This window comes from Thunnus thynnus, chromosome 18 (genome assembly GCF_963924715.1).
Source record: "Thunnus thynnus chromosome 18, fThuThy2.1, whole genome shotgun sequence".
NCBI lineage: Eukaryota > Metazoa > Chordata > Actinopteri > Scombriformes > Scombridae > Thunnus > Thunnus thynnus.
In genome coordinates this window covers 2,589,519-2,877,876 of record NC_089534.1, presented here as the reverse complement: position 1 = coordinate 2,877,876, position 288,358 = coordinate 2,589,519, and the positions used below count along the sequence as shown (strand labels likewise).

Below are 288,358 nucleotides of genomic sequence, written 5' to 3'. Positions count from 1 at the left end.
AACACAATTTGTTAAATAACCATCTTTGGGTGCTAAAGCAAAGCAGGTCCATTGTGGATCCAACAGAAAATGAACAGAAAACATAAGAAGCTGTTACATTGCATGTTACTTACATACATGAAACCTGCCTGATAAAGACTGTACACATTCAGTTTAAGGCCTCAGATTATTATCCTTTCTTTGGTTTGCTGTTGGGTAGATTTTTATGTTTTATTTTCTATCTTCTAATACATATTTTTACATTTTTATTTGTAAATTTGACTGTTGTGGCCATTTTCTTTGCTGTGCTTCAATACTACTTCTAATCTAACTCACAAACCTCATCTAAAGGCAAAATTAATCAGATGTATCAGTGAGGACAGATTCAGACAGTCCTCTGAGTCCGGCTGGACGGCCCACTCACTCAGGGTTTAGGAGGCTGATCTGAGGTGGGGTGATGTAAGTGAGATGCAACAGAGCAGAAACAGTAACAGTGGTGATGGAAGCGTGAATGAAGCAACATTTTCTGCTGTATACCTTTTTGACTGTGATGTTATGTCTGTCAGGATTTTCAAGGATTTTACATTTTTAAAAGGGAAACTTTGACAGTGTTTCAAGGCCGTGGGAGGCAGAAATGATCTAAACCAGTGGTTCTCAAACTTTTTCACATCAAGGACCCCTAAACTGACGCAAATTAGACAATGGACCCCTGTTTGATAAGAATTTTGAAAATAAATTATTCCCCTATTTGCTGGGGACCCCCTCAATGACCCCTGGGGGTCCCCAAACCCCACTTTGAGAATCACTGACTTAAAACATTTTTTGGACTCAGGGGGCTGCAGTATAAGCCGGTGGCTTCGTGACCCTCCTGTCACATCTGTTTTATCTCTGTCAGCTGGATTTCATTCTGTTGTGTCCAAATAAAATAAAATTAAAAATTACAAAAAAGGATAGAGGATGTTGTATGCTATACAGATTGTAAAGCCCCATGAGGGAAATTGGGATTTGTGATATTGGGCTATATAAATAAAACTTACTGAGCTTGACCGCATCTACAGGCGCTCTCACATTAGCTTCAGTTTTAAGCCGACACAGGTATCTGTTAAGTCAAGACAGCTATACCGATGTTCTAAAAATGCACTTGTGTACTTGATTTGTAGCTGAGAGCTGTGCACCATCAGTACAGCTGTGTTACATCACCTGAACCTTCTCTCTGTTTGAGTTTAGTGTGAATCTTATATAAATATGTCAGACAGAAAATCCTCAGGACGCATACGGTAACAGGCTGTAGTTGATATTAGGCCACTCTCTTGGCATTCACCGCGTGCCTTAATTGTATGGACATTTAAATCAAGGTCCGCTGTGAACACGAGGAGAGACAACCCATGTTTTTCCTCTTGTCATGATCTGTTTCACTAAATCACTGCCCTACTTTCTCCAGTTCTGCCTGGTTTGCCCTTTTTGTCCTGCTTTATCCGGATCTGCTTTGTCCCATCCCACTCAATCCTATTTTCCTGCTTTTTACAGCACCAGTCTATCCTGCTTTATCCCATTATATCTCACTATGTTCTGCTTCAGTGGGCTCTGTATGAGTCACTTTCACTTCATCCCTCGTCTTACCCTTCACATGACAGAATGACATGTATGGCATCGTATCTTTTTTGGTTCCTGTTGTCAAGAGCATTAAGGGAGTTCAATATTAATTATATTGAAAGAATTATATGTTTTAATCCTTTTAATGCAAAAATATATTCAACTAATTTCGACATATCTTGAACTGACTTCATTAAATAAGCTTATGATTCCTGCTATGTATAATATTTACATATTTGTTCTCATTTTTTGTGCAAAATATACTGACTACTGATTATACCGACTACATACAATATATGGATATATTAATACTGACTCTATATAACTGTACAGTGTAATGATTATACATAGCACACAAACAGTTCTGATAAGGCTATAACAAATACTTTAAAATGCTGATTATACAACCGTATACTACCTACAGCAAAGTATTGAAATGACTACAATCATAATTATACCAAGTAATGCGATTATACTGACTAGAATAACTAGAATGTATATTATGTCGGTTTTTGCTACGTCACATTGAACCAAAAACTTTTGATTCTAAACCTTTGCTGGCGTTCTGACCTGTGTTTGTATTTATTCTGCAGTTTTCTGTCTCCCCCTGCAGTCCAAAGACAGACAAGCAGCTCAGGAGGTTTTGATGCAACACTCGCCTACAGATATGAGTGTAAATGCAGCTCTCTCTCTCTCTCTCTCTCTCTCTCTCTCTCTGTATCAGTGGTGGAAAAAGAACCCTGATCTGTATATTAGGTAAAAGTAGCAATATCTCAGTGTAAAAATACTTGTTTACAAGTAACAGTCTTAAGGAATAAACATCAAAATGTGCTAAAAGTAAAAGTGCTCATTATGCAGAATGGTGCATTTCAAAAAAAAAAAAAAATGTTTTTATTATTGTGGCGTTAATGTGTAAGCATTACTTTAATGATGCAGCTGATGATCCAAGTAGTTACCATTAGGTAACTACTTGCTGAATAGCTTTATCTATAATAATCATTATTTGTTGTTTATATTTGTATCAATAATTTAAAGCAAAATAACAAATAACTATGGTGTTTAAATAAATGTATTGGAGTAAAATGTACAATATTTCCCACTGAAATATAGCAATATATAAAGTAGTGTACAATGGAAATACTCTAGTAAATTACAGGTTCCTCAAAATTGTACTTCAGTACAGTACTTGAGTAAATGTATTTAGTTACTTTCCACCACTGGGGCGTATATATATCTATCTATCCGTCTCGGGCCTGTGATGTCCTACTGACCTCCACCAAATACATGCTGGGACAGTTGTCAGCCAATTGTAAGGGAAAAACAAAATGATGAGACAACTGTGTGTTTAGTTGCTACAGTATGTTGACTAATTTAAGAGTACTAACACCGACTTGAAAGGATAATATCAGTGTTCTGCATGTTTTAGACAAATTGCACCAAATGATGAATTTTTGCATCAAAATCAATTATGCTGAGACTTTAAGCAGCTGGTTTCCAACCTTTTTGACCCCTAAAACGAAGTAATGTCTACTTGCCATCTTGTCTCCCAGGTGAGAGTCCACATTATTTATACGAGCAGGTCAATCAAATTGTCATTTCTTTCTTGTCAGATTGTTGAATTTGAAGGATTTCCAGGCACCTAAAAAGATTTAAGCATCTAATATTGCACGATTGCACAAAAAAGAAAAAATATGTGTATTAGAAATACATCTTTTAATGTATAATCCCTTTACTCATGTGACCCACTTCAGATTCATTTGGGATCTTCTTGCTTGAGATAGCACCCCCAACGCATACTGTAAAACTGCATCATCATACAAGGATAATGCCACTTGGACTACAGTTATAGCAGACATGATGTTCTGATGGATTTTCTAACTCGAGCATCATCACTGCAAACTGATTTTCAAGGAAGGCTGGGAAAGCACATAAAAAATCAGAAGCACACAAGCATACATACAGGAGAATACAGCAGATTTTAAACATGCAAAAAAAAAAAAACCCAAACAAACAAACAAACAAACAATAAAACAGTGGTATGGTCCTTTAAGCAGCACTGCGGAGCATTAAAGCATTATCCTCCATTATCCAGCAGCAGCCATAATGCACGTTCTTATACACCACTGCATTAATGACACAGCTGCAGGGGAGGAAGCTGCTGCTGCTGCTGCTGCTGCTGTGAGCTTTTTCTTTTTTCTTTCATTTGTGCAACAGCAGCAGCAGCAGATGTGCTGCTCAACGGCTCTCCGGCAGAGGAGAGGAAAGGAGCTGGATCCATCTGCAGCCTCATTAACCGCTGAAATGCTAATGACCCAGATAGCTCATGTAGGCTAAAATGCAGAGGGGAGGGAGGGGGTGATGGCTGCCTTTGTGGGGGTCGGGCGTCTGTGTCGGAGCCTATATTAAGATTTTTTATTTTATTTTTACAAGAGTCGAGAACAGACACCTGCACAAATGACTCAAATTACAAGAATAGGCCACTATTATGCACTAATTTAGTAAATAACATATTAAAGAATAACACTGGCGTGTTTTTCCATAATTAGAGCACCATGACTATCTTAATACACCACGTTATTAGGATAAAATATCTATATGATGTGTGTTTTATGCAGTATTTGTAATGGATTATGGGTGTGTATCCTGGGTGTGTGTGCAGCCTTTCGCTCAATATTTCTGGAAAGAGACAAAAATGAGAAGTTCCGCAGAGCACGACAGCACACTGCGGCTTTTGCAGGAGCAGAATTAGCGCGGATGAAAGGAGCTGATGGAGGTTTAAAAATCACAAGGCCCAGAAAAATACACTGGATTGAAATGAATAGCCTAAACTTTGAGGATATATATTAAAACCGAACAATACCTTTCAGTCGCAGAATGCAGGATAAATGGCGCAGATTTCTATTTTTTTTTTTTTTTTTTTTTTTTTACCATAATCATCGGACACCTACTTAAGCTTTAATGCCCATAAAAGCAGCCCAAACCTCCATACAATACACCGATGCAGGAGTTTCTGTGTGTCCGGTGATGGAACGCTTTAAACCGGCTTGATGTGCGTGCGCCGCCCGGTCCTCGGTGCTCTCCTCTGGAGGTCCATGAAGGGATGCTGAGGATGCGGAGGGATGTTGCGGGGGATGCGGAGGTCGGACCGTCCTTCTTCTGCAGCTGAATTGAACAAAAACGGCTGCTTTTTTTCTCCAGAGAACCTCCTAAAGCACACATAGTCCAAGCCCAAAGGAGTAGCGGAGCCAAACGAGATCCCGAGCCCTCAAAAATCAGGATTTGTGTGTGCTGGGCGCAGTCAGGATGTGCTGTGATACAGTAGCTGTACGGCAGGATGGAGGGAGAGAAGTTGGGCGCAGTCAGATGGAGAGAGGAAGGAGAGAGGAGAAGGGGAGGGGGTGGTCCTCTGAAAGAGAGGGAGTCAGATGAAGCCAGGTTTTTACATCCTCAGCTTCAGCCTCCAGCTCTGTCCTCTCTCTGCTTTTCATCGCTCTCTGTCCTCTTCTGGGGAAGCAGGAGGGAGAAAAAAATAAGCGAGAGCATCTGCCTCACCAAGCAAACCAACTGAACCAGGGCCCACTCCATCTGACTCTGAACTGTCAATAATATGCTGTTTTAATCCAAGCAACAGTACATTCTAAAAAAGCAACAAACAGGGATACATATTATTTCAATAAAAACACACTACAAGGCCAAAAGTATATGGACACCCCAATATTATGTTATAGTCCTTTATAGTCCTAATCTTTATTTAAATATATATATATAACCTTCTACAACACTGATGTTAGGCTGTAAGGTTTGACTCGCAGGCAGTATTCCAGTTCATCCCAGAGATGTTGGATGTGGTTGTAGTGAGCAGTGGTGGAAAGTAACTAAGTACATTTACTCAAGTACTTTAAGTACAATTTTGAGGTACTTGTACTTTACTTGAGTATTTCCATGTGATGCTACTTTATACTTCCACTCCACTACATTTCAGAGGGAAATATTGTACTTTCTACTCCACTACATTTATTTGACAGCTTTAGTTACTTTTCAGATGAAATTTGACACAATGGATAATATAACAAGCTTTTAAAATACAACACATTGTTAAAGATGAAACCAGTGGTTTCCAACCTTTTTGGCTTTTGACGTCTTACAAAAAGCAGTGTGTAGTCGGGGTCACATTTCACATGTCTATGAGTTGTTAACAGCTCCACCAAATAATGATTTTTCCCTCTAAACTTCTCACATGCTTTCATTTCAGTAAATGTTCAAATGATCCAATATTTCAGCAAAAATCAAAGATTAGAGAAAAAAATCCATAAACTGAAAACAGATTTATGTATCAGAACTTTGTTTTTTCTTCTTTCCTCTCCCATTAATCATCTCACGACCCCTCAGATTTATCTGCTGACCCTTTGGAGGGGCCCGACCCCTAGGGTGGGAAACCCCTGGACTAGACTAGTTAACTGTTTATAAAGTAGTTCAAACTAGCGCCACCTCCAGCAGCTACAACAGTTGAAAAGTTAAAGTGAAGATAGAAACCACCAAAGCCCAGTTCAACCATTTGAGGTTGGCATAAATCTTAATGAGGTTTTCACAATATCCAACTGATGTGATTTATATGAGAATACAGATGGGGAAAGAAGCTATTTAACTGGTTTTGAATTAAGGAAATGTTTGTTTCTGTGGTTGGTTGTTTGCATTGTGATGAACACTAACTGAAGACTCTTCTTTGCATTTATTACCACATCACTGGATGCATTTCACTTGCTGAGACAACCAGAAAATGAACCTTCTTAAGGGACAATCAGATGCTAAAATTAATATTTTTCCAACATGAGCAGTGTTCCTCCTGGGTTCATCCATATGGCTTGTAAATCTGTCATCCCCCATTCCTCCCCCACCCAGCATACTGGGAACCAGTAGGGTGGGGGGCTATTCTGCATTCATTTGACTGCACCATTACAGCCACAGACCATGAAATAATCAGCAGCCTCCATCTTATGGAACCTCATCTATTCAAAGCAATCTGATCAATATACTTTTGGTATTTTGCTATTTGTAGGCCTTCTAATGTAACTCAAATATATGATAAAAATACTTCCAATTTTATTGTTATTAATTCAATTTCCATAGCTTAGTTGTCTATTTTTCCACATATACTGTTGTTACTTTAATTAGCGCAGTATGTTCTGCTGTTTGCTTCGTATTGTTCATTTTCTATAATCCTCATTAAACTGATGAACTACATTATGTTTGATTACTCTTAGACTATTTCTGCTGTTCTCCTTTGCACTGATTATCTTTGCTGTATTGTTTTTTGTTAATATTTCACTGCTGAAATGTCTCTAAAAATGAAATCTCACCTCATATAATCTTAAGTGTCATTTTGTTTTTATTGCCTGTAAGTCAGTTTCACATAAAAACCTTTTCTCCACTAAATTTCCAGTTTATCAGGCACACCTAGCTACTTTTGTGTTTATTTTGCTCACCCCATTTATATTACAAAACACATCTCTGTATATAATTTAGTATAAATTCTAGGATTTATTGCAGGGCTGTTGTATTAGACTGCATTTTTTTTTATAGCTATATGTACCTAATAAAGTGGCAGCTGAGTGTAAATTCCTTCCTCCTGAGACTCAATTCCCACGTTTACAGCTACATTAATTAATCCAATAACTGTGAGTTGCCAGATTGAGGTAGCCATGCTTTAAAGGAAACAATGAATTCCCCAATAACCTGAGTTGACGTCATTTGTTTAGAAACATATAGCTAATATCTGGAGGAAATGTGTAGTGGCAAACAGCAAACATCACCACAAAAAAAGAGAAGGAAACTGGAGCAACTTCGGTGTTGACAAATGTAGTAGTTTTGACATGACAGGTCATTGTAACAGTCCCCCAAAGATATGTGTTTTTCCACTCTACTTCCATCCATGCTGCTGTGTTCACGCCACTTTACACCATGACTTTGTCTTGCATGTATGCATTTCTAGTGTTTAGATTCTTTGAAACACTGCAATAGATTCAAGTTTGATGGCCAAATACATGAAATGAGTAATAATATAATTGTGTCAATACCGTTATGGTTTGGTTATGAGCTTAACAACTTCAAAACAATCCGAATAAATGTAATTACACAGGTCAGTTTAGCTAAATTCAATTAATTGTGATAAAGACTGTAGCTTAACTAACTTAAAGACACCAAGGAAAACCGCTTTCCAGGTAAACAATAGAATAATCAATATTCCACATTTTAAGATTATAGGACTATCCAATCAGATTTCTACGCCCAGCCGAACAAGTCACATATGTAGTTCAGATGTGTTTTAAACCTGTAGGTCAAAAGACTACAATAGATATGTGTGGCTTTGGTAATAGAGAGAACCTGCTGTTATTATTGCTGCTATAATTAATGTCCCACATCAATTTAGAAGTAGTGAATATTTATTGCTAATTCATCTTATTTTTCTCAGTCTCATTTTATAAAGGAAAAGAAGCCTTTGGATGCATGTTCTGCCACTTGGAAGTCCTAGATACCAGACTTTCCCACCAGTACTTGAACACAACGTAACAGTTATGGGTAAAAATGAAAAAATAGACATTTTATGAAGCAAAAATCACCTCTAAAACTCTTGTTGAATCTGTAAATGCTCAGGAATGCAGAAAGTGGGGCTAAACTGACTTTACACCAAAATAAAGCTTACATGTCTGATTCTGTCATACAGCTGAAAAAGTACATATGTGAAATATTTTGCAGCATAACTGTGGAAGAGATTATAACAATTCAGAACTCCACTGAAAACTGACAAATGAGTGTTGTTTTACTTATTGGTGAAGGAACACATCAACTTCTGAAGAAATAACAAGGTCATCTGGTTAATTTGGCATTATTTCAATTAAATGATGAAAAGAAGAAGTGAGTGAAGAAGAATTTCTTTCTTAATTTCTGTAGAAATTCAGATTTGCTCCTGAAGTGATATAATGTCATACATGCAGTGGTGGAATGTAACTGTAAGTACATTTACTCAAATATTTTACTTAACTACAATTTTAAGGTACTTGTACTTTACTTATGTATTTTAATTTTATGCCACTTGATATTTTCTACTCCGCTTCATTTCAGAGGGAAATACTGTACATTTTTTATTGCACTATATTTATTTGACAACTTCAGTTACTCTTCAGATTAATATTTTACATGAAATAACATAATGATAAACTTTTAAATTACACTGCTTGGTTAAAGATTAAACCAGAGGTCCACAGACTGTTTTCTTGTGTGTCCTTACAGAAAAATCAGTGTGTATTTGTGTCTCTTTGTCATGTTGGACATGTCTATGAACCCTGACGTGAGTTCAAATAAATATCAGTTTAAGGCTTAAAGAAGTAAAACTCTCTAATATTTAACAAAAATACAAAGAATAAAGAAAAGCTCTGAAAAATGTATCCAACTCTATGTAGCCAAACTTTGCTGTTTCTTCTTTCTTGTCCAATCTATCATCTCAAGATCCCTCAGATTTATCTTGTGAGCCTCACAAAGTAGTTCAAACTGGCTCCACCTCGAGCATCCACAACCATAAAATGCTGCTTATGCACTGACTCAGTATTAATAATGTGCTTTGTTAAATTTAGTTAATATACCAGTCATAGCCTGATTTTCTGCAAAACAAGTACTTTTACTTCAGTACTTTAAGTAAATTTAGCTAGTAATACTTTTAAATGCAGGACTTTATGTATTTTTACATTGTGGTTTTGATACTTTTAGCCACTTAAGTAAAAGGATCTGATTAATTATTCCACCTCTGATGAAAACAGAACCTTAAATCATTTCCACATAACATGAAAGTATAGAAAGTCATAAAGTCTTTCCAATTTTACCCTTAAACTGGTATCATACAGAAGCCCCACTTGATACAATGTTGTCACTGTAATTTTACCACAATTTTCCTAAAAATTTAAAATGTTGCTGAGTCATACAAGATGCACACCAGCAATTAAGTTATAATTGTGATTTTACTGACTCTTCTTGAATGCAGCATTTAGAGTAAACCCTTTTTTAATCACATGCTTCAGCTATTTTACTTCTTTCTGAGCATTTATGCAAATTGGAATTGAAACTGCATTATAACATTGTATTAAATTGCTCAGTATGACAGGATTTTATCACACAGTCATACAAAATGTCCAACAATCAGTGGAGGACACGATGCCATTTCAGCAATCTCTTTTATTTCTTAATTGACATAAAAATCTCAATTCATGGTCCTCTTGTTGCTTTATCCAGATCATTTATACGGTGGCCCTGAAGTGCAGGATATTTCACAAAACACGACATTTCACAAAGTGAGAGCAGTTCACACATGGAACTGCCAACAATATCAGAGACTGTGACACATATTCATTTAAAGTTAACTTAAAATCACGAGTAAAAGACAAGTGTGTGACCATACTACTCTGTAACCTATTTAAATAACCTGAAGCATGCTTTGTTTTACTGTTATTCTTGTTTTAAAGTAATTTGTCTTCTTATGAAGCATGCTCTTCTATATGTAGGTCCTACAGTATTGCTGTTCTTGTTTTAATGTATTTTATGTCTGTTGTAGCTGTCATTACACCTGCCCAGGTACTGCAGTTGAAAATCAGCCAAGATGGCTGAACTGGCACATTTACAGAAATGTGTATTAATGTGCACTGTCCCTGCTTTAACTTTAGACTGTATAAATAAAAATACATTTTAAAAACAGGACCTTTACTTGTAATGGAGTATTTTTTACAATGTTGTATTAGTAAAGGATTTGAGTACTTCTTGTACCTCTGCATACAATATGTTTTAGTGTATTCGTGTGCATGCTGTTTTGTTTATGGTGAGTATAGTGTAACTTCTTGTCCCTTTGCATAAACCATGCTTTTAGTGTATTAGTGCATGCAGTTTTGTTTATGGTCAGTATGGTGTAACACGTGGGCGGCTCCACGTTAGGTAACGTCGTTGTTATGCAGCCCAGCTAACCGGGCTAACCCTCAGAGTACAGCGGGGTTGTGTTGCTGTTGTTGGAGGTTCAATGGTGCTCTCCTCCCCGAGGCTCCGTTTGGTTTGGCGTCATTTTATAAACAGTAGGATGGGAGAAATGGCTTCTAAAGCACAGATGCCAACTCCTGAGACAGCGCTGCCCGGCCGAGATGAGAGCATCAAAGTATCCGGTAAGTCTGACCCCGGCTAGCTTTAGCAGTAGCTACTGTAGCGATATGACATAACTAAAACACAGCAGCTAGCGGCCAAAAACGAAATGAAACGTTTGCTTGCTTTGTTTTTAGTGCTCTGGTTATATCTGTCTAAGATTTGCGGTCGTATCCGCTTTACAGTACAAGCACAGAATCAGTGATGAAGACGTTATGAAGTTACGGTTAACTATAAATTTAGCCGTTCGCAGCTGCTGTTACACAACTTTAAACAGAGGAGCTGCTCCTGCGCATGCGCCTTATTCTTGTTTTTAATGGTGAATTGCAACCTGCGCATGCGCCTGTCAGATCCGTCAGGTCTCCTGTATTTGCCACAGCATTTATAGCCTAGGACTAGATGGGTTTTTAAAATACATAAAACTCAATAGTAAAATTCACATGAAACTACACAAGACTCAACATTACATGCTTACATTACAACATGAAATTCAACAACAAAGTACATACAAACCAGCACAAAACACAAACAAACAGACCATAAAAGTTTCATAAAACAACAAGCACCAGATCACTCATGACTACATGACTGATCCTTCTTCAAAAGCTGTTTCAGTTTGAGTTACAGTGCAGTAATAAAGGGTCCAACCCAACACCACACATGCGGTATTTGTGTGTTTCTTATTGTGTGACCCAGTTACTGTCACCGTGGCCAAGTGCCAACTAGCCTATTTTGATAATCCAATAATTGTCTAAGTCATTTTTTAAGGAAAAATTCTAAAATATGCTGGTGTCAGCTTCTCAATTTGATGATTTTTTGCTTTTCTTTGTCATACATGACAGTAAACTGAATACATTTGTGTTTTGGATTGTTAGTTGGACAAAACAAGACATATGAAAACATCACCTTTGACTTTGGAAAATTATAATGGCCATTTTATAGATCAAACGATTAATCGATTAATTGAGAAAATAATCGGCAGCGTAATCAATTATGAAATAGTTATCATAATAATCATCATTGAGAGATTAATCCATAATAACATTAATTGTTAGTTGTGGCTGTAATCAAAATCGTCTGGTATTTTTCTGTCAGTTGACTAATTAATTAATAATCATCTGTCTCAGCATTCTGGTCTAATTGATCGAAATTTAATAGAGTAAATGCTTATTTAGCAAGAACATGTTTACATGTTAAGTATCAGCTGATTCAATGTTAATATTTCAGCCACAACCAATACATCTGTTTATTTTTCATAAAGGATAGTTGTGTGTGTGTGTGTGTGTGTGTGTGTGTGTGTGTGTGAAAGAGATAAAGAACTAAGACTGTACCCGACTCAGAATTGTGTCAGTCGAATCAGATTTAGCTGTTCAATGCAAAGATTTGACAATTCGTTCCTCTTTTTTTTTTACATATAGACTATCTGACAATCAGAAATTCCATCAGCATGAGCTTCAGTGATGATTTCCACCACATTAACATAATCAAATGCAACAGAGTCATGGCAACATATTTTTGAGCATTTAAAAATCAATAAAGGACAGCTGCATATGATGCAAGATTTGAATTGTAGCCTGTTTGAATCGGGCTACCATATGGATTTATTGGAATAATGAGACAAGCAGCACACATGTATTTATGTTTAGCTCTTATAGCCTATTTTTTAATTTTCCTTTAAACATTAAAAACAACGTGTAAATGAATAAACAAATGAAACCATTTAAAATAAATTCATGGCATTGCCTTCCTCAGCAGGATTGGCCTACTTCTTTATTTCTCTTTAAACATAAAAACAAATAAATACATCTAAACAAGAATAAATAAACTAAATTATTTAAGATTGGAATTATTTTTAGATGAAAATAAAAACAGTAGGCCTGAAAATTTTAAACAAATTCACGGCACTGTCCGCTTTGAAATAATAACTTCTTCAACAGGATGGTTTATTATAGGCTACTGTATTTCTCTGTAAGCGTAAAACAATTTAATCTCAAGTGTAAATGAATAAATAAACAAATGAAACACTTGCAATTTAAGATTTGACCAACAAAAAAAAAACAACTGCTTGACTTGAAGAATCTCAGTGGACTGAGGGGTGTCCGACAGATGATTGGACTCGTGGACTTTTGGTGGGGGGGGGGGCAGCACTGGTGTAAACAGACCGACAGCAGCACTAAGTTGGCAGTCGGGGCATTTGGCACCAACCTGCCCCTCTTCACTACAAGTGAGGGTGCTGAGTCTTGGCACATGATGAATAGATCTGCACTGGCACTGAACAAAAGACCCCGACACACACACACACAAACACACACACACACACATACTCAGACACACACTTACTGCCCTTTAACATTATGAAGTGAAAGACAACAGAAATAAGTAGCAAGTGTAAATGTTTTGTGGTGAAGATGGTGTTGAGGATATTAACTCAGTGGTATTTGGATTCAGTGAATGTGTGAAAGAGACAGAGAGAGATGGTGTGAGGTGGAGAGTACAGAATCAAAGTGATTAGAAACCAGTCATTTAGATATAGTTTTGGATTTATTTGCCCAAAGTGTGTTAAATATTTTGAGCAGGATGGACTGGAGGGATTGGACGGGGCGAAGGAGGATGTGGGAGTGGAGGGGTTAGGAGGGCGGGGGTCTGCGTCGAAAAGGACGGATCGGGATGGATGGATGGATGGATGGATGGATGGATGGGTTCAGACGGCGTGGCAGACAGGCTGGAGCATCGCCAAAAGCTCCTCGGGAACGCTGCCACAATCGAGAGAGATGAAGAGAGAGCGAGCGAGGGCGCAGGGAGGAAAGGAAAAGCCATGCCTGCAGTGGAGGAGACTTGGCAAGGCTTCACCTCCTTTGTCTGTCTGGCTCAGGGCTGCAGCGCCAGAGGAAATCAAGAAATGTCCAGGCATGGTGGTGGAGGTGGTGGACGGGGACGAGCTCTGCTTCGGCTCAGAAGGAGACAAGAGAGGAAAAAGTACTTTCAAACGACCGAAAACTCTGCCTCTGAAAGGGCTGTTGGACACCGAAAAACAAAATAACCGTTTTTGTCTTTTTAAATGATATTCCGCGTTCGAGCCTTTTGGACCGACCAGGCTTCTGAGACAAAGAATAACGTGACCACAATATCCGATTTGAACATGACTGAAAGTCTGTGATTCTAATGGTAATAAAGTGGTGTATATTGTACTTTTTGGAAAGCCAAAAAATGTCTCGGAATGGGAAAAAGACGGATATTTGACTTCAAGAAGTCCACTAGTAGCCAGAGGAAGGCCTGCGCCAAGCATGAGGTTTGTGTATGAATGCTTGTTTCTCCAAATAGTTTATTGTTAAAAAAAATTTGGGAACATAGTTTAATGTCAATAGAAGTAAGAAATGTTGAAATGTTGTTTTTCGTTAATCTGAGGATTTAGTAACTTAACTTTCCTGGAGGATATGAAGTAGGCCGAGCCAGGCCAGAAGCCTAAACAAACAACAGAAGTATTGGTTTCTGTATTTTTCACCTCTTGAAAGTTGACGTTGTTAATATTGAATTAGAGCCTTTTGGATTTTAGACTCATAACTATGCTAACAGGATCATTATATCGTGTGACTTTACTGGCTGTTCTGGACCTTTTGATCGAATCACACTGTCTTCCTCAGCAGATAGATGTAGCCCTGTTGTCGTGGAGTTACAGGTGTTTCAATTTACATTTTTCTGAGCACTTCAAGTTGACTAAAAGTTGAAACTGGAAGTTCATTCTTGATCTTGCCAACACAGTTGACAAAATAATCCACAAGGGCAGTTTAGTAGCTGTTCTGGAGCTTTCAATCATAGCTCATAGACTGAAGGATCTCAGATAATATGTACAAACTAAAACATAACTTAAATATGACTTTTCATAGCTTTCTGCTTTAAAATGCTCCAGTCATGTAACTACAATTATTTTCATTCACTGATTAATCTGCAAGTTATTTTCTCAATTAATCGATTAAATCATTTGTCAGGAAATGGTGAAAAATGTCCCTCACAAGTTCCCAGACTCCAAAGTGATGTCCTTGTCTTATCCAACCAACAGTCAAAAACCCAAATGTCTTTTGTTTACCATCATATATGAGAAAGATCCTCTACAGGTGAGAAGCTGGGTCTCAGAAATATTTGGCATTTTTGCTTGAAAAAGTCTCAAATGATTGATTGCTTATCAAAATAGTTGGCAATTAATTTTAAGTCAGTTGACTAATTGATTATATTTTACTCCAACCTGTATTTCCTTCCCCTCCCCACACAAGGACAGATGAAAACATTGAAAACAAAGACAAATGAAGAAGTTAATGCAGATGTGTTGAGACATCCAGCAGCTGGTTTGGTGTTTGTGGGTATAAATCAGTTTTACTGTAGCTTTCTGTTGTGGAACGTGTCATTCTGACAGGAAATGTTTCAGGTATTCTTTGAGGTTGACATACAGTTACTTTTTATGTCATAAATTGAACAAAAATAAAAATAAATAAAAACACCATTGTGACATGTGCACAAGTTCTGAAGTGTCAGATTCTTTTTACAAGGTCACAGACCTTTATCAGCTCGTTAGGCCTGAAGCATGTCAACAGTTGTCATTAGGAAATGTCAGCTGGTGCCATTTTCAAAGCTTTTACAAATACTCTGACTCTTCAAACTTTGTGCAAACACTCAGCAACGCTGGGTTCCTCTAAGCAGCTGAAAATATAAAATAACAAACAAAATAAAAATAACACAATAAGATATTTGAAGACATCACAGGTCTTTGTTAGTGTGGTCATAAGCCTGTTTGTATGACATATTAAAAGCTAAAGGATTAATGGATTGAGTGAAGAATGAATCACTATATTTTTAAAAATGGAAATAAAAGCAGTTGCAGCCTTTGTCTAGTCCACCAGAAACTTTTCCTCTTTTAAACAGCTGCAAAGCAGATACAGTCACAGAAACAGAAACAGTCCGAATCACAACACTACAGTCGCAGACTGTCACCTTCATTTCAGCTAATTTATTCTCACTTTTAACAAACATAAACTTGAAAACATTGCTGAGTCTAAAGTGAGGATAAAATTAGCCAAAATGAAGGAAACAGTGATCTGCGACTGTGGTGTCGTGATTTGGACTATTTCACATGCGAGTCAAGAAGCAGAGCCGGCTGGTAAACAATAGAGTGAAAACATTACAATCATCTTTTGTACATTTTTATGTACTTTTTGTCTGGGGCTGTTTCTTGTAGTTTGTCTTAGGACCTTAAGTTTCTTCTTTTGGAACTAAAGGTCCAAAATCTTAATACTACAGCATCCAGTTATGTTACATAATAGCTTATACTTCCTTTGTGGCAGTTTGGGGAAGGCCCTTTCCTGTTTTAAAATGATAATACCCCCAAACAAAGCCAGGTCCATGAAGAAATGTTTCCCCAGTTTGGATGAACTGGAACATCAACCTCTAGCTTGGCCTTATCACCCAACATCATTGCTCAACCTCACTAATGGCTGAATGGGAGCAAATCTCTGCTGCTAGGTTCCAAAATCTGGTGGGAAGCCTGAAACCAGAAGAGTGGAAGTTGTTATAACAGCAGATTAATGCCCATGGCTTAATGAGGAGATGCTCAACAATCACATATGGCTGTAAAGTTGGGGTGTCCACATACCTTTGGCCACATAGTATATCATATTTACAGATCAGGTGAATTCAGGTGTTGTATCAGAGCCTCCATCTTAATCTCCTGTACATGTTCATTGACTCTGCAGCCTTATCAAGTTCAGACTGACTCTCGTTTATCCATCCACCTTTGGCACAGCTGTTACCACGACAACACACAGGGATTCCAGCAAATGAATGAAGAGGTGTTTGAGCGTGTGAGTCCATCAGCAGAGCTCTCTGTGGTTGTTTACACAGCAGTCTGATAACCTGGACAGGCAAAATGACAGGTGTTTAAGAGAGAACGGGAGAGACATGATGGATGAGGGAGACGTAAAGATAGACATTAAAAGAGGAAGAAGGGTGGAGATTAAAAGATGGAGGGAAAGAGAAAGGCTGAGAGGTTAACCGTGTTGTCGCTCAGGTGTTCAGTGTTGATGTTGTCTGGCAATCAGATCGCACACAGACACAAGATAAAGGCCATTGTAAAATAGGTATGAAACTGGTGGTGTTTGACATTGATGCTTCACAATCAGAAGAGAGTCAGACTGTGTAAATTGCATAAATAGGACACGATATGACACATGTAAGTGATAACACACAGTGACGTGTCCTGCAAAATTAATGGACAAAGTGGAGATGAAGAAGACCATGATGCATTGCATGGTGGCACTTCCTCTGTCAAGTCCATGTATAAATAATAGTATAACAATAAAACATGTCTATTTTAAAACATAAAGAGAAGCAGAGTTTAAATCATCATCCATCTTTAAAAGTTTGTTAATAGTCAATTTAACTCTTGATCAGGTCTGTTTCACCGGTCAGAGTTAACTGGTAACCAAGCAGAAGTACAGTTGCTATGGTTACCTTATGATTTAGAAAGGTGGTTAAAGGATAAGTCTGGTGATTTTCTATATTTTTCTTATTGTCAACAAATCTCATGTTTGGATCCAAACCAACAATGAACTGATCTACTAACAAGTACTGTATGTGTACCTAAAGCCTGATATATCTTATTCCTCCATTGTTGTCCAAAAACTATTAAAAACACATCAATGAACCACACCCCTGCACTGGATGACATGTTCCCTCATCGTTCCTTCAATGTCTTGAAATGTTTGGTCACGTTACTTTGTTTAGAAACGGCTCCAAAGACTAATAACGATGATCACATTTTCAGTCTCTGGAAAGTAGTTCTGTGTAGACTGAAAACATGATCACTGTTATTAGTCTTTGGAGCTGTTTCTAAACAAACTAACGTGACCAACAACAGGGAGAGAATGACATCTCAGCTTTGGATACACACACACAATACTTGCAGATCAAGTCAATAAGAAAACTAAATTGGAAAGATAAGAAAAATATAGAAAATTGTCATTATCCTAATCATTTTTAAAAGGAGACTCTTATGAATCAGGCTTTCCTTTTACTTATGGGCAAAGTCTATGTCATTTACCTCTAATAAAGAACACATGAGTGCTGCTGAGCGCTGCAATCTGAAGGCTGATGATGATGTTTCAGATTAAAACTGACAAATAAATGTCATTTTTAGCAGATTTTTTGTGCCTTTTGGCCAACAGAAGAACTCAAAAACAAGCTGATAAGACACACAGCCTTGATATTCTATCAACTTGATGTTCATTTAAGTCTGTCTGATCAGCTGACTTACTGTACTGAACATTTTAACCACTAAAGGAAACACTGCAGTCTTTTATCACTAAACACAAGTAATGCCTTACCTCTACTTCACATAATGTAGCTGTAGTTTACAGGGGAAGAGGGAATGTTGTGTTCACAGTATGATGAAGAGCACTTTGCTCATATCATAAATGTATTGATGTTATTAAAAGCCTTTAAATATGTTGCAATAAACAGTCTCTACCACCGTATATTAAATATAACTGTATTCCTAATCCCGTGTGCATGCATTGTTATGAACATTTCCCATAGCAGAGACTTGCGGTGCTAAAAAGCCATTACTCTTAACATATAGATGTACCCAGCCATTTCACAGATTCCATGTCTGAAAGGGTCTAATCAGTCTGCCATCTTTTAAGTGCATTAAGTACTATTTCCTGCCCCCCCCCCCCCCCCCCCCTCACCCTCCCAACCCCTCCCCACCCTCCACACACTGTCTCACTACTAATGGCTCTGAGTTATTGACTGAGGTAAACCTTCAGGGAACACACACACAAACACACACATACACACCCCCTGTGGTGCTCTTATTAACCCCAACCGCCACTCTAACTACCACACATAGCTGTCAATCAAGAGGACAGAGAGAAGACAGAAGACGTAAACGTGATGGATACTACACTCAGTGATTATTTAGATATTTTCTACATTTGTACATTTGAATACACTCATGAGGTTTACATTATCATATACTGTATGGCTCACTGTATCCACTCTGTCACCAGAAAAATAGAAACATCTGGTCAGTTTTTTTGTAGCGGCCTGACGTACAGAACGCTCCCATTAACATCTTAGAAAAATACACACTTTTTTGAAATATAACAATCTTCAGTGACAAAGAGATGTGAAGAACACTTTATTTTACAGATGCGCCATTTCTGAATAATTTTCCAATAATTTTCCAAGAAGTTTCCCGAAAGAATTTTGTAATTTGGTGCTAATTGAGATGTTACACTTTCAATCCCACTTAATTAATTACTACCTAATGGGTCTTTTGGTTGCTTTAACCTGCAAATATGTGAAATTTGTCTACAGGCAAGCATATAATAATTCAGCATATAATGGACAATAACGTTTCCAATGATAAATTAATACTGAATGAATACTGATTAGTTTCACTCAAGCTCTTCTGTCAAGAACATTCCTGTTTTCACTGTTGTTTGCGCCAAAGTACACAATACACAATACTCTTTCCAAGTACTTCACGGACATTATTTATTCAGGAATTATGGACATGCAAATGAGAGCGTTGCACGGATGGACTGTTTCACACAGCAGATGCAATGCAGTTCATGAGCGAGACAATTGTTGTATTTATGCTTCTGTAAGAATACTTAATGTTTAGTATTATATATCATATTATATTATATTGTATGGTGGGGCTGATGATTTACATGAGATATATTCAATCGGCCTTCCAGAATTGACAGAATGAGATTTTGATCACAAAAATGAGTGTCACTATTGTTTAGTCTGTTAATTAGTAATTAAATTGATCATAAGATGAGCTGCATCAGAATCTAGTTCAGGTTATGAAGTTAGTTGCCTGTTGCAACGTCTGTAAAAAACAGAAAGAAAGACTCCTGCAAAATGTCATGAAATCTAGTTTAATACCTCTGCAGTATGTACAACCTTTGAAGCTTATGATCCTCAGTTATTGTGAGATTGTCAATAGGTTGTAATCGCCAGTAGCCCAAAACAACCTACTGTATATTTACGTTCAACTGACAGATGCCATCTAGTGGCCGTAGTAATTATGACTCGAGCAAAAGAGGAAATTAGATAACGGTAATATTTATATTCTGCACAGTGAGGAGGTCTGGTGGATGGATGGTGACACTTGAAGTTTCCAACTACAAGTGTCACAATAACATGACTACGATTGTTGTTTATTGTTGCCATGACAACGACGGTGGCCTACCTTTAAGGACATAATACCGCACATTTCTCCAACCTTAACAAAATGATCATTTTAATCCAAACCATGATCTTTCCCTAAACCTAACCAGACCTAAACCACAGCGTTGTCACATCATAAAACATCATTATTGTTTAACAGTGATGTGTGATGGTTTTGGAAACAGACAAATGATGTTGATTACTGCCGATAGGGGCGATAGATCATGGATGTATAAAGAGAACTGGATACAGTGTCGGAGGCGGGGCCCCGTTCATTCCTATGAAAGTTGCTCAGTGGCGCATGAAGCAAAAAAAAAATCAACTCCCCAGTATGAAAGTACCTGGATCTTCTGCATTGTGCGGCCCATAGAGCATGCGTACTAGTGACTTTCGCTGGCCGAGTCGGCTACTTCCGGTTTAGCCCTCCGGCTAACTTGAATGGGGATAAAACAATTCAATCATGCGGCTCTTCTAGGCTTTTGAAATGTGATCGGACCAAACGGATTTAATTCTGATAGTGAGACAAGTCATTTCGCGGGGGTTGTGACGCTCAGAAAAATGTATCCGCTGATTTACAGATGTCTCTTTCACAATGTAAGTCTATGGGAAAAAGTCTTTTTGGGCCAGTGTGCATCACGTGACGTTGTAATTACACGGTTTGGCCACTATGTCAAATTGGCTTCAAAGCCTGGCGCCCTTCCTGTATCCAGTTCTCTTCATACATCCATGCGATAGATTAGAAAACGCTCCCATGTGTCCTTCGGGAGTCATATGGTGAAACAATGTATTTGGTCGTTTAATTTGGAGGACGTGTTGGTCATTTTGGTTGTTGATTCAACTCTGGTTGTTTTCAAGGCTGGAGTCTGGTGTTCCTTAGATTTCTCACCATCACTTTATGTAAGAACTATTGCTCTGCTCTTATATGGACAAACACAGCAAACCAAAGTGCCACTTACCTCGAGTCCTAAAAATCAGACTTAGCCTCAGCGTCTGAAGCCTATAAAGCACTTTGTTTTTCCCACAAAAAACGGTCTTTTTAAAATAAGAACCTACTACTAAGTTTTGATTCTGTACACAGCTTCCTTGAAATGTACTGCGTGTTAGAAGACAAACACAGGGGGCTGTCAGCAGCAGAACAATGAGGCTAACGCTGATGGTTGTAATGATGGGCAGTAATAAAAATGACGATGGCAATCAGAGCAGCTGATTGAGAGGCTCAGATAGAGGGAGGGAGAGAAATACAGCAGCAGGGAGAAATAAATGGAAAGAGAGAGAGAGATACGGGTGGAAGAGGGAGATGTAAAAGGAGGATGATAAGAAAAGGAGGGGGGGGGGAGCAAAACCGAAGAAAGATGAAGAAACCAGGCAATCAGAGAGAGAGAGGAGGAGGAGGAGGAGGAGGAGGAGGAGGAGGAGGAGGTGGGGGAGGTTACTTTGTAGATTTAATTGCAGTGCAGTGTGTGTGTGTGTGTGTGTGTGTGCAGGCTCTCCAATCTCCCCTCGCCAGACATTAGCTGCAGTGTTTCATTTATCACTGTCAGGTCTGGAGCTTCAGGGGGAGGAGAAGGGGAAACCTGGACGTTCAGGCCAGGCTGTAGCTCCTCTCCTGGCCGGGGCGGCGCTGAGAGGCCAGGCTGATGTTTTCCAACAAGAAGGGAGAGAAAAAAATGGGTGACAGACATAGAAAAACACTGTGCTGATATTCAGTTATGTTTTGTTGATATTGATTATGAAGACAGATTTGGTATTGCTAGCAGGATTAGTCTGAATAATATTTTTACAATGTGAATCAAATTGTATGAGTGGATTTTTGGCACTGTTAGCAGCGCGGATCAAGAGATCGCAATGACAGTCCAGTAGTTTTTGCATTGGATTATTTTATTTCTAACATGTTAAAATAACAAAATAATGGCAAGTAACTATGTACATTCACTCAAGTACTATACTTAATTACAATTTTGAGGTACTTTACTTGAGTATTTCCATTTTATAATACTTCTACTTCACTACATTTCAGGGTGAAATATTGCACTTTTTACTCCACTACATCTACTTAAATGCTGTAGTTACTAGTTATTTTGCATTAAATTATCAATAAAATATAATCAGCAAATAAATTATGATTCACCCACTTAACAGTATATTAAAATTAGCCCCACCTTTGACAGTTGCATCATTAAAGTAATGCTTACACATTAATGCAACATGATATATATTATGGCGTTCTTCATAATGAGTACTTTTAATTTTAGTACATGAAGTGTATTTTGATCCTAAATAATATTTATTTACTGTTAAAGGGGACATATCATGCACATTTCCAGGTCTATATTTATATTCTGGGGCTCTACTGGAATATCTTTGCATGATTTCCAGTTAAAAACTCCTTATTTATCTTCTACTGGTCCTTTATGCAGCCCCTCAGTTCAGCCTCTGTCTGAAACAGGCCGTTTTAGCTCCTGTCTCTTTAAGACCCGCCTCCTGATGAGCCCACTCTGTTCTGATTGGTCAGCTTCATGAAGATGCGTCACAGCAGACATCCGTCCGCTCGAGAGGCTACATCAACAAACCGTAAAACAAACTATAGTCGTAGGATTTCACTTTTTTCTTGTTCTTTACTTAAAACGTCAACTTCTCAAATACATCTGTGCATGTTTGAGTGATCCAAAATATGTGAGTGGACAACGCAAACAACACATGGAACAACCTTAGAAACAAACAAACAAAGGCTACAGAATGGACAGCCGTTTATGGGCATGCAGGATCAGCTCGTCAGCAAGGTAGAAAAAAATGTTGCAAATAAAGCACTCAGGGCAGGCTGAAGCCCTGGATTTTGACTTGCAGGGAACGTTTCGACATATGTTCACCTCAAGTTTTGGAACTTTGACCTTTTTTAACACAGACTTCTGACATCATGACAGTACAAAAATAACAGAAAATCACAAGAAGCACAATATGTCTACTTTAAATAAAGAGTATTGAAACAACCATTGGATGGATTGCAACAAAATTTTGTACATTTTGTACATTCATAAGATGATAAATCCTATTGACTTTTGTGATACTCAGACTTTACCACTATTATCTATCTGCCATGATGTTGACATTTTTTGATTTCGGGTAAAATGTCTATTGGATAGATTGTCATGAAGTTTGGTAAACATTCCCTCGGGATGAATTAATCATCAGCTCCATTTGTATAAACATATTCTTGCTGCAGTGTTAATAGTTTCCATTATGTTGCTGGTGATCAGTGGAAGAAAAAAAAAGAAAAAGATTAAATAAAGTCTTAGACTGTGACGCAGGAGTCTGACTCAGCATTTTGTTCACTGTCAGCTCTTTGTGCTGGATGATGTAAAACAGACTTTCTTTCTCTTTCTCCATTGTTTATTTTGTACAGGCACCGCTTAAACCGCCTTCACCTTTCTGTTTACAGAGTCATTTATCCACTGGCTGATGTAAATCTTTTGGATGCAAATTCATATTGTAAAAATCCATGTGCTGCTAAGCTTTTTACTTAATCTTAATCTTCTATGTTTGACCGTTTTCTCTTTTGTTTCTGTGGTCTCACTACAGAAAATTAAAAAGTGATGAAGGACATGATGAAAGGACATGAAGATAAAACAGTACAGAGTGCTGATTGGCTGATTCTGGAGCAGTTCTGCCTGCCTTCACACACAGGCCTGAGCTGAAATAGAGCAGCACTAATGGAGAGTGGAGCGTGTGTGTGTGTGTGTGTGTGTGTGTGTGTGTGTGTGCGCCACAGATGTCACCATGGATATAGGCCTGTTCTGTGATCAGGCTTATTATTGTGGCAGGATTTAGGGAGCTGGGGGGCAGCCTGTATAGTCACACACACACACACTAAAATGAAGTGGCTCGCTGTTTGATGTGAAGTGTCCTGAAGTGCTTTCTAACCTCTTTCAGTGCTCTTTACTGCCAAATAAAAGAAAATTTGTTCCCAGTACAAACAGTCAGAAACTGTATTTCACAACAAGAAACATCTGCGATATTTTTTCTCTATTTAGATAACAGTGTTTATCGTGTTGGCATTACAACTTACAAGGTTAACATGATAATAACACGTTAATGCAAATTCATTTTAATGCCACTCTTTTTTTTACGGCATTAACACAGTTACAGTATGATGACCCCTCGCCTCACCTGTAGTTTAGCCCTCTAGCATTAAGCTGGATGGCAGCTAGCAGGGAACGATGGATAAAATATTTTGAATGGAAAGTTCAGCTTCAAAACCCTGTCAGGTGGGTCTGTTGACAAGACCAAAGTTATTTGTAGTTACTATCGATATGAACTGAGTTACCACTGGAGTACATCTAGTCTTAAAGCCCCTGGAAAGGCAAATCCATGATTGGCTATTAATCATGTAATTTGGGATCTAATGTGCATATAGTAAACACCTAAAAACTATGAGAACATAGCCTTTGACATAGTCTGTGTAATTCTTTAGAAAGTTTCTCTCCCTTCCCTTGTTACTGGGTTGCAGTTAGGCGGGGCTAAACTAGGGAATTTATTACATCATAAATACCTGCCCAATCATATTTAAGAGTGGCTATCTGGCCAAGCTGACTTCACAACACTTACTCACATCTCCCCCATGAGAAAACAATGCAGTGCACTTTTCTTTGCTTTTAGCTAGAATGAGAATTCAAATTAGCCTGATATGGTTTGAAAGTTACTGTGTTAAGCTAACTAGCAGACTTTGGTACACCATGTGTAACCCAAGTGGATAAGTAGCTCAAAAGTGTAGCATAGCAATGCTAATGCTAACCGTTTCATGTAAGTGAATGAAAGATGCTAAAACACTTAGCTTCGTAGTCTGGGAGGTATAGTTCAATAAAAACAGATATGTGTGGTCTACTCTAGTCTGCTAGTTAGCCAATTAGTCAAGATAACCAGTAGACCACTGGGGTAATTGATAATAAGCTCAAAAGTTTTGAATAGAGAAGCTAATGCTAACCGTTTCATGTAAGTGAATGGAAGATGCTAAAACGATTAGCGCCATACTCCGGGAGGTATAGTTAAATAAAAACACAATTTCAGGTGGTCTAACCTAGTTTGTTAGTTAGTGGATTATTCAAGCTTTCTAACCAAGTAGGGTCCATTTAATAGATTTGGTATTTTATTCCATTTCAGCAAAACGTTTCAGTGAATGAATAGAAAATAAAGTGGTACTTGAGCTGAAAGTGAGCTGTCAATCAAACATGATCTGGACACGCCCACACAGTCCTGAGAAATGCTTTGTTTTTGAACTCAGTTTTCTAATAATTATGAATGTTTATTTTCATTCAGATTTTTGTTGATGCTTAATGAGACACTTAACTTTGATATCATATATGCATTTTTATGATTTTAAGCCACGTTTCCAGAGGCTTTAAATATCATTTGCTAGCGAAGCACAGAGCTAATGCTAATGCAGGCAGCCTCGTTAGCCTCGAACCATCCAGCTTGCAGCAAACCACGCTTGATAGTGTACGAGGGAAACCCACAGACAAACCTACAAGCAGCAAGCTTTCAACAGCAGTAGCTAAATGGGTGCTACAGACTGCAGGCCAAGCCAACGATGGCACTTGAATTGCCATTAAGAGCAAAACCTTTATGATGACCACAGAGCGAAAGTAGTTTTCTTTCTTACACTCCCCTCTCACTGTTTCCTGCCTTATTTATTGTTTGTTTCATTTTGTATTATCCTGTTTTTATCCCATAGCACAAGGGGACATTTTTGTGAGCTTTTATTTTTCCCATGTGAGGTTGAACACAATTACATTGCGTGATTTGCTTTTGAAGTGAGGGATGCAGGGAGTGATCTTTAATCAGTACTGAAGTAATGGAAAATTTAACAGGCCAATCTGTTGCCTGTTGAGCATGTTGAGTTTGTCATAAGTTATGAATTGAGCATATTTTTAAAAAAGCTGAATGCTGCTGCTGTGAAGGTTTCTGACAATCTTTGTCATTGATTTGTGTTGATTTCCAACAACAAATGCATACATTTGCATAAAGCAAGCATATCTTGTCCACTCCCATATTGATAAGAGTATTAACACCTTTACGGTACATGTTGAACAGATAAAAAATGTGTGATTAATTTGCTCTTAACTATGGACAGTCATGCTTTTAATCCTCCGTTGTTGTCCAGAAACTATTAAAAACACATCAGTGAGTCACACCGCTGCGCTGGCTGACACGTTCCTTCATCATGAAGAGTTTGGTCACATTAGTTTGTTTAGAAACGGCTCCAAAGACTAATAAGAGCATCACGTTTTCAGTCTCCAGAGAGTAGTACTGTGTAAGGCAGAAGCTACTGAGCATGTGCGGGAACACGGTTCTGTTTACCGCTTCACTGGCTTGTTGTGCTACATATCACAACCTCTTGACTTTTTACCACACTATAAATTTCTCAAAGAACCTCAATACAAAGTCGAGAGGTTGCGATATGTAGCACAGTGGCTTCTGCCTTACACGAAACTACTCTCCGGAGACTGAAAACGTGATTGTCTTTGAAGCCGTGCTTAATGTGCTTAAAACTCTTCATAATGAAGGAACATGTCATCCAGTGCAGCAGTGCGGCTCATTGATGTGTTTTTAATAGTTTTTGGACAACAACGGAGGAAGAAGATATATCAGGCTTTAGATACACACACTCAATACTAGTTAGTAGATCAGTTCATTGTTGGTTTGGATCCAAACATGAGATTTGTTGACAAAAAGAAAAATATAGAAAATCACCAGACTGATCCTTTAAGCAGAAGTGTCAGATATTTTTAAATGCACATCCTCAGAAAGTCTGCTTAGGATGCAAATGCTGTGAAAATCCAATATACCCATAGTCTTAAGTGTCACACACTCAGACACACAGAGACACACACACACACACACACACACACACAGACAGAGCTGCATTCGACCTCACACAAGAATATGAATTCAATTAATCAACAATAAGCGTTGTTATCATTCCCAGTGAGATAAAGGCAGCCAGGAGAACAGACATTTCAAAGGAGCGCTGCGTAGAATAATTACTCTCCAGAAAAATGCCTCTGAAGGTGTGTGTGTGTGTGTGTGTGTGTGTGTGTGTGCGTGTGTGTGTGTGTGTGTGTGTCTCAACGCAAAGATAAATGTAGAATATTAATGAATGTTTTTGAAAGAGTATTCATTTTCTGCCTCTTTATGTTTGCGTGTGGGATATTATTTATCTCCAGTCTGAGCCTCATACTGTATGCTTTATTTATTTTTATACTGTATTTATTTTATTTACTAGTTGCTGCTGTGGACCAAATGAAACTGTAGAGTGAGAGCTTGAAACAGTCCACTGGACCCTCATCAGAAATGAAACTGCATGGGCTACCTGGCAGCAATTCTTGAAGTGATTCCTGATTCACAGAAGTGATACATCTGGCACTTTTGGTCATGTATAAGGGGTCAGTTTACTCCGTCAGAAGTCCTTGTCAGACGGTCGGATAGTTTCTGAAACCGACCTCCACCTCAACACCTTTTCAACATCAGATTAAGAGGGCTGTGTACGGCCATTTCTGCAACTCTCTGAAACCAAACATCCAACATCGACACCCATTTGATGCTGTGATTGGTCAGCTGTTTGGAGATGAGAGAGGAGCCGGGGTTTGAACTTCTCCCTCAGCTCTCTATTTTCAGCCTTGACACAAGTATTTCTGTCACTATGAACATTATGAATGCCTTCCGGGAGAGACTGTCTTAAAATCTCCATATTTAAACCATATCTCATCTCCCATCGCTTTTCACTCCACCTTTCAGTGTGTCCATTCTGAACAGCTAGCAACCCTTATTGATCTCCAGTGAGGTCGGACAACATGTCGCACAAACTACTTCTGGTCGGGCATAAACCGGGGGGAAACCAGTGTTCCTGTTGTTACACCAGTGACTCCTGACTGGTTTGTCTGGGTTCTTTCATCATGGGAGTGGAAAACTAGAGTAGATATCATAAACCTCGTGTGTTACGACCACAGTGTCCCCAGTTCAGGTCCAGCAGGCGACCTTTGTTGCATCTCTCTACTGTAATAAAAATGCCTCAAAATGCTATAAAAACGGGAGAAAATAAATGTGAGAGCTTTAGATCTCAAAAAAAAAGAGAAGAATCAGACATTAAAAGCAGCAACTTTATTCGTTTGTTAATTTCTAACTTGAGCAGTTTGTTACATTCATGTTGGGGCTTAGTTCAAATGAAAATGTGCGACGCAGACAATAAAAAATTCTCTCATGTTGTATCCTTCTCAGGAGACCACAGTTGCATCCCTGACTGTAAACACCGGACTTGTCCCGCGTATTAATGCGCTCATACCAGCTCGATGACTCGCTGTGATGCTTAACTGTGATTAAATGAGTGCCGGCCCCTTTATAACAAGTGCATATTTACCAATATAGCTGCTGTATATTGAACAAAACATTGCGGTTTCATCTGCTCTTATTCTGAAATTTGCATAAATAACTGTACAGGTGTGTGTTTGTGTTCCATGTTTTATATTGACTGTTATTATCTGGAATATTATGGAAATACTGTAAGAAATAGGTGACACAGAGATGATCTGTATCTTCTGCTGCTTCTTTGTCTACCTCTTTGAGACACACACACACACACACACACACACACACACACACACGCACACACACACACGCACACTTAGCTATTAGACTCATTAGTATTCTGTCTGGACTTATTGTCTTTCCCCACTGACATTTACATTTAAATTGTTTATCTCTCAGTGAGTGAGTATGTGTGTGTGTGTGTGTGTGTGTGTGTGTGTGTGTGTGTGTGTGTGTGTGTGTGTGTGTGTGTGTAGTCAGTAATGAACATGCCTTCGCTGGTCCCTGAAGGCAGCCATTACTGACACACACACAGAGGTTAATGTGAGAGGTGGAGGAAGGAGGAACCAGAGTATCTGAACCAGTATCAAGGTGCCACCAACAGCTCATTGTTTGTGCTGATATTCTGTAGCTTTTACATTTGGATGTTTTCTTGCTAAAAAATTACCCAGAAATCCCAGGTCATCAGCGTTTAACCTGTAATTAGACACTCGTCTTCTCAACTGAAAGAGATAATTTTAATAATAGTGAAAAGTCTCTCAGCCTCAGATTCTGCTCGTTCACAGTTTGCTGCAGTGAGGATTAGAGAACGTTGACAGTATCTGCACACTGGATTATATTGTAGCTTCATAACTATATTAGACCAAAGATATTTATCAGGCAAATGATAAACATGACATGCATTTTTCTTTTCTTTCTTTTGTGCAATTTATGTGCTCTTTCTCAAATTGTTTGAGTTTTATTTATTTGCAGCATTGTAGTTTTGTTTCCCTAAATGTAGGGCTGTAATTTCCAAATCTTATTTACAGTTCATTAACTAAAATCTCTCTGAACAGTTTCCTCTGATTGTCTAACTGCAGACAAAATCCAGACAGGAGAAGATCTAAATAAGACAAAATGTTCATCTGAGTCTCCTTCAGTTATTAGCAGGTGCTCACAGCAACAGTAATCACTCAGACTTTTTTTTTTTGCCCTGGGTTTCGCCTCTTAGGCAACATACACGCTGCTCTGTCTTGGTGGAGCTGTATGCTGCCTGTGAGGAAGACTGCAGGTACTACTCACAGCTGAAAAAAGTCCACCACCTAATCTGCATTTTTGGGTAAAAAATGATTTATTTACAGATACTTTTCCTAAAGATAATGCCTTAAAATACAGCATTCTTTGTAAAAATGGAAATAAAACTTATATTCTTGCCTAAATGTGATATACATTGTTAACATGGTGAAGATGTTTTCTTCATTTTCATGTGTTTTTTTTATTAGTTTGTGTTTTCTTGGTCCATGTATCCACAGCACAACCTGCTGAGAACATGAATACAATGTGGCGAGAAGCTAAATTAACAGTGAAGGGACCGACAACGAGGAGCTGCAGCCGCTCAGTTATTTCATCAATGATACCCAACCGACGTTAGGAAATGGCTGCAGCTCCGAACCCTCCTCTGTCAGGAGGTAGATGAAGATTTGAGAGCGTGTCTGAAGACTTCTGACAGAATCACTGTCAGGCAGTCACACCGTCACTCGCTGGCTGTCAGCAGGATGTAATCAGACAAACGAGGAGGACACACGACGATTAGTCGATTAATCAATAAGGGGTATCAACAGAAATTGAGTCTGCGACTGTTCTGATTGGAGAATTTGCTTCTTTTCTGTGTTCTGTGTTGTAGTAACTGGATTATCTTTGTGTTTTAGACTGTTGGTCATGCAAAACAAGACATTGTATAACGTCACCTCGAGATGCAGGAAACTGCAATTTTCACAGTTTTTTGATTAACAAATTGAGAAAATAATCTGTAGATTAATTGATAATTGCAGCTCTTGTCAGTTTACTAAATTGAAATATGATTACAGTGGATTCAGACTGCAAACATTCAACTGATGCCTCACCAATCATTCTGTGGTGCGTGTGTGTGTGTGTGTGTGTGTGTGTGTGTGGAGGGCTGCTGATTGGTTGGCAGTATCCATCTGGCTGCTTTTGTCTATAGGCATGCTGCCCCCAATGAAAAATTATGCTTTCATGCATGAAGAGTGTGTGCCTGTGCCTGTGCCTGTGCCTGTGTATGTGTGTGTGTGTGTGTGTGTGTGTGTGTGTGTGTGTACATGTGTATAAAGAAGGGGGAGGATGCAAGGAGGGTGGATCCAGATGTTGGGTTCATTCTCATTCTCTTCTACCCCATCTCATTTATTTTAATCTGCCTCCCTCCCCCACAGCATTGTACAGCAAGCCATCTGTAGACACACACACACACACACACACATACACATACACACAAACCGCCCCCAGCATGCTAACGCTAATGCGTGTTAGCTCAGCCAGGTGGCTGGGTGGCCTCAAATGGGTCCTCATGCACCTCTGGCTCTGCACTGATTGGAGTGAATGCAGCTGCTATGAAATTATGCAGAACGGCTCAACACTGTTTTAAGTGGGTCACTGTATGTGTGTGTGTGTGTGTGTATGTGTGTGTGTGTGTGTGTGTGTGAGTGTGAGTACCTCTCAGGTAAATTTAATATTTTGTGTTTTTCGGTGGTACAGTCATGTTAAAATCACAATTGTTGTTTCAAATATTACTTAATATATGGAGGGAAACTCCTCCCTGAACACAACTTATTAGTATGTTTATCAGCTACACAACTATCTCAGCATACTGTTTCTTTTCAGGGATAATATGTTGGCATTAAGTTAAAGTAGCTCAATTTTAATTAAGAGAATCCCTTGATGCTAGTTTACACATTGATCACATTGCAGATATTTACAAAATAACATTAGCAAAATACTTTTCTCCATCCTTCAGCCATTCTGTAGTGATTTGTAAAAGCTTGTGATATCTTTAAGAGATAAAATATGCTTTTGCGGACATGTGTTCATTTTATTCTTGATCTTTCCTGTGTTTTTTTATGATCATAACCTCTCTGTCTCTCTCTCACATGCAGCCAAACACGATGTGAACGGCAACAAGACTGTTCCACCTTTTCCAGAAGGGACAGAGATGGTTATGTTTGGTAAGTGGCTTCTGCTCAAAAAAACATACAAAGGAATGAAGGCAGTTTGGCTGGTTCTGCTTTGGATAATAACAATTTTTTCCTTGATTATTTTACTAGAACAGGATTTAAATGCTGTACAAACCTCTGTCTCCCATCAGTTATGTATTTAGGTCAGTTTGAGACACGACAAGTTTACAGCCTGTCATACTTTCAGCCTGCGTTACTCAAAGTTAAACCAAGTCTCATGATATATAGTGTGTGTCTTATCTGTTAAAATGGAGGGGATGTTAAAGGCTGTTGTGTGTTAACGTCATTTGTTTTTGTCTTTTCTTAAAGGGATGGGCTGTTTCTGGGGAGCGGAGCGGAAGTTTTGGAGACAGAAAGGGGTTTATTCCACCCAAGTGGGCTACTCCGGAGGCTACACACCTAACGCCACCTACAAGGAAGTGTGCACAGGTAGCCTTGGCGTACTGATACACACATACACACACTCATATAGTGTAACAGGCAGTGTGTTGTGTCTACAGAGAGTCAATAGATTGTGGAAAACAAGTTGCACATAAACAATAGAGTGAATCATTTCCCCCAGGCCCCATTATACTGGGTATGGATAAGGCTGCTATTGATGCCTGACCACTCTGAGCAGGAAGTGTGTTTGTGTATTTCTGTGTCCAGACCTCCCATTGATCCATCCAGCCAGCCAGTACAGAGCGAATCCCATCATTAGACCCGCATCACCACCTGTCTCTTTCTCTTTCCAACTTAGTTTTATTCATTTAGACACTTTGTAAGAACAATAAACAAATAACTGTCGAAATATGCGTATCGGTGTAGTTCTGAAAGTATTGGGTCGGTTAATCAATACGTGGGTTTATTCTGCCCTCGCTGCTGTAGAGGTGGAGGTGCACAGTCATGCAGCAAGCTAAACACAATTTGGCCTTTGGAGATTTTACTGGAGCCAATTATGAAAAAGGGAAAACAGTATCGGATAAAACAGCCGAAATTCAATATAGTGATTACGAAAATTATGAGGAACCATAAACACAATACAATAAAAGAGTCTGACTGGGTGGATTAATATGGAATCTGGAGAGCAGTAAGTTGAGATTTTTGAACACTTAAAGGAGAGATATTGGGTTTTTTGTGATTTTCTGACATTTATATACTGTTATGATGTTGGATATCTATGTTAAACATGGTCAAAGCTCCAAAACTTGAAGTGAATGTCAGTAAAACAACTCCCTGCAAGTCAAAAACCAGCTTCAGCCTGCCCTGACGCTTTGTTTACAACGTTTTTTTCGACCTTACCGATGAGCTGACATCAGCTTTCTTTCCAAGAACTATAATTGACAGCACACACAAACATTTTTGTAACTTTAATGGAATATGAAGTTCAACTGTATGTTCATTAACTCTATAAACTATATACTATATAACTTATTCTTCTTGAAACTGAGCATCTTCACTGCAGTGATGGATTTTAAGTGTCTGATTAAGTTAGTTGTTCCAGATGTTTCCAAGGTTGTTCGTCTATTCTGGATTTAAAGGTTTTACAAATTAGGAGTTTTGTGTCTTCTTCACTCACGCTGAAGAACTTCCACACCAACGACATGTTGTGTGTGTGTGTTGTCTGTGCTGCAGCAGCTGTGTGCCTGATATGAACCGTAGTGCGGCTATGTGCAGAAAATATGATCAGCAAAAAAATCGGTTATATGAGACTGATCGCGGCTGATTACCATAAACAGCCGTCCGTTCCGTAGCCTTCGTTGCTGAGGTTTTTCCATGTGTTGTTGTGTTGTCGGTCACATATTTCAGATCGGATTTCAGTGTGGACATACACGGATGTACGTTCTCTCTCAGTCCAACAGCAATTCAACAAAGTAACCTCTTAATGCTGCAATTCATGAGCACTTACGCCTGAGTCTCTAAGTTAACTGATAAGCCAACCAACCAAATGAAAGATAATATGTGTTTATTCTAACTTGAATATTTTTTTGTTTTTTTCTGACATTGCTACATTGAAGAGCCTCTGATGACTCATCCAACTTGTGATGAGCACTGAATGACTCTTTTATGGACTAAAAGATGAATTAATTAACTGACAGATACTTGATAGATGTGGATAATAGAAAATACTTGTTTCTCTTGAACACACATTGCATCCAGGGAGCATCCTCTAAACCATTTTTCCTGCGTTTCTCTTGCACACCATTCTGGCAAATGTGGGCAAAATAATAGATGAATACATTTGAAACACTCAGGAACACGGGTTGAGAGCGTGATTTATGTGTCATGCACTGTTTGCCAGAAGAGGTGCGGAACAGTTCACTAAACATGCAGGTCAATTTGTCGGCTTGGTTTGGAGTCATGGTTGAGTATGTTACGCAAACAATACCTGGACTACTTTTTGTATTCCTACGCTCTGGACAGATCTAGGACATGAACTCACACTGTGTTTCTGATCAACACAAGTTTCCATCTTCTGTCTCATTTTCTGCACATTTAGTTCCTTCATGTTTAATTGTAAGAATACAAGATACATGTTTATGTATCTGTAAAGTTTTGTCCATCAAAAGCATAACTGTAAATTGCATACTTACTTTTTTTTTATCATATCTTTACACCACTACATCCTGTTATTTGTACATCTCACTATTATAAAAGTAGACTAGATTTGGTTTAAACTGCTGGATGTGTGTGTGCTCATAACAGCTTTCTATCTTTCAAGGATTGATCTGCATATTCATTGTTGGATAAATATTTACCTTCCGTTCATTGTAGGTGAGAAATGTGATGATTAAATTTGCATGTTTCTTCATTTGAAAAAAAAAAAAAATCTACTCGTGTTACTGGATTTTAAAAAACACTCCCACACTTTTCATTATTCTTCACATTTTGCAGGTCTTGTTTCTCTCACTGTGTTAATCTTTATTTGTTATCACAGCCGCCTTCTACAATCAAAAGAAAACATTTTTACTTACACTGTTAAGAGATGAAAGACTGACAGTGGTGCAAATTTAAATACACTTAAGAATCGTTCCAACTATTTATTTGTAGCAAACAGTGACTCATGTCTAGTTTTCTGTAGCAATGTTACTACTAAATGGGTGTTTTATTGGATATTTCTTGTTTACCTTCTTTTTACTTCACTGTTTTAATCTCTTATTTTCCACAAAAGCCCTTCTAGTGGCGAATGTTGCATATTAGCATAAGGCAAATAAACCATAATAAATAAATAAATGGATGGATTGGTGGAGGATTTTTCTCTATTCATAAAAAGTAAATATTACAAAAAAGAACAATGGCGTTAAACCTAAAGTAAACAAGTTCATTGTAATTCTTACTTACATTCAGGTACATCTACAGGCTTTACTAAACATAATAATCTAATATAAATGCAATGCAGAAGAATCCATTAAACACTCAGACTAATCCATCAGATATTAGCCACATGAAATAACATTATAAATGTGAAAAGTTGCTGTTTTATCAACATAGGTTGTTTCTTTTCTCAGCACTCAACCTTCAGGTTTGGAGGGAGAAACTGACCTGATCTTTCTGAGAGTTTTTACCCAGCAGTTGCAGTCTTTCCTGAAATACTGAAATACTGAAATGCTCTACTGTTGACTGTTATTAGAGCTTTTTTAGTACCAACCAAAATGTGTCCATTGCACCAAGAACCCACGACTGTCCAATAGTAAAAGTTGGCTCAGAATTCTTGCTCAAAGTCACTCTTCCTTCACTTATTGTTATTGTTTTATACAGTCATTGCATGACTGTATAAAAATATGGACGTAGTTACCGTGACGTCACTCGTTGGTTTCTGTAGAGCGGTTTTGAAGCTTAAAGTGAGTCGCTCCGGCCGTCGCCATCTTGGCGGTGTGTGACTCCGCCTAACTCCCAGCCAATCAAAAATGGGCAAAGAGGCGGGCCGAATGGCTGAAACAAGCCACCTAGCGGCTGGCGGACCTGTCACTCAAAGCAGCCATGTCCTTCATTATGCATAACTTTATGGCTTAATAAAATTTAAACGGGTGAGTTATAAAAAAATTCACCCCCCGTACAGTTGTCATGAAAGAGGAAATTAGCTACAGAGACCAAAACCATGTTTTGTACCAGGCTGTAAACATGTTTATTTCTGCTGTAACATTTTAACATGGGGTTCTATGGGCATTGACTCGCCTTTGGAGCCTCAAGTGGCCGTTCAAGGAACTGCAGTTTTTGGCACTTCCGCATTGGCTTCATTTTACAGCCCCGGAGGTTGCCGCTTGGTTTCAACCCTGCGATGCCAGTTTTAGAGTGTCAGGTTTGTGTGAGTGGAGCAGGTGGACCCAAACGCAAGAGATGGCAGGCACGATGCCGGATATTTAATGAATAATATAAAGTCACTGGAGACACTGGGAATAGGAACCAGGAATCAAGACCAAAAATGCAGGAACACCGAAGATACTAAGGCACAGGAACTAGGGTCAGAAACACGGGACATGAACACAGTATGAAAGCAGACAACTTGACAAAGACCGAACTGAAAACTGGACTATAAATACACAGGGAGTGATTGCAAATGAAACACAGGTGAGGGGAAACGAGACACAGATGAGACACATGAAATAATCAAACACAGGAAGTAAAATGACCAGACACAAGGAGGAAATATTTCAAAATAAAACAGGAACTAAAGTAAACAAACAGGTGACACAAAAAACACAGGGAGGAACAAAACCAATACCAGGAAACACAAATGCAACACAAATGAAAGAGACCCTCAAAAAGTCCAACTAAAAACAGAAAAAGTCTGAGGATCATCAGAAGGAAAACAACAAAAACCAAGGAAGTCAAAAGAACAAAAACACAAAGAGTCCAAAAAACAGAAAAAGTCCCGATAGGACGTGACATAGAGAGTATTTTTATTTAGGCACATTCCTATATTTGGTTATTTCTGTTTACACAACATTTAGCATTTGAAACTGAAGTTTTGTTAGCAGAAGATGTATGTAAGCAGTGCTGTGCTGTGCGCTATGTCAGTGTAATAATGTGCAGTTTTTTTAGTAAAAGGTTGAAAGCAGAAACACTATTCTTATTTTCATGTAATTTTCATGTAATTATACACCAATTAAACATACTTCTGAAGATTATATTCCATTTCTGCCAAGTCTGTTATGTTAGATGCCACTAAATCTTACACACTGGTCCTTTAAATGACCAAAAATGTTTTGTAGAAAACAGTACAATCCTTGTATATGCACCAAAAGTCAAGTATCAGCACTAGAATTAAAAAATGTCATCAGCATACAGCTAAACATACTCAAATTTCTATTTAACTTTATAAACCAAATGACCAAAAAGATTTATTACTATTCATAATAGCTTTTGTTAAAATAAAACAGGATGTTATTGTCCTGGTAATATTATCTCTAATTTTTACTTTATTATTAGTATATATTCTTTAAATTATTATAATATTTTTTTCTTATTATATATTGATGTTATTGTTTTGAGGTGATAGTCTTTGCTGTCAGTGCATAGTAGGATCCATAGATAAACCTTCATAAGCATAAATAAAATAATGATACAGTTAATTATACATCACGAGGACGACGGCTCTTTACTGCTTTATCTCCTGCTCTGCTTCCATCCGCCACTTTTATTTCCCGCCTTGTCCGAGATGAATTTATTCCTCCGAGATTGGCCCCGGCGAGGCATTAATTTAATATCGACCGCTGCTTTGTCTCTGTTCGCCAATATCTACAGTAGGAATCCATAACTCCTGATATTAAAAAAGTAATAAGACAGAGAGAGAGAGATAAGAGCGGAGGTAGAATGAGAGATGGGAGGAAGATGAGGTGCAGCGTAATGGGTCACACTCATTACCAGCACCAGCTGCTGTCTGTCCGTCTGCAGGACTGATTGCTTGTTATGGCTGAACATTAAAATCAGCTGTGGACCAATATGGGCTTTTCAAGGACAGTACCTGCATTTAGGGTTTTTACATGTAATTTTTTTATTATTTTGATGAGTGTATATTGTGCTTGACTGTTTGTTTTTGACTTTGGGAACTCAAACTCACACTTACTGGCTTGTTCCAGAGCTTTCAGTCCTAAAAGTCCTAAAATGGAAAGTTTGAACATCTACACCTCCATGACAACTTAACGAACCACTGATGAAGACAGTGTAATAGGTCAGAAGCTCAGGAACATGCGAGTAAGCGGACCTTGAATTGAGAATGTTTTGTCAACTGCAAGTATTTCGATTACTTGTTCGAAGCAAGCAGCGACCTCCGGGGCTGAAAAATGAAGCCAATGCAGAAGTGCGAAAAACTGCAGTTCCTTGAATGACCACTTGAGGCTCCAAAAGCGAGTCATCCCCATGGATGTATTATAAGATCTGGATACCGGACTAAAAATGGTGCCCATTCAGTCCTATAGGAATTGCTCGCCTGGCGCATACGCCAAAAGAAGTTTCTAGCTTCGGCGTTTGCTTCCGGGTTGTGCGGGTTATTAAGCCGTAAAGTTATGCAAAATGAAGGACATGGCTGCTTTGAGTGACATGTCCGACAGCCGCTAGGTGGCTTGTTTCAGCCATTCGGCCCGCCTCTTTGCCCATTTTGGATTGGCTGGGAGTGAGGCGGAGTCATGCCCTGCCAAGATGGCGACGGCCGGAGTGGCTCTTTAGAAACCAATGGTGACTATGTCCATATTTAAATACAGTCTATGGTTTGAAGTTCTTATAGTTTTATATGGGGCAGTAAAGATCTTACACATCGCACCTTTACCTGAATGATTGATTCATAAAAAAAAAAAAAAAAAATTCCTAAGATCAGCGAGGTATGAAAATATTTGTAAGAGAAAACACGTTGACTGGCTTTAATGTTGTGTTCTGCAGGTCGGACCGGCCACACAGAGGTGGTGAGAGTTGTCTTCCATCCAGACAAGATCAGCTTTGCCAACCTGCTCAAAGTTTTCTGGGAAAGCCACGACCCGACTCAAGGTACGACCTCACCCACCGGCACACTTACAGCTGAACCCTTAAAGGGAAAAGAGCAGTTTGTTTTCATTGATAAACAACAGAATGAAAAGAGTCCTTTGATACAGGGAAAGCTGTGAGTATAATTGTCTGTTTTGTGCCGGATTTGTTGCAAATTGGATAATACTTTCAGGTCAAATGCACTTCTCACTTCTGTTTGTCTGCCTCATTTCTTTGATTTTCATAAGACAGTTTTAATAACCACACTATAGAAACACCAGCAACAATGACGGTTTGGATAATGACAATTCAGATTTCATTAACTTGACTGCAGTTATGCCAAATTCCTGCTTGACTGATGAATCATAATTATTTCACCCAATCTCAAATGTTTGTTGCAACACTCTTAAAAGAACACTTGAGGAAAACATTTCTACTTGTTTATAGCTGCCAGTGGCCCCGAGAGGCTTTAATACACTAAAACAAGACTGTTGGATGGAGGAAAAATGAAGAGAAAATGTTGCAATTCTTTACCACTAGCAGGGAAAAAAGGTAAAGTTTGTCCTGAGAAGAGAGGAAGAGCCATGCTTTGTCCTAAATTCGAAAGGGTTCATTCAGTCTTTTGGACGGTGGCCATTTTAGGACATCATAGGACTCGTCGAAGCTTCATTGGTTGAAGCTGTGCGCTAACAAGCTATCATTAGCTTTCTGGGCAAAACACAACTGCAGTTAGCTTTCTAATATGCCAACATTAGCATACAGTTGGCATGTTGAAAGGCATGTTGACAACTATTATATTATAACTGTTTATTATGTATTATATTTAGCAATGAGATGCTACCATGCTAACGTCAAGACATATTTGTGATTTGTGATGTTGGGCTGTAAAAATAAAAATTGACTTTGACCTGTTGGTGTCAATCGGTGAAAAACAAAATCATCACCGAAGATATTTTACTCCAGATTGACAAACAACAAACATCCCTACAGCTCAGCAAACATGGCGGCTGGCAGTGTGACGAGCTGACATTGAAACGATGAAAAGGAAAACGATCACTTCAGTCCTGCCAAGACAGACAAGCCATATTTTTTTGGAAATGCTGTCAGCTGTTGTTTTCAGATAATGTGATGGTCCCTCTGCCAAGAACTGTGGATGAAGGCACCTCACGTCAGCTGAAATCCTCAAATCTTGATATTCAGATATTGTGTGTGTGTGTGTGTGTGTGTGTGTGTTCAGGGATGCGTCAGGGGAACGATGTCGGGACGACGTACCGCTCCGCCATCTATACCTACACAAAGCAGCAGCTCGAGGAAGCGCTGGCCTCCAAAGATGAATACCAGAAGGTACACATGTCTATCCACCAGTCATCCCTCTATCATTGTCCATCTCTTTCTACCAAACTTTTTTCTTTCATCTCTCTTCTTTCTCTTTTCCTCCCTGTGTAATATGTCCCATCCTTCCTACTCTCCCTCCCTCCGTCCTTCTGTCTTTTTCTTCCTCCTTTTCAGTCCCTCCCTGTTTCTGTGACTCCATTTCCCAGCATCCACCTCCTTCTTTCTCAGAAACAGTGAGAAGCTTTTGGCTGCAATAGATGAATACTGAAATATAATGGATCTTTTTCTGTGTGTGTGTGTGTGTGTGTGTGTGTGTGTTGCCATATATGCCCATATGCTACCGAAGTCAACACACACACACACACACACACACACGCTCCCTCTGTTGAACTCTCTCCTGCTGAGACTTCTGCACCATCATCCCACCAACAGGGCTTGTTGCCATGGAAACTGAGGAGGAGGAGGCGGCTGTTCTATTCTACTCTATTCTACTCTATAGAGTTCTCTTCCTCCAGTATCCTTCCCCTCATTCGTTCCTTCTCTTTTCATTCTTGAACCGTGTTTCTTTCAGCAGGATTTGTGTCTCAGAGTCTCTCTCTGCGTCCTTCTGTCCATCACTGATAAACACATCTGACACTGTTTTCATGTTCTGATGTAAAAAAAAAAAATAGTTGGTTGATATGTTGAGCAACAGTCTGGTGGGGTTGAAGCAGTTCATTGGGTTTGCAAGCAATCAGACACCATAATTGTAGTTTTCTGTATACAAATGGGACAATTGGACATCGTAATAGCTTTGATGCTGCTCTGACTTTTTGTGTACAGCCACCAATAAGTACAACATTTCCATTGGTCCATCAGGGATACTTTATCCTAATTAAGTGCTGTTACAATACTAAAATTGTACAAATTACTTAAAACTTTGTTTGAAGTCAATTATATGGCTTTTATGTCAGAGAGTACTGATTTTCAAAGGTTTAAAAACCAGCAGCTTGTTTCCCAAAAACATCTTAAGCTTAAGATAATCATAAAATTCATCTATTTGTTTTTTTTTTTATACTTGCAGGATGTTTCAGGGCCCGAAAAGGCCATTCAGTACACTGGTGTCCAACCTGGGGGTCCTGACCCCTGCTGAGACACTCTTTTGTTTTTAAGGACTGTAAGAAAAAAAATTTTAGGGTATTTGTCCCAGCATTTAATTAACTTCTGTGAAGAAAAACAACTAAATTCAAGGGTTATTTAAAAGTTTATATCTATATTTATTAAGAAAAATAAAGTCTGCTAAGCTATGAGAGCACATTACAACATAGATAAGGAACATCACAGATTAATGGACAGATTGGACAGTCATGCTCCAAAAAGTATAGGAACCTTTTCCAGTTTGGGACTTCAGCTTCATACATGAGAAATGACAAATAAATCAGTTTGAGTAAATTTGCTGTGGATGTTTACGGTCCAGAGAGGATGAATTGGTCCGGGTATCATCGGATAATTTGTAATTCATTTATAATTCAAAAACCAAAAAACGGTAAATCTGTTATTTGTTTCAAAACAAAAAACAAAAAAAACGTTTTTTGGTGTCAGAATCAAATAACGAAAAACTAATCAAACCCGGCCCGTTTTTGGTTTTTGCCGATTCGTTTTATCGTTATTCCTTTTTGGATTGAATATCGAACATGTCTGCGGACATCAAGCCAATTTGTTTTTGCGTTTGAAACCAAAAACGGAAGTCACATGATCTATTCCTTTTTAGTTTCCAAACGAAAAATCCAGGAAAACAAATTCAAAAGATCGTGCAATTTTAGTTTAGAAATCAAGTATTTTTGTCAGTTTTGTACGATAGCGGAAGCAGCTACATTAGCCTACCCATGATCCTCAGCGACTGTTGCTGTGGTGTATTTATGTTTAATTTATTCTCTTGTCACCTTCATATATTTCATACACTTCGTTTCTTTGTCCATAGCACACATTATTTTCTTTACAGTTCTATGTACAGTAAAGTACGTTGATCCCGATCATAACCAATAATCTGCAGTACTACATAATGTTATACTGACTATATGTTAAGGATGTCGCTGGCGTCTTCACCATAGCAACGATACCTGGACCTGAATCCTAGTGGGTTTGGTCTTTCCTTTAGCAGCACTGTCAGGCCGAAACTTTAACATGTCCACAACAAATATATATATATAAACAGGCACATTATCATGAAATTTGGATTTTGGATATTCATCGTCTCCAGAGAATTGTCTTTCCTCTAATATACCACTTTTACAACTAAATTTCCACTTGCACACAAGATATATGACACTGCAGTAGACTGGTTGCCATGACGTTCACTGAACTTATTCACGCTCCGCAGAGGACGAACCTGTTTAAATTAAGTGTTTTTAACTGGTGAAAAGCAAAATTGTCAGTTATGTTGTTTTGTTCTGTTGCATTTTTTTTGTATCGTTAGATATTATGAACATAGTCTCAGTTGTTATAACCAGGCTACAACAAGGGAGGGAAACTTAGAAATAATAAACGTAAATTTAATAGGAAGTGTATGAATGCAGCGGCGCGTGTTGTCAGTGCAAAATAGATCCATAAGAACTGATCACTCTGTATATAACTTCTATTCTAAGGACAATTTTGGCACCAGATATATGTTTTAATACTTCAGTAGGAGGATCATATTGCCAAAGCTGGTATTGTTGAATGTGTGTGTGTGTGTGTGTGTGTGTGTGTTCTGGAAGTTATGGACAGATACACACATTTTCTACATCTCTGTAAACTGTGGTTTTTCCATCCTATATATACAGACAAATAGATCGATTATTTTTATCCACCAAACACATCTCTCAATCAAAATCTCTCCAGTTTTTGTTTCCTCTCTCTCTCATTTTTTTTCTCACCAGATTGCCTCCCCCACCCTCTCCCATCTGTGTGTGTGTGTGTGTGTGTGTGTGTGTGTGTGTGAGAGCAGTTGGCCTATAGCAAACACACTCCATGCCAAACCATCTGGGCCTTAAATCTGTCCTCCACAAAAATCGCTTTAGTTGCAAAACTAACACACACACACACACACACACACACACACACACACACACTGACTGGGAAGGTTTGTTCAAATTATGTTTTGAGTTTTTGAACGTCTGTATCCATATATTTAGTTTGAACTTGTCGGTATCTGATGTTTTACATAAAGAGTCAATTTGCGGATTTCTGTGCCAGAAAAGATGAGAAGATTTAAATAATTCAATGTTTTTTTTCTCTCTCTCTCTTTTGAGAGCAGATGCATCTCTCACTTTTGTTCTCCATCGTACGTTGACTTCGCGTGCATACGTGCGGAACCGCCTTTAAAATATTGATGATTTTGTGCTTGTAAAAATCTTGGGTGGAGTCCTCTCAGTTGATGAAGTCTTTGTAGATGTCTCTCTTCTCTTTGTCTCTGCAGCTACGGCGGCAGCTTTGTCTCTCCTTCTTATTCGTTTTTAAACTAACTGAAAATGAAAAAAAAAATGCATCACAGCACAGAGGATTTTCCCAGGATACACCTACCAGACACTTCCTGAATTGCTATTACTATCCACTCTGATACTTAGAGTTAGATATCATCTTCTCCTTGTCTTCCTACCATGATTTATATGTGCAGCTGTAAAAAAAAAAAAAAATGTAGCTGGAAGAGCAAAAACGGTGAAATACAGACAGAAGAAGAGAGGAAGTTTAGGCGAGAGGAGAGTGAAAACGAGAGAGAATAGTCTGGTTAATTTGGTGTCAGGGTATTGACTGTGTTCGCTTCGCCGCCTGGCTTGATTGTATTGTTCACACAGAGAGTGATTGGGGGGATTTGGTGTGTGTGTGTGTGTTATTGTGTGTGTGTGTGTGTGTGTGTGTGTGTGTGTGTGTGTAAGGTACAACAGCACTGCAGAAAATTACCTTGCAGGCGGCTGGCAGTTGTCTGCAGCATGAAAGGAGCCTCCCTTTTCTTCTTTTGCCTCCTACCCATCATTAGGGTGTGCACTGCGTCTAAAATGGCAGGTGGAAGTGGTAACTGTGTGTGTGTCTATGTGTGTGTGTGTGTAGTTGCGTGCTTGCTTTATGTAATAATGTGTGCTCGCTCAGTGGGTGAAAGCATGGGTGCTAAAGCAGTGAGTACTCATTGTTCTGGCATCTCTTCCTCTCGTGATACACCTCTCCGGCTACATTTTCTTTTCATGAACATTCATATATCTGCTTCTAAACACAAAAACAAGCTGCTTCTCTTTCCTTTTTCTTTTCTTTCCCCTTTCTTCTTTGTCTATAAAATCCCTCTCTTGTGCTTTTTGAACGTGCCAGCTTCACCTTTTTTCATTCCCGTTTTTTTTTTTTTTCATTCCTCTCTGTCTCGTGGGTGCTTATCAGTGTTGTTCACGTTTTCTCTGCTTTGCCAGAGCAGTCAAGGTATTTGCATTCCAAATGAGCAATCTACTTCTCTGACATGCAAATTAATGGATGTGAATTCTGCATTTATAGCAGGCTGCGCACACAGCAGTAGAGCCAGCCCAAACAAGCGCACTGAAACTGAAAAGGCAGCGGGGGGGGAGGATGCCACTACAGCAGGAGAATGCAGCCATTTTGGTCATCACAGGTGGTGTTAGATTGATGTCAGTGGCCATATTTTTTAGCTTTAATCTGCCTACAGTTAGTATTATGAGCAGATAATTGTCATCTTAAAGGAATTAACCATACAGATAAACATTGCAACAGATGTAACGTATCCAGCTGAAGCTAATCTGCAGCACCTGGTTGAACTCTAGATTCAAACAATCAAACAAATAAAACAGAATCAGGGTAAAACAACAGGACAGATGCATGTGTATATGTATACATTGTATATGAGTACATTAACATATAGGTCACGGTTGTGTTTTTTGTTCCATAATTACGAACCTTTTACTGAAAAAGACGACAGACCAGAAGGTGTTCTGCAGCTCTACAGTCACCACTCTGGTCATGACTCCTTCATTGTTATATATAAAAATCACTAATGAGTCACTTATGAAAGAGTCCAGGGTAGGAGCGTTTCGTATCTCGGAAAGGAGAGAGTTCCAGAGGGTGGGGGCCCCCACGCTGAAGGCTCTGTCTCCGAAATTGCGTCGGCTGGTGCGGGGGGACGGAGAGCAGCCCCGAGTCCGAGGACCGCAGGCTTTGGGAAGGTGTGTGTTGGTGTGAAAGGTACTGGGGGGGCAGGGAGTGGAGGGATTTGTATTTGTATTTCACAGGGAGCCAGTGTAGGTGAATGAGAGTGGGGGGTGATGTGCTGCCAGGGTTTGGTGTGGGTAAGAACCCTGGCAGCTGAGTTCTGGACATATTGGAGCCTGTCCAGGGTTTTACTGGGTATCCCGAACAGGACTCCATTGCAGTAGTCCAGACGATTTGAGATGAAGCCATAGATCAAGGTCTCGGTGACAATGTTTGAGAGTGACGGTCGGAGTCGGGAGATGTTTTTGAGGTGGAAAAAGGCAGATTTGATGTGTGACTGGAAGGAGAGGGTAGAGTCCAGGATGACGCCCAGGTTGCAGACTTCAGGGGATGGGTAGATGGAGCAACCATCGACCTCCAATTATAGTATCAAATACTCTACATGTAGGCTTGAAATATGGCTGCCACGTAGGAGTGCAGCAGTTGTCGTCAGCTTGAATTCACTCCAGTTAACGGTTGATTAAGTCAAAAAAGAACATGCAAAAATGTTATAAAACATTCATAAAACCGCTCTTGTAGCCTAAGTTACTTCTCCGACGTTGCTCCAAGCATTTGGTGTTTCGCTAGTAAAGAGTTGAGGAGGTGATGTGGTGACAGTGAAGCTTTATTGTGTTTGAAACATACTGAATACTGGAGCTGCAACGATTAGTTGATTAGTTGATCGACAGAAAATTAACCACCAACTATTTTGATAATCAATTAACCATTTTTAGTCATTTTTTTAATTAAAAAAAATGTCCAAATTCTCTGATTCCAGCTTCAAATGTGAATATTTTCTGGTTTCTTTATTCTTCTATGACAGTAAACTGAATATCTTTGGGTCGTGACTGTTGGGCGGGACAAAAGAAGATTTTTGAGGTCATCTTGAGCTTTGGGAAACAGTGATCGACATTTTTCACTATTTACAGGAGTTTTATAGACCAAACAACTAATCGATTAATCAAGAAAAAAATCGTCATGTCATCATTAATGATTGTTAGTTGCAGCTCTGCTTAATACAGATGAACAGTGTAGGAGTAGATTATGCTGCAGTAGTAGTTTGAGACGTTTCTATTGACGTTTTTATACATTTTGACACGTTTCTTTCACTTTCTGTGTTGTTTTCCTTTAAAAGTAATGCAGACAGGAGTTCTACAGTCTTTGAAACTTAAACTTAACACAACATTTGCAACTGAAATGTACTGTAGACTCTAAATCAAAACCACAACCATCAGTGACTTTCATTTGAAATTCCCCAAGACACACCGGCTGCACAATTTTTCCTGGTGCCACTCAGCCGCTTTGACTTGTTTTAGCGCTGAGCGCTGACGTAACATGAGGAGCCAGGCCCTACCCTTAAAAGATTCAGTGATGGTCGACCTGCAGTTTGCTGTGTGTTTCAGCTGCTAATGGTTCTTCATAAGGTAAGAAAGTGGAGCACATTACCTCAGCTCTTACATCACAGTGCTGGTTACCTGCATGTCAAAGGACTGATTTTAAAAATACTTTTTTAAGGCACTAAAAGGGACAAAACCAAAATATAAACACGTCAGACTTTTCAGAGCCTTTGGGACTAGTTTTTACTTTCTGTTCTGAAGGTTAAAACAAACCTCCGCTCAAAAATGGGTTTTTCTTCCTCACCGGGATGTTTGCAGTTTCACATTAGCAGACTGTTTTCACAATCATCTACTGAAATAGAAAGTTTCTCTGTGCTCACCTTAAATCTGAGTTTATGGTGAGCACCTACTAGGGATGTACAGAGATCCCAATATTTGTATTTGTGTCTGTATTTGTTGAGGCAGCAAAAATATTTGTATTTGTATTTGCATTCAAATGAAAGTGGAAAGAAACTTAAAAATCCTGTTTTGTTTTTATGACACTTTTAATTTTAGAAAACTAAAGTGTTACAATAAGTGTTCATGAATAAACTACCCCAAGTAGGCTGTGGTTGAGGAGGTAGAGCGGGTCATCCACTAATCAGAAGATCGGCAGTTCGATTCCTGGCTCCTCCAGTCCACATGCCGATGTGTCCTTGGGCAAGACACTTAACCCCAAATTGCTCCTGATGGCTGTACCATCAGCGTAAGAATGTGTGTGAATGGTTAGTTTCCTCTGATGGGCAGGTTGGGACCTTGCATGGTAGCCCCTGTACCCATTCAGCGTATGAATGTGTGTGAATGGGTGAATGCCCTTTGAGTGGTCGGAGGACTAGAAAGGCGCTATACAAGTACAGTCCATTTACCATTTACTTATGAAGGAGGTCCCCACACTGGGTCTCGAACTGGAGTCTCCCAGATCATAGACGACTGTGCTGTCTACTGAACTAAAACTTTACTCAGCACCTCATTGCAGACAGACTTCTACCTATTTATACACCCATAACACAGAGACAGCACATCGTGTAACGTGTAGGGAGGAACTTCAAAGGCAATTATTTGCACTTTACATTTATTGCCTGTTTTTTACAACCCAAATTTGTGGAAAGGAGAAGGGGGACAACAGGTTATGGAGAGTCCCTTGGGAGCACTTTGCTTGTGTCAGTAGCTCAGTTTTATCTCTGGGGAACACCCCCAACAAATATGTTTTTAAAATATTTGTATGAAACAAGTATTCGCATAAAAACCAACAATTTGTGCTTTGCAGAATAATGTATTTGAATTCGGGCACATCCCTAGTACCTACAAGCACTATCTGGGGCCAATTGTTGTTCAATATTGTACTTAAACCAGTGTGATGTTGAAACTTGAAGCCTCCGGTGCACAAACACTGAGGCTGAACTTTACAGTGACGTAGGAGACATCTTGTATCCAGCAGTGAAACATCTTTTTAATGAGGGAGAATGACTGGGTGTAATTTCAAGAATTTTTAACTAGTTAACTGAACTTTTTTGTAGAAAAATCATATTAGACACAAATTATTTTTTCAAAGCAGAGTCTTTTTTTTTTAAATATATCTTAAAGCGAGCCTGGAGGGGATTTAAATTTAAAAGATTTTAAATCAAGCTTTTTCTGCTTCCTGCTGCTTTTTTGGGGCCATTTGTTCCATTTTACTGCATTATAGCTTTTATTCCTTCGTCCTTTATTTAGTCAATTTGCATTCTGTATTTTATTGTATTCTATTTTATTTACTTATCCTTCTCATTGTCTTTTAAATGTTGTTTTAATGTATTTTCACTGCTCATATGAAGCCCTTGAATTGTTTTTGAAAGGTTCCATAAATAAACGTACCTTGTCGTATGTAGAAATCCATCTTTCCAGCCTGAATCATGAAGTGCAGCTGCAACAGAAAAGAGATTCCCAGTCTGATTAAGCACTGTGCTGAACCTCCACCCTACTTACCCAAATTAAATTGTGGCGTCAGTACAGTCATGGTGGGAAATCTTCACAGGAAGTGATGAATCAAACAGCAGTGAGCAAACACTGTGAATTAAAAGCTGAACCTTTTGTATTTTCCTGCTATAAAAGCATCTCAGACCCCTCTGGGTTTTGTTTGCTGACGTCTTCTTTAACAACTTCTGAGCGGTGACGTCAATGAAGTTAAAATGGTTTTCAAACAATTACCCCTCACTAACTATTAGAGGCACCAATGTGTGAAATTACCCGGCGCAGCTTTAAGTCTGATTGTTTGGTATTAAAAATAAACTGAGAACTTTTTTAGTGTTTCCCACCAGAGTTTCATTCCTCTCAAACTGCAAGTGCATTCAAAACAAAACTTATTTATATTCTGCTTCTTTACTGCTGTTCTTTACTATTTGTGTCTGTATTGTACAGAATGTGCAGACTTGAATAGATTTTTGTATATAATACACAGTGTTTTACTTTATATTTATGTTGCTCATGTTCTCTTTTCTTAGATATGATAAAAGATAAAACATGTTTAACATTGAGGCTACAAGTAGATCTTAAAGTTGAGATTGAATGAAAAATGCCTTTTTAACTCTTTTAGATCACGTCCTCGGTTATATTGTCCACCTATTTAACTATATGTCAAGAAAATTTTATCTTTGTATTCTTATATCAAATTCATTCATTTGCGCCGCTAGCGGAGAAGCTAAAGATTGTTGTGTCGAGAAAACTGACTTTACAGTCTTCAACTTTTAACCTCTGAGTCACTTTTGAGTGAATTCAGTAACTATGGCGACACGTTTTGTTGACAACTTCAGCGACGAAGCGCTCTGATTCGTGCCTCTGGCTTCTTCTCCATAACAACTCTATAATTGCTCCGTCACAGTTCTGACAGATAGCAGCTGTTCATGTCAGTTAAACTGTTATATAGGGGTTGCTATAGCAACGACGCTGGTGGAAGAAGAGTGACAGTAAAGCTGACCTCGACCTTTGAAAACCTAAAGGACTTTGATATCAGCTCAAATAATCTCAATCCTCTCTCCAAACATCTAAACAAAGCTTTTACCAGCTTTGTAAACCTCATATTGTTCACAGCTTGTAGAGGCTCCGGGCCCCAGGGGTCATCATCAGAGGCCTCCAGCCCAGAGAAGAGGCTCCCCGCTGGGCCTCAGGTCCCAGGCCAGCTCCCTGAGGGCCTGGACCTGACCTCTGGTTCTCTGGCTGGTGAACAAAATCCTAAATGTGGAGGAAGTGGAGGGAGGGAAGGATGATGGATGTGATCAGTGAAGTAAACACTGGTGACACCACTGGTTTGATGATGTATGGAGCTTTGATTAAAATGGGTTCTTCATCAGCTCATGGTGTGATGGATATGATGCCGTTTGATTGATTACATATTTACAGGCTGATCAGGTCTGTTCTGGATGCAGGATTTTAATCAGACCAAATGAGAAATTTAATTGGATCCCATAAATTGCATCAATATGAAATTATTGGCATGAAAATTATAAAATTTAAAGACATTTAATATCATAAACATAAATTGTCAGTTCAAAAACTATGAAATAATATAGAAAACAAGCATTTAAATATGTTTCTTTGGTGATTAAGGTGAAATATTTTCACATATGAATAATGACTCTAACTCATGCAGTTCAAGAATTCAAGTATCAAAATAATGTTGCTTTGCTATTATTGGAATTAATTTGGAAAGATTTGTTTACCGTCCTTCAAAGAATAACAAGCAGAAGAAGACTCGAGGCATCTTTAGATTAACTTAGTGTTTCTGTAAAATATCATGAAAAGTTGCCACATACATCATATACAGTAATTCAGCAGTAAATTATAGTATGACAGTTTTGCAGTTGAATACTCCAAATTAAATTAAGCATCCACAGTTATTAAAAGAATTACCCTGAATACTTAACCAGCAAATGAAGCGTTCACATTGTTAAATATTTAACCAAATAAACATGATGAACTCAGAAACAGCAGCCAAAAGAAATACACTAGAGAGGGTTTCATCAGAAAAAAAACATGTAGAGATGTCTGAATTTACTTTAATTGTGATGTTTGAAAGCCTGAAGGGTAGTTTCTTTTATATCGTTGTTTAATGAGGCCAAGAGGATAATAACCAGAAAAGTCTGCTGTATCCTCTGAGTGCAGAAAGTCAGGAGGGTGAACAGCAGCTTTGCAGATAAAAACATGTAAATGTTAAACCAAATTTTGCTCCTTTACGGTTCACAATATGATTAAATAAGAAGCTCACTGGGTAACGAACATGCTAAAAAAACAAAGCAACAGCCCTCCATCAGGAATAAAAGTTTCAGAAATGTGTTGCTTTCTCTTTTAATTTACCCACACGCCATCTGGTTGAGTAATTTTATCTCAAGAAGTAGAAGGTGTCATCACCAACTGATTCTACTGTCAATGTGTGTGTGTGTTTGTGTGTATTGTGTGTTTTGGTAGGTACTTCCCTCCCTGCAGCTACACATGTGTGTTTTGCATAAACACATTAGTACTTCGCAGTATGAAGCCTTGATAAGATTCGATCAGATGAAAGTCAAAATGATTGTTTTTGTGAAATCGGTTCGATATAGACAAACAACACGATCCAGGAAGAAGAAAGTAGGATATGAATATTAACAAGGGCGTCAAATATTTTTTAGGTTATGGACACAGAAGCATGTATTTTCACTCACAATCCAAAATTTTATAGAAAATTCAAAGAGAGATACACAAGATTTGATGTTTTCAACATTGTGGAGCTCAAATAGAACTCCATTTCCCATCATGCACTTTATTCTTGTTCTATTTTCCTTTGCTGTCGCTGCAAAAACTGATTCTCACATGTCAAATTGTCATTTTATTGTCTCACTATTGTTGTTTTTACTACAATAATCAGCCAGTTTAGTTTCTTGTATATCCATTAATGTTGTGTCTTTGTGTCTGTTTTCTTCAGGAACTCACACAGCAACATTTTGGTCCGATTACGACAGAAATTGCCGAAGCCCAGCCGTTCTACTACGCTGAAGACTACCACCAGCAGTACCTCAGTAAAAACCCTGAAGGATACTGCGGCCTGGGAGGGACGGGAGTCTCCTGTCCAATAGGAATCAAGAACAAGGCCTAGAGAGCCAATGACTACGTTTACGTGCACAAAACATGCTGGTTTTTGCCTTTATTCTGACAGCTGGAGCCATTTGAGCCATTTTGCTTCTTTGCGCCAAAAAGGTTTTTTTTCAGAGTTTTTCACGGGTGGCGGACTTGTTCAACCATCTTCTTGAAAAAGGTCGGCGTTGCGATATTTGCATATATCCAAAAACCTGTTGATAGTCAAGTCTTTCAAAATGTTTAAAAGGAGGTGTTTCTCCCTTCAACCAGCAATGAGGGCTTTTCTTTTGGGCATGTATCTCTACTCCAGCCTTGCAAACTGTTGGCTAGTAGCGGCTGGTTTGTTTACAACACATAGAGCTGTGTGTCGCAAACTGCATTAAAAAGCCCAGTTGAGACACTTGTACATGTCCAAAGGATGCTCCTAAAACCTGAATAATATCAGCATATTCCACATGTCTTAAGAAGGAAATGCTACATTCCTAATGAGGCCTAATTCAGAATATCCAAATGGAATATGACCTGTATCAAATTTGGAATTTTGTCATATTGGGAATAATAGTGGAATATTAGTGTGCATGTAAACATAGTCATTGACAGCCAAGAATAATCTGTTCAGCAAGGATGCAAAGATAGAGTGATTCTTGAGGTTTAAAATGCTTTCGGATGCAAAAAGCTTTGGGTTTTAAATAAAATTGCATCAGATTTTTGTACATTTTATGCTGCGTTAAAGGTATATTTTTTAAACATCAGTTTATCTTTGTTGAGTTTGGCCTGTTTTTCTCACAGAACCAACAGCTTTTCTTCTACATTTCACTGGAAAGAATAAACATGTAAAAGATGTTGTTTTTTTTTTAAATCAGCATACAACTGATTTTATTATCTATGTTTGTGCTGAAAGAATAAACTCTCCTCCAGTTAACAGAGAGCTGTGCAGATTTCTACCTGCTCTGACTCAGTGACAGACAAAATGAACTGCTGCGTAGAGGCTGATGGAGGCCGTCAGTCTTCTCAGTATTAATACTGATCATCGCGGTGCCTCAAACTCTATGCATATGAAGTTAAACTGATGTGACGCATCACAAAATAAACTCCTTTACAGCTGCAGTACAATTTCACATGTTAGATACATGGAAAAGCGTCGTCTACCTGTAAGACAGGTGCACAGAACCTCTGGGTGGTGAACTGTCACAAGGTTTCAGCATTAAATTATAAACTATATGTTGTGCAGACAGTGTGCAGCAGCAGTTCACCACTTTTCCACTATGTTCTACCTACATGAGAGATAATTACAACTTTTGCTACTCAGAGACGGATTAGATTTGCAGCTGCGGATTAAAATGATGTTTTTGTTGTTCAGGTTTGTTTATATATGATGATTATTTAACTGCAGGTTGCTTCTTAAAACATCTGTAGAGGAATCTTAACATATTAAAAAAACATCTCAAATCATAACTTTGCCTTCTTTTCTTTGAATTCTGACTGATTTTTTTAAATGTTTTTTTTAAATGTACACCATGCATCTGCTGTCCACCCCTCACAGACAATAAATAAAATTGAATGTCATTATGAAAGTAAACTCACAGTGTCGCTGGCTAGTTTTAAAGTCATTTAAATCCTCTGAGTGTCTGTTGTGAACTGTTAAATTAAAACGCTTACTATGGATCTTATAATTACAAAGTCAGCTTTATATTACGGGTTTGCTAATGGAGATCAAAGATCATCTCTCGGCCACTTTAGCTATCAGGATGCATTAAAGGTATTATTACTGAATATGCAGTGGACCAGCTAAACAGGAGATTTAATCACTTAAAAAGTGTTTTAATGTGTTTTCTTTGTGTGAGAAAGATTTACATTTGAATTCTCATTTTAACAAGGTCATTAAAACATATTTTCATCATCATTTTTTTTAACTCAGAAAGATGCTGAAATGCTCATTCATGCATTTATTACCAGCCATTTAGAGTATTGTAATCCCCCTTTTTACTGGATTATCAAGAAGATCTATAAGAAAACTACAAGCTAAAACAAAGACGATGGATCACATCACTCGGCTGCTTCAGACGCTGCTCCGGCTGCCTGTATCTATCAGGATGGATTTTAAAGTTCTTCTTCTTGTCTATAAAGCTTTAAATGACCTCCTTCCTCCCTACATCAGAGACTTTCTTTCATTTTATGTTGCAGCCTCCACTGCTTCTCTTTTAGATGTTCCTTATGTGACCCATAAAAGTGCCGGCGAGGCTGCCGTCTGTTTTTATGGAGCACACAGGTATAAACTCTGGATATTAATATGACTCTCTCTGTGTTTTTAAAAGGAAATTAAAGACCTATCTTTTTAATCTGGCTTTCGATTTTAATCTGGAGTGATGTTACAGCTTTAATTTGAAAGTTTTAATCATTGTTTTTTTATATCATTTTTATCCCTTTATTCTATTTTATTCATGTTTATCTGTTTTTCAACACTTTTTATTTATTTTTATTTATTGTTTTAGTGTTGTAATTTTTTTAGTGTGTTGTTTCAATGCTGCTGTGTGAATGTTTGTATGAAAGGTGCTATATAAATAAAGTTGAGTTGAGATGTGTTTGTGTGTTGTGTTTCGGGGCAGGATTTTTGGATGACCTCCTTCCTCTGATCTTTGCCTGAAGCGATGTTCCAGTCCGTGACTCATCTGTCATCGCTGTTTATCTCCATGCATGTGTGTGTTTGTACAGTATATGTGTGTGTTTTTGATGGTACAGCATGCAAACACACACACACACACACACACACACACACACACACACACACACACACACACACCAGCAGGAGGAGAATGTGTCTGGTGCCAGGCCCTCCAAAGCTTGGCATCACCATCGTGGAGAAGGAAGAGATCAGTCTCTTTCAAAATGGCAGAGCGCCACCTTGGATCTCCTCCATGATGCAGACTGCAGGACCACGGCTCGCTTCCGAAAGCCAAACCTGACCACTATTTTTGGAATGCAGCTGATGACGGCTGAGATTTTGCACAAATATTTGTCCTTTTTCATATAAAGTGAAATCCAAAAAAAAAAAAAGTGTTTATGTTTGCTCTTTTAATTTGTGTTGAGGTGAAAAAGTCAAAGAGCTCAGACCACAAACACTATGAAAAATGGTGCACATGCATTCATCTCTGTGTTGAATCTGATCATTATTTTCTGTTATATCATCAGTGGATCAATTCTACTATGAACATATTCATCCTTTCACAGGAGGATGACACCAGCTGGATCCCATTTTAATAAACAGACAATATATTCTCAATACATCAGTGTGACCTCATGCACAAAAACATCCTTTTTTTTATTATTACAGGGCTTGTTGGTTGGATTTGTTGTTCTATGCAGAGTAATAATAACTCAAAGAGCACCGTGACTGGTTAGAATAAAAACGTTAAAACAACTCTTTTATAATATTTGCCAGTTTTTTCTGATGAAAGCTCTGCATCTACTGAACCCGTTTATGTTTAAATAAATGATAATAATTTAATACTTCAACAACTAAAGCTTCAGTTTATTTCTAGTGCAACATCACTCGATGAGTCTCTGCACACGTTACAGGTTGAATAAAACAACAGACAATACGAATTAAAATATCCAACACAATACTTCAATCATTTAACAGTATTAAGATGATGATGTGACGGATGATGATGATGATGATGAATCACGGATGTGATGATGGTGTTTGCTTGTAGAGATTCATTTCATAGAAGGTTTCACACACTGGTGAAACAGGTGTAGCATCCTCGAGTATGAATGTGTGTAAGTATGTTTTTTTTTTAAGGCGCTCGATGAATCTGTAAAAAGATCAAAATAATGTGATTGTGTTACTTCTTCAGGATCAGTTTATGACAAGCTTCACAAACTTCTATTAAAGTTATAACACAATCAGTGTGAAGTAGTGAAAGCTGGCATTAATGTCTGCTCTGTTCGTTTGTAATCTTTTTTATTTAATTGTTTGATCAGATTGTTGCAGTTTTAGATTGTTTTATTGATGCAACATCCTCGTGCTTTGACACTATTAATATACTGGAGAAGTTTAGCTTCTTTAAATGATATAAAAGGGTTTTGTGGGAAAGTAAGTAAGATATAAAATAAAGTCTTGTTTTGGTATCTCTAGTATAAATGAATAAAATGTCCGGTCCTGCCCACACTGGTGTTACTACCAGAATCCAACTAGAGACCTGCTGCTTCTTATTAAAGGACAATAACAGTGATGTTGCAAGTTTCAGCCATTTTACTACAGAACACCTACTTTACATCACAATATTTTAGAAATATTAAAGTCTCCTCCACTCAAAAATGTGTTTTTCTTTTTGTTCCTTCAGTTGAATGTTTGAGCTTCTCTGTGCAGAGTTTGTTTTCATCATCACATCAGAACTAGTTTGGAAGACAATTGTAGTCCAATATTCAACTTTTACACAAGTGAGATGTGGAAACTTCACAAACACTGAGGATGAACTTTACAGTGAAGGAGGAGACATCTGGTGTCCAGCAGGAAAACTTCTGAAATGAAAAATATTTGCAGAGTCATAGATTGTAGATTTTTTAATGACACAGGATAAGATTTCTAACCAGGTAATTTAACTTTGTTTTATTGAAAAATCACATCAGACACTAAACTCAGCTGTGTTTAGTTTACATTATTTCTAATTGACATTGTGGGTGTATGTGATGTGATGTGTGTAACTTTGTATTTTGTATGGTGTGTTCTGTGTAGGGTTTTTTTTCCGTTTGTTTTTTTTTTGTTTGTTTTTTGTTTTTTTGCTTTTTACTGTTTGTTGTTGTGCTGTTGTATGTTTTTTGTCGTTGACTTCAGATGCAAATTAGCTTCAAGCTAACTCTGGTGCAGTGCATCTTTAATGTTTCAAACTGCACACTGTCCCATTCAATAAATAAATAAATGAATTATTATTCAAAGTAGAGTATTTTTTTACATGTCTTAAAACATGTCTGGAGGGGATCTGTATTATTATTATTATTATTATTATTATTATTATTATGTATTTTTCTTACCACTCCAAGCATCCTTTGGCTTCCATTAATTTCCGTTTGCTATGAGAGTTTATTAGCAGACAGCTGAAACTTAAAGTCCATTATCTTTTTGTTAAAGTTATATTATTGTCATGCAGACTTTTCACTTAAATCTGTGTTCACTGCACATTATGAACCAACAATAATATAACTTGATGAATGTGGACTTGATGTTCACTGTGATGGATCACAAAACTCAAGCAAGTTTAAAAGTCAGATTTTCATATGCAGAAACAAATGTTAGCAAACGGCTAATTGGATAAATACAAACTTTACAGTAAATGTTTGAATGGTCAGCTAAACTGTTACATCTACACGATTCATAGTTAAGGAGCTATATATAATTATCCTTTAAACTGTGGAAATGTTCCTTTATGAGCCCAAAATCACCTCTGCAGGTATTTATTGATGTTATTATTTCAGAATATAACAAATGCATCAATAAAAATGTTATTTTAGAGGAATTACTCAATATTTTTTGGTTTATTTGCAGTTAGATCCTGACTTTCTCTGTGTTTACAAGCTGTGTAATAAACACTTTGAAGTCTGTATGTGTGTCTGCCTCTAACTCCCATCTGCTCCTTCTTCACCGCTCTTTTATATTCATCATCTGTCATCTGAAGCCGACAGTCAGTCATCGCTCCTCTTTATTATTCACCTCCTCAGTCATTCCTTTTCACCTGCACAGAAACACATTTTTTCATCTTCGTAACATTCAAATAACAAAACATTTTCTGTCTCCTACGTGTCAAACCGGATAATTAATGCTGATTCAGCTTGACTGCAGCATTCTGACACCTCTTGAATTTCCTTCAAATTGTTTGTTTATTGTAATTTCATTAACATCTTCTGTTTGGATGCTTGTTTATACCTCGTCTACATGTATCATCACACCAGAGCTGCAACATCATTATCGATTCATGTGCAGATTATTTTCTCAATTAACTGATAAACGGTTTAGTCTATAAGATGTTAGAAACTAGTGAAAAAATATGCTCGTTTTGTTTGATTAACAATCCAGAACCTAAAGATATTCAATTTACTGTCAAGCAGCAAATCCTCACATATGGATATCTGTCATTTTGTGCTTGAAAAATAGTTTTCTATCGATCGACTAAGCGAATAATTATTGCAGCTCTACTTACTTCAGTCAAACTACAAACTCATATCAGACTAAACTGACTGGACCAGACTCCATATTTGAATAAAAAGGACATTATATTGGCAAACTAAGTCTGTAAAACCTTCAATTTGTGCTGACACGAACATTCTGGCAAGTTTCCGGTCAACTACTGATTCTGATTTTAACAATTAGTCCGAAGGGGGAAACAAAATTACCATAATTTGTGTCTGGTTTGCATAATTGTACAGGAGGGAGTTGTTTTTGTTTTAAGTGAAGTCTCTGAGTGCTGAAACTCATACTTAACATAGAACTGACAAAGCCAACGTTATTAATGTCTTTCATTTTATACAAACACTGTTATTTCTTTAATTCACTAAAACATTTGAGACTGTTGCTGAATCCGTCACTAGTTAGAAGACGGGGTTATGCTGCCATCCAGTGGTGATCAGAGGAACGAGCACATGGTTAAAACCCACTGAGGCAACTAACACACAGGACTGAAGGCTTTCCTTTGAGCCAGGAAGGTAAGATTTCATATAAAAGACCAGTTCAGGTGCCAAAAGAACGATCTTTTCAGTCTTAGAATCCATCTGTAGACCTGAACTCATTCAACAACGTGTTCTTTCTGAATCTAAATCCATCCTCCTCCCTTAAATCTGCAGAGAATCCATTTGTGTCTGATCTTTTCTAGCAAAATCAATTAAATACAGTTAACCTCAATATGAGATTTGAAAAGCATAATATGACAGTTTTATTTGTGCTTCCACTCTTCATATATTTGAATCTTACAATCTCCAACAAATAATAATGATAACAAATAGGCCTATCTACAATTTCTAAAGATCTGCCCTCAAGAAGAAAACTATATCGTTTTGATGATTCATTTTGTTGTTCTTCTTTAATTTTTTCCAGGCAAAAGAGAAAAGGAAAACATTAAAGGAGTTCACAATTTTTCAAGTGTGTCTTAAAACAACAGTCAGGAGCCCAAATGAACAGTGAAACCTGTTTTTCTTGCTGTAATCATTCCTACTGTTCATACTGACCATTAGAAGATCCCTTCATAATGACCTTACAATGGAAGTAATGGGGGAGAAAATCCACAGTCCTTCTTCTGTGCAAAAATGAAGCTAATATGAAGCTTCAGCGTCCAAATGAGTCAAATCAAGTAGATATCTTTCAACGTTACAGTCTTTTTAGAGCCAAAGTTCCTCTTTTTGTTACTATACTTCCACCTGCAGCTCAACAGGGAAACACTGTCCGAGGAAACACAAAGAGGGAATTTGATGGTAAAAAGACTGTAAATGTGTCAGATATCCACTTGATATGACTAACTCAGACTGCTGAAGCTGAATATAAGCTTCACATCAACTTTTAAATGACTTTGTGGACACACTGTGGATTTTGGCCTCCATCACTTCCATTGAAAGCACATTTGAAGGATCTTTTAATATCCAGTATGAACAGGAGGAATAATTACAGTGAGGTTAACCTCTTTCACTGCTCATATGGACACCTGACTGTTGTTTTAAGACACACTGGAAACACTGGGAACCTGTCCTTTAACCAGTTTTCCCCTTTCAAACACGTTAATAACAGTTTATTACCTTTTAGCCTGTTCTTGTGCAAAAGTAACAGTTTGTGATTAAAATGCTACTTGTGTTGTGTAGCTTTTACACTTTTGGTATATGTCTCTCGACAGAAATGACGTATTTAAGTCGCTCGACACTTTCCTTTCATGTCTCACACCTGGAGAAGTTTGTTATGTCGCGGACACCGTCGTCTTTTGTCCCACCATGTGATTGGGTAGCGTTACTAGCGTCGCCATGGAGACTGTAGTTTTCACTGAACTTCCTTATTGACATTTTGGCGTCTGTAACTTTAGACAACAGTAACATCCTTGTTTAATTAGTCCCGGTCTGGATGATACAATGTAAATAAACCTGGTTACCATGGAGACGGCTGAAACCTTTTTGAAAACGTCGCGCGACTCTTTAATTTCTGTTGAGCGACACTCATCAGAAGTGTCGAGCGACCATAAATCAGCCCTAAGTGGGTGAATCTGCATTTAAAGTTTAATTGTGACGCAGAGGACACGTTGTGATGATGATGATGATGATGCCCAGTAACTGTAGCAACCGTCAACTTCCCTCAACCGTCAACTCAGCTGCGACGAAAGGTAACGTTTAATAATGTCAGGTTTAAAACGTCCATTTTAATCTTAACAGCTGTTAAATTCAATTAAAACTAACTTCGCTAAACTTTTAATTATATTATCTGATTTTTAAAACGGTAATAAAGTAACATCTTTCAATAAAACCTCAACCTTGGTAAACGTTATCTAACGTTATATTAACCCTTTATAAACCAATCATGTAGATAATATAAATGTATGTAAATACAGCTTCATATATTAACTATTAATTAGTATATTAGGTTAACTATTCAGCCGATAACTACCATTCAGTAGATAGATAGATCTACCTCTAACAGCAGCAGAGATTCGTAAAGGAATAAAAATGGGAATAATAAATAAGGAATACAATAAATAAAAATACTAAATGCTAAAAATACTAATAAAAATATGTATGATAGCTTATATGTGCAATAGTAGGCTATCCATTAATATAGTATTAAATAACAGAATAACCAGTATAAATACTACTTGTGCGACACAAGGTTCATTTAATTTGTACATTAACACTCATTTTTCTTTTTATATTTTTTTATTTAACGTTATGTTGATGTGCTGTTTTTTTTGTTTTTTTTTAATTTTACATTTGAGTCTTTTAATTAATGATTAGATACACTTTAATCAAAAAACACTAACACTAAAATTATGATTACTTTCTTAGCATTCAACTACATATCCCATGAGTATTAGACACCAGAACTTTGTCAAAGCATCAAGGAAACTGGGAAGATTTACAGATGAGACCAGGAGAAGCAGCAATGTTCTAGTTTTTTACTCTCTCATTGTGCTGCTTCATGTTTCTGTTGGTTACAGTCCACTCTCTTGTGTTCAGATTAAGACGAACTCAGAATAAAGATGTCTGCTGAAATACCCTCGAATCAGTCACTTCAGTCTCCTCCGTCCATCCCAACAATCCCTGGAATCAGTGAAGCGGAGCATCGGGAGAACCGACACGTCTCTTCTCTGCTGAGCCCCGATGATGATGATGATGATGATGATGATGGCCACACAGGACAATCCCAGCCGACTGCTGCTGGCCTACATGGTGATGCTCCTCACACCTTGAATGAGATAGTGCAGCGAGTAAGCTCAACTTCTCTTGTTTAAAATATCTTTGATTAAATGAAGTCAACCACAAAATGTACAGTTGTGCTCATAAGTTTACATACCCTGGTAGAATTTGTGAAATATTGGCTTTTTTTTGGAAAATATGACTCTTTTATTTAGGGATAGTGGTCAGGTGAAGCCATTTATTTGCGTGTGCCCTTTTTAAATCATAGTGATAACTGACATCACCCAAATGGCCCTGATCAAAAGTTTACATACCCTTGCACATTTGGCCTGATAATATACACACAGGTTGACACACACAGGTTGAAATGGCTATGAAGGGTAAGTTTCCACACCTGTGATTTGTTTGATTGTAATTAGTGTCTGTGTATAAATAGTCAATGAGTTTCTTGCCCTGCACATTCCATCCAGGGCTGCTCTGACTTTACTGGATACTGAATCATGGGGAAAGCAAAAGAATCGTCAAAGGACCTGCGAGGAAACGTAGTTGAACTTTATAAATCAGGAAAAGGATATAAAAAGGTATCCAAAGATTCGAAAATGAAAAATCAGTAGTGTTCAAGCACCGATGAAGTGGATACCAAACCACGGACAGGTAGACCAACAAAGATTTCAGCCACAACTGCCAGGAAAATTGTTCAGGTTGCAAAGAAACACCCACATGCAACTTTCAGCTGAAAGTTGCATGTGGGTGTTTCAAGATGCACAACAAGGAGATACTTGAACAAAAATGGGCTGCGCTGTCAAGTTGCCAGAAAAAAGCCGTTACTACGCCAACGCCACAAAAACAGCCCGCTTACAATCTGCCAAACAGCACCGAGACAAACCTCAAAACTCCTGGAACAAAGTTATTTGGAGTGATGAGACTGAAATTGAGTTTTATGGTCACAACTATAGACACTATGAATGATACACATCTTGCAGATACTGCCAGGGTATGTAAACTTATGAGCACAACTGTATTTCATTCAGCTATTAGTGATGCAGCTCGCACTCCTGCGCTTGTTGTGTTTTAATGGTGTCATTTTTTTATTGCCAGTATTATTTCCTCTGTATTCATTCAGCAGCGCTGCGCCTCCACAGCAAGAGAAAATGTGACATTAAAACATTGTAATTGTGTCGTTTTATTATCCAAAACTGAAAAAGTATAAGCTGATATGTAACAAATGAAGAATTGTCACTCAAAAAGCACCACAGCTGCAAAAAAAAAAAAATTACAGATGAAACACTGATCGCTGTAGACAGCAAGCCAGATGTTGACAGTGTGACATCACTGTGTATTTACAGTGTACTTATGATGGAGTTTGTTGTTAAAGTGTCAGGTTTTGGTTTCAGTAGCTTCTCTGTAGAGCTGTTAAACAGTCAGATGAGATAAATTCACTGCAGCTTCTGCAAACCAGAACACAGTTCAATCAAAACACATGTGTTTTTAGTACAGCGTTTGGTTACTGAAGACTGCCTTTCCACGATTAAACGAATGTGCCAGTGAGAGTGCAAAGATAGCATTATGCCAATAAGAGACAGTTCCCAGGGAGTTAGCAAGAAGGCTAATCTGTGATATAGCAATTTGGTTTCCTGTGTGAAATGATTAAAGGCTGCCAAGTCCGTTTTTAGTGTGAGAAAAGGTGAAAGATGCAGAGAAAGTAATTTCTAAGATAAGTCACACTTGTATTATCACCAAAGCGTAAAGGTCACTTATAAACTCAGAAATAATGACCAGATGGTTGAATTTAATTAAAAATGAGGTGGAGACTAGAAACTAAGCTCCATAATAGGAGGAGTTATGAAAAGTGTATAATATGAGGTTTTCTGATTTTGCATCAGGTTTTTCTTTGTCCCAGGAGAAAGGCCTCAGTTTACTCTGCATCTCTTTATGCACAGTAAACCTGTTCACATTGACCTCTACCAGCTTCCAGTGTATTTTCTGAGTTTAATACTAAGTTGTGGGTGACCTGAAGATTTATTGGTCCATTTGAAGATTTTTCCACAACATTACGACCACAGGCAAGTTACAATATTTACATTGGTTAATAATTCCTGAGCTCAAATGTATAAAAAAAATGTGCAGGATTTCAAAATATCTGACAAATTCTGGTTTCTGTGTATTAAGTAGCACATAATTCTCTTAACTCATGTGCATCATTTATATATCTGGAAACACAGGAATCTATCATGAATAGATATTTCTAATACCAGAGGAAGATATCAGGGTGTTCCTTTAATTAATAGTGTAACTGGGAACTTCTTTTAGATATTATGTAAGGTTATGATAATCAGGTAATATGTCCACTTTTAGCTTATGTCTTCTTCTTGCCACTAGGCGGCAGTAGAACACCAGATTATTTTATCTCCTGTGCAGCATCTAAAACTATACAAACCAGTCTTCTCCTCTTGGTTAAATTCTTTAAGTTTGTCTCTTGTTTCTTTGCAGGTTCCAGATCATCCGTGTGATCTGGTTCAGGAGCAGATTGAGCAGATCCGCCATGTGCTACAGGAGCAGAGCAGACTGCTGGCTCTATTAGGAGCAGGTCAGTATTATCTGGATTATCTGGATTTCAGTATTGTGATTGAGCATTTTCAACAACTCACCTCCAACAAATGCAAAGTTCAGCTGTGTGAGATTTTACAACAGGAAGTGTATTGTTACTTTTTCCTCTCCTCCTGAATTTGTCAAGCGTCCCAACTCAACACCTGCGACTTATCATGATAATATTAATGACAGCGTTCAGTCAGATGCTGAGCTACTGTATCTGGCGTTGAGCCATTAAAGGCGCTAAAGCAGCGAAAGGCCGGGCACGCAGCCAAGAAGCTGCAAGAAAGCAAAGACAACACTGGTGTTCACTTTTTTTGTTTTATTTTTAGCTCTTGTTGGTTTTGCTTTCACACTTCTTTTCTTCGTTGTGATGTTGCTGCTAGGTGGCTGCTAACCTCCAGCCACCGACCAGCTGTCCTGTTGCAACAACCACTCAGCCTGCCCAGAGCAAAGGGTACACACCACAACATCAGCTGTACAGACAGAGTCTCAAAAAGACACAAATGAATTAGACCTTTTGACCCATTGCAGATACACAAGCTGAATAAACTGTAACACCTTCCTTCTAAGAGGTGGAAAAAGGCAAATGTCAACATTTTGACACTACAATGACGTATGGGGCACAACATGGTTATGGAGGTATTGCTTTGTGGTTTTTGTTTGGAATAATGTTACACCATTCAAAAAAAAGAGGAAGACGGTTGTAAAGGAAAAAAGCTTTGCATGTCATCTCGTTGCTCAGTGTTTATGTATCAGCACTCTTGCAGTAATATTTTTGCTGAGAAAAGACGACACTATCTTCTTCAATCTCTCAAGGACTCACAAACACACCGCAATGCAGCTCTATTAACTGTATCACCTGTTTCCTGTGTATTTACAGCAGCAGTATACAAATATCTTCACTCGCTATCTCAATCTTATACAAATAATTCAATTTCGATCATCAACATCACAAAAAATGTACACAGTGTGAATGAGGGATATTTATAACAGCCTTCCAGGTTCCTGTAGTCCACTTAGGTTTGACATTTTTGTAGTGGTTGTTGATTTTTTAACCTCTTTTAAAGACCAGGCATTCTATTAAACTCTGATTATCAGTCAACAACATGAATCATCAGTCACACATTAGGAAGTGATTACAATCACAGAAGGAAATCAACTTCAAAAAGTTTCCTGGAGCAATGGTGAGATATTGGACTGTAAATGTGCAGTGTTGAGTAAAGTCATAAGAAGTTACGCTATGTTAAACACTAAAAGTAAACTCCGATGAAGACAGGTCCGACTGGTCTGAGGTATGAACACGATGCTTAACACAGAAATATAGAGTTTCCTGAGCGACGAATGAGCGCTCTGCAAACACTGTAAGGATAAACATAGAGTACCAACAGGTTGCTGTACACTATGTTGGGCTTTTCTATACTTAATGATACTGTTGAGTGCTTTATAGTTATTCCAGGGACATTTTATGCATTAATATACATTCACACCTGTACATTCTGATTGATTAAAATGCCTTAATATATTCAAGTACTGTATACGTTGTTTAAAGCCATGCAGCTGAAGTATATTTACACCCTAACACAATGTTTTATATCCTTATATATTATTATTTTGCAAACTGATCCTCACATTAGAGGCAGCAGCCCTCAGAGCTACGTAATATGAAGCCAGGTAACACAACCCTGTTGATCCACTTAAATGCCCTGCACGCCAACACCCGTGTTTGCAGGTATTTTGGCTGAACAAGACACATTTCCGGTTACGAGGGGCAGTCAGATATTTAAAGCTGTAAACTTTTAACTTACGAGTCTTATAAGGCACATTATTGATCTTATATCAAGCAGTATTTCACATGGAAAAAAGTGCAGAAAGTAAATATAGTTCTTTAGCTGTAACAAAAGGTTATTAAAAAATAGATTTGTCCTTTAATTGAAGATTAAAATTAAAAAAATATTTCAGCAGATTACACAAAAAAGACACGAGTTCATTTTTCATGTGTATTATGCGACTACACCGTGAATTGCGTTTAGCATATTGTTTTATCTATAAAAATACAATCAGTTTACTATCTTATCTTCAAAATAAAACATCTCAGACTAGCACGGCTTCAGATGAACCACAAACATGAGCAGGAAACTAATGCTATATAGGAGGTGTGGTACTGTGGAGGGGGGGGACCGCATTGTGTTTCCGCTTCTCAGTAAATGACATTTGATGACTTCAGATTGTTGAATTAACCAACACACAGAAACACCTGTGTGGGTGGAGCAGTGTTTATGCTGTCTGTGTGGCTGAGGTGTACTGGTAGATACACTGATTCCAATGAAATATTTTTACTGGCATTTTAAAAGAAAAAAAAACCAATAATCACTTCTCCATTACTGGCAACATAATGGTTTTAGCTCCAGACGTTGTTGTTGTCGTCATTGCTCCGTTTCTCATGCCAAAGTCAGCATTAAGCAGTTTCTGCTGCAGGAACGTGGGACAGAAGGTGGTTATGTAAGCGTCTTTAAACCCTGAGTTACAGAAGCAGTAAACCAGCGGGTCAAGCAGGCAGTCCATGTAAGACAGGACCATGAGGCTGTCGTAGACCTGAACCGCTACGTCCTCTGCAGCCTGCCATTTGTTCAGCCTGAAAGCGAGCAGCACCGCTCTGGCTATAGTGCAAGGCAGGAAGCAGATGGAGAAGACGACGACGACGGACATGACCACGCAGACGGCTCTCCTCAGTTTGGTCTTTTCCCCGACGGTTTTCTTCCTCAGCCGGTTGACGATGCGCACCGTGCAGTAGACGAGGATGATGAAGGGGATGATGATCTGGGTGAAGAACACGACCTTTGAAAAATGAAAAGTGACAACAAGAAAGATTGTTAGTATCCCATACTGCAAAATAACCGATCATTATCTAAACCCATCATGGCAATATGCTATAGTTGCTCATTTCTAAACCCCAATATTGAGATTGAACTCCTCATCAGTCACAATGCTCTCAGGAATAATAATAGTAGGTAATAGAATAAAAATAATAGTTGGACTTTAATAATTTAAACTTTTACTAAAGATATGCTCCTCATTTCCTGATTTATGTCTTTTTGCATTAAAATAACTGTTGAATTCAATTTAAACCTGGATTTTTGGAGCATTGATTGCATTGTTGTGATTTTGAAACATTTTTGCATAGATACAGTATGTTGCAGAATTTCAAAATATGATTTAAGATGCTTGTAATTGTGCTCAATTAAAAGATATTTGTACGAGTATTTCAAATTTAAAGAGTGAACATATTTGACATCCTTAAATATAATGTTACTGCAGGAAAACCAGAGTTTTAAGATGCTGTAATGCCTGCAGAAGTTGGCTTTAGCTGCCTGTGAGAAGCTGTTATTTAGGGAACCAGGGCAATTAGATTAACCATTAAACCAAATAAAATGTGTTGATTGTTATCTTTATAGGAAGTGACGATATGAGGTAGTGCATAGTTCTTCTTAACTGTTAAATAAATGAGTAAACCTTTGGCAGGGTTGGTTCTCTGGCACATAGGTAGATATTGGACTATGATTTATGCTCCCATTTCAATGAAACTGATTGACTGTTTGGTTTTCATGTCTTAGGTTATTTTACAACAGTGATAATCCAAATTAAAGCAAAACCAAACAAGTCAAAAAAACCCCCAAAGCAATACCTCTCTGAAGGTGTCTGTCACGTCGTGAAAATATGTCTCAACTTCGCGGCCGTGGCTGTTACAGCACTCGAAGGTCTTGACCATAGTGGGGATGGTGAGGGGCAGCAAGAGGAGCCAGATCACAATGGAGATCTGCGGAGTTTTCTTCAACACTTTGACGAAATTCCTCCTTCCGAGATGGACCACGTTGAAGTACCGATCGATGGACAGGGTGATAAGGAAGCCGATACTGGCCCCTCGGTTGAGAAACAGCATGAAGAGCATCGTCTTACACACCACACTGTTCAGACTGCGTCTCTGGCCATGCTGGTAGTGGTAGGCCTTGGCAGGAAGACAGGCCACCAGCAGGAAATCAGCAACCACAATATTGAACAGGAAGATACTTTTGTTCTTCCAGAACTTGAACCTAAAGAGGAAGTTATTGACAAAACCGTTATTTGTTGTAATGTTGCAGGTTTTTTTTTTGCTGCATCAACAATAAACCTAGAAAAGAAAATTAAGATTAAGATTTTATTCCCACAAAATCTGTGCTCGCCTCTAAAGCGACGTCACTGATCAAACTGATGCTTATATTTAAGATAGGATGTCTCAAATAGGATGTGCTGCTGAAAGGTTTTGTGCTCTCTCAATGTGGTCATATGAGATTTATGATTTATTTTTTTTATCTTATTATCATTGTCACTGCTTTTCTTTTTGCACTTTATATTTAAGTGGTGGAAATAACACAACGGTGCCAAACAAAACACTGACTGTCTGCATTCTGGCTAGTGTGTGTGCTGGAAGCCTTTTTCAGTACTGTCAAGAGTCACTCTTATTCACACGGCACAGTTATGTTCCACATTACAAATGCTTATCAGCTCATCTCACTTACAAAAACACAAGATAATGCACACAACTCATCACGTTTAATAAGCGCTCTTCGAACAGAGTACATGTTGTTTGGTTCACCACTGAGGTGATGTAAGGTAAAACCGCTATTGGATTCCAAACATATTTGCCATTTTAAAGGAGCACACCCTAAACCTGCAGTGGATTTTCAACTGCAGATCTGTTTTTGTACGGTTAATCATAAGTATGTGTATCATTCAAAACTCAAACCAACTCACTTTAGGTCTGCTTGTAAAGCATTGTTAATTAATATTGAATTTTCCATTGTTGTTAATAAACTGTGGTCTGCAGGATTATTTAGTGTTGACCTGATTTTTATCAACTTTGCTACCAACAAATTAGAATCCAAACAGGATGTTAACTCTGCGCTCCCATCCCTCTTTTACTGGAGTGAGCAGATGTGTACATTTATTAGTATTTCTTCTTGGCAGCGGTCACGATGCTATAATAGTAGAAAAAAGGAACGCACTGCGTAGTTTTGAATTTTTCATCAGTCTGTCTGTCGGCTGATCGAAAGCCGTCACAGCTGGTGAGATGCTCACCACTTCCAGTGATTCAACAGTGACCTAATGCCAGTTTTTCTCAGTCATTCCAGTTCATAGAAAGCAGTAGCAGCAGTACTATATGACATATGATTTTAACTATGTATTTGAGTCACTCAGGGAGGTTAAATGCTGGGAAACTCCAAACAGATGATGAGTCGTGCATTATCAGTTATCAAGTTTATTTTATATCTTTGGCGTAATGCCAAAGTTTTCCCTTTTCCAGAAGGCTTTCTTGACTTTTTACAGATCCTTATCTACATTTTTACTGTTGAATACATTCTGAAAAATATAATGAAAAAGGATGTGATGTAGTGATCTTCATACCTGAAGATGAAGATGTAAAGGACCGACAGGTTGAGAGGAAGACCCAGCACGAACTGTCCAATCATCACCCAGGAAAGGGCTTTATATGTGACCAAATTGGGTGTTTTGCAGTGGTCAACTGTCGCATTTGTAGACATGTTTTGTTGGCTTAACATAACCGTGTTGGAAGTAGTAGTGCATCCACAGCAGTAATAGAAGTTACAGTCAGTAACAGGAGTATTATTTGATGTAATAACGCAGCAACAGGAAGGATGAGGGTTAAAGGTGTTTCAGGCAGGCATCAGAAGGTTAAATCCTTTATCTTGGAGCTGGTTGCAGTCGCCTCTGAGCCAGAATCTTCTCTCCTCAGGCACCGATTTTGCTTCTCACCGTGATCCGTCAAATTCAACAGTCCCCCTTCTGAGAGCCTTACAGTGATTCTGGAGCTCTGTCAAGACTCGGCCAGCCGTGCCAAAACATACCGAGGAAACATGCACTGTAAACACTGTGAACACTGAAACAAGCACTACGTTAAAAAAAAAGAGAAAACACCCTGTCTCAGTGTGTCTGTTAGCCCTTTTGGTGTGAGGCTGCCACCGTTCCTTCAGAGAGGAAGAATTTATAGTCAGCTGGAGGTGTGGTTTAAAGAGAAGGGGTTTCTTACTGAGAAACACAACATGAAGGTTTTCTTTTTAAAACTTGATGATTTTATGACTTGTCTGTTTTATTTTGCTGTTTCTGTGCAGCACTTTGTAATGTTTTTGCTCTATAAATAAAGACTATTGTTATATTATTATTGTTCAGCTTTACAGCTAAAAATGCCTTGATGCTACAAGCCTCACTGCACTTTGATATCAACAATGATAGTGAAAGAAGACATGCCCCGTATAGTGTCTGTATGTCACAGACAATAGTAAGTAGAAACCAGCCGTTCAAGGTGTTTACCGGTTTAACACTTGTGAAATTCCTCAGAAGGCTGTCCATACGAAACCATCGTGTCCGCACATGTCTAGCATTATCCTTGCATTTGATGGTGATAGGAGTAGGAAAACATTGCCCCCAATGACATAGCAAGTTGTCTGGGTACAAGATCAAGAAGATTTGACATGATGTAGATTATGTTATACACACGGACGGACAAATCTTACAGCAAGAAGAAACCCATTGTATGGAATATACTGTGTTTTGGTGCTAAATTTGTCAGCTTTATGTTGTATAGGTTTTTTCCTCACACCCACCAACTCAATGACTCATCAACAGAAATAATAGAATAATATCATGAATAGAGTCATCTTTCTCAATCAAGTCGTCAAACACTGTGGTCCGGAGTTTTAGGGAAGTTCTAGAAAACTGATGTTAAAGCACATTTGCAAACAACAGAGAAGTGATGTCTCAACCGTCCGAGGTGTCGTAGGTTTCTCTAGACTTTTTTTTTACACCTTTCTCACACCATCTTTCCTCTTTTTTCCATAACATTTATATGTAAGATGAACAGTGAAGCAGCCCCAATCATACTTTGTACCATGTAGATGTTTGAGATGAACCCTGACAGACAGAAATCAAAAAGTCACTTCTTTAAAAATGTTTTGGATGAGAATTTTTTGCATATTCATGTTAGACATGTGCAGAAGAAACTTGTAACAAGGGTGCATCAGCTTTTAAACATCTTGTTCCAATCAAGTCAAACATTAAAATAACATTGACCTCTTTCTCTGCTGGTCTCAGCTGCTGTAAGCTACATGCTAATTATTTAAAGCTTGAAATAGAAAAAAACTTGAACAGACGTCACTTTTCTGTTGCTAGTTTTTAGCTCTTTCTCATGCTATGTCCCAGACATGATGTAAGATTACTTCTGCAACATGTCTTAACACAGTGAGTGCGTTTACAAATGTGGTGTGTTGCACCTCTGACCACGACAGCATATCATTTAACCAATCAAAGTCATTGCAACGTTGCTTTTCTGCCACAGAAATGTTTGTGCAGAGTTCCTCTGGAAAAAAACAAAATTAGAAAGATGTAAACCGATACTCACAAACTGACCAAAGCATCACAATAACCTTTTACAAGAGACAAGTTAGATCATTAAAAACAATACAGAGACGTGTGAGCATAGAAGAAGTGTCCTCTGTCTGCATATAATACATAAAAGACACTTATGCATGGCTGTAACAGTGCTGACTGACGGTGCTCTCCTTCTTGTGTAGCATACACTGTGGTCAGGTTTTGGACCACAGTTCCCACAGTCCTCTGAACCCTTTTTACCACCTGGACCAAGTCTTTCCAGTTCTCATCGGTGCAGCTGGCAGAGCACAGCAGCAGCATACTACTATCTAACATGCTTCAGACAAGATAAGACAAGATGACTTTTATTGATTCTGTGCTGCATTTTAGTTTTGCAGCAGCAAAAGGAAGTTAAAAACGGATGCATATAGTAGATAAGAAACCTAAAAGAAAAATAATGTGGTAGAACAGGGGTTTTCAGAGACTGAGAATGTGGGACTCCCCTCAGATAAAGATTATACATTTGTCATCTGTTTGTTTAATAAAATTAATATTTACCAATACATTGTTTTGGGATTTTTTTTAAAACTCCTACATATTGATATCAGTAAGTACAGTCCACAAAAATCCAGTATCGGTCTGACTATATTTCTCACCCATTAAACACATTAAACCCTTTAAGTGTTTAGAGGTGCAGACAGGATGCAACAGCATTATGTGAGTTAAACAGACTCATTAACACTAAATTATCACATGTGCATTAAACCATTATCAACAAACAGCCGCTTTGTTTATATGGTTGTCATTTCTGATTCGGACCGTGTAGCTCGGTCTTCTCACTCACTGCTTTCACACCAAAGTGTGACATTGCTCAGATCAAGCACATTATTATCAATAGAGAGTGCAAGTTGCTCTCTTCTGTAGCAGCATGCTCTGCCCTGAGGCCTGTACTACGGAGCAAGATTAGCAGGTTGTCTTTGGGCTTAAGTCACGTTTCCCGGAATCATGAAGCTCACTTTTAACTGAGATAAGTCACCAACTTGTGCTGAACAGATAACCTGCTCCGGAGCAGGTTAGAGGATCAGATTACGATCTGTCAACACCCCGACAACTGACCAATCAGATCATTCCTGCAGGATCCCGACATGGACAAAAGTAGTCCCAAGTTTACAAAGTGACAAGTAAAAAAAGGTCGGTGGAAACATTTTATTGTTCCAGGCTTTCTATTTCCAATCTGGTTTTAAAACAGAGCTTCTAACAAACGTTTATGACACTAATCACATAATGATGATTTTACATTTTGAACGTGCAAACTTAATTTTCTCCCCGGAGTGAAGCTGATAATGTGGATGATTTTACACTCTGATTCCATCACTGCAGCTCAGAATAACACGAGACAACCTGTGTGATGATAACTGGAAATAAAAACCAAAGTTTGTCTTTTATTAGAAAAATAATCCACAAAAACGTTAATTGGCTCCCGTGATTATAAAAGCAACATTTGGGTCAGACAGACTCATCAGTCATGAACTACTTTAATACTCTTTGCTTTAGTTGAGTTTTTAATGTGACATATTCAGAATGTTTCTTCATCATCCAACTAAATAGCAAAAATACTTCAGTCATATATAATAATTCCTACATGTATTTTAAGCCTACTTTTAATATGTAGAAATGATTTCTAGTGTTTCTACATCTTCTTATTCTGTTGTATGATTACAGGCTCGCAGGCCACAACGAGAGAAGGAGACGCACGCCCAAACTCAGCGATAACAAACTGAAATTTATTGACGTAAATAACCATAATTGCAATGAGGTGTGGAAGTCAGTATCAGTGATGTTTGAAAGTGTATGAATGTGTTGCGTGTCTAATGTGAGGTGCGTGCTGTCAATGCAGAACATGCGGGGAAGGGATCAGAGAAGGACTAGAATCAGGGCAGGCGGGCTTAAATACACTCTGGTGCACTGGCCAGGTGTTCCCAGTTAGTACACCAGTGACATGTCGGCTCCACCCATCCAAGGACCTGCAACATACAGACAAACCACAGGACCAAAGGCAACAGAGGCAACAGGTTTCTGCAGGTTCTTGTTATCACCGTTTCATGTCATATCATATGAAGTACTTCATTCATGGTTCTGATGATGTCGCTTGGTATTAACAACCCGCCTCTTTCACATGAATGTGATGCTGGTTATCTGGACGGCCAGCGTTATCGGCTCAGTGAAACTAGCTCACCCAAAAGAGAGCCAGACTAAGTTGAACTTGCTTCGTAGTTACAGGCCGCTGGTGTTCTGTGAGGCTTTGTAGTTGAACCAAATTCAGAAAATCTGAAGTTATGATGGCACCAATGTCAGTATAAAGCAGAATGAAGGAGCGAGTTCTGTATCTTATCTCAGGATTTTGGTAAAAAAGACTCAAAGCACGGTCACAAAATGAGGATTGTTTACATTCAAATGTAGTCGTTAGCATCCTATTCAGGTGCTTCGTAGGATGGGAGATGCTTTACATTATACCCACAATATTACACCCCACCATGAGCAAACTGTGTGTTTACGCAACTGGTGTGAAAGACAGATTAGTCCATGTTGAAAGAGAGAGAACCATGCAGACTCAACTGTTGTGTGCAGGTTGGCATTTAGGAAAGAGATGTACCTTTAAATAGAGTTTTCAGACATAACCGTGACTCAGTCATATTGCATTGTGCACCTACGTTTCCTGCAGGTACATAAGCCGACAGTGACCTTTTTCTGTTCAGATAAGATGCCTTTAAGTGCTCATCTATTCCTCAGTTCAAGCACCACATGTGGAATAAACAAACTATTCTGTCTTTGTGATTCGCTGCAGAACAATTTTTCATGCATCAGGTGTTAGCTGTGAGCCACAGACAGGTTTTGTTACAACATAAGACACCTTGCTTATTATTAAGGACCAGTTGTGAAGCACCGGTAACGATGGCAATAATATACAATCACTCTGTTGTTTACTTTGTCAGCACTTAGAGTAAGGTGCTCTGGAACACATCTCTTAAACTTGTTATAATCACTATGTGTGGAAATGCCAAGAAGCTGTTTCTGGGCAATGGACTTGTGTTCCCTCCCACACGCATTATCTCTGGGGAACTAAAAATGTTATTTCACAATCTAATCTCCTTCTCTCTCCTACTCTGTCTCTATCTCTGTCTCAGTCTCTCTTGTAGGTCTGATGTTTCCTGTCTGTGTGCCCTCGCAGTGCGCCAAGAAGGTACATGCTGTATGATCTGATAAAAGCGCGTTCTTTAAGTTATCAGGACTATTAATAAACTAGTAAAGTCTTGGTTACACAACTCTCTACATTTGAATGAAAATAAGTGATAAAAAGATGTAGATGTAAAGACAGATTTAAGTCACATCATATTTTATTGATCTTTTATATAGATAAAAAACAAGATAATGAATATGTTTTGTTTTTTAGAGGGTAAAGCAATGTTATTGTTCTGCATTCTTGCCTTGAAGCTCCATTAATTAATATTTTCATATTAACAACGGACCAAATGTGTAATGTGAAATGCTTCACCCCCTACTGCAACTTAACGGAGCTTTTTAGCCTCATTCTGCTCGTTGTTTTGGTTTTATTTACTCTCTGGTTCACTCTCACTGCTCTTATCAGGCCTGTTTCAAGGATCAACATTCAGCTGTTTTCCACTAACTCTCTGATAAACCCACTGCATGCTATGTAGGCACTCGAAGTTAAGTTTAAATGTCAGATATGTTTCTCAGAAGTTGGTGAAGACCAAACCAGAGTGACTAAGAGAAGGGGGTATTGTACTTTTATTCATCAGTGGGCAGACACACAAGATTAAATAAATGGTTATTTTGTTCCATTTCTGCTGTATATGTAAATGTCCAACTGTTTGCCAACTGTTTGGCCATAATACCTCTAAAAGGTGATGATATTCTGGGGTTATGTGTCTTCTGCCCCCAAGTGGCCAAAGTAAAATCAGTCAGACCAAATATTTAACCAGCTAATTAAACTTTATTCTGCTCTGAGGCTTCTTAAAGAGTCTTCTCTAAACACACATGTATATTATATCTGATGATTAATTTCTTGATTAATCATTTTTGTCTATAAAATGCCAGAAAACTGTGAAAAATGATCATTATGATTATTATATTATAACAATTCCATTATTATTATCATTCTTAGAGCTCAAGGTTGTCTGATTAACACTCCAAAGTCCAAAGATATCCAGTTTACTGTCATGTATGACACATAAAAGTTAATAAAAAGGATCAGATAACGTGCATTTTTTTGTGTATTTATCATCTGATCCAGTTGTTCTGATCCAGCGCATCATGGTTCAGTTTAACGTCATTCTATTTCCATTTACGTGTAGAATATCTCTGAGGTGATTCAGAGATCTCCCACGACTAACACAACGGGATTCATGTTGAGAAATCTGCCATTTATAACTAAAAATATAGTTTTTTTTGGCAGCTAAAAGAGTGATAACAGCATCAGCTTTCATAATCCTGTTACTCCAATAACTAGTCTCACTGCCTCTCTTCTTGTCTTCTTCTTCTCTTCACATGTTTCCTGTCATTCTAATCTCTGTCCTGTCCTCCCATCTCTTGGGTCTGTTCATGGCCCCACAGCTCCCAGTCTTCCCAGTGTCATCTCCTCCATCAGATCGAAGCAGGCCTGAGGATCATCCTGTCCTGACATGTCCCAGTCAGGGTAAGAAAATCAACGCTGCTTCTCTATTTGCACACACAAAGCAACAGAATAAACGCCTGATCTTATCTGAACCAGATTTCATACCGACGTGTCGAGCCGTGTTACGATTTAAAAAGTTCTCACTTTGGTGATTCCAGTGGTTATACTGAAAAAGACTCAAATAGACTTCTCTGTAGACATTTTTTTGACAAAGAAAACAAAACAACTGAACATCCAATAATCACAGAAACACCTACACATTGATGCTTTAAAATACCACTTTCATAATGTAAAACTCTAAAATGCTTCATAACCACAAGATCCTGATGAAATGTGAGGCAGGTCTTTAGATTCCATCAAGAAAATCTGCCAGGAAACAAATAAAATTACATTTTATGATCATTTGAAACAACAGATGTAAAAAATCCAAATGCAGCTGGCTGTAATCAGTTCATTGTATCTGCTTATCTTATGGCTAAAATAATGTTAAAAAGTCAAAAATATTTTGATTTTCACTTTTCAAGTTCAAAAGCACAGTTTATAAACATTAAAACTATATCTGGAAGTCCTGAACCTTCATCCCTCATTTGCATTTTGAACTTTGTGCAGATTAATTTGTATAAGTAGAGTACAGTGAAAAAAAACAGGACGTTATAATCACAGGCACCTGAGCAATGGAGCAAGTGGAGCAAAAGCATCCTTATTATTCAGTCAGGGGGGAATAAAGTTATGGTTTTGCTGCCCCACTTTTTGTCTTTTTAAAAATAAACTTATCATCATACAGTCACCGCAATCAGGTGATTATATTTAAGCAGCTCATATCAATGATCATTTTTCTATTTTCAGCAACTGACAAAAACAAGTAATAATTAAAGCTGCAAGTAGCGTTGAACGGGCCCTCGCGCCTCAGCGCACGTCAGGCTACAGCGCAATCGAAGGGCTTCTGTGACGGGCATGTAGATGTCTTCAGACCTGGGCTGTTTTCAGACAGTGCAAGAAGGACATAAACATCACTTCCTTTGTCCATTGTTTTGCCTGCTGCTGGGGCTGCTTCGCTGCAATTTTGTAGGAGGCGCTATTCAGCCAGTTTGCATCACTGATGGAATATTGTCATGTAGATGTGTTCAGGCCGGGACTCTTATCAAACATGTAAAGTTTAGTGCAGACTGGAGCATTTACAATAAAGTTATAGCAACTTCCTCTGTCATGGCGAAACATCAAACCTCAACAGTGTGAGGATGAGAATTTTCTGCAGGGTGAGACATGTCTGTCTTGCTCACACCTATGTCATCAAAATTAAGCAAGTTTTGGGTCCATTCACTTGAATTTCAATTAGTAAACTGGAAACTCTTGATGAGTTTGTGTGTAAAACAAATTAATTTCCTAATTTTCATCAAGTTTATTTTTAGAAAAGTAAAGACTTTAAACCTACATGACCTGGTCAAAGTTTGATTGACATATGTACTGTTAGGTGTGTAGAGACAATAAGTAACTGCAGCTGGACACAGAAAAATACTCATATATTTGAATGGAGAGTGTGAGCGAACCGCTAGGTGCTCGGGCTCTAATAAAGGAAAAACTGCAGTACAGAGCTACAAATTTTAGTTTTGATTTTATTTTTCTGCAGCACTTTATCACTAAACCATCACCTTCACTCAATGAGCTCCATTCAACCCCCACACCCACCCCCCTCCTATTCTGTCTCTCTCCCTCTCAGTTAGAGAGGAGAATGTCAGTCTTCTTGTGAAATATCCTCATAAATCCCATGACTTTCCCAAATCTTACATTTAAAATCACATGTTTTAATAGGAAATTTTGTTGCGAATCCATTGATACAGGTTTGAAAGTGGTCAGACTCATAGTTTAGACGTCTGAAAACTTTGTTTGACACAAAGTTCATGCCCATTGGTTGCCTCCCCATCGGTTTACATTGTAAGGTGTGATGTGGCACTGCAACTTTCGGGGCTTATAAAATCCAAACCGCTCAAGTTATTACAAAGTTTTTAACATCTTTTGATCAGCACAGTGTCATAAGTCATGTGGTAAAGTTTGAAGCCGATACCATTAACGCCCTCGGAGGAGAGCGTTTGTTCAGGGGCCAAAATTGGGGAAAAGTTGTACTTTCATGTGTGTATTGCGGACTTCCTGTTGGATTTAGGTCAGGGGTGTCTGTGTATGATTTGTAGGTCTTGATGAGACAAATAATTGAGTTTTGGTTTGATCTCTCTACGACATTCCTACGGGCCGTAGCGGCCAATTTAGTGACATAGGTGGCGCTATAGAGCACATTTTAGCACTTTAGGGATAATTTTTATATTTTATCAAATTTTTCACCAGACCTGATGTGCATGCCAAATTTGGTGAGTTTTTGAACATGTTTAGGGGGTCAAATTTAGGTCTGAAGTGGCGAGATAACAGAACAGATACAAGAGGGTCTTCGCCCCTTTGGGGCTCAGGCCCAAAAAACGCTTTGAGTTGGTTCAGTCCAACCCGTCGTGAGACAGACAGACTTCAGCTGCTCTGAACTGTGCTTTTGTTATTATAATTATTCTCTCATTTTGGCACTTTTAAGTCTTGAGGAGCAAAAATCACCTTCTGAGTTTTGCATCAAAATAGTCCTTGATTTGAGATAATGTAGGTTAAAATAATCTGCGTTTGAAGTTATGATTGTTCATTCCTGTACAACATTACAGCTACATCAGCTAGTGGTGCTAATAGTCGACGGGCCCAGGCAAGAATTTTCACTGACTGGTACCAACCCGAAAGTGGCAAGTTCTGGTTTGATGTTTTGAAAAAGTCTATATCTCTCAACATGATAACCCTTCAACCCTGGATGGCATTTGGGAGTGGCAAGAACTTCAGACACATATCAGATACATATCTGCCCATGAGATTGCCAAGTCTTTGGGTCCTGACGAATCGAAGGCCCTTCCTGTGTTCCAGGCCTTCACTGACTGTGACACACTATCTGCGGGGGCAAGAAGACAGCATCAGATACCTGGAATGCAGATGACATGACAACAGAGGCCTTCATGGCTCTGGCAAAGGCTCCAAAAAGCATTCAAGAGAAGGTCATTTCCATTATACAGACCTGCCAACCCTGGACGAATTTATTGAGTACCACTTCCGCGACCTAGATGCATTAGATGCAAATCACTGTTGTTCGCACAATGAATTATTGTACATAATTTGCAAACATACACGTAATGTGTGTACATCATTTGCATACATGCAGCAGTCAAACAGACACAAACGTGAGGGAAGCACTGATATGCAAATTCTTTATAACCATAGCAGATTATTTATAAAAATATGTGCAGAAGCTACCACTGTTAGTTGGTCATTTATGCCTGTTTGTTCTCTTGTCTTTCACCTGCCTCAACACAGCTGACCAAGGAACACAGTTTCACTCAGGCTACACACTAACCTGCCACTACTGCTGCATTTATATAGTTTATATTGATTTCACCTCCACAATAATCAAACTTTAAGCCGATATGATTTTTGAAAATATGATTCACAGCTAATTTGAAAAGATGATGACCATGTAGCTGTAAAACCCAAACCAGCCTAAACAGACTATTTTGGGGCTATGATGAAGTAAATATTTTAGAGCTGATTAATACAACAGTTCTCATTATAGGAAGGCTATTACTCAATGGTTTGATGACTTAATGATAGTACAGGCTGAATATGAACATGACTGTTGAAACTGTAGAAGTCATCACATCCCTCCTTAAATATTGTACTTAATTTGCAGTGAGGGGTCCTTGAAGTTTTCCGGGAGTAGTTGTAGACTACAGTGCCAACACACACACACACACACACACTCCGAGCAGGCCACAAGCCCATTCTGCCTTTAACACGCATGCCTCCTGGTAACTTTCCAGATAACGTTATTTCTGTTGCACATTAACTTTTTGTCCATCGTGCCACTGCTCCTCTCACTACGGTTATGGGTTTGGCTGCAACAATAATTACGGATACACACTATGAAAAGTCACGTTTTTACAATCTGCGACACACGGACAATATATCCTAACGTTACTTTACCACCGTAAATGCCTGGTGAACAAGCAAGCTAGCGTTAGGCTAAAGTTATTAACGTTAAATATTTTTCAGAGTTGGAAGGTCTGCAGTAACTGAACTCATTTCACAATTTCAACTTTCCACATCCACCCCAGTCCGTTCACGTTTACAAAGGAGTTAAAAGTCGTGTCCTCACTTGAGGAAATAACCAGCTGGAGTGAGAAGGAGGATCGAGAGCGATAAAATCACTGTCATGTTGCTGGCGATTTGCAGTCTCTTGAAATGACATTACACATTTGTCAATTATGACCATCCCCGCTGATATTTGGGTAAAGGCAGGGTTAGACTTAAGTGCTGCATGTGCACAACTGAACCATGGATGTATGAATTGAGCTCACAGGCATCACCTGCTTTTTGCGTAGTTAAGAGTGACTCATCGTACCAGCGTACTTTGATGTCAAAATGCATACAGGTTGGCAGGTCTGATTATGGAACGCTTCACAATTCTCCTCTACGATCAACTCAACATCAATCAAGCTCGTCTTGAGTTGTTCACAAAAAAAAAGGAAGAGGAATGGAGCAAATCCCCCCTCAACTAAGGATGCAGCACCTCAAAGAGCAGTGTGCCAAGGAGGACGCTGTTGGTTATAAGCACTTCAGGTAGCAGCAAGTATACCGTCTCCAACAGATGGGGGTTGGATGAACCGACAGCTCACAAAACTCTCAACTCAAACTGTCAAACTATGCAGTGCTGATCAAATATGGATCAAGATTCTGTTACTGCATTGCCTATTTCTAGCTATTTCTGGCTATCAAAACAAACAGAGAAGCTTGTATATTCATTCTTTGGTCAGGTCGCCATTACTCCACTATATCTTTACATAGCAAATAGTTGTTTGCTGCTATATTAATGTTCAAAATGTCATATATTGGACCTTTAAGCTTTTAAAACTCTACACGACATGCATGCAATAGACATGATATTATCATGTCTAGCCTAGATAATCAAATACTGTGATTTCCTTCACACAGCGTTCAGAATAGTTATCTAATCTAAAAATGCTCTTGGCTCCAAACCGTACAAGTGTGCCAAGTTTCATGCTTTTATGTGCAGATGCTGCAGGGCGATAATAGCAAAAACAATTATTGTCCCAAAAACATAGTAAAGCTACTCATTTGAAACAGTTCTCATGTTTCAATGTACTTATATGGACCCTACAACAAACTGGTACCAAACAGATTTTGCCACATTAGGTGGTACCAAATTCTGGCCCACGGACTATAACAGCTCCCAGTAGAACCTGTGTGTTGGATTGGAAGTAGATAGCTGCTGTGAGGCCGTTTCATTCATCCAATTGTTTTTACTTTGTTGCAGTTGTTAGACTTTGAAGATGTCTTGTGAGTATTGAGAACAGCAACCCTCTGGTTTAATATTGATTAACCAGATTTAATTATACAAATCATAATGTGATGTGTTGTAAGACTATTTCATTTATATAAATTGTTTGTCCTTGTTTAACCTTGACGCTGGTCTAGTATGAATATAATTCTTCTAATAATCATTTCCTGTCCTCATACACCCAGTTATAAACTGTTCTTGATGATTCCTGGTTTTCATAGCAAACTCATTCTATCTAGACTGGTGCAGGTGACTGTTTCTTGACATAATCCAAAGGTTAGGTGGTGTAGATATGCGGGAATTTTTTTTTTTTTAATTTTCTGGGGGAGGACACCCATGGAGCTTTTCAGACTCAATAGAGCCAGTAATAAAAACCACATCCACGCTTTTCCCGGGGCAGAACTTACAAAATGGCTTAAATAAAAGGTGACTCATATCTGAACTTCGTGGGGATGTTTATAAGACAGCAGCTCTTATCAGTAAAGGTATGCTGTTAAATACCAAGCTGGAAATACAAAGTTCAAACCTGTTAAATCAAGTCTCAATAAAGAAAGATATTTCAAGTTATTTTTGATAAGAACAAAGATGAAGGATCAGTCAGCAGAAATGTACTCAGCGATAAAGTCTCCCATCTCTGAAAGTGATCCCTGCTCTGTTATTCTACTTTTCTGTTAGAAAAACAATGTATTTCTCTCAATGGAGCGATTGTCTCAGGGGTAAAATATCTAAAGCATTTATTGAGACACAAAATAAAAAAAATAACTTGGGGTGATATAAACCTGAATTTTACCATAAATCCTTTTGAATAGCTAAAAACAAATGATCACATTAATAGTGTTAATAGGATTTATTTCTCTTTGTAACAAAACAAATCGTGCATTTAATAATGCTAATATATCTGCTGCATTCATGCCAGGATGACTTGTCATTACTTGAATTGCTCAAGTTTGACACATTTAAACGCCTACAACCGAAAACACTGTAATGAATGAAGGCATTTCTCACTTTGTAGATGTAGGTCATTAACACCTGACGCTGGTGGCTGTAGCGCTACGTTTGACACCTGATGTTGGTGATGGCAAATGAGAGATATCAGAGCCCATAAATAAATCCTAAACATGTCCTACTTGGTCCTATTGGTACATTTATAGTTCTATTCTTTATATTTAATTAATTCTGACTGTTCAGTGTTCATCAGCGTACTGTAAAAACACGAAAATCCAGCTCTGCTCCGGTCAAAGCTACACAACTAGTTGACAAAGTACACAAAAAACACCACTGCAGGCTGTTAAAAGTGTGTTTGCTCATCAGCTCTGATATTGTTTTATTGAAGGTCATACTTTATATGACACATGTGTTCCTCTCTTTACTCTGTAAATATTTGTTTTTATACACTTTATGACACATTGTTGTTTGGTAGATGTGATGAATATTGTTGCTCACATTTTCACATCTTTACTGATGATTACTGGTTTATACATATATATATATATATATACAGTTCTTGTTATGTTTGTTTGTGACCTTGAGGTAAGTAGGAAGTGGTCTTGTTTTTAATCACGTAGCCACGTTTTTGAAGCGCTTTAAATCTAATTGTACATTAACTACTGTATCCAGGGATCTTCTTCCCGTCTTTTTGTTGTTTTCTTGATTTACAGCAACTTTTTTTTTCTAAAGCTCCAATTAAACACAAGTTTTTCTCAGTTGTGTTTCCAATTTTAAGTGTTATGCTAAATTAACATCATTTTCAATAACGCTGTAATAAACACAAAGCAATAATGGGAGGATTTTTTTTTTTTTGTGACACACAATGAAACATCTAAAACAAACAGCTGAGTCAAAGTTAGAAGACATTTAACCCAGAATCACCAGACTCCCTCTGGGTGATACCTAATGAATTACTCATCTATTTATAGCCAGATACTGAACAACAGACAGACCCTCACTTTACTCCATTGTTATTATTGATGATGTCATCACGGTGAGTGAAACCATCCAGGTGACTTATCCAGGCGCAGTGGAGTATCTGTGAGTAAGGGTCATATAGTCTGGCTGAAGGCATGACTCATAGGTTATTAGGGACATTTTACATTTGTGAAATATGTCATGTCATGTCAGTGTGCTGGTTTCATGGTTGTCAGACTGGGACGTTCAAAACATCAAAGGTTCCCCAACACCATGCGAGACAGTTTATACTTTATTATAAATAATGTTTATTAGAAAATATCCCAGACATAAAATATGTACAGTTTTATCTCCATATACAGTATAAACAGTTATAGAGTCCTTAAATCAACATAAATAACCAGCTTCCTGTTTGGGCCTTTAGGATTATTTAAAAGGGTGACTGATCACAGTCTAATATGTCTCTAGTGTGTGCACACATTTAATCCCCTAACACAAGGAAGCCATGTTAGTGAATATTGTCTATAATTAATAGATATGATTTATTTTTTTTTCCTCTTTAGTTTAAAATTTGTCACCACTGTACAGTTTAATAGAAAATATATTTTACAGATTAAAGATTTAAAAAAAAAAGCTTTGAGCCTCAACTTGATGGTTTAAAAACACAAATGCTTGTTTGACTGTTGAAGATTTGTGAGATTGGTATGATTGGAAAGATAAAATTCCTGGGTTGTTTTTTTTTGGCCTCTAACACTTGAAAGCTATTTATTAATATTTATGGTCAGAACTACTCATTTTGTTGTCCAGGCAAAACAGAAAAACAGATGTGTGTACTTTGGCTGAGGGCCTTTCCCTTTCACCAAACAAAATCCACCAACATTGATACATTTTAGACTAATAGAAGATAATTTCACATGCTGAATCACTACTGCAGTATACTGAATATACAGAAGAACACATGACACGCTAATGGTCCCTCCTGTTTATATTACATGTATCTATTCTATTTCAGAATATTAAGAAAATACAAACTTTAATAATTACTGCACGTCTAGTTTTCACTTTACATTCACAGTCCCCGTTTATAAAGTAACTACATTTTTTTGGGGCGCACTGTCAGTCTCAGGTAGCAAGCTGTTGGGTTGGACAGGTGTCAAATCCAGTCTCTTTCCCTTGAATTTCAGATGACATGACTGCGTGCAGGGTGTGAGTTTTGTCCCGTTGAGCTGTCTAACGGCACTTGAATGCCTTTCTGCAAGAACGGGAAATAATTGGTTAGATAAAGCGCTTTGAACTTGGTGCTACAGAAGCAGTAGACCAGCGGATCCAGTAGACAGTCCATGTAGGAGAGGACCATGAGGCCGTCGAAAGCCACAGCGGCTTTATCTTGGTAGACTTCCGCCAACTCTTTGACCCGGACGACCAGCAGGACCACTCTGGCTATGGTGCAGGGGAGGAAGCAGAAGGAGAAGACCACCATGACGGATGTCACCAGGAAGACCGCTCTCCTCAGCTTGGTCTTATCCCCGACTGTCTTTTTCCTCAGTCGGTTGACGATGCGCACCGTGCAGTAGACCAGGATGATGAAGGGGATGATGATCTGGGTGAAGAAGACCGCTTCTCGCACACTGTCCACCACGTCCTTAAATCAGATAAAAGATCTAATTAATTGTCATATACGTACATCAACAACAAGGTCTTGTTCTTGATTGGTTGGCCTTAGTGTCCCTAAAAAGTTTAACCATCAGTAAGTAAATCACTGCACATTGGACAGTGGTGGAAGAAGTACTCAGATTCTTTATTTAACTACCAATACAACCATGTACAAATACTCCATTACAAGTAAAAGTCCCGAATGAAAAATCCTACTTAAGTAAAAGTACAGAAGTATTAGCAGCTTGTTCTGCAGAGGAATATCTTCCCTGATTGATAAATTATTAATCTAAGACTGATGCCTCAGTGCTTCAGTGGCATTTTACTGTTGTAGCTGGTCAAAGTGGAGCTAATTTCAACTGCTTTACATACAGTTAGCTAGTTTAGTCCAGTGGTTCCCAACCAAGAGCTGCGAGATGCTTTTATGTGAAATGTTGTACATGTTTTTAAAGGTTAAAAACTACTAAGCCTGTTGTATGTTTTTTTTAAATATCTTTATCAGCAAAGTAACTGGTAACTTAGACTGTCAAATGTAGCAGAGTAGAAGTATAGAGTAAAATCGTACAGTACTTAGAAAAATCAACTTAGTTACTTTCCACCATTGATCAGGTATATTTAAAGGTAACCAACAATACTTATGCTTCTTGCTACCAATTAACTCAGCAGTGAAACAAATCTAACCATGTGTTAAACTGACTGCAAACAATGGATTAATATTTAAACACAAACTCTGAGGTCTCCCAACGTAGCATCTCTTCCCTTTTTTTCTAATAATTTAGATATGTTTTCAGTTTCAGCATGCACAAAATCTTGTCCAAATTGTAGCTCCGGCATGTGTGGTGCAGATTGACAAACTCCAGGCTCAACGCATTTCAACTTTTGCAATGCGTTGGTGCAAAAATAGCTCTGGTGAGATAACCACCACTACTCTGTTGACCCTTCAGAGGCCACCGTGGACCCACAGACTTCATTTCTGATAAGGCTTCTCATCCACTTAATCACACACACACACACAAAATCAATCATTTTATCATTTTCAACATCATTAACCCTTTTTTTCTTTTACATAATAAATTGAGTAACTACAATTGACACAAAGTACTTCTGTATTTTGTGTGTGTGAACTCTGCATTGCATAAATAAGATTGATGCAGCTTTTGATGTAAGCATTGACATCAAAACACTCCAGACAGTGTTGTCAAGCTGTTGTTGCTACATGCCCGCAGCATACATCATGTAAATGAGATAATAACTGCTCTTTCTACATAGATGTCACGTGAAGCAGAACAGTTCGGGATGAGTCATTGTACTGTACACTCATGCACTGTATCCCCTTCTTTGTGCTGAAGCTGAAAACCTACCAATAATAACACATTAAGTATGATGCACTGTACCTTGATCAAGGCGTCGTTCTTCGGCTCATCTTCGCTCTTGTGGCTGTTGCAGCAGTCGAAGTTCTGGAGCATGGTGGGGATGGTGAGAGGCAGAAGAAGCAGCCATATGATGATAGAGATCTGAGGAGATTTCTTGATAGCCCTCAGGAGATTCTTGCGACCGGGGTGGACCACGTTAAAATATCGATCGATAGAGGTCACCGTCAGGAAGGCGATGCTGGCCCCTCGGTTTAAAAACAACATGAAGAGCATAGCTTTGCAAACAACGTCATTACTACTCCTCCTTTCTCCTTCGATAAAGTTGTAAGCCTTTATGGGCAAACAGAAGAGCAGGAGAATGTCTGCCACCACCAGGTTGAAAAGGAAGATATTATTGGTGTTGGATTTCCAGAACTTCAGTTTGAATATGAAGAGATGCAGAACAGATGCATTCAGAGGCAGAGCCAAGATGAAAATCACAATCATGACAGCTGCATAAAATTTATACAGTGCCTTGTTTGTGGCATTGCAATCTTCAATGAGCTGGTAAGCACTGTTGTTTCCCATTTCAACAGTCAAATACACTTGCCAGGTAACTTGCAAATATGAATTACAAGCTGGAAAGATTTGTGTCCCACATATATAAGCAATGTATCCTTCTTCCTTGACTGAAGTTTCACTCTACAAGCTGCAACAAGAGCCCTTATCTTCAGATCACAAAGGAAACAAAATCCTGCCAAACAAGTTCCTCAATGTCCTCAGTTGTAATCCTCTTAAAACGATTTCAATTCTTCTTTCAGTCTTTGTGCATGTTTCTGCATTTGAATTTTTCTGTCCTGTGTTTAGAGAGTCAGAGAAGGTCTTGAAGTAATTCTGTCAGTGTGCAGAGCAAATGGGAGGCGACTCCTTTGGGTTTGCCGTGCTATTGAGCTTTAGCCCCTCCTTTATAGCCTGAGGAGGTGAGTCACCAGCTGCTTTTCCCCCTGTGGGTCTAGTGAACTTACAAAGGCTAACACCATTTAAATTACATATAACCAAAGCTTGTTTTTAGTGTGTTTAAATATCAAACTAAGCCCTAATGTGCAGAGATATTTTTAATGATGAAAACAGAAAAAAAGTCTGAAGGTAGTTGTCTCAAAGGATGAGTTCACAATTTTTCAAGTGTGTCTTAAAACAACAGTCAGGAGCCTAAATGAACAGTGAAACATGTTTTTCTTTCTGTAATCATTCCTCCTGTTCGTACTGACCATTAGAAGATCCCTTCATAATGCACTTACAATGGAAGTAATGGGGAAGAAAATCCACAGTCCTCCTTCTGTGCAAAAATGAAGCTAATATGAAGCTTCAACCGTCCAAATGAGTCAAATCAAGTAGATATCTTTCAACGTTACAGTCTTTTTAGAGCCAAAGTCCCTCTTTTTGTTACTATACTTCCTCCACAGCTCAACAGGGAAACACTGTCCGAGGAAACACAAAGAGGGAATTTGATGCTAAAAAGACTGTAAATGTGTCAGATATCCACTTGATATGACTAACTCAGACTGCTGACGCCTCATATAAGCTTCACATCAACTTTTAAATGACTGTGTGGACACGCTGTGGATTTTGGCCTCCATCACTTCCATTGAAAGCACATTTGAAGGATGTTTTAATATCCAGTATGAACAGGAGGAATGATTACAGCGAGGAAAACCTCTTTCACTGTTCATATGTACACCTGACTGTTGTTTTAAGACACACTTGAAAAATTGTGAACCTGCCCCGTCAAGTGCCTGCGTGAACCGAGTCAAGTCAAATACTGGTAGCACAATCTGATCTGACTTTTGACAGAGAGCCAACCATATGAGGAAAACATTATGGAAACATAAAAAAAAGCATACTGCTATTTATTGGCTCAAACTGTGAGAATTCACCATTTTGCAATTCTGACGGTTCAGTAAATCCCTGACGTTACTGTCCGACTTACGTAGTTTCTCATGAATGACAGCCTCTGTGTCACTGTTTACGCTCACTGTTAAAACCGCCCGACTCCTCCGCAGATGCTAAAAATTCTACGTACGTACATACGGATCCCTGGGAATTGATAGATTTATATGACCAGGAGATGGACTTAGTGCTGCTGTCAATGTCTGCTACTATGTAAGGAAAAGTAGAAAGGGGTTTGCATGGAATGTCGCGTCCTAAGGGAGGAGGAGGAGGGTGGGGGGGTTTAGCCTAGGGCCTCACATTCAACTCTGCATGCCTCGAACTCTGCATGCTTCAAACGCTTCTCCGCCGGAGCAACAAGTCCAGACAACTCAGACTTTCTCCACTGACACAGGCACAGGACGTGACCTCTTTCCAGACCTGATTCGTGATTTAAAAGTCACCTGTTTTATGACAGTAGGTTGTCAGAAGGCTTAACACGGTTATCTATTTAATAAATATATGAACAGTTAATTTGCAAAAGCAGGTATCTCCTTTTTTAAAAAATTTTCATAAATCATGTTTTTTTTTTATTGTGAATTCCAGGTAATCACTCAATCAGACTACAGTTGGGTTGTTTTGATTGAGTGAAAATAAGTCAACCTGCACTTACCTGGAAAAACATTAATTATTTTACAGTTTTCCGTCGTGTCAGTTTGTTTTTTTAAAGGATGACGTTTATTGGTTTTCGCAGATGAACTCTTCATATGTGGATGGAAATCCCCCTCTATCAGGTTGAATGCTTTTATTGCTTTCTATGCGTTTTATCTGGAAGCTCAACTGATAAAGTCACAAGAATCCTTGATTTAATCTATCTTGTCTCAGATTTGACCTTTTGCAGATGAGTACCCTTCTGTGTTCGTCACCACTTCTTCATTTTTTTAGCTGCTCCTTGACCCCCCCCCCTCCCTTCCTTATCCTGTACTCTCTCCTCAGACAACACAGCCTCAGCTACCTGAATGAGAAGAATAATGACTAGGATTGATATTATTGATTGATTTTATGTAGTATCCCTCTCCCTGATTATCTGTCTCTTTTAGAATTGATGTTAAAATAATATTACTGGTTTATAAGATTGTGAATAATTGTTTGGCACCTCCATATTTAGTCTCCCTCTGTACTCTTAGCTGCTGCCTGCATTACAGCAATAAATGTACCAACAGTTAAGACAAAGACATATGGAGAGGCAGTGTTTTCTTATTATGGACCAAAACTGTGGAACAACCTTCCCATAAATATCCGCTACGCAACTTAAAACAAGTAGATTAAGTGCTGAAAATTCCAACAAAAACAACCAATTAATGGGCAATATTACACATTTATAAGATCATACCTTTGGAAAAACCCCTGAGCATGAACGTAGCAACGTTTTAACTTGCAGAGTATCATTAAAAACCACAGCCAGCATCCGAAATTAATGCCTACTAAGCACCAAATACGGTTTGATTTTCTGTTTCTGTTCTGAGTAACTCTCCGAAGACTACCCATACCCAGAAGTCACACTGGTGGTTAGATGTTTGTACCAAAATAGTCAAATATCTGGCATGATGGATCAGAGGAAATTACTCATGTTTGTGCGTGTACAGTGTGGACAGTTTTTTATGCACGTCTAAACAGGGCTGCAAAACTGTAGAAGCACTCGAGATGGTTTGAGGTGAAGGAACGTCCTAGTTTCGCTCCTAGTTTCTTAACCATATGAGACATCAGCTACTCGACATCGCATCTCTCCGCTAAAGTGTCACTTGCTGCCGGTGTGCTGCTAGCTACTGTTAATTAAATAGTTATTATGTGGTGACATTTACAAGGAGTAAGTATATGTGACACAAAATGGTCAGTCAGTTGCTGATGAGTCAAAAAGTTTATTTTGCAATTTTGTTATATTCCATACATACATATTCCATTATACCTATTGTTACTCAATATTTAACAGTTTTCAACAGTATTCAGTAGCAACTATGTTTCAATAGTCATTGTGACTCAGTATTTCAGTTGGTAGTGTTTCACAACATTCAGTGTTTCACAGTTAAGTAACTTACAGTCTGTCACAATCAGATTGTTACTCAAACAATACTGCCAAACAGAGATTGTTTTTCTTTTGTGCCAGTTCTCCGACCATGTCAAAAGGTGAACGTCCTCTTTTTTTCTCTGATTCTGACCACAATGGTGAACAACACCAAAAAATACACTGGTCTGTGTAACAGGTGACGTTGGCAGCACCAGATTCTGCATTATTTCAAATGCAATTTACGTCCTCTTCACCTGTGTAAGACGTTGAAGGCCAGTTCAACATCAGTTAAAGAATATGCAATAATACTAAGTGTATGAGATCTGCTACAGCGGAAGAGTTCATGCATTCTTTGCATCAGAGGCTACATGATGTGCATATAATTACCCTCCTTCAACTTATGCTCTCTTGTCAATCAGCAGCACTTAGGAAAAATGACTAGCTTGTAAGAAACATTCAATATTAGCAAGTAACACTTAATGTTTATAATAACGATTAGAATCAAGTGAAAAGCATTTTGTTCAACAGGTTTCATGTCAACATGTCAGAGCTTGTGATTTATACAAGATCCAAACTGGTTATGAATGAACCAACAGAGCTACTGAAATGATCATTCACCTAATGGAATAAGTGATGACATTTTTATTGCAAGTGTTTGAATCTATCAGAATCAGCTGTGCAGCAGCAAAGGAGAAGAGAAATTTGCAGCCTGTCGGACAGATTCAGACTGGGATTGTCAAACCAACCTGTGACTCCAGTAACACTGTAAAGTTGTAGCTGCTGCTATAACTCACAGTGAAGTGGAGTTTTCTCACTTTCATCCATACAATCTCACAGGAGACTGAGATGTTTGGCCCCACATCCAGCTCGCAGCTCACAGTCAAGCTTTTTTTTTTTTTTTCGTACATACATGCGTACATTCATTCATACATACCTGCGTGACATCAAAGGAAGAAGGAGAAATACAAAAAGGGAAACTGGACGTTGTAAAATCATTCACATTAATGGAAACTTTTGTTTGAAGTGCGTCATTACATCCTCCTGTCTGAGTTTATGTCAGTCTTACTTCACTCTAAACCATCTGCATTACATATAAACTTAACTTTGTCCACTCAGATGGCAGCAAATGTACTGAAGTAAAAACAGAGCAGAGACATGAATCTACGATCAATGAGGAAGTGAACCAGACTGCACACAGAGATGGAGACCAGGACCCGGCCAATTCCTCTGCAGTGAGGATCATCCTGCCTGCTGAACCTGAAGACAGGTACCCAGACCGCAGGACAGAAATCTGGAGATGTTCCAGTGTTCCTCAGAGGTTTTTGGGGTGTTACTTGTAAACATATAACATATCTGGACTGCACAACAGCGATTACTATATTTGGTGTCGCTGTTTTCTTGCTTTTTTCCCCAACTCTAATGTCCATAATGTCCAAATTATAATCTACTGTGATAGTATTTTCATTTCCTTACTTTCCGATCAGAATTTAATTGTTCTTCTTTTACTCTGTTTGGGCATCAAGGCCGATTAAAGCTGCTGTGGGGGAGAAAGATGACTTCAGAGAGTTTGTAGAAGAGCAGCTGAATGAAATCTCTGAGTCCAAACCGCTGCAGGTATGTTTTATTAGTAGTTTATAATACAGCTCATACAGATGGGTGACAAATTATATATACACAAGAGACAGAGTGTTCACAACAAATACAGAATTAAAAAAACACAGCAAAATAAATAATGTTCCCATTATACAGTAAATTAATTCAATAATGTTCACATTAAGGTGCGTACAGATACTGTTTATGCAAAATATAAGATTCCTGCTTGTCTCTAGTTTGATATTATTGAAAACTGCACTGTTAGTCTGACAAGACAAAAAGCTTGAAGATGTCATTTTGGGTCTGGGAAACTTGTTTCACATATATGAAACAAATATTTCTTTTCTTTCTTTTTGTTTTTTTTTTGCTTCCTCTATCCCCCAACAAGGACAAGAACAAGAAGACAGGTGACAAATTAAAGGAAAAACCAACATTAAGTGTCTTACAGCTTCAATGCTGTCTTGTATTGATCCTACAAGTCTGTGAACTCTACTGGAGGGATGAACACCATTCTGCCAAAAGATACCAAAAGATATTCCCTCATGTGGTGTTGTGATGATGGTGGTGGTGGAGAGTGTAGGTGTTCAGTTGTGTTGAGATCCGGTGACTGTGAAGCATATCATAACATATCGTCATAATGGCCTCAGTCATTTTTTCAGGTGTCTCAGAAAACACAAAAAAATCATTATGGTGTGCATGCACCCCTAGGGCCAAATGATGTTATGATTACTAATATTATGGTTCAAGTGAGATTTTCATTAAATAAAAACACAAAAGTAAAGAGGATCCTTTGTAATGTTTTTTTTTAGTTATACTCATAATTTCTAGCTGTTAGATTACAATACGGTATTCAAATCTTTCTTAATTAGATCATATAATGTGGAACAAATGAGACAAAAAACTGTAGATGAAATATTGTTTAAAAGGCAGAAAGAGTTAACAGGAAGCATTGTAATCACTTGCGACAGCCACAGATTCTGGAGCCTTTCCACTCTTTGCTAAATGCTAGCTTCATGGACTTATTTTGCTGACTGAAATGCTGACTAAAAAGTCTGAATAACAATGCAATATAACGATTTAGTCACACTCTTGACATAGGCCGTTATACTGCAGGGTTAGAATCGCATGATCTGTTCAACTGAGGATGTGGGCATCATGAGGAGATGATTCAGGCACATTTTTGTCAAAAAATGACTTCAGTCATTATTTTAGGAAGGTGACGATATGATTCACATCATTTTCATACTCATCAAACCATTCAGTGACCCCTCGTGTCCTGTGAATTTGGGGCATTGTCATCGTGGATGAGACCACTCCCATCAGGATAGCAAATGTTTCATCATCACTCAGAGCAACTGTGTATTGATTAGCAGTGACTCTTCCCTCTAAGGGGACAAGTGGACCAAAACCATGCCCCCCAAAGCATAACAGAGCCCCCAGACCCCCTCACTGTGCTGGTTTCTCCTTTAATTTGTCACCTGTCTGTAGTATAGTAGTATATATGTAGGACAACTGGCAGATTAGACGTAACCAAGAAAACCTTTAGGTACATCACAATAAACAAAACAATACACATCAGATAGGGAAACCTCAAACATTTTTTATTTTTATTTCACAAGATAATTTGCATCACTTTCCTTTTAATCTGATGAATCTATTTCCTTGTTGCTGAAATGTGCTTTATAAATAAACTTGCTTTGCCTAATAAATGAGAGAGTTGCCGTTTGAGCTGTAGCAGTCAACCATCTGTGGGACTTGCTTTCATTTCCCTGTCTCCCCGCTCCGTATTCGGATAGTTGCGTGTCTGGTTTGATTGGAGGGTTTATGCAGATCACCTGTGTGCAGAATGTGGGGACTGGATCCCAGCTGGGTGCATTCAGGCCATTCAGGGTGTGACAACGCCCTTTTTCTGGGGTTTAAGAGAGGAGAGAAACTGGTTGCAGACCTCATTTGAAAAGATTGTCAGACAGAAACTCTGGTCTGTTCAGGCCCTTTTGTGTCTTCTTTCTGGTCTTTTTCTTTCTGATGTGAAGTTACCATAACATAAATCAAGTGTCCTGCATTGGTTTCTTAGTGCCCATCGTGCAAGAAGTTGTCCCACGATAGCCTAAACACCTGCAGGCTTTATTTTTTATACACATTAAAGAGGCATTTCTTCGTTAGTGTTATTAAAGAGGCATTATTTCATTAAGGGGACATGTCCCATTGTGCAACACCTTGTGAGGTTTCTCCAAGTGAATATTATTTGTTTTTTTTTTATCTCTTTATGTGGCTGGCAGCTGGTTTTCCGACTTCTTACAGAACATCTGTGTTCAAGGGGAAACAGTACCACCACAGAGCAGCACAAACAGAAATCTTTTCTTTTTAGACTTGGAAGTATGCTTGGAAAAATCACATTTTTAATCAAGGTCATGTGTCTGACCCTGAAATTATTCTTGTTCATTCTCTCTTCTTGCAGACCAGCAGTGGGGTGAATAGCCTGACAGAGAGACGACACTTCTTCCAGAATATTGAGGGCATTTCCAGGATGGACAGAAATACACTGAAGGTCAGTGACCAGCAGGAGCTGCAGAGGAGGGCTTCCCTCAGCCAGCAGGAGCCCAGCAGGAAGTTAACCTCTGGCATTCAGAGGCGCTCGTCTGCTCCGTCTCTGGTCTTAAACGATGAGGGAACACAGCTTGAAACCTTCCAGTCCCTGACCTTGCAGCCTGAGCATAGCAGAGAGTTTGGGACTTTGCAAGACCTTTTCTCTGGTTTATATAATCCTCAGACAGCCCAAGATACCCAGAGACGGACCCAAACACAGATCCAGGCTCAGTACGAGGATTTTTCCCAGGTTCTCAGCCAAGAACAGACCAACTTTAATACTCCCCTACAGCCCCAATATTACACTCCACTGTTCTCACGCGTCCAAATAAAAGGGATCTCTGATATTCCCTTGAAGATGGAAAGAGAAGAGAAAGTTAGTCAGTTACACGTCAACAGGTGTGGAAAGAAATCCAGGTCAAGCGAGTCTTCTAGAGAAAAAAGTTTCAGGCACCAAGAAATGAAAAACACAAGTGAAACTGGAGAGAAAATTGTCACAGCACCTCTTAGAAGAATGGCTGTGACCTCTGAGGATCGATGGGAACAATCCATGCAGCACAACAACTCACACGTCTGGACGCCCAAACATCCAAACTCTGTGTACGAATCAAATTTAGTGCAACATTTCAACATTTCCCCCCCTCAGAGGGACGATAAAGTCTCCCCTCGGGCCCTGAGAAATCAGGAAGTTATTGTTAGTTTTAAGACAGTGAACGACCACATAGAGAGAGTCTCAGGCTTGAATGTGGAAACTGGATCCACAGGCTCTGATGAAACGAAAACACATTTTCATCTCTGCCGGAGCGGCGAGTCAAGACCAGGAAGCAACACAGGCTCAAGTCAGGCCAAAGGTCAAAAACAAGCTACGACAAAAACAGCATTTTTTCTCACCACGCCAAACAACACAAGTCAAGCTTCAACACCTCCAGAGTGCAGCACAGTTCACACGCGTTCCACTAGAAGCAGCGGTGGTAGTAGCAGCAGTGAGGATGAAGATGAACCAGCCTTTCAGTGTCCTCCTCGCCGTCTCAGCCTCCAGGATTACCATGTAAACCCACCAGAGGATGAAGAGAAGGTCCAGAGACAAAACCCAGGGCCTCAGCGACAATCCTGCACCTTCAGCAGAAATGATATAACTCCTGGTAATCTGAATGCCAGTATCAACTTTTATTTGAACATATTTAATGGTCTGGATTCAAGTGATTCAAGAGGCATTTTAAAATTGTTCTAGTTCTCAGTTTTTATTTATTTTGGGTCTTGGAAACTTGTTTCACATATATGAAACAAATATTTCTTTTCTTTCTTCTTGTTTTTTTTGCTTCCCCTATCCCCCAACAAGGACAAGAACAAGAAGACGGGTGACAAACTAAAGGAAAAACCAACATAAAGTGTCTTAGTAAGGTGTTGGACCACCAGAACAGCATCAATACACCTTGTTATTGATCCTACAGTCTCTGAACTCTACTGGAGGGATGAACACCAATCTACGGAAACAATCAAAGTCTTCTGATCATAAAATGTTGTAAATATGATAACCTTTTTTAAAATGAAAAAAGGTTTGTTTTTTTTTAAACGACATTTGTAGATGTTTTCAATGAAAACATAGCCTCAGATCAGGTCAGTCTAAGGTGATTCTGCTATGATTGATAATAAACTGGACTAAAGTGAACAGGAAATACTCAGTTTTGTGTTTGGTTTGTAGAATATTGCAAGAAAAGGATCAACTGCCCCCTGTATCATGAAGGTGGCTCTCTTTTCACCTGGTTAGATCACCATGGTAAATTATGCTGCATACTTAACCTGGTCCGGAGCAGGTTATGTTCTGAGTTTCGGCTTAAATCGGCTATAAAAAGTTTCTTCAAAAATATCTTCCAAAAGATATTCCCTCATTTAGTGTTGTGATGATGGTGGTGGAGAGCGTTGTTAAGCACGTCGGTCCAAAATCTCCCATAGGTGTTCAGTTGGGTTGAGATCTGGTGACTGTGAAGGTCATAGCATATGATTCACATCATCTTCATACTCATCAAACCATTCAGTGACCCCTTGTGTCCTGTGCATTGGGGCATTGCCATCCTGGAAGAGACCACTCCCATCAGGATAGAAATGTTTCATCATAGCAGTGACCCTTCCCTGTAAGGGGACAAGTGGACCCAAACCATGCCAGCAAAATGCCCCCCAAAGCATAACAGAGCCCCCAGACCCCCTCACTGTAGGGGTCAAGCATTCAGACCTGTACTGGTTTCTCCTTTAATTTGTCACCTGTCTGTATATAAATAAGTATAAATAAATCAAGCAACTGGAAAAACAAGAAGAAAGGAGACAAAATAATAAAAAATCTCCATAATTCTGCCTCTCAAAAGCCTCATATATTGAATGTGTTCATTGTATTTACGCAGGTGTATTTTTCCATGTCTAGGTGGTCAGAAAATGTTGAGGACACGCTCACTGAAACCACACAGGAGACCAGATGTTATGTATGAAACAACACTGGCACTGACGTCGAGGGGAATTCACAGGTAAAACAGTCTTGTGGTTTTCTGATAGTTTTGCCTGCACAAGCTTATGTAAACCTCCAGTTTCGTGTTGACAGATGCGGAGGAGTAAAAATTCACAGAACTGTCTTTTTACTTCATCAGCTTAATGCAAGTAAAAAGAAGATGATATTCTGATTGTAAAATAGATTTTTTTTGTACATCTACTACTGATCAACTGATTAACATTTTGCAAGGTATACATTGGGCAGGAAGTAGATTTGTGTCACATTATCAGTTTAACGTAGTGCCAGTTTAAATTTCCTCTCTGGTTTATCTTCTTTTCCTTCCTCCGACAGAATGCACGCACTAAATCTGTCCAAATCTGTAACAACTGAATGCCACAACTCTTGTGTTCAGCTTTACTTCAGTATTCAATGATTATCAAGTATTTCCATCTACTGCCGTGAGATCACAACCACAAGTCAGCACAATATTTGCAAAGGAGACATCAAAGTTTGTCACCTGTTGCATAAATACAGCAGAAATTACAACTGTTTTTAACACTTTGTCGAGAAATCTACCACAACAGGATCAAAAGCTGAAACTAAAAGCAATGATCTATATTCATTTCTCGAAACCATGTTAGCTGGTGTCTGAACTGAAACTGCAGAACCACGTTTTTAAAGGTCATGTTGGTTTTTTTTTTACCAAATTCATATTTTTACTGTGACAGAAACTTTCAACAAATGATGGTACTGCTGGTATCTGCAAGTCATGAGGTGTAATTTATGGTGCAGGATTTTACAATTGAAACTGATCATGTAAAGCAACCACATGCTACTAATAATTTACTACTAATAGTACTACTAATAGTTTTGCTATCCGGGTCAAACCTGACAGCTCAGGTACAGTGTCAGGTTTCGGTTTCGGCCGTTTTGATGTGTGAAGCTTCGGGTTAACGGGTCAGGTTTTGTTATTTTCAAGCAAAACTCTTAAATAGATTTCTGGATGAAACAAAGCAAAAATATAGCCCTTATAGTCTTATAGTCTTATGTTTGGGTCTCAGATTTGGCAGTTAGTTAGGTCAGGTCTTAAACTATATAATGACACAATAACAGGTGATGAATGCTGTAGTCCTTAAAGACCCTGTAACTTTTTAATTTTTAATATTTCAGGATCTGAAAGTGTAATTATCTAAATAATTTCCTATTTTCTGTTATTTATTGGACCTGTCTTTATAGAGGTTAACAGTCAAATACAATCACAAAGAAAGTAACAAACACACTAATAAAAAGAAATTAGACAATATACAATGCGCAGGCTCACAACGATTACTGAGAGTGTTCTTAAAATTACAGAGTTGTGATTTTATGGGTGACATTGCAGACTACTGCTGGTCCTGAATGTCTCTGCTTTTATGCAGTCACAGAGTGGATCGGAGAGATGAGCTTGAAAGGCGACACGAAGGAGATTGCTTCCTTTGTCGAGCCACGACGAGAAATCAACACAGTCTCAACAAACTGGAATCCAAAGCTGTCCAGGTCAGTGTTTGCTGGGAGAAATTACCAGTATTACCAGTATAATGACGTGCAGGGGTTTGATATTAACTTGATTTTAAGAAATAGGACCAGGTCCACTCAGTGTTGCAACTATTGGGTAATATTAAACTCATCGTTGATTTTGTTATTTTAACTCTTTTTCTTAATGTTCAGGAAATGTTGAGGAAAAAGATGAATCAATGCCCGCAAATCCTTTAATCCAGAAATGCTGATTTGGCAGTTGTTGTGCCACAGCGTTGCTTAACAAGCTCCGTCAATGTTTCACATGACATCATGGGCCCGTTTCACAACACCACCTGTCTCATCATGTTATATTCTGGCGGATTTAATGACTTCTCGTAGATGTATATCTGGTCAAACTGCTTCCATTGAAATTGCTTTGTCATTCCAATATGTATATGTGTCACGTACATGCCTTGGTAATAATTTACTACCCTGTTTTTATGAGAAGCTCTTTCCTGCTATGAATACCCCGTCCCCTCCGACGGTGTGTATGTTGCAGAACCGGTGCTACCGGTGTGTCCGTGTCATTTGCATTTAGCAGATAACAAGTTCTGTTTTTTAAACGTTTTTTTATTGGGTTTTGCGGGATTATACAACATTTATATCAAAGACAAATACACCTGCCTTTTATGATGTTTCAACAAGGAACAAAGACATGTGTGTTTATGAAAAAACTGTGCACCAAACCAGCTAGACCCGGAACAATAACACACACACACACAGTTTGACAGTGTGTGTCACAGTTTGTCACACCTTACCCCTCCACAATTAATTTATTAGGTTGCAATATCTTAAAACTTAGAATTCTTGATGACCTCAGACCTTGACGAATACACTGAACCTTCCTCACAGAAACAGTCATATTATCTCCAACTTCTTAATGATTGACTAGAAGTTACAGTAAACAAGGATGGATAAAGCCAGAGCATATGAATAACGGTTGGCAGGGGCCTGAAGACATCTGTCACAGATCTCGGAGGCGTCCTTGTAAATCTTAGATAGACAAGGCCTTGGTAAAGTAAATAACACTTTACATTATATCAAATCATGCTTCGCTTCCCAGAATCTCTCCCTAATCCTCGCGCAATATTTCCTCCCCCCAAATCTGTCTCCCATAATAACTTTAATCCAATCGAGTGACTCTATACTTAAGTTATGAATCTGAGAATCATAAAGATGTGAATCCTCCAGCAGATTGCGAAAACTAAGGAAAGTATTGCATTAAAGTATCCAAAAAAGTGGGAAGTAAGCGCAAAACGGTCCGACAGCTGCTGAAAGGATGCAGAAACATTTATTAAACACCTGCATTGGACCACACACAAAAAAAACACACACAATGCCAGTATTTTGAAGTACCACTTCAGCCTCTCAGTTGAAGGATTAAGAGACTAAGTGAATGTTAAACTTGACCGTGCACCACAGTTGGATCAAGATAGATTGTTTAGTTGTTTTTTAGAATATGAAGCAGAGTGCTGCAGGGAAATTACAAGTAATTATCTGGCTAATTTCGATCTTGCTTGGATGATTAATAATCAAATTCTGTTGAACCGATGATTTCCTCCCTGGCAGACGTTTTGCAGCACATCTCCTATTAATTACTCTGCACTGTCTTTTGGAACAACGTCTGAACGAGTCGCTGCCTGTTTTTTTTTTCTGTCGTCATTCATCAGCTTGTCATACTGGAAACAATTAGGATCGCCTTGAAATTTATGTCAGTACGCGTGGGAAAAGCAGCTCTTATTTGACAGCCGCAGAGACTAAACATAGCAACAGAGTGCTTTGACAACAGTATTTTTGTATAGAAATAAAATAATGCTTGATTAGAGTCATTGAGAAAGTTTCAAGAGGAATAATCTCAGTTTTTACGGTGTATAATCTTCTACAAGTACCTGGATGGTTTAGGAGAAGACGCCACAGTCATTAGTTTTGTTTTGACTTAAATCAACTACTTCCTGTCATCTTGTAATCAGGTGTGACGCCGAGCTGTTAAACACGTAAATCTGTGCAAACATTTGCAAACATACTCCCACTTCTTTAGGTCAACACATGAGTCACATACACAGCTATGTGTTTTTGAACAGTGCTGTTCATGTTCTGGCTGTGTGTGTGCTGCATACGTATGTGCATGTGTGCGTGCGCATGTGTGCGTGTGTGTGCAGGCCCTCAGGCAGCAGATGGAGGCCCTTCAGCAGCAGCTTAAGCAGAGAGAGAGTGATTGGTCCGTAGTTCGACGCCAGCTGGAGGAGCTGAACAGAGAAAACCACGAGCTGAAGGAGAAACTCACAGTTAGGCCACGGAGCTTTCTAGTGGCCGACAGACGTACTGCACAAACACACACTGAGACCCAGGAGCGACAGACGGAGGTATAATATATAGTCTTCCTCTTTTTCTTCTTCTTCTCTGCCTTATTGTGATTTGAAGAAGTATAATCAATGCATTATCCTCACACGATCTTGTTTGATACCAATGTTGACACCATATTAACATAGTGGGTTTAACACTCAGTGAGCAGTGCCTTGAACATTGAATCCCGTAGCACATTAGTCCATTTAAATTTTCTATTTTCTGTTGTTTTACTGCTTTTAATCACCTGTTCCTGCCTTCAGTGTGAGCTGCAGATAATCTGCAGATAAACTGTATATGATAGGTATTTCAAATAGAAATGATTTGTAGATCAGTCATGTGTTAAAGGTCTTTACATCTCAAACATTTGTGTCGCCGTCACTTTTGGCTGACACTTGTTTTTTGCCTTTGATTCTACTGATCACTCTACTGCCTCAATGACACATGTTGCATGAACAGTTGAAATGAAATCCTGATGTTGGGGCTAGTTCACCTGAGGGGAACTGTGTCTTTCTCTTTAATCATGCTGAGTTTAGTTAAGAGTAAGTAAAGAGGAGTCATCATACATTTGACAGACTCATTGAAAACACATTGTCAAAATGAATAGAAACAAGCTGCAGAGTGACTGCTGGTGCACATGTGTGTGTGTCCACAAGTCAATGTATTCTCAGTCAGCTGTCATGTTTAAAGACTAGAGCAGACGATGGGTCACAGTAGCGCTAATCGACTTGTAAAAGTTATTTCAAGTCATTTATTACAGTATTTGACAGGTGGTGATGATGGTTTGTTCCCAGTTTAAATGTTTTCATGGTGCTTCAGCTGCTGTTGGTTCATTGGCTGCTACTGTTGCAATAAAGGAGCCACGTTGCCCTCCGCTGGAGGATGAGAGCAACACTTTGAAGTGACATAAATGGTAAAAGATATTTGGTCTGTTGATGTATGACGTCAGCACCAGTAAGCAACAACCTCTGATAACTAAAACGGCATGAAATGCACTTAAATAGATGCACATATAATAATCAGCGCTAAGTGTACACACTATCACGTTGCGTTATATCTTGTTCAGACATTCTAGGTTTCACCTTTGTGTCTGCTGCGTAAATCTTGTTGGTATCAAATTATTCAGATATATAATACAGTGTTAAGTGGTCTTTAAGCACCCCAGCAATAATTGATGAGGACGGACAAAAGATGGTGTCAAACCACTGACTGACCTCATTACATGTTTATAAAGTGTAAGTCGATACGCTCCCTGTGCCAGCGCTGTCACTCCGCACCACCCAAACTTGATTTTACCCTCCAAAACTGATGAGTTAATCCCACGTGTTTAATAATTAAATGCTTATAAAAAGATAAAATTGTCTGAAGAAGTAGCAAAAAAACTAGAAGTAGAAATCAAGGAATAGAACTCTTTTAGGGTTGAAGATAACATTGTACTAATAAGTTAATGAATCTTTAATATAAACTAATAATAATCACACTAAACATATTTTTTTATTTGTATTTTTTTAATTTGTGCAATATAACACAACAAAAGACATAATAACATGACAAGACAGTTGTCAGTGGTGGACGTGTCAGGATATACACACATTAAGACAAGACCACAGATTATCAGACAACGATACTAAACATAATTCACCCCTATCATTTTATTGGTGTCTTATTATTTTCTTCTTCCTATCAGGTTTTTCAATAGGATTTGACTTAGAATCTCCCTGGTAAGGATCCTGGTAGGGTTAGGGTCAGGGTTAGGATGAGGGTTACATCCTTCTTAAACCCACAAAATTCTCCTCAAAATAATTCAGAAAGATCTAAAAGATGGGAGCTACCTGCTGACGTGACCAGAAGTAGTGTTATATTTACTTTATAAATCGTTTACACTATGATAAAACCTTAAATCACCATTTGAATCAAACTGATGAACATATTGTCAGATTTCGTTTTCTGTCCAGATGAAACCACTTCTATCAAACACCTGCAGCTTGATGACTTTCGGTAACGGAACGAGGAAAGTGATTTCTGCAGACCGGAAGACAAAAACAGTCACGTTCTTAAATGGAGATATCAAACATATTCTGGAGGATGGGAAAACGGTGAGCTGGGTGGCTTTCTTCATTACCTTTATGTGTTTAAAATCCTAATTTTAGGGCTTTAAATACAGTACTAATCTATGAAATCCTTTGCTGTGTTGGTGCTTAGTGTTGCTTGCTGTACTGTGTTGTCTTTATATCACTTGTCAAACAGTGAAGTTAATATTGATCTCTGTTACAGGTGTATTACTACGCTGCTTCAGAGACAACACAAACCATTTACCCAAGTGGTCTGGAGGTCCTTCACTTCCCCAACAAGCAGATTGGTGAGAGACGCATATTGTCAGAGTTTTAGATCAGACCAATATTCCGCATCTTTACCACCAATCAGTGTTGTATTTATTGACTTTGCAATATATTCATTATCAAAAAAAAATCTACAGTGCATACAGTATGTCCGTTATGAAATATGAAACCAATCAAACCAGATCTCATTTTGGAACTAGAAATGCATTTCCTGCAGAAAGCGTGTGTGAATGCTGACCTGTCAAAGGCATCATCCACACCTTCAAAAGTCTGGCAACCAATTACAGACAAGCAATACCCAGAAATGAACTCATAAATTTAGTCCAGGATCATTTAAACATGGTATTTACAAAGTTTGGTGAAGATTAGATGAGATATGTGCCAACAGAACAAACATCTTCCTTATCTTGATTAATGAGAACTGTGCGGTTCTCATTAGGAAACAGTCATTGTGGTTTAATGTCTCAAACACAAGATGGAAAAAGAAAACAGACTTCCTGCAATATGACTACGACTGATACGTCTGGTATTTCTTTCATAACATGTTTCCTTCTGTAACAGAGAAGCGACACCCTGAGGGGAAGAGAGAGATCTTATTTCCAGACCAGACCATCAAATATTTGGAGCCTGATGGCAACGAGAAGACGATCTTCCCTGATGGCACCATCGTTCTCCTTTCACCGTAAGTCACTACAACTGCTAATTCATTTTAGGATCAATAAGAATAATAATATCTTAGATTTATATAGCGACCCAAGGACGCTTTACACAGTGAGATTAGCCTCATGGTGTCTGCAGGGTCAGAAAGCCAGTGGAACCTGGTAAGACTAGCTGTCATTAAGGCGGCAGCTAACAGGGGTCCTCATTAATAAATAAACAATATTAGTACTGTGAGCTAACCAGGAAAGAGTCATAATGGAATTCTAATATTGAAAATACCCCGAAAATTATGTGTAAATGTTTCTATTTATAGTTTATAAAAACAACTAAATTAAAGTCTGGGTTGATTATGTCCTTTTGGGTTTATTAACAACATGCCGGAAGTACAAGAATTGTTAGTGTAAGCCAGTACTACTGTCTACCCGGCTCACCCTATATATGAAACTAAACTATACAGGACATTTGCATGGAAAAGGGATGTGCAGAGATCCCAGTATTTGTATTTGTATTTGTATTTGTATTCAAATAAAAGTGGAAAGAGGGTTAGAAATCCTATTTTTGTTTTTATGACACTTTTAATTTTAGAAAATTTAAGTGTTGTCATGAATAAACTACCTTACGAAGGAGGTCCCTACACCCGCTTTTGGACTGGAGTCTCCCAGATCATAGACAACTGCGCTGACTACTGAGCTAAAACTTTACTCATCACCTCATTGCAGACAGACCTCTACCTGTTTATACACCCATAACACAGAGACAGCACACCGTGTAATATGTAGGGAGGAACTTCAAAGGTGATTCTTGCTTTGCACTTTTCAGTTATTGCCTATTTTTTTACAACTTAACTTTGTGGAAAGGAGAAGGGGAACAACAGGTTATGGAGAGTCTCTTGGGAGCACTTTGCTTGTCTCAGTAGCTCAGCTTTATATCTGGGGAACACCCCCAACAAATCATTTTTAAAAATTCATATAAAACCCACTATTTGTGCTTTGCTGAATAATGTATTTGTATTCAGGCACACCCCTAGTATGGCAGCACATCACATTCACAGAATAAAAAAGTGGAGATGTTTTCTTATAATAAAGACTTAACATCTTATAATCAGAGGAAAACAATCTCATAATTATGATGTCCAGATCTTGTAAATACAAGGTAAAAGTCTACTGTAACTTTTAAGTCCAGTAGATTGAAAGAAGGACTTGAAAGCTCCAGAAAAAAAGCTAGTTATTGGATGTTGAGTTAAAGATTTAATTTTGCCAAACTAAAGTTTAAATCTTTGTCAATTCCTGTTGGCATTCAAGGCCTTAAAGCTTTAAATCTGATATTTTTGAACACACTCAAACATTATACCGAGTACAACCGAAGCCTAAAGGAGTCCAGTGTAAGTGTGTAACAGTCTTAGTAGAGTTTTTCTTTTTTTTTTTCTTCATCTTTTGCTCTCTGCATCATCATCATCTTTTCCAGGTCAGGTGAAAAGATTGTAGACTTTCCCAGCGGTCAGAGAGAGATCCACACTTCCCAGTATAAGAGGAGAGAGTTTCCTGACGGGACGGTCAAGACCGTCTACCCCAACGGACGACAGGAAACCAAGTACGCATCAGGCAGAGTACGCGTCAAGGAAACGGAGGAAGTCACTGTCTGACAACCTGAATGACGACGTGCATTCATATGTGCATGTGAGACAGAGTGAGTATAGATGTAGTGTTGGGAGGAAACTCTTATTGTACAAACAAAGATCAGTAAACCAACAATCATACATTATAGATTCTTTTAGATTGGATTAGATTCAACTTTATTGTCAAGTACACAACCAGTGAAATACAGTTTGTATCTAAACAGTAGTAAAAAATGAAGTGCATCTCTTTGTATTTCACTCTCATGTATCAAGTAATTGATCATGGAACAATAAAATGTTAAAGAAAATTAACTAATTTGATCCTTGTTTCATTATTGTTTATCTCACATTCTGATATTTCATTTGGTCGACACTTGTCACTCATCTTAACGAGTTATCTGATGAACTTTTACGTCTCTGCTAATTGTCTGTTGCATGTAGCTTTACGTCGTTTATTCTCTTTAAGATTGTACAAGAGTGAAAAATTAGCGCCAGTACTCACAAACTCAACTGAAAAATTAAAAGTTTTCGTCCTGGTTGAAATATATTGTTATTGATAAATGTCACAGTGACTGTAAGAACTTTTGTTTTCCGCCCTTATCTACTCTTCACTGGGAAAAAGTGACTATCACTCCATCTATCCATCCATCCATTTCTTACTGCTTATCTTCTAGCGGGTCATGAGGGAGCATGACATAGTATAGAGACAGATAACCATTCACACATTCACATCTACAGGTAATTTAGAGTCACCAGTTAACCAAACCTGCATGTTTTTAGACTGTGGGAGGAAGCCTGAGAACCCGGAGAGAAACCATGCAGGCACAGACAGGCTTTGCTGACGTTTTCTACGTTGCCAGTTTCTCTTGAAGAGATATAACAGAATCTGAGAGAAAATCTAAGGAGGAACAAGTTGTTTGTTTAGCACCAAATCCAGAAAAAAAAGGGAACTAAACCTGTTTTAAGCACTGACTGAGCAATGGAGGATCTTTTGGTCCCCAGAACAATGAATCAAATCCTTCCTCTCCATCTGTGTCCTTCTTCGCTTTCTCCTCTTCACTCCTCGACTTCTTCTTGACCGATTGGCCTGCAGCCAGCTGACCGGTCAGCTTGTGAAGCTCCTGTATGATTATCTTCACATCCAGTGTGTGTCGTGAGGCCTTCAGAGTCGCTGTGTTAAACGGGAAAGTCCGTATGAAGCCTCCAACTCTCACTGGAGGAATATGTTGTCTGTTCGATGCTGTGTTTCCATCCAAAGGGATTTTTACTGGCCTGAGTCTCCCACTGCGAATCAATCACAACAGTTGTTTGTTATGATATATGAATGTTGGACCTTTGGAAGCAATAACAATTTATTTGTACTGAAGCTGCTGTTGGCTCATATTTCTGCTCTCAGTTTGAGTTTTCAAGCCGTAAAAAAGTCATTTTTGACATAGTGTCCTAAAGTTTGTCTTTGGCCAAGTTGCCATGACAACAAGAGAAACCAAGAAACCGAGGATGATGATGTCATAATAATGACCTTCATACACTCCTGCATATTTGACCTCAATGTCTCTACAATCCAAGTCAAGATCTTCCATGTAGACAAGTAAAGATAATTCTGCAGCATAATATAATTAATTATTATAATTATAATTTTTTTTTAGAATTTTTTGCATATACAAATTCATTTTTTTTTATAAATACATAAACACACAAAAAAAGAGACAGATACTTAAATAGAGCAGCTCAAAACAGCACAATAAGCCAATTTAAAGTTTTTTTTCTTCAGTCTGAAAATACAGCCGCAGCTTATAATGCTCATCCTTTTAACACACGTTCTGTCTGATCTTGAAAGATAGTTTCAAACAACAAAAACAAAACAATCAAAATTTTAATGAGGTTGTTGGACTTTTTTTTAATTAAAATTTAAATATTTTTATATAACTTAAAACACGTCTGGAGGGGATCTTTAAATATGACCTAACTTCAATCAGTCTAAACATTTCTAAATCATGTTTACTGAGACTTTTTTTTTTGCTTGAATTGGGTAACAAAGAGGAATTTTGGACAACAGACTCATTTTTGATGATTCAGTGATTTTGGTGACTTGTTGAAACAGACTCTTGAACTGTGACGCTGGTTTGAGCACAAATTGTGTAATACAAGAGGATTTTGCTCGTTAGTTATTAGAATGTTTATTTTGTTACCCCATGTGTTCTTTGTTGGATTGATGCAAAAAAGATTAATAATCACTGTTAAACTTCACTGTTCATCCATGGCTTAAAGTTAAAACTTGACAAATATTTCCCACCACAGAGTAAGAAATGATAAATCAATTTCAGCCTGTTTACAAATTTTCTACCAAGACCATGTATTACTTTTACAAACCGCAGTGCAGTATCTACCTGTGGATGTTTGGGAGCTTGCAGGACGCAGCAGAACTCCTGAACCGCAACCCCCGCTGAGGGATATCAGGTATCGAAGAGGAAACGTCTGTCTCTGCTGAGGCCTGCGTCTCGGTTTCTGTTTCGGTGTCGTCATGGTTTGTAAGCTCAGACACGTCAAGACTCCTGTTGCCCATCAGGCACGGTGCAAGAGCCGGACACGTCTGTCTGTTCACCGCTGACATGTTCGTGCTTGAATGTGGGCCGAGTATCAGGTTTAGGTTCTTGTCTGTGTGGGGTTTGGTAGCCGCGGCTGTGTTGCTGTTAATTATTCTGCCCCTGGCAGCGTATATCTTGTTAAAGTCAACAAGGTTCAGGTGTCTTTGGCAGCCAGATACAAAAGCATGATGTCTGGACTTCCTTTGGCTCGTCTTGTCAGGCTGGCGAAGAGTTTTTAACAGAGGGAGGGTTTGAGTTTGTGGAGACTGGCTACCTCTTCTTTTCTTCTGAATGTTGGGTTCTTTAAAGTTTGAGAGCAAAGGTATCGAAACGTATGTAGGTTGGTTAGCATGAAAACAGAGCGGCTTGCACCCTTGCCTCTGATAAGCTCTCTCTCTCAAACTGTCAATCGATGTGTAGTTCATTAAATCAATCAGATCACTGATTAGCCCCTTTTTCACCGTAATATCCGCTTGGCAGTCCAGAGTCAATGCAGGGCTGTAGTTGACCTCCAGCAGCCAGGGTTTAAACATCACATCGATCAGGATATCAAAGCCGAACAGCTCCACACAGTTGGGACAGGACGGGACGGAGGGAGCGATGGTGAGGAGGGTCAGGGTGACGATGTTGTTGATCTTCTGCCACAAGAGAAGCTCGTTCATTCCTTGGCTGTGGAGGAAATGTCTGAACTTGCTCATGGTCCACTTGCATCCTTGGCCCACCCGCTCCTTCTCGGATTTATAGAAAGGACCGAACTTGTTGATGCTGGTGTTGGTGAGGTGAGCGTACAGGTTTTGCAGAGACGACAGGTTGTATTTTTCAGTGGAGAAACGCACCAGGCCTTCCTGATGAATGTAAACAGTCAGAGGATGAAAGCTCTTCACACACACGTAGATCCTCAGGTCAAACTTGTAGCCGGAGATCAGCAGAGGGTTGCTGATGTACCTCTGTACGATCACAGAGCTGTCGTACACCAAGTCCTTCATATTCTCAAAGATGAAGATCCCTCTGCCTCTGGAGAGATCCACGGGTTTACAGATCCAGTAGACCGACAGTTCTCCGGTCAGACGCAGGTTGTTGTATTCAGCCAGGAAGCGGGTGAAGTCGTTGGGGAGGATGAAGGCGGTGGGACTGAAGTCATAGAGAGCCGAACCAAACGTGGCTCTCATCCTCCTCAGGTTGCGCGCCAAGCAGTCCTTTCAGAGAATTACAGATTATACTTTCAGAGTGATAATTTTCACTTATTGAACTTACTCCTGTTTGGAGATATTTTTGGTTTTGCTGCCTAACCCTCCTGTTGTCCTCGGGTCAAATTTGACCCAATTTCAGATGTTTTTATATCAGAAATATGGATTTCTCACATGGATGGTTCCATACCACACACTTTGCAAGTAAAAGTAATGATCACTACTTTCATTGAATTTTGGGTGTTTTATTAAAATTCATAGCATCTGTGGACTTTTGTCCTCCCGAGTCAAAATTGACCCGGGAGGACAAAAGTTGCACGGTCGACAGGAAGACAACAGGAGGGTTAAACAGGCAGACTAGTGGCTCTAGACCTACTTACTCTTTAACATTTATCTCTTCATTTTACAGAAAGGAAGTAACATTTTGCAGATGTACTTTAATGAAGCAGATATGAAAATGTGCTCTGCTCTACAACTTCTGTGATTAAAAAAAAGAAAAATGCTGAATTAAATGTTAAAAACATGTAAGTAAGTCTAAAGCAAAGTTTTGATGACTTATAAACAGGAATGTTTACATCTTAGCCTTAAATAAATGTGCTGCACAGACACAATGTTAATGCACTGATAACATATTTACAGCCCACAGTTTATAGGTTATGAAAGTACATTCTTACTAAAATAACATAAACTGTTTCAAAGGGATCCGGATCTGAGTCATTTTATATTGTTGACTGTAGTGAGAAATATACTAAACTTTACTTGGAAAACAGATGCTTCTCCTTATCGTTACTTCATCAGTGATGTTTCAGTTTTAAAAGTCGTAACAGAGCGTGTAATAGAAAGAAAAAACAGCTTTTTATCACACACTAACAAGCCCACATGGATATTCTGGTCGTATCTTTTCATGTTTTCCAACAGAACGACACCAGAAACGGTGTCTTGAACAGACAAAGTAAATTCTTCATGCCCTTAGAAATCACCTTGCGCGTGATACCAACAGTTTTTGGATGGTGGTTGAGGCGCTGCCATGGCAACAAGTTGTAATATTCAGAGTTGCGAAACGCCGAGCCTCGCCAGTAGAGATTCCAGTCTTCCTCCTCTCGTTGTCCTTCATCATATTCCTCCCATCCTCGCTCCAGGAGGACCTCCCTCACCAGCTCAGGACCTCTGTCATGCAGTCTGAACACCAGCGTCGCAGCCATGCAGCATCATAAACTACACAAGCAGAAGATCAATCGAGCACAAATATGGATTATTGATGTCAGAACCTTTTTTTCCATTTTTACTCAAAATAAACAATGCAAAATATGTTCTTTGCAGTTTTGTGCTCTGACGTGCACTCAGGCAATGATGCTGAGCTGAATTCCACTTTTATAAATATACAGTTAAACAGTTTATTTCCCAGCTGGTCTCTTTGCACCTTGTGTGAGTTAAATCTGAGACGCTCAAACAAACCCGACACTTTATTTACTCATCAGAGGTCTCAGACTTAAGCTTCACTGTGCCAGCTTACAACAGACCCTTAACCAAATTAAACAAGGTAAGTTAGTCACCGTACTGTTTTTCAGACATTTAAGAGGCTGCATTTCACACTGATGACAATGAATCAATACTCACACACAAATGTGCATAAACAGTGATAAAACAAACGCATTCCTTCTCAAGAAACTGACAATACAATGCTCAAATAATACCAGCACTGCAGTAAATATACTGCGAAGCTTGTTTCACAGTGAAGTGTGGTGAGTCAGCCTGCCTGGAAATGAGAATGTGTGTGTGGTTTTTAGTAGTGTTGCTGATGCACCCTGACAAAGGATAAGATTATGGGTGAAACACTAATACATGTGCAAGAATTTCCAATCCCTCTGATAAAAGTAAATAATCTTACCTTTAAATGCTGAACCCACATTAACAGTCAGCCTTGTTTTCTTCCTGTCAGGTAAATGAAGGGCAGGTGGGAAGAGGCTTTCCTATCAACTGGTGTGTACTGTGGTCGGGCAGTCGCTCCCATTAGCTCCCCCTACAGTCTAAACCAGACAGGAACCTGCTGCAGGTAGTCTGTCAGCTTCTATTGTACAGAACATGTTGTTAGATGAATAGACTTCCATTGTTCTGTACTGATGTTGAACGGCTGCTGTTACCATAGGGAGGCATTTTCTGCCCTGAACAAATAAACTATTGTAGTCAGTTAATACACTGAGGAATGTTGTGCAATGCAACCATCACAGCAAAAGTATATCTATGATGTATAAGATACCAAAGAATACAAAAAGGTCAGCATATATTTGTGTGTCTTGGTTGAAGAGCATCTGGTTAAAATGTTTATTTTTTCACAGCAAACAGAAAATCCAGCTTCTTGTAGACTTGACAAACTCCCACTCAGTTCAGACAGATATGAAGAGAAACTTAATGAAGGTACATAGTGTTTGATTAACATCATTAAGTTGTATTTCAAGTGTAACCAGCCTGTGTGTGTTCATAGCGTGATATTAATCCTTTAAAAAGGGGGAAACGTCAGTCTTAAACGTTCATGTCGACATGTTCTTAAACAAAAACCTGAATTAACAAATACTGATTTCAAATTGGCTCATAATCTGTCATATTACTGTTCTTGCTCATCTTCTCATCACCAGGCAGCAGATTATTATGGGGTGTCAAAGATCTTTCAGCAAAAGGTGCTTCAAGAAGACTAAAGCTGTGTCCCAAACTACATACTAACTTCATACAACAAATTGTTTTATATTAGTAGAAAATGATGCAATACATGCGCTGCGTTTTTTAAAATTCTAGTTATTAGTTTTCTGCGGTGTTTCTGGAGCCGTTTCAACACTTTCCACTAATGTTTAGCAGGTACAACATTTACTGTTAGCGTGTTAGCATGCTAACATTTGATAATTAGCATTAAACACAAAGTAAAGCTAAGTCTGATGGGATTATCATTCGTTTTGCAGGTATTAGATATAACAGTTCACCAGATGACAGCACTGAGTGGAAAGTTGAGAGATCGATACTAGGGATGCACGATATTGTTTTTTTTGCCGATATGCCGATATTTCCAACTCATTGTGGCTGATTGCCGATATATGCACGTATTTTTTTCCAGCTGGCTGAGGAGACTATTATGCATGCAAGCATAGATTGTACTAAGTATGATCAATAAAGATATTTCATTTTAGAGCTTTTATCGGCCGAAACCGATGACGTGCCGATAATATCGTGCATCTCTAATCAATACAGTTGTTACATATGTGAACCAAATATCGTCCAATAGCTGAGAGGATATTTCACTGAAAACCAAAAAAGTTCAACCTTATGATGGTGCTGGAGGTAAAGTCAGCAGAGTTCATCCTATATCAAATAGTTAAGTTGAGATATTTCAGAAGGCTGACGTCGCCCTCATGACTAAAAAACAAAAAAAACAAAACAAAACAAAAAAAAAACAAAACAAAAATGCACCAAGAACCGATTTTGACAATTTTATTAAAACTGAAGAATGCTGGTTAACAGAACATCAAAGCTCCAGTCTTCAGAGCTCACAGTGATTTCATCCGTTCATCTGGAAGAAGAAATGTGTTTTATTATCACTGGCTCACTTTCTGTTTGTTTGAATTGACTTTCTGCTGCACTCTTTGCATATTTACAGAGTTTTAAATATACATGTGTATCGTTGGTGGATTATGTTTGTTCAGACAGACTTATACAGACTAGTTTAAAGTTTGTTACCACAGTGGTAGAGTTTGTTCAGTCTCTGTATATCCAGCACGCTGAGGTGAGTCCTCTGACCCATCTGCTCTCCTCTCTGCTTGGGCAACAGAGTCGGACTTCCATCTTTACTAAAGAAATATCTGCAACAAAGAACAATATGTTTTAATGTAGAAAACTAGCTAACATCAGCTCCTGGAGCATCTTTAACTGGTGCCATCAGAGCTGTTAAATTAAAAGACATAAAAGAATCAAGGACTTACTGCCCATAGTGCATTATGGAGTTGAGGTCATACGGCAGGTTCAGAGTGTTCCCGCCTTTCATCTTGAAGTTCTTTTTATTCCCTTGAACAACACATACATTGATGATTTGCCCAGTCTTAGATAACCACATCTAACATTTTTTACACATGTTTCATACTATTAGCAAGAAATCTGGTGAGTGGGCCGGTAACCTTCTTTTTATCTTGTTTCATCACTTGTTTGTTTTATCTAGATGAAGCTCAATCACTTTATTATGTTTTGTTTCCTTTTGTTTAAACTTTTAATCTACATTTTAACACTTCTAAAAGTATCTCTGTGATGATAATGATCTGACAGAATCAGCAACTTAATGCTTCAGTTCCTGTTTCTCCTCCTCTAAGTGTTTTTCTTCTTGTTCCCTTCAGCTGGATGTCGTTCTCTTCTCTCTGTGAAGGATGATGTATGCGCAGAGTTTGTTTTCACTTTCATCTGCTGATGATCACAAATAGTTTGAAGCCAATTGTGGTCTAGTGTGCAATTTATACACAAGTGTGATGTGGAAACTTGAAGCCTCCAGAGCATAAACACTGAAAATAAACTTTTACGGTGAAGTAGGAGACATCTGGTGTCCAGCACTTTCAAAGTAGTGAGATTGTGGACTACATGGCGTTAGCTCAAACGATTGGTCAACTGAAAAATAATGTACCAACAATTCACTGTCCTGAATTCCTTTGCTGTTTTATTTGTCCTCTATGATAATAAATTCAATATGTTTGGGTTTTAGACTCTTGAAGAGGTCACCCTGGACTTTGGGTAACAGACATTTTTCACCACTTTCACCAAAAATGATGAATCAAGAAAATACGATTAATTAATAAAAATAATCCTTAATTGCAACCCTCTTTCTTTTGCACTCAAATAGCCTACAAAGAGATTAATGCAGCTTTATGTATATTGTACGTCAACTATTTGGACACAGCTGGTGTTTTGCAAAACAGGAAACGAGTGTCAGCTGTGTGTGTGTTCACCTGGTGTGATACTGGTCCACTGCACAGTGATGTACTGGTCCCGGTCCTTGCGTGTGTGTTCGTGATGCAGCCCCAGTGAGTGGATGATCTCATGGCAGAGGTTCCCAACGCTACACGACCGGCCGTAATACAGCGGCTGGGCTCCTCCTCGACAGCCGACGAAGGACGCACAGCTACAGAAACAAAACAAGAACTTCCTGTAAACCAGTTGAATCCCTGTGCAACTTAAAAGGAATCTGTTCAGCCAAATTACAAAAACATATTTTCTCACTTACAATAGTAATTTATAACCATGCAGAATAGTTTTTGATTTTATTTGCTCAGGTTTTGAGATGTCAGTCTCAGCAACATCTCTAAACTCTACATGGATAAAGACTGTCAACAGTTTTCAGTGGGAACTACTTTCCCCTGAAGAAATAGTCCCCATTTACACCTGTTATCTTCAAATCTGGATTCAATAAAGATGCAATAAAATACATTTTTGTTCACACTTATGGTCCCTATGAAAACTGTTTCCAGTTCAGTTTATGGGTTATTATGGGAGGAATAAAGGGACCCTGCTTTAGTTGTTGATTTAAATAAAAAGGTAGTTTGTCAGTGCTGTAAGAACAACCAACAAGTTCCTATATGATATTGGAACAACCTGGTTTCAGACCTTTGAATCACAGCTCACACACACCAGTTCTATCAGTGATTCAAATAATAAAGTGAGAACAAAACTCACAAAACCACACAGAGAGAGAAAAGAGAGAGAGAAGATAAGCTTCCTCGTACTTTGTTGTGGTGACCTTTAAACAGAAACGCATCTCACCCTCTGCTGTTCAGGAATTTCAGGTAGTTCAGCTCTGTGGTTCGCTTTTGGAAGCGAACACATGTGAAATCTGATATCATCTTGAAGGCGGCGAGGATGTTTGACTCTCGATCAGCTGTAAGGGTGGAAACATAGAAGCCGTTTTGTCATTTTCGCTCTGGTGGTCTTACATCAGAGCTGCTTAGAACCACAACCACCCACCCAGTTCATAACTAATGGTGTACGGTACGATGGCGTCCGCCCACAGGGTCTCCACAGCGTTCCTGTCTTCCTGTAACACAGCCATGTGTTTAAGATTATTACCAACAGCTGAACAAAAACTGTTTCAACACTTCATGCCATTTTTAGTAACATTTGAAAAGTTTCCTGCCAAAATTCAGGTAGCATTAAATTATACAGTATATATATATATATTTTTTAAAAACTGTTTATGAGCTTTCATATTTTAGTCTTAAAACAACAGTCAGGAGCCCAAATGAGCATTAAAGCTGTTTTTCTTGCTGTAATCATTCCTCCTGTTCATACTGACCATTAGAAGATCCCTTCATAATGACCTTACAATGGAAGTGATGGGGGACAAAATCCACAGTCCTCCTTCTGTGTAAAAAATGAAGCTAATATGAAGCTTCAGCGTCCAAATGAGTCAAATCAAGTAGATATCTTTCAACGTTACAGTCTTTTTAGTGCCAAAGTTCCTCTTTTTGTTACTATACTTCCACCTGCAGCTCAACAAGGAAACACTGTCCGAGGAAACACAAAGAGGGAATTTGATGCTAAAAAGACTGTAAATGTGTCAGATATCCACTTGATATGACTAACTCAGACTGCTGACGCTGAATAGAAGCTTCACATCAACTTTTAAATGACTGTGTGGACACACTGTGGATTTTGGTCTCCATCTCTTCCATTGAAAAACACATTTGAAGGATCTATTAATATCCAGTATGAACAGGAGGAATGATTACAGCGAGGAAAACCTCTTTCACTGTTCATATGGACACCTGACTGCTGGTTTAAGACTCACTTTTCCTACAATTCCCAGGTGACACTACATCTTTCATGCAGCCATCTGGAAAAAATAGTTTTAAAGTTCTTCATCTTACCGGTATCAAAACATCTCCCTCTTGGACAACCAAGTCTTCATGAAGCTCTATGACAGTTTAAGTGTAAGTTTAACAACAAGGTCACTGAAGTTTGTGTAAAATTCAACATATATAATATACTTAAAAGTTTACCTTCTAAGGTTTCTGCACTGGCTTGCTGTAGCGGATCAATGACTGAAATAACAACACCTACAGGAATCTGACAATTTAATCATATTATTTCAAACAAAAAAAGTCTTAAAAAGTCCAGTGAGCACCAACCTGAGGCAGGACTAGTCACATTCCTGGTGTCATTTAAGGGGAGTCTGCCTGCAGAAAGAAAGATGCCCAAATCATACCAAGTTTTGTCACTTTTATTTTGACTTTTATGGAAAATAATTATGATTTATAAAATATCAGCACAAGACAATAATATATATCTACCTTCTAAATGGTCTTTCATGGTTGGCTGTTGCACATCAGGCACTGAAGTGATAGTAACATTACCTATAGAAGAAATTCTTTATGTTGTCACATATGTAAAAAGTGCAAGTGGTCGCAAAGTTTCTAATCCAGTGAGCACCAACCTGGAGCACTAGTAGCATCATGGGCTGCGTTTATGGGGACGCCACCAACTAGATAAAAAGAAACCAGCTGATAATCATCCTTATTTAGCAGAACATGTGCAGTCTCAGTGCTTCAGTCTGTACCTGTCGACACGCAGACGAAGAGCAGCAGAAGCCACATGTTGCTTCACCAACGACTGCAGTGCAGCAAAACTTCAAAAAAAAGAAAGAACCTCAGCAGATCTGATAACTGATGAACCATCAACCAGGAAACTCAGCAGATCTGATAACTGATGAACCATCAACCAGGAAACTCAGCAGATCTGATAACTGATTAACCATCAACCAGGAACCTCAGCAGATCTGATAACTGATGAACCATCAACCAGGAAACTCAGCAGATCTGATAACTGATTAACCATCAACCAGGAAACTCAGCAGGTGTGATCACTCACCCTGATGAGACCTTCTTGCTCCAGTCTGAACAGTAGAGGGCAGTATACTCTTTCACTTAAACACGCTGTAGTACAAAAATCAACTGTAATTTATCCTTGTTTATATAAATTATGTACAGTACATTACCACTTCCTTTCCCAGATTAAACTCCATGATTAAAGACAGGTACATTAGTATAAGAGTAGTTTAAAACAATATTTAAAGCATTTTTAACACCATTTTCATTAATTTTAGGTGTATCATAAATTCAGAAACATTTTTAGAATACTCCTTTAGTGACATTTTGGTATGTATAGACATTTTGAGAAAGAGTGAGCACCAAATGTTTGATGCTCTCTGGATTGGTGGCCTTTGAGCAAGGCACAGATGCTTTTCTGTTGAAGAGAAGCTTCTTCAATTCACTACAACTTTATTTATCCCTCCAATCGTAGTTGTATGCAGCAGAAATGGACAGAAGAAGAAATAAACCAGAGGATCTGCGTTCAAATTTCAAAATTTTGTTATTACAATCAGGTAAATCAAAAATTATTCATAAATGAGGTGCCCTTCCATTGTTTAAGTAACATTTGTTGTACTGTATCTATGCAGTGTGTCGTTGTTTTGTTATTATTATATTGTATGTGTTTGTGCTCCATATTATGTGATAATGGTCTTGAGTCAAAAATAAATGAATGAATAGAAACAACACAAAGCTTAAAACAATTATAAGTAAGTAAAGTTTATTTATAAAGCACCTTTAACAGACACCAGTCATGTGACTAGTCCTGCCTCAGGTTGATGCTCACTGGACCTTTTAAGACTTTTTTTGTTTAAAATAATATGATTAAATTGTCCGATTCCTGTAGTTCAGTCATTGTTCAAGCCAGTGCAGAAAACTTAGAAGGTAAACTTTTAAGTGTATTATATGTGTTGGATTTGCAAAAAAACCAAAAAACAAAAAAAACATTTTATTTACACAAAGTACAGTGAGAGGGAGACATTTTGATACCGGTAAGATGGAGAACTTTATTTTTAACCAGATGGCTGCAAGTACTTACTTTCCACAACAGAATGACTCTAATGTAAGATTTACTACAAAATAAAAATAAAAATCTACTTTGAGACATTTTCAACGTTAAGAAAAACAACCTTCCAAACTGCTTATCACAGAAATTCAAAGTTTTCCCACGGCCTTTGAACGCAGCGTCAGCTCCCCATCACAGGTGTCATGTGACGTCCTGTCATGTGACGTCCTGTCATGTGGTGCAGTCACTTCCTACTGACTGGGTCCGGAGCAGACAGGCTCTGCTGTATCATGTCGGGTTAGTTTCGGCTGCGCAGACAGTAAAACATGTTGTTTGTGCGCTCAGGCCGCCGCTGCTCGTCTCTGGAGCTGCTGCTGTGGTTCGGGGCGTGTTGGGGATGTTTGTTGGTCCGGTCCGGAGCGGAGGAGGACGGCAGCCAGCGGTACCAGGACCTCTGCAGGTACCAATACACAACACAAAACCCTTCAAACTGCATTTCATTCTCCTCTGTACACACTCAGTACAGCTAAATTTAGCTTTTAACGGTGTCCGCTGGAGGTCTGCTGTTAACATGTCGTTACTCAGCTCTTTGTTTCTGTCACTAAAACCAACTTTCAGATTCGGTTTGTTCTGAAATGTGAAAGCTAGCTAACGTTATATATATATCGACGAAAGCAGCTGTTTTGTCTCAAAAGAATTGATAAGTTTCGATTAGCTCGCTACTGTCTGAATTAAACGAGCGTCCAAACTGTTTTCAGCAGTCTGGATCCAAAACAGTTATTTTTTGTTTTTATGAAGCTGAAGCGGCGCTCAGCTGACTGTTAATGACATGTTTATGTAAAGGACAGTCACGGAAAGTACGTTTACTCACCTACTGTACTTACCCACAGTTCTGAGGTACTTTATTATATTATATTTAATATTTCAGAGGGAAATATTGTACTTTCTACTCCACTACATTTATTTGACAGCTTTAGTTACTTTTCAGATGAAGATTTGACACAATGGATAATATAACAAGCTTTTAAAATACAACACATTGTTAAAGATGAAACCAGTGGTTTCCAACCTTTTTTGTCTTTTGACGTCTTACAAAAAGCAGTGTGTAGTCGGGGTCACATTTCACATGTCTATGAGTTGTTAACAGCTCCACCAAATAGTGATTTTTCCCTCTAAACTTCTCACATGCTTTCATTTCAATAAATGTTCAAATTTGTGTATCAGAACTTTGTTTTTTTATTCTTTCCTCTCCCATTAATCATCTCACGACCCCTCAGATTTATCTGCTGACCCTTTGGAGGGGCCCGACCCCTAGGTTGGGAACCACTGGACTAAACTAGCTAACTGTATATAAAGTAGTGTAAACTAGCTCCACCTCCAGCAGCTACAACAGTAACATGCTGCTCTAACACTGATGCTTCACTATTAATAATCTAATGATGTCATATATAATAATATATCAGTCAGAGGGACCAAACCACTACTTTTACTGCAATACTTTAACTACATCAAGCTCATAATACTTATGTACTTTTACTGCAATACTTTAACTACATCAAGCTCATAATACTTATGTACTTTTACTGTAATACTTTAACTACATCAAGCTCATAATACTTATGTACTTTTACTGCAATACTTTAACTACATCAAGCTCATAATACTTATGTACTTTTACTGTAGGAGGATTTTTCATGCAGGAGTTTTACTTGTAATGGAGTATTTTTACATTGTTGTATTAGTACTTTTACTGAAGTAAAGGATCTGAATATTTCTTCCTGTCAGTTTCTCTCATTAAAGCAACAATATGTGTATCAGTCAACAGAATGACTGCAGAACGTTAAATACAGTGTTGTGCTCCTTTTTAATGGAGCACTTTGCAGGCAGCTGTTGTTTAAATATTGACACAGTCATACGGCAGCAAATGATAACCAGTTCAACTCAACCTGCACCAGCAGCTTGTTTTCATGGAAGCAGTTGCTCAGCTAGTTTCTCAAAGGATCAGTTCACAATTTTTATAATTCTTTAAACAAGTCAGTAAGTAAAGTTTATTTAGTGAAGCACAGCAGGAGGTGAGACAAAGGCCGGTTTAAATAAATGAGTGTTGAGCTGTTTTTTAAAGGCGTCAACAGAGGCTGCAGATTGTCTATAAGAAGAGAGTTCCTCAGTGTTGGAGTCAAAGATCACCTTTTGGTTTTCATTCATGAGCAACCAGTAAGCTCTGGTCAGGAGACCTCAGTGACCTGCTGGTGATGTCAGGATGGAGCAGGTCACATGTACACAGCTGCCTGTCCATGCAGAACCTTAAAATGAATCCTGAACTTGATGGGAAGCCAATGTAAAGATGGGTGTGATGTGATTTGTAGACGGTCCAGAGACGACAGGCTGAGGCAGGTGAACAGCAGCAGTCGGGATGAAATAAAAGCCTGAATGATCGTCTTTAACTCAGGTTGTGATACTACAGACCTGAGTTCAGCAGCGTTTCTTAAATGGAAGAAACATTGTATCGCCAAGTGTATCGCCTGATCATAAATAAGAGATTTCTAAAATTAGACCGTACAGCTGAAGAGCCACAAGAAAATAATTAATGAGCAAAAAAGCAACTTTAATTAATTTTACTAGAAATATTCAAATGTAGAGAATTCTTGAGGGTGACTGTTGTAGCACTGAAACGATAAATCAATTAATCAATCAGCTGTTTAATAGCTAACAACTTTAAGAATCGATTAATCATTTAAGTCTTTTATTAAGCAAAGAAGACTTTTATTTGTTTTATCTCACTGTAGATTAAAAGCTGCAACTAATGTTATTTTCATTATTGATCGTTAATTGATTAGTTGTTTGGTCCATAAAATGTCAGAAAATGATGAAAAATGTTGATCAGTGTTTCCAAGACGACGTCCTCAAATGTCCTCAACACAAAGATATTCAGTTTATTATCAGAGAGACTAAAGAAACTAGAAAATATTCACATTTAAGAAGCAAAATGATTAATTGATTATCAAAATTGTTGGTGATTAATTGACTAGTCGGCAACTAATTGATTAATCGACTAGATGTGACAGGCATCTTTCACCATCTTCAGACCGAACAATTAATTCATTAGTCAGTAAATAATCAACATAGTCGACAGCTCTGTAAACCCACAACTCTTTAATTGTTCTGTCTTCTTCTTCTTCTTCTTTAAACTCGTATCATTTCCTGTGTTGCAGTTATAAATGGGAGGCCATAGACCGGGATAATAAAGTGAGCTACACGCTGAAGCTCTGTGATTCTTCACCACCAACCAGCTGTGGCGCCGACACCGCCGTCTGCGCTCGGGACCTCAACTCCAACATCGAACAGTCTGTCGGTGAGTACAACTCACTCACCAGTGTGCACCAGTGTGTTTCAGTTACAGCTTTTGCAGTTTCATCACGTACATGAATCTCTTATCAGCCAGATGCAGTGTCGGAGTATTTGGTGCAGATAACGACAGAAAACTGACAAATAAGTTCATTATTTGGGAGATTACTGTGGTAGGAAACAACTCCGCCATCGTCGTTGTACTTTGAACATCGTTCCAGCTGACTGACAACCTTCTGCTGTAAATATGGTTTTGTAAGAGTTATCACACTGCCTGCTTTGTCCCATCTGGGAGGAAAACTCTGTACTCTTTTATCTGGCAGAGCTGTTGTAAAGGAGACATCATTTAGCCCAGAATCCATCCAACCTTTGTGAGTTCCCTCCCTGTGGCACCAACAAGCACCACCGTACTGATCTACAGGAATCCCAGTCACTGGGTTTATGTGTTTGAGGTGCATGCGAGCCGACATACTGTTAATTCTCTTTGACGCTGATGCGTTTTCGTTCCGTGTGTCTCATGACAGCCACACAGCAGAAAATTTCACGGGTCTTTAGTGTCTCAGCAGGAAAAAAAAAAGTCAGCCAGTGCGACCTGAAGTTTGTGTTTCTGTTGCCGTGGTGCCGTCGTTAGTCGTCGTCGTGGTCACAGACGAAATCTCCAGCTAGTGTGTCTCTGTGTGAAACATGAAACAACAGGACTTTTTAAACTAGTTTGACCACTTTGATCACATGTTCTTCTCTCTAAGAATTCATATGTCGGGTGAATAAGAGTGCAAATGATGCACGCATGTGTAGAGGTTCTCTGGTGAAATACATTTTTAGTGCTTGTGTCATTTATGATACTTTAATGTTTCCCGTCATGTAACTATATATTATTGTCTCTACAGCTGCAGTGATTTGTTTTTGATAGTTGATCAGTTGTTTCAGTCATTTTTCAAGCAAAACTTCTCTGGTTTCAGCTTCTTAAATGTGATGATTTGTTTGGTCTTTAACGTAACTGTCAGGTGAAAATCTTAAATTCAGTTCAGCCTTTCACTGACCAAGAGTTAAATGTGCTCTTCATTGTGTGGATGAACTGTTGTGAGATGTTGATCAGTCTGAGCAGGTTGGATGTTTAACCACACCTGTCATGACTCACCGTCAGCCTTTTACACTTTGGCAGAGACGTTTGTCCAACTTACAATAGAAGAAAGACAGTCGAGCATTAAAGGACGGTGACTCAAAGAGCTGTGATACAAAATCTCAAATAGCTGATCAGGTACAAGTGTAATGAAGGGTTTTTATTTCTCTAGTGCACCAGTGGAGTCAGCAGATCGTACGAGCAGCTGATTCCACCATCACATCCACATATATCAGTATATATACGTTAGTGTGCATCCATGTAGGAAAAAACAACCATCAATATAGAATAAATGTTGTAGCATATGTTTATATGCTACTTATCACTATTTCACCTGATGTTAACTGTGAATGGATTTATGGTAAATGGTAAAGTGTGAGGTTAGTTATTGTCGGTACATCTCTACTTTATGTCAAACACGCAGTAAACTCTGTGGTGTCGCTGAAACGTCTGCTGAGTGTTTGTCTAGATGCTGCTGGAAGTGAAGTGCTGCTGCAAGGATCAGTCCGTCAGATGGTTATCAGTACGTTAGCAGATCTGATCTCTGTGCTGAGGAGGCTGAATCTGCTGCTGCTGCTGCTGCTGCTGTGTGTCAGCAACATCCACGTCTGTCCTGATGCGTCTCAGCTTCGTTGTCTTTGTTGTAGTCTGTCTCAGGTTTGTCGTCTTTCCAATTCTCTGATGACGGCGAACCTGCGTCCTCTCGCTGTAATTCAGCCTTTAAGATCAGGAAAAGACAGTCAGTAAACTATTCAGCTCTGCACACAAGATGAGACGTATTTTAAAGTTTGTATTGTGAAGTTTGAAAGGCAGATAATCACTTAGTTCCATGTTTAAAAAGGATCTGGGATGAAATTCTTAGTGATAAAGCCGACGACATGATCCTGTTCATATGATGTTGTGTATTAGTTGTATTAACGTTATATGTAACTACAGCAGCTTCATTTGAATGTTTCAAACCTGACTGTCAGTGAACAGAGCTCTGATCTCTGCTTCATCACGCCAACATAAAACTGATTCAACTTCATTTATGGCTCTCAGACATTTTAATGTTGGGAAAACTAGTCGAGCTGAACGTGATCAAGAGCACAAACTTGTTTCCCGTCAACTTTACAGAAGTTACTTTGGTGCAAATAAAAAAAATGCAGGTTAATCTTTTCCCAAACTGTTGTCGGTACGAAGGTCAAAAGCTCTTCTGATATTTAGTGAATCAGAGACGACGTCTGCATAAAGCTGCTGTTTTTGTGCAAAAATGACGTGTAGTTACAGCAGCCCTTCTCTGCAAATACCTCTGTCCACATTAAAACGCTAAAACGGCCAATTCTCCTCCGACCGAGCGTATACGGAGGACAGACAAGCAAGTCAACCACAGAAAACCAGTGAAGAAGAAACGGTATACTGTCTCCGTTTCCTTGGTGGTTTCCTGACATTTGCAGCAGATTCCAACAGTTTGAGCAGAGAAAGTTGGTAAATAGCTGCGTTTAACTCTGACCAAGCTGTCAAAGTAGACAATAAAGAGAACAACATGAACGCATGACGCTGTCCGCCATTGTTGTTGTTGTTGTGTCTCTTCTTCTTCCTCCTCCAATGAAATTCCAATGAAATGCAGCATCGCTACAAATCTGTTTCCCTCGTAAACGCTACAGCGCCGAGCCGGCCTTTTTTATATTTACACTCTCTGGAGTCCGCTGTGGAAAAGCTCCGTGTTCAGAGGAGAAAAACAGCGTTTTAGTCTCGATGGAGGACGAAACGTTGATGAATGTAGCCGGTTTAGTGTTCTGAGAGCAGATAGATGAGCTTTGCTTTATTCTTGTGTGGCTTCGGTTTGTCGTCCTGTCGTCTGAATGAACCTCGTTTCGAGCTTCGCTAGCGTGAAGCTGTTGTTTGTTTATTGTTTTCACATCAATCACATTCATTCATATTTAGTCCCCCCCCCCCCCCCGACCCCAAACACCCGGCCCCCTGCTGTGTGCGCCCCACAGTTTGAGAACCACTAATTAAAGGCCTAATGTGCTGCTTCTATTATCATTCATTAACGATCATGTGTTGGGTTTATAGTTTATCTCCCTGCTTATTAAAACTGCTGAATTCTTTCACATGTGGTTTTAAAACAGAAGCAGCTCTTTCACACTGGTCAGAGTCGGTGCTTTTATTGCAGAACTTATGTTCCAACCACATATTTAATGCTGTGTCATTACAGCAGACCACAATCTAAAGGTCACATGTTATAAGACACTGCTTACATCAAACATAAGACATATGTAATAAAAAAAAATTACTCACTTAAAGTTTGACACATGATTTTTATGACTATTTGGGGATATTTCTCAACTCCGGTTGCGTCACTGCCTGTGATTTTGCCTCTGGCCTCTGTGAAGCAGTCAGGCTGCCAGACGGAGTTATTTCAGAGTCTCACAACAACAACTTGTCCTACAGTCCGAGGTCGTCACCTTCCTCTGCTAACAAATTGGCGTTTGGTGACTCTGAGCCAGAATGTCACCTGACTGTGATGTGATGACACACTCAAGAGTGTGACAGAGAGCTGCGAGGCCTGCACTAAAGGCCTCCCGGACTGGAGATCGCACTATCACGTCGTTCACTATGTTTCTGTAATATTTTGTCTTACTGACCTATTTTAGATTTTTATGTATTTCACAAGAGGAAGATCACATGTGGGGAAGTGAAGGAAGCGAGACAGAGAACACAGGAATCAGTGAGGTCAGATGAGTTAGAGTATAATCACACTAGCTGACTGATCACATGACACAGGAACACATCATCCAGCAGAAACGCTCACAAACACAAATAGGCACAAATCTCATCTGACTTCTCATTCAGCAGCTTTCTCTGATCGGCTCAAATGATTCGTCCACATTTTAACATCCGTGTCTCTTGTGATTCCCGTGATGACTTTGCACCTTTTTTAAAGGATAAATCTGCTGATATTATATGTTTTTGTTGTTCGAGAAGATGAACAAAGAGTCAGTTTGTCTTTCTGAAGATGTCGATCTTTAAAAACAGGTCAAAAATATAAAATTTCATTTTGAAAACAGGCTAAATAATTTCCTGAAACTGTCGCTGTAGTTTTCTAGGAAACGTCGCTGGAACAGGAGGAAATAGTGCATTTGCTGGGGACTATTTTCACCTGTGGATTAATACTAATATTTTGTGCTCTAGTGAGTATTTATGGTAGCATTGACTCAAATAAAACTACAGTCATGTCATCCAGTACAACTCTGTGGCTCATTGATGTGTTTTGAATAGTTCTATGGTACAAGAATATAAGTTATATCAGTTTTGGAAACACAAACAATCACTAAAACTGTCTGAAATCTTTTGAGTGACAAATAGAAAAGTTGAAAATCTGTTGAGTTTGTGAAATTTGTTGTTTATTTATTCATAATAATGAGCAGCTGTGGTCAGTTTGGATTATAAATGTATCAAAACAATAACATGAATCACTTCTTCCCTCCTCGTCTGTTTGCTCGATGTATTATAAGCAGTTATATTGTCACCAAAGTACGACAAATAAAAACAGAAGAACTCAGGACTTGTTGAGGTTGAAGTTATGTAAGAGGTGTCAGAATTCAAACAGGCTCAGACTTGAACAGTGAAACAATATAAACACAGTCTCGTCTGGTGTAGCTGTGTTTTTGGGGTTAGTAGGTCACACTGTTACACTCCTTTATGATCCAATAGTGATAAGAGTCCTGCTGTATCAGAGGGCAAGACATTTATACAAGAAGTTACCATCTGTATTTGTATTAAGGAGGAATAAAGAACGTTAAACAAAGCAAGTTCAGCGTCTGTTTCCTGACAGTAAAAAAACAGTTTCATCTAGTATTTCTGTCTTTGTCTGTAGTTGAAGAGTGAAATCTTTTCCTTGGAGTGTAAACAGGTTTATCTGAAGTGAGAGTTTTTTTTTTTTGATTGCAGCCATAAAGATCTGAAGAGGTCGATATCACCTTTACACAAACCTTTGGACATCATCTCCAAAACACACAGAGAGAAATCAAACCTCAGCACTAAAACTCTGTAATCTTCACATTAAATGTCTCCAAAATGACTCAATGAACGAACAGTTACTGAAAATACCAGTGCTGACTCACTCCAGCATGATTACTGGATCCCAGTGAACTCAGCTGTTTGTTTAGGAATTATATTAAAATAATAATTTGATTTATTTCCAACCAAAATCTCTGCAGGTCAGAGAATTGGTAAAAGTACACTGGATGTCTGAAGAAAGTAGAAATTTGTAATAAACCAGTTATTTTGTCTGACTGTGGACTTGTGGAGATCAATTTGAAAAGCATTTTAACCCTTTAACATCCTCCCGTTTTATAGAATTATCACCTATTTGGCACACTGAACTGGAAAAGCTTCTAACAGAAGAACTGTAAGGCCGTGATGCCTGTATGTATGTATATATATATATATATATATATATATATATACATATATATACATATATATACATATATATGCTGTTCTAGTTTCTGGAAATGTGTTTGTTTAGCATGCAGCTAAAACACAAACAAAACTACATCAGTTCAAATAAGGCTGTTTTTGGTCGTCGTCTATAATGAGTCATATTTGAATAACAATAATTAGGACATGCTTTATGCCAGAACTATGCAGAACAACATAAACCTTCTACATCTTGTCTGACCTTATGGGAACACTGGTGACCCTGAACCTCTCCACTCATCTCCAATTGGCCAAATGTCTTGTTTTGTCCGACCAACAGTATAAAACTCAACGATATTCTGTTTACATAAAGCAGAGAATAGTAGATAATCCTCACAGTTGAGTAGCTGGAACCAGAGAATAAATAAATCAGTTAAAGAATTATTGGATTACAGAAATAGTTGCTTGTTGTTGCTGCAGCTCGCTGGCGTCTCAGTGTGTTACTATTAAGAAACCCGTCTCTATATTTAGTAATGGTGAAAGTCATTGAGTGTTTCCCAACAGCTGACAACACAACTGAAACTAACTGCAGCATAAACTTTAAAGTCAGTTAAATCAAAAAAAAACGAAGCAAACGGACACTTCAGAGGTGAAATCAAGCTGCTTTTTTCCTGAATCCTCTGCAAAATACGGAAAGCTGGGAAATTAATCTCATGTTTTTTTCCAAAAACATGTAGAAAATACAAAATTACAGGTTGTATTTAAGATAAGTTAATATAACTGATCCCATGCAGTGACATTTAAGTGTAGTAGAGATTAGTAACCTCAAAAAAAAATAGCAGAAATGAGCATCTACTGTCGACCCGACGCAGCGTGTGGTTAATAGAGTCCAGTAGCTGCTGTACAAACTTCTTCCTGTTTAGGTGAAGCTGCAGCTAAATGTTTTTGTTTTCTGGTTGTCAGACCTCCAGGAAGGAGGAAACTGACTATTCATTTATATAGATTATATATATATAGAGAGACATATATATGTTGTTGATTGTTGATGCAGCGTTGCAGACGTTTAGCTCCTGAAACAAACGTTCAGACATCAGTGATTCATCGTGTTTCTTGTATCTGACCTGTTGTGAGTTTATTTAACCGCCTGAGTCTTAAATCACATTTCAGAACGTTTCCCACCGCCGTGTGTTCCCCTTTTTTTTTCTGTGTGTGTGAATCCAGATGATAAATGAAGTCTGTTTGCTGACAGCAGAGATATGAGGGTGTTATGGTTCAGAGGTTTATTTAGTGAGAGTTACGGAGCAGTGGGATGAAAAGCCTGAGAAACTTTTCATTTTTTCTTCTTTTTATGTCAATAACAACATGAGACACAACACTACTGTCAGGCGTCATCACCACTTTATCACTGACATGCAGAATCAGGCACAGAAAGTCTCTATGGAGCTCTGCATCAAAATGATCATGTTCAAGTTAATCATTTTGTCTGTAAAGTCTCAGAAAACAGTCAAAAGTCACTGTTTTAATTTCTTACAGCCCGTTGTGACGTCTGCAAGTGTCTATTTTTGTCTGATCAACAATCCAAAATCCAAATATCTTCAGTTTCAGTTTAGAAACACACAGAAAAGCTTCAATTCTCACTATTGTGAAGCTTTTAACCCATAAATAATTGACATTTTTGCTTAAAAATGACTAAAACAGTTATTTGAATATCAAAATAGTTGCAGATTACTTTGATTGATTAATAGACTGATCGGTGCAGCTGTAATAGTTCATGTGCGGTTGTTTATGAAAAGTAAAGAATAAACAACATAAAGAGTAAAGATGAGATATTCAAATACATGTATAATAGAAATAATAGTAGAAACGTCAAGTCTTTCCACCCCTTTGTATTGTAATAATTGTAAATCTTAATTAAATAATGAGTTCTTGTCATTATTTACAACATATTCAACATGACTCAAATCCTGCGTGTCTGTTTAACTCACTAAGGCTTTGAAAAGATATGAAACCACGTTATTTCCCTGTAACTGACTCTGTTTTACTGTCCTTGGTGAATATACAGGTGATCTGTCCCTAAAGAGGCTCTCCGGCTCGGTGCTGGACTTCAACACCACAAGAAAATGTCCAGGAAGTGACAACAACATTCAGACCAGCATCAGCTTCCTGTGTGGGAAAACCATGGTGAGACTCAGACACGACACACAGCAAACACAGTGTTATAAACAGATGTTTGAAGCTTATTTTTATTCATTTATTTTATTTTTTGACCTTTATTTAACCGGAAAAGTCTCTTTTACAACAGTGTCCAACAACAGCACAAGTAACAGACATAAAAAATGCATAATAATTTATAATGAAAACACAGAATAAATGACAGAATCATAATGTATGGAACATATCTACAGCCAAACGCTACCTTCAAGTCAAACGTCAGGGCTTCAGCCTGCTATGAACGCTTTGTCTGAACTGAGAGGCTGCATGAAGAGCCAATATAAGATCAATAATAGTCTATGAAACTTGGCACATTTGTACAGTTTGGGGCCCTGAACATTTTCAGAAATGGAGCCGTCGCAAAAACGCCTTGTGGTGGCCATGGCGACCAATTTACTTTTCGCCATAACCTAATTATTGTATATTGGATCATATCTCCTGAACCAAACATATAACACAGAAAAAGTGATGTCTACCCCCATGTTCTGATGGTCAAGGATTACAATGATACCATATACAACATCATTAACTGTTCAGGCGAATAGTTAATTCATTGATGCTGTGAGAAGGTTCTTGTCCCATCCAACATCCACTCTGTCGGCCCTTTGAAGTTGCTCTTTGATATAAAGTGTGAAGATCTCGCTGGAAAAGTCGTTGAAGGTGATTTCAGCAGGTTTATGACTGCTGACCCCTCTAGTATCTGGACCTGACTGTCTGAGACACTGATGATACTGTTCCCTAGGCAACTTAACAGATCAGTCTTGTTTCCCAAGTGTAGTCCACCGTGATGAGGGGGGGGGGGGGTAGGCCTGATCTTCGTGTTTTGAGGAAGTTTCCCATCACGGGTCTGACAGGCAATGCTTATAATCACCCAGAGAGTTGTTTTAAATTAAAGACTACATGAAATATGCTTGAAATTTAATCCTGCAGCTTCTCAGATACCATTAACTATTCACCTGAACAGTTAATGATGATGTATATGGTATTATATATATGTTAGACATCACCTTTTCTGTGTTATCATGTCTGGTTCAGGTGATGTGGTGCAAAAATACATCATTCGCTTATGGGTGGAAAGCAAAATGGCCACGATGGCTGCAACAAAGTGTTTCATGCTTTTATGAAGAAGTGAACATAATTTTCACACCTGGACTATAAGGAGGTTTTTTTTGAACTGTGAATCATGCAGAGATATTCCAGTAGAGCCTCAGGATAAACATTCAGACCTGGAAATATGCAGAATTTCTCCCCTTTAATGTGTAAAATTATTGATGAACTTCCCCTTTAAGCACAAATAAAGCAGATGTTGTACGTGGCAGCAGCGTAACGTCGGCAGAATTCTGCTGTTTCATTTAGTTTCATCATTATTTAAATAAGTGAGAAGATGAAGCCTCTGATATGGGAGATGCTGTTCATCTATGGAAACACACTTTAGTAGTAGGTTAACTTTTTAGTTTATAACAGGAAGATCAATACAATCCAGGAGTGTTTTGGCCAGTGAAAGATGTCATGAGATGTTTATTACATGTGATTTCTGACACTCTTCACACGTCAGAAAGGTGCAAAATAATAAACTTCACTCGTCTGATCATGAAGTTCCACAAGCTCATAAACTGTTGTGCAACATCGAGGAAACGTTTTGTGCTTCGCTGTATTTTAATCAGCTATTTGTTCGTTATGACTTGCAAAAAAAAAAAAAAAAAAAAATGGAACTGAAACAGATAATTTTATTAGAGTGAAAACCTTCCTCTGAACCCTGAAACGACTGCAGGAGCAGCAGCAGCTGTCTGTCAGCTGCAGTGGAAGGAAGTGAATCTGTAAGTGGAAATAATGTAGAACAAAAAAACAACCTTCTGCTCTGTTTCTGCTCACTGGAGTCAATAAGCTTGTCTCTGTGGTTTTCGGGGGCGACATGACATTCATGTGTGTCATTTCCTGTCATATCACACAGAAGATCATCATCATCATCATCATCACTAAGTGTCAGTTTTTAAAGTCTGAAGTGAAGAAATGAAACTTGATGTAAAGAAGAATAACACATGAAGTTATGAGAGTAAAAAAAAATCTAAATAATATCTGATTTATAATAAAAAAAATGGTGATATTGTCACTCTTAAAAAGACACTGGAGCCATATTGACAAACAAATAAACATAAACTTTAGTATGTTGATGTTATTTAAGGCTCCGACTAATGATTATTTCATTATCAATTAATCTCCAGATTATTGTCCACGCTGACGTCTTCAAACGTCTGACCAGCAGACCAAAATATTTAATTTACAACTATATGAAACACAGAAAAGGTTTTTAATTAATCATCAGTATCTAACTTTAATCCTCTGACTGTTAAAAGCTCATCAAGGAGCTCAAACTTAAAAGCTGCATTTTCATTTCTTTACGGAAAAATCAGTAAACAAAGAAAGAAAAATGAACATTGTGACTAAAAACAGAGAAAGTTCCCGGTTTGACTCCCCGGAGCAGCTGGTGAAAGGTGGATAAAGGGACGGGAATGGAAACATGTTCTCTCCTCTCTGTCTCTCTCTCTCAACAAGTGCTCTTATGAAGCACTTGAACAAGCGCTGAACCCTCCAGCTGCTCCACAAGCATCATACTGCGGTTGAGCTGTGCAGAGTGTGTGAAGTAGAAGAGTCTGAGAAGAGTGAATGTTATTTTTTTTTGCGGATTATAAAGGAAACATTTTCACATTTTGCACACAGTGGCTCACAAGCATAAACTTCCCCTTTTATTCCTCTGCATGTTTTAAACTGTTGATTTCATGCTGTTGATGGAACAGCACTACAGTGAACTTGTTACTGATGTTGATGTGTTTGTGTGCTGCAGGGAACCCCGGAGTTTGTCGCCGTGTCTCAGTGTGTACATTACTTCGAGTGGAGGACCTACTCTGCCTGCAAGAAAGATAAATTCAAACCACACAAAGAGGTACGAGGTGGAACATCTGAGAAGCTTTTTATGTGTTAAAGAGAAAGGAAGTGTCGCGGCGTCTTGTCGAAGGTGTTGACTCAATATGTGAGAGACGGGAGAGGTATTTCAGAGGAAACTGAAACTTTTCTTCCCACTCTTGTGGACACACAGAGTTTGTAGCATGTAAATGTGGGCGTAGAGGACGTGTCACATGTTTTCACAATGTGAATGTGAGCTTATCATGGAATTATTGAGAGAATGTGTGAAATGAATTAAACTCGCCGTTTTAGCCAAAGATGTCGTCCGTTTGTTGTATAAAGGGCAAGCAAGCTAAGTTTATTTATAAAGCACCTTTCACAAACAGCAGTTATAAAGTGCTACCCAGTCAAAGAAATAACATAAAATAAAATGATATAAAATAAAATAAACCAGATAAAATACACAAGTCGAGCAGATAAAATGGACAAATTAGGATAAAATATCACATACAAATGCTTGTCTGAACAGATGCTGCTTTTTAAAGGAGTTTATATTATCCAAAGGACCTTAAGCTTGCTGGAAGGCATCACCCCCCCCCCCCCCCCCCCCGGGTCTTAAAATGTGTACGAGGTTCACTTAGAAAGCTCTGGGTGGAGGATCAACTAGTGGTGTAGGGGTGCAGAAGGTCATGTAGGGCTCTATAAGTGAGCACCAACATCTTAAAATGAATTCTAAAATTCACTGGAAGCCAGTGCAGTAAGATTAAAATAGGAGTTGCATGTGACCATCTGTTGGATTGTGTTAAAAGCCACCAGCAGCAACAGCAGTAGCAGCAGCAACAGCAGTAGCAAAAGCAGTAGCAGCACTAGCAACAGCAGTAGCAGCAATAGCAGCAGTAGCAGCAGCAGTAGTAGCAGTAGCAGCAATAGCAGCAGTAGCAGCAGCAACAGTAGTAGCAGTAGCAGTAGCAGTAGCAGCAGCAGTAGCAACAGCAGTAGCAGCAGCAGCAGTAGCAGCAGTAGCAGCAGTAGCAGTAGCAGTAGCAGCAGTAGCAGCAGTAGTAGCAGCAGCAGCAGCAGCAGCAGTAGCAGCAGCAACAGCAGCAACAGCAGTAGCAGCAGTAGCAGCAGTAGCAGCAGCAGCAGTAGCAGCAGCAGTAGCAGTAGCAGTAGCAGTAGCAGCAGTAGCAGCAGTAGCAGCAGCAGCAGTAGCAGCAGCAGTAGCAGTAGCAGTAGCAGCAACAGCAGCAACAGCAGTAGCAACAGCAGTAGCAGCAGCAGTAGCAGTAGTAGTAGTAGCAGCAGCAGCAGTAGCAGCAGCAGTAGTAGCAGTAGCAGCAGCAGTAGCAGCAGCAGTAGCAGCAGCAGTAGCAGTAGCAGTAGCAGCAACAGCAGCAACAGCAGTAGCAACAGCAGTAGCAGCAGCAGTAGCAGTAGTAGTAGTAGCAGCAGCAGCAGTAGCAGCAGCAGTAGTAGCAGTAGCAGCAGCAGTAGCAGCAGCAGTAGCAACAGCAGTAGCAGTAGCAGCAGTAGCAACAGCAGTAGCAGCAGCAGCAGTAGCAGCAGTAGCAGCAGTAGCAGTAGCAGTAGCAGCAGTAGCAGTAGCAGTAGCAGCAGCAGCAGCAGCAGCAGTAGCAGCAGCAGCAGTAGCAGCAGCAGCAGTAGCAGCAGTAGCAGCAGCAGTAGTAGTAGCAGTAGCAGCAGCAGTAGCAGTAGTAGTAGTAGCAGCAGCAGCAGCAGCAGTAGTAGCAGTAGCAGCAGCAGTAGCAGCAGCAGTAGCAGTAGTAGCAGTAGCAGCAGTAGCAGCAGTAGCAGTAGCAGCAGCAGTGTTTTGGACAGTTTGTTTGTTGTATGGAAGAAAATCCACAGTCCTCCTTCTGTGCAAAAAAAATGTATTTAAAAGTTTATCTGAAGCTGATATGAAGCTTCAAATCAAGTAGATATCTTTCAACGTTACAGTCTTTTTAGTGCCAAAGTGACTTTATTTGACGTAAGCGCATTCAGAGACCTGAACGCTGAAACAGGAGAAACTTGTCTCCACTAAACTCTACACACTGATCCTTTAACAAGCAGAACATTTTAACAACCAAAGATCTGATCTTTGTGTCAATGGACAAAAACTCCAAATGCGACTTATAATGATTAGAATAGTATTTATTTATCAGTCTTTGTGTGTGTGTGCGTGTGTGCGTCCAGGTGCCCTGCTTCGTGTTTGACGCGGACGGTAAGAAGCACGACCTCAACCCTCTGATCAAAGTGAGCGACGGATATCTGGTGGACGACGGCGACGACAGCATTGACTTCTACATCAACATCTGCCGCAGCCTCAGTCAGTATCTGGGGGGGGAGGGGGGAGGGGGAGGGGAGGGTGGAGAGATGAACGGATGAATAAATGACATAATAGACCGATCAGATCAAATGTTTGGTACTAAACCAACAGCGTGTTTTTATGTTCATTTCAGTTCTGGGAAAATATTGAATTTGATTTCCGGTGAGTTGGAAAATAGACACCACAGAAGAAGAGATGATAAAGTCTAAACAAGGGGAATTTGTCTTTTCTACATCACTGTCTCAATTGGCTGACAGGCTTTTATTCTCATTTAGCATTGCATATATTTTCCCTATAGAATAGTCAGACAGACATGACCAACATGTTGATATTTTTTACATCTTCTTCTTCCTGAAAAATCCAGAATCTATGATTATATGCTGGACACCAGATGTTTCCTCCTTCACTGTAAAGTTCTCAGTGTTTGTGTAACTGGAGACTTCAAGTTTTTACACATCACACTTGTGTAAAAGTTGAATATTGGACCAGGATCGGCTCCAAACTAGTTGTGATGTCACAAATCCTGCTCGTAGACCGACCTCTTAAACTCAACGAGCTCAGAGAAACTTTCCTCCTTCAGCAGATGAATCGTTCTGCACAGAGACTTATATTTGCTGTGATAAATGTCATATGACCCACAAGTCCTATGAGCCAACCACGAATATCCAATAACTTAACTGCTAGAAGCTTTATTTTGACATGTATCACCAACCACTCACTTTCCATCGTCTCATGTCCTGCTCTGTTTCAGACCGTCCAGATAAACCCTGTGAAGCAGGAGCTGCAGCTTGTCTGGTCACCAGTAGCGGCTCCTACAACATGGGCTCACCTAATAAATCTCTGGAGCTGCTGTCCAGCGACAGGTACCGTCCAGCACCGGTCTGTCCTCCGTTTGGATCTGTTTCACTGCTGTCTGTCTGGAGAAATCTTCCAAACAGTTGTTGCTTTGATTTTAGGCAAAGCAAGTTTATTTATGTAGCACATTTTATACAAAAGATGAATTAAAGGTGTTTTGCATAATGCATTAAAGTTAACTTTATTCATAAAGCACAAATCAAGGTGCTTTACAATGCAAGTAAATGAGAAAAAAACAAAACAAAATAGAAAGTTAAAAACAGGAAATATCAATATAAAAAAGCCATAAAAAGACATTAAAATGTAAAAGAAAAGTTTTTTTTGAAATAAATGCTTTTATATTGTAGATTTGCTTCAACCATTTCAGTTTTTAAATAAAAAGTTAATGTTAATGAAATCGTCCGGTCCTTGTTGAGCTGCTACAGTAATGCTGTAGCAACCAAATAAAAACATCATTCTAAAACACTTTTAATCAGAAAGTTACCTCGGATACAAGAAACAAATATTATATAATAAAAACTGTATATTCCCTAAGTTAAATTATTAATAAATACATTTTATTCTGTTATTTTGTGGTGCAGGGATGGAGGAGAATACAGTTATTGAAAATTAGTTTTATTTCTTTAGAAGAAATTATTGTAAGAGATTATAAAAAAATGAAAAGTATTTAAAAAAAAAAAGTTAGTTTTAACTTATTTCTCATCTCCTCACTTCCTGTCTTTCCTCTCCAGACTGAGGTTACAGTATGAAGTCAGCGCTGACTCGACTCCTCCAGAGATGTGTAACGGACACCATCCCGCCGTCACCATCACCTTCATCTGTCCGTCCAGCAGACATTCGGTCGGCGACTCGGAGCTTTTATTCTTTTGTCTTCTCTTGCCCTGTTTTTTCGCTGACGTTTATGTTTTTAATACGTGCGGGGTTTTCTCTTTCCTTCACAGGGCAGCAATCCTAAGATGACAGCGGAGTCGAACTGTCGTTACGAGGTGGAGTGGGTGACTGAATACGCCTGTCACAGAGACTATCTGGAGAGTCACAGCTGCAAACTGACCAGCGAACAGCACGACATCTCTGTCGACCTAACGCCTCTCACCTTGACCTGTAAGTAGTCACTGTACAAACACGTCCTCATTCCTGAAACGCACAAAAGAAAAAGATATTTCTTCCTCATGTGGGCATGGAAGGAACAATCTGGAAACCACAGCGAGCCAAATACTGGTACATAAACCTGAGAAGAGTCTGTTAAAAATGTGTTTTGTGTCGTTTACTGAGGCTCAAATTATCCCTTTTTTCTCTTTCTCACGGCCACTAGTGCCACTTATTTTTATAGCCGTTAGAGGAAGTAATGTATGAGTAAACTGTACTGACCTTCCTGGTTTTTATCAGCTCATTGTTAGTAATAGAAGGAGCCTTTTTTCCACTTGTTGCCGCAGTCTGTACACATGATGAAGGCTGCAGTTTACTAGAAGTACCTTATCTCTTCCTGTTAATACAAGTGGTTACATTTGAGTGAAAGTCTGAAGCAGGTGATTTTCAGAGATTTTTTTTTATTTTTTTTACATATTTTGTATATTTTAAATCAGTAGTTTCCTGTGGAATTTTGTTCTTTTCCGGATTTTCTTAAACATCATTTTAGCTACAGTATAAGATAGAACTGGACACCAGATTTATCAAAATACCACAATTATCAACCTCTCAACAGCTTATAACTACTCATGACTACAGCTTTCCTGAATGAACTCAGTTTAATTAAACTGACGAGCAACAAGCAGCAACATCTAACCAACCAATCAGCGCTCAGTCCTGATAAGAAGTCCAGAATATAACGTATAACTCTTCCCACTTTAATTGATCAGAAGAAACATATCAGCAGTGAGTGGCTCCACTTCACTCAGCTGCCCGTCAGACCAGCTTGGATCCGGTTGGATCCAAACAGAGCCGGGGATAACGTTAGCAGGGAGGCTAGCGGAGGCTAGCTGGCTGTGCTTCCCTCCGGTCATGCTGCGGCTAACGCTCCGCTAGCCTCTCAGCTAACGTTAGCCCCGGCTCTCCGCGTGGAAACAGTCCATCGAGGAGCTGCTACGTTCGGCTGCAGAGATAGGAAACACTTCGGCTGACAGGATGTACCACTCTGTTTGGAAAAAAACAACTTCTTTTTGGTTTATAACGGCGGTTGGCAACCAGCGTATTAGGTGCATTACCGCCACCTTCTGCTCCGGAGTGTGGACCAGAGATTAAATCCTACACATTAATCCTGTCTGTCTAATAAACTCAATGAAAACTCTACTGCTGCTCCCACTTGGCAGGTTCATTAAAGTTTTAATGTTGAGCTCCTGAACTCCAGTCTTCCTAAGTTCTTCTTTCATATATTGTCTTTCTTGATCATACTTAGTACAATCTATGCTTGCATGCATAATAGTCTCCTCAGCCAGCTGGAAAAAAATATGTGCATATATCGGTATCGGCCACAATGAGTTGGAAACATCAGCATATCAGATATCGGCAAAAAATCCAACATCCATAGAGCCAATACATGAAAGAAATCATCATCCACTGATGAACCTTTATTCAAAATGTGACAGTTTATATATATATATTTTGCACTTTTATCCAAAACTCTTTACCATGTTTCTGCTGCTCATTCATCCGTTCACACTCACACTCACTGATGGCAGCGAGCTGAACCATATCATCAGGATTTTGGGTTCAGTATCTTGGACAGGAGGAGTCGGGGATCAAACCTCAGACTTTCTGATCAGAAGAACAACCCGCCGATAAAATGATGTTTACTAGAAATGTTTCATGTGTAAAGTTACAACAGTAGTGGTGGTTATATTTAGAGTAAACAGTAAACTTTATTCTAACACTAATATTGAGACTTAGATAACAGTGATGGTGATAATAAGTCAGTGTACAAACATATATCAGCCTGAACTGTCTGATTGATGCCGTTTTTTATGTGTGTGTGTGTGTGTGTGTGTGTGTGTAGCAACAGACCATCCATACTACACACACTCTGGGACCAGTGACAGCGGTGAAAACTACGTCTACTACCTGAACGTGTGTGGAGAGATTCCCACCGAGGAATGTGGCGCGACAGGACAGTTTATATCATCCTGTCAGGTGAAGAAAAGCGGGGACGTCAAGAAGGTGGCTGGAAAATACCAGAACCAGACACTACGGTAATATAAATATATGTGTGTGTGTGTGTTAGTCACTCAGTCCGTCATGTGTGTTCGTCCCAGCAATAATCCAGCAGCTAAAGTAACTTCACATTGATATCGGGTCATAAATTAAAGTCTTTAACTTCTCTGTTTCTGTTTCTGTGTTTTCTTCCTCTGTAGTTACTCAGACGGAGATCTGACTCTGATCTACCCGGACGGCACCACCTGCTCCACAGGCTTCCAGAGAATGACCATCATCAACTTTGAGTGCAGCAGGAACGCAAGTGAGATGAAGTTTCAAAGATTCTCATCACACCGTCGTCTATACATCTTGTTTACAGCTTTCTCAGCTTCATTCTGAAATATGAAAAATCTCTTCCTGTGGCGCCACCCGGTGGCAGAATCAGGAACGACAGCTGCTGTCATGAGATGGTTTTCCCTAAATTTTGCACATATAATTTGAACATAATACACAAAATTTCACCAACATCACCAATGAAATTCAGATTTAAGCGCTTTGTTTTTGCATTTTCAAAAATAAACTGATGAGCCAAAGAGAGACTAATGCTCTACTGTTCGTCCTGCAGCATTAACATACAGCAGTATCTTGACTTCAACCTTTCCCCAAACCTCAAAGCTTTTTAACGTAGACATACATACTCATGTTGTGAATGCATCATTTGTGCGTTTTTACTCTCGTGTTGCATAATTCCCAGTTTGCTCCATTTATTCAAAAACTCAACATGTCTTAAACTGTGTTTTTCTGCAGCCAACGGCGGGCGAGGAGCTCCGGTGTTTGTCGGGGAGACAGACTGCACTTATTACTTCGACTGGGAGACGAGCTACGCCTGCGTCAAGGAGAAGGAGGATCTGCTGTGTCGGGTCAAAGATGGCAGCAAACACTATGACCTTTCACCCCTCACACGCTACCCTGGTGAGTTTTTCATCTCATCTGACGGGAAGAATCAAACTCCTGTTCCAATTTCTATTTATAATAATTATTATTATTATAACAGGGGTTTTGAGATTTATCACTATTAGAAGCTAATTTTTTCAATTAATCGCGTTGTCTTGTTGTCTTTAAATGTTTTTATGATCATTTATGATCATGTACGACACATAAGTGTCAAATCCTCACATTTGAGAAGCTGCAACCAGCAAACGTTGGCATTTTTCCTTTTAAAAAATGATTATTTGATAATTAAAATAGTTGCAGATTAATTTGCTTTTGATGGACTAATGTATTAATCGACTAATTGTTGCAGCTTTAATCATGATCACAGGAAATTCACAAATTCCAGGACTGCTCTAGTAACCTAATTAAAAAAAACATGTTTTTCTTCCACACTGGTCACTGTTTGTCCCTGATTAAAAACCAATTACTGGTCAATCAATAAATAACCTACAGAAGAAAAATGATAAATGTGTTTAATGTCATTCTTATCCTGAGATTCTTTAAACTGCCCAGTAGGAAATATGTCTAATTTATTTGATGTGTCTCTGCTCGTTGCTTCAGGCTTGGATGTCAGTGGGAACTGGGAGGCGGTCGATGCCGATTCCCGAGAGTCAGACTTGAAACGTTTCTACCTTAACGTCTGTCACAAAGTCGTCCAGATGGGAGGAGCTGCTGGTTGCCCAGAAGATGCCGCCATCTGTGCCGTAGGTAAGAATTCCCACAAATACGGGGATTCCTAAAGACTAAAGGAATGAGACGGTTTCAGTTTCACCCCCCAACAATTCAGTGCTGGTGATATAATGGTGCAGAGAAGTCAAGGAGTTGGAAAAATTTCCCCAAAATCATCATATTGTTGTGGCTAATTTGAGCCTTTATTGTCATCAGAGGAAAGAATCAAACCTTTGCAGTGGATGACGTATTTATCACAATGACCAGTGTAATTTATTGATTGTGTCTCTCTGGTTCAGATAAGGATCATAAGGTCATCAGTCTGGGCAGCTTCCTCTCATCTCCCCAGAAGACTGAAAGAGGAAATGACATCAGACTCGTTTACACTGATGGAGATTTCTGCAGCAAAACGACGAGGATCAAAACCATCTTGACCCTGAAATGTAAACCAGGTGGGTTCTCTTGGTTTGATTGTGAACGGTGATATTGTTTCTACCTTTTTCAGACATCTGATGAACTCTCGTCTCCTCCTGAACTTCTCTTCTTCTCTTCTCCTGCAGGAGATCTGGAGAGCGCTCCGGTCCTCCGCAGCGTTTCATTCGATCGGTGTTTGTACGAGTTGGAGTGGTACACGGCGGCCGCGTGCGTCCTCTCGAAGACGCAGGGAGACAACTGCGCGGTGGACGATCCGCAGGCCGGTATGACATACACACACAAGTCTGATCAATGCGGTTTCTCACTGATCAATATTTTACTTGAGCAAGAAAAACACAGAAGGGGAGACGTCTATCTTATCTTAAAGAAGCGACGGGTTTATGAGGAATGTGTGTCACTGTGTGTTCAGCATGACACAAACCTTTACTGTCTGTACGAGACAGAAGAGATCGATCATGTTAAAGGTTTGATCCTTAATTGAGAATCGTGTTCACAGTTTTCTGACAGCTTGAGATCGTGAGAGGGTTTTTATTTGGGGATACAACTAACAATTAATTTATATATATTATAATTTTATATTTAGATGTATAAATACATATATTATGGACTTACATAGAAGAGTGTGCTGTACTTACACACGCAGACGACTCAACGTACCGTTTGAAAGACAGAAAATAAATAAATCAGGAAAGGAAATCTGCTGAGCATATTATTATTATTAGTGTGTCAGTTAATTAATTATTTGGTTTATAAAATGTCTATAAAAACATAATTTCTTCATGTTTTTTGTTTTATATATATGCATATATTGATTTTACAATTATAGAAAACTGAGAAAAGCAGCAAATCCTCACATTTAAGAAGCTGAAACCAGAGAATGTTTGAATTTTTGATTTATTTTTAAAGCCTAAAGCAAATCAATTGATGATCATAGTTGTTGTCAATTCATTCAGTTCATTCAATCAGTTGATTTAAAGTGAATAATAGTTTCAGTTCCACTTTTACTGACTTCAACAGGACACACCCGTGTTAGTGTTTCTGACAGTTAAAAAGCAGATAGACTGACTGGGAGTGGACTGACTTTACTCAGCCAGCGTCTATAAAGTCAAATCCAACTGATTGTCTTCAAACAGATTATATGTGAGAGATACAAGCTGCCAATATTTACAATGTGCAACTTTAAAGAAAGTCCTTCTGCTCACTGAAATCCTCTTATAATCTAAAAACATCTGTCACATTCAGAGAAAGACAAAGTCAGCTGGATTTAGTGTCTGGGTTTGACTCATCCGAGAGCTTCTCTACCTGCGGTGGACTTTTTGTTGATGGTTTCACAACTTAATGTCACATGAGAGTTATCGAGCTGTCATGTGACATGAAGTTGCTGCTTGTGCTGCCATCTAGCTGTAGCTGCAGGATCTGTGTTATCAGTCCAGACCAAACACTGATGGATGATGGCTGCCTTTTTGATTTATTTTAACTTTTCTCTCCTCTGCAGGGTTTTCTTTCAACTTATCAGCTCTCACCAAACCCGACGGCGGCTACTACAACCTGACCAGCGGCAGCTACGACTACTTCATCAACGTCTGCGGTCCCGTCAAAGCAGCCAGCTGCCCTGAAAAGGCCGGAGCATGTCAGGTAGAAAAGAGGTAAGAAAGAGCCGTGTATGCAAGTTGAGACTCACAAATCTCTGCAATTAAAGAACAAATCTATGGTTTTCTATATGTTTATTATTGTCAACAAAAAGAAAAGATCAAAACAACAACTCACTAACAAGTACAATGTGTGATATGTATGTATTTGCAAGGCTGGTGAAGAGATATATGCCCAAAAGAAAAGCCGACATCTCTGGTCAGAGACAGAAACACACCTACTTTAAACATTTTCAGATTGAAGATCAAGTTTTTTAGATATTTTCCAAGAAGGTGGTTGAATGAATGAAAGAGGGAGGCTGTGTTCACACGGTGGATCAAGTCCGCTACCTGCGTAAAACAAAACTTTTTTTTTTGATGCAAAGAAGCAAAATGGCACTAGTGGCTCCAGTCGTTTGTATTGTTGAAGAAAATCACTCATGTCCTTGTTCAAAGTTTGCTGTGGTAGAAGTGATTTAATAGCGTTCCAGAAATGCGGTGAGCTTACTGACCCAGAGCAGAAGGGATGGAAACACTTTATACTGTAAGATCAAACAATTGGTAACCAAAAGGAAGGGAGGAAGGGCATCTGCATACAGGATCAAGGCAACATAGTAAGGAAAAAATCAAGGGGGGCAAAAACAGGACGGGGTGCCGCTTTCAGACAGGACCAAAAAGGTCAAATCAGCAGGATTCCCAGACATCACTTGATTATCGAGTCTCTACCCAAATGTGTATTTTCTCTTCAGTATGCACGGCTGCGTGTAAACAGGAATATTAGTAGAATATTTCTTTTCATCAGCCATGTAAACAGCTTAGTAGGAATATTGTCTTTTTTTTGGAATAAGGACAAAAACCGGAATATTTTGTGCGTGTAAATGGAGTCGCTGATGATGTCAGCGTGAGGCAAGTTTATGTGTATAACACAGTTCGTACACAAGAGCAATTCAAAGTGTTTTACATAAAGCTTTAAAATGTTTAAAAAAAAAAGGAAAACAACATAAAAAACATCAAAATGCCAATTAAAAGAAGTGAAACCTGTGTAGCATCGTCTGTGCAAAAGATTCGGTTCACAGGTCAAAAATAGAAGAGAAAACTTTACAAAATTATTGTTCTTAATGAAAGCAAATGATCAGGATACCCAGAACTTTGTTATGTACCATGTTTTGGGATGTTTGACCTCTCAGAGGCTTAAAATGTTGACTTGACTGAGTTGTGTCTGTAGAGCATTATTCACACAGAGAGTAGTTGGTTTAAACCCCCAACATGGTATGAACCTCATCACAATCTGATGTATTCCTTCAGAAATAAGTAAAGAAAAATGTGAATATATGTGATATTTTCTTCTCAGATAATATGATGACTTATGATCATTTTTTTTTCCTTTTTCCACTTTAGTTCTTTGAGTCTCGGGGAAGCGAACTCCCGTCTGTCTTACTACGACGGCCTGATCCAGCTGACCTACAGTAACGGTTCCCAGTACAACAACAAAGGACACACCCCCAGATCCACACTCATCTCCTTCCTCTGCGACCCGGAGGCCGGAATAGGAAAACCTGAATTCCAGGTAACCTCATCCCTTCCTGTGTCCCTTCAGGGTTTTTATACACTTTTGAACATCGTCTCTGTGGTCTTCTGACAGCATCTATTTGATGCATATTTTGCACATCACTCAAATGAGCTATATTCATCTGTAAATTTTAATCTTGTTTTAAATTTCTGAATCCAGGTTGAGGACAAGTACACCTATAATTTCCGCTGGTATACATCCTACGCCTGTCCTGAGAGGCCTCATGAATGTTTGGTGACTGATCCCAAAACTCTTGATCAGTACGATTTATCCAGGTAATGAATGGCTGCTTTATTAAACAGTCTAGTTGTGTTTTAAGCATCCATAAAACAACACACACAAATAAGAAAGAAAAGATTAAATCCATCACGTCCTCCTCCTCACTCACTTTCTGTCTTCTGTCTCCAGCTTGTCGCGTTCCACCTCCAGTAGAAACTGGCAGGCGATGGATTTATCTGACACCACGAACCTCAAGAAGTACTACATCAACGTATGTCGGCCTATCAACGCCGTACCGGGCTGTGACCGCCACGCGTCAGTCTGCCAGATGAAATACGTTTCCAAGCAGGTGTGTAACAGGAAAACTGGAAAGTAGCATATTGCAGACAGCATTGATTGGATGTTATTATCCAGATACAGATCATCATCATGTTAATACCAGTTGGAAATGGGATCCAAATCTGCAAAAGTCTGCCATGAAAAAGGAAGTAAAGTTCACACAGTCCTGTGCATTTGTCTGCCTCCTGTATCAGTTATCACATCTAAATATCAGCGTTGTGTCGTCTCTGAGGTGAAATTACGGAGCCGTTTCCTCCCGTCTGTCCTCAGGGCTCTCCAGAGGAGGTCGTGTCAGTCAGTAACATGGGCGTTTCCAAACGAGGGCCGATCATCGAATCGCGGGATCGGCTGCTGCTGGAGTTCACAGACGGATCCGCCTGCATATCAGACGGCCAGAAGCTCACGTACACAACACGTATCCACCTGGTTTGCTCCAGAGGAACTGTGGTAAGTGAATACGGTTTGGACAGTAACGTAGAGCGCAGCTTGTTAACACTGAACCTTGATCGTGATCTGAGCTTTGACTCTGTTTGTGTCACACGCTATGCAGTCGATGGGGCCGCGATTCCTGATGTACCAGAACTGTACCGCCAACTTCATGTGGGAGACCAGAGCCGCCTGCGCTATCACTACCACCAAGAACTCTGTGAGTTCACCTACATGACAACATATTCATGCATTTCATTGATTCATGCGCACTGACAAGACAACAATCTGCAAAGGTGTTACTCTGGGAAAATGATATGATAAAGCTATTAAACGTGTGTCTGCATTGATGGTTTTTTTTGTCTCAGAGCTGCGCTGTGGTGGATCCCAACACGGGCTTTGAGTTCAACCTTCAGCCTCTGGCTTCAAAGACCGGATACAAGACAAACGCTAATGGAAAGGAATTCTTGGTAAGAAAAACTCCACCAACAGTAAATAACGTCCACCAGATGCAGCTCTCAGGCTCAGTTTGAGTGTGTTAATGTGATGCAGCAATGCATTGATGTTGACGATGTGCACATGCATGCAGCTTTTTTATGCAGCTATGATATGAACTTGTTGCCAGACATCCTCGTTCCAGTATAATTCAGTTTTTGTTTTATATAAATATAAAACTTGTATGCATAATACTGATATTTGGAGGTTTAACATAAAAAAAATAAGACTGTAACAAACGATTATTTTCATTATACATTAATCTGTAGATTAAATTCTCAATTAGTAAATTAATTTCTCTATAAATGTCAGAAAACTACAAAAAAACTGCCTGCTTAGAGCCCAAAGTGATGACATCATCATATTGTTATTTTTTCTGATCGACAGACATTTGAATGAAATCGTCTCAAAGTTATTCAGTTTATTTTAATGTAAAACCAGAAAAACAGGAAGAGAGAAGAGAAGCTGGAACCATCAAATATTTGACATTTTTCCTTTAAAAATTACTTAAAACAATGAATCAATTATCAAAATCGTTGCTGATTTAACTGAACTTCATATTGATTGATTAATCAACTGATTGACTAATTGTTCCAGGTCTAAAATAATAATTTGAACTTAATAAAAAGGAAAAAAACAACACTTAAAACCACAGTATGAGAACATAACCCTGAAGGTAATTCCAGTTTTCTACAGCTCATGATGTTTGTTCGAATATGTTGATGTTATGTAATTTTTGAAGGTTTTTGTAGTTGTAAACAGATAAACTGCTGTTTTCTAATCATGATTTTGGAGACTTTGTGTCTTTGGTTGTGTGGTCGCGTTACTGTATGATGGTTTCTGCTTTGTTCTCTTATATAAATACAAGAACAAAACATCAGACACTTTATTGTCACTGTGTGGAAACCCTCTGAAAACAGCAGCAGTAACGACACCAGAGGAATAAATAAAAAGCACAACATCTAAAAAAAATGTGATTAAAATGTGTATTTTACATTCATATAATATATATGTAAAATGTATGTAATTAAAAGTCCAACAGGAGTATAATTCCTCCTCTTTACCTCCATGCAGGTGAATATCTGCTCTGATGTGGAGGAGTGCGGAGCGGGGATGGCGGGCTGCGAGCTGGAAGACGGACGTCCGTCCAGCCCGGTCGGACTGGAGAGGACGCTCCAGTACTCCTCCGACGGGCTGCTCAAACTGACGTATAAGGGACCTCGAGACGACTCCACAGGTAACAACGAGCACAAAAGTCTGAGAGCGTCACGTTCTGACGTTCAGCGGGTTACCGGTCCGGTTCCTCCGATCAGCTGCAGTTCATTTACGTTGACTGTATTTACAGCTGTGTGCTGCGGCGTTAAAGCTCGACTGTTACATTGATCTGATGAGTTCATGTCAGTTGATAAGACAGTTAAAGACGTTATGTTGTATCAAATTGTTGCAGAAAAATGTACCAGAGCAAAAAACTCTCTTTTGAAAATAAAAAGGGAGTCAGAGGTCCAAGCAGCAAAGTGTTCTTTACTGCCGGCAAAAAAGGGGAGCAAGTAGCACTTTTACAACGAACCAAATCGCTCCGAAGCTTTTTCTTTGGGGCATTGTTTTTATTCCCTTAGGTCGGCTTAGGTCACACCTTATCATCCACCCTCCCTAATTTTTGACCAATTATTATGTTACTTTTATCTCCGTAACTCGTTGTTGGTCAAAACTCTTCAAAACAGGTTTTGAGCTGTTTGAGGATATGTACTGGCATATTCAATTCTACCTGATTATATCCAATTTTTATATATAAGTATTGGGAATCATTTTACACCATTATTGCCAAGTTGTCTTCTGGCCTTTTATTTTTTTTATAAGTTATTCTAGTCATTTTACACCCTTATTTCTTGATCTCCTCCAGAGAGTATTTTTTTAAAAGGTGAAGACTTTAATGCAGACCCAAGCAAAGTGACATGTAATACAAACACACTCAAATTTCTCCAGTGTATGATTATGATTCTTCTACCGTGCCTCTATACGTACATTGTGATTAAATATGGTTCATGAGATTATAACTACACCAATACAAATTGTATCACACTAGCCCTTATTGCTTATAAACTTATAAAATCAATCTGCATAGCTTAATATTGTCTTTTAGCACACCAATGACTTTTAATGAAAATACACCACAGTTACAGCTTCCATTAATAATTAATAATGAATACAACAGTTATTGAAGTGTAGTTTAGATGCTCCTGGTCAGAAATCTACCAGAGTATTATTTCACTATTTACTCACAAAGGACATGCAAAAGCTACTTTAGAGTCATTTCCTCACTGTTTGTGGGGAAATATAAACTATAATAAAGCTGCAGCTGTTGTGCGTAGAGATAATAAACATACGAGTCAAAACAAACAGAAGATATATATTCTGATTTAATACTAAAAGAATTAGTTTAATTTCAGTTTGATTTGAAAGATCTTAACATTTTCTGGACATTTTATTCCACCTTTTTCATTTCTACATTCTTTTCATCCGTCAGCGACTCGAGACACTTTCACCATTAACCTCGTGTGCGATCCGAACGCTCACACCGGCTCCTTAAAGCTGCTGCAGGAGGACTTGAGTTCTTTACCAAACCACGTGGTCCACGACGTCCTGTTTGAGTTCTCCACCGCTCTGGCCTGCATCCCTGCTCCTGTTAACTGCCAGATCATCGGTATGGACACACACACACACACACACACACACACACACACACACACACACACACACACACACACACACACACACAGTATCTGCAGATAATCTGGTTATGTGTTCCTGTTTCACTCAATGTAAATGTTAATTAAGGCTGCAGCTAACAATTACTTTCACTATTTCTTTATTATTTGATTAATCAATTAGTCGTTTGGTCTATAAAATCGACCAACGTGACGTCCTCTGATGTCTTCTTTTGTCCCGACCAACAGTCTACAACCCAAAGATATTTATTTTACTGTCATAGAAGATTAAATAAACCAGGAAATATTCAAATTTGAAGCTTGACTCTAAGAATTTGGACATATTTTCTTGTTTTCTGTCTAATCACTGCAGCTCTAATATTAATATTGATCCTCATTGAAGTGACAAAGTTAAGAAGAGTGAGGTTTATGTAAATATAAATGTCTAAATGTCAAAGCATACGTCTCCTTTTTCTTGTGTGTGTGTGTATAATTACTTTCTCAACACCTCCAGATTCCCACGGCAACGAGTACGACCTGCGTCACCTGATCCGGGACGGAGAGGACAGCCCCTGGATACCCATAGATACATATACGGGCAAACCACGCAGCTTTTACATCAACGTGTGCAGACCCCTCCCCTCTCTGAAGGACTGTCCTGGTCAGTATCCTCGTCCACGTCGTCCAGTTGGTTTCTGCTGTGTTTCCTCATCCGGCACATTTACATACAGTAGATATGATGTTTGTACTCATATATAAAGGCGCTAGGCGTCTCAATCAAAACAATAACAAAAGATGAAGTGTGATGACAGTGTGAAGTAGCAAGGGATCATGGGAGTTGTGGTCTTCGTTGTTAAATAACCAGCTTCAGCGGGAGCCGAATTATCCGCAGAGGTCTCCTCCTCTCCACAACAAACGTACACGCAGATTAAAATCGTTAAAATACTATTTAAAGCTGTTTCACCTAAAAAAAAATCATTTCTCCGACGATGTTCGGTGACCACCGGACTTCCTGGAGGGGCTGTTAGCCGAGCTGCTGCTAACGTTTGTCCAGTTTATTTCTCTGATAACTTAAGATCCAGACGTCCAAACCACCTAAATTTATCATGAAAATGTGACTTAAAACTGATTAAAAGTCAATTTATAACAGTTTGTGTGGAACAACCACAACACCGATGTATTATCTTGTATGTGTGTAAGTTACTCTTTGGTAGACGCCATTGTAGCGGACAAACACAGCGCCGCCGTATGCATCTGGTGCGTGTTTACTCTTTGGTAGAGGAGGTATGACGTCATCGACAGGCGACCAAATGAAACGGTCCGTTACTTTGATTAAATTACAGATTTCTCTGGGTTTGAACATTGTTGGAAACATTTGGGATAATGTAAGTACACAACTCAACAACATATATAACATAGGTCTAGTTGTTTTTAGACATTTTAATGTGGAATAATTACATATTATACCTTTAAATACGGAGTCAGTAAAAGTTAATAAATACAGCTGCTGATACTTTACGTTTTGACACAAATTGAATAAAGTTTTGTGGCATATAATTATTATTTTGACAAAGACTGAACAATAACTCGATATTGTCATTTATCAACTTTCAAGTGACTGTATGATTGTTTTATCATAAGTTTTATTACGTTCAGGTTACTGATTCCAAGCAAATAATAGTTAAAACTAACAAAATTAGTTGTTTATTTCTTAATTTCATACACTAGCAGCTGATGTAATGCATAACAGTTGATTAGTTTGCTGCTCAGGTCAAACTGTGAATATGTATCAATATCAGAAATTGTTAAAAATATAATCTTTCAGCCCAAATTTAGACTATTTTTACCTTATATAAATGAAATAGACAAAATATTACATTTTTGCTGCCAGACTGTAGTTTATATATGATCCTCTTTTTTTTTCTCCAGTTGGTCCTTTGGGTGCTTGTGGTGTGATTGACGGGGCCAGTTACAACCTGGGATACGTCCAGTCCAGCCCGCAGGTGGCGGACGACGGCTCCATCAGCATCGTCTACCGGAACGGAGACAAGTGTGGCGAGACGAACCGCTACTCAACACGCATCATCTTCCTGTGTGACGACAACCCGGTGAGTCGTTTAATCAGCAGTCGATCGATCCGTAGTTACCATAAACCAGTCAAACCAGATCATCACATGAGTCTTTGTCTTTCATCATTTGAGCAGTCTGTGTTGATTCTCCTCAAACAGCCAATGAACCAACTGTGCAGCTCAGCCTCTGACTGTCATTGACTTTGTATCTAAATTAATAATACGTTGTTCTGACTGGACACACAGTAACAGTCCCAACCGTCCTTTCTGTCCAATTTTAAGATAAAATCATCCTTCATTAGTCCCACAGCAGGGAAATCTTTGTTACAACAGCAAAGGAGATAATGCAATAACAAGAAGCATCAGTAAAAGTATTAAGATTATACTCATCTGTCAGTCATGCTCATATTTTGTGTTCAAGCTTAGATGCAAACTTTATTTTCACTTACTGATGTGTTCACTTATTTAGTTTAATGTATTATTTAGTATAATCTATTTGCATAAACCTGATGCTGACAGATTTTATATTCACTGTTAATTTAATATGTGTGTCTATTTTTAAGGGTTCACCCGTGTTTGACCGTATAGATGGTTGTGAATATGTTTTCATCTGGAGGACATCTGAGGCCTGCCCCATCAGGAAGTCTCAAGGTAAATCCTGTTACAGAGGAGAATATTAGATACCAGTTAGGGATGCACGATATTGAATTTTTTGCCGATATCTGATATGCCGATATTTCCAACTCATTATGGCCGATACTGATATATGCACATATTTTTTTCCAGCTGGCTGAGGAGACTATTATACATGCAAGCATAGATTGTACTAAGTATGATCAAGAAAGACAATATATGAAGGAAGAACTTAGGAAGACTGGAGTTCAGGAGCTCAGCATTAAAACTCTAATGAACCTGCCAAGTGGGAGCAGCAGTAGAGTTTTCATTGAGTTTATTAGACAGACAGGATTAATGTGTAGGATTTAATCTCTGGTCCACACTCCGGAGCAGAAGGTGGTGGTAATGCACCTAATACGCTGGTTGCCAACCGCCGTTATAAACCAAAAAGAAGTTTTTCTTTTTTCAAACAGAGTGGTACATCCTGTCAGCCAAAGTGTCTCCTATCTGTGCAGCTGAACATAGCAGTTTCTTGACGGACTGTTTCACCCTGACGGTCCCGGTGTTTCCTCCGCAGGCTGCACTTCACTCAGCCGCCCGTCAGACCCGCTGCTTCTTCCCACTTTAACCTGAATAACAAACCGGGGCTCGGTGCTGCAGTTGGATCCACATGGAGAGCCAAGGCTAATGTTAGCTTGGAGGCTAGCAGAGGCTAACTGGCTGTGCTTCCATCCGGTCATCCGGCAGCTAACGCTCCGCTAACCTCTCAGCTAACGTTAGCCCCGGCTCTCCATGTTGATCCAACTGGAGCACCGGTTATTCAGGTTAAAGTAGGAAGACGGGCAGCTGAGTGAAGTTCAGCCTGCGGAGGAAACACCGGGACCGTCAGGGTGACACAGTCTGTCGAGGGAAGCCGAGTCAGACGATGGAGGAGAAGGCGACCTATCGGCCTCTTGTAATCGACAGAATTCGCTGATGCTGATATTTCATTTTAGAGCTTTCATCGGTTGATACCGATGACGTGCCGATAATATCGTGCATCCCTAATACCAGTATTTTAAAATAAAAACTGTTGTTTGTGGATAATTTGTGTCCATAAGAAAAAAACAGATGTGTTATAGTAAAAGCGTGCACGCATAAATTGAAATGGGAAACGTGGTTATGTAAGACACATCTGTCAGAGGCCATAATAAAGAAGGACATTATTGATTAAACGTCAATGAGTGAAAGAAATTGAAAAGTAGATTCGTCATATATTACAAACTTGTCCTTCCAGGTGAGGAGTGTCAGGTTCGCGACCCCAGGAGCGGCTACAAGTTCAACCTGAGCTCTCTGAAAGGTAAAGATTACGCCATCAGGAATGAGAAATACATCTACCACCTGGCGGTCTGCGGCGAGCTCCAGAGAGACGTCTGCACCCACTCGGGCAGCTACCCGGTCTCCTCATGCCAGGCGGACGGATCCAAACACAAGATCGCAGGTACAGAATCGCAAACGAACGCGACTGTCTCCGTGATTTTCTGTAATTGTTCTTGTACTGAACATGTTTGTTGCTCATATGTGAATGCGTGCAGGAAGGGTAAACCAGGTTCTGAGCTACGTGGGAGACCAGCTCATCCTCAAGTACACCGGTGGAGAAACCTGTCACAAGATATACAACAGATCCACCGAGATCTACTTCTCCTGCCATCCCGACATGCACCCTGTGAGCTTCACACATGAACACGCTGCTGATCCCACAGCTCTTACAGGACATATGTTTCATTTTCTGTTATTTATATGCTGTTATGATGTCAGATGTTTGTGTTAAACACGGTTAAAGTTCCAAGACATCAGGTGAATATATGTAAAAATGCTCCCCCGCAAGTCTGAACGTTTGCAGTGTTACCTCTACTTCCTCCTCATGATGACGTCGGATTGTTCGCACATGCCCACAAACGGCCGTCCGTTCTGTAGTCGTTGTTGCTAAGCTTGTTGCTAAGGTTGTTCACGTTGTTCAACTCACATATTTTTGATTATTTCAGTTTGGGGCTCAAATATGTACAAATATATTTGACTTTTTGAGCAAAGAACGAGAAAAAAAAGTGAAATCCAACTACTACTGTTTGTTAACGTAGCCTCCTTTGTTTACAAGCTGATGTCAGGCCTTGGTTGCTAAGGTAGTTGCTAAGGTTTCTTTGTGATATTCATGTTGTTCACTCTCATATTTCAGATTTCAGCTCTAACATGTACAGATGTATTTGAGAAGTTGACATTTATGAGTAAAGAACAAGAAACAGAACTACTATGTTACTATAGTTTGTTTTCGGAGCCGGAGGAAGCTTCCTGAAGCTGACCAATCAGAACAGAGTGGGCTCATCAGGGGGCGGGGCCTTAAAGAGACAGGAGCTAAAACGGCCTGTTTCAGACAGAGGCTGAACTGAGGGGCTGCATAAAGGGCCAGTAGAAGATAAATAAGGAGTTTTTAACTGGAAATCATGTAAAGATATTCCAGTAGAGCCCCAGAATATAAATATAGAGCAGGAAATGTGCAGAATATGTGTCCTTTAACAAAAATCAAAAGTTGGGACGCACCGGTAGCCTACCTGTTAAGATGCAGACTACATAGCTGCTGGTTCGATTCCAGCTTTGTTGCATGTTATACCCTCCTCTCTATCCATCTGTCCTGTCTCTCTGCACTTTTCACTTTCAAATAAAGGCAAAAAATAATCTTAAAAAGACTCAACCTGCTCAGACACTGAGTACTGAACTGTACAGGGGACAATATGCTGGAAAATTCAGCCTTTTAGTTTTTGTTTTTACTAAAAACACATCCAGCAGAACTCTCTACTAGAAACGTGTCCTATTTGAAAGTTAAAAAGCATCTCAGCTCTCTAACGGTGGCGACTGTCTCTCGTTTGTTTAGGGAGCACCAGAGTTTATCAAGGAGACTCCAGAATGCACCTACCTGTTCAACTGGCCCACCGCTCTGGCCTGCATCCCAGTCAAAACCACCAGCTGCTCCTACAAGTAAATCTTCTTCACAAACCTCCCACATGTCATCCTCCTCTTCCTCCCTCTCCTGTTCTCCTCTTTTCCTTCATTTTCTATTCCTCACTTCTCGTCCTGATGTTTCTTATTTGCTTGTACTCATTTGCTGTCTACGTCTCTCTTTTAAAGCTTTATTTTATTTTATTGTTTTTTCTGCAACTGTACAATTATTTGAACAAATACATACATTAATAGCAGCAGCAGCAGCAGTCCATTTTATTATAAAAATAAGAGAGTTTAATAAATTTATAGTGAGTTTACTGATGTAAACATATATAAAAATCTGTAAATTTAATATCTTCATTTTTGCTGAAACCTTTTGTGGTAATTGAAAGAAGCAGATTTCCTCCTTTCTGACATTTTATGTGTTTTTCCTTGAGTGTGACAGTCGACATGTTTCAAGCATCAAGCTACTGGAGGAAAAATACAGCAGCAAAAATGTTTGACAGAGTTTTAGCAAAATACACATTTTTTAGATTTGATTGGAAGTAATTTCTGCTCCTTTAGTGATTGCAGACAACAGGAACAACTGTATTGTTAAGTAATAAATCAACACAGTATTTTTTATATGTCTTTATCTGCACCGAGCATTACAGTTACAGACTGATTCGCTGCTGGAAACTCAACACATCACATGGTATTGACATGAAAATGACAAATGACAAATGACAAATAATATAAGTATTGGACAGAGAACACTGTCAAAAACATTAACTGCTGTAATTATCAACCGTTCAGACATCTGTGCGGACTGTAAACATACATGACACTGGATTTTTTACCTTCCTTTGGTTTGTTCTGTCCTCAGCGACGGTCAGGGCCACTCATATGACCTCTCACCTCTGGCCATGGAGACTCAGAACTGGGAGGTGGAGCACTCTACTGGCGACACCAAGAAAAAATTTTACATCAACGTCTGCAGGTCGCTGGTGCAGCAGGGAGGTCAGTGAGCTCGTTCTTATGTACAGTAATGAAGCATCTAGTTCTGGTTTATTGCTCTGAATTCAAGTTGCAAGACAACATTTTCTCAAAAATCCTGCTCTCAAAAGCTTCTGCAACAACCCAGTTTCCCTAAAGAAATCATTTATGTTACAATGAGATTCAGTTTTTGACACTGTCCAAAGTGACCTTCTGCTCGTCCGGTGACAGGTTCATGGAAGTGTCCGTCCAGCGCAGCGTCCTGTGTGAAGGATGGGGATGAATATGTGAGTCTGGGGCAGCTGGAGTCCGGTCCTACGTGGGACAGGAACGTCCTGAAGCTGCAGTACACCAGCGGCCAGCTCTGTCCCGATGGGGTCCGCAACAGGAGCAGCATCATTCGCTTCAAGTGTGACAAAGACAAAGTGGTGAGTGATGCACTCTACGAATGATAGACAGTATATGTTAGAACGTTGCATCCATACAGTCTGTAAAATATACAGTTAAACCTGCATCGTCCTGTAAAATAATCACGAGTTGACATTTAGTTTCTTAGCTTGTTGGTCAAAATGTCTGTATCTGTACATTTTAATTTCTTATGACATATTAAAGAGTAACTTAACAACCCAAAAAACATCTTTGCTGACCTCCAGTGATTTAACTTCTCACTTGTCTGCAGTGATGTAGAGATGTACTCCAGGACGCTGTGACGTCACTGTTGGGTGTGAAACAGGATTAAAACTTTCATACAGAAGAGGCAGTGAATCACCATGTTTTCAATAGATATGACTGTCTGTCTAAACACAAGTAAAACAGAAGAAAGCATCTCAGATTTGGTGTGAACTGATATTTACTACAACTAAAAACACTTTGGAGAACAGTGACTTTTTCACTTGTCTTTTAGTCTCTCTTTTGGAAAGGGGGAGATTAGAGAACATCAACATTTTGGCTTTAGTCTGAATTTACGCTGAAAAACTTTTTAAAATACCTTTTTCAAAGTCACTGTTTTAACCTTTTTTTATGTCTAGAACTTGCCTAAACCAGGGCAGTTGTAGCACTTCTTATTATTATTTATGTTCAAAAACGGTGCATATTTGCGTAAATAAAAATATAACAGCAACGTGTGCTCCTGTCTCCTGTCCAGGACTCTCGGCCTACTCTCATTTCTGCCATCGAGGAATGTGTTTACACCTTCCTGTGGTTAACAGCCGCCGCCTGCCCTCTGAACACCAGCCAGCACGACAACTGCAGAGTCACCAACCCTGCTACAGGTGCAGTAAACCTTGTGTTATCTACTGCACATGTAGCGCTTTATTGTTAGAAAACTAATAATTCTGATGATCTTATAACCTTGAACTTTTCTTCTTCCACAGGTCATTTGTTTGACCTGAACAGTCTGACGCAGGAAGGAGGCTACACCGTGTACGATCATCAGGAACACGCCAAGATGTTCCGCATGAACATCTGTGGAGACGTGACCAACGCTGGATGTGCTCCTGGAACCGGTACGTCGTCTCTCAGGTGTTAATTATTCAGCCAGAGATGTATAAAACAAACATCATGCATTCTGTGCTCCTATTGCAATATTATACTTGCATCAGTTTGACAGCATGAATTGCAAAGTCAGGAATGAAATTAGCTTATATTATGATATTTGTTCAACACATTTCTTGATGAATCTGTCTGGAGCTGAAGTCTGTCATAGTTTCATATATTATTATTTATCAGAAACAAAAAATAGGTGCAAAGTTGACTCTGCTGTGTGTTTTATATCGCCAGTCATCAGTCACTTCAAGCCTCAAAGGTCACCTTGCTTACGTCCTGGGTGTCATCAGTGTGCGTACATAGAAATCACTTTCAGATCAGCCTTTAACCAGTCAGAGCTACACATTTGTTTTTAAAAAACGTGTCGCTGAGATCGAATCAACCTTTAACTAGTCAGAACTGCAAATGACAAGACGACATCACCTCAGCTCCTCCCTGCTCTTCACTGATTGTTTCATTTTTCCAGCTACGGGGTTCATAGACTAATGCTTCTGCAGGGTGAAAAGAACTGATGTGCAGAGAAACATCATTTAGATTTGCAAATATATATAATATTCTTTGAACGTTACACAGTAGTAATAGTAGTTACACAGATTCCCATTTTGTCTGAACATGAAGAGGATGTTTGCTGTTTAATCCTTATTTTACTTGAACAAAACTGATTAAAAAAAAGCATCAAGTATAGAAAAAATATTACAAAGGTAACAAAATAAACCCAAACAAAACTACAACTAACTAGAGACAAAACCATCTGACTGCTGACTGCCACTTTTTCCTGTTTTTATTATCTCTGCATTGTATTTCTACATAAAAAAAGCATTGCCAGCTTTAAGAGGACAACCACAAAAACCTGTTAATACCTGCTCAGTAATAGCAATTAAAGGGAAAGGCTTGAAAGCTTGATTAAGCATCCATCCAGGCACTGGGCTCCAGTTAACTGGTTTATGTAACACTGAGAACTTGCGTCACCATTGTTTGTCAACTGCAGCTCAGAGCGCCGGAGGGAACCTTAATGACAGACCTGAAATTCCAGGACATTTTAAATTATTGACTTCTCCTTTAACCAGAGCTGTAGTAAACCAGGAGGCACTCAGAGAACACACACCTCTGCCAAAGCCTGCAGTCTGAATGTGTAATTATGAGAATTTTTAGAAATGTTTAATTTTCATCTGCATCAAAGTACACAGTGACAGACAGTTATGCAATATATCATTCATTAAAGTAAGTACAGTAGTTTATGGGAAACTGTATCCTAAGTAAAAAAAACTAATAAAAGCAGGCTAGAAACATAATTCCCTATTCCAGATCCTTAGATTTTATCATTCTGGATTGCAAATGAATGACTATACACCTGCTGGAACAGAATTTATATGTATTTATATCTAATAAAAATGAGCAACTAGACAATAAATTAGCTAATAAAACTCTTAACTCTTAAAATATCTTTATAGAAGCATTGGCGTACTGTAGATGTAATCATGTTTAAACACCGGAAAGTAAAGTCACTGCTTTAAACATATGGGTGTGTATGTATATGTGTGTTACAGCTGTGTGCATCAAGGATTCCAGCAGTGCGGTGAGCGGTGGTCAGGTGAGCAGGAAACTCTCCTACAAAGATCACGTTCTGGAGCTGACATACGAAGGCGGGAGTCCCTGCGCAGCAAACACCAACCTCAAACACAAAACCGTCATCCACTTCATCTGCAGGTACGACGCCGGTCTGTCTGGAAGGTTCTGTTTCTCACCTGTTTTTTTGCCATGATTTAAATATTTATTTTGTGTTTTCTGTAGGCCGCCTAACATGAGCTCGTCCCCTCCAGAGCCAGTCCACACCGGCTCAAACGCTGACACCTGCACACACTTCTTCTCCTTCCACACACACCTGGTCTGCGAACAGCCTGTGAGTATCTTAATGTGTGTTTGATGCCTCAGTCTATTTCATGATTCAATCCAACACTGTTAAAAGACACAGCAAATCTCACGTGCAGAGCCAAACCAGCAATACAAGTATTGTGTGTGTATCAAAGCCTGATGTATCTTATTCCTCCGTTGTTGCTCCAAAAACTTTTAAAAACACATCAGTGAGTCACACCGCTGCACTGGGTCACATGTTCCTTCATCATGAAGAGTTTGGTCACGTTAGTTTATTTAGAAACGGCTCCAAAGACTAATAACAGCATCACGTTTTCAGTCTCTGGAGAGTAGTTCTGTGTAAGATAGACGCCACTGAGCATGTGCAGGATCGTGATTCTGTTTACTGCTTCGCTAGCTTGTTGTATATTGAAGAAGAAAATACACATTTGGGTAGAGACTTGATAATCAAGTGATGTCTGGGAAACAACTGTGTGTCTTTCCTGCCTTTGAACCCTGCTGATTTGACCTTTTTGATCCTGTCTGAATGCAGCACCTCCTTGATTTTTTCCTTATTATGCCGCCTTGATCCTGTATGCAGATGCCCTACCTCCCTACCTTTTGGTTTCCAATTGTTTGATCTTACGGTATAAAGTGTTTCCATCCCTTCTGCTCTGGGTCAGTCTACTGTATCAGACCAGCTCTGGGTCAGTAAGCTCACCGCATCTCCGGAACGCTATTAAACAACTTCCACCACAGCAAACTTTGAACAAGGACATGAGTGATTTTCTTCAACAGCTTCATATGACAACCTCTCGACTTATTAGTCTTTGGAGCCGTTTCTCAAGGTCAATAGATGAGTTCATTGTTGGTTTGGCTCTGCACATGTTGACAGACTAAGAAACAACTGAAAAGGACTTTATTAGTAAACTAAATCAAATATATTGTTTAGTTACGAGTTATATAAAACTTGATGGCAGTTTGTGTTTGTATGTGTTCAACTAACTGCTAAACATCACAAGATAACAGCCTCACAAACCTTGTAAAACCTTCATACAGATGTTGTTATCAGTGCCTTTTGTTGTGGATTTATTGGCTTTTCACAAAAGAAAATAATTATAAGATACTGTACAGAATTGCAACTTTTATATTAAGAAGTTATTTTCCACATAGTCAAGTGGAAAAATATGATGCATTCCTTCACAATTTAGCCCTAAATTGGCCAATTTCACAGAGCAAATTGAATTTCAGTCGTCTACAGGTGGGTTACAGTCGGCTTTTGGAGACTTCTCAAGGATAATCAAAGGACACAGGAATGTAGCATTAAATTTCACGATGGAGTCGAAGCGTTGGACTCACTTCTTCCAAAATAATTCTTCAAACTCAAACCAAGAGAGGAAGAAAACATTCTACAGCCATTGTATAGTCAATAAAAGAGTGACAGCATAACAACAAAAATGGTTGAATTCCTTTTCTTGGAGTTTGGTTTTCTGAAGCCTACGAGTGATTCCTGTTCAATAATGTGTTCTGACCCACATAGATTCACCACTGACATTTGTTTTTCTCCTTTTTATTTCATCTGTCAGGTTACATGTTCAGTCCAGAACGGCTCTGCTCTTATAGACCTGACTCCTCTGATTCATGTCAGTGGATACTACACCGCCACAGGTCAGTGGGCCCAGCTTTCACTCCTGCAGTGACAGAGCTCCATATCCATTCTCAGATCAATAGAGAACAATCAATCATGTTGATAATTTACAGTATGGGAAGTGACATCCATCCATATTTTGTCCTCTCAGATGAGGCGGTGGACCAAAGTGATGGATCTCCAGACTTCTACATCAACGTCTGTCAGCCTCTGAACCCCATCCCTGGGGTCATCTGCCCCCCCGGAGCCGCCGTCTGTATGGACCCCGATAACGGACCGCCTGTCGTAAGTCCTTTCACTTTGACCTCACGTTCATGTAGTTTGTCTTATAATGAAAGTATTTGACTGACAACGTGCAAAAATGTCTGATGATGGCACCTCTTGACTCAACAAATAAGCAAAAGGACGGCAGACGTTATGACTGGTTCATGTCCTGCCATGATTAATAGTTAATATCTTTACTGTATTATTTTGTATCACTACGTTTCACAACAATAATCATTGTTGTGAAACGTTGCTGACGTGTGTCGTTCTGTGCACCAAATGCATTTCTTACTAAAGTCAAATTTTATGACTCTTGCCAAAGAATTTAGATATGAATTTAAGGGCTTGTAATAAGAGCTGCAATGATTAGATTAATCAGCAACTATTTTGTTAATCTATTAATCATTTTTGCCAAAATTCTCTGATTCCAGATTCGTAAATACAATAATATAATAAAATATAATAACTTTCTGGTTTCTTTAGTCTTCTAAAAATAAATATCTTTGGGTTGAGGACTGTTGGTTGTGATGACGTCACTTTGTGTTTTAGGAAACTGTGATCGACAGTTTTCTGACATTTTATGGACCAAACAACAAATCGATTAACCGAGAAATTAATAAACATATTAATCAATGATGAAAATAATTGTTAATTGCAGGCCTATTTATAAATTCAACTGAGCTTCATTTCCTCTGTGTAGCAATTTTCTTGTTAATTGAGATTTAAGCATAATTAAATGAGGCTACAAGACAGATTGATAGACCACAGAGAAAGTAAATAAATTAAATCACAATTGTACACGCGTCAACCAAAATAAGATAAAAAGACAAAAATCAAGAAATAACAGCATCTGTTTTGCATCCCTTCTGATATCCCTCTGTTTAACAACCCCCCCCCCCCCCCCCCCCCCCCCCCCCCACTGGCTGTTTTTGATTCTCAAAAATAAACTCTTTTGTTTAGAAAAAACTTAAAAAGTTACTTAAAAAGACCCTCTCATTGTTGCTGTAGGAAGATAAAGTGCTTGTCTTGTCACTGTCTTATTGTGTGTCTGTTTTATTTCTTGTGTGTTCTGCCTTTTTTCTCTCTTTAATTCCCTCTTTCTCTCTCTGAAAGGATATCGGTCGGACCACCAGCGGTCCTCAGATCAGCAGCGAGACAGGTGAGGTTTCCATCACCTACAACAGCTCCACTAAGTGTGCGGCGGATCCTGCACAGAACTACACTTCCACCATCATCTTTACCTGCCAGAGAGGCCTGGAGCTGGTCAGTCATGTTCTTTATATGTTACTTCTCTTTCACAGTGTTTCACTTTTCCAACAAAACACTGACCTGTACGTCTTTATCAGGGTTCTCCACAAATGCTGAGGCTGCAGAAATGCGTCTACCTGTTCGAGTGGGCGACCCCGGTTGTCTGTTCAGACGCCACTCACACCAGCGGCTGCAATCTCACCGACAGTCAGCTCCAGTTCACCTTCGACCTGTCGACCCTCTCTGGTGAAGTTGAGGTTCGTTTTACTACAAGGTTTACGTAGCTCTGAGAACATATTAAATCCGGTATTATTCAGGTGTTTTTCTTCTCATGTTGCTGCACACCAGTTGAAAAGTTAACCCTTCGTGTGCTAGGTACCGGTCGGCTCCAGCACCTACAAAATCAACGTCTGCGGCTCGGTGGCGGAGCCGCTTTGTAAGAAGGCTGCGGTTTGCCGGGTTTCCGGTTCTGGTTCAGACAAATCGGCGTCATCGTTCGGCATCAGCAAGGTCATGAAGATGGACTTCAAACATGAGGAGCAGGCCGTACTGATGCAGTATGGTGGCGGAGATCTCTGCCCTCCCGGTAAGTCTGCTGTGTTTTAAATGGTTTACAACAGACTCGACAGGCTTCAGCCAATCAGGAAACAGGATCAGGCTTTGCAGTTTGATACTTCCTCCTAAAATGTGAGATATTGAACTTTTTCCTCAAGAAGAAAATGGTTAAAAGCTTCACTCTTGTTTGCAAAAAAATAAGATATTTTTCTTATAAATAAGGAGATTCTGTCAGTGAATAAGATGCAGGTGTATTTACTGCAAATACTTTGTGTGTTTCAGTGACAGATAAGGACGAGGCGTGCGTGTTCCCCTTCACTTTCATGAAGAAGACGTATACAGATTGCACCACAGATCACCGGACAGACGGGAAGAAGTGGTGCGCGACCACCGACAACTATGACGGCGACGGGAAATGGGGACTCTGCAGTCCAGGTGACTCCAGCTTTTTGTCAGGAAAGATTGAAGCAGCACGCAAAAAAAGGAGAAAAGAGACGTCATGTCCGTTTTTACATCTGTAGCTCTGGAGAGCACACAGGCAGGAAGAGTAGAGTCAAAACAAAGAAATTACAGCTCAAAAATAAGTGAATATTTTTCAACTTTTGAAGATGTTCTGAGGCTCCTTCTTGTTAATATAAAATGACTCATTTCTCTCACTGTGTTAAAGCATCAGTATGCATTTATGACACAGAAACTTTGGCTTTTTCTCATTAGTTTAAACCTTGAAACGTATCTGTGTTTAATTATTTCAGTTTTCAAAAATGATATCCTAGTTCTCTGGTTCCCATCCTTCTTGGCTTTTTGACCTTTTATAGTTCATCACACATTATATACTGTTTGTCTCTCAGCTGTCAGCACTTCTACATGTGGAGAGGTCGGAAAAACTACATAATTGATCCAAAAACCTCTAATATTCATTTTAAGTATCTAAGCTGGTCCCTGAAATAACTGCTAATAATAATAATAATAATAATAATAATAATAATAATAATAACACCAGTTACACCAGTAAATACTAATTTCCTCTGTTAGAAGTTTAGTTTTCTCTCTTTTCTGAAAACCATCCCGCCTTCTTTTCTTTCTCTTCCAGCCTCTGCCAAGCGTCAGTCGTCCATATTGTTTACCTGCGACCAGTCCGCGGGTCACGGCTCCCCGCAGCTGCTGTCGGAGACGGCGGGTTGTTCGGCCACTTTCCAGTGGCGCACCAGTGCCGTTTGTCCTCCGAAGAAGATGCAGTGTAAGCTGGTCAGCCAGCATCAGACCTTCGACCTCCGAGCCCTGTCCTCCCTCACGGAGCCGTGGAGGTTCAGTCACCACGGAGACTCGTAAGACTGGCTGCAGTTTCTTTTATGTTTGTTTGTTTGTTTGTTTGTTGCTCCTTATAACTCAGTCTTATTTTTATGTACACATGCTGGTTTTTTATCTTCAGTGGAGGAAGAACAGAGATTAAAGGGTTGAATAGATCTTTGAAACACTCAAAGTTAAACAAAACTGGCTAAACTGAAGATGGATGCATATTGTCAATTTAAATTTGTTGGGTAGTACACAGATATACAGCTTATAATAATAATAATAATAATGATGATAATAATAACTTTATCAGTAGTGTCTGTATCTTTTCAAGCTTCCTCAGATCTAATAAACAGGATAAACTGAAGTAAATACAGTTAACATATCTTCTTCACAATGGAAAGATACTGTAGTAATAATAATAACAGTATAATAATATAATAATAATAACAAACTAATCAGAATTTTGCCTCAGGTGGTTTTATCTGTACAACATCCTTTATCCTCAGACCCTCAATCTGGAAAAACTCCCTCCGACAAAAACAACAGGCAGAAAATGATAACATAGAAGAAGAATAAAGCAAACACAGTCATACAGCAACGTTAGCACACAGCTGTAAAAAAAAAAAAAACCCTCTGACCTGTGTCTTATATCTCAGCAGACTCGTGAGACTGACTCTCTGTTCTGTTTTTTTTATGTCCTCAGATATTTCATCAACCTGTGTCAGGGGATCCACGGCGGGTTACCGAGTTGTCCAGAAGGAGCGACCGTGTGCCGACGCTCGGCAGCAGGAGGGACGCAGACGCTCGGCCGCGTCCACACTCAGAAAATGAGCTTCACCGGTGAGCAATCATGACAAATACGCCTCAGTGCACTTAATTAATACTTTTATTTTACCATTTCATCATCAGTAAACTGGATATTTTACTGCTCCTGGAGCCAATCTGTTATTTTATTTTGGACTTTTCTTTATTTGTGACTCTCACTGCTCTGTTTGTTTATTATCAAGTCTTAAACTTTCTTCCTTCCTCTGCAGACGGAAAGATCTCCGTCACTTATTCAGCAGGAGAGGAAGTTTGTGGAAACGGCGTGAAGGCGAAGACGGTGATCCAGCTGAGCTGCGGCTCCACGGTGGGACACCCAGCGATCATCAGGTAACACACACACTGCAGAGGAATTAAAGAATACAGTATACTATATATATAGTTAAATGTATTTCTAGATATAAGAGAGGATGTGAAGAAAGAAATTAATCAAAACTGAATTATTCCTGATTTAAATTCTGCTTCATTTGAACCTGCTGTGTCTAACTGACCTCTGCAGAACTTCTACACGTGACGCTTTAAAAGACAAAACTCTCTACAATAACATTCATTGACTCTCTCGGTTCCAGATTTCAAACCTGCCGGTTAATGACAGAAGAGCGTGTTTGTCTTTCAGGTTAAACTTTCTCTGGTTTTAGCGTCATTTGAAGTTGCCTTGTGAAGCATTTCTCACTTCTTCAGCAGACTTAATGTTATTCAGTCATGAATCAGTCAGATCGTCTCGCTGCAGCTAACGATTATTTTCATTTTCAATTAATCTGTTGATCATTTTCTTGATTAAATGATTAGTTGTTTGGTCCATAAAATGTTATAAAATGGTGAAAAATGTCCAAGTTGACGTCATCAAACCAAAGATATTCAGAAAATATTCACCCTTAAGAAGCTGGAATCAGAGAATTTGGACATTTTTCTTAAAAAATGACTCAAAACAGTTACTTGATTATCAAAATAGTTGGTGATTAATTTAAAAGTTGTCAACTAAATGATTAATCGACTAATTGTTGCAGCTCTATAATTCACATTAAAGTAAATTTCTTATATTGAAGACTCCATATTTAGGTGAATAAAAACAATTCCTGTGAAATATGTTTGGTTTTTTTTAAGTTTTATTTGCTTTACTTTGTTTTTTCTTTTAAAATCAATAAACTGGTTTAATTGGTTCCAGAAATCTTAAATTTTACTTTCTTTCCAATCTTCAGCCTTGTTAAGCGCGTCTTATCTTTCCGTGTGTGTCTGTGTGAGCAGTATTGACGAGGCATCATGTGAGTTTGTGATTGGCTGGGAGACTCGGTCAGCGTGTGCGGTGAAGCAGCGTGAGGTGGAGATGGTGAACGGGACGATTCAGGTTCCAGACACCGGAGCCAGCCTCAGTCTGGGAGCGCTCTACTACAGGTAACACAAGCTCACACTCGAAACGTCCACCTGGTTTAAACTTAAACACTCGATGTAGTACTTCTCTGATTTATTCTCGATCTGTCCCTTCTCAGCCACCATCAGGCGTCTGGAGACATCCGTCCCAACGGTGACCGCTACATCTACCACATCCAGTTATCCGGCATCACCAACAGCTCGCTGTCCAGCTGTCTCGGTGCCAACATCTGCCAGGTCAAACTCAACGGACTGTACAGACGCAGGATTGGCTCCTCCAGCAAAGCAAAGTACTACATTAAAGGTAATTTACTGAATAGTTTAGAGTCCTGTTTCTTACTATAAAAAACACCATCTCCCCTGTCTTTACTGGTAAATTAGGTGGTTGAATTACAGCTAAAACTTTGGTTCATATCTCCACAACTGCTAGATGGATTTCACAATTTGGCACAAATACAAGATAAATCCAATCATCTTCTCATCCAGCAGCCACCTCTACACTTGAGTTCATGACAGGATGCCTCAAAAAACCAATAATTCTCTTCAACATGTTGGATGCTAACATTAGTATATGTCCCATACTTCCATATAATGTCCTCTAAATACACTGATATGTAACTTTAGATTCACAGGAAGGTCATTAGAAAGGATTATGTAATTTAGTGCTAATTAAAGGGAAAATGGAGACAGTGATCAAGTGGTACACTCACAATTAATTAATGCAGTTAAACTGCTAGTTTAATATGCACAAAGGTGAAACAGGCAAACATACAATTCAACATGAAAACTAATAATAATGAGTTAATATCTAATTGGGATTAAATAAAGCTTTTTTTTTCAAGCAGATTCTTCGAGAAAACAACAACTGCTTCTAATGTTAGCGTAGCTTAGCTGTACTAACACTACTGAATTAAGTCAAACAACAATTTTCCCTGTAATTACAAATTAAAAGCTGTTTCTTTCCAGGAAACCTTCAAGTTTTACTGAGAATGCTAATGTGCAAGTGTTAACATGTAACTCTATATACGCCATTGCTAATGCTAAACATGTTATTGCTAACATAACGTGAATGTTAGCAGTAAAATGTTTAGCATTATGTTAGCGAAAGCCACGAATAATTAGCATTACCATAACACATATGCATTAGCTAATGTGCAAGTGTTAACATGTAACTCTATATACGTGTACTCAGTGCTAACGCTAAACATGTTATCGCTAACGTGAATGTTAGCGATAACATGTTTAGCGTTATGTTAGTGAACGCCATGTATTATTAGCATTACCATAACACATTTTAGCTAATGTGCTAATGTTACTTTTTTAGCATGTTATCAGACTAAAATAACTCTTACTGTTGACCATCAGTTCATCACTGACTATTACACTGTTGTCCTAAAAAATGATGCTTTAAAGAACCGATTAAAATCTCAACAACTGCGTCAACAATCTTTTTTTTTTTCCTTCAGGAGGAAACCTGGATGTGATGGTGCCCTCTGAGTCAGAGTGTGGGCGGGAGAAAACCAAAATGGTGTCATCGACCATCATGTTCCACTGTAACCCTTCAGCAGGCGTCGGCATCCCAGAGTTCATGCTGGAGACGGATGAATGCCAGTATCTGTTTGTGTGGCACACGGACGCTGTGTGCGGTCTCACGTGAGTACAACGCTACACATCTGGAATTTAGTTTTTACTCCAGGCAGTAGAAGTGGATTTTAAGATAACATGTGCAACTCTTCTTTTCCTGCAGAACTGTGAACGCGGAGTCGTACGATGACAACAGCAGCGATGCTACAGGTCTGTCCAGGAGGAGCCAGGCGGTGGGAGCGGTGCTGAGCCTCCTGTTGGTGGGTCTCACTGTCTGTCTGCTGGGACTTCTGCTCCACAAGAGAGAGAGAAGGTGAGGCCGAGAGCATCCTGCAACCCCACACAAGCTGTTTAAAGGGGACATATTCTGCTTTTTGTGATTTTCTTATTTATATCCTGTTATGATGTCGGAACGTTAAACATGGTCAAAGTTCCAAAACTTGAAGTTATGTTAAAATGCTGCCTGCAAGTCAAAAGTCAGGGCTTAATCCATAAACATAAACGCTTTGTTTCCTACCTTGCTGACGATAAGCTGACATCAGGCGTTGGTTGCGAAGGTTTTTTTTTGTGTGACATTTTGAGTAAAGAACAAAAAGAAGTTAAATCCTGCTACTATAGTTTGTTTTTGGAGCTGGAGGAAGCTTCTTGAAGCCGACCAATCAGAACAGAGTGGGCTCATCAGGAGGTGGGTCTTAAAGAGACAGGAGCTAAAACGGCCTGTTTCAAACAGAGGCTGAACTGAGGGGCTGCATAAAGGACCAGTAGAAGATAAATAAGCAGTTTTTAACTGTAATTTATACAAAGATATTCCAGTAGAGCCCCAGAATATAAACATAGACGTGGAAATGTGCAGAATATGTCCTATTTAAAGAAATGTGTTGAATTTGCAGCATGTTTATCTTCATCTTTTGTTTTGAATATCTTCCTCCAGAGAGCTGGTGATCCAGAAGGTGGCCGGCTGCTGCAGGAGAGGAAACCAAGTCTCCTATAAATACTCCAAGGTAGACTGATTTAATGGATGAATCCTTCATTTTCAGCCAATCAGATACTCAGATTACAGTGCAGAAAAGTTGAGTGATTAGATACAATCTCATTAGATCTCACTGGCTGTAAGAAATAGAACATAAAGACAGTTTAGTTCTTACTTCTTTTACACAGTTTAATTTGTTATAATCACATATGATCCTTTATGTAAATCCTCAGGTCAACATGGATGAAGACGGAGGTGAAGACGAGATGGAGTGGCTGATGGAGGAGCTCGAAGCTCCTCCCTTATCCTCCTCCTCGTCCTCCCATCGGGGCAGGAGTAACCACGGCAACGGCCACATCACGACCAAGCCGGTGAATACGGACGGCCTGCGCTCCTTCTCGCTGGATGAGCAGGACGACGACGACAGCGAGGACGAGGTGCTGAGCTTCCCGGGGGTTCGAGTGGTCAAACCGTCCGGTCCGTCCAGGAACTCGACTCACCGCAGCGCCTTCCTCCAGGTGAGCGTCGCCTCGCCATCCGCCGTCCAGATGCTGTGACTTTTTTTTTAGAAAACTCACCAACGTCACTTCTTCTTTCCTTTTTATTATTTCAGGAGGAGAGCGACGAGGACCTGGTCGGCCTCCTGGACGAGTCGGACAGGAAGAGGAAGAGCAGCAAACCTCGCTCTTCAGGCCGTAGCCACGGTAACAACACAGCAGCCAACAGGAAACGGGACGAGGACGACAGTGACGAGGACCTCCTCAGGGTGTGATGTCACTCCCTCCCTCCCTGCTTCCCCCCATCCAATCTGAACTATTCTCTCTCTCAGTGAATGTCTCCATAATAGCAACAACAACAACGACGACGACGACATACCGACAACATATTGAAAACAGAAACCTTTCCTTCTTTTTGGGATTCATTTTGTTGGACTGCACCTTTACTCGGCCTATTCAGACTCTATCCAGTCCACTGTCTACAGACTGTCAATGTTAGGTTTCTTATTTATTGGTAGCTAATTATTTAAAGTGTTCTTCAGGCCATTTTTTTTTTTTGACCTGCACCCAATTTTTCTTTCATAAATTTGAAATAATAATAATTTGCTTCACTGAAGCGACTTCAGTCTCGCCACATTTATCTAATAAAACACCGAACAGGCCAGTCGAGAGTCTTTCTCTCAACGTATTGACGCTGCGATGAGGCATGCCGGTAAAAAAAACATGTAAATTCTTTTCTTCTAGTGTTTTCAAATGAAGCTGTGCCATTACTTTAGCACTTTACTGTAGCGATGATAAACTAGAAATGATACCAGTGTCATTGCAGAGAAAAACTTTGGCTACTTTTGGGGTTGATTTAGATTTTTTGTTTTGTTTTGTTTTGTTTTCATCGGCCAGTTGCGACTTTTATTAGATAAGTGCGGCGAGACGGGTACAGTTAAGTTGCTCGATAGTGAAGCAGATTTTTTTTTTGGGAGGGGGATGGAGTTCCCTGGATGTAGTCGGTGAAGGTGTCGGCTTGTGTTGTTTCTTAAAGGGAATGATTTGTCTTTTCTTGTCGTTTACAGTTGCTATAATAGCAGATCTTTTCTCTTTCTTTCCCCCCCGCCTGAAAAGAAAGCGCGATGCCTTCCTGATGATGAATTTACTTTTGCATTTTCATCGAATGAATCATGTCCAGCGACAGATTGATTTTTTTTTTTTGTCTTGTTTTGATTAGACATTGTACATAGGTGATAATGTTCTACGATATGGATGTTTTGTTTGTTTGTTTGTTTGTTTATTTGTCGTCCTCACCGGTGTATTTTGCTCACGAGTTTGATTTTATGATTATTTAAATGGTTGTCTGAGCTGATTATCTGTCCGTGTCTCTGTTGTATGTGTGTGTGTGTATGTGTGAAAATAAGAGATGGCCTTAAGTGTGAATGAAAGGTTCTGTGACGACGGAGGTTGTTGGGAAGTCGTTACGAAACTCGAGGTGTTAGTTCGACACATTTAGGTTGTGTTGGTTTTTGAAGTCCTTCTCCCGCCAAAGCCATATTTCTACGGCCACCGCTGGCACTAATGTATGGAAGTTGGGGAAATGTTTCCGCTTGCACACTCTCGCACATTATACGCTCAGTTTTGGTATTGAAGTCTGTGATTTTTTTTTTTTTTTTGGATGTTCTTGCTTTAAAAGTGAGATTTTAACTCAGTAAAGCAAAGTGTTTGTTGTGCCGAAATCAGCCCTTTTTTTTTTAGCCAAATGCATGTCATAGTGAGACAAAAAGAAAGACGTGAGGCATAAATCGATCAGGAATGCAGGCAGCTGACTCGCGTTTAACACTTTTTCTGCTTAGTAATGAAACTAGAGCCTTCACAGAGGACATTTCTTTATTCAGAATTGAAATTAAACTGACTGCAGAGTGAAATAAGAGTGATGTGAGTGAGTCTACACAGTATAAACACACACAGAGAGTATTTGGGTCCGTGGTTCTTTCTTTTGGCACCATCCAAAGTATTTGTTTCTTTGGGTTTACACAACTAGAAATTAAAACTCACAAATACAGCAGCTAAATTAGTGCACCAAAGAAGTTTTGGTGACGTTCTCCCAGGTTAGAGTCTAGTAATAGCAGGTCTTATAGAGCCGAAACAGAAAATTATGCAGAAAATGAATTGGCAACTGTTTTGATAATTGATTAATCGTTCAGTTTTCAAAAAAAATGCCAAACATTCGATGGAACCTATTTGTCTTAAATCACTCCATAAACATTTTCTTGAATCATATTAAGAAAATTAACTGGAACCAATTTTTTGATAATCAATTAATCGTTTAAGTCTTATCAAGTAAAAATGGGAAACATCTTCTTGTTCCAGCGTCGATGTGACGCTGTGCTGCTTTAATATTGTTGTTTTGGACTCTTGGTTTGATTTTAAGACGTCTTCTTGATGTGACGATGAGCATTTTTCACAATTTTCTGGTGTTTTTTTTTTTTTAAATCAAACAATTAATTGATTAATCAAAATGTTGGATGATACCAACCATGAAACTGCAGCTCCTCTGATTGAGTCATTACAGGTCTCATTAAACCACTCCAAACAAAAATACTTTGGGTGAATTAACGACTTTCGGAGAGCATCTGTTGATTCGTTTGTGTCATTTTATATTGAATAGCTATAACAAAAATAGTGCACTTACACAGACATGTATATTTATGACATTCAGCACATTGATTGATTGATTGATTGATTGATTGATTGTCTAAGGTACGAAGGGGAACAACAGTAGATTCACTGCTGGGATGTATCAGTATTCAACCCCAAAGTTCATGTGTTGATAGAAGATAAATATCATACAGTTATTATTTGGAGAACCTGTTTTTAAATATCCGACTATAAACGCGTCACGCTGTTCCTACAACAGTCACGTCATCGCTAAAATCTCTTCAATCGATCAGCAACAGAAGGTTCACCATTCAGGGTATTTCTAAAGCTTTGTACACAAAATTTGTTAAACAAGTTTTTGTATGATGCCACAGACAAAAAAAAAAATCTTAAACTGGGATTTGCATCGGGAACATCAGTATTTTATATGGAGGAGTTTTGGTTTGTGCCATAATGGTGAAATTTAGAATAATAAAAACATCTTCATCTTCCTGTCCCTTCGCTGTAGGTGTTCAGTAGCTTGTAAATTATCTCGGAGATCACAAACAACAACAACAACAGAGTGAAAATTCAAGCATTTAGCGTGGATTGATAGTTAAAGTTTTTGTTCACATCTTGCTACCATATAACTTGTTTCATGTTTGTCTGTAGGTTTTATTCATAGTAAAATCTTTGGGAGCATACAGAAGGAATGTGTTAATACATGGTAGATAAGGCAGGTTTCCATTGAACAATTAGTGCAATTACAGCAAAAACTTAGAAATTAACTCGAGCCTGCTGTGACAGACTTAACAGACGTTTTGGTTTTTTTTAGCATGTGAAGTTCTCTGAAAAGTAACCTCTTCAAATTTGTGACCCTGTTATGAGGTTTTGAACTGGCATCTATCTGTGTTTGGGACTTTGTAACTCACCTCTCCCGAGGAGACGTCGTAGCGCTCGTCCTCACAGAGAAGCCGATGGTACCGTTCTACGTGACGTCCTTTTCCCATCCTTGCATAAAGTCTGTTTCTGCTGTATTTAGCACCAAAGTCTGTGTGGCTCTTCTGCATGGTACTGTACTGAACCGTCTCTTTCCTAATGAAGATATGAATTGACGTTCTTGTGCTTTTTTTTTAATCCAAACTATAGCTATAGAACTGTTTTTGGGTTGTGTGATACTGATTCAGTGTCAGATGAACGAGCTACGAGAATAAAAGCGTCTAAAAAAAAAAAAGCACAAGAAACTTTCTGTGATGATTCAGTACTGTGGGAGGTCATTATTATGTTTTAGTTGGTGTAAAGTTATGTTTGATATGTTTTTTTTTTCAGCTCTGCCTGTTTTCCTATTTAAAAAGAATATTGATGTAAAAAATATTGCATTATTTGAATAAATAAGAGATCCGCTGTTAAAAGTGTGTGTGGTTTGATACTCTGTGACTGAAGTTTCTCATTAATCTTATTCATTGAATGAAGAAAAAATGAATAAATGAGGAATTGAGACCTGAAAGGAAACACATTTAAGTCTAGAAAACATAAAAGACAGATCTGGGCAATGAAAGGATTTGACGTGGACTTGCACCTGATCGGAATCACTTGAGACTTGACTTGAAAGATGAGATTTTACTTGGACTCGTTTCAAAGGGCTTTAGATTTGAATTTAACGTGTCTTATAATTACTTGACAGACTTTGCAGACTTGACCTGGACTTGTCTTGACTAACTCGAGACTTTAATCTGACTCGTTTTAATATTGAAACTTTCTAAATTTAACCTCATCTAGAGCACTGGCTTCATATTTATTCTTATTTATTCATATTTATCTAATAGGAGACAATGTGTTAAAGTTGGTGACACACTGTCCAGTAACATGAAGTGCACAATGGGTGTTCCACAAGGGTCAGTGTTAGGTCTCCTATATATTAATGATTTTCCTCAACAGTGTCATGATGCAGAACTATGAATGTATGCAGATGACACCGTTGTGTACATACATGTAATAACAGCTGAGTTAGCTGCTGCTAAGCTAACAATTGCATTGGAAAGGATCACACATTGGCTTGATCAATCATGTCTGAATCTAAATGTAAACAAGACAAACGGTATGTTTTTCTCTAAAACTATAATACAACCTCCTAATGCTGATATTCTAATCAAAGATGAAAAAAAATGACAGTTACTGATTTTAAATATCTTGGTGTGACACTGGATCCAAATTTGAACTTTAAGAAACATGTTTAAAAAAACAGTTAAAACCATAAAGTACAACTTAGCAAATTTTAGACATATTAGAAACTGTCTCTCTTTGGACACAGCAAAAATATTTATGCATGCTATGATTCTTTCCCAGATGTCTTATTGCATCACATGTTGGGGGCAGGCTGGAGAAACAGCCATAAAACCTCTTGAGTCCTTATATAAACAAACTCTAAAAAATCTGGACAAAAGCCAATGCATTTCCATCACTGTAGGGTACTGGAGAAAAACAATTTACTGAGCTTTGAGAATTTTAGATTATTCTCAAATTTGTGCCTAGTTTATAAAATGTTAAATGGTTTGGCCCTTCCTCCACTATGTGACTTTGAGTACACATGCTCAGTAAGTTCTATTAGAACGTCCAGAATATCCTCAAGATTGTACCATTGTACCATTTCGTCGCACTGCATTTGGGCAATAGGGTCCTCGCCTGAAGGGTGTGTTTGTTTGTTTCTTTCTTTATTATTACGCCACTTAAACCCTTAATTTGACCCCCTAAACATGCTCAAAAACTCACCAAATTTGGCACACACATCAGGTCTGGTGAAAAAATTGATAAAATGTAAAAATTAACCCCCAAAGTACCAAAATGTGCTCTCTAGCGTCACCTATGTAACTAAAATGGCCGCCATGGCCTGTAGGAATGTTGTAGAGAGATCAAACCAAAACTCAATTATTCATCTCATCAAGACCTACAATTCTGACACCCCTGACCTAAATCCAACAGGAAGTCCACAATTAGCCTTTCAAAATAAGACTTTGCCCCAATTTTGGCCCCCACACAAACACTATCTCCTCTGAGGGCGTTAATGGTATCGGCTTCAAACTTTAATAGATGACTTATGACACTATGCTGAAACACTATGTTGTTTTTTTTGTTTTGTTTTTTGGGTTTTTTTTTTTTTTTGCTTTTTACTGTTTGTTGTTGTGCTGTTGTATGTTTTTTGTCGGGGACTACAGATGCAAATTAGCTTCAAGCTAACTCTGGCGTAGTGCATCTTTCATGTTTCAAACTGCACACTGTCCCATTCAATAAATAAATCAATCTTGGGACTTGATTTGGACTTGTCTTGATTGACTAGAGACCAACATGTCTGGAATGACTTAAGACTTGATTTGGCTCCAATTTACCGACAGACAGCTCTGTCAGGTATTGTTCACATTAAATCAAACAAATATGATAAAAACTGAAGTATCTCGGTGACGTTCTCTGTCTATTACAATGAGAATTCACCTACTAATGTATTAAGGGAAAAAGAAGAATGAAATATGAAGGCCAGTCGCTCTTCCACTGCAGTCCTTGTCGATGCTTTCATTGTTTTCCCAGAGAGGACGTAGACACTGGTTGACTCATGCCAGCTGCTTCTTCTGATATAATATCTATTCACTGGGAAGGTGTTCTAGTCATCACCTTAAACCCCTCAGACCACCAGGACTTCATCAGGGAGCGATGAGAGTCCCCCACTAACTTCCTGAGGACTTTTCTGACCTTTTATTAAGTTGTAGAAATGCAAACCTGAGCTTTGGTGATGGCATTTTTATCACAAACCTATTAATGTTGCAGCAGACGAAGAAGCTGTGAAAAAGAAAAACTAATTCGAGTCATTATGCTGCCGTCTTTACTTTTGTCAAAGAACAAATGACTAATGTTACCTTTAAAACTCGACAAGCATTCATATTTCTGCCAGATCTTTACGTCTAACAGATTCCCAGAAACTAGACAGGTATGTTAACTGATTGACAGCATTACTGACTGTGTGTGCATGAGCTGCGGAGACGAGAGGTGCACAAGCAGGCCCACGTGTCCATGTTGGTGCGTTTATGTTAATTAACCCCCTGGGCAGGCCATGGAGGCTCTCTGCCAGCTTCAAGTGATACAATTGTGGTATGACGTCTGAAAAAGTGATAGCAAACATGTTTTAATGCTCTGCTGCACAGCCTGTAGACCTTTGCTCCTGTTTGTCTTGTTAAAAACCCAGTGGAGAGACATTTCAGTGGTCACTCTGTGGTGTTCAGACACTGTGATTCAAATTGGTCAGAGTCATCTTTTCTAGTCTACTCCACCAACACCACCACAACCATGACCACTTTTGACGACATCTTACAAGAAGCTGGGGAGTTCGGCCGCTGCCAGAAGCGCATCTTCGCCCTGCTGTGTATGGTGTCTATGCCCTGGGCCGGTGTGTACGTTGGTATTGTGTTCCAGGGTTACACCCCAGATCACTGGTGTCGGGACTCTGCGGTGGTGGACAGGAGGCAGGGGTGCGGCTGGAGCCTGGCGGACAGTCGCAGGCTGACAGTGCCTCTGGTCAACAACTCTGGAGTGCTGCAGCAAAGCAGCTGTGAGCAGTACGAGGTGAACTGGAACACCACATCGCTCACCTGTGATTCACAAGAATTGGACCTCAGCAAAACTCCCACAACTGCCTGCAAAGACGGCTGGGAGTACGACTACGAGGGAAGGCAGTCCTTTGTTACTGAGGTGAGATTAGATTTCATAGTGAGGTTGTTCTGTTTTGTGTTAATTTTGTGCTTTAATAACAATTTTCGGCTTTGAGAAACTTATTTCTGCAGCTTGAAAGAATGCATGTAAATCAGAATATAGCAATAAGGTTGATTTTAAAAGGTAGTAGCAACTGACATGTCATTTTTATATGTTTTGCATAAATCAAAATGCAAAGAAGGTCATAGATGCTGCCACTCCTGCAATGTTCTACATGTGTACATGTGCACTTTTTCTTATTTAACCTTCTTAAAGAAAAAGCAGGTGTAGAAAATAAACGTAATGATGGCTGAATTCCATTTAGCTGCTTCAGTGTCAGGGTCCTGGTATTTTGCACGTTAGCTCACTGTCACTTACTTGTACAGAACGGAGCTATCGTTAATGTTATTAGTAACGCTTGTGCTTTTTCTACAATGACAAGTCAAAATTTCTGCTGTAAAAAAGGCTTATTGGGAAGGAGAGAGGTGTAAGGGTTTCAATTTTTTGAAAGACTGCTGCACTGATCAGATCTGGTTTTGGGGTTAAGAAGCAATAATGATAATAAAAGCATAATTTTTATAGCACATTTCATACAAAAAATGAACTACAATGTGCTTCTCAATTGAAAAAATTCTCTAAAAATACAGATGCCAGAATAGGAAAATTAAAAACAGAAGTCAAGTTTATTTGTTCAGCACATTTCAACAACAAGGCAAATCAAAGTGTTTCACATAAAACATAAAAGGCATGGAGAGAAAATGTAAAAGTAACACATTATAAAAAAAAGACACATTTAAATACAGTTAAAAAGAATTAAATGGAAAATAAAAATAAGATAAAATAGAGTAAAACAGGAGAATAATAGTTACAGTGTAGTGCGAGATATGAATCAAGAGCTCCAAATTTGATTTAATAAAAGGCAGTGTCAAACAGAAACGTCTTCAGCCTTGAATTAAAAGAACTGAGAGTTGCAGCAGACCTGCAGTTTGTAACAGTTAGGATTGAAAAAAGAGACTAATTAAAAAGAGGTTTAAAAACAAATGATAAAATGACAATTAATACTGCAGGTGAGGTTAGAGTATAGTAAAAGTTTCTGGGTAAAAGCATAAAAAGATAAGTTTTAAGTTTTGTTATAAAAGTTGTAAGTGGAGAGCAGATTCTCATCTCTACAGGAAACTAAATGTAGCATCACAGTAGACTTCAGTCCTGGACTGAGGAGCAGTTAATGTGAAGAAGTCGACTGTGTTCTGTTATTACTTCCACTGTCACACAAGCAAAACTCCTGCTGGGACATAACTCAAAGTGTGATGTGTTTTAAAGTTACAGTCTATAGATGGCAGTGAATCAATCCAACAGCAGTGTTGAATTATGCTTTGAATATATTTAAATTACATAAATCATACAGTCTGTGCTGTTTTGCAACAGTCCTCATCAGGTAAACACAAGGTGCTCCTAAAGACACAGGTTTAAATTATGTAGAGATTTTAAACAGAAATAACACATTTTTTACTTATAATTGTGATAAGTCAATATAAAGTAAGTTCTGAACTGTAAACGATAAATTGACGTTATTATCGACATTGTGTGTCTGTTCCAGTTTGACCTGGTGTGTTCAGATAGCTGGTTGGTGGACATGTACCAGGCCACTCTCAACATCGGCTTCCTGGTCGGGAGTATCGCCATCGGTTACCTGGCTGACAGGTAAAGCTGTGACTGAGTCATAACTGAGTTCACCTGCACTCAAATACATAAAATTCTGTAACATTTCTGTGTTTTTTTTTTCCTCCAAGGTTTTTAATGAGGATTCATGGGAAATGTAGTTTAATGTAGTATCATTTTGAAAGACACTAAGAAACAGGATATGTACGGAGGCCCTGAGGTGCAACAACATTACAGAAAATATTGTGTTTTGTTAATTGTTTTCTGAAATGTCGTTGTGTTTTGCACCTCAGGGCCCCCGTAAGTACTGCAGTAGTTGAACTTGATTATTAATTTATTTATTGTAATCATACCAAGGTGTAATTTACATGAGGAAAATTAAATTTTACATTAAAGATTGCTGCTAAAAGAACAAGTCCCCCTATTTAGCATTTATAAGCAGTATAACAGGTGGATTATAACTCACTTTAATATAATTATAAGCAGATTTTAAGAGTTTATTCATTTACTTTTCACATTAATTTAATGTGTTTTACAATATTGTCATTCATTATCTGTTAATACATCAATCTCACTTATGGGGTCTCATAAGAAGGACATTAATAAACACATATCTACTAGCAACTACATTACAGTGTGTTATAGACAGTTATTGGGTTGTTTTTAGGAGTCTTAAATTGTTTTATAGGATGAAACATTTTACATTGTATGGGAGATTTTTATTTATTATTTATACCTGCAGTGTTTCGTATTTGGTGATATTTGTTTTATGTTGTTTGCCTGAACTCATCTTGGTTGCCTATCTTAGCTGGGATCTTGAAAAATATATTTTTAATCTCAACAAAGTTTTCCTGTTCAAATAAAAAGGTTAGAGAAACCAGGACAGGCCCTGACCATGTTGAGCTCCCCAATACTGCAACACCCCTTTGCTTTTTAATTGAACTTGAATTTAATAAAGAAGATAATGAGTAAAATAAATAAGTATACATAATAATGAATACAATAGTGCTTACAACAATAATAATTATTAGGGACCTTGACGTGGCATTTTGAACATGAAAAACACTCATGTTGTCAAGAACTGCACACAAGAATTGAACAAAATGCTACAAGAGATTTGAGCAAAAATAATGCTTGGATGGATTCACACGAAAATAAAGTAAATCAATAATATACCCTAATAGGTCTGCATGATAATAGCAAAAATAATAAATTATTTTTGATTATTTAGATAGAAAAATCAAATTGTCAGACCTAAATAATGACAGATACGGTTTACAAAATACAATAAAATGTTAAAAATTAACAAAAAAAGAAGTCCCACTCATTTGGTGCCCGAGGTGTCCTTTGCCACAGGCCTCCCTTGAGGGAAACCATATATTAAATGTTAGCATACTGCTTGAATGTACTAAATCATGTCACGGATATTTTAATAAATGAACTGAGGTCTGATGAGAAACCTGCATGTGCTTTGTTTGTTGCTCTGTCTCCAGGTTTGGCAGGAAAATGAGCTTCCTGATGTCCAACCTGTTGAATGGGATCGCAGGGATCCTGGTGGCCGTCGCTCCAAACTACGTGTCTCTACTGGTGTTCAGAACGCTCTACGGGTTCGGAGTGAAAGGCGGCTGGGTAGCCGGATATGTGCTGAGTAAGAAAAACATTCATCCTTAAATCCTTTATCCCTCCCTGTCTCTTAAATCATACACAAGTGTGAATTCTGTAAAGTCAAAATCTCACACCTCAACCGTTATTCGATATGTGACACCTTCTTCTTCTTCTACTTCTTTTTCAGTCACAGAGATCGTCGGCGTGGAGTACAGACGTACAGTGGGAGTCATTTACCAGATGTTCTTCAGCGTCGGCATCCTCATCCTCCCTCTGCTCGCCTACTTCATCACTGACTGGCGCTGGCTGCAGGTCGTCATCACCGCCCCCTACATCGTCTTCCTGTCCTACTATTGGTGAGAAACACTCCTTATTTTAATTTCGTGGTTTATTCAGAAACAGAAGTTTTAAAATTTCTCCACATTTCACTTTTTGACAAGATTTCAAAAGGAAAAAATACAGTTAAAACAAAAATTTCCTTATATGAAGGTGAAGTCAGGTGACATAGGACATCAGGTAAAATGGGACAAATAAGGTTTTACATGTTGGGCTCTTTGAATATTAGCAGCCAATCACCGAACATGGCACTGCATTGTTGCTACAAATGTCTTTTACATGAAACAATCATTTTGATTAGTCTGAGATAACTGGGATAGGTGGAGCAAAGATTTTAAAAAAATCACCAGTCCCAGAACTTGCAGGATAGCCTAAACCGTGTGGCATGTTGATTTTCTCTTTTTGGTAATAAGAGTTAAAACAATAAAGGTATAAAACCAAAAACAGTTGTAGGATGTTGCATTTTATTAACTGTTTTGCTTACAATCAAATTAGTTTCACAATATACTTTACTTTTTATGGGAAAGGGTTTTGAATGATTGTCCCATTTTACCTGAATGCAATAGGTAAAATGGGACAATTAATTGAGCTAAAATGGTACATTTTTCTGAAGTGAAATCGGCATGTTGCTAAGCTACCAGGTGCCATAAAATCATGAGTGTGCTAGCTTATACTGAACTGATAAATGGATTTAAAAAACAAACAAACGTGAAATACAATTGTTCTTCAATTAACTTGAATTGTATTGGTGTCCTCCATCAGTAAGGGTTTTGATGTGTTTGAAGGCCCAAAGTTTCTAAAGTATTTTACTTGGCAACACATTTTCTTTATAGAAATATAGCAGAGATCCATAACAAGTAACACTTAAGGTAGTCTGCAGAATTTTAGGTGGTTTTCTTGGTAATCTACCAAAAAGTATCCCAAATTACCTGTCTTCACCCTATTTGTGACCATTCTTTGTGCATAAAACCTATTAAAACCTTGTTTTTTGCTGGCAAAAATACAAAATTAAACACATTTCTATAAGATCAGTTTTCTATTTGCAGGTTTATCCCAGAATCTCCAAGATGGCTTCTGTCACAGAACCAGCAGGCCAAAGCGGTGGAGATCACAGAGGCCATGGCCAAAGAGAACAAGATGACTCTGTCCAAGAACATCGAGGTAGCTGCTGGTTTTAGAAAAGACACAAAGACACCAGATCATACTGTGTCCAGTTTACTGAGGCAGTTATAGACAAAATCTACGCATCTGTTATCCCCAAATTTAAATCTGGTGGTTGATTGGAATTGCGACGATATGTGAAATTGGCAAACTGGTTTATTTCTGTTGTCATTTTCAGCCGTAATTGTAACATTTAAAGATATACAGTTAAACGCAGTGGTCTTATGCTTACTTTTAATTACTTTTACATAAGCTTATTCACATAAGCTTCTCTGTTTATTTCTTTACTTGCTTAAACTGACATTTTGTTTTGCTCCGTGGCATTAAATTGTATGTGATGAAGGGGGTTTCTACCCAGAAGTTACTGTAAACAAACATGTGTGTTAATATCCTATTAGATGATTAAGATACAGTGCCGGTTGAGGCAGTTCTTTGATATCACACAGCGGTTATCAAAATACACACGAAAATTGTAAAATACACAGAATTAATATGTTTAAAAAGATTAACAAGTGTATACATTTACGTTGACAATCTTTTTGATTACAAACGTTTCATCTAAATGTATTTCTGAACCTGCAGACTATGGCAGATGATAACGCAGACACGTGCACCGCCTCCTTCATGGACCTGATCCGAACTCCAAAAATGAGAAAACACACATTTATTCTCAGCTACAACTGGTGAGTACTGTAGCTGAAATGTTTTTTTTCTCTATTATTCATTTGTTGTCTGTGCAATGCTGTCGTATTTTTAAGGATTTTATCCATTTATCTATTTTATTCTACACTTTAATTCATTTTCCCCTTGATCCTCATAATTATGTATGGGTTTCATTTAATGGTAATTCTCAGTGTCTGTAAAACACTTTGGTATTTGTGCATTTGTTGTTTTTAAATGTGCTCTATAAATAAATTACCTTAACTATTGACAGTTTTAAAATAAAGAATATTGAACATTTACACATTTACATGGATTGTTTTTGTTTTTCAAACTTATACTTTGTCTGAAAATATAACAGTGGAAATGAAATCCCCATCAGTAGCTCACTTTACTACTAAACTACTATTTGTAACTTTTAAAGATTAGCTTCACTTTTAAGTTCATCAAGCAACATTCAAACCTTAAAGAACCCCTCCAGACATGATTGAAGATATATAAAAATACTATAATTTGTGTCTTATATGGTCTTTCAACAAAAAAAAAAAGTTCAAGTATCTCATTAAAAATACATTAAATTACATCATCTCCTTCTCCCTCACTGAAAAATCCAGAATCTATGAAATTGCAAATATATTTCATTTTAAAAGTTAAACTGCTGGACACCAGATGTCTCCTCCTGCACTGTAAAGTCCACTCTCAGTGTTTGTGTACTGGAGGATTCAAGTTTCCATATCACTCTTGTTTAAGTTGCACAATTGGCTCCAAATTAGTTGTGATGTCACAAATCATGCTCGTAGGCCGACCCCTTAAAATCTGATTTAAGGTGAGCTCAGTGAAACTTTCCACTTTCAGCACATGAATGTGAAAACAAACTCAGCACATACATCATTCTGCACAGAGAAGAGAACAACGTCCAACTGAAGGAACAAGAAGAAAAACATGTTTTTGAGTGGAGGAGACTTTAAATCAACGAAACCAGTGGTTTAAAATAACATAATGAGCTGCTTCATTTAGGAATTTTACATGAATCTTCTACTTATTTAATACTTTGACAAGCAGCTGCAGTGAAACTGTTCAAACATGCATTTAACTTTTGGCTTTTCAACAGGAATCTAATCTGTTATTTTCTAAGATGGTGGTGGTCTCATGTTCAATGAAAGACATCACGTGTGCTTCCGTGTTTGGGGTAGTTCACGTTGTTTCTCCCTCCATCTCTTCACCAGGTTCACCAGTGCTGTGGTCTACCAGGGTTTGATTATGAGGCTGGGTATTCTGGGAGGAAACGTCTACATTGACTTCCTCATCTCTGGCCTGTTGGAGTTCCCTGCTGCCTTCCTCATACTTTTCACCATTGAGCGCATCGGCCGACGCCTTCCCTTCGCCAGCGCCAACATTGTAGCCGGAGCAGCTTGCTTCATCACTGCCTTCATTCCTGACAGTGAGTCTTAGGGGAGGTTAAAAGGTCCAATAAACGACATTCAGATATAGTGGAGTAATGGTGTCCTGAGCAGAGAATGAAGTCACACTCCCTCTGTGTGTGTTGTAATCCAAGCTTCTCTGTTCTTTGCTTTGATAGCTGGTCCGGCCACGTGTGCATGTTAGTGGCTCCATGTCCTCCATGAATCTCCAGAATCTTGATCCATATTTGATCAGCACTGCCTAGTTTGACAGTTTGATCTGAGTTCCATGAGTTGTCAGTTCAGGAACCCATTCTATTTTCCCCAACTTTATTAAGTAAATGACATGTGCACGTTTGTTTTGGTGTGAGATGCTGCTGCTGCTGTAGTGCGACATCTAGTGGCAGAATGTCGTATATTGCACCTTGACAAGCTAATACAAATAATGGGTGGAGCTGTTTTTTTAATTAGAAGTTTCCATTCTGAGAGCAAAGACAGACTGCTCGCTCACCATCCATCCATCCATCCATCCATCCATCCATCCAATAATGAAATGTTTGTCTTGTCTTGCAGGTATGTTCTGGTTTAAGACAGTGGTGGCCTGCATCGGTCGGCTGGGTATCACCATGGCCTTTGAGATGGTGGTGTTTGTTAACACTGAGCTCTACCCAACATTTGTCAGGTGAAATGTTTTCTGACTAACATCAGTACAAATATTCATTTAATATACAATGAGCCACACCAACAATAAATGTTAAATGACCACAAAATGTTCCAACATTTAAAAAGCGAAATTCAAAATGATCAACCAATTTTGCCAATTTTGCCAATTTTACACGTTAACATCATGGATGTATTAAGGATATTAAAAAGGTATTAAGGTTAACATGCTAAATGTTACATGCAAAAAGTAGGAAGGTAACTGGTTAACATCCAATACCTGTGTACCATAGGCTTTATGGCATGCATACATTAGCATATTAACATGCTAACTTTCCCAATAAATTTAAAGTACAGCGGCTGACAAGAAAAAGCCACTGTACAAAAACTGCGTCTCTTGGGTGCCAAAAATATTTCCCAATTAAAGAGCTGCTGGACACAAATCATTGAGGAAAAGTAAATGCACTGTTTGTGTGTGTGTATATATATATATATATCAGATGATGGCTTTGAAACACAGTAATGACCCTGATCTGTTGTTCTTCTGTATTCAGGAACCTGGGAGTGTCTGTGTGCTCGACTCTGTGTGACGTCGGAGGCATCGTAGCTCCCTTCCTGCTCTACAGGCTGGCAGTCATTTGGCTGGAGCTGCCACTCATCATCTTCGGTGGGTTTCATGCACACTTCTAGTGGTTCATAAGTGATGATGGAGAGGGATTACTTTTGTATGAGTTGTATGAGTTTTTCTTAGAAAAATCCTGCATAATATATCTTTAATATTCTAACTGTTGTTTGATTTGTCTCTTTTCTTTAAAAAAAAAAAAAAAAGTGATGCACTGTGTGAAAGTTGCTAGTTAAATAAAGTGTATTATTATTATTATTATTATAAACATGATACACTTATATAATATGATGCAGTACTTTTACTATTAATTTACCCAAAGTACACTGATGAAAATCAAAAAAATGGTCTTACACGTACTGAAGTAGTATCCTATAATAATATAACACTCTAAAAGAAGCACGATGAGTACTTTTTATACTTATGTACTTTTAACATTTTGTATAATGGAGTATTTTTAGACAGCTGTATTTTGTACTTTTATTTAAATAAAGGATCTGAATACTTTCACCACTAGCGACAAGCAAGAAGCCTATTTTTATCATACTAACTTTTAATTGGTAAGGTAATCAATATACAGTATTGAGCTGCTGATTTCCCCTCTAAACCAGACTGTCTGAGTACAGTTACAGTTTTACATACTAATGTAACAACAACAACAACAACAACAACAACAGTCAGAAATCAGTTATGCTGTGATGTAATAAATCTGGATGTGAAATGGACGTTGTTAGAGATTCTTTATGTATTATTAATGGTAAGAATATCTTGTACTATCATGTGCAGGCAGTCTAGCTTTCCTGGCTGGCGGTTTGGTGTTGCTGCTTCCCGAGACCAGAGGTGTGCCGCTGCCCAACACCATCGACGACATCGAGTTCCCAGAAAGGTGAGAATCCGTTGCTGAGCAAGAAAAGAAAACACAAGGCCCTTGAATAGTTGTTTTTTCATAAATTAATATGTATATATCCCTCTTTATACTGTATATACACATATACTTGATACAATTTCTCACATTTCTCTCAATGATTAAATATCTTTCTGTACATAATGTTTTTTTTTGTGTGTGTTTAGAGCGAAGGAGAAAACTATGCTGAAGAGCCAGCAGATGACCAACCTGCTGCCCAACAACGACGTATCGACCAACAAAGATCCAGCAACTGTTTGATCTGTTTCTGTAACAGAAGTATTTATTTTTGTTGTTTAACAGTGTTGCTCGTTGTTTGTTAGATACTTCCTTTAAATTCTTGTTTTTGACTGTGTTGCCCAGCTGTTTCCTATGTTTGTCTTTGACCATTATCACCTTCAAATATTGTGTTTTAGATCAACTCTTTTTTTGTTTGTGAGTGATGTTAGATGAGTTATTGAAATGTACTGAAATATGTGTATTACTATTGGTACAGTCAGCATAATATGAGTGGTGGTATTATTATTATTATTATAGAGTGATGTGCCATCATTTTATCATTAAATTATTAAAGAGTTTTCTTTTAACAGAACTTTGACTCTGGGAGTTTTCATACAAAAACAGAGTATTTAATAGACTTTCGTGCTTTACAAGACATAATACAACATAAAAAAGAAAGGAATCATAGCAGATGAAGTGATTAAAAAGTGCAAAACTAAAAACACACAATAAAAAACAAAACAAAATGATGCCCCAGTGCTTACAGGTTACCCAAACGCTTTTTAAAAGAATCTGCAGACCACTCAATCACCTAGGGTCTTAATGCGGGTGTGTGAAACAAACAAGTTCAGCACATTTGACCTAAGAAAGTGAGCTGAGGGTGGACTAGAATGTGCAGTGCTCTGTAAGTAAGAATGAATTTTAAAAACTGGATCCCATACTCAACAGGGAACCAGTGAAGAGATTTAAGAATAGGGTGTCAAGTGGCAACTAAGCAGCATGAAGTCAGGGTTTTCAATGTCACGAAGGTGTCTCTCTTTTAACTTGGCTACATCACCATGGTAACTTATACCGCAAACTTAACCTGGTCTGGAGCAGGTTATGTTCCAAGTGTCACACCCTGCCTGGACTTTGTGTGTTTTTTGGTCTTTTTGTGTTCTTTGGGGTTTTCTTGTTATATTTGGGTGGTGGGTTTGGACTGCCTTTTGTTGTTTAGCCTGGTGTGTTGTATACTTTAGTTTAGGTTCATGGTGTCAGGTTGGGGAAGCAGGAGTGTATCCAAACACAGAGGCCGGAATGCAGATTTGATGAAAATCTACTTTAATAGTGGATGGTCAAGAACAGGCAAACAGAACTAGCAGACGAAACAAAACTAATGATCCAACAAAGACTCAACTCGAAACCAGACCTTAAATACAGACTAAACTAATCAGGGAATGGGGAACAGGTGACGAGACACAAGGGCAGGCTGGGAGTGATTGGCTGAGGGAAACACAAGAAGCAGGGCAGGGTTGACGAGACTGATACAGGGCAGGTGAGGAGGAGTACATGAACACACAAGGGGGAAACAGTAACAAAACCAAAACCCAGAAAACACAATATTCTAAATACAACCCACACCAATATGTCCAAGAACCACCATGAACCTAAACTAAAGTATACAACACACCAGGCTAAACAACAAAAGGCAGTCCAAACCCACCACCCAAATATAACAAGAAAACCCCAAAGAACACAAAAAGACCAAAAAACACACAAAGTCCAGGCAGGGTGTGACACCAAGTTTCGGCTTAAATCGGCAATAAAAAGTGCTGCCCTTTCACTAACTACTTGATTTGCTTGATTTGTCCGTTCAACACTGCTGGTACTGCAGCTATTAGAACACTGATTAGAAAATTGATTAGTCTTTTATCATACATACCATTGATTTGATATGTCACGTTGTAAATTTGTAATGGTGCGAGAGGTTAGGGTTACTTGCAGGATGGGATTTTGTTACAATATATCAAATTGTATTTCAAAAAAACCCAAAAAAACCAAAAACAAAAACAACTACTAATGAAGAAATACTTTGAACAAAAAAAAAAAAAAAGAGATTAATCTATTGGTATTTATCACAGGTAATATTCAATCTATAATAATATTAATTTCACTTTGATTTCGTCAGAATCTAAAGTGATTTCCACTTATCCTTCATTATGGGACTGAGTCAGACCTGAATGAGTATAATGTTTAAATCTGTTGCATCAAGTTTAAAGTTTAAGAGCTCTGGATGTGGGAGGTACAGAGAGTGCATTGAGTGGTAAAATAAGTATAGTAAGTATCTATATTATTCATTGCTCTCTGTTATAATGGTCTGTTCCTCCTGACTGAAGTAAGCGGCACGCCATAGGTCCATTTGTGCTGAAAAAGAGTCAAATGATGCGCCAAACGCCCCCTTTTACGGGGATGTGCACATAGTCTGAAGCAGAAAGCCTGGGTTAACAAAGAAAGTTCATAACCACCGTCGTGATACCACTTATTTTCTGATCGCGAGTTTAGGGTTTGTTGAGCCAGCTCACACAAAGAAAGCCTCGGTATGTTGAACTTGCTTCGTAGTAAAACCCCTCTGGTGAAGCCCAGGGAATGGTTCACAGGAGATCCCACGGTGAAGATTGGAGATTGGTAAGTAAGTAAGTAAGTAAGTAAGTAAGTAAGTAAGTAAGTAAGTAAGTAAACTTTTATAAAGCTTTTATAAAACTTTACAATGCAAATAAAAACAAGAGACAAATAAAATAGAATAAAAGTATATAAAAAAAGTGTAACACATAATATCAATATAAAAACAATAAAAGCATAATAACTACATAGAAGTCAGATACAACAATAAAAAACAGTGAAAGCAATACAGAAAGTAATCAGATATTAAGCAATAATGTGCTTACGAAACAGGTGAGTTTTTAAGAGCTTCTGCATTTTTTATTACTAGGGGAAGGCGGTTCCAGAGGGTGGGGGGCCACAACCGCAAAAGTACAGTCACTCTTGGTATTAAGCCTAGATTTTGGCACAGCCAGAAGGCATTGATCAGCAGACCTCAGTGATCTCACTGTGGTCAGGGGACACAGTAACTCAGAGATATAGAGTGGGGCAAGTCCATGTAGTGCCTTATAGGTAATTAAAAGAATTTTAAAAATCAATTCTACAATCTATTGGTAGCCAATGTAGGTTGGCCAATACTGGTGAGATGTGTGCCCTACACCATGTATTAGTTAGCAGTCTGGCTGCCGCATTTTGGACCAACTGGAGACGAGACACAGAAGAACGACTCAGGGTGGACACAAAAGCATGACTTATTTTTTCCAGATCTTGATTGGATAATATGGCTTTGATTTTTGCAGTGTTTCAAAGGTGGAAGAAACAGGACTGGACCACTTTCTTTATGTGACACTCAAAGTTCATGTGACGGTCAAAGAGGACTCTCAAGTTTTGTGAGGCTTGCTTGACATTTACTGCTAATGGACCGATACGCTGCTGTACTTTTTCAGGAAAGCTCTCAGGGGCCGATAATAAGGACCTCTGTTTTGTCAGGGTTAAATTGGAGAAAGTTGTCTGGCATCCAGTTCTTGATATCTGTTGGTGGGTCCAGGTTAAGAGAATGGAGTAGACAGGATGAGGCAGACAGAACTGCAGGGAAGAGGGGAATAAGGTTCAGGACTGTGTATGATGCAACAAACATCTAGCAAATAAGCTTAGGAACAAAGGGCTGGAAGCGTAGTACTGACTCAAGTAGAGGCTACGATCTGGCAGAGCTGAGAATATATAGGTAGGGTTGATTGCGGGATGAGGTACAGCTGGTGGTGCTCTGCTCTGACTCCGGCACACCTGTCCCCTCTCATGCACAGGGAGAAGAGGGAGAGAGCGACAGTTAGGAAGTCATGGAAGTAGATGTGGAGGGAGCGTCAGGGGAGACAGCAGGAGCAGATGTAACATAGGGTTAATGTGAGACCGTCTATTTGACCTAGTGGGACTAGGACTATCTTAACATGCTTTTAGGGAATGGTGCCCTAGTATGTTGGCTGGGAAATCATCAGATAGGAGAGAGAGCTGGACAGGGTAGGGAAAACATTACGGGACAAAAACGGCACTCAAAAAGTCAAAACATCATCCTCAGAAGATGACAACCCATTATTGGGTTATAGAGTGACCTCTGCTCCCACTCCAAATTTTCTTTTGAGAAATACTTGCCTTTGTCTTTTTGGCTCAACCCGCACATCTCCTGTAATTGTATGACTATTTCGTTGTGATTGTATTGTATTTGAATATAGCATCTATGTGAATCTTTTAGGTCCACTGCTAGCCTATATAATAACAAAATATTGAAGGCACCTCAGTTCAGCCCAGACACAAAAGTCTTCAGTAAATTGAGCAGTTTTTTCAAGATACTTCCTCTAGAAATGATGAACTACTTTTGATCTCAACTAACTAAACTCTAACTAAAATAAGTCTCAGAGCTTTGCCTCCTATTTTCCCAATAGTTCTTACTAAATAACACTTTTATTCTTTTTAGGAAACATCCTAGAGTTTGAGTTTGTTGTTCTCTTGTTATTTTGTTTGAGTTAGCTGCAGACGTGTAAAATAAACCATTTTATTTCCCAAAATAAAGATCTCAATTTCTGTTTCATAGCCCTCTCCATGCTGCAAGAAAAAAACTTCTTATGCCAGTTAATACCCACCATCTAGGTTTTTAACTGCAGACTAAACTCCCCCAACTTGGACTTGGAATCCTTCACACAGTAGGCTTAGTAAACCAAATACCATTTGACTTTTTTGTGTTCAGTAGACTAATTTAACAGTCTGTGTCTTGACAGTGATTGTCCATAAATGATATTGTGTAATCCCAGTAGCACACTTTAATCATGCTTAGAGAATTTGTTTTGGCTTGTGTTCAGGTTCATTCAATGATTGCATAATTCTTCCTCCATTCTGCTGTTTAACTCCATTAAACAGTAACATGTTGCTTCTTCCACTGCAGCTTTTATTATTTTCAACAGGCCTCTTTGGACTTTAGCTCAGGTCGACCTCATTAGAAGAGAACTGTGCAGTTTTTAAAATATCTAAAGTGCACTCAGCTATAATGTATTGACCAAAAGCACAAAATTTGACCTATTTTGTTATCTTAGACACCAAGAACATTGAGGTCAGCTTCCTGGTTTCACCCCTGATCATTGGTATCAGGACTCTGTGGTTGTAGAGAATCATCCTATGACTCAAGAGGAAAATGGTAAATATTTAAGGTTTTTACACTGCAGCTGAATGCAGAGGTATTTGTCATATGATTGATTTGCATATTTCATGTAGCTGGTTAAATAAACATAAATAATTGTTATGTTATCTGCTTACTAAAGTCAGTTTCTCCAGAATAAGTTTTGAAATTCTGATATGTGATGTCCACATAGTGTGAAAGGTAAGTACATTTACATTCGACTAGCTAACATTCAAGATTTCATTCTTCTTCATTGACCTGTGTGTTGTATGTTGTTGAAGATAGTATGTTGATTCAATGTACAGATTAGTTAAAATTTAAATGATATACAAAGTATTTTGTCAACCTTTTTACAACCATTACAACAACTGACATTATTTGAACCACATTTCAACGTTCAAGGTCGGTCACATGTCATGGAAAAATCTTCAAATGGGCCAATAAATCTTCAGGTCACCCACAACCTGGTATTAAACTCAAAACTTATAAGAGAAAAGCTCAAAAAATACACTAGAAGCTGGTAAAGTTCAATGTGAACAGGTTTACTGTGCATAAAGAGATGCAGAGCAAACCGAGGCCTTTGTCCTGGGACAAAGAAAAACCTGATGCAAAATCATAAAACCTCATATTGTGGAGCTTAGTTTCTAGACTCCACCTCATTTTTTAATTATGTTCAACCGTCTGGTCATTATCTCTGAGTTTATGAGTGAACTTGACACGTTGGTGATAATACAAGTGTGACTTATCTTAGAATTTACTGCCTGAGCATCTTTCACCTTTTCTCACACTAAAAACGGACCTGGCGACTTTTACTCATTTCACACAGGAAACCAAAATGCTACACCACAGATTAGCCTTCTTGCTAACTCCCTGGGAATTGTCTTTTATTGGCATTATGCTATCTTTGCACTCTCACTGGCATATTCATCTGATCATGGAAAGGCAGTTTTCCACCACACACATTCTGGCTGGGCAGTATTGACCCGAGTCATTTCTAAATGTAGGCCACATACGTCATGTTGAACATGGCCCGAGTTCCGTTATCCAGTACTCAGCTGCACCTCTTACTACAGGTATCGGCTCGGATGACGTCACCCGAGTCCGACAGTATGCCAGATGTCCCACACCCCACCCGTATGTGGCTACTGCTAGCTGGGTGGCGCCTGGCAGCATCTGCGTCACCTGGCCTGGCATGTAGCCCCAAAGTGTTCGTCTTTAGCCCTGAATAATTCTCCACTTTGAGCGATTTGTTATTTAAGAAGGCAGCAGTGTTGTAATTGTTGTATCATCAGTGAACAGAACGAAGGTAACACCAATCAGAGAGGGTTTACAGGAAAATACGTGGAAATACTTGTGTCTTATTTACTTACAGGTCTTCATTTGATGGGGTTACTATACCAAACACTACCTCACACAGGCAGTGTGAGTAAAAAGTGAATATACAAAGATTTTTTACCAGTAAAGGGGTTGAAGCTGAAGCAGTGACACAAACATCCTCTCATGCTGAGCCAGGAGAATTAAGTGTGTAAATGTCTTTATGAGTTACAAGTTACGTGAACATGATATGAGCAGAGCATAATGCACTTTGCATTGCACTGTAGCCCACTAAACCGTTAGCAATGATAGCTTAGTTGTGCCTCCCCTTAGCTAGTGACACCAAACTAGCCCAGTCTTGTGTTAGATAGACAAAAAGTTTTACATTTTATCAGTCTGATACAAACAGTGATAACCTCTGAGGCAAGTTTTATGACCAATCTAACTTTTTCTGATTATGTCACAGCTTCCTGAAACAAAATTTAGGCTACTAGCTGAGCTGATAACATTAGTCAGTTTAAAAAGTTGGCTTACTCACAAAAGATGTCAAACTAGGAAATAAATACTGAATCTTAGTGGTTTAGATGTGTCACACACATCACTGTTGGTCAGTGTCAGGTGTAATATCTTGTATATTGTGGTTCATATCAGGTAGATCCATCAGCAATGATTCTGCAACCAAATTATGAAACTTTACTCAGTCACTTTCACTAGTTAGCCGTTTTCAACTCTCATTCATGAAATTGCCATCATATTATGGGTTTTGAGGATTTTGCATCATGTATACTCAGTAATAATGGTAGTAGGTATCTGATATGACGCTCATTTTGATTTGAGACATTCGAGTGGCTGAAATATTCATGTGCAGATTATATGGTAAATCAAATCCAAACCCTGGTGGATCTAAACGGATAAATCAGAGAATATTAGCTTATTGCAAATATATTGGTTATCAGTACTGCATATGTCGAAATCATAGTACAGAAATACCAAACTAGGTTTGAGGTAGTTTGGAAATAGTTACTGTTATATAGTGATTTCCAAAAGAGAGGGCTGACAAGTTTGTTTTTCAACAAAATGTCCCGCACGGTGTGTATAATATTGTTTTTTAAATCTAAGGGATCTGTATCAAGAAAAGTTATGTGCTTATGTTTTAAAGAAATTACTTTTGCCTTGTCTATTGTTATCGTAAACTCCCAAATATCTATATTTTAGTATCAGCCTCAAAAAGAACAAGAAGATGAAACTCTCCAATAACTTTGAGGTAGATTGATTCTTAATTCTCTTGAACGTACAGTATATACTGTATGTTGAAAACGGCTGCTTTTCTGTAACATTTCATGATCAAATCAACTCTGTTTCAGACTTGACCCTGAAAGCTCAACAAACTGCAAATTAGGAAGACATATGTAAAAACACAACTCACAAGCAAATGAAGAAAGTGTCTTCATCAATTTGACAACACATGCTCCTTTAGAAAAATGCTGTGAAAAGCATATATGTGGATATATTTTATTCACTGTGATGCAACATATTGACCTTTGGTATATTTTCTATGAATAACAACTAATTAATTAACAGAAAATACACCTTTACATCCCAAAACCAGGAGTATGCTCTGCTTGTTTTGCTCTCATTTACTAAACTGTAGCCCAAAGAACTACAGGAAACAAATGACCTGCTGACTTCAACAATACCACCCACAAACTAAAGTAGTCATGTTGGAGCAGAACAGTACATACGTGTGGAAATGTCTTTAAAAAGAAAAAAAAATGAACCACTTTTGTGACATTTTAAGGTATTTGATGACGTTAATCGGCTTTGATGGTTCTCTCAATCCAGTCGACAAACTTGGAGACTCGTGCGTAGACGCCGGGTTTCATGGCATTGGCACATCCCAAACCCCAGGACGTGACACCCTGCAGGATATACCTGTTCTGGGAATAACACACTAGAGGACCTCCGCTGTCACCCTGCAGGGAGAAAAAACACAAACACACATGTAGAAGAATGTATTTTCCAACTTTAAGATGGTACTCAGTACAACTGCTGCCCGTAACCCGAATTTCATCACTTTTTTATAGCACAAAACTGTTTTTAAAGGATTTTTTTTGTTTTTTTGTAAGTTCTGTTTTATTTCCAGTGTTAACAGGGGCTGAAACTATTGATGATTTTCATTATTAATTAATCTGCAGATTATTTCCGTTATTCATCGATCTGGTCTGTGAAATGTATAAAATAATGCAGAGCGCCAATCACGATACCCGACGTGACATCAAATCACTTATATTTCCTGATCAAGACACCAGTTTATAAACAAAAAAACAACAAATTCAGTCATTGCATTTTAAGAGCTGGACTTGGAAATATTTTTTCACCTGTAGATGGCGCTGTTTTCTGGGCCAAAAAGTACAAACTTTTATTCATAAAATACATATTCCAGGAATGTGGAGTTGCTCGTGATTGTGGGTACAGGCTTATCGTTATTATTTTTCATTTTTCAGTTTGCTGTAAACTGCCTTTTGGATTAAGTACTGCAGGTGCGTTGGCCTTTTAAGAGTGATTTTTTTTCTTCTCTTGCTCAGCTCAACATGACTCCAACCCATGAATGTCAGATTGCCCGCAGACCACTGACGATTTCACTGCGGGTCACTTTTTGTGACTCATGAGTCACTGGAAGGGCAGAAAACACTGGAAGGGCAGAAAACAGCTCCATCTACTGTGTCAGGTCAGGTCAAAAATATTCCCCTGGATTTTTACGTGACAAATTACTTAAACAATTAACCAACTATAAATAAAACCTGATTACCTTTCTGTCAATTGATTAATAGTTTCAGCTCTAGTTTTATACATTCCTATAATATTTTGATCAATGTAATTGCTGCGACCTGTCATGTTGCAACATCACTAGAGCAGAGTTAATTGAAACAAAACATGACTGTTCAAGCAGTTAACAGACCCTGTCTTCAGATTATCAAAAGGCCCCAGTTTAACAAAATTATAATAAACTGTGAACATTACATTCAATAGATTTTGCAGAGATGCTGTGACTATTAAATGGGATACAAAGGATAATACATAGTAATGGACATTATGGGTGCATTTGCTTGTGTTTTCAATACCAAATAATTTGGTTTTGATCATGTATTACTTTGATTGATTTGAAGAATACTTTGAGTATCACAAAAGACGTTGTGGCAGATAGCAATGCACAACGTTATATAGTTTCCATAATTTGAGTTTTCCATACCTGGCAGCTGTCTGTTCCTCCTTCGATGTTTCCTGCACACATCTCGTGATCTTTGACTCTGCCGTTCAGGTAGGACGGACGATTACAGATCTTATTCTCGATCACAGGGAAACCAGCTTCCTTCAGGACGCCCTCACCTCCCGTACCTGCAACACACCTCGCTGCAGTTATCCACCCATCCTCCTCATCCTCATCATTACCATCATCAGTACAGGATTTCCTTTATTTGGAGACTTCTGAGAGGTATTGTATTACAGTTTAGAAACTTCAGGGAATTTTCCTGTTGAATTTTTCAGGAATAAATATGAATGTGTTTACAAACTTACTCTACACATTCAGTGTATTAGATCCAGTGTGTTCGAGTCAAATATCAATATTCTATTATAATAAGACATATCTTCTAAATAACTAATTTAAAGGTACACTTCCTTATTCTGTTACACCACCGAAGTCACTGTTGACTTTTTGAAACAGTCTCAGAATATCTGGTATTTTTAATTAAAAAAGCAACAAATGTGATCATTTGGCACCTGAGTCCACTACCAAATCAATAAAAAGATGTGATTCCAGTGTTCTAAAGAGGTTTTTACCCTCATTTTTCAGAATTTTGTTTTCAAGTGGAAAAAAATCCAATTTTTTTATCCCAGACTTCAAGATATAAAGTATTCATTCCCTTGCCCCTAACTCTAACTGTAACCCTAAAACCAAACATCCTTTTGAAGGGGTATACGGACCATCCAAAAACGACCTTGCTCTCAAGGTCTTGAACTTAAATTGGTCCTCGCCCATATAGAAGTTTCAGCACACACATAAACACACATACATGTGACGTACCTTGAGTTTCACCCCATCCAGTAACATAACACTCTGTTCCACTGGCAACAATAAAGTCCTTTTCTGGCAGACAAACTGGCAGGACTTTGTCATTTATTAGTACAGGGCTGAAAAAAAAAAACATAAACACATCAGAACGGCATTTTCAGGAATATCATTTAGTCTGTGACTAATGATGAAATATCAAACATAATGATGAATGGCCATCACAAGTTAGCAGAGCTCAAATTGACAACAATCCAAAGATAAAAAGATATTTAATTTACAGTTAGGCTATATAAAATTGTGGAAAGCATGCAAATTAAGTTTAAAAAGCTGTGACCAGCAAATGTTAGGTATTATAAATGACTTATTCAACTAATTAATTATCAAAATTGTCATCCAATAATGAATTGACTGTTCGCTAAGCCCTGTGTGCCCTCCTAACTGTTGCTATAGTATGGCTATCTGACTTTCTGTTCTCACATGGCACATATTCAGTTCAAAATGATAACAGTGCAAAATTTACCACTTGAAATTCTCAAAAATTTTAGGAACATTAGGTCATTCATTTCAGACAGATGTAGACAAAAGCCTGCTTCTCATTTCTAGCCAACAAACACATCTTTGTTTTGTCAGCTTTAGCTAGCTAGCTAATTGAGCTAAATTTTAGTTTAAATGACTAATGACTATAAAAGAGGTCTTAAATATGAACTTCATGGCTATATTCATAATATTGTGCTAACTTAAAGTTAAGCTAACATGTCCCAAGCATAATGTGAGCAACAGCAGATGATTCATGTAGAAGTAAAAGCAATGTTCTTGTACTGCATTATATAGCTAGTTAGAAATAGTATCATAAGTAGGATGAGGAAAAATGTAAGATAAGACTGCTATTTTGTTCAACCCTGTTTGGATGTGTAGTTTACATATTTCTTCATGTTTTTCCATTTTTAACATTACAAGAGTAAAGGCTTTTAGGATGAAGAATGACCAATGTGTTTAGCGAATGCAAAGGTATCATGTAACTTTGGCTGGTGTTGCTGGAGTGAAAAATTCCACAAATCAGAGAAGAAGTAATATATAGACATGTTAGTAGTGAAGGGTTTTTCTTGCTAATGTAAACTGTAACCCCACAAACTAATATGTAGCCTGCTGATGATGTTCTCTTTGGCCTTGGAAGTAGAGCTGCAAGAAGAAGAAAATTTCCCAGTTCTCTGATTCCAGCTTCTCAGTTGTGAATTTTATAATACAATTATATATTTTTTTGGTTTCCTCAGTCCTCTATAATGATAGTAAACTGATTATCTTTGGGTTGTGGACTGTTGGTCAGGACAAAACAACACATTTGAAGATGTCACAATGGGCTTTGGGAAACAATGATCAACATTTTTCACCTTTTACTGACATTTTATTGACCAAACAACTAATCCATTAATTGAGAAAATAATTGACAGATTAATCGATAAAGAAAATAATTAGCGGAGTAGCTTGAAAGCTAGTTAGCAGTTATTTACGGTTGCTAAAGTGTAATTGGACTATAGTTTCCATTAAATTTGCAAAGTAATTTTAAGAAAACTTTTGAAATGTTGCAAAAAGGAAAATGCGAATTAGGAGCGTTTCCATCAACTGGTTTGAAGCGAATAAACTAGGCTACGCAACACATAGTTTCATTAGTAGATGGTGGTATAGGCTTAAATAATCTGCCAGTAAACAGAGTAGAAGAAGTAGAGGTTGCCAATCAGAAGCAAAACAAATAGTTATATTGCCTTGATGAGAGAAAAATGGAGAGAGGTCTTCAGGAATTTGTTTCAATTGGGCAAGCTGTAGTTATTCTTTCATGTCAGCTAGTATTGGCCATGCTTCAAGCTATCTGGAGACGCCGGAAGATGCCAAGAGCGGAAACAGCTGATTAGTCAATGTTCGCTACGTCATTATTTATTTGACAAATGCGTTTCTATGAACTCTTTTTTGACATTTCCAAAATCCACTTCAAGAGAGCGTAAAAACTTTTTTGTGAAAGTTTTTTTTTTTAAATTTTGGCGTTTCCATTAAGCTTTTTAATGCAATACTTCAAAATGCACATAAAAATAGGTGAATGGAAACAGAGCTAATGACTCGTTGGGGGAGGGGTTTAGTGTAAGGTCAGTTTTATCCCCAGAATTAGTAGTGGTAGCAGGATGATATGTGCAGTACTCACCTCTCCAGTTTGAGCAGAGCGATGTCGGCTCTGTTGGGTCCCAGCACCAGTTTTTCCAGTGCCTTTTCCTGTTTGGTCGGCTCTGCAGCTCTCTCTGTGTGAACACCCAGAACTACCCTGTAGGCTGAGGGCCGCTTGGACCTACAGTACAAACATTTATAAACATATTTATCCATTGTTTGTATTATGACATGATCTGGTCTTCAAGATGTTTTTAATAGTCTCTGACCTCTCCAGGCAGTGAGCGGCAGTAAGGACCCACTGAGCGCTAATCAGAGTTCCTCCACAGAAATGGATCCCTGTACTGGTAGAAAGAGACAGAAAGAGGTATATTTCAGTTCTTATATCAGATATTTATTTCAAAATTTAATGATAAAGCCCTTCAGATGCAGCATCTTGATTTCTATGGGGTCTAACAATCTAATCCAATATGGACATTAACATACAGTATCAGTCAAAAGTTTTTCTAATTCAAGTGAATAGGAAGGTGTGTCCAAACTTTTGACTGGTATTGTACATAAAAAAAGTGATATCAGCCAGTGTCCATGCTAATAGTAGGTTTCTCTATGTCCGAAACTACAGAAAACTAGTCTGGAAAATATGTGATTTTCTTTACATATTTTCGATATTGCACATATCAATGTACAGTACCTTTTTATGCTGTTTTCTTCACTTAAAGGCAGTAATGTAAAACAGAGTGTTTCCACCATTAAACAGACCGGTGGATCAACCTCCCTTTGAGAGCTGCAACAATTTTACAAGTCTGGATTTCAATAAAGAGTTTTAGTGTTTCCTGATTGTTCTTCACCTTCACTAAAAAGTACAATTCTTGAAGAAAAACATAATCATTGTAATTAGTCTTAATAGCAAAATGCAGATCATTTTTAATGTGATCTTTTCACTATTCTCTGTAATGTTGGTGCATAATCCTGACTTTAATCTTGACACTGATAATAAAAGAGAGTCATACTCAGTGGTAAGACGTGGGCTTTATTTTGTGGATTAAAATCAATTTTGATTTCTCAATATCTGAACACAACACTCTTATCAATATCAAACTTGCTTGCACATAAAAAATGGGATTGCTCTTTAAAAACCCAATATCACTTAAACCTTTCAATCATATTTTACAATTCAGTAAGTAGCGATATCATTTTGGAGTTGTTCTACTCACTTGGTCCGAAGGCTGATTTGCCAGGGCCACGAGTGAGGTTTGGACACGCAGCCTCCCACAATACGACCAAAACAGCGCTTTGGTTTGATGACTGGCGTTCCGCACTTTATTCCTGCTGCAAAGAAAATTCAGTCGAAGTGAAACACAAACACCACAACAAATGATGAAGCTGTTACTGGATGATTGGCTTCGTCTTTTCTAGAATCTGGTCAAGTAAAGTGCCCATACAAGGTGTGGACAAACTGGTTAACAGCACTAAAAGTTTACAGCCTTGCTATCTATGGAGCTAATTCTCAGGACAAACGAGAAACCAAAATTGTTTGATGGACAAAAAAATGATTAGCATTAGTTGGGAAAAAATGTAGAGTTTGCCCAGAGGGTGGTGCTAGAGGAAATGAATGTTAAATAAACACAGTTTAGCCTCTGTACAGCGGCCAGTTTGGCACATGTCAGGCTCAGCAGATTGTCAGCCTCACTGTGTTGAGTCTAATGCCATGTGCACAACTTAAAACAATGTCAACTGGGAGCTGAATGGAAGCTGAATCAAGGACAATAATGGACTAGTGCCCCCTAGTGGTCGTTGGATCTGCCAGCTATCCGATCATCGACATGTTGAATTTTTTAAGACTCTGCTGAACCAAACCATCAGTTCAAATAGAAAGTTCACAACATTGTGGTTTTATTTAGACAAAACCACCATTTGAATGTAATTAAATGGTTTAGACTTTATTATAATGTAACGTGACATTTTTCAATCACTTCCCTCTAACAGTTCTCACTACTGAGGGGCTTTGCCACTCATGATCACATAAATACTTGAAATCATTATTGGACCATTTCACTTATAACAACCAAGTTACACAAACCAAGCTTTTTAGTCAACATAGCTGTCTGCTGGTGGGTCAGAAAGGCAAGGATAACCTATATATAGCAAGGAGTAGGCTTTCCACCATGTTGCCTTGGAGTGGTGACATCCAATAAGGGAAGCAACACACTGCCGATTTAGTCAGGCAAGCACTGCCATTTATTTGGCGGACTGACACTAAGAAAAGTTACAAAAGTACAAGCTTTCAGCTCAATAGATAAATGAGAGTAACCAACAGAAAATGGAGCCAAGGGGAAGGGCTGCGGGTGGCGCCAAATCATAAAACAAACAACAAAATATGCTTCCTAACCCAACAGATCCCTACTGGCTCACTACAGCTGGAAGCAGCTGAAAGAAATGAAATAAAACCTGAAGTGGCTACACTAATCTTACCTGTCAAACTTAAACACGCGTTAGCAGCCACCCATAAGTCCTAGTGTTCACTAGACAGTCAAATTACCTGCATGTGGTGCCGAAATAAAGGATGTAAGAAAATAAAAAAACAAAGTAAGCCTAGTGCCCAGATCCCGAAGCCACTAAACTAGTGTCTCAATTGAATTAACATTATTTCACACACCAAAAGACCTAAGTTAACATTACAACAGGGAGACACAGACTGCTCAGGTTAAATCACAGCTGCCCCGGCATTTGCCTGAAGTGGCTTTTATCATCTTGAGTGATGGGTTGGGTAGGCTGGTGATTGGTGGCTGGAACCAGTGACGAAAAAAGGAAGAACCAGCTGAGGACAGGGAAGACTGGGGCACAAACACAGGTGGGCTGTTGGGAGGCGTTGCCCAAAGGGGAATTCCTTCAAAGGAGCTGATGACGCCCTAATAAACTGAAGAAAACACTACACCACAGTAAAATGTAACAATATAAAGAGCTGTTATCCGAACCCGTAACACCAGCAAAGAGCTCCGCTTTGGGCTGTGTGAACAAAAACGGTCCACCAAAACAGCAGAGCAAGTTGCATGCTGCGTAAGTTGTAAGTTGACCATATCCTATGACATTGTCCAAGACATTTAGCATGTTAGCTTTATATTATGTAAGCTTTTTATCGTGTAGTGTCCCACATTCAAATAGAGTTTACATACCACAGTCAGGGATCTGACAGTAATCCCACTTCTTGCTCGTGTCAGTAGTGTAGCACCACGGTCCATTCACATCGCTGTCTGGGTTTCTGCATTGCTGACAATGAAAAACACAGAGAAAACTGATAAAGTAGAAAATACTATTATGGCTTTGCCAACTTTATAATTGTTAATAAAATCAAGAAAGAAATGTCTTCATACCAAAAGTCGACAACTCAAAATGGTTCATACAGGAACACACACACTTACATTGCCATCCAGACCCTTGTCGGGGTGAGTTCGTGGGGTGAAACTATTGTGTTGGTGAGGGCTCTGAGCACTCCAGGCCTGGCAGGTCACGCCCAGTATGGTGATGGAGGTTGGGCCGCGGTATGTAGCTCCACTCCCGACCTTACAGTCTAACACAGCAACCGAGAAACAAGACAGTGAATAAAGGACGAATCAAAGGTCCAAAACTAGATTTTAAAAGTTAGAAGAGTTACCTTTCTCTGGTGGGGTCTGGGTGGCACTGGAGGGGACCTCGGGTTTAGTAGATTGGGTGGGTACTGCAGCAGGAGGGCATTTCTCCAAGTTGCAGTACTCCCAGCGGACTCCGGGGTCCATAGTGTAACACCAGGGAGCTCGGTCTCCATCAGGGTTCCTGCACAGATTCCTCCTGAGGTCCCTGTTGAAAGAGAAGACCTGAAACTTGAAGACAGCAGGTACCAATAAACTACAAGGTTCTGTATTTAACTTGTAAAATCAAATCAGGAAAGGAACTCAGATCTCAGCTGTTTTTTGTGTGTTCATCTTTTGTAAACAAAATTTCAAATGCCATCAGGGGCAGGATTTGCCTCTGACTAAGTAGTGGAGAATTGGAGATTGAGCAACCAGATGTAATGGTAGGCTTGTTGTGACCAAACATTTTCAAACCTTTTGTTGGGTCTCAAACTTGGCTTAACTGGTTATTAACTTCAGACTAATAATAGTAATAGTAGTTAATATAAAGTAAACACTAACTCACTCACGCTGAGGGGAAAACCTGTGGAGTTTTTCGATGGCTATGAGGAGTCATGGCGCTCCAGGCTTGACATTTCTTTCCACTGATGGTCTCCGATGTTATTCCACGGTAAGTCGTTCCGTCCCCCTCATAACAGTCTTCCTCCTCTGGGGGAATCACTGCCTCACCTGCAGCAGGAGACAAAGAATCAGATTTGTTTCACTGATTCATTTTCATATGACGCAGAGGTAGGAGATCGATTTAGAGATCTATAAATTATTATTTCAAACTCAAGACCTGGTTGCTGTGTCTTCCTCTCTTACTCTAAAACCTAAAACCGTCACCACAATCATCGTTGTAAGAGGGCAAGGAATCTATTTCTCATTTGTTCATTCAATTTCATCACTACGTAAGCTAGTATTTATCTTTCATACACACCCTTCTATTGCAAGTTTTCTCTCTCTTCAAAGTGTATGTTCAGTTTAGCAAGCACAGCTGAACAAGTATATAAATCATTTTATGGTACCTTACAAGTGCAACTTAAGTGCAACTTTGTTTTTAAAGCAGACATCATCATCAGTGACCAGTGTTACACAGTACCTGGTCCAGGTGCATCCCCACAGCTCGGCACCCTGCAGTACTCCCATCGAGTATGAGGGTCAGTGGTGTAACACCAGGGCATCATCTCGTTGTCAGGGTTACGGCAGTAGTTGCTATCCAGGCCTCTGACAAATAAATGATAATCATTAATTATAAAGAAATAAATCATAATATAAAAAGACTACAAAATTTACATCAAAGTTGCCTTTCTGTAAATTAAAGCTGCATTGGTTTATTTTTTTGGCCACTTATGGGCAGAAGAAGTCCACAACAAGCTGACACACCCACACAACCCCCGACAATATTTTGCTTTAAAAAGTTGTTACGGCTAATATGTCAGCAAACAGTGGCCTATGTACACATCCTGTAGACATGGAGTCGTGTTTATGGCCACTTGATGAATTTTAGTCCAATATTCATTTTCCTTGTAGCTCTGGTTTGGTCTCCAACAACTCTAGCAGCTACATGTTCCAATTTCAATTCCCCCTGTGTGTCTGAAACCCTCCCCACTCTCCCTCTGTCATATATAAAATGAATAAGTCCCACTATTCTCGAAAACATTTTTTCTGTCACAGTAGCTCTTACTTGCAGGGGTAGTTGTCGGGAGTGCGGTTGTGTTTGTGTGGCGTTTGAGCCGACCAGACCTGGCATGTTTTGCCAGACTCTGTGACAGAGACCGTGCCTCGGTACGCGCTGCCTCCACCGGTGGCGCAGGTCAGCTCTGGAACGACGGTGGGAGGCTCTGATGCTGAGGATAGAAGAAGAGATACAGAAGATTGTTGTAGGAATGACGATAAGAACATGTCAAGCAGCACCAGTGTTTTTTATACTGACAAATTTTAATGAGAAAGAAGAAAAATAGGTGTATTTTGCTAAGGATTTTTGTAAAGAGTGGATATTTTTGTAAGATTTGTGGTTGACATGACCTGCAAACAGGGCAACTGTTTGTTTTGGGGTTTTTTTACTATCATTTTGGACCTCAGTCTTACATGTTTATTATAATGTATTGATGTATTGTAATTGATCTACTGCAGGGTTTCTGCAGTGTTTACAAAATTAAATTGAAGACATTTTTAATATCACATAAAATGCAATTTAGTTTTTTTTATTGAGTACATGATATAACAATTCTGTCAGTACATATATAACAATACATTCTAGTAATCTAATTAATCAGTTAACGTGCCTTGGACCCAGATAAGTGGCAGAAAGACAAAAAAATTTAAAATGATTAAACAACCAATTAATTGATGAGCTTCTGTAGCTGCCGTAGTGATTGTTAATTACAGGTTTGACGTTTCTGACTGAGACCGAACAGCTTCCTGCAGCACAATCCACTGATGTAACACATAATAAATGATACTATTTATAAGAAAAGACCTAAATTAATTTTTTGATGATGGTACAAATCTTGCTCAAGGGCAGGTATAATCACATGAGGGATTAAACCCACACCTTTTGTTTGTAGACTTTTTCTATGATTCTAAAAATCTGTTAGATTAGTTAAATTTCCTCATAATTATAAAGGTTGTGCTCACAGCGGTTGAAGCTTGGGCAGGAATGAGTTATTACACTGCCAGTATGGAGGAGAAGTAAAGGAAATTATTACATATAGATTATATTTTAATTCAAACATGTTAAAAAAAATAAATGTAAGAAAACAAAACAAGAATAACCAATAAACAGCAAATATATACATTAAACTCTCAAAAAAAAGGAGTAGGAAGAAGTGAATACTTATCACGTCCTACCCCCTTCTTTTTTGTATTTTATCAATAATTTTGATGTTAAACACAAATATTCCAACTTTCTGCCCCAGTGTTCAGCATACACAACCCGAACAAGTCAATCAAATCAAACAAAAATAAAACAATCAGAACAAAAGTCATTGTATCGAAACAGGAGGACCTACTGCAGCGGGGTATGGAGCAGATTTCCCATCGTTTGGATGGGCTGGTGGTGAAGCACCATGGTCGGGCTTCTCCATCGGGGTTCCTGCAGTAATTCTCCTCAAGATACTTCTCTGGAAGACTAGAGAAAGAATCAAAAGAACATTTAAATATATCTTTAAGAACAATGTTTAGCTTCTTGAAATCCTGCTTGTGGTTGTTTTATGAATGAATGTGCTGTTTTGTAGTCTCACACGGAGGGGATGTAGCCGTGGTTGTGAGGTTTCTGGGAGTCCCAGCGCTGACAGGTGAAGCCGCTTTCAGTGGTGGAGATTTTTCCTCTGTAGTCCTCACCACTGCAGTGTATACACTCCTCTGTAAAGCAACAAGCGCAAACATTACACTGTCTCTCTGTTGTATCGGTCTGCATGTCCGTTTACTTCACGTGTGCGCAGTAGGTATGGATATATTTGCAAATGTGTGGCTAGAATGTGTTGTTGTGTGCTGTATATTTACAGAAATGCTTCACATATATGTCATATGTGCAGAGAATAACACAATGTTCCTGTTTCGTGCAAGGGAAAAAATAGAAACACCATCTAACAAAACAACTTTGCTCACTTAAACTTAAGAAAAATACATCTGAGTTAACAGATAAGCTTTCCCAGTGTAGTATTTATTGCAGGGCAGTTACTGGATTGCATTAAATTGTCTGAATTATGCTCTTGTTTTACAAGTTTCCCACTAGTTATGGGATTTCTGGAATATCGCAGACTGTAGAGAGGTTTTATCAAATGTTTCAATCAGTGTTATGTTGGGTTTTGAAGGCCTACAGCAGCAGTTTCCTACCAACGTCAAGCTCTCCAAGAAGTAGAGTTGTTCAGCACACATGTGAATGAATCTCTAACATCAAATCTTCAAACTGAACTGACAACTATACTGAACCATCATTTCGACTCACTCCTGACGGTTGATTGAGAGCACTGCTGTCAGCTAAGCCGTGATTCACAGTACGTTATTTCTTCTTTAAAGCTAATTGGACGACAGGGAAGCCACAGAAACAATCATCATGCCATAACTCTCACTAATAGTTGGTTGCTGGTCTATTAACCTTACAATATGATGTACTACTGAAGTGCATTTGAACAGAGAAAAGTGCAAAATCCTGCACAGTCAGGGACTACAAATCTTTCAACTGAACTAAACAATTTGAATCAGCAGAGTGATTTGTAATTTCCTTTTCTATTAGCAAGAAAAGAAAAAACTACCCCAAAACACCCAAAGACATAAGGGAGAGCCTGAGATTTTGTGGACACTATATAGTGCCTATATTTTACATTTTGGACACTTAAATCTGCATTAAATGAAACAAGTTGTGAACACAACACTGACATATCATCACCTTCAAAGCTGATATGTTGAACTTGTTAACAAACAGTTGCTTATTTCCACATCCAGCAGTTACGGAGCAACATTATCATTCATGTGGAGTTGTGTTTCTGTCCACCTGGTGAATGTAAGTCCAATATTCACTCTCTTTTAGCTCTGTTTTTGCTCTCTACCAACTCCTGAGGGAAATATCTGGCTCTTTAGCTGCTAAATGCTCCACTATGTTCACCAGCTAGTCTACAGCTAACTGTGTCTGTTTGCCGTTTGGTGCTGAGCAGGTAGTGTACAGCGGCTTTTTACAGCTTTTTCTCTGAAAACAGCTGCCTGCTGCGGCCCAAAACGATGCTATGAGAGCGCTGAGAGTGAACCAGAACAGTAAAGTCGCAGCCGGACAGATAAACAATGAGCTGAAACTCACTATAAAGCTCCGTAAAGCCGAGAGGAGCTGCAGAGTCACTGATAATTCTCTGTAGGTTCATCACTACGAGCCACAACCAATTCATTACACACTGTGATTTGATTTATTGTTATTGTATAAAAATAGTGATTATAGCTGATTCAACCTCTAAAGAAAGTGTAATATGTGAATGTTACCAGTGCAGCTGGGCACGTCGCAGTGCTCCCAGCGGGTACTGGCGTCAGTGGTGTAACACCAGGGTCCCCCGCTGTCTCCATCAGGGTTTCTGCAGAAGTTGGACTCCAGGTCTGCTCGGGGATGGCTCTGTGGTGTAATGCTACAGCAGACACATGCAGAAAAATTATATGAAGTGATGTAAAGAGGTATGATGTTATATATAAAATGAATTGACAATGTGTGAATACATACTTGGGCCTGTGTGGTTGTTTTGCTTCCCATTTCTGACATATCTTTCCTGATTTTGTTCTGGCCTTTGTTCCCCTGTAATCTGTTCCTATTCCATTCACACACTCCAGGAGATATACTGGACAAGACAAAACCAAGAACTTCATCAGAATCAACTTGCTGTTTAACTGGAATGCTTTTTGAGATATATAGTGCACAGCAAAAATGTATTATTATCTGCTAGACAAATCTTTGAGTGAATCATTTATCTGATTCGACTGAAGTGACATTTCAACAGTTGTGTTTAATCTGTGTGACACAGTCCAAATAATACTGAACATGCAACAAAGGCTAAACATTAACCACAGTATAATAAGGGTAAAGAATATCATATAATATCTAATATGCTCTTTTGTTGACATTTTGGTATGTATCAAAATTTGTCGGACAAAAAGAAAGGCCACCAAAATACAATAAAACAAGCTTCAGTCTTTGGAAAAGACAAAAGGACTTGCATTGTTTTTCATATAAAGCTGTGCTGCTCCTGCGCAAGACCATCTCTGATTTAGAGTTTGCTGCTGCCGTCCAACACTCCTGGTCCTTTTCAACATACATGAAAGCCCTGTGAAAAAAAAACGGGCCTGAATTTTGACTTTCAGGTTGCATTTCAAATACGTTTACCTCAAGTTTTGGTACTTTGACCATGTTTAACATCAACATACAACACCATAACAGTATTTAAATTACAGAAAATCATGAAAAGCATGCTATGGCTACTTTAATATAATCAGCAACCATTTATATTATCAAGTACCTGTTTAAGTCATTTATCAATGAAAAACTCCAAATATTTGCTGGTTCAAGCAAACTAAAATGTAATAATTTTCTACTTTTCTCTATTCATATATATATATATATATATATATATATATATATATATATATATATATATATGTGTGTATATATATATATATATACATATATATATATATAAATTGTTATTTATGGGGGATGAAAACTGTGTTTTTCACTATTTACTGATGTATATTGACAAAACAATGAATCAATTAATCTAAAAAATAAGAGATTAATTGGAAATGAAAATAAATAATAGATAGTTGGTAAGTGTGAACGTACCTGCATGTGAAGGATGTTTCAGTGTCACATTTGGTGGCACACTCAGCCACAGCGCTTACAGAGTACATTCTTTTGTTCAGCGAGAGGATCCATGCTCCTTCAGTTTTGGCATAGCCGTCCACCTCAGTACCGCTGACTGGAATCAGAGACAAAAACATTTATTAACTGTCAAATATATAGTACAGCATATTAATTATCATTCACAGCATGGATAAATGTCATACAAGCTCACGTCTGGGTTTCAAGTTTTAAGTATGAGATAAAACTTTTCAAATAAACAAAATAATTACGTTGCAAATCATGTAAAATAAAGGATGAATTGTAAAGAAGAAAGACGAAAATAAGTCATTGAACATATACAGTAAATCTGGAAATTATTAAGTTAAGGTGATCCAGCAAAGTCTGAAGTAATTAATGGAAATAATCAAGTCAAAAATAATGAACTAACCAATTAACAAAAATGTTTAAAGAAATTATATGAGAAAAGAAGTGGGAGGTTAAATGTGTACTGGACTGGATAGATCATCTCATTATTGACAGAACATTCAATATTTTAAAAATAAATAAAGGGTTGAAAAGGAAAGTAAATGAAAACCTGCAAATTGGCATAAACACTGTTCATACATACACATTAACATACTCATGTTTACAGTATACATATATACTTTACAGCTGTATGAAAAATCAGCTTGAATTAACTAAATAAAAGGCTGAATTATTTATAAAAATGTGACTAAAAAGCCAATTTCCTCGTTAAATGCTGCATGAGATAAATTAAACATTTATAGTCTTCAGATTTAAAATCACAATTGGATTGACACTCTGAAAAAAACTGATGCTTTTTTAAAATGACAAAATTATATGAATGTGAGATGTATTATTGAGACACCGCACACATGGGGAATGAGTAACAGTGAGATATTGTTTGGCCTAATTTGTAGCAGTGATGTAACAGTGTTCTGGGAAACAAATGTTGACCAATTTGGCTTGACTTGAATGTTTTGCATTGCAACCCTGAGCTGTCCATTGAGAGGTGAGTCAGAGCTATAAAGAACAAAAACAGGATAGAAGAAGGGAAAACTGTACTGTATGTAGAGTTTGAGGAGACGGTTGAAGGTTGAAGGTTATGTTGTTGGTCTAAACTTGGTAAAAATGACTGCTATGGCACACAAAACAGAATCCCTTTCCATGAATCAACAGCCAAGCATAAAAAAGGTTGGAGATTTCATGGATAGATTTGATACAAGGCCCTGAAATTGAGAGGTGACTCAAGCGAAACAACAGCAAGAACGAGCCAAGCATGACATTTTGAGTCACGTTTAAGTCCAATATTCTCTCTGCTTTTAGCTCTGTTTTTGGTCTCCACCAAGTCTTTAGGGAAATATCTGGCTCTTTGCTCTGGCTGCTAAATGCTGCACTATGTTCACCAATTAGTCTACAGCTAACTGTGTGTTTGCTGTTTGTTGCTGGGCAGGTAGCGAACCTTTGAGCTTTTTGAGCTTTTTCATTGAAAAAGAGCTGCCTGCTGGGGCTGAAAACCACCCTAAAAAAAGTGGTGACAGCGAATCAGGGCCTCATTTCCCAAAAGCATCTTAAGGCTAAGATGACTGTAAAATCCATCTTATGAACCTTCTTAAGCTTAAGAAGAAGAAACACATATAGAAATGCAAAAAGAGAGTTTGTAGAAACACTATTTTCCAATTTTTCATGACTTTGTCAATCAATTTGTTCCTAATGACTTCATATTACTGTTCTCTGTTTATGTTTTAATTAGTGCTTTTTAAAAATAAAAATGTATTGAGGTCCTTGGGGACCCTGGTCAAACGAACCAATTTCCGTCTTTGCAGTTTCAATACTGTTTCAGTACTGTTCAATACTGAACTGTGTATTAGTGACCGAGCCCAAAAGAGCCAGGAGCCTATTGTTTTTCGTGTGTTTGTTTGTTTGTTTGTTTGTTTGTTTGTTTGTTTGTTTGTTTCTTTCTTTCTTTCTTTCTTTCTTTTTTATTATGCCACTTAAACCCTAAATTTGACCCCCTAAACATGCTCAAAAACTCATGAAATTTGGAACACACATCAGGTGTGGTGAAAAATTTGATAAAATGTAAAAATTAAGTGCCAAAATGTGCTCTCTAGCGCCACCTATGTAACTAAAATGGCCGCCACGGCCTGTAGGAATGTCGTAGAGAGATCAAACAAAAACTCAATTATTCGTCTCATCAAAACCCACAAATCATACACCGACACCCCTGGCCTAAATCCAACAGGAAGTCCACAATCAGACTTTCAAAGTAAGACTTTGCTCTAATTTTGGACCCCGAACAAACGCTATCTCCTCCGAGGGTGTTAACGGTATCGGTTTCCGAATATAATACATGACTTATGAAACTGTGCTGAAAAAAATTTGTCAAAAACTTTGTAATAACTTGAACGGTTTGGATTTATAAGCCCTGAAAGTTGCAGTGCCACATCACCCTTACAATGTAAACCAATGGGGAGGCAATCTATGAGCATGGACTTTGTGTCAAACAGAGATGTCTCTGTTGTCTAAACTATAAGTCTGACCACTTTCAAAGCTGTGTCAGTGGAATCGCAATGAAATTTCCTACTAAAATATTATTTTTAATGTAAGATTTGGCCAAAGTCATGGGATTCATGAGGAGATTTCACAAAAAGCGTTCTCTAAAATCCTCCTCTCCAACTGCTCCTGGTGATGTCACTCCCTCAGTTCTGTGAAACATTCCGCAATACACACTCATTATAAAATCACAGGAGGAGCAAGAAAAGACTTTAAAACGCACACTAATATCTCAAAAACGATAAAAGATAGAAAAAAGCATGTAAATTCAAGATTTGTAGGTCAAAGTCTCGTGTCTCATTTAAAGTCCAAATGAAGTTTGTATCTAAAACTATGTGGAAGCAGTAAATGATCAAAAAGGTGTGGGTTCGCTCACACTCTCCATTCAAATATATGAGTGTTTTTCTGTGTCCAGCTGCAGTTACTTATTGTCTCTACATAGCTGACAGTACACATGTCAATCAAACTTTCAAAATAAAAGTACACCACACTTGTAAGAAATATCCCTCATTTTTAAAAAGCAAAATGATCTGATCCCGACGGGCCAGAGTGTGAGGTCCCGACCAACGCTTTAATTGAGTTTATGTTTATGTTTTGTTTGCCATGGGTCCTAATTTAAAGTATCACGCACTATCTGAAGGCTTTGTGGAAAGATTGTACTTGGGATAAAAGCTGCAATTTGTATTAAAGAATAGTATATACTTTTGTTACAAAATATACAAATTACCTGTAACTTTCCTAAAATAATAATAATCTGTTTTTTTTCAGATGACATTAATTACAAAACTTATAATGTTTTCAGGAGAAATAAGTTAACATTTTGCTATGATGGTTGTTTCTTACTGTAGTTTATTTTTGGTAGTCGCTAGTCTCCAGTTCCACTGTGTGTCCTAAAAACTGCTTTTCAGTCTGTGACTCAAAAAGAAAATGTTTTGTGTAATAAACTAATAATAAAAATAACATTTAACTGACATATTTAATCACCTTGGACAGGGTTGTCCTGATACTCTCACAGTGAAGCAGAATGTCTGTCGCACTTTTTTAAAAATTTTATGGCAATGATATACATACAGAATTATTCACATTTATCATCATAAGAGGCCTTTGTATCTTACCAGTGCAGATCAGGGCTCCCAGGAGGAAAGCTGCTTTGTACAGGTCCATGGTGAGGCCCTTACACTAACAGCTCATAGTCGACTAACGCACAGAGGTGGCTCCCGGTATATTATTAGGCTCCTTTCAGCAAGTCGGGAAGAAAAATAGGACAGCTCAATCATTAGTCAATCATTGGCTCAACAAGGACGGTAAAAGAGCGACAGGTCAAAAACCTTGTTTATGGGAAATTTGGGAACACTGTGTTGCATCGCAGTATCACCGCAATCCATCCTTTCAGTTACTGTATGTGTTGAATATTATTAAAGATTGCCTACTTAACCTTTTTTTTTTAACTCCTACCTTCTTCCAGTTATGAAACACTGTCAGTCGGAGAGCGGGAAGAAAACTTGAAGGCTTTTTATCTATACTGAGATGCTCCCACAGGCTTCTCACTGTTGCACTTCTGCAGATACAGTAGATTTTAGGAGACTGCTCCCGAGTTTTGACCCCCTTTCATATCATGTGACCTTTTGTGTTTTCTTATCAACATTCTTTGTCTTCATCACTTCACCAGAAAATGTCCATCCTCAGTGTTCCTGTATGTCCTGTGTGATGGTTTCATTATAACACAGATAAATTATTGCATAATGAGAGGCTTGTTTAATGATGATGTTTGTGTGTGCAGTATATGTGATGATAATGTATCATAATGTGTGATAGATTTGATTCATTCTGCTGATGAATACTGTGTGATCTAGATCAAAGGAGATCAATATATATAGTTAATCTTCAGCTAAAAGGGACCAATGTCCTCATCTGCAAACATATGATTACAAAACAACCTACTTTAGACTGATCAGTGTGTGGTAGGACTGAGTAACCACTGTTCAGTGCTGGAAAATGGTGTCACTGTCTTTTTAATTATAAAAAAACACCAATTTTAAGGGCAGTTGTAAGTGAAATTGTGAGTTTTATTAATATTGCACTTATCAAAAAAACAGCTACAAAGGTCCTCATGTAAAAATAATAAAGCAAATGTTAAATAGTAATTTTTTCTACATAATGAACACTTTTACTTTAAGTACATTTTGCTGATAATATGTAGTTCTACTAATGTAAATACTAACTAATATAAATTACATTACATTGTGTCACTGAATGGTTGAGTGTAACTACGTGTATTTACTCAAGTAATGTACTTATGCACAAGTTTGAGGTATTTGCACTTTACTTGAGTACTTCCACTATATGCTACTGTACTACATACTTCTACTCCATGACTTTTGATGATGATAATAATAATAATAATAATAATAATAATAATAATAATAATAATAATAATAATAATAATAATAATAATAATAATAATAATAATTATAACAATGATAATAATAATAATAAAGTTTACACAATCAATGTTTAAAAAGTGCTTTACTCAAAACAAACACTATAAACTGAGATACAGGAATAAAATCAAAACAGAAATCATTTTTAAAAAAAAACTTTACTATAAGTTTAACACTTTTTTAAGTAAAACACTTTTCTATAAGTTTCCCTATTTAGCATTTATAAGCTGTACATATACAGTCAATTAATGGTTCCTGACACACTATAATGGAGTTATAAGCAGATATAATGACATTAAGTGTTTATTAATGAGCAGTATTTATCAACAATTAGAATTTCCCCTATGAAGACATATTTTATATTATTACATCTGTGTTTTACTATATTGTCATTCATTATCTGTTTATAGACCATTTATGGGTGTTGAGAAATACATTAATAAACACTTATATCTGCTAATATAAGGGGGTTGATGATGTTATATGCTGTACAGGTTGTAAAGCCCCCTGAGGCAAATTTGAGTTTTGTGATAATGGGTTTCATAAATAAAAACTGACTTCACTTGACTTGAATGAAGACCATGTTCAGGTTCATAGGATTAAAGCTTTAAATATCAATTCTAAAAGGTAAAGAAACATTTACAACCACATAAAATAAGTAGATAAATAACTGTAACAGACTAAAATCTAACAATGTTATCATTTTACTAATAATTAACAGGACTGACACACAACTGTACAAAGGTGGGTCTTTAGCCGGTTTAGTTCCACATCTTTTATACGTGTCTCCTCCGTCTGAGTCTTTGTAATGTGAAACTTCTCTCAGGATGTGTCTTCTGTCTTGTCTGTCTCTGTTAAATCTCCTGTTATGTTTTGTCTTTCTGCAGCAATAAAGAAAAACTACAGTTCTTCGGCTTGGATTCTTTCAACTAAATCTCAAAAAAAAAAAAGAAAAAAAAAAAAAAAGCCAATCCATGTAATACCCAACAATGGCCTGCAGAGATTGCTGTTGATCACCAACCTAAAATCTTTTCATCACCTCTCCAACTTCACCTGAGTTAACAGAAGCACAACTGTTGATAAGTCAATAAGGAAGTGTCAAGGATTGGAACTATAAAGGAGCTATTGATGATGATATTCCCAATTACACTAAACTGTTCAGTGTTGGTGCATGATTCATGTTTAATAGGCCAAAGTAATGAATGGCTATCATACAACATGATACAGTTTGAGTAATTCTGATGAGACAGATGGTTCAAGGGATTCAAGAGAACTATCAATGTTACTACTATGCAAACAAAAATCATGGTTTATACTTAAATTAGTTCTGTTTAAAAACATTACATTGTTGTCCTTTATGGGATGTAAAATGATATAAACTGCAAAATAAGCTTTGAAACTTGTTAGTATGGTCAGTGGTGGCACATCTACATTTTCTACACAGCTGCCCCTTTTAAATGATCCAATATCCTGTTTCAACCAGAAGAGCTTTTAAATATGGAAGTTAAAGATATCTTTAAAGCATCTGTAATCAATATTTTTATAAAAACAGTGTATGAAATGACAGTGTTTACTGTCAGAGATTTTGCTTGTAGTGATGAACCTACAGAGAATTATCAGTGACTCTGCAGCTCCTCTCGGCTTTACGGAGCTTTATAGTGAGTTTCAGCTCATTGTTTATCTGTCTGGCTGCAACTTTACTGTTTTGGTTCACTCTCAGCGCTCTCATAGCGTCATTTTGGGCCGACACAGTTAGCTGTAGACTAGCTGGTGAACATAGTGGAGCATTTAGCAGCTAAAGAGCCAGATATTTCCCTCAGGAGTTGGTAGAGAGCAAAAACAGAGCTAAAAGAGAGTGAATATTGGACTCACATTCACCAGGTAGACAGAAACACGACTCCAAATGAATGATAATGTTGTTCCGTAACTGCTGGATGTTGGAAATAAGCAACTGTTTGCTCAACATATCAACTTAAAAGCTGATGATATGTCAGTGTTGTGTTTACAGCCTCTTTCTGCTGCCCCCAAATTGCCAAAACATCAGTCTCCGCAGGTTTATATGGTGTCAAAAATGAACTTTGTTTTCAAGCTGAAACAAGTCTGTTTTTTTTTTTATTTTGTACGTTCTGAGAAGTTGACAATTTGGAGAAAACAGATTTTTGCCGAATATCAGCAAAACTGAGAAAAAGGAGACTAAACAGAGATCCTTTAAAGCTAAATAGGTTAAAGGTACGCTGTTGAGTTTTTGACCACTAATAGCACTATGGAGCAATGTTTTGATGATTGTTTGTGTTTGTATGTCATTGAAGTTGCTAATAAACAGATGGTGGTAATATGACAAGAATGTGCCAGCAAAAGGCTGGAAAAGAAGACTGTAACTAGCTAACATGGATAGAAACAAAGCATTCAACATGTTTGTTTAACCTCAAGAATACTAACAGTGCTCTTTGTTAAGAGTGAAGTGAATGAAACATAACTGTTTGTTTACAAGAAAACTCCACATGGTACCTTCAACGCCTGCTGCAGCTGGAAACTAGCAGCAGGCGTTATGCCTTTTCCTTACTGAGAGTTAAAAGAGAAGATTGATACCACTGATACCAAAAATCTACAAAAAGTACAAAAATCTTCCTACCAGCATAGACACTAACTTTTGGCAAGAAAGTGAATAAACATATTTCTCTAAATATTAAAGTTTTTATTTGAAGTTGATGAAAGTGGAGCTGAGACTGAACCAAAACAGTGAAGTTGCTGGACCAAAACAATGAGCTGAAAGACACTAAAACCCTCTGTGTAGTTGAGGGATCTGCAAAGTTATTAATAAAACTTACAATGAACCGATCATTTCTTATAAATCAGGCACATGGCAGATGCAGCCCTCTCACCTATAAATTATACCCATATACAACTTAATTGCTACAGCAAATACGTTCTCAACATAATGAAAAAATGTTGTTAATTTATCTGTTTTATTTATTTATTAGATAAAATTTTCAGTGACTTGAAGCTTACATTTAAGTGAAACCATGATCTTTAACTAACTGTAACCAAAGTGCTTTTGTTGCCTAAATCTAACCACACATGGAACTAATGATGCGAACCCCGATGTCTTGGTCTTGCGTGTCTGCCATCCACCTCGACCTCTTCCCTCTGACTTCAGTGTGATATATAAATTGAGTGCTAAATTAATTTGAAAAATTGTTGCCTAAAGCAAAAAATGAGGCTATAAAATTATGTATTTAGATGTTAAGTACTTGTGTGTGAACCCCGTTGCTTGAATCTGTGGCTCTACCTTTGGCCACCCTGTTCGAAATGGACTGCAAACATAGACCCTGTTCACACCTGGCATTAAAATGCATCTTGGGTGAGCTGATCACAAGTGGACAGCCCTAAGTACAGGTGTGAATGCACCCAAGACACATTGAGGACACACTGAGATCACTCAGACAACATTTGGAGGTGGTCTGGGCTGCATATGGCCACATTTTTTCAGCAGTGTATATGGAAATGTGTCCTGAGCCATAATGAAGGACCGCCTACTCAACTGACGTCCTCTGTGTAAGCAGAAGTACGACAGCGTTATATTAAAGTACGAAACAAGAAGAAGAAACCACAACAACAGGCAGAATGGATTCTTGTGGGTGGTGTACACATGAAACATGCCGTCTGATTTCCATTTGGACAGAAGAGTTTTGATGTTGCCGGTTCATCAAGGTCTTTGCAAACTTCTTCTTCTTTTAATTTCCCGCAGATTAGGCACAGGAAGTGCATTTGGTCTTTACAAACGGAAATGATGTACATGTTTATTCGCATAAAGAGCACTCGAGACGCATGTGGAGACGCATTCTAATGCCAGGTGTGAACAGACGTACTTAGAGCTGTCCACTTATGATCGGATCACCCGAGATTCATGTTAATACCAGGTGTGAACCGGGTCATCGGTTCAGTTCAAGGGTCTCTAAACTCAGACTACATCATTTCACTGAATGTAAAATCCTTCAATTGATTTTAAAGGACTCCAATTTTAATAGCATTTTTTATTTCACCTCTCCTTATCCCCTTTTCTAAATAAAAACAGAGGGATGTTATGAGAAATAATCCTCCATTTTTCCGTGAAGCTCTTACTTGCAGCCATAATAACACATCTCATTGTTTCACTGAGAGACTGTGTGTATTGGTTTTGTTCTACGTTCCTGCAAGTTGAAGGTCAGTCTCCTCCATAAAGTGGAACCACAACAATACTTCACACAACCAAGAGCAAGAGGTGTGGGCTCTGCAGTGTCCAAGGTTCACTGTTCAATCAATACCCCACTGTCAGACCTCAATTTAGAAACGTCCCTCTCTTCTTAAAAAGGAGAACAATGGTTGCTTTCTGCAGCAAAATCACTCAGGGTTTCATGTCAGTCTTCTTTGTGTGACCAAACAATAAAAAAATCTAATTTTACTTAATTCTTGTGCACAGTATATTACTGCTGGGTGTATGTTTTAATGTGTTTAAATGTCTTTTGTGTTTCTGTCCCTTTTTCTTTACTCTTACCTTCTGTGGATGTTGTGATTTATCTTATGTTGCCCAGAGTTTCCTTGAAAAACAGATTACTGGAGACTATCCCTTTAAAATACAGGTCACACAAAATAAACTCAACATTCACTCAGTGTGTTATTAGTTTTAGTGACAAAGACTGCAGATGGACAAGATTAACTGGTGACCACAAATAAATACTGCTCTGAAGTACTTTAGTTTTATTCATCATTATTCATTATTTGTTCTCTTTTTTCTTGTTCATTGGCTGAGATGAAAACTACATTAGCATTGCTCAAAGTCTGAACACTATTGACAACATGTGAATCAATTTATGTTGGCAACACATTAAGTGGAAATAAAAACTGTAAAAAAAAAAAAAGAAGAAGCTTATTCTACTATGGTCTGGGTGAATATTCAATTCTGATTGGCTGCAGGGTGTCCATTAATTCCTAATAATGGACACCTACTAAGTAGTTCCAGTGAAACTGTCTGTTCTTAATTAATGCACTGGCTAATATGAATAACCATAGCAACAGGGACGCAGTCAAAGACTCCATTTATTGCAACACGTTAACAAGCTAACATCTAATTACAACAATGAGTGACTTCAACATTTCTTTTAACCTATTTGGAGACTATGACAACTTTGATGACTGGGAAGCAGCAGAAGAAAGAGAAACTGAAAAGAAAAGGGAGAAATGGCACCAGGAGTTAAAACCAGGAGAATTAAATCAAATAGATGACAAAAGACAAGATGAAAAAGATGAGATCAACACAAAAAAAAAACAAACAACGAAATCGGCAATTAATACCGTCAGTGCCTCATCCTCTGAACACCACAGGATGGCGACTGTAACACACAAGCTGCAAGAAGTACACTGCTCCTCTGAACTCACTGATACTTTAAAGTGATCATCTCACATCATATTCGCTGATCAACTCGCTACTTCAGGCTGCGGCTGACAGGACACATGGCTCATTATCTGTTCGTGAAAATCTTGATATTAATTTTAGGACAATGACACGGCTGGATAGCTGGCTAGTCTTGTTGTTAAATATACTGTCAACCATATGCAATGTTATTGACTTTGAATCTTGCTAGCATAATGTTAGCTTTCTGGCTCATAGCTGAGCCAAAGGCTTCTATGAGCTGAGTGGACTAGAAATATCTCCCGTTGCCAAGTCGTATCTAAGGTTCGTCCTATTTACTGGAGTAGTGAAGGTTTCCATTGCATAAGAACCTTATTGGATGATAATAATTGTTCCAGGTATTAGCTAAACCCTCAGGTGTTATCAGGGATGGTCTTAATTTTTTTTCTTTGGCAAGTGACCAGGGTATAAACGGGATAATGCCCTTCAAGGTGTCCATTAACAGGAATTAATAGATTCCACGGAGGCCTCCCCATCATCCATTAATTCCTGATAATGGACACCTTGCCATTATCGATTATGTATTTTATAAAGAATTGAAATTATAAAAAAAAAATGTCAAGGCCACAAAATATCCTTTGAAATCACAATAAATCTGACCTGTAACTGAAATAAAAATAAAAACTTCCAAGTCTTAAGTCAGCAGTTGCCCTACTACAACTACCTAAAATTTAAGCGAAGTTTAAGTAAGAGATAGTGCCTGACGAGGTGTCCGTTATCAGGAATTAATGGACGACAGAGAGGACAGAACGGTTGCCTCTGCTGAGTGTGTTGTCAAGGAGGTGGAAATCATCTTTCAACCTTATTTGCTTTTATTTTTACTTAAGTTGCAATGTGCTGAGCTCTCTCTCATGTTGGAAAAGTCTAATTTAAATATGATTAATCATCATAATAATTATAAAAATAATCCATTATCATCTGCTTGTCTGAGAACATGAAATCTCACCACCTGACCAAGTAATCAATTTGAGTTTCTCTAGTGACCAAGAACCCGATCGAGCCCCAGTATCATATCATGGTCATTTTGTATTATGGACAAGAAAAACCTTATTTATTGCTCCCTCTAAACCTCATTCTTTGTGTATTTTCAATTACAGCCTCATGGGACAGAAGGTCCTGGCAGATGGACGCAGAAAGATGGTGCATTAGAACCCACAATGGAACACTTTTTTTCTTTAAACATTGTGCATTTTCCTTTGATTAAAGCATTGCTTAAGTGACTTGCCCTTGACTGGACCATTGTACAGCACTGTGGTTTTGAAGGATGTGTGATTAAACACACAATTCTAAAACTACACACAGTACGGGTATTTTATGCTCTGTGTAGGCATGGATTTTACAACTGTTGCACATGGATGTGAAAAACAGAGTGAAACCGTGCTTTTGACCCTCCACATCCCACATCTGGTTCATGTCTTCTCTGCTTTGGCTACTGGGTAAAAAAAATCAATTACAATGCTAAGCAGGTTAGCATCATTGTGTCAAACATACCCTTCTTATAGGCAGATAAGAGAGGCATCCTTTTGTCCTGGTGACTGAAAATGAAAATGTTCCCTCTTTGGGTGAATGCTTGTTATAGAAACCTCTTTACCTGCCTTGGAAGTTGTCAGTGTTGATTGTCATACCAGAGAAACAAGAGGTTTTCTGTTTTATAGCTTCAAATATTTGAGAAAAAAGGCTTAATTAGACAAAAAGAAAAGTAAAGTCCTGTTTTTAGAGCTCTGTAGCTCACTCTGTTGGTTGGTCCACAAAACTTTCCCCACCCTTTGGCAGCCACAGTTTTCGCCCTTTGAGGCTGAAATTTGGTAGAGAGGTCAAGTGTTTGTGAGGTTTTGTGTGTGTTAACGCATGAACGTGTGGATGCATGCGCATATGTGGTTGTAGCTATTGCAAATTCATGCTTGTTTTAATGCAATAGACAGTGGTGGAATGTAAGTACATTTGCTCAAGTACTGTACTTAAGTATATTTTTAAGATACTTGAGCTTTACATGAGTATTTTCATTTTATGCTACTTGATATTTCAGAGGGAAATATTGTACTTTTTACTCCGCTACATTTATTTGACGGTTTTGGTTACTAGCTAAGTTTCAGAATGAAATTTTATATGTAGTAACATAATGATGAGCGTATAAATTACACTGCGTTGTTAAAAATTAAACCAGTGGTTCCCAAACATTTCGGCTTGTGGTTTGTATTTGTGTCTCTTTGTCATGTTTCAGGTGTCAACGAGTTGTTTGCAGTTCCACCAAAGAGACATTTCCCTTCACATGGTTTCAAATAACATTTAATGTTAAAAAATTTTAGGCCCGAAGAGGTAAAACTCTCCAATATTTCATAAAAATACAATGATTAAAGAAAAGTTCTAAAAAATTAATCCACATTTATGTCATAGAACTATGTTTTTTCTTCTTTTCTACCCCATCTCTCATCTCAAGATCCCTCAGATTTATCTTGTGACCCTCACAAAGCAGTTCAAACTGGCTCCACCTTGAGAAGCTACCATAAACCATAAAATGCTGCTAATGCATTGATCAATCAGTATTAATTATGTACTTGTCAAATGTATTGGAGACTAAAGTGTGCATCTTGGGCAAGAAACTGAGCCTCCAAACACCAACAAAGATCCCTGTTCCCAACAGAAGGAGAAAACGAGATGATGATTCTCTCTCTTGTGACTTCGTTGTAGAGGAAGATGTATCCAAAGCCGCCATTTTCGAGGCTGTGAAAAATCTTACTTCCATGGTAGAAAGCTTCAACTCCTGGCTGAATGAGAACACCCCTACAATTGCCGATCTGGAAAAGAGTTTGGATTTCAACTTCAAAGAAATCAAGAACTGCAAAGACAAAGCGAAAACTTTGGAAAATGTGAATATAGGGGATTCATTTTTGCAATCTTTATGGTTATAATAACATCCCACAGAACAAGGAACACTATAGTATGACCCCAGATGAATGGAGGACACTTTAACAACACCATCATGGACTTTAGGACACACTGAGTTTAGAGGATATATTGAGAGTCAAGAACCCTGAGGTATTACAATACTTGAACCAGACAGAACATGTAAGTCTAGAATTGATTATTGGTTACTTCAACATAATTTATCACAATCTGTCTTTGATTTATCAATGGATGTTGCCCCTTCAACAGACCACAGTCTAATACATGTGTAGCTGAAGCCAATTAATACAAGCAGAAATAAAGTTTTTTGGAAATTGAACTCAAGTCTGTTGAAGGATGACAATTACTGCCATGCCGGAGGAGTCTTTTAAATGACCCTGAAATTCAATCAAATGTAAACAAATGGGAATTCTTTAAATATAAGGTTAGAAAAGGAGTTGGAGTTGAACACACACTATAATAAAAGTAATCCCACAGAGGATAAACAGAAAATTATTGAATTACATGACAAGCTTGGTGCCATCTTTGTCCGCAAAGCTAAGGGTCCTTATATCTGATCAAAGGCTAAATGGATAGAAGGAGATCAAAACACTTCCTATTTTTGCAAAGAAAAGCCATTTAGAGAGAAATGCCATCCAAACATTATTGATTGAAAAAGAAGAAATGCTCTAATCCCAAAACATTTTCTGATGAAATCTTCCCCTTCTGTAATCATTTGTATAGAACGTCATACTCTGAACATGACTGTTAAACGTTTTTGAACTGATTAAAGATCAGATTCCAACAATTGATCAAGAGTTCAAAAATACTTGCAATACAGAAATAACGCTTGAAGAGTTAATGCACTCAATCATTTACACTTGGACACATCCAAAGGCTCTGATGGTCTGACAGCAAACTTTTACAAACATTTTTGATGTGAAATTAAAGAGGACCTATTTCTAACTCAATTTTTTTTATTTTTGGACTCCACGAGAGTAGCTTTTATTCACAGTTCAAAAAACTCCTTATTTATCTTATACTAACCCTTTATTCAGTCCCTCAGTTCAGCCTCTGTCTGAAACAGGCCGTTTTAGCTCCTGTCTCTTTAAGACGCCCCTCCTGATGAGCAACTCTGTTCTGATTGGCCAGCTTTCTGGAAGCTTCCGAGGGGCAGCACGTATCGGAGTCCTGTAAAGTTACCACCGATGCAAACCCAACATTTCCTGCTTTACTGCTTCAAAATAAAAGCTTTTGAACAACTAAATAATGGCAGCACTAAAAAATAAAATAAAAATAAAATAAAAATAAAAAGATATGGATATATTTGGAGCTATTTGTTTGGCAGATCAGTTAGAAATAATGGAGGAAGGAATAGTACAAGCAGAAACAGCCACAGTGATGATGATGTTTGATGAAGAGCTGCAGACGACTAGCACACCCCCAACAGGTAAACTACTTATTTTACTTTGCTGCGCTAGGTAATGGAATCATGGCTCGGCGTGACTACCTCCCCAATAATGGAGAAACACCATAATGTTAGGGGGAGCAGAGCAGTGAACTTTTTTGCTGTGTATGGAGCAGACAACCATATAAAGAAATCCGTCAACGTTGGCTCGGGCTGAAAGTAGAAAACAGTGTTGAAAAATTAGCGTTCAGTCCCCTTTAAGGACTCTCTGTATAAGGGGTTGATTGAGGCTCTTGGTGAGCATAATTTTCCAACAAGTATAAAGCAAGGGGTCAAAGTGTTAATTCCAAAACCAGGTGAAAATCTCAAAGTCATTCATAATCCAAGACCTATCACACTGTTAAACAATGACTATAAGCTATTAGCACATATATACACAATCTGTCTCAAAAAAAGGTATTTCTCAAGTTGTCAGTGAAACTCAGTCAGGTTTCTTATATGAAAAACCTCAAAGAATGTAAGTCTCTCATCAGTACCATACTCAATACATCCCTTATCCTAGCAAGAAATATATCATTGTACTCCCAGTCCCCATCTCATCTCCCCACACCTTTTTTTCTTGATGAAAGGTGTTCAAATAAATTCACAAGGAACAAACGATTTATACCCTGCACAGTTTGGTAGAAATAATATTTTGAATATTTTTGACCAGCCAACAGAAGCTAAACTGAGAACGAAGCTCTTCAAATACTCAGTTCCAACCAAAACAAACAAAATTCACTGCAAAGTAATGGATGATTTCTACCCTTCCAGTGAATTTTTAAGATTAAGATTCGGCTTTGAGAGTAATGAATGTGTTTTCTGTAAAGGTGAAACAACAAAGCATGCTTTGTTTCATGCTCTCATACCCAGTTCTGGAAACAGTTCATGGAATAGTTAACCACAGCACTACCTGTTACAGATCATAATAGCATTTTTTTTGGTGTCCGTGTGTCAGTTAGAAGACAAAAAATTGGACCTACTGGTCAATGTTTTACTAATTTTAGCCAAATTCTTTATTCATAAGGCTAAATCTGTCAAGACCCCATCCATCTTCACTTCCTGCTATACTGAAACTCAACTCTATCTTAACTTCCTAAAATGAATGAAATCCAATTGTGCCAAAGAGCTCTGTGTATTACTAGAAAACGATCTGACCAATAGAACATCTTAAACACTAACAATCGCTTAGTCAATCTTTTTTATTTATGATTTATTTACGTAATGGTTATTCTGTTCTATTCTGCTTAATCTAATCTATTTAAATTTTTATATACCATTTTGTACTGTGTAAATGTTTTATGTCTCGTGGTATCTGTTCATTCTAGATGTCGATGATGTTGTAATGATTGGTTTACTGTTTGTAGATTCATTTTTGACTTTAGAAAAAAACTTTTAATTATCATATTTACCACGGACCCCTATCAGTCCCAAAAGACTATATATTTAAAACTATTTTTTTTTGTGGACAAGCTTTTGGGGCTCTAATTTTCTCATTTACCTTTTGAAAATACAGATAAATCCCCAAATTTTAAGAACAAACAAACAAATAAAACAAAAGTATTGAGCAGTAATTTCCATCTAATCTATGACAATACATATATAACAAATAATCATATGTTTTACATATAGAAGATTGAACTGAAAAGTAACTAAAGCTGTCAAATAAATGTAGTGGAGTAAAAAGTACAATGTTTACCTTTGAAATGTAGTGGAGTGGAAGTATAAAGTAGCATCAAATGGAAATACTCAAGTAAAGTACAAATACCTCAAAATTTTATGAAAGTATTGTACTTAAGTACTTAAGTTACATTCCACTGCTGGATATCTGTGTACACTTCCTGCTCGTTTTTTTATGGCACAGTGAAATATATATATATATATTTCACAATGAAGTAATTCACCAGAACAAATTCAAAATAAATCATTGACTGTTTCTGACATTTAATAAAAGCCCAAAAATGTAAAATTGATGCACAGTATTCTGTCTCCTCATGGCATCATATCTTCTATCTGTTGTTTCAGGAGATATGCACACATGCACACACAGAGTCCAATGTACTGAGTCCAGCTGTCTCTGTCTCTGCCATTACTGTAAGAGAATACCCCGGCCAGCGCTCTAACCCACTCCATCAATCTCTCTCTGTTTGACAGAAACTATGCCCACCTGTTCTCCCACAGTCCACACGCAGGGACTCAGAGGCTGAAGCTCAACATGCAACTTCAGGCTTCAGGTTTGGGTTGATGGGAGGCAGAATGAAGTCAGTTTGTTCTTCACATAGCAAAATAATTGTCTTGAATGATAAAAGCATCAACTGCACAGTTTCAGCTTCCTTTTGTACTTTTTACTTAGGTGCATTTTCAATGTTCTAGATCTTTATTTGAGCATTTCCATTTTAGGAGACTTCTTTATACTACTACTTTATACTTTTTTACATTTCATTGGAAAATATTATTCATTTTACTCCTGTTTACTTCACTTATTTCTCTTACTTACTCTCTTAGGGTTAGGGTTAGGGTTTATCAATATTTAACATTCATTAGAGATTAATTTTGCTGTAGTCAGGCAAATATCTTTTTTTCTCAAAAATGTTAACTTCTAAGGAGCTTCAGCTTGGCAATGTTTGTTTTTTACATAATTTAAATCCACAAAAACTGATGTTTTCGGGCACTTGAGAGCATCAGAAACAAAACACAACACTGACACATAATCACCTTGTAAAGTCCAACTGAACTAAACTAAACTAACATTTAATCATCCCTCTCTGCAGTCAAAATAATGGCAACATGCTTTTAAAATATGTAGTTAATAGTTTTGTATTACTTGAATGAAGAAAAAAAAGGTCTTTCTCAGAAATGCTCCTTTTTGTCGCAGCCAGCTTGGGGGGCATGTAGCTATCTAGCTGCTAACTGACGTTAGCGCGGCACTTTTCACTTTTCACTGTTTGGTGGCTCATACAACAAGCTAAGGATAAGACCTGTGTTCATGTTTGTAAGTTAGATAAGAAGGAGACTTTAGCAGGAAAGCTAATGTTGGTTGTTGTTCAGTCTGTGGCTCTTGTGTTGTGTAGCCGGATGCTATCAGGCTCAGTGCGACCGTCTGCTTATGCGAGAATGACACGTTATTGTTTTATTAAAAGATCTGATTTCCTGTATTGAAATAAGGACTCCAGCTATGTAAGCAGATCCATTTTTAATCATATTTAATCAAAATAATGTAAAACCAGGGCACACCACCATGAAAAATATATATGTAATATATTTATTAATGTATACTTAATAAACACAAATTTCTCCCCTTTGCTTTCAGATTTTTTCTTCAAGGAGAAAACAAGACAAGTGATTTACAGAGCAGATATGTTGCAATTTAATTTCAGTTGGACTTTATAGTTATTAGCATGCAATTGCTTATTTACACATCCAGCAGATATGGGGAAACATTAGCATCATCAGGCCACCTGTTGAATCTAAGTCCAATATTCACTGCTGAATGCTCCACTACATACTCAAGTTATAGCCGCTTACTTTGTGTTTCTGCTGTTTATTGCTGAGTGATCAGTCAGTGTAAAGTGGGTTTATTTGAGCTTTTTCCCTAAAAACTCGGTTGCTCCATAAAGCTGAGGGAGACCGCAGAAGGTTGTGATATGTTGCACAACAAGCTAGCGAGGCACTGTCAAAGGAACCACATTTCACATGCTCAGTGGCGTCTGCCTTACACAGAACTACTCTCCGGAGACTGAAAACATGATCGCTGTTATTAGTCTTTGGAGCCGTTTCTAAACAAACTAACATGACCAAACTCTTCATAATGAAGGAACATGTCACCCAGAGCAGCAGTGTGACACGTTTTAAATAGTTTTTGGACAACAACGGAGGTCAACGGCACAGAGGAATAAGATATATCACACACAATACTTTAGTTAATAGAGCAGTTCATTCTTGGTTTGGCTCTGCACATGAGGTTTGTTGACAGTAAAGAAAAGTATCAAAAATCAGCAGCCTTATCCTTTAAAAACAGTCAGTAAAGAAAGCAGTCAGGGTGAAAGCTCCCGTCCTCTCCGTCCAGAGTTTCAGATCTTACATTCTGCTTCGGTTCAATAAACCAAAACTAACAGATATAAAAACTCAACGTTACTTTAAACTGACTTCCTGCTGCAACTTCAACTGTTGCAGTGTTTTAAGACAGAAGGTATCAGGTTACTTTACTCGGACTCTCAGTTTGCTTTGTCACGGCCAAGAGGTGCCGCACAAACCTTCTTGAGTCCAATACAGTGAGGAATGCTTAACTGCTTTGCACACAAAGAATAGATCCAACAGGACTAATGTGCATATAAAGGAACACAACATATTTTGCTATTTAATTGTAGCATACAATCTAGAGCAGCTGTGATTTCCTTAAAGATTAAAGTTCTTTAATTCTTTGCTCAAACATTCCTTGCATGTTGTGGGATTTGCAGGATTTGAACCAATGATCCTCTGATCTCTAACCTTTAGGCTACTGCTGCCCCCATCTAAGTTAAAAAATACTCCTGACAAAAGAGAGACCAAATCCTTCTAAATTCCCCTTTTCTAAACTTTTTTTTTTCTTTTTCACTGTGGCCATAGATCATCTGTCCAACCAGATTTGCTCGTCTTCACACCTCACCAATCACTCTTCATCCCCTCCTTGCCTTCTCCTCCTATTCTCTACCTGTTAGGTCCTCCATTAAGAGCACTCACACACACACACACACACACACACACACACACACACCCTGAGGCCCAGTGGTGCTTGCTAATGCTTGTGGGACAGGAAGTGGGGTGATGGTAGGGGGGTGGAGGGTTATGGAGGAAGGGGGTTCAAGGTGGTTCTCCTCTCAGGTTACCTGTCCAGGTAAGTCTGTGTTTGTTTAGTGTTACCTCCCAGTAGTCCGGAGGTCCAGACTGACGCACGGAGAGATCTCTGTTCAAGTGTGTGTGGTTTCAGTGTGTGAGGCGCTGTTGATGTTTGAAAGAGGTGATACTTAATCTGAGTATTGTAGAAGACTCTGGAGATTCTCCTCCACACACACACACACACACATTCCTCAGAGCAGCGGTGGACTCAACAGTTTGGCTTGTATCTGTATCTGCGTTATGTTCTCTCAGTTCAGAAAATAACCTGGCAGTCGGAGCGGCGCAGCAGACAGGGCGTCTGTCTTCTTAAAAATAAAATTATAGCAATTGATGGGATCCATCTATCGTCCCAGATAAGACTTGTCAATGTAATGTTGGCAGAGGTTCAGGCGCAGCAGAGGCCGGGCTTTCACTGCCTCTGAGAAATAAACAGACAGCTGAGCTGGGAGATGACCTGCTGGTTGCTTTTATGTGGAGATGAACTTGAGAGAAAACATTTTGAGGTCGGTGTTGCTGCTGTCTATCACTAATCGAAGAATTCAGAGGAAGATTTTACATTTTTCTCTTCTTAACATTTTGTATTGGTTTGGTTAGATGCATTGTTGCACAAAAACTGATGGGTGATGTTTTTGTTTTGTTTTGTTATAAACAGAACAACAACAGAGTGATAATGTAGACACCATGAATGAACAGATGAAAAAAAAACTACAAAACTATACCTTCCAAAAGAAAAGACAGTTGATTAGCTTGTGATCTGAAAATATTTTAAATGTTTCAGCAGGATTTGGAAAAACTTGTCCCGCATTTATCTTCAGTAGACTCGACTACTGTAACGGTGTGTTCTCAGGTCTCCCTAAAAAAAATCAATCAGACAGCTGCAGCTGATTCAGACGCTGCTGCTCGAGTCCCCACTAAGACTAAGAAAGTGTATAATCTATATAAAGTACTGAATGGTTTAGGGTCAAAATACATTTGTGATCTGCTGCTACGTTATGAACCATCCAGACCTCTCAGGTGGTCGGGATCAGGTCTGCTTTCTGTTCCCAGAGTCAACACTAAACATGGAGAAACAGCGTTCAGTTTTTATGCTCCACATATCTGAACAAACTCCCAGAAATCTGTAGGTCTGCTGCGACTCTCAGTTCTTTTAAATCACAGCTGAAGACTTTTCTGTTTGCTGCCATTTATTAAACCAAATTTGAGGGTTAATATCTTACATTGCACTGTAACTTTTATTCTCCTGCTTTATCTGTCTTATTCTATTTTTAGCTTTTTTGATTTTCAATTTAGTACTTTTTAAAATGTCTTTTTATACTGCCTTGTGTTGCTTTTATATTCTGTCTTGATGCCTTTTATGTTCTATGAGAAGCACTTTGAAATGTGTTGTACAAATAAACTTGCCTTTTTATCCTTGACATTATCGTCCCACTTAGGAAACACTGGTTTTATTCAAAACTTGGGAGTTTGAGACCAGTACAGGCAACGATTTCTGGGTCAAACGAGGATCGAGGAGCGAGGAAAGATCAGTTGAGTTAATTGAGATGCATCTAGCATTTTGGGATTTATCGGTTCTTTCACAGTCAGAAGTTGAGATCCTCTAGCCTTTATGCAGCATTAAGCATTAGGCGATGGCATGGAGCGCAGAGAAAAATGAGTTGCATTGCATAGTTGGCACATTCATGTTCACTTTGATCACATGAAGGCTTGGCATGACTTCCAAGTGACATGTTTTATGACACGTTCAGTTGTCTTCAGGGAAACAGGAGCGATTAAAGGGTAACTCCACTGATTTCACACATTACACACATATTTACAGGTCTTACAAAGTACTACTGCATATGTTGAAAAGAAAAAAGTTGTATAAAGCCTTTTGTGGCCCTCGGGGGAGGTACGCAAAGTCTGATAAATTCCCTCGAGTCACTTCAGTCTGTGTCAGTCGAGGCTGAAGACGAAGGCGATGAAAAAGTTTGAAAATGTGGAAAAAAAATCTGGATGTGCGGAGTTAAAATGAAGTGAGGTTACAAGATCTCTGTAGCGGCTAGCAGCTCCAGGCTACATTAGCCGCTACTAGCATAACACACCCAAACCTCCCACCAAACTGTCAGCAGTCAAGCTGCGTTGTGAGTAATGTAGGAGCCAGATTTTGACAAGAAGAATGTGTGTAATAAAAAAAAGACCATATTTCTGCTGCTGATTTTTTGATCCTCTTATTTAAACTATTATCTAAATTGCTGGATTACTCTTTTAAAGGAGTAAATCTTTAGCTTAAGGATGAACACCAGTCAGGTCGGTTTTTTAGTTGTCTCAACCTGCAACGTCAGTCCACAGTGCTACAGTTTAGTTTATGGAAACTCAGTTACGGTAGTCAGAAACTGAAATGTGTGCACAAGAGAGAAAGAAAGAGGAGACGAGCATTTCCATGATACATTGTGTGCAAAGTCTCATGTACTTTTTGTAAGTATCTATTTTTATTGCACCGATTTAACAGGTTTATCTTGAGATAATCAAAAGATATATACATGCATATATTAGATGTATCTTAACACACATTATTCTCATTTCTGAATGCAACCAAACAATAAACAAGAACAAATAAATACCACCTGGCCCTCTTTTAATATTTAACTTCGAGAGCAGTTTTGAAATTATTTGTTTTTTTAATTTCTGAGTGTTTAGTGTTGTTTGTGTGATATGGTGATATGTTTGTGTGTGTGTATATAAGCATCAGGATACATGACTAAACTCATTCAATTTTCCGAACATTTTCAATCTGACAGAAAAAACCGTACAGCACTGACGTCATCGAAATTTAAAGTTATGAGTAGCCACTGCATAGTTCTTTGTCCACAAGGAGCTTTTGGCATTTGTACGTCTGTCCACACTGTTACAGTTTCCACTTCTCCTCTCGTTCGAATCGATGGATATCAAGCATGTGGGAGGTAAACAAACCTCAATAAAAGTCAGTCCGAGTGTGTTCACCACCAGGATTTGTTTTACCCCACAGCTGACAGTTCTGGCAGTCAGACGCTGGCTAACAAGAACCACAGCTGTGTTTCCACCCGACACCGGCCTTCCACTTAAACGCAACACACATTTGGTTGGTTCATTGTGGGGGTTTTTTGACAAGCAGATCGACCATTTTAATGATTTTTTAATGCGGCGTGTCACCGGGTTTGTTGATGCAAGTGTTTGTGTTGTCATCTGACATTCTGAGACTGAGAAAGACAAACTGAACGTTACTGACATTTTGGTTAGTTTTTCCTTCATAATGGCATTCCAACATGCACACAATCATAACATATGAATGCTGGTGTTGGACTGATATTGGGGGTTTTTGGAGGTTGATACTGATGTTTTTGGATTAAAGCTGCAGATAGATGATGTTTTTACACAGACGTTTCTTTATCATTAGTAGTTTAGTGTGAAACTCAGCAAAAAAATAGCAGCACCGATTTGAGAAAGTTAAACTGACGTGCTGGAGTGTTAGCATGTATAGCGGGACATTGCTACCTGAGGGAGATGATGGTGGAAAAAGAGGGGAACAATGAACCAAAACTCCCAAAACAGCACAACAACAACAACATATAGATCCAAAATTAGACCAGCAGAGTATTGATACTGTATTTTATTAAACTGAATCATAACTACTTTGTTCACACAAGTCAAAGTCAGTATAAACTTCATAAATCAATAAACTATGACAGGATATTCTGCCATCCAGTGAACAAACTGATGCTGTTGTTGGCTTCAGTGTGAAGGGGGAAAAATGTTTCTACAATCTGAGATTTTAAATGCAATTTTCTAGATTTCTGTTGTCATCTGGTTTTGATTAACATGAACCCACACTGTTACACTCATGCAACAAACAGGAGGATAGTGCTAAGAGGCCGCAGTAACAGTGGACGACTGCTCAGCATGAAGTGGAAGAGCAACAGTCGTCTTCAATACATCTTTGTCTGTCAATTGTTATGCAGCTTACATTTGTTTTTCTATTAAAATGCAAATAGTTTGATGTTTGGTTAGTGGGTTAATTTGCAGGTAAGTAGGTTCATCTTACATATATCACACCAATCTTACACATCAAGGTGAGTTTAATAGTCAAGAGAAGAAGTGCTCAGTCTGTGAGTTGTATAATATCTTCTGTGGCATCAGGTAGACGTCTGAGGAATTAAACCACAAGGTGTCATCAAGGTTATCTTGTTCTGGGGTTTGGAGACTACAAATTATGAAACCTGCCGTTAAAAATTGGTTTTGTGCTTTTGAAAGACGTTAGCGTTTACCAGGCATGGAGGGTCTAATGAAAGATGCCGTCAAGTCGCATAATGGGAAATGTAGCATGCAGCGTTTATTGAGCTTGACTCATACTAAGGACTAAAAGACGAGATATCTTCACCTCTGCTGCATCAAGTTTAAACACTCTTTTTAACATCTGTCTTGTGAGTCCTCTTGTGAGTAGCCCTTTAAGGTTTGGTAACGTTTAGGCATAAAAACTACTTGGTTAAAGTAGCTATAATCAATATTTTTTATAATAACAGTGTATCAAATGTCAGTGTGTAATGTGTTGGTTGTGGCTCGTAGTGATGAACCTACAGAGAATTATCAGTGACTCTGCAGCTCCTCTCGGCTTTACGGAGCTTTATAGTGAGTTTCAGCTCATTGTTTATCTGTCCGGCTGCAACTTTACTGTTCTGGTTCACTCTCAGCGCTCTCATAGTGTTGTTTTGGGCCGCAGCAGGCAGCTGTTTTCAGAGGAAAAGCTGTAAAAAGCCGCTGTACACTACCTGCTCAGCACAAAACAGCAAACACACAGTTAGCTGTAGACTAGCAGGTGAACATAGTGGAGCATTTAGCAGCTAAAGAGCCAGATATTTCCCTCAGGAGGTGGTGGAGAACAAAAACAGAGCTAAAAGAGAGTGAATATTGGACTTACATTCACCAGGTGGACAGAAACACGACTCCAAACGAATGATAATGTTGCTCCGTAACTGCTGGATGTGGAAATGAGCAACTGTTTGCTGACAAGATCAACATATCAGCTTAAATGTCACTGAATGTATTGTTCTTTTTATACATCACATGACCTTTAAGCTACAGTACACTGACCACTCTGCTGTGGTGGCTGCACTGGTTTCCAGCTTGACAAGTTCAAGGTGATCCTTAAGTTACAGCTACAGACAGCAGACTTCCTTTCCTGCTCAGGTTTATCAAATCATTAGCGGACTGAGCTAATAAAAGCTAATATCCCGCTAACCTGGAATCTCAGGGAAACTGTAATAGTCAAAGATTTTATGGTGTTAAAAGTCCTCACGTTCCCTCTGAGGGTTATTTTTCTCTCCTGTGTCACCCTCTTTCTCCCGCTTTCTGTGAGTTGTCCATCATTCTCTCCTTCTTTCTTTCTCTTGTGTCTTTCTTCTAGCCACAGGAACTGTAGCAAACCGTGGTAGAAATGCGGGGAATGCTGCAGAACAGAGAAGAGAAGATTCACTCTGCATTGTTCAAGGCCCGTTCCGCTCCGTCTCTCCTGTAAACAGCCGTCGAGGGAGGAGAAACCCGATAGCCTCACTTAGCTCTGATCTGCTCTAACTGCAGAGATCACAGACGGAGGGATGGAGGGAAGAGGGAGAGAGGTTACACAATGAGTAGAAGTAAATGCTTTTCTTTTACCTTGAAGAGATGTTGAACATTTTACGTTGTCATGTTAAGATGAGAAGATGAAGCTTCTTCTGCAAAGCAAAGAAGCTGCTTTAGTTAGACAATATTAACTGTAAGTGCTCTGTTAGTATCATACATGCAACACTTACAAAAGTCTATATTTCCAAGGAGTTTCCTTCAGAAAGAACTATTCTACACTGGAGTGAAATGTTCTATTAACAGTCACTTTGAGGACTAGATTTTAGTTCAGTTTAGTTAGAAAATAAATGACTTTAATCATCTTCCTTTTACCTTCTGTTATAAATATATTTTAGGATCTTTCTTCTGCTTCTTTCTTCTTTAACGTGCAGACAAACAAATGTATAAAATCCTCAGATCTCTACAATACAGGCTTGTTAAACTTTCCACACTTGGGTCTTTTAACAAATACGTTATCAGCCGGTGATGTTCAGTGAAAAAAGATTTTTAAATTGTTCTTTGTTGTATCCACGTCTCCCTCCAGTTGGTCAGTAACTCACCACAGAACGTGCCCGAACTTGTCGCATCGAGCCACAAGTTGTAGGACTTTAGGAGCCGCCTGCTGCTGCTGCTGCTGCTGGAAACACGTCGGATGAGAGTAGTGAGAGTGAGCCACACGGCTAATGTGCCATAAACCAAAACAAAAAGCTACAAGAGTCTTAAAAAAAAAAACTCAGTAGAGCTGCAGAGTCGGTCGTCATGACATGCAACCAGTTTCTCACTGCATCAGTCATTTGATTCAACTTTAATTTGAAAAATGTTGATTATGCAGCTTCAACTTATTTTCAAACCAGCTGCACTTTCAAGAGAAACATCAACTGCAACATGTGAACTGCAACCATCCAGCTGCAGTTATAATATCAGAGGCCTTTATAGAAAAAGTGAGAATCGATTCCTCATTCATGCCGTTTGTGAATAAACTTTTTAATCTATAAATCTGCTTTGCTTTAAGTTTTAACAATCCATATACTGATAGAATTAGCTTCTGGTATTTTGAAATGTGCATGAAGGCCTGCAGCTTGATGGTTGCAGTTTAGATGTTTGAGTTTCTTATTTGATTCAATTTACATATGTGTTCATTTGTGTAAATTATGCATATCTGTATATTTGCATGGTTTCTGTTTGCTGTTCTACTGGTTCTATTGGTTTTTCACTGGTTTGGTGTCTCCAAGGCTGCATTTACGCTGCAGGTCTTGATGCTCTGTTCTGATTTTCTGCCTATAACCGATTTTTCTGACCGTCTGTTTACATCTACTTTTACAAGTGACTGATATCTGATACCTGTGTTTACGCTTGCTTAACACTTGAAACAACCTGCATGCATAAACCAAGCGACAACCTCCGGGGCTTTAAAATGAAGCCAATGCTGAAGTGCCAAAAAACAGTGCAGTTCCTTGAATGGCTACGTGAGGCTCCAAAACTGAGTGGGGATTGACCCCCATGTTAAAATGCCCAACTTTACAGCAGATATAAACATGTTTACAGCCTGGTACAAACAACGGTTTTGGTCTCTGTAGCTAATTTCCTCTTTCATGACAACTGTACAGGGGTGAATTTTTTATAACTCACTCGTTTAAATGTTATTAAGCCGTAAAGTTCTGCATAATGAAGGACATGGCTGCTTTGAGTGACAGGTCCGCCAGCCGCTAGGTGGCTTGTTTCAGCCGTTCGGCCCGCCTCTTTACCCATTTTTGATTGGCTGGGAGTTAGGCAGCGTTACGCACTGCCAAGATGGCGACGGCCAGAGCGGCTCGCTTTGAGCTTCAAAACCGCTCTTCAGAAACCAACGGGTGACGTCACGGTGACTACGTCCATATTTTTATACAGTCTATGGTGTAAATGAGGTTTCAGTTACCGAAATGGAAGTAAACAATTTGTTTTTGTTTTTTTCAGCTGTGCACGTGAAAATAACGTCATTAAAATGCAAAAAAACTATAAGATGGTCACATTTTCAATCCAATCTGTCCGTTTAGATGACAGTTCTATTGGCAGATATCTGATTACGATCAGATTTATTTCCACATATGATTGAGGCCTGAAACGGATCTCACAATATCCGATTCTATCTGCTTTTTTCCTGTTTACACGTTCTTAATACATATCCGATCTGTGCCACATGTGAGCAAAAAATTGGAATTGGGTCACTTGTATCAGGCCTATTAGATGAGTCAGCACTAATCAGTGTCATCAGCACCACCTGCACTGGTCACACTGAGCAGGTAGAAAGTTCGTCCACTCTGAACAAAGTGTCTGTGCTGAAAAGTCTTTATGTAATTTAATAAAAAGGGAGATTTCTGAGACGTCTTTCAGAGTGCAAAATGTTTTTTGGCTTTTGATTATGCAGCTTCAATAATGTTATCATGCTGATTAAAATACTTCAGGTTAAGTCACACATCATGTTTATTAGCATGATTCTGATAAACATGATCATCAGACAGCTGATGTAGCTCAGTGTTTCTGTTTTTGAAACCAGACTTTAATTTTCATCATTTTCATGAATTCGTTCACCTTGTCTGTGTTTGCCTGTGATTCAGTCATTTCCATGACTACGCTTAGTGTTTTTCTGATGGTTGTTTCACCACTAGATTCATTTTCAGCACTGAAGAATACAAACAACCACAGATAAAATCAAACTGCAGGAAGACTCTCCAGAAAAATGAACTTAAAAATGTCGCGGATATGTAGTGATGAAGCAGCGATGCAGTGCTTTCAAATAGAACGCGGTACTGCGTTAAAAAGACACGAGGCTGCATTAGTGGGGCCGTGAAATCTGCTTTAACTATAGATCCGTTAATTTAAGGGATTATCAAAAGACTGTAAAGCAGTTTTAGAGAAAAAAATGAACAACTCTTTACAAGTTTTATCACAGTAACAGTCACAGCAAGTTTTTCCTTATTGGAATCGAGGGTCTGAGGATAAAGGATGCAGATTGTAAAGTCAGCTGAGGCAAATTTGTGATTTGTGATATTGAGCTATATAAATAAAATTGACTTGGCTCGACTTCACATTCATGTTACAAATATATCCAACAGGAATGTCTCAGTGCCAGATGTCCTATTGCATTACGGAAAAAGTTGAGTGAGGTTCAACTTTTTTTTGCTGGACAACCTCATGTTCTTTGTCGAATGTATTGATCTCTCTGAAATTAATGAGGGGATTGAGATTTCTACATAAAAGTCAGTGTATAAATAGACTTCCAGCTCATGTTCTCCATACCAAGAGATGATGTAGCTCAGAAATCTTAACCTGTGCACGTCTCCTCCAACACGCCAAAGAAAAAATGATCTACTTGTAAATATGTCTCGTGTTGCTGGCAGCCACTCGGGTTTATTTGAGTGTTGGGAATGAATGTAAAGGACTGTTCACATTTTTTGAAGTGGGGTTGTATGAGGTACTTCTCCATAGTCAGTGTATTACCTGCAACATGCTCCCAGTTTGGAGAAGCAGACAGGAGTATCGACACAGAAGCTAAATGATGTACCGCTGTTGACGGGGGCAGCAGCAAAATTTAGTTTAGCCACCTAAAACAAATCAATATATTTAGAATATTTTCACCACTTTACCTCGCCGTCAGACTGCTCTTTCCTTTGGCACTACTTCCTACGCATGCCGTACGTCGCTTTCTGACCCAAACCGTTGATCTGCGGCGTGATACAGTGTGCGACATGAGGAATACAGAAGCTCTACAGCGTCTGTGCAGTGAATGTGACAGCAGGTTTTTAACAGGAGGATTTAACAGGCTTCACATTCCTCAGCCGGCTATGAAGACTTCAGAGGAGACAAGCAGGAGATTAAATGAATCTATTGATCTATTGTAGAATAACTGCATCATTACAGCAGCGAATGAGGAGAATTAAATATAACCAGAAATAATAGCAGTTCTTTTCTCTCTCTCTGTTGTGGTGTCATGTACTTGAAATTTGAGACGAACATCCCAGAGTTCATCTCTCCTTCATATATAAAGCCCTCAAATATGCAGCATTTTAAAGATGGATGCTGTTGTCCTTTTAACCTAAAGATGTGTTTCATGAAAAGGCAGAAGACAGTCATTTAAAAGAAGTTCATTTTAACCCTTTCATGCATGAATTATGTCCACTGTAGTGGACACAATGTATCAACGGAGTAAAATTCAATAACAACAACAATGGAGAGGACATTTGAAAAACATGTTATAGGCCCAATAGGCCCTTTGGTGCATGTTTTCAGTCACAGAAAAAAAATGTACATGAAAAATATTATTAAAAACTTGATAAAAGTATTTCTAACATCTTATTTACTTGAATTTTTTTTTTTCTCTGAGAATAAAAGTATTTAACAGATATTCCAGAGCTACTTGGTGCATTTCCTCCACCCTCCGCCATTTTGAATTTATTTCAAGATTCAATATCTCAAAATCATAGAGAGTCAAAACATGATATTCAGATGGATGTGTAGACAACACTTTGGGGGTTCAACACCTGGTAGTTGGGGACATGTAACTACAAATTAAATGGTTCAAAATGGCTTCCAAATATCTGTCCACTGTAGCGAACACCATGCATGAAAGGGTTAATGCAATAATTTCATGTTAATATCAGAAATTCTGTATCTGGTCATCTGGTGGCTGAAACTGTTCAGTAACTATTGTTCCTCTTGCCTGCTGTTTGTCTTTTACAGAGAGAAGAAACCTCTCATTTAAAGGGGAGATAACATGCTTTTTGTGATTTTCTCTTATTTTTATACCGTTGTGATGTCAGATGTTAAATATGATCAAAGGTCCAACACTTGAGGTGAATGTATGTAAAAATGCTCCCTGAAAGTCAGAAACCACGGCTTCAAACCTGCCCTGAACGCTTCATTTGCAAAGTCACCTTTACTTCCTCCTCAGGATGACGTCAGATTGTTCGCACACGCCCACAAACAGCCGTCTGTTCTGTAGTCTTTGTTGCTGACGTTGTTTCATGTGTTGTTCCCGTCGTCCACTCGCATATTTTGAATCTGATTCCGGCTTGAACATGTTAGATTGTATTTGAGATGTTTAAAGAAGGAGAAAAAGAAGTGAAATCCTGCAACTATAGGCAGCTTCCTGAAGCTGACCAATCAGAACAGAGTGGGCTCATCAGGAGGCGGGGCTTAAAGAGACAGGAGCTAAAACGGCCTGTTTCAGACAGAGGCTGAACTGAGGGGCTGCATAAAGGACCAGTAGAAGATAAATAAGAAGTTTTTAACTGGAAATCATGTAAAGATATTCTAGTAGAGCCCCAGAATATAAATATAGAGCTGGAAATGAGCTTGATATGCCCCCTTTAAAAGCTACTAGTTTTATACATTATTCTACATCAGTTCCTATCATAAATAACAGATAATTTGTTAAATATAATTTCCTCATTGTCTTTTATAGAAAGGTGAGGAAACTGTTTTTGGGAAGTTGAGCAGCAGCGTCATAAAATATGTCTTTAATAAATTCAAGGGGACAAATCAGTCGCTCTGCAGATTTCATTTTTTCGAGTAGCTCTCGGGATAAAAAAGGCCGGAGACCTCTGATGTACAATCAAGTTTATAAGAGGAAAAAGTCAAATATTCACCAAATCTTGATTTTTTTTTTTTTTTTATTAAGGCAGAAAAGATACTAGAAAAAGTAAAAAAGGTGTATTTTGGTGCGAAAATGCAACAGAAAACAAACATTTAATAATTATTTCCCAAAAAAGAAATAAACAGAGTATCGATTTGTATTCTGACCGTCTTTATCCACTAATAGTCCAGCTCTATTGCACTGATTGTAGATTGAACATCCTCTGATTCCTTGAAGTCCCTTGAAAGTAACAACATATTAAAATGAAGCACAAAAACCGTGCAGTGCTTCAACCGTGTGATTCGGGTATAACAGTACTGACAATTTACTGGAATAAAGTGATGAATCAATGCACTTCTTCCCTCTCTGTGCTTTGATTAAAGAGCAGCTCTTGTCCTTAACCTCCACCCTGTGTTTCACACGAGGTTGGACGCAGCTTCCTTCCTTCCCATTCTGCTGGAGAGCTGAATTAACTCTGACTGCTTTGTGAAAAGACGCATTCGGTTTTTTTTTTTTTTTTTTTAGAAAATCGTTCCTGAGAGCAAGAAAAGGAGATTTTTATTGATGGAGAGAGAGAGAGAGAGAGAGAGAGAGAGACGGCACCTCGCCACCCTTTCCTTGTCCGTCATCGCTCAAGTCAGAGGCCGATATTAATCTACAGCTGTCTCGCTCTCAGCTAAAACATGCACACAAACACCGCAGAGCCTCTGAGAAACAGAACATATGGCTAAAAATGACAGTCTTTTATTTGACTGTATGGTTTTCTTCTCTCTCTTCATCTCCTTCACTCCTGTTCGTCTCTTTTTTCCTCTATGTGACCATACAGGTTATAAATGATGCTGCGCCATTATGTTTAAAGCCATAAATAATAACACATTTCTATCTTTTCTTGTCTTTCTGTCTTTCTCTCTCGGAGTCATGTACCTGCACAAACACAGGTCCTATATAAATATCCAGAACTGCAACAATTAGTTGATTAATGAGCAGTTGTTTTGATCAATCAATTAACTGTTCAAGTAAGTTTTTCAAGCTAAAATGTCAAAAAAATTGGATGATTCCTGGTTCTCAAATGTGACAATTTGTTTTGACATTTTGATAAAAAGACATTTAATGACATCACTGTGTACTCTTGGATATTTTTGTAGGCATGTTTCATTGTTTTCTGATGTTTCAAACAAATAATTGATTAATCAAGAAAATAATCTGCGGATTAATCGATAATGAAACCAGCTGTTAGTTTCAGTCCTATAAATATCCACTCTTTATATAGCTGCGTATATCTTACATACGCTTCATTTAAAGAATTTGTTTGACATTTTGAGAAAGGCTTGTTGCCAGGCAACCAGCGGAGACTCCAAAACATTAATGCTCCCGGCCAAGAAACAGTCTGACACATAACCCCCCCCCACAAAACTACAACATGACGTTTTAACACTTCCTTTTATATGGATTAAAAAAAACAGACATAATCTGTTAATTAGTGAGCTTTAGAGGCGCTCGGAGGCAGATTTTTTGTGACTTTTGTCTCTTTAAGGCTTCCCTCCCGATGAGCCCGCTCTGTTCTGATTGGCCTCCAGAGGCTTCGGCTCGGGAGGTCATGTCAACTATAGTAGCGGCATTTCACTTCTTCTTTCCTTTCTATATTCAAAATATAAACTTCTCAAAAACATCCGTACATGTCGGAGCGGAATCAGATCCAAAATACGTGAGCGGACAACGTGAACAACCTGAGCAACAGATTCTACAGGAAGGACGGCGATATGCGGGCACGCACGAACAATCTGATGTCACCACGAGGAGGAAGTAGAGGTAGAATTACAAATGCGTTCAGAGCAGGTTGAAGCCCTGGTTTTTGACTTTCAGGCAGCATTTTAAGTACGTTCACCTAATGTTTTGGACCTTTGACCATGTAGCATAAGTAAACACAACGCAGTCGCCAGAGGAAAACGTTGGTATTGAACGTTTCTGCAAACCATAGAAACGTTTATGTCAACATTTCTACAAACGTAGCATATTAACATTTCTACCCGTTGAATAATGATGTTTTATGGTGTGACAACACTGTGGTTAAGGTCTGGTTAGGTTTAGGCACAAAGACCACTTGGTTAGGATTAGGGGGAAGATCATGGTTTGGGTTAAAATAAAAATAAAATAAAAATGGCCGATGTCCCACTAAAAAAAAGCCGGTTTTTCTCAGCAGAAAAACGGCTGCAAATGTCCTGACGTCTCGCTAAAAATACCCGCTTTTGTCAGTTGAAACGGGAAGCAGACATTGGTTTCAGTTTTGAGGTGGTCTCGAACCGTGTTCTCTGCTGATTTCCAACAAACTTACTAACCATCCACCTGCCCCTCCTCCTCCTATATAGGAAAGATCAACTCATATAGATCACATGTGAACTACGTCATTTTAGAAATGTTAAGATGCTAAGTTTTGTTGAAATGTTAATATGCTACGTATTTCACGTGTTGAAACGTAGATATTCAACGTTTCTGTGGTTTGCAGAAAGGTACAGTGCCAACATTTTATTCTGGCGACCAGGCTGGTAAACAAAAGGCACAATGCTGGGTTTACAGGTTACCATTTTTCATATTTTCTTTTCCCCACCCAAACCTTGCACAACAATGACAACACACATTACTATATATATATATATATATATATATATATATATAAAGAGGAAGACAGCGATAACTGATACCAACAATGGGATGAGTAAGTAGAAGTAGAAGTAGTAGCCAGGAAAGATGAAGTGGAGAAGGAAAATAAATAAATAAAATAAATTAAGGCAAAATAAAAACTGGAAAAAGCTCCCGCTGCAGGCCGATGATATCATGTAGAAACAAAGGAAATCAGTCAGGTGGAGACTTTTTTTAGAAAGTGCTGTCTAGACCCTCTAAGTGTAATAATGACATCACATCTTTCAGCCAGGCGGAGCATTGGGGAGGGGGTGATGGGAGTTTTCCTCGTCTGGACAGAAGTGTTGTGAAAGCCTTCATGTCAACCTCATTGGAATTACAAGGGAGCTAAAATGTCGCCCTGAAAATGTCCAGTAGTGGGCAAGGCTGTAAACTGTTACATCAAGTACATTGAAAATCGAAGACCGATATGTTCCAAGTTTTGGGAAAAACTAGAACATATGTGAGAGATCTGCCTGTAGACTGCGGTCACATTTGGGATCAGAACCCAGGTATATCTCATGCAGTTTAGATTTGCTGAAGTGGGCTCTGTGCACCACTGTCAGCTGGATCAAACTGAGTCGAGCTCAGGATGATGAAGTATCTAATGCCACCTCCCACCACTCCTCTGCCAGCTCCGTTCCCAGTTCCCCCTCCCATCTATCAAATACAAGCCCCCTCTGAGTAGGAGATAGCTTAAAAAGGCTCTCCCGTAATGATTCTTGAGGGAAAGAAATCAAACTTTGTACGTACAAAGTGACACACCTGAAGATAACAGAACAAATTTAAACATGGCAGACTAAATTTAAGGCATAAAGAGTCAAAGCTAGAAACAATATCACCCTCAGAGAGGTCTTTGAAACGATTGATACCCAACCTGCTCCAGAGAGTGAAGGTCGAGTCCAAACTGGAGAGAGTAAGTAAGTGGTTATTGCTAATAGGCCCCAGGCACAAACTGTATGCATATCTTTAAAGTGGACATCACCAAAGGGTTTGAGGAGGGGGGGGGGACAGGGAGAGAGAAACAAACCAGACAGGGAGTATGAGTGGCATGATTGGGCCTCTAGGCTGCACCAGTTCATCTCAGGGGTTTATAACCAGTAAGTAAGTTTTTGTATGTTGGCAGCCCAGTAACAGTGCACAAAATTAGGAAGCATGAGACCGCCACAGTTTCTCTGTCTCTGTAAAATAGCTTTACTGATTCCAGGAACCCCCCCCCCCCCCCCCCCCCCCCCGCCCCAATAAACCTAGTAACTGCCTGATCCAGCGTGTAAAAATAAGACTTGGGTAGAAACAGAGGAAGGCCTTGAAAAAAGATGGAAGTTCATCTTGTTTGACCATGTTTAACATATTAGAGAATATTTGAACTTCTCATCTAACTCAGTCATAAAGAGAATTTGCATATTTTACCCAAAAGGTCCAACTTTTCCAAGAAAAGCGCATCATCCTGGCTCATAGCATCGTCTGAAAATGTAATTTTCAAAATGAGAAGCCAAAACTGGCAAAAAGATCATCAGAGAAGAAAACGGCACAATGAATTTGCACCTTTCATGGAATGTGAACCAGTTTCGTCGAGAGGTGTCCCATGATCTAACTGTGAAATATGCATCAGATGAAAAAGTGGAATTCTTGGCATGAGACTCACCAAATACGTGCATGCAGTAATAATAAATGTTTTCATTCACATGAAAGATTTTGCTGCTCTAGACGACAGGTGCAACACCTGGAAAACTCTTCAGCGCACATGAAGTGATGGTGTTTTGTGTCTCCGGGTTGTTGGTGATGGTTGCTAGCTTGCAGCCTCTTTTTTCAGAATGAGCAAGATTGAAGATGATGAGGAAAACAAATCTTTTCAGTGCAGCTCAAAGGGTTTTTACACTCATCACAGGTGTTTTCAATTATTCTTGCTGATTAGTCTTCCTCTCTAGAGTTATTCTGGTCACCAAACTTCATTAAAAAATGATTAAAAAGTAAGTTTTCCCACATTAATGGGTGCAAAAATAACTATCAGGAGAGTCAGGTCACTGTCTGTTCATCCCCTGATTCTCCTGACAAACAGTTTTATTATCCACAATAAGTGAAAACACCTGTGTAGGTCGACCATACAGCGACTTAAAATACCTTTTGAGGATCATATTTCTGCAAAAAAAGTGATGTTTTAAGTGCTGTTTGTTTGCTATCTGGATATCTGAATCTTAGATTTCAATAAACCATGTGTACTAACTTGTAGTTTGGACGCCACCAGTTTCTGATTAAACACATTCTGATTAATTTAACATGTTTATTTTCCCCCAAAAACTGTGTTTTTTTTAAAACTTATTCTCATAAATTTAATTCAATCTTCACTAATGTTGTCATGTGAAACTTTTGGTTGGAACACAACACTCAAGACTGTCAACAGGCATTTTATTACTTTAAATAATAATAAATAATTTTACTGAATTTAAAAGCCTAAAAAAGCAGAGACATGAGGCTACAATAAGCCTCAGCTAGCCTCTCTATGTAATATTATTTCTGTAATAATATTGTGATTTTAATGAGAGCGCAGCATAACCACAACCAAACACTAACATCAAACAGTGCTTTATTTACTCAGTAGTAAAGCTAATGGTGTAACTCCCCTTTTTGGCATTTCATAGATTCAGATTTCTCTCCTTTCAGACATTATTTACAGAAACTGACACAGCAGCCACGGAGGAGACGGCCGAGTGTTTATAGTTATACAATCATACAGCAAATACATACAAAGACTTTACACTGGAGCCAGATCAACAGAAACAATACTTTAGGCAATATATTAATATATTCACATAGAACACCGCTGCATGCTGTGACTGTTGATTTACAGTATGTACCTGGAAGAAATAACAATACAAAATATTTATATCACAGTTTCTCTCTTTCTCTCTCTCTCACACACACACACACATGAATGTATTACTATACTTGAAAGGACCTTCACTGGCTTTATTGATTTTCTAAAGACAAAACCTGAACCTCTTTATCTTTTTATTATTATTAACAAGTCTTCTTTGTAGCCACAGCCTCATATTGTTTCTGTCTCTGTCCCGTAAAACTCTAAAAAATATATTAAAAACACATAAAAGAGCCGTATCGTTGCATTGAGTGACATATTCATTCATCGCGATGGACACAGCAACTGTAGTTTATTGTTTTCAGATCCTTCAACTTGCAAAATTTGTTTAAAAAAGCGCAAAAAAAATGTGTACGCAGCTTTTTTTGCACCGTTGACATTAAGTTTCGACAGCGTTGAACTTTTAGGGAATGGAGAGGAAATCAAAAATGTATGGTAGAAGCTAACATTTTCTTTTCTCATACATATTTTGCCATAAAACAAAACTAGCCATAACAAGTGTTAGCCACTGCTAACTGCTATGTCTTCAACTTGAGAGTGAATTAACTTTGCGGTGCCACATAGATCCACATTTGTGAGGCTGCACAGTCACGTCTGTCTGCCATGACGCTGAGAAAATGCATCTCCAAACCTCTTAAAGAATAAACTACACCAGCCGTGTTCGTTATAATTAATTAATAATGTGTCACCAAGTGCAACAGTATGTCTTTCATGCGTTTTATGGATGATAGTGGAAGTCTAAAAGCATGACGACATAAAGTCTTACAGGTTATAGATGCACAGACAATATTTGAAAGCAGGATAATTAAATTTTTTTTTGTCTCTTCAGACAATAAAATAATATAATAAAAGGCTACACCCATGCTAGCGACTCTGTGACAAAGCTGAATGAACGTGTCTGTTAATTAGCACTAAACACAAAGTACAGCTGAGGCTGATGGGAATGTTTTTAGTCATAAACAGTATCAGACAAATCAAAATTTTGAACTCATTATGGAGATTTATGAAAAGTTATAATTGATCCTGAGAGGAACATGAATGTCTGAACAATCGATCCATCGTGGAGACCTTTTTACCCGAAACCACAAATGTGGACCTCATGGTGCTACTAGAGGTCAAAGGTCACTGAAGTAAAAGTAGGATTCATCCTCTGGAGAATATGAATGTCAGAACAAAATTTAATCAACCTGATCAATCAATAGTTGCTGAGACATTTCAGTCTGGATCAACACGGAGAGCCAAAGTCAAACCGGAACTTCAGGAATCTGTTCCAGAAGTAGGAAAACCTCATTAAAATAATCCCATTTCCACATTTGTAACTATGCTAATAACGATAAATCCAGCCGTGGAACAGAACCTTTCTTACAGTATGTCGTGTGGCCTAAAGACAGAGTAACTTCTGTCAGGACCATCTAATATTGTTGTTTATTCAATATTCATGCTTTTAGCGGCCTTTAATGAACATTGTTTCCCAGAAGTCCTGGAACGTTTGCAGGTTAAACGTCACGGCTCAACAGAAGAGACGAGTCCGTGAGCGAGCGGAGAGGTTGGCGGCGAGTTCAGACACGTCAGAGAGGAGCAGACGCTGTTCAAGTCTTCACACAGAACAGACAGAACAGGCTACAAACAGCAACAATGGCTGCAGAAGAAAATGCGGGAAGTTTAATGGATATGGATGAAACCAAGTGGCGGCGCTGCTGGGCTTGTAGTTTTTTAAATGGGGGCTGTAGTTTATTTCTGTTTAACTTTGTTAAAATAGCAACAGCTGCTAAATGAAATTATAGAAAATAAACTCCTGAAACACGCTTCTTTGTCACAAAGACCAATGAGAGAAATGTTGACAGCAGTGGAACGGAGGTGAACCAGACGTGACGTCATGACTTCGGCTCTCTATAACTTGCTGCTAATGTGGCAAAAATATGTATCCTTTGACCCTTCTCTCAACCACTAATCCTAACTTTATCCTAACGCTGATTCATATCCAAATCCCTAAAAAATTTAGTAGCCGTTCAGGGGAATAAAATTAAAAAAATGGATAAAGACTGGATTATCCTGATGGTTTGGTCCTTGTAAGTACAGAAATGGACACATGCCTGCACATACATACATACATACACACTCACAAATTACCATTTGACAGTTGTGTGTGTCCTCTGCTCCCTTCACTTACGTATATCACACCAGTTGTCCCAGTAGGGCAGGATCCAGCTCGCACTAAATGCTCCCTTTATTAAGTTCATAGGCCCGGCTTGAACACTGCACAGTGGGGACGGTGTGTGTGTGTGTGTGTGTGTGTGTGTGTGTGTGTGTCTGTGTGTGTTCACTGAGTTGAAGAGCAGTTGTCGTTGACAGCTGCATGGGAGCAGGGAGAGAAAGAGTCAAGTGGCTTCAAATAGCCGTCGTTCTCCTCATTCATCAGAGACCCCTCCTCTTTCTCTCAGCAGCCATTGGTGTGAAGTACACATTTCTTTTGTTGACACAGTCATGGTGATGTTTTTTTTTTTTTTTTCATCTCTGCTTTCGCCGCAGAGTAACGTTTCATAAATGTCCAGGACAAAGAGTCCGGTCCGCTCTGCAGGCAGGTAAGTAGAGATGTTGCGGTGGCGGCGGTTTCTCCAGTTAGAGTCATCAAAACATCCATCCTGCAGCTGTGGGCTAAAGGCTCTTTTTTTTTTTTACCTAATTTATACTCCATAAAACAGTTCTGAACTGAGCAGTTTCTTAATCAACAGTAGATCATATCTGTATTTTAATTGTTCTAATCATCTCTTAATATAAGGAGGCAGGAAGATGATCAGAAAGCAGCGTGGATTTGGTGACTAGCAGATCAAAAAACATCTAAGTTAAAATTTGGTTAAAGTTGGATAAAAAAAAAAGTAGATTACATAGTTAGCTGTTGTTCACAGAGCTGTTTCAAGCCGTCCACTTTATAGTCTATAAAATGTCAGAAAAAATATTTAAAAATGTCCTTTACAGGTTCCCAGAGAATAAAGTGACATCTTGCAATTGCTTGTGTTGTTCGACCAACAGTCCACAACCCAAAGACCTTCGATTTACACTGAAAAAAGCAACAAATTTTCACATTTAAGATCTTAAGAACCAAATAATGAAGCATATTTTCTTGAAAAAGTAAAAAAGAAAAATTTTCGTCGATTAATTTTCTGTCAGTTTACTTCTCGATTAATTGATATTTTGTTTCTGTTGTTACATTTCAACATTTAAAGGACCAGTGTGTAAGATTTAGGGGGATCTATTGGCAGAGATGGAGGATAATGTTCATTAATATGTTTAAATTAGTGTATAATCACCTGAAAATAAGAATTGTTGTGGTTTTTGTTACCTTAGAATGAACCTTTATATCTACATAGGTAGCCCGCCATGTTGCACCACCATGTTTCTACAGTAGCCTAGAATGGACAAACCAAACACTGGTTCTAGGAAGGAACTTTCTCATTGTTCACGGCCTCTGCAGGTTCTCCTATACACTTCAAAGGGGGGGGGGGGAGTATTTAGTTGGTTGCAATCTGCAACTTCACCACTAGATGCCACTAAATTCTACACACTGGTCCTTTAACACTGTAAGCTCTAAAATGTATACTGCGCTTAATAAATTCTTTAATACAACATATTGTTAGTTTATTAATTAATATTGTCATTTATATCAACATTGTTCTGCTTCTTCTGTCTGTCTACAGTAGAAGATGTGAACTGAAGGGTTTTATATGTTGCACAGATTGTTATATTTAACCAGATTCAGCAAAAACGTCTTTTGAACCGCGAATCACCAAACCAATGCTTTATCGGTCACAGCCGAACAAACATCGTTACACTGAATAGATGTTGGATGTGTGAATGTTGCACCAACTGAAACAAAAACTGTGATCCAGTTTTATACTATTAGTAAACTAAATATCATGTTTTATACTGTAGTAACTGTTTCTGCAGTTAGTAAAGAGGAACTCATGTATTTAACTTTGTACTTGTGTGTGATGATAGACGTCAAACTGCCACTTTGGAAAGCCAATTCAACTTCACAAAGAAAACACATTGTTGTTGGGTTTTTTTTTCAAGAATTTAATACTTCTTTTCTTATTTTGCAAGATCTTCCTGTTGCTTATTTTGCCAGTGTGAACACACCACATACTGCTTAGACCTGGTGTTTCTGTGTGTGTGGAAATGGGACACATAGTTTTTTGTTGCTGTTCAACACTTTGTGAAATTGTGACTTAGATATCTTTTGATATCAGTTGAAAACAATAACCAAAACTAATTTAATTTAAATTTTTACGGTGCCATCACATACTGACAAAGGGTTTTTTTGGTTGACATTGAACCAATACTCCATGTAAACCAAAGTGTTTGGACTCCTGATTTCTCCTTCTGCCAAATTCTTGCTGTGCGGCCTCCTCAACACCAACGCGGCCTTTCCTCCAGCCATAACACTCCCAGTGTCTGTAGCCCAGTTGTCCCAGTGAGGCAAGTCCTGCCAAGTCCTTCAAGCGCTTGTCTTTTGGAGTTTGACAACACATGTGTCTCTGTCCGTCTGTCCCCAGACTTTTTCCAGTTTAGGAATGTTGTCCCTGCCTGTTACAGAAGCACAAAGAGTCTTGTCTTTGTCCACATCCATCAAGATCAGATTCTCTCGCTCCTCTTCTGCGAGTCCCACTTTTTTTTTTTGTTTGTTTCCACGCTCGCTTTGCTTCTTATCCACACTGTCGGCGTTCAGCTCAGCAGGGCTGCGCTGCTGCTGCACAGTCCGCCGTAACACAGAGCTGCAAGTAGACCAGAAGCCGTTACAGCACAGAACTGCCGTCAGTTTCTCTGTCAGTCATCCCCATAACAGCAGCAGAGCAACAGAGAAGAGCAGGAGTGGAGGAAAAGAGGCTACAGCTGAAGTAGGAGAGAAGGGAAGGGGGGGGTTGGGAGGGGTATGGGGGTGGGGGTGGGTGGGGGGGGTCTCAGCAGTCTCTAAAACCAATACAAATCCTTGGTCTTATCCTGTGCCTGCAGACCTGAGAGTGTAGGAAAAGAAAGGAGGAAAAAAGAAAAGCAAGAAAAGAGAGATTAGAAAAAGAAATGCAAATGTCTTGTTGATAAAAGCGAGGAGGAATTGCTCGAGGCAGAGAGGGGATGAAAGCGAGCAACAGCAACAGAAAAAAGGAAGTTGACAGCTGGTGTTAAGGCGCTGATTGACAGTCAGTTTGTTGGTTGAAACCACTTGTGGTAAGTTGATCTGAGGCAAGGAAACAGGTTTAACTCTGGTTTTTGTCACACTGATGCTGTTACTTTGTCAGCTACATACTAAATATCTTTAATACAACTTTCATTTTTCATTTCAGCCAAACACATAAATATGACCATATACTACTTAATTGTTTTCCCAATTAAGTTATGTTGGTAAACGGGTTTAAGCAGCAAAAGCACTTTGGTTAAGTTTAGTGTCACTTAAATGTTAATGAACACTTTTTTTCTGTATTAAAAGACATAAACAAAGACCATCTTTCCCCAACTGTTACCCAGTGCCTAAACATAACCATGGGAGGAGGGGGGGTGGGTGAGGTCAGTGACCCTTTGGACCCCCTACTTCCGGCTCCCTTGTTGCAGGGCACTAAAATTTGACATCTACTTGACGGAAGATCCAACACATGTTCAGTGTGCCGCCATGTTTGTTTTTTTTTAAAAGGGGTAATGATTACATTTTCGTAAAGTTAGTGGATCTGCAATTCTGACTTTTAGGATTAGTCAAGATTCAAAAATGTACAACTTTAATTACGCCCTCCCTGACTGGTAATCACTACATCCTTCAAACTGTCTGTGTAATTTTGTAGTCCCCAGGCTGAGATAACTGTGATGACATCACAATGACAGGGAATCATCAGGGTGTTCCCCTCCAGAGCCGCGGTAGACACAGGCTGATTAGTAATCCTCATTATGAGTAAACTGTCATGTATGAAATCGGTGGTGTGCTCCTTTAAACCCCCTTTTCCCAAACAAACTTTCTGTGTTAGATTTCTGATTATAAACCGCAGAGCCCTCCAGTGTTTGCTGAAATAAGAATAAGAACTTTAATTTAACCAAAATCTGTCACCTCTGGGCTGTTTTATTGTAAGTTTTGAATGACGTCTGATACCTGTGTCCATGTTGAGTCCGATCTCTGCGCTGGCTCCTGTGAAGGTGCCGCTCCAACCCGACCCCGTCCCCGACTCCCCCTTCCCCCCGAGGTCACAGGGCGAAGTGCTGGGCCCCGGTACCGAGCTGCCGGACGTCAGGCGGTGATGAGGCCTCACCGACGGCACCAGCAGCGAGCTGTAGCGCGGGTCGAACGCCGTGCCGTACATCTCGTGCACCCCCGGACGCGGGTAGGCCGAACCCTGGGTGCCTATGGCGCCACCTAGTGAGTAAGGGTGGTGGTGGTGATGGTGGTGGTGATGGGACGGGTGCCAGGCGTCGGGGCTGGGCTGGTGGAGGTGGCTGTGCAGGGAGGCGGAGGAGTACGGGTCCCCGGGGAAGGAGAGCTCTGTGTGGGGGGCTGACAGAGCGCTGCCCAGCGCGGAGGAGACTGACGGCTGGTAGGAACTGTTCCAGAAAGACGGAGGGAAACTTCTTTGGCTCATAGGGAATGATCCATCTGCAGAGACACAAATCCACACTGTTACATTATAAAGAAGGCTTGTTTACTTTCTCCAAATAGTAACTAATTGTTAAGTTAGCCTAAAGTAACAAATAACAGCACATTTTAGTTGCAATTTTAAAACTTGAGGTTGAGGTCTTGACCTTGGAAACAGCAGTTTGATAAGAAATTCTTATCACAAAGTCCACAAGGTAGGTTTTTTCTTCTTTCAGTATTGCATCCATAATACCCAATTTTAAAACTATTCCTCTTAAAATGTGTCTTTTGACGATATCTTATTCATCTTATATTGTGCAATTTTGATTGTTTGAGTCACTGTTCGAGCAAAAAATGGCAACTATTTTCTCTTACTAGCTTCTTAAATGTGAATTATTTCTGCGTTTCTCTGTTTTATATCATTGTAAACGGGTTTTGGAGGGCTGGTTAAAAAAAAGACCTTGGAGATCTGGGAGACTGTGATGGCAGTTTTTAAACACTTTTATAGCATTTTATAGCCAAAACAATTGATAATGGGAGAAAATTGTCTGCAAATTAATATATAATGAAAATAATCCACACATTTATGAACAGGTCTGAATTTTAGAAAATTTGAAATGTCTAGAGATTTTCCTCCTCCACTCCTGATCCTGACCCAAACTCTGGAAATACTGTTTAGTCATTCTATGATAATGGAGCAGTAAAAACTGAACTTATTGCCTTTTTTAAATTCTGGTTGGATTCAAAACTCACCAGTTTACAGAGAGGTTGTGAAACGGCCATGAAAAGAGATTTAATGAAAAGCCTCGCTGTTAACTAAGGAACAATGATTTTATGTTTGATTCACCCCAAATTTAAAAAAAAAAAAATGGAGGAAAAAACACTGACAAAAAAAGACAATCATCCTATTGTTTGTGTTTTTATTACTCCTTTATATTCATGAAAAGCGAGCTTTAAATGCTGACTTAATTTCAGCATCTTGTTATTTCTGCAGCTGACAGAGACCAATAATAAAAGAATCATCAATTAAGGGGATGTCAAGGAGAAATTCACCTCAGCTCGACATGAACTCAAACAAAATGTCAGTAAAAGGAAGAAGAAAAAAAAAAATCCCTGAGAATTAATTCATATTATTGGAAGACACCTCATATGTTTCTGGCAAAACGCAGAACTCCAAATACTGAGAAGCAAAACTGACCAAAAAATGAAAAAATAAAAGAAAAATGTCACTAATCTGAACCTGTAAGATATTTCTGTCTTTACATAAAACAACTAAAAACTGAGTAAAATCGTTGAATCCTTTGTAAAAACAGTCTTCCTCACAGCTACGGATAAAATAAGTCGATTTCTCAATATCACATTCACACATTCCTTTCAGAGCTGAACATGTGTGTTATTCGCAGGAATCCATTATTTTTTGTTTGACTTTATATTTCCATCAAACCAAGGTCAAACAAAACGAAATACGCTCACTTTCTCTTTCTGCTGATGCCATAAAACAAAAGTGACGGATTCAATAATAAACAAAAGCTGAAGCTCATAAACATTTATATTCCAGCTGTGATGAAAGAAAGAGCAGAATTACAGCAGGTTAGGACGCAAATACTGATTTCTAGTTTCTGATATTAAGGAAATTATTCATTCTTATTGATCGTATATTGCAGTCTATATGACGGTGACACTTTGTTTAGATTTCACACGAGTAGATTTACAGTTTAATACAGAATTGTTCTGTTTTCAGAGGAGAGTTTTAACGTCCCAAAATTATCTAAATGCTTTTTCTTTTCCGGTATGAAAACTGTTGCAGAAGCAAATTTATTTTTTCAAGTCTTTTTACAGGAAAAAGGTCAAAAGACGCCTGAACGGCAGCTTCAGTCTGAATGTGCGACAGGCATCAAAAATCCAGAGCAAACTGTGAAGATTTTGTTTTTTAAATTTGTAGTTTTGACCGAAATTTTTCTCTATTTATTTGCATCTGGATACTCGAACGAGTGTCACGGAGATCAAGACGAAGCTCCTGAATCTGAGCCCAAAATATTATCTTTCATCAGGCTCAGTGCTGCAATATCAACAGCAGAAAAAAGAAAAAACACACGACAGCAGCAACTAAATTTACATAAATTCATATCACACTCACACCAGAGCTTCTACCTATAAAAGCACTTCATCATTCTGGTTTCACTGGAGAATTAAAGCTGTTTTTTAGTGGCTTCCCTGCTCTGACAAGCACTCAGTGAGAGGACACACACACACACACATACAGACACACATACAGACACACACACCTCTTACGGCCTTGTGGCTGGTCGAGGCGGGGTACGCCGCCGGCTGGCTGAGGGCTCGGCTGAAGTGTTCGTCCACCACAGCGCTGATATCACCCTGGAAGTAAGTGAAGAGGACGCAGCGGGAGTTCAGGTACTCGGCGCCCGGTGGCAGCTCCTTGTCTTCCTCTTTAATCGCCAGGGGCCCCGGGGGACCCAGGGGGCCGAGCCGGCTGCTGCCGTCCTGGGGGTCTTGCATTTTGGAATACAAGGCCAGTTTCTACGAAGGGACATGCAGGTTTTTATAGAGAGTGTAACTTCTGAAACTGTGGAACAAAGTGTATCTAGTGTCCTGTTGGCATGCTCACATGTTGTTGCATGTATATTTTTTTGTATTTTAGTAACTATAAAGACATTTAAACCTCATAAAAATCAGTTTCTGGAACTTTTCAGGACACAACAGGTGTCTGTTTATCTACAAACTGGCACAAATGATATAACTGTATATATGAAGACAGATGTTACAGCAAGAACAAAGCAGCTTTTATTTAAAAATGAAAAATAAAAACGCACTGATCAAAATATACCCTGATTGATTTTGGGGGTAATGAACACACATGATAGTTTAGCTTTTAATTTGCCACTATATCACTTTATAAACTGCAGTACAAAGATACAGTCAGACAGCAGACGTTATTAGGAACACCTGTGCACTTTAATCTAATCCAACACAGCAGCTCCGCCGTAAATTCTACTTTTTATGACGCTTATACATTTTCAGTTTTTGTCGACAGAAAGGTGATAATTCTACTTTATCACCGAGGTCGTAGTGTAGTAGTGGTGGTGGTGTACCGGTGTCCTTCATGTATAACAGAGTGGACAAAATATTAGGAAGATTGTTCAATATACGTAACTCTTGCACTCCAGTACACGACCATCCACTATGACCTCAGTAAAGGCCTCGATAAGGTGTTTGGTGAGTGTTGTTTCCAAATATAAGTTTCCAGTTACTCATTTCTGCTGCACACGATGACTCAAAAGCCTTTAAAAAAATCATTCAAAGTAAAGATGATGTTACTAATATTAAAGCTGTGAACTGTGTAAAACTGTGAGAATGTGAAGTTATTCATTAAATGTACTTTTTAATGACAAACTTACTAAACAATTCTAATAAAATAATTAACCAGATTATATATATAATTAGCTGTAAATGTAACAGTAGTGCAGCATATATTGTAGTGTGAACTCTGCTGTTTAGGTGACAGACAAAGTGAGTTTTGGCACTATGTGAAATATTTGCTGGATGTTGACTGAGAGGTTTTAAGAGAGTGAAAAAAGCCCTTTAACAGCTCTGGAAAGGCCTCAGAAAAAATACAAAAAAAAAAAAAAAAAAATCCCTGCTGCTCTCCAACTGTTCACTCACAAGCATGAAGCCGCTTACAGACACTAATGTGACTGAAAACATCTGTGATACTTCAGAGTTGCTGTTATTAGGCTACTATTTATATTAACAGACAAAAAAATGATCGGTAGGAATAATCATTTAAATCCTGAATTATAGGTTTCACTCATAAGTTAGTTCAGCAGTCTGTAATTAGACAAATTATTGATAATAATTATTATTTTCCGGTCAGTTATGGCTGGAAAACCAGCAGAGTAGTTTTGAGAAAAATAAAAACAGTGTCGTAAAAACTCAATAAAAGCAAAAGACGAAAGTTTTGAGTTGAATAAATCTAATCTGCGATGATTATTAATGGGGGAAAAAACAACAAATATTATTTATAACAATAACGCCCTACGTTCAATGACACTTTTTAAACTTATGACTGACTAAAATTAGCGCAGAGAGAAGCAACAAACCATCTGTTTACGGCCGTTTGAAGCTGAAGATGATCTCTAAAGAAAGTTGTTAAAATAAATATGAGGAACATTTTTGGATATTTAGAGGATAATAAGTGGTCTTGGAAGTTGTAAGAGTTGAAAATAAAGTTTTATACACCATCCATAGCTGACAGCTGCATCGGCAGGAGCAGCTAGTGGCGGTTTAATCTCCAATATTTACATGTAATTAAGTTTTAATTGGCGGTGTTACGGACTTTCAGGTGTGAATACTTAAGTTTTCAGTGCATTCGATCGCATATTAAGCACATACTGCGGAGATAAATACTGTATGAGCTTATTTAAAAAGCTATAATCCATACCTGGTGGTGATAGGGGCTGTAGGAGCTGAAATAAGGTTGAGGACCAAACACTTGGTACATCACATCCAAGCAGCTCATGGCGAAGAAATCACGAAGAAGAGCCAAGCTTCATTTAGAGAGCAGGTCTGTTCAGACGGAGAGGAATCAAGTAATCCCGGCGCGGCGGTGGAGGAACACAGTTTGGAGAGTCTCTGTGCTGCGCTGCTCTGCGCTCTTTACGCACTGGACAGACTGTGTCCGGGCGCAGTGAAGGGATCCCCCCCCCGCCCCCACCTCCACCCTGCACCCTCTGCTGCTGCCCCCACCCCTCAGCCTGACACCTCCCTCCCGCCAATCAGAGCCCGAGCTCCACCTCTGCCTTAATGACCTTTTAATTACTCAATATTAAGTCATAATGCATCATATTCATATAGTAGTCTGTAACATTTTTAGTGTTCCACCTATTTTTTGTGTGTGAGACTCATAATATAGTAAAATAGTTTTAAAAAACAGTAATATAGTAAAATAATATTCCATATATTTTCTGCCTATAATTCTACTTAACTTTAAACTTCACCGTTTCCTTCTGATAAAATATATTTCTTAAACTTATGGGACATGTTACAGTCTGCTGCTTAATCTAATTTAATGTCATTTAAACCAACTTGACATATTCAACAGATTCATGCATATAGTTGGATGCTCTGAGAGTTTGACAAGGGTCTTGTATTGTGTGTTTCAGCTGTAGTGAGCTGGCTTTCCATTTAATCTGAACCTTTCTGTTATATCAGTTTACAATAGTGGTGGAAAGTACATTTGGTCAAGTACTGTACAGTACGTGAGGTACTTGTACTTTACTTGAGTATTTCCATGTGATTCTACTTTATACTTCCACTCCACTACATTTCAGAGGGAAATATTGTACTTTCTACTCCACTACATTTATTTAACAGCTTTAGTTACTTTTCAGATGAAGATTTGACACAATGGATAATATAACAAGCTTTTAAAATACAACACATTGTTAAAGATGAAACCAGTGGTTTCCAACCTTTTTACAAAAAGCAGTGTGTAGTCGGGGTCACATTTCACATGTCTATGAGTTGTTAACAGCTCCACCAAATAGTGATTTTTCCCTCTAAACTTCTCACATGCTTTCATTTCAATAAATGTTCAAATGATCCAATATTTCAGCAAAAATCAAAGATGAGAGAAAAAGTCCAAAAACTGAAAACAGATTTGTGTATCAGAACTTTGTTTTTTCTTCTTTCCTCTCCCATTAATCATCTCACCACCCCTCAGATTTATCTGCTGACCCTTTGGAGGGGCCCGACCCCTAGGTTGGGAACCACTGGACTAAACTAGCTAACTGTATATAAAGTAGTGTAAACTAGCTCCACCTCCAGCAGCTACAACAGTAACATGCTGCTCTAACACTGATGCTTCACTATTAATAATCTAATGATGTCATATATAATAATATATCAGTCAGAGGGACCAAACCACTACTTTTACTGCAATACTTTAACTACATCAAGCTCATAATACTTATGTACTTTTACTGCAATACTTTAACTACATCAAGCTCATAATACTTATGTACTTTTACTGCAATACTTTAACTACATCAAGCTCATAATACTTATGTACTTTTACTGCAATACTTTAACTACATCAAGCTCATAATACTTATGTACTTTTACTGCAATACTTTAACTACATCAAGCTCATAATACTTATGTACTTTTACTAGTAATGGAGTATTTTTACAATGATGTATTGGTACTTTTACTGTAGTAAAGGATCCGAGTACTTCTTCCACCACTGTGTATGACTTCACTCATTTCAACTTCATATGGGGACTTTGGGGTCTCCTCTGTGGATTATACGGCCTCCTCAAAATACTGCCGTGACCCGGATTCGAACCGGGGTTGCTGCGGCCACAACGCAGAGTACTAACCACTATACGATCACGGCGAGCTATGCTTCAGATGGGAAGCTTGATGTTTCCACAGAGATACTTCACACCTATATTAGTCAAGATATTAAATTGGGCGAAGATACTGAAGTTAGAAATCACAACAAAGTCAGGTACAAAATGAAGTAAGGATTAAATATTTGTGTCAGACACTTTCACTGAAGTAAAGGATCTGAGTTCTTCTTGTGCTGGTTTCCAAAGGTAGTGTTGCTTCTACTATAATGAAGGTACTGATATACAGTGCAAATGTGCAGTGAAATGATTTGGGTTTTCAGGTTATAAAGATCAATAATGTTGATTCCAAATGCAGAAATGGAATCTGGATTATTAATTTAATACTATCCAACAACTTCCATGCATTCAGCGTGGCGTCATCACAGTTCTCAGATTTGAGTGTAAAACTGTAAAACCCAATAAGTTCAGAATACTCAAACTTTTGTGGAAACTGATTACATCAAAATATTTAAGTCAATTAACCAAATGTTGTTAAGTAATTGTTAAAAAATTACAAGTTATTCATTTGAGTGCACTGTGCTTAAAAATATTGATTAACATATGCAATGTTTTTAGTTTCTCCATAACTAATTATCCTGATGCAATAGTACTTAATTGAATAAAAATCTACCAACTCAAAAATTATACTTATGCATAACTCATAGGCTAATGATTTTTTTAAATTATTTATTCAAGTTCAGAATACTGTCAGAATACTACTTGATTTATTGAACAGGACAGTGTGCAGTATTAAGCATGAATGATGCACTGCACCGGAGTTAACTTGAAGCTAATTTGCATCCATAATCCATTATAATCAAAACATACAACAGCACAACAATAAACAGTACAAAGAAAAACAAAACAAAACAAAACAAAAAACAAACAAACAAACAAAAAACACAAAAACACCCTATACAAAATACAAAGCTACACACAACAGCACATCACCCACAATGTCAATTAAAAATTAATAATGTAAACGAGGCTCAGTGGTCACACAGCTGATTCGTCTTTAGTTGATTTTTTAATTTGGCCTTGAATGCATTGATAGAACTACAGTTCTTCAAAGAACCACACACACAACTCCAGCTGTACAATTTAAGTTTTGCTTTTTTTTTTATTCAGTCTTAAAATTGTTTTATCCAAACATGTCTGAACAAGTAACAGCAATAGCTCAGCGGTGTCTAACCATGTGCCACGGAGGGCAGAATGTATGCGGGGTTTTCCCTCCAACCAAAGACTCAAGTGATTTCACTGATTAGTTCCTCCTCTGTGGCAGAAAGTGTGTTAATCAGTGAAATCACCTGGTGAAGTGTTTGTTTGGAAGGAAAAACCTGCGCAGACACTCCTGCTGCTCGAGCTGCGAATGGAAACTGTAAACATAAACATCTCGATCACCTCCTGATTTTTGTGTATGGTTGTGGGTGGTTATGTGTATATCTCTGTGCAAGTATGTGTGTGGCGTACATGAGTGTGATTGTGTGTGAACGTTTGTATCTCTGCATGTCAAACACATTTTAAAGTGCAGTTTGAAAGTTTACAGCATTACATGAAAAACCTGTAATCTCATTTACTGCAAAATGTCTGGTGCTGTAACCCGATACACAGTAACCTAAAATTACTGTATTTTATTTTACAGTTGCATACAGCTACTGTAACTGTAGATACAGTATCATTATATTACTGAATTTCATTTTACAGTTACAATAGTGCTACTGTAAATATAAACACAGCAAACTAATTGTAATTGTTTTTTAATGTAAGTTTCTTGTCAATTGCTGCCAGTTAGTTACTCTAAAGTAAAAACACAGTAAACTTACTGTAATTGATTTTTACTGTAAGTTACTTGTTAATTGTTGCCAATTAGTTACTCTTAAGTAAAAACACAGTAAACTTACTGTAATTGATTTTTACTGTAAGTTACTTATCAATTGCTGCCAGTTAGTTACTCTAAAGTAACAGTGAACTTACTGTAATTTATTTTAAAGTAAGTTTATTGTAGAATCATAAAAATTGTTGGATTTCAGAGTCAGAAAGGTTTGGGGAGGAGACAAACTGAATGATCTGACTGGAGCTGCAATGATTAGTTGATTAGTTGATCAACAGAAAATTAATTGCAAACTATTTTTATAGTACAGTATAGACAGTAAACTGAATATTTTGGGTTGTGGACTGTTGGACGAGCCAAATCAAGACATTTAAGGTTGCATCTTGGGACTTTGGGGACATTTTTCACAATTTTCTGACATTTCACAGACCAAACAACTAATCTAAAAACAACTAAACTAAAAAGAAAGCAATTAACAGTTTAATCTATAAATTAAAAATCATTAGTTGCAGCCGTATATCTGACAACTACATCACAGCATACTGACGCCATTCCACCAAAGCTCCATCTCTGTTGTGATTCACATGTCCATTGAAAGCATTTTAGAAATGGAGTATCCATTTCTAGTACTGCTTAGAGTTGTTGTTTATATTGGCTTAGTATCCCGGAGCCCCGCTGTTTATCTTGGGGGATTGTAACAGTTGCAGACCGGACAATGTTCTGCCGTCATTTCAACAGTATGTGGACATTCCCACCAGAAGGGAAAATATCTTGGATTTGTGCTACTGTAACATTACCATTGCATTTCGTGGCCGTTCATACCCACCACTCGGACTTGAAGACCATGATGTTATCTGTTTACTACCGCTGTACAAACAGGAAGTTAAATGTCACAATCCTACAGCACAGCACCAAGGCTTGAATAACAGGGTCACTGTCATTATGGACTATATCAATTTCTGCATAAATACCACCATACCAGTCAAAACTATATAAAGAAATATCCCAACTCCAAACCCTGGATCACTCCTCAAATAAAAACAGAGCTTGAAATAGAAGCATAAAGCTTTCAGGCTCAAAGACCACAACATCAAAAATGAAGCCAAACTGAAATTTAAGGACGAAATGGAACATGAATTTACCAACGTGAACACTAAACCAGCTTTCCAGATGGTGAAAACCATGACTGGATGTGAGCCCAAACACAGTCCATTCACAGACGAATGCGTCAAAGAGTTGAGAGCCCTCCCTCCACTGGACCCCAATAAACCAGCTTAGCCAGTGTAAGCCAGGCAAGGTCTTGGAGCCTGACGCCATCCCTGCAAGGGTGCCCCCAACCTGCACCATGGAACTCTCACCAATTCTTCACTCACTCCTCTGCAAATCCTACCGGTCTGCTACAATACCCACCTTCTAGAAAACTGCAACAATAATCCCAGTGCCCACACAAACCCAGACCCACACAACTCTCACATCCATAATAATGTAGAGCCTGAAGAATCTGCTGCTACACACAATCCTGCCAATTGTTAACCAACAACTGGACTCCCTCCAATATGCCTACTGGGCCCAGAGGATGCTGTGGACTGCCTGCTGCACCTCCTCCTCCAGCTCCGGGATTCCTCAGGCACCTTCGCCAGGATTTTCTTTATGGACTTCAGCTCATCCAAAGGCACCTGATGATCTGGCAGCTGCACCAATTCAACATTCCCCCCAAACTGATCCATCTCCTGCACAGTTTCCTCAGTGACAGATGGCAAGCTGTTCAGGTGGCACAACAACATCACCTGCACTTACCAATGAGAAGAAAATGAGTGGCTGCAGGAGCAAAACCAAGTGCAAGGAAACTGACGTCAAAGATGAAGAATTTGTAGGTAATGAGGGACCTCTACAACCTTGGCTTAAAACCCGCTCTGCACGATACAGCCAGACTACTCATCACGACCAAAGAAGCGGTAGAAGGTGGCTATTGTCTGTTCGGGAGGCGGTGAGTTCCTAACCATAACTGAGGACATGGGGGGAGGGTGAGTGATAACGCCAGGACAACAAGCCTGTAGCTGTTGTCCGTCTCTGTCCTCTGATCCACTCTGCTGTCTGTCTGTGTGTCATGAATGTATAAATAGCTGCAGGTCTGTGTGTGTCGTGGAGTTGAGCTTTAGCTGAGTAGTCAAAGCATTCGTCCACAGTCTTGGAGATCCAAGTTCGAGACCCAGTGTTGTGACCTCCTTTGCAAAAAGTTATTGATAATCATTTATTTTGACACTTTAATATCCTAAAATTAGAAGTGTAATAAAAACAAAAACAGGATTCTTACGGCTATTTCCACTTTTATTTGAATATAAACACAAATACAAATAGTTTTGCTGCATTAACAAATACAGATACAAATACTGGGATCTCTGCACAGCCCTAGTTGCTAGCATGCTAATCTGCTAGCTTATACCAACAATTGGACAACCAATGCAAAATCTACCTTGACAAACTTTTCTGAGGAAAGGACTGCACCCTGGTTTACCTGACGAGGTTAGCTATTTGCATTACTAATGTGCCAGTTGTGTGTTTTGTTTTTTTTTAAATTTATGATGAAGAAAAAAACACAAGCCTGAGAGAGTCGACAGATTAGTCTTTATGTAAGAAACTTGTAGTGAATGCACAATATTCAAAGAATTTACAGTGGCGTAATCATCCTCAACATCTAAGTTTTTTCTTTTCTTTTCTTTAATCAACGTTCAGTATACTACCTCTAAGATGTTTGAGAGACGTTTGAAACAAGGCATTTGATGTGATGGGACTCACAGCAGTTGTTAACATATTTATTATTTTATTTCATTTATTCAGTGCTTAACATAAAGCCATATTAATTCTGTTGAATATTTGTCACCTATCCATTCTGATAATAAATAATTGTATACTGAATTTCCTCAAATAAAACATGTTACTCAATTGAAAGCTGGGTCTCTGATAATGTGCGGGTGTGTGGTCAACATGAGCAAATAAAGGCCAGCCCCAAAAATGAGAATGGATAAACTGCTGGTGCCTGTTATTTAATGTGAATGCCAGTTAAGCATGAACAGTAGTTACCTGGATATAACTCTAGTTCTATAAGTACATGCAGCGCCCGCTAGCCAACTGTCACAGAAGGGGGAGGAGGAACAGAGGAGACGCAATATTGTTTAGATACGGGGATAATGGCGCATATTTTAATAATAATGATGGCAGTGACACTACATGAGCATGGGTAACCAGGGTAACCAGGGCAACCAGGGTAACATGGGTAAGCCCGTGAGCATACAATACATCCATGAGCATGCTACCCACATGCTACAGCTAAGTGGTGCACTGCCAAAACGTTCCAGGTGGAACCCAAGCTCTAGAATTATTGTTCTGCACATCGGAGTAAGTGGATTAACAGTAATGCAATAACAAACATTTAACAGAGCAAATGGAAGCAGTTCAGAAAACAAGCTGGCTTTGAACTAAAATATGAGCAAATATACTTATCAAACAGAGGGAATTAGAAATAAAGGCCTCTCTCTAATGTAAGCCTGCTTTCAAAGACCTGGTACCTTCTGCAGGTGAGGCAAATAAAGGCCACTATTAGAGGAAATACAGTTAACCATAATTAACCTCTGTTTTTTTAGGGTTCTGTCCTAAGGAGAATACTCTTAAAACTGAATTGAAATGATCAATATCGATCAGTATAAAAAAACATATTGCGATAACATTATTGGCTGTATCGTCCAGCCCTAATAATAGGTACCCCGTCACTCCATCACCCCGTACTCATCAATAATGAAACAGTTGAAATGTTTGACAGCTGCAAGTATCTGAGACTCACACTAGACAATAAATTCAGCTTCGACCAGCAGACAAAGGAGCCATCAAAGAATATCAGCCATCTGTAAACTCAAAGGACTCTATGTCGCCCCCCCATCTCCTCCTACTGTTGTACCAAAGTATTGGTATCAACTCATCCAGCTCTACTGCTCCACCTGTTTCTTCAACATGCTCTCTGTCACAAACCAGATCAAACTCACACTCATAACCAACACTCCCTACACCCAACCTCTCAGAGCTCAATTGTAAGGCCATCACATGCATTTCAAATACAATAGCACAGGACATCACACACCCACTCAGTCACCACTTCACTGTGCCGCCCTCTGGGCTCAGGTACAGGTCCCTGAGGTGCAGAAGGGCTCACTTTGGCAAAAACCTGGTACCTGCAGCTATAGCAGCCCTAAACAGGGTGACTCACTGTAGGGGACTATGAGGCTTGTTTTCATGTTGTTTTTGTGTGCTGTTGTGTTGTACTTCATGTAATGATGTGTGTTAAGTATAGTGTTGATTTTCCCTGGAACAATAAACCAGGAACAATAAATTGTAACTAACTGATTTGCCTTAAATTAGTTTGTTTTGGTTTTTTTTGTGATTTAAATTTGATCTGACTTTCAAAGATATTATTTATAAAAAAGTTAATCAACAAACATATTATGGACTTAGATATATATGTGTGTCCATTACTAGCTACCTGGAGTATGTGTATATTTGTTTATAATTACACTGTGTTGAAACTTTACTATCCAGTGCAGTATAGTGGATAACTGTAGCTCACAATAGAGGACAGAAAACTCATCTAACAGGTGCTGGTGGAACAGATGACATTGTCTTTAACAACCTAAAATTATTTAATCAATAAAGTATAAATTGTGGTTCAAATGAGTCCAGATTAACCTCACTGGCTATGGACATACCATGCATGATCTCAAACATGACCTGCCTCCTGTGAACAGATACACACACGCACAATGCTCTTTAGCACACATTTAACAGCTCCGGAGTTTGAGTTGAAAACTGACTCTGGTGTGCCTGGGAGTGGAAGCTGTAACAAATGTTCACACACACACACACACACACAGAACCACGTGCTTGTGGCTGATCCTCGTGTTATGTCTACCCAAAGAAAGTCAGAGTAGGCTACTGTTTCATTTTCCTCAACACTAGACAGAAAAGGCCTCTGTTAATTTGATTTGTTTTGAATTTTAAAATTGAAACAGCATTCTTAACATTCCCTAATTTGTCTCACGATGAGTTTGACCTGAACCACCTTAATTCACAAAACTGTGTTATTTTAACAACACTGTATGACTACAGCTATGCTAATACAGCTAAATTTATAATTGTGTGTTGATGAATTAAAGTGGTGGTAAACAGTAGGGGTGTGCCAGAATATTAATACGTTATTCGGCAAAGCACAAATAGTGTGTGTTTTTTTTACGAATATTTATTTCATACAAATATTTAAAAAATTATTTGTTTTCAGGAAGAAAAATAATAAAACATGTCAAATACCAGCATGCAGGTCGGTTACATCACTGTCTCAGTGTCTCTCTTCTGCTCCGCTGTGACGTCTATCAGCAGGTCTCAACAAGGGGAGTCACATCCACCTGCTACATGACGCACATTTCCTGATTTGGACATCAGTCCTGGAGTTGGGGGTGTTCCCCAGAGATAAAGCTGAGCTACTGACACAAGCAAAGTGCTCCCAACAGATTCTCCATAACCTGTTGTTCCCCTTCTCCTTTCCACAAAGTTAGCTTGTAAAAAATAGGCAATAAATGAAAAGTGCAAAGCAATAATCACCTTTGAAGTTCCTCCCTTCTTCCCTACACATTACACTCTGTGCTGTCTCTGTGTTATGGGTGTATAAACAGGTAGAGGTCTGTCTGCAATTAGACGATGAGTAAAGTTTTATCTCAGTAGTCAGCGCAGTCGTCTATGATCTGGGAGACTCCAGTTGGAGACCCGGTGTGGGGACCTCCTTCATAAAGTAGTTTATTCATGAACACTTATTGTAACACTTTAATTTTCTAAAATTAAAAGCGTAACAAAAACAAAAACAGGATTTTTAAGCCTCTTTCCACTTTCATTTGAATGCAAATACAAATAATTTTGCTGCCTCAACAAATAGAGATACAAATACAAATACTGGGCTCTCTGCACATCCCTTGTATACAGCTAAATTAATCTGCACATCTTTGTGAAATATTTGGTTGGAGGAGCTTGGTGATGTAATGACTGTAACTCACAGAGTTAGTTGGTTGCTGTACCTGTAGAGCTAACGCTACCTCACTAGCTGGCTGGGCTAGTGCTACAAAAGCTCCCTCTAGTTTGGCTCGTTCACCCATTCAAACACCAATGGCAGTCTGGCAAAATGCAGGTTTGGGGTTCAGTATCTCAGCTAAGGACACTTTGACATGTGGACAAGAGGAGATGGGGATTGAACCCCCAATCCTGTGACGACCCACGGACGACCCGCCCTACCTCCTGAGCTACAGCCCCACAGAATAGTCTTATCCTTTAATATGTAAAACCTAACATACAATATAAAATCTTCCTCTGAAAGTGTTGATTTCATCTTTCAAAACAGACATCTATATCTGTTCATATAGCTTGAATACGTGTCGGTGGACGGTGCTACATAATGTCAGAAGTGTATATATGTGAGACGGGCTGAGCAGGTGTGTGTGGTTGTTAGAGTGCATCCTGTTCAACCTCATTCATCCTTTACTGACTTTTCCTTCATGTTGGAGGAGCGAGCTGGTTTTTGTTCGGCAACATGATGAGGAACCATGACCCTTCATTTATCACTGGTCTACCAGTGCCTCACCAAGGACAGTGCATTTATGTGTGTGTGTGTGTGTGTGTGTGTGTGTGTGTAGACTTGAGAACATGTGCCATAACTGCTGAAGCATGTCTGTGTGCGCTCAGACTGTGCATTCAAACATTTGTATAGAGGTTAAAGTCTGTACGTTTATATGGAAGATTTAAAATTGCGTAAATCAAATCAACAGCAGAAACATACAGAGCATCTCAGGGGTCATATGGTAGAAAAAATGTACATTGGCATGGAAATCTTAATTAAACATTTTTATACACTATATTTTTCTGTTTCTGTTGTCAGTAAACGGATCGCTTTTTTTAAAAATACATTTTGCTTGAAACAAAGTTGCTGAATTACTTTTTTTTCTCTCAACATAATGAGAAAATGTTGTTAATTAACGTATTTGGCAAACTGTAAAACTTTCCCACTAAAACATCCGATCTTGCAGTACAATATCCACTGGTAGTAACTACAACATAATTAAACTTTCTATGGTTGTGTTTAACATTTTCATGCATCTGCTGGTTTACATCCCTCTAAACTTATTAGCAAAACACAAAGATCTCTAGTTCAGCTTAATACTGCACAAGTCCTCAAGAAAATATATAAGATTATCAACGACCCCACAATTGTACTCTATGACTACCTCACCCTCATGCCATCAGGAGTACGTTTTTTATTGCCTGTATGTAAAACAAACAGAAGGAAGTTTGGTTTTATTCCAGAAGCCATGAGACTTGTGAACAGCATCAGTATGATAAATGTTCAGTTTACCTCGTGTATCACAGTCTGATAAATTCATGCACTCACGCTTTGACTCTTTGTTTTGTGCCTTTGTGGTGTTCGACATTGTTGGTCATCTGAAAGGCCGCTGACATTAATCCTTCTGTGTTTAAACTCTTGCTGTCGTATTTGTATTTTTTAGATTTTTTAAATTGTGTGTGAACAAACTTACCTCAAATTGCCCCTTGAGGGACGAATAAAGTACTTTTGAATTGAATTGAATTAAATTTAGGGAAAGACAGAAATGAGTTGAAGCTCAACATGTTTATTACTAAACTGAACCAAAGTGCTTTTATTGCCTAAACCTGAACACACACAGGAGTCAGGATGTGAACCTCGGTCTTTGTTGCCAGAGTCCTGCATCTTCTACATCCGCCATCCACGCCGAGTTCCTCCTCCGACTTCAGAGCCAGATATAATATAATATATTTATTCTAAAAAAAAATGTGAACATAATCTTGGTAGCGATTAAGTTTGACAGCTCGATGTAATTAGGAAAACAATTTAGTGGTGCATAAACGTAATTTCTAGGACACAAGGTTGTACATGGACATGTGAAATGTGAAAGGCTGCAATATTTGAATACAGCCACAAAGCATTTAAATGAACTGTGTAATTATGATGCTTGCTGCGTCACATTATGGTTACAGACGTTTTGTAGCTACAGCTGATCTCTACTAATTATAAATATTTATATTCATTTAAAATACAAAATGTGCAATAACATGTATACATATCATCCATTACTGTAAAATATATATTTGAGCAGGCTGTATAAACCGTACATAACCACCTACTGTATGTATATAAAGTAACATTTTTTAACCCATAAAATAATTATATATATAATTATATACACCTTTGCACTAAACTGTTTCACCTGTATGTAACATTGTATATTGTTTTCCATCTGTTGTTTCTATATGTATGTATCTATGTTTACACCCACTTACTTGTACATAATAGTGATGTGTTTATGTTTAATTATTTTTGTTTGACCTTGTTTTGTCCGTGTGTGTCTTCCTGAACGTTGTTGTGTGTGAGCACGTGGAGAGCCGCCAGAAACCGGAATCACGTTGTTTGTGTGTGTGTAAACAAACTTGACCAATAAAGTTGATTCACAGAACATGTTGTTGTTGTTAAACTTGTATTGTTGTTTATTTAGTCTGTGATCATACAGTAATGATCATTGAACACTGAAACACTCTACCAACTCTGAAACACACACACACACACACACACACACACACACACACACACACTTTGATACAAGTGACAGGTGTGTGTGTGTGTGTGTGTGTGTGTGTGTGAGAGAGAGAGAGAGGTGTGATGCGAGGAAGTCACTAAAATCCAAACAGTGGAACAAGTCTTTAACCCCACATGGACCACAGCTAACCTCTGTCAGCTGTTTGTGTGTGTGTGTGAGTGTGTGTGTGTGTGTGTGCAGCCAAAGTTCTTCCTTACACTACACCATTCATCCAACTTGTCAACTCTTTGGACACGCATGACAAGCAACTTATAGGATTTATTGAAAAATAACAACCAGCCGAGTAATCGAGAGGAACTTTAGGTGTGTGTGTGTGTGTGTGTGTGTGTGTGTGTGTGTGTGTGTGACTGAGTATTTTCCAAGTTATTTTTTTGTGTGTATCATATATATGCTAATCTATTTTATACACATTTAGATCATTGACACATTTAATATGTCAGTTCTAAAATGTCACAGACTGTGTTTTTGTTCTCATCTTAAAATTAGATTTAATGACACAAAACCAAATATATCAACCGATTTCAGCAAGTAAGACTGAATGAAAACAATAGAATAGTCGACCTGGTTTGTGCAGAGTTATATTCTGATATGGACCTTCACTTATTCAGTATCATTAGACCAACTACAAAAAGTGTCACCTGATCCATTCAAATCATTCATTCACATCCTGCACATTTTTGTGCTTTCTTGTGCAAAGCAGCATCTGTCAAAAGACAGAATGACAGAAGGCAGAATTAATCAACAAATGCATGACAAGTAATAAATACAAAACAGTCAGCAGGAAGAAGAAGAAGAGGAAGAAAAACAAAAAGAAGAACATGAGCAAGAACAAATGAAAGTAAGAACAAGAACAAAAGGACTCAAATAAGAAGGACATAAACAAGAACAAGAGTGACGAAGAATATGAACATGAGCCATAATAAAAAAACAAAGAACAAGAACAAAAAAAACCAACAAAGAAATACACAAACATGAGGAAGAAAACGGAAGAACAAGAAGAAGATCAAGATAAACAAGAACAACAAAGTGTACAGCATGAAAACATTAGAAAATGATGTAAAGTCCTTTTAAACACAAAGAAGAACAACAGTGTAGGTTCAAACTTCAGCCGGCAAAAACGGCCTATAGTTACGTTTGAGTGACAGACGCCATCTAGTGGTAATTATGACCCGGAGAAGTGACGCAGTTTAGATGACGTCAACATAAGGTGACAAATGTCCATATTCAGAGGAGGCAGGTTGGATAGATAGATAGATAGATAGATAGATAGATAGATAGACAGATAGATAGATAGATAGATAGATAGATAGATAGATAGACAGACAGACAGACAGACAGATAGATAGATAGATAGATAGATAGATAGATAGATAGATGGCACTGTTCACTTCCTGTTTCAAACCGCGAGTCGGGACAGCTTTTTAAAAACAGTAACTACAGTTGTTGTGTTGTTTAATGTTGCCGTGACGACGGCGGGTTGCCTAACTTGGAAGTAGTAACTTTAACCACGTTTCAAGTGATAATTTTAACTCAAACCCTGATCAGACCTAACCCGACCGTAACCACAGCGTTGTCACGTCATAAAACATCATGATAGTTAAACATTGATGTGTGACGGTTTTGGAAAGCACAGATAGAGGCGCCGTATTAGAAAACGCTCCTACGGAGTCGTTCTGGAGCGCAGGTACAATCGATCAACCTTTGTGGTGGTTTTATCATGAGGATGTGTTGCAGGAGCGTTACAACGTTCGCTGCAGCCCCCTGTTTCTCTCTCTCTTCCTTTTTCACTTCATGCTTTTCATGTCTGAAAATGTAATTTCAGAGAGAAAGTCAGAACACAAAGATCCAAAAACCATTTTAATCAACTCCCCACACATTTATATCTAATTGATAAAAAAAATTAATTAATTATCATTCTGATTAAAATGGCTGATTTGCGTCATTTTGACAGGAAAATAAAACATTTGCAAACCTTATAAAGCATCTATTTTTTCATTTTAGGACTGCACAAAAGACTGGCCAAAATCAATGAGTAACACTTTTTCACCCCTCACACAATTTATAAGCATTTAATTTTGAATTTGTTTAAATGTATTATTACACCAGGTATAGCAAGGGCAGGGTTTTGAAAGAGTGACTGAATATCCATTTATTTTATTTTTTTATTCATTACGTGGTGGTTTTGAAAGAATAACTTCTGTAACGGCCTTCCATCACAAAACCTTGAAAGTTCAGGGACTTGCTTGTTGGTGGGACTAGACTTCCACTAGAATATAGAGATCTTCTTCTAACTAAAACTGCTAATACACCAGACTTGAGTGAGAGTGAAAAACTGATTACTCAAACAAAGAAAAATATGAGTGGCTATATGACAATTTGAGTAATCATTCCTCCTGTTCACACTGACCATTAGAAGAAGAGGAAGAAGAAGATCAGCCCCTCAGTTCAGCCTCTGTCTGAAACAGGCTGTTTTAGCTCCTGTCTCTTTAAGGCCCGCCTCCTGATGAGCCCACTCTGTTCTGATTGGTCAGCTTCAGGAAGCTTCCTCCGGCTCCAGAGGCTACGTAAACAAACTATAGTAGCAGGATTTCACTTCTTTTTCTCCTTCTTTACTCAAAATGGAAACTTCCAAATACATCTATACATATTCGAGTCTGAAATATTAAATTCAATATGAACGACACATAGATCAACTTCCGCAACAAAGACTATGAAGCAGACGGCTGTTTGTGGGCATGTGAAAATAATTTGATGTCATTACGAGGAGGAAGTGGAGGTAAATTTGCAAACAAAACGTTCAGGGCAGGTTGAAACCCTGGGTTTTGACTTGCAGGGAGCATTTTTACATACGTTCACCTCAAATGTTGGAATTTTGACCATGTTTAACATCCTCTACTTGTTCATATATTCTTATTTTTCAGCATTTATACGCAGTAGTTTCACTAAATAGTTATTAACAAAACTCATTTGTAGACAGTGTCTATTAGACTTGTACTAAGCATATACAGAATAATATATTACCAAGCTTTATCATTGTTTATATATTTAGAGTATGGTCATAGTTTGTAGTTTTTTTTATTTTTATTATTCTTTTTTCTGACGTCTTTGTGCTTCCTTATGTTGTTTTTGTTTTCTGATTCAAATGTGACATGTAATCCATTTTAAAAGATTTTATTTACATTTGATTTTACAATTTCAACATTTCAGTAGGAATCGATTATAAAAAACAAAGAAACAAAGTTTTGGTGTGTTTTTACATCACTGATATCTTTTCCATTATCTGATGGTCTGATTTCTCCCGTCAGACATTCAGAGCTGGTTGAGCCTTTGCTGGACGACGGACACAAACATTAAAGAATCTGAGGGAAAATTATGTAATATCAATAGTATATTACAGAAATTTAATGTTAACTTATACTGAAGGGATCCTTAAATGTGGTTAATGAAATCAGATTAACTAAAGTATATTTGGATTAACATTCATTGAGGATATAATGTCATATTTTGGAGGTTCATTTTTATATTAGAACATTTTTACATTGTTCAAATCACAATTTATCAAAACTAAATAGAAGTGAAAGAATAGAGAAACGTGACAGGTTGATGTTTCTCTTTGCTGTTTGGAGTTTTACTAATTTTCCACAGACTGTTGTGTTTTGTGCTTCTCTCCTGATTAACCCTTTGAAAACAGACGTCCCGCGGGCGGCCCTAGACTGGCCGCGGGGGGGTCACTGTTTACATGGTCCAATTCAAATAGATGTAAAATAAAAACTATAACATTGATATGAAATGACATTACAATAAGCAAAAATACCAATGTAGGCACTGCGGAAATATGTCTATTGCAGACGAAACTAACAAAACGCCTTTGCACTCTGCTCATAAAAATTAGCATATCTCAAAAACTAAAAAATGTACAAAGTTCAAATAACTTATGGAATGTTAAGAAATATTTTGTTCATGTTTCTACATTCAGAAATGTTTTGATCAATGTGTTTTGTGTGTTTATTCAGTAAAATTTGATGAAAAAACATGTCTGATTTTTTAATTTTTTAAACATATGACACAATTTCAATACCTTTATCAATTATTATGGTTTATTGACTTACATAACCTTTTCGCTTAGGTTGTACAGATTCTAGGGATATGAAGCATTTGAAGATACTCCAAAAAATGACATCATGTAGGCACTGGCGGACCATTTCTATTGCAGAGTTCAAAGGGTTAAACTGACGAGCCAAAGCTACCAAAAATTAGCCTACTGACGCCTTCTGCCATCTCCGTTGGTCACGTGACTCTTGTGGTTCATGGAGAGTCTCCCTGTGACTTTTTTTTATTAACTACTGTCTCTAGAGTTCCTCCCAAGAACAAGAAGATAAATCATGATTGAGAGGAACAAGAATGAGAAAAACAAAAAGAAGAGGAAGAAAACAAAGAAGAAGAGAAGAAGAGAAAAATAAGAAAAAGATCAAGATAAACAACAACAAAGTGTCCAGCATGAAGCATGAAAACATAAGAAAATGATGTAAAGTCATTTTAAACAGGAGTTTAAGTTAGTTCACTGCAGATTTTCTGTTTCTCTCTCTTCCTTTTTCACTTCATACTTTTCAGGTCTGCAAACGTCATTTCAGAGAGAAAGTCAGAACACGAAGCTCCAAAAACCATTTTAATCAACTCCCCACACATTTATATCTAATTGTTAAAAAAAATTAATTAATTATCATTCTGATTAAAATGATGATCTGTCATTTTGACAGGAAAATAAAACATTTGCAAACCTTATGAAGCGTCTATTTTTTCATTTTAAGACCACACAAAAGACTGGCCAAAATCAATGAGTAACACTTTTTCACCCCTCACACAATTTATAAGCATTTAATTTTTAATTCATTTAAATGTATTATTACACCAGGTATAGCAAGGGCAGGGTTTTTGAAAGAGTGACTGAATATCCATTTATTTTATTTTTTTATTCATTATGTGGTGGTTTTGAAAGAATAACTTCTGTAACGGCCTTCCATCGGAAAAAACCTTGAAGATTCAGGGACTTGCTTGTTGATGGGATTAGACTTTTGTGCGAGTTTGTTATGGGGATAAAAATCCACTGGCTGAATATATATTTAAGGGAATTGCAGTGAAGTGCTGTTCTCACATCCCAGTGAGCTGGAATATACAGCTCTGCAAATACATCAGACTTGATCACACGTGCTTTTAAATATAACACAGAAAGTGAATTAAATGCATATTAGCACAGAAGGAGGACTGTGGATTTTGTCTCCCATCACTTCCATTGTAAGGTCATTATGAAGGGATCTTCTAACGGTCAGTATGAACAGGAGGAATGATTACAGCAAGAAAAACAGGTTTAATGTTCATTTGGGCTCATGGCTGTTGGTGTAAGACAGACTAGAAAAACTGTGAACTTGTCCTTTAAAGATCAAGACCTCAAGACATGTTGTAAGATGTATATCGATGGTCAAAGCGCAAAACCTCCTATCTGCAGAATTTTCTGATTGGCGGATTTCACTTTGGATGATGAGAACAAGGAAGGTTTTGCTCATATTTAGTCTGTCTGCAGGATAATCCTGCCCTTCATTGTGACAGAAAAGTCACACAACAAAACAAAAACACAACACAGAGTCCCTGGATGTGTAGAGAGGCTGCAGCACGAGTGAGTTACACAATCACTGAACATTCATTTCCAGTGGACGAGGAAGCAAATACACTGAATTTAAGGAGTTCTGACTCTAGTATACTACAATGTAGTAACTATTACATTTACTACATCTTTTTACCTGAAAACAAACTCAATTTTATTTTTAATTTAATTTTAATTATTAACTTAATTTAGAGCATCGTTTTGTAGAACCTCTTCCAACTTGCACCAAGTGCAAAAGCTCCTATCTGCACTTTGCAAGGCATTAATATCTAGTTGGTATTGTTAACGCATAATATAATAATGTAGTCCAAAAACAGTGTATTATGTATTGTTTTTTTTTTAGTTTTTTCCAAAAAGTGCATTTTTCAGATAGGAGGTTTTGCTCTTCGGCCATTGATATAAAATACTCTATTTGAATAATAATTTGTGTCTGATATGTTTTTCTACACAAAAACTTCAATTATCTTGTTAAAATCCTTAGAAATGACATGTATTTCTTCTCTCGCATTAAAAGTTCCAGTATCTATAAATATGCAAATATATTTCATTTCAAAAGTTTAACTGCTGGACACCAGATGTTTCCTCCTTCACTGTAAAGTTCATCCTCAGTGTTTGTTCACTGGAGGCTTCAAGTTTCCACACATCACACTCGTATAAGTTGAATACTGGACCACGAATGGCTCCAAACTAGTTGTGATGTCACAAATCCTGCTGGTAGGCTGAACCTTTAAATTGTATTTTTAATGAGCTCAGCGAAACTTTCTTCCTTCAGCAGATGAGTGTGAAAACAAACCCTGCACAAACATCATTCTGCACAAACATCCAACTGAAGGAACAAGAAGAAAACATATTTTTGAGTGGAGGCAGCCTTTAAGACTTTATAAACGCTGTTTTACTACATATAAAACCATCTGAGGAGCACAGGAGGAAGCTGCATCTCCTCCACAACCTACTGCTCAGACTTCTTCAGCTCTTCTGTGACAAACAACGTTAGAGGAAGTTATTCCTGTCCAGCTGTCATCGCTCCGTATGAGGAGAGCTGCTCATCTGACTGTGAAACATCAGGCTCTACTTTTTCATTTTTGACGTACAGTACACGCTATGGAATTCACTATACAGCTTATTAATCTACTGTACATCTGTTCATCTGTGTTTTGTTCATACAGTAATGTTCATCTTTCCATCCTCCAATGTTCCCGTTCCACTTCTTAATTCTAACAATAACTGTGAATTGTTTTTAATTTTTTATTATTACAATATTTTACCTTGCAAGAGTCTCCCTGTGACTTTTTTTTTTAATTAACTACAGCTACTGTACTGTCTGGCCAGCTGATTTATTAAGTCAAGTCCTGGAGCATTTTATGATTTAGTTTCTTTTTCACAAGCCTTCCTGCACAAATTGTCATTAAACTTGTTGTAATTAGTTATTTTAAATTCAGGACTGTATCTGCAGCTTGGAAGCAGCTCCATTCTCCAATACATAGTGAAGGAACTAATACCAAAAGTAATTAAAAAATGCATCTTTATAAAGTGTGATGCACCTGCTTATATCCTGGGTTTCAACTATCCAGGTTTGTTTTAATTGAATAAATTTGAGTCCAGAATAGCAGCACGTGAAGTATTAATATGATACAGCAAAGAAAAAACAGTCAGCTACAAAGACATCAGTGGATGAACATCTGTTATATGAGTATTCATATTAATGGCAACAGCAAACCCTCACAAAGAAATAAAAAAAAGGAAAATCTTTGTAAAATATATGCTGGAGGAAACAAGTGAAAACACCAATCATTGGATAAAATTCTTGAGAATTCTTTGGAAACTTGTGACACAAGCAGACCGTTGCTGTCCTTGCTCTCGTAAGCACTCCCGCCGCCACTCTAATCTGTCCGCCGTGTTGCTTATTTCAACACCTTCTCTTTGCAAAGCCATTAGCGGTAACACAGAGACAGAAAGACATACCTCAGTGGATCACAAGTGAAGAGTGTCTTTCCCTCTCTCTCCTAATTCTTTCCTTCAGGTTTTTATCTCTTTGTCCCTCCGTCCTTTTAGCATTCACATTCGCACCGCACTCTCCTCTTTATGTCTTTACATCTCGGTGCAGTTAACATTCAACAGAACTTTAAAAAACACTTACTGTGCCATAAGGAGGAAAACAGCTTTTCTGTGTGAATGCCTTCATAGAAACCATTACCAGCCCATGAAAAAAGAGAGCTCTCTGACACAAGGCTATGAGGACATTCACGTGAAAAGACATGAGTTTTAGATGATTGCACACGGCGGCATAAAGGGCCAATTCAGGTATAGGATGCAGCATGGCTTTAAATACCAACTAATGGAGGAAAATTCTGTATTCACTAATGAATACACCAATTTCAACATAGAAAAAAATGATTTGTAAAGAGTTATGGAGAAATTATATAATTATTCTGCTGTAAATTGGTCTGTTGCTTTAACCTTAATATGATACGCTATGTAGCACAATACTGATTCAACAAAATGCTAAGTGATAATCATATCATGGAAGTTGTGCCACATTAAAAAGAAAAACTGTTGGAAATGCAGCTATTCACATTAGTTAGAAAACATTTTTTAAAAACGCTTTTTTTTTATAGTGTTCAGATGATCAGAGATCTGAAAAGTAGCATCCAGGGTTTATTACAGCGTAGCTGGTAGAAACCATCAGTCACAAGGTTGTTGGTTTGATCTGCTTCGGTCCACTGAACCACAAACTGCTCCTGATGTGTGTTAACAGAGAAAAAAATAGAAATAAACTTTATTTGTATGCTATGTTTTAAATATGTTAAGTAACATGTATGTTGCTTTGGACAAAAGCATCTAACAATTGAACGTAAACATATATGTATTGTACTTATTATTACTTAAACCTATTCTATATATAACCTTTATTTAATCAGGTAGTCTCATTGAGATTAACATTTCTTTTGCGAGAGAGACCTGAGTACAACAGACAAAATGACAAAGACCTGCTGTACAACACACACAGCCAGTCAAACAAAACGCAGTCAGTGATCTGCCTCATCCAGGTAATTAATAAGGTGTCGTGACCTCAAACTGCACGTGACAACAACTGACAACCGATCTGACAGAAATTCAGCCCAATTCTAAACTCAGTTTGGACGAATTCAGGGTTTAAATCAGGATAAATCTGTCCTGAACACCTCCAAATGTGTTTCCTATACAGCTTCTCTCCCAAATCATGATCACCTTTGACTTAGACAGCCTCATCTTTCAGTGTAACACTAGAGATATCGATCTGATGAAGCTTGTTATCAGCAGACTGTCTACTGGAACTTTATATTGTGAAATACAGTAAATTTGGGACAGATTGCTGAATCTGCTAATTTGCAAAGTTTATCTGTTGAAGGGAAATGCACCACTTCTTAAAATCATGTTTTATGAAGGGGTCCTGATGGTGTGTTCTACTGCCTCCATTTTTTAAGGGTTAGGGTTAAACTAAACTAACCCTACCCCTAACCCCCAACCCTAACCCTAACCCCTAACCCTAACCCTAACCCCTAACCCTAACCCCCTAACCCTAACCCCCAACCCTAACCCTAACCCCTAACCCTCTACCCTAACCCTAACCCCCTAACCCCTAACCCCCTAACCCTAAACCCTAACCCCCAACCCTAACCCTAACCCCTAACCCTCAACCCTAACCCTAACCCCCTAACCCCTAACTCTAACCCTAACCCTAAACCCCTAACCCTAACCCCTAACCCTAAACCCTAACCCCCAACTCTAACCCCTAACCCTAAACCCTAACCCTAAACCCTAACCCTAAACCCTAACCCCCAACTCTAACCCCTAACCCTAAACCCCTAACCCTAACCCCCAACCCTAACCCCCTAACCCTAACCCTAAACCCTAACCCTAACCCTAACCCCCTAACCCTAATCCTAACTCCCTAACCCTAAACCCTAACCCTAACCCTAACCCCTAACCCTAACCCCCAACCCTAACCCCTAACCCTAAACCCTAACTCCCTTAAAGCTATAATATGTAACTATTCCGCATGTCTAAAAATGACTGTACTTATATTATATATTTTATTGAATTGTGTTCTTGCATTATCCCAAATGTTTCCAACAATTTTCAAACCCAGAGAAATCAGTAATTTAATCAAGGTAATGGTCCGTTTCATTTGGTCGCCGTCAATTGCGTCATACCTCCTCTACCAATGAATATACGCACATAAGATACATACGTTGGCATTGTGGTTGTCCGCCAGAAACTCTCATAAATTGACTTCTATTCAGTTTTAAGCGTCATTTTTATGATAAACATTTTAGATCTTGGTCGTCTTTAACTGTATCTTATAACCGGATGAAAGATTTTCAGTCATCGGACGTCTGGATCTCAAGTTATCAGAGAAACAAGCTGAGCGAACATTAGCAGCCGCTCCCAGACGTCATGTTCCAACTGAACAGCATCAGAGAAACACTGATTTTTTATGTGAAACTGCTTTATTCAGTGTTTTTACTGGTTTTAATCACCGAGTCTGTTTGTTCTGGAGAGGAGGAGACCTCTACAGATAATTCAGCTCCTGGTAAAAACCTGCTGAACGATGAAACACTGAAGGAACCCTAACCTGGAGAAGCTGGTTGTTTAACAATGAAGACAACAACTCCCATGATCCCACACTACTTCACACTGTCATCAAACTCCGTCTTTTGTTATTGTTTTGATTGAGAGACCCCCTAGCAGCTGAAATGACATATTGTGCATTTAAGTAAAAGTAGCAATACCACAATAGAAAAGGTAGAAAACCTGTATTCAAAGTCTTACTTTAAGTAAAGTTACATAGAAATTGGCAGTAAAAAGTATCAAAAGTAAAAGAACTCATAATGTAAAATGACCTGACTTTGAGTAGCTGGTAACTAAAGCTGAGGAATGAGTGTAATGTAGTGAGAAGTGCAATGTTTCTGTCTGAAATGCGGAGGAGCAGCCTGGTCACCAGAGTAAAACGTTGGCACTGTACGTTTCTGCAAACCACAGAAACGTTGAATATCTACGTTTCAACACGTGAAATACATAGCATATTAGCATTTCTACAAAACGTATCATCTCAACATTTCTAAAGTGACGTAGTTCACATGTGATCTATATGAGTTGATCTTTCCTATATAGGAGGAGGAGGGGCAGGTGGATGGTTAGTAAGTTTGTTGGCAGCAAGTTGGAAATCAGCAGAGAACACTGTTCGAGACCACCTCGAAACTGAAACCAATGTCTGCTTCCCGTTTCAACCGACAAAAGTGGGTATTTTTAGCGAGACGTCAGGACATTTGCAGCCGTTTTTCTGGCGAGAAAACCGTTTTTTTTAGTGAGACATCGTCATTTCGGTTTTTATTTTATTTTTTACTTTTATTTTAACCCTAACCAAGTGGTCATTGTGCCTAAACCTAACTAGACCTTAACCACAGCGTCGTCACACCATAAAACATCATTATTCAACGGGTAGAGATGTTAATATGCTACGTTTGTAGAAATGTTGATATGATACGTAATTCACATGTTGAAACGTAGATATTCAACGTTTCTGTGGTTTGCAGAAACATTCAATACCAACGTTTTCTTCTGGCGACTGGGTTGTGAGGAGCAGAAGTAGTTGTACATAGAAGTAGCATAAAATGGAAAGTAAAGTACCTCTAAATTGTACTTAAGTACAGTACTTGAGTAAATGTACTTAGTTACAGTCAACAATTTTCACAGGAACTCATATAATGTTTAATTTTCCTCCATTTTACTGAGGTAGATAATAGGTTTTGTTTGTATTTTGGGTGAAATGACCCTTTAATTTTGTCACAATATATTGAATTGTTGGTTTGATTATAAAGTACTTACATTGATACCATAAACATGCACTGTTTTGTCTTATATATTGTGTTTTATACGTGTTTTTCCTTATAGAGAAACATTTTATTGATTCTTTACAGATGTCAGTAAAGCTGGTCTCAGGTTAAAATGTTCTCCCCACTTACCCCCCGTCAGTAAACCTTCCAGCCTATTGTCTCGTCATGCCGAGGGTCCTCGCTCCTCCCTCGCACCCTCGCCTCCTCGTCGGGCCCCTGGGTGCCGCTGCTCCTGTCGGCGGTGCTGACAGGCACAGCTGTCTCCTCTTTTTTGCCCTTGGCTGTCGCTCATTAATTTCCACCAAAGGCCCCTAAGCGACAGCTCTGCTTCATAGTGACCATACTTGGAAAAGAGGTGCTCAGCGGACAAACAGGCACACACACACACACACACACACACACAAACACATACTACACAAGTGTACACACAGTCAGTAGAAACAGAGGACACACAACACAACATGTGCACAGCAAGGTCGGTGTTTGTAGTACACAAACTGATCATATTAATGTAAATAATTAATGTAAATAATTATCTGCTGTGCCAAAAAAGTCATTTTCTGTGGTTCTAATAAAGATAAAAGCATAAATACAACATTTAAAATTCAGGCTACTTGTTATACAGACATATGTATCTGCTGTACCTCCTCTAACAAGTATTATAAAACATAATATGCTCGGATACATACTAGCATAAGTCATAAATGTAGAGGTCAAGGTTTACTGCTGTAAACTCCAAATATAATGTTGTTAAACTATCAGTAGTGTTCTGTGTGCTCGCACCTTCTACAAACTCTTGAGGTCAGTAACAGAAAGCGAGAGTATTGAATGTTAACAATTTATTGTTTCAAACTACTGTGTGTGTGTGTGTGTGTGTGTGTGTGTGTGTGTCTGCGTGTGTGTGCTGGTGTTAATCACAGACCCCTCAGCTCGATCCTGAGCGCCACGCCGCCTCTCCGAGCAATGTAAATTAGATCTGTTAATGAATGTTTTCTTTCATCACATACAAGTGCAAAGTAACTATGCCATCTATGCCCACCTTGCCTCTCCGTTTACCACCCCAGTGTGCCAAGCATTCAGACTAAATGAAAATATACACGGGCAGAACCATGCCTGGCATCCACTCTTAACAAGCTGCAGAAACACTGCGAAGCACGGCTGCTATGCTGCAGGGAATCTTGAGAATCTTCATGCTTAGAACCGACGAGCTCTCCCCGGCTTTCACTGTTATCAGACTGATCACAGCTTCTATCCCACATCAATTTAAGTAAAACATCAATAAATGTAAATAAACTATGAGGCACATTTCCTTTTCCATCATGACACATGTAAACTAGAAAATATGAAAGAATATTTCAATAATTGATTCACACTGGGGAAAATTGGCTTTATGTGATGATTTATGAGGATAAAAAACAAAAAGACCTTGGTGTTACAATAGTAATACAAACAAAGACCAAACCAAACCAAAATCTTTACATTTGTTAAAGCAAGTAAGCTTTTTAGAGGTAGCTTTTTTTCATATATCATGCATTGTAAATAAAGAAAGCCCAGCTAAAGACATAGAATAACTGATGTAATTGCAGCCGATTCAGAGAGATTTACAATAAGTGAGAGAACATTTTGTAAAGGAGAAGGTGACAGAAACAAACCTCTCGAATCACGACACAGCGAAAGTTTATCGATCATCAATAATAATAAATAAGAACAGAACAATGTTTTGTAACGCAGATAACTGAGTAGAATAAAACATCCTGGGACAAAAAAAAGTAAATAAAATAAATACCAATGAGGAGAAAAGTGAACGTATGACAGAAACAAAGGATTTAAATATACATGTACTATATATATTCAGTATATTATCTAATCAAATGCTGTATATTCAGTTTACAAATGTCAATAGAAAGCAGGCAGTTAGAACATGTGTCCCTAGAAATAACCCAAACAGCTGGTATAACAGCTGATTTCTGCATTACTGCAAATAATGTTCTGCATGTTAATGTGCACACATGTAATGTAAAAAAAAAAAGAAAATGCAAACAAAGAAATAATATTGAATCAGACAAGTGAAGCAACATTTACCACTAAATAATTTACTGGAAGGTTGCTCTACGTCCTCCTGATCAGATTCTTCATATACTATGTTATTAACGTATCTATAATTTTGTCATCCTGTCCTGTTTTATTTCATGCTGTAGTTCTGTAATGTTGCTATCTGGTCTATTCGGTACACACATCATCTCTGTATGTAATATTCCTGAGGTTTCCTCCATTTTTTCTCTGTTAAAAAGGCTTTTTCAGGAAGTTTTTCCTTATTCGAACTGAGGATCTAAGAATAGAGGATGTTGTATTGCTGTACAGATTGTAAAACCCCCCATTATATACTTGACTTGGTCCAACTACAGTTTTAAATTCTTAAATTAATGTTTTTTTTAGTGTATTAACTGTTTACAGGAGCTGAATGTGAAGCAGAAAGTGCCTGTAAGGCCACACATTTAGTGTTTAACTGTCAATGAAGCACAAGGTGGTGAATTCCTGCCCATCGTCTGTCATTAGTTGTAATTTGTAAGCCTGCTGGTACGTGCTGTCTTGCTCCCATTCCTCTTCACACAGTCCGTATGAGTGACATGATAACGGCTTAACATTGACTTAACAGCAGTTGGTGTAAACTGTATTTTAGCAGAATGTAGACAAGTGTGGAGACGGCTGGACGTTGAGCCCAGAAACCTTAGCAGGAGCTCCTGGATGAGGTTACCGGTGTTAAAACTGTGCCACATTCGTCGGATTGTGTCCTGCGTGACATGGATTCCTGACACAAATCCTCCATCGGTGTCTCAATAAAAAGTGAACAGCGCAGTCTGCAAACAAGGAATTCTGGTCTTGTAGCGAGACGAGGAATTCACGGCTTGTCACAGTTCATTTCTGCATGAGAGTACGAGACACTGAAGCCTTCTGTGTGCTCACTTGTTCCAGATCAGTTTGATCGTGTGTTGAGAGAGGCAGCAATTCACTGGAAATATTCCTCCTCATACATCTATTCACATCCAACAGTACAAACACATACCAAAATTTAACATATGTTAATTAACTATTACTGACAACTGAGAAGATTTTATATGACTACATTGTCAAGGTTGTTTTATCAACAAAACGTTCTAATATTTGAATGAATAAGATATAAAATCCCTATTTTATGCCATGTAGTGACATTAAAGTGTCACAGCAGCAGAGTTTCACAATAGTACATTTCAAAGAATAATAATAATATATATTATAAAGTGCGAAATAGAGGTTCTCTACTATATACAACACTAGTGTATATCATGTACTAGGTACAGTATATTCTACTCATAATATTCACAATACAGAAATACAAACCTGTGCTGTAGTGTATAAAATACTGTTAAATTTACTTAAGTTGAATTAATATTGAAGTAACGTTAAAGTTAAAGTTCAGTTAGGATGAGTTAAGTTAATCTCAGTTAAATTAAGTTAAAATGACTTAAATTCAGTTAGATTAAACCGAGTTAACTTAATTTCAATTAGGTTTATTTAAGTTGAATTAGGTTAAATTGAGTTAAGTATTTTACGTACGGTTAGGTATAGTTAAGTAAGTTAAGTAAGTTAAATTAAGTTACATTAAGTTAAAGGTGCAGTGTGTAAAATTTAATGGCATCTAGTTGAACGGACATGGCAGAAATAGAATATAATATTCATAAGTATGTTTTAATTAGTGCATAATCAGCTAAAAATAAGATTTGTTGTGTTTTCGTTGATGAGCCCTTTATATCTACAGAGGGAGCGGGTGCTCTACCATGTTTGCCATGTTTCTACAGTAGCCCAGAACAGACAAACTAAACGCCGGCTCTAAATGGGGCCTTTCACGTTTTTAACAAGGTGTATTCAGTTGGTTGCAATTAGCATCCTCACTGCTGGACGCCACTTATTCCTACACAGTGGTCCTTTAAAGTTAAGTCGAGTTAACTTGATCTGCACTCAAACCTGCAGGGAGGTTTGCTCTACCACACAAGACGTCATGATAAATGTAGACAGCGAACAAGCACATAAACTACCACTTTGACAGGTGTGCAGCGCTGACTTTACTCCTTAAACTGAAGTTTATGTGCTTGTTTGGTGCCTTGAGTTAAGGTGAGTTCAAACTGAAATAAGATAAAAGAGTAATTTAGATGAGATAAGTTAATTTGTGTATATATATATAGATATATAACCCTTTAAACACACATACAAGTCAACATGCTTTACATAAGCAACAGAAATACATCACAACAAAACAAAATAATTTGTGCTTTTTAACAATACCAACGTACTGGGATCCTGGGAGATCCCAGTCAAAAGCACCCAGTTCTGTCTCTGCAGTTTTAATAGATGGAACTATTTATTGAGTTCATGTTTGCTGTGGGTCCTACTTTAAAGTATCACACACTATGAAGACTTTGTGGAATGATTGTACTTGGCTGAAGGTGCAAGTTGTTGCAAAGAAAAGTTTTTGTTTTACACAATATGCAAATGAACTGTAACTTTCCTAAAATAATAATGTTTTAGTTTTTTTCAGATGACATTAATTATATAACTAATAATGTTTTGAGAAGAAATAAATTGACATTTTGCTATGATGGTTGTTTATTCTTGGCGTCCTCAGGGACCCCAGTCGGGAGTCCTTGTATTAAATATGTTGGTAGGATGAGGGTTGAAGTAGAATAAAATAATAAATTACAAATATCACATGTCTTATTTTCGTTGGGGGCCACTTGTCTCCGAGGGGGCTGCAGTGTCTCCAACTGCTCCTTCTATTATTACCAACAGCCTCGTTCGTTTATGTAACCCCACCTCCAGCTCATCAAGACCAACAGCTTATAAATAATCTCCTCAACCACATAATCCCTTTAACTAAACACCGAGACGTGATCCCTCTGATGCTTGCTTATGCTCTCGCTGCAAACTACTTGCAAGCACAATAATTAGGTAACTACGATGTATTTTTTAAATCTTTGATTTGTTTATTACTATTTCTATTTTTGGTGCTTGGTGCAATGTCATTTTCCATGAATTTTCTTTCTTGTTTGTTTGTTCAGCTTTGTCAGCCGTTCTTTCTCATGCGAAACAGCTCAAATCTTTCCGTCTATTCATTCAAAGAATATGAAATGCGTCACTTTCTTGTGTGCAGATCCAAGCAGAAAAGCTGTTTACCAGGTGTCCAGAGGAGCAAGTGTAAAGGTTTTCATGTCTGTGATGTAGGTCAAGTCGTAAAGGTTTTCATTAATTGTTAAAGTTAAGAGGCAGCACCTACAGTGTCGGTGTTGATGAAGCGAATCAGAGAAAAATGTGGCAACAGAACAAACTGGCTGACACCACGGAGGAGCCGTCTATCAGCGGGACGAGCCATAACTTTTAATTTGATATTGTAGCTTTGGCGACTTGATCAGGTTTCATCTCGCTATTTAGAAAAGACCTAATATGTGTGTGTGTGTAAGCTTAGGTCCTGTGACTGGCAACAAGACTCTTCTGCCAGTTATCCGACCACCATCTTGCAGTGTTTAGGGATGAGGTCAGACTCCCTCTTTCTCTATCTGTGTGTGTGTGTGAGAGAGACACCTGCCTCCAGTGTGACAGCTCTATGAGCGTCCTCATGAATCACGAGTCATGTGGCTCCCCTCATCTCGTGTACCCAAGTTAGAAATGGCCCTGAAACCTGGCCCTCTGTGTGTGTGTGTGTGTGTGTGTGTGTGTGTGTGTGTGTAAGAGAGACACACACTCACAGCATGACAGGCGCTAAGTTAAACGCAGAGCTGAAACCTTAGTAGGGCAGCGGAGGAACATGGGAGGAACAAGGAAGTGGAGGATGGAGGAGAGTTGTTTGTGTGTATTCGTGTGTGTGTGTGTGTGTGTGTGTGTGTGTGAGAGAGGCAGAGGTCATGTGAAGGTTTTCAGGGAAACAGCGGAGGAAGATCGATAGTTGACTCACGCAGGGTCACTACGTACAGCTGTTGTCCTCACACGCCCAAAACACAGTGAAAGAATAGTCAAGCTTAGATTTTTATAAAAGTGAGATCCATAAACAGTTTACTTTAGAAAATGAGTGCAAAAGCAACAAGTTATAAATTCTGTGTTGACATTTTGTAATTGCTTTTTTGTTTGAATGCTCAGAGGATCTAAATGCATCTTTACACTGTGCGGTTTTGAGCTGAAAGAGACTAAAGTTGCCAATCGTGAGAGAAACGTAGTAAAATCTTTGAATCCAAAACGGTGCTGCTAGATCAGACTGTGAAACACGCCCACATCGGCTGCCAAAGACAGACTAAATTCTCACAAATACGACTGCTGCAAAGACCCACAACTACAAACAAACCGATCAGAACAACACCGAATACACCGGCTGGCAGCACATTTCACTTCAAGTTTAAGAGGAAATCACACTCGTTCTCCGTGATACATTCATGGCACACAAAAAAAACCAAAACAATACATGTGAAATGAAGTTTTAAAGTTTGTGTGACTTTGCAACATGTGAGCGCTGCAGATGGAAGACGCCAGCTGATGACGTGTCTCTGAATCCAGCAGCCTCAGATCTACATCACAACAGTCTGACACAGGAGACTGTGAGTTTATTACAACGTGACAGTAAACTTACACGATCGTTGTTGTCGCCTTAAACTCTTCATTATGCAAAGTAAACTTAATGAGCAACAGATATTTTGTTGTATAATCTGGTATAATTGTGTAATTTTTATATATTTACATGTCCAAAACATGAACCTCATGTTTGGACTCAGAACAATCAAACCAAGTATCAAAACAGCTTTAAAGAAGATGACTGCCATCTGCAAAAATACTCTGTTTTTTTGCAGATGGCAAAGTCATGGAGGTTATTGTGTTGGGTTGCATTGGACTGAATCAGTATTCACATGATCTTTATTCCTTGTAAATTTCAGAGAATTGGGTGAGAAGAAAATGCGCTTGGCCGGGTTCATAAACTGTGCTGCTTCCAGACAGATCAAAGTATACAGACTGGTCTGGAAGTAGTAGGACACTGATGTGTTTTTCATTATTTTGACTTTGTATTAAATTCATATTCTTTGAGCTTTAATTTGATGTTGTTCACTTCTACATCTGATGAGCAGTGTGGGAGTCAAATCCGTTTTTATACATATTCCATCAATTTTAGGGGACTAGAGAGTATCAAACATTTTGAAATAAATAAATAAGGTCAGCGTACAGTTTTTAATATTTGGTGTCAAATTCTTGGCAAAGTTCAGCAACAGAAAAGTTTCACTTCATTGTTTTTCAGACATTAAAACAACCTGGTCTCAGCTGTTATTTGGCAGCACTTTATGCAAATCAGATGAACTGCCAGTGAACTCACTTACATCCACAGTGTTAGTAAATACTAGGGATGTGCAGAGATCCCAGTATTTGTATTTGTATCTGTATTTGTATTCGAATAAAAGTGGAAAGAAGCTTAAAAATACTGTTTTTGTTTTTATGACACTTTTAATTTTAGAAAATTAAAGTGTTACAATAAGTGTTCATGAATAAACTACCTTATGCATCTGGTCTTGAACTGGAGTCTCCCAGATCATAGAGGACTGCGCTGATTACTGAGCTAAAACTTTACTAAGACAGACCTCTACCTATTTATACACCCATAGCACACAGACAGCACAGTGTGTAACATGTAGGGAGGAACTTCAAAGGTGATTCTTGCTTTGCACTTCTCATTTATTGCCTATTTTTTACAACCTAACTTTGTGGAAAGGAGAAGAGGAACAACAGGTTATGGAGAGTCTCTTGGGAGCACTTTGCTTGTGTCAGTAGTTCAGCTTTATCTCTGGGGAACACCCCCAACAAATCATTTTTAAAATATTTGTATGAAACAAATGTTTGTATAAAACCCACTATTTGTGCTTTGCCAAATAATGTATTTGTATTTGGGCTCACCCCTGGTAATTACCACACTAAACTGAAAAACTGAAGTACCACAAAACTTAAATTTTCAGTTTAGTGTGATGTTTAATTTGTCGATGGTTAATTTTATGGTAATTTCTGACAGGCTTCGTAAATTTCCGCTGTAGTCATTGTTTGTGCTGGAATACAAAACCAAAACACTGAAAAATGTGTCACTGTTACAAAAATACATAATTTCTTATTCAATTTTACTTTACATGACAATGTTTTAATATTTTATTTTTATCTCTTTATGTTTAGATTCTTTAATATTTTACTCTTTTAGCTTATTTTCTTTTATCTGACTTTTGTTTCTTTTTTTCAGTCCAAAACATTTTGAAACTTTCTTTTTTATAATTGCTGTAAGTTTATTATTATTATTATCATAATGAAGTGTTACAGTGCAACCAGTTACAGCAGGAAGACAATCCACCGTTAATACATGAACCACACAGGCTAATTAGGATGCTCTTTTTGTGGATTTCTGATTACAACACATATAATTTTAATTATCCATCCTGCTCTACATCCACTCACCCCGCCCCTGTCTGTCTGTCTTGCTTTCATACTTTCTATCTAACCTGCCCGTTGATTAGCTGAATGGGTCTCAAGGATAAAGGGAGAAGGGGCAGCAGCTACATTCTTGTTACCAGGTGTCAGCTTCTAGGGCTCGACGGGTGAAGGAACGGGCTCAACACTTGTTGGGGAAATATATTCCATCACCCGGGAGTCCGGCTCTGGAAGCCGGCGCTAAGAAGTCATCCAGACCATTCAAATGGCACAAAACCGGTAATTATGCAAAGGCAAAAGCAAAGCGTTTGATGAACATTTCTCGCATTTCAGCTTTGCTCCTTTCTGTGGTTTTGGATGCTAAACTGAAAACGTTTTTGTTATGTATCCCCCTCCCGACTCTCGCTTCTCAGCATCACCTTGTCACCTCGCTAGGATGCTCTTAATTAGAACCGTCTCGTTAGCTATATCTTCCCGCTCCTTAATTAAGAAGAATCATCTTCACCCTCTTTTCATTGTCCCAGCTGTAAAGAAAAGGAGCTTTTGCCTTTCTTGTCATTTACTCCTTTTTTCTTTATGATAAGGAAAGAGGTTTTTTTTTTCCAGTTTTGTTTTTCTGTTGAAGGTTTTCTTTGAATTGGCAGATAAAGAGGGAGGGGAAAAGAGGGAGAGGCTGGGTAATGAAAAGACCCACGTTCACCAAGGACCTAGGAGCCACCTGATAAATTGGCTTGTTAAGAGGAGAAAGATCACTATGTGACATATTCCTCCCATTCATTCCCAGCAACACAGGTGCAAAACAGACAACAGACAAATAGGAATCAATCAAATCGCGCTATAGCTGGTGCTTGTATTGGTATAAAAACGCTGACGGCCACTCAGCTGGGAAGGGGGGGGGGGGGGTTGATCAATTCAATTTTTTAGTTGTATAGACTCAAGTTGAGTGATTGTTGCATGTGCATAAACACATGTAGACGCACACAGACAGACGGATAGAAATCAAATGTTTCATAGGGCAAGGAGGGTCGAACACGCATCTATCCCAAGGCCAATGTCTCGTACCGTGTGAATGAGAGAGTGGGGACAATGAAAAGCTGTGAATAAAGGGTGTGTGTGTGTGTGTGTGTCTATGTGTGTGTGTATGCACCCTATTACCCAGACACCACCAACATTGTATGGGAGGATGACTCGGTGCTGTGAATACTAGAAGACAGTGAGAGCATGTTTGATATCTGAAGGGAAAGAGAGAAAACAAAGAGACATGAAGGGGTGAAGGGGTTAGGAAACGGAGGGAAACAGGGGACGGATGACGGATAGATGGATGGATGCGAGGAGGAGGAGGAGGAGGAGGAGGGGAGTGATGGAGATATATAAAGGGGTTGGACAGCGCTTCTTTTCTGTCAGTCTCCAAGCAACTCACAATAGAAGGTCAGAGAAGGAAGAGAGGAGGGAGACG

The 288,358-nt window shown here is 38.5% G+C and overlaps 10 protein-coding genes, 2 long non-coding RNA genes and 1 other non-coding gene across 21 annotated transcripts; 5 read left to right on the top strand and 8 right to left on the bottom strand.

The window, feature by feature from the left end:
• Positions 1 to 10,550: 10,550 nt before the first annotated feature.
• Positions 10,551 to 52,936, top strand: msraa (methionine sulfoxide reductase Aa). Its single transcript, XM_067571976.1, has 6 exons — positions 10,551 to 10,766; positions 31,473 to 31,541; positions 31,860 to 31,979; positions 38,406 to 38,510; positions 39,724 to 39,830; positions 51,330 to 52,936. Exons 1-6 carry the CDS (start codon positions 10,628 to 10,630, stop codon positions 51,498 to 51,500), a joined length of 711 nt encoding a protein of 236 aa, XP_067428077.1. The 5' UTR covers positions 10,551 to 10,627; the 3' UTR covers positions 51,501 to 52,936.
• A 6,385-nt stretch (positions 52,937 to 59,321) lies between these two features.
• On the top strand, positions 59,322 to 105,376 carry si:ch211-140l13.3 (uncharacterized). Of its 2 annotated transcripts, none has more exons than XM_067572346.1 (15): positions 59,322 to 59,832; positions 60,680 to 60,930; positions 63,350 to 63,446; positions 74,056 to 74,111; positions 75,503 to 75,584; positions 91,009 to 91,159; positions 91,416 to 91,506; positions 93,944 to 95,213; positions 96,488 to 96,587; positions 97,969 to 98,086; positions 100,267 to 100,470; positions 102,388 to 102,546; positions 102,725 to 102,809; positions 103,351 to 103,471; positions 104,914 to 105,376. In XM_067572346.1, exons 2-15 carry the CDS (start codon positions 60,703 to 60,705, stop codon positions 105,089 to 105,091), a joined length of 2,940 nt encoding a protein of 979 aa, XP_067428447.1. In that variant the 5' UTR covers positions 59,322 to 59,832; positions 60,680 to 60,702; the 3' UTR covers positions 105,092 to 105,376. The 2 variants fall into 2 exon arrangements, with proteins under 2 accessions (XP_067428447.1, XP_067428448.1); XM_067572347.1 differs by having other exon boundaries at positions 59,324 to 59,832; positions 102,406 to 102,546.
• Positions 63,756 to 69,560, bottom strand: LOC137169274 (12-(S)-hydroxy-5,8,10,14-eicosatetraenoic acid receptor-like). The gene is made up of 3 exons (XM_067572349.1): positions 68,891 to 69,560; positions 67,134 to 67,539; positions 63,756 to 66,286 (listed from the first exon to the last, which is right to left on the bottom strand). The coding sequence occupies exons 1-3, from the start codon at positions 69,043 to 69,045 to the stop codon at positions 65,819 to 65,821; spliced, it is 1,029 nt and encodes a 342-aa protein (XP_067428450.1). The 5' UTR covers positions 69,046 to 69,560; the 3' UTR covers positions 63,756 to 65,818.
• Positions 83,176 to 86,820, bottom strand: gpr31 (G protein-coupled receptor 31). Its single transcript, XM_067572814.1, has 2 exons — positions 85,944 to 86,820; positions 83,176 to 84,538 (listed from the first exon to the last, which is right to left on the bottom strand). The coding sequence occupies exons 1-2, from the start codon at positions 86,487 to 86,489 to the stop codon at positions 84,077 to 84,079; spliced, it is 1,008 nt and encodes a 335-aa protein (XP_067428915.1). The 5' UTR covers positions 86,490 to 86,820; the 3' UTR covers positions 83,176 to 84,076.
• Positions 105,181 to 110,828, bottom strand: ttll2 (tubulin tyrosine ligase-like family, member 2). Its single transcript, XM_067572348.1, has 4 exons — positions 110,725 to 110,828; positions 109,817 to 110,051; positions 107,452 to 108,845; positions 105,181 to 106,348 (listed from the first exon to the last, which is right to left on the bottom strand). The coding sequence occupies exons 2-4, from the start codon at positions 110,036 to 110,038 to the stop codon at positions 106,015 to 106,017; spliced, it is 1,950 nt and encodes a 649-aa protein (XP_067428449.1). The 5' UTR covers positions 110,039 to 110,051; positions 110,725 to 110,828; the 3' UTR covers positions 105,181 to 106,014.
• A 1,472-nt stretch (positions 110,829 to 112,300) lies between these two features.
• Positions 112,301 to 116,693, bottom strand: LOC137169646 (hatching enzyme 1.2-like). 5 transcript variants are annotated; one of them, XM_067572927.1, is made up of 12 exons: positions 116,413 to 116,682; positions 116,290 to 116,337; positions 116,147 to 116,209; positions 115,985 to 116,032; positions 115,856 to 115,897; positions 115,724 to 115,770; positions 114,822 to 114,891; positions 114,621 to 114,735; positions 113,810 to 113,982; positions 112,802 to 112,883; positions 112,560 to 112,681; positions 112,301 to 112,392 (listed from the first exon to the last, which is right to left on the bottom strand). In XM_067572927.1, the coding sequence occupies exons 1-12, from the start codon at positions 116,447 to 116,449 to the stop codon at positions 112,370 to 112,372; spliced, it is 870 nt and encodes a 289-aa protein (XP_067429028.1). In that variant the 5' UTR covers positions 116,450 to 116,682; the 3' UTR covers positions 112,301 to 112,369. The 5 variants fall into 5 exon arrangements, with proteins under 5 accessions (XP_067429028.1, XP_067429027.1, XP_067429031.1 ...); XM_067572926.1 differs by having other exon boundaries at positions 115,856 to 115,912; positions 116,413 to 116,670; XM_067572930.1 differs by lacking the exon at positions 116,147 to 116,209 and having other exon boundaries at positions 116,413 to 116,685.
• A 1,096-nt stretch (positions 116,694 to 117,789) lies between these two features.
• Positions 117,790 to 171,634, top strand: igf2r (insulin-like growth factor 2 receptor). The gene is made up of 51 exons (XM_067573156.1): positions 117,790 to 118,188; positions 120,941 to 121,080; positions 128,663 to 128,781; positions 131,654 to 131,752; positions 133,909 to 134,041; positions 134,793 to 134,904; positions 135,628 to 135,736; positions 135,838 to 135,997; positions 137,886 to 138,078; positions 138,241 to 138,344; positions 138,830 to 138,994; positions 139,577 to 139,723; positions 139,984 to 140,136; positions 140,245 to 140,382; positions 141,615 to 141,765; positions 143,146 to 143,314; positions 143,477 to 143,592; positions 143,726 to 143,885; positions 144,146 to 144,322; positions 144,426 to 144,521; positions 144,670 to 144,771; positions 145,871 to 146,033; positions 147,321 to 147,497; positions 148,016 to 148,162; positions 149,431 to 149,609; positions 150,134 to 150,221; positions 151,462 to 151,665; positions 151,760 to 151,890; positions 153,091 to 153,194; positions 154,024 to 154,157; positions 154,365 to 154,561; positions 155,278 to 155,404; positions 155,507 to 155,638; positions 157,226 to 157,385; positions 157,470 to 157,578; positions 159,116 to 159,197; positions 159,329 to 159,462; positions 160,555 to 160,704; positions 160,788 to 160,946; positions 161,065 to 161,275; positions 161,527 to 161,679; positions 162,335 to 162,569; positions 163,241 to 163,377; positions 163,572 to 163,689; positions 164,605 to 164,751; positions 164,847 to 165,031; positions 166,194 to 166,380; positions 166,475 to 166,624; positions 167,243 to 167,312; positions 167,515 to 167,799; positions 167,895 to 171,634. The coding sequence occupies exons 1-51, from the start codon at positions 118,055 to 118,057 to the stop codon at positions 168,051 to 168,053; spliced, it is 7,491 nt and encodes a 2,496-aa protein (XP_067429257.1). The 5' UTR covers positions 117,790 to 118,054; the 3' UTR covers positions 168,054 to 171,634.
• A 2,987-nt stretch (positions 171,635 to 174,621) lies between these two features.
• On the top strand, positions 174,622 to 184,733 carry slc22a2 (solute carrier family 22 member 2). The gene is made up of 11 exons (XM_067572888.1): positions 174,622 to 175,134; positions 176,732 to 176,835; positions 178,287 to 178,441; positions 178,586 to 178,754; positions 179,781 to 179,895; positions 180,478 to 180,578; positions 181,782 to 181,996; positions 182,529 to 182,637; positions 183,170 to 183,282; positions 184,024 to 184,123; positions 184,309 to 184,733. The coding sequence occupies exons 1-11, from the start codon at positions 174,733 to 174,735 to the stop codon at positions 184,400 to 184,402; spliced, it is 1,677 nt and encodes a 558-aa protein (XP_067428989.1). The 5' UTR covers positions 174,622 to 174,732; the 3' UTR covers positions 184,403 to 184,733.
• A 7,774-nt stretch (positions 184,734 to 192,507) lies between these two features.
• plg (plasminogen) lies at positions 192,508 to 210,699 on the bottom strand. Of its 2 annotated transcripts, none has more exons than XM_067572845.1 (19): positions 210,579 to 210,699; positions 206,887 to 207,022; positions 206,265 to 206,371; positions 205,774 to 205,888; positions 205,542 to 205,681; positions 203,813 to 203,933; positions 203,582 to 203,700; positions 202,255 to 202,417; positions 201,670 to 201,794; positions 201,098 to 201,257; positions 200,573 to 200,754; positions 200,340 to 200,488; positions 200,094 to 200,187; positions 198,135 to 198,249; positions 197,190 to 197,264; positions 196,961 to 197,101; positions 194,782 to 194,888; positions 193,948 to 194,093; positions 192,508 to 192,670 (listed from the first exon to the last, which is right to left on the bottom strand). In XM_067572845.1, the coding sequence occupies exons 1-19, from the start codon at positions 210,625 to 210,627 to the stop codon at positions 192,509 to 192,511; spliced, it is 2,406 nt and encodes an 801-aa protein (XP_067428946.1). In that variant the 5' UTR covers positions 210,628 to 210,699; the 3' UTR covers position 192,508. The 2 variants fall into 2 exon arrangements, with proteins under 2 accessions (XP_067428946.1, XP_067428947.1); XM_067572846.1 differs by having other exon boundaries at positions 198,135 to 198,246.
• Positions 197,201 to 197,940, top strand: LOC137169575 (uncharacterized). The gene is made up of 2 exons (XR_010924488.1): positions 197,201 to 197,287; positions 197,678 to 197,940. It is a non-coding gene; the product is annotated as an uncharacterized lncRNA (long non-coding RNA).
• Positions 210,700 to 231,974: 21,275 nt separating the features above from the next.
• LOC137169088 (uncharacterized) lies at positions 231,975 to 233,511 on the bottom strand. The gene is made up of 2 exons (XR_010924399.1): positions 232,729 to 233,511; positions 231,975 to 232,141 (listed from the first exon to the last, which is right to left on the bottom strand). It is a non-coding gene; the product is annotated as an uncharacterized lncRNA (long non-coding RNA).
• Positions 233,512 to 243,151: 9,640 nt separating this feature from the next.
• Positions 243,152 to 254,653, bottom strand: vgll2a (vestigial-like family member 2a). 3 transcript variants are annotated; one of them, XR_010924452.1, is made up of 5 exons: positions 254,400 to 254,653; positions 252,223 to 252,478; positions 249,461 to 249,958; positions 244,581 to 248,102; positions 243,152 to 244,550 (listed from the first exon to the last, which is right to left on the bottom strand). XR_010924452.1 is itself a non-coding variant. In XM_067572522.1 (4 exons), the coding sequence occupies exons 1-4, from the start codon at positions 254,475 to 254,477 to the stop codon at positions 248,299 to 248,301; spliced, it is 876 nt and encodes a 291-aa protein (XP_067428623.1). In that variant the 5' UTR covers positions 254,478 to 254,653; the 3' UTR covers positions 243,152 to 248,298. The 3 variants fall into 3 exon arrangements, 2 of the variants coding, with proteins under 2 accessions (XP_067428623.1, XP_067428622.1); XM_067572522.1 differs by having other exon boundaries at positions 243,152 to 248,342; XM_067572521.1 differs by having other exon boundaries at positions 243,152 to 248,102.
• Positions 254,654 to 256,283: 1,630 nt separating this feature from the next.
• On the bottom strand, positions 256,284 to 256,355 carry trnah-gug (transfer RNA histidin (anticodon GUG)). The gene has a single exon. It is a non-coding gene; the product is annotated as a tRNA-His (tRNA).
• Between the last annotated feature and the right edge of the window lie 32,003 nt (positions 256,356 to 288,358).

Coding starts and splice junctions, on each gene's coding strand:
- msraa (XM_067571976.1), top strand. CDS start 10,628: ATGGTGCTCTCCTCCCCGAGGCTCCGTTTGGTTTGGCGTCATTTTATA. Junction 10,767..31,472: donor TGAGAGCATCAAAGTATCCG/GTAAGTCTGACC, acceptor TCTCACATGCAG/CCAAACACGATGTGAACGGC. Junction 39,831..51,329: donor CCAAAGATGAATACCAGAAG/GTACACATGTCT, acceptor TGTTTTCTTCAG/GAACTCACACAGCAACATTT.
- si:ch211-140l13.3 (XM_067572346.1), top strand. CDS start 60,703: ATGTCTGCTGAAATACCCTCGAATCAGTCACTTCAGTCTCCTCCGTCC. Junction 98,087..100,266: donor TGGAATCCAAAGCTGTCCAG/GTCAGTGTTTGC, acceptor GTGTGTGTGCAG/GCCCTCAGGCAGCAGATGGA. Junction 103,472..104,913: donor ACCATCGTTCTCCTTTCACC/GTAAGTCACTAC, acceptor CATCTTTTCCAG/GTCAGGTGAAAAGATTGTAG.
- LOC137169274 (XM_067572349.1), bottom strand. CDS start 69,045: ATGTTAAGCCAACAAAACATGTCTACAAATGCGACAGTTGACCACTGC. Junction 67,540..68,890: donor CTTTACATCTTCATCTTCAG/GTATGAAGATCA, acceptor CTTCCTCTTTAG/GTTCAAGTTCTGGAAGAACA. Junction 66,287..67,133: donor TGACAGACACCTTCAGAGAG/GTATTGCTTTGG, acceptor CATTTTTCAAAG/GTCGTGTTCTTCACCCAGAT.
- gpr31 (XM_067572814.1), bottom strand. CDS start 86,489: ATGGGAAACAACAGTGCTTACCAGCTCATTGAAGATTGCAATGCCACA. Junction 84,539..85,943: donor AGAACGACGCCTTGATCAAG/GTACAGTGCATC, acceptor ATCTGATTTAAG/GACGTGGTGGACAGTGTGCG.
- ttll2 (XM_067572348.1), bottom strand. CDS start 110,038: ATGGCTGCGACGCTGGTGTTCAGACTGCATGACAGAGGTCCTGAGCTG. Junction 108,846..109,816: donor CTGTTGGTATCACGCGCAAG/GTGATTTCTAAG, acceptor ATTCTCTGAAAG/GACTGCTTGGCGCGCAACCT. Junction 106,349..107,451: donor AAGCTCCCAAACATCCACAG/GTAGATACTGCA, acceptor ATTGATTCGCAG/TGGGAGACTCAGGCCAGTAA.
- LOC137169646 (XM_067572926.1), bottom strand. CDS start 116,449: ATGTGGCTTCTGCTGCTCTTCGTCTGCGTGTCGACAG. Junction 115,771..115,855: donor CAGTGCAGAAACCTTAGAAG/GTAAACTTTTAA, acceptor AAACTGTCATAG/AGCTTCATGAAGACTTGGTT. Junction 113,983..114,620: donor AAATTCCTGAACAGCAGAGG/GTGAGATGCGTT, acceptor TTGTTTCTGTAG/CTGTGCGTCCTTCGTCGGCT.
- igf2r (XM_067573156.1), top strand. CDS start 118,055: ATGTTGTTTGTGCGCTCAGGCCGCCGCTGCTCGTCTCTGGAGCTGCTG. Junction 138,079..138,240: donor TACCAGAACCAGACACTACG/GTAATATAAATA, acceptor CTTCCTCTGTAG/TTACTCAGACGGAGATCTGA. Junction 157,386..157,469: donor GTCATCCACTTCATCTGCAG/GTACGACGCCGG, acceptor TGTTTTCTGTAG/GCCGCCTAACATGAGCTCGT.
- slc22a2 (XM_067572888.1), top strand. CDS start 174,733: ATGACCACTTTTGACGACATCTTACAAGAAGCTGGGGAGTTCGGCCGC. Junction 178,755..179,780: donor GTCTTCCTGTCCTACTATTG/GTGAGAAACACT, acceptor TTCTATTTGCAG/GTTTATCCCAGAATCTCCAA. Junction 179,896..180,477: donor CTCTGTCCAAGAACATCGAG/GTAGCTGCTGGT, acceptor CTGAACCTGCAG/ACTATGGCAGATGATAACGC.
- plg (XM_067572845.1), bottom strand. CDS start 210,627: ATGGACCTGTACAAAGCAGCTTTCCTCCTGGGAGCCCTGATCTGCACT. Junction 205,889..206,264: donor AGCTTTATATGAAAAACAAT/GCAAGTCCTTTT, acceptor TGTCTTGTCCAG/TATATCTCCTGGAGTGTGTG. Junction 201,795..202,254: donor CCCGACAACTACCCCTGCAA/GTAAGAGCTACT, acceptor TTTATTTGTCAG/AGGCCTGGATAGCAACTACT.
- vgll2a (XM_067572521.1), bottom strand. CDS start 254,477: ATGAGCTGCTTGGATGTGATGTACCAAGTGTTTGGTCCTCAACCTTAT. Junction 252,479..254,399: donor ACAGCCCCTATCACCACCAG/GTATGGATTATA, acceptor GTCCCTTCGTAG/AAACTGGCCTTGTATTCCAA. Junction 248,103..249,460: donor CGGACTCAACATGGACACAG/GTATCAGACGTC, acceptor GTCTACTTGCAG/CTCTGTGTTACGGCGGACTG.